Below are 288,358 nucleotides of genomic sequence, written 5' to 3'. Positions count from 1 at the left end.
ATCAAGAATCAAGAATCTTTAAGCAGGTTATAAACATTTTCAGAGTGTTTTTCATTACTGATGCAGGAAATTAATCTACACTTATTTATGTTCATTATCAGAATAAATAAACAAATAAACATAAAATAATTAGTTTTGTTTGTTACATAAATTATTGTTTTTTACCTTTCTTGAAGCTGGTTTTACTTCATTTGTTTCTCTTCAAGGAACTGGACTGAGGCCTGCAGCCCATCGGTTCTGATCAGGTCCAATCAAATAGAATCAGCTCCAGAATAATTCAATGTTGGAACTCATGCAGGATTAGAAGGAAACGACAGGAAGGACCTGCTCCAGCGGACCGTAGAACCCGATCAGAACCGGAACCAGACCCAGACCAGTGGACATGTCCCCCTGCAGCAGAGTCCACCAGAGGCCGTCCTCCTGTCCATTCAGACGGTTCTGCTCCGGTTCTGGACTCTGAACCAGAACCAGCTGCCAGCTGAAACCAGAGCTGGTATCGGGTCAGAACAGAACCGGATCTCAGGTTTTTGATGAAAGAACTGAAGGAAGGAAGTTTATTTGTCAGACAGTAAACACAACACCGTCACCACGGCAACGGCGTGTGTTACTTCCTGTTTGTCTCCATGGTAACCTGTGAAGGTGGACCTGGCCCCGCCCCTTCCTGCAGGTTGTTTCTGGATCCACAGTGAGTCTGCAGACCGACAACCTGAATGAGGGGCAACAAGTCAGAGTAACTCAGATTAACTCAGATTAACTCAGATTAACTCTGATTAACTCAGATTAACTCTGATTAACTCTGATTAACTCAGATTAACTCAGATTAACTCAGATTAACTCTGATTAACTCTGATTAACTCAGATTAACTCAGATTAACTCTGTATGTTGCTGTTCTGGGCCGATTGTCGTCCAGTCAGGCCGTTTATCTGCCACTCGAAGAGCCTCACGTAAAAACCAGAAGGGTCGAAGTTCAAACCACTGGCAAGCCGTTTCAACGCAGAGAAAACGGAGACGGTTTAAATCCAGACCAGATTTTATGATGATCAGGTTATTCTGGGTCAAAACCAGTGGGTTGAACAGAGACACATTTATTAGCTTTTGTGATGATAAATTATTGTGCCGAGGTGTTGATTAACGTGTCACAGATATGGAACAACACCGAGTCCAAAACTCTGCAGTCCAGTGACGTGACATTCATAAACGACCCGAGTCTGAACTTCTGTTTAGATACGACTGGAGTGAATATGTAATAAATAAAACACAAGAATGAAAGAGCCATGCAGAGCCATGCAGAGCCATGCAGAACCATGCAGAACCATGCAGAACCATGCAGAACCAAGCAGAACCATGCAGAGCCATGCAGAGCAGCATTGCTCATTGACTGTTTTCGTTCAAAGTGCAGCATTGAGCTGCGTCTCCATGCAGTGGGAGGAGACAGCTCGCTGAGCGTCTTGTGCCCGGTCACGTCTTGCTTGTTGCTCTTTGGTCGATGTTCATCGTTGAGTGTTTACAGTCAGATCAGAGTTTTGCCTCAGTTGCTGCATTTAATGCTGCAGACAGTGGTGGTTTCTGACATGAATGATAGGGGCAAATCATCCATTATCCTTTTAGATAAGCACAACAAAGAGTTGGCTAAATTTATTTCAGCTCTACGTATTTAATATCCAGGTGTTTTTATGGGATTGTGAATCTTTCAGATCTATTTGATTAGTAATTTAGATCATATTCCACATTTTATTGTGTTACGTCGCGCTCGGTGCTGGTCTTGGTCTGAACTCAGTTTCGGTGGTCTGGACTACAACACTGCTTTGACCCTCTCCACTGAACCGATTAATTCAGACTCTTGAGATTTTAGGAGGACAGGCTGCAGAACCAGACTTTGACTAGGCCACTCCAACACTTTGATTCAGTTAGATTATTTTAGATTACTAATAGTTTACGTTAGAAAACCAGGATAAATCTGTGAAAATGTTTCAGTTTGTCTGAACATTTCAGATTATTTTTGATGAAATTTTAATTTACTTGATCAAATAAACAAACAAACAAACAAAAAACAAGGAAAAAATGAAACTTTTAAAGTTTTTATTGGTCAGAAACATTCAGGAAGTTTTCATGTTCATTAACAATAAAAATAATTTAAACAGTTTCAGAAATGAAATGGGTTCTGCTGCACTGTTCTGGTCATGTGACACTGAGCCAATCAGAGAGCAGATTCAGGACAAAGTGGGCGTGGCTTCAGTTCAACAGCGAATCAGTTCTTCGGTTCATTCAAATATTTGATTAAAATAAATAAAAACAATAAATAAAGACAATAAAATATTAAATAAAACACTAAAATGAAAGCAGAAACATGATAAATGCTACATGGTTCATGTTCTCGTTTCTAAGGACAGAACCAGTGATCCCAGTAAACCCAGTAAACTCTGACCATCACCACCATCATTATCCAAAAATCCAGCCTGCACAGCTGACTGGTGTTACCATGTTTACAGCTCACCAACAGGAAATAAGGGACTGTCTCTAGTTCCGCCCCAGCCAGACGCTGCAGGTGCATCATGGGAAATGTAGGCTCCACAGCATCTTCTGCTCTGTGACCTTCGACCCAACAGCTTTGATCATTTTATTTCTAATATAAAGGAAATATTTCTGACTATAACAATAAACCTTTCACTTACTGTGGAACTTTTCCTGTTACTGATTAACATGCTATCTATCTATCTATCTATCTATCTATCTATCTATCTATCTATCTATCTATCTATCTATCTATCTATCTATCTATCTATCTATCTATCTATCTATCTATCTATCTATCTATCTATCTATCTATCCATCTATCTATCTATCTATCTATCTATCTATCTATCTATCTATCTATCTATCTATCTATCTATCTATCTATCTTGTGATGATGTCATCTTGTGATGATGTCATCTTGTGATGATGTCCTGTGAGGGTTCACTTCCTGTTTCAATCACGACTTCCTGTTTGGTCTGGACCCAAGTACTCGCTCTGAGTTGCGGATCAGGCCCAACCGGATCAGAACCAACACCTGACCACCTTAGGAAGTGATGTCACAGCTGTTCTGACTTCTGATTGGCTAACCTGACACATACCTGGCTAACCCTAACCTAACCCTGTCCTAGGTCTACCTGTCCCTATCTCCAGCCACACCTGGGCTCTGAGGGGGCGGGGCCACAGCAGGTAGCTGCAGCAGCATCTGAGCTGAGAGGATCTTTGTTGTTGTTCTGGTCAGACTGGAACGGCCTGATGAGGGGGCGGGGCCTTCTGCTCAGGTGAGCTGGTGTTCAAGGGGAGGAGCTTCACGAAGCCCTCGGACCTGCAGGTCTTCCAGGTGAAGACCAGAACCAGGAGGAGAACGACCACAAGCAACGACGAAGACCTGCAGCCAGAGGAGCCGTTAGCAACATGGCAACCCACAACATGGCAACCCCCACCGACCCAGCCAATCAGAAGCCAGACCGATGCAGCAGTCAGCCAATCAGAAGCCAGACCGATGCAGCAGTCAGCCAATCAGAGGTCTTCAGACAAACGTAAGCAGAACCACGCTGCAGCAAGCTGGCCAATCAGAGACCAGGAGTGAACCACCAAGTACCTGATTGGTGGAAACCAGAACCAGAACCAGGGTCAGAACCAGAACCAGGTCAGAAACAGAACCAGGGTCAGGACCAGAACCTGCACCAGAACTAGGTCAGTTTCAATTCCTCTAAGTTCTGGTTCTGGTTCTGATCCACTAATCCAGGTTGTGAGACTGAAGTTTGATAATCAGCTGCTGGGTCTGAGCTGCTAGTGGACCAGAACCGGTCGGTTTCAGAACCGCTAACATGAGTGATACTTACGCAGCACCAAGTCCGATCCAGAGGGAGAAGAACCTGAGGACATGAGAAGCAGGAGGTCAGAGGTCACAGGAGGTCAGAGGTGATGAGCCCCTTCCTGACGGTGCTGACCTTACCTCTCATCTGGGCCGGTGCTGGTACCAGTGTGGTTCTGTTCATGCAGACAGAGTCGGTGTAGGCAGAACATGGAACCACAGTCTTCTGGAGAGACTCTGGAGGACACAAGGAGACAGAACCGAGTCAGGACCAGAACCAGAACCGTAAACACAACTGGAAGCAGGAGCAGAACCGGGACCAATGGGTCAGAATTGGTCCTGGACGTCTCACCTGAACAGTCGGTGCAGGGAGAACATTTGGTTCCGTATCCGACTCCGTCCTGGACCGAGCAGTTCCTGGTCACATAGTGCCCTATTCGTCAGAACCAGAACCAGAACCTGCATCATCATCATCATCATCATCATCATCATCATCATCACCACCATCATCATCACCATCATCATCATCATCATCAGCTTTACCTTCTGGACATGTCTGACAGGTCAGTCTCCGTAACTGAGCAGAACTCGAGTCCAACATCATCAGCAGAACCACACCAACCTGGAAACAGAACCAGAACTGGTCAGAACCGATCAGAACCAAACCTGATCGGTTCTGCCTGTCAGAACCGGACCCATCCTGTAAGTCGGACTCTCTTTGTGTTGTTATCTGTAACCTTTGGAGCCTCTGCAGGTTTTTTTCCCGTTGCCTAACTCCGTATGAACCTATGAACACCAGACAAGATGAGGAGAACCGGACCAGAGCCAGAACCAACCAAAGACGTCCACCTGTCCTGGACTAGAATCTGGACCTCACAGGCAGCAGGACTTGCAGCTCTTTACACTGAGCCTGATGACTGAGCGGTTCTGGTTCTGGACCGGTTCTGAGCTGCTGATACTGCTCTGTGTCTCACCTGCAGTTTGTCCATCATGTTGGTCCAGAATCAGAACCAAAGCTTAGAGACCCGAGAGACGGAGGACCAGAGAGACTCCAGGACACAGCAGTGAAGGAGGCAGCCTGCAGGCTCCATAGATAAACATGACCATGTGACCACGCCCCCTGTTGGTGTGACCACGCCCCCTGTTGGTGTGACCACGCCCCACGTGTGGTACGCCCCCTACAGGAGCCGCCCTGTTCTCTCCCAGGAAGAGCCATATAAGGGCAGTGAGGCGTGCTGTGTCCTGTATCGGTTCTTTCTGCTGAAACTCGTCTGTCCAGATCGTGTTTGTCCTCTGGACATGTCCTCTGTGTCCTCTGACTCCCCTGTATGCAGAGGTGAGTCTCAGCTTCAGGAGCATGCAGGTGAACCTGGACGACACTGTTGCCATGGTAACATCACAACAAGAAACCACAGAGTCGTTCTGCCTGCAAGTCCAGTCCGGCGCACCTGTGAGTCCACCGTCAGTCCACATGTGACAGTGGACTCACGGTGGACACACGGTGGACGATCAGTCCACCATCACAGCTCACCTGGCCAGGTCGCATGTCCAGATGTCAGCAACATGGCTGCCTGATGCAGCTTCAGGTCTGACTGCTGCTCATAAAACACTGAGCAAGGATAACATCACCCATCATCCATCATCCAACCATCATCCAACCATCCAACCATCATCCAACCATCCAACCATCATCCAACCATCCGACCATCCAACCATCATCAAACCATCCAACCATCATCCAACCATCCAACCATCATCCAACCATCCAACCATCATCCAACCATCATCCAACCATCCAACCATCATCCAACCATCATCCAACCATCCAACCATCATCCAACCATCCAACCATCATCCAACCATCATCCAACCATCCAACCATCATCCAACCATCCAACCATCATCCAACCATCCAACCATCATCCAACCATCCGACCATCCAACCATAACCCCAGCTCCTCTGGGAAATCCCAAGGCATTCCCGGAAAAGAACCAAGGTCCGGTCCGGTTCTGTTTGGCTTTACTGATCCCTGAAATCAACACAATGCAGAGGCTCACTTCATTTATTCAGCAAAAGCAGCAGCACAAAAAGAATGAAGTCTGCTTGTTAAAGCAAACACCAGGCCCGGTTGCTGTTCGAGAAGGACAAACATGGCAGTGTCATCTTATTTAGAAATGGCACCATTGCACTCCAGAACTGAAGGGGCGCTATTTTCTGTATTATACTTGATAGCTTTATTTTCTTTTTAATCCGTGATATATTTTCACCTTTAGGAAAGAGTTTTTGTTACACAGGAGAGGAAGTGTCGAGGGAACTCCTCGCTGAGAATGATGGGAAGTTCCGCCCTCTGGTGGTGGAAGAAAGAAAGTACAACATTCATAACCCTAACCCTAATAAAAAAAACGGTACTGATTACAACTGTATTAATAATAATAAAATTGAAATTAAAAACTAAGTAACAATGAAACAATAACGGTAACAATATGTGCTATTATTGTAGAGATAATTGTAAAAACCACATTTAACCAGGATAAACAAAACAACAATTACAAAGTGTTGCCTGAATTTATTTCTAGTAAATATAATTTTCTAGAATTATATAATTCTAATATATTATATGATTCAATATAATATATTTAAAAAAATATTGAAAATTAACAGTGATTATTTAAAAAAAATCACTGTTTATATTTGATTATTTTGTTGTTCTGTAGTATTTCATTTGTTTATTTTCACTTAATTAGATCAAATAATTGTGTTGAATTAAAGAGAATAGTGTTTTAATATCGCACTGGAGGTGCGATATTGAAATTCACCACAAGGTGGCAGCAGTGGCCGTCAACCTGCTTCCAGGTCGGGTTATTCATAGGAATTTGGAGTTCAGATTATTTGACAGACTGGGATTGAAAATCTTTTTTTTTTTAAAGCATCAAATAACTCAACATTGGGTTCCCGTTTAACCCTGAATGTATGAAACGTGTTTATGTTTAAAGACAGAAATATATACTTTTTTCAGCAAATAAATCAATAAATGATCGACTTTACGGCAATTTATTTATGATATCAATCATTGATTCATCTTAAGTGAATTTTTTATGCTATTTTATTACATTTAATAATTTTCTCATTGTAAGTTTTTATATTTTGCTAATGAATTTTGTGAATTTATTTATTTTCTCTTATCGACGCTCTGATTTCCCAGCCACATTTAACAGCACCATGAGACCCCCTGTTGAGCTGTCCATGGTGCTGAAACACAAAACTCAGCTCCTCTTCTTCTTCTTCTTCTTCTTCTCTCTTTATTTTAACCTTTTATTTTCTACAAACAGCTGCTTTCATCAGTATTCTGACGTCACAGTTATAAGTCTAAGATCCCACATCAAAGGTAAACGTCTCGTGCTCTGTAGGGCGGCGCGTGGATGCTGGAGGGCGGCGTGTTCACGTGACAGAACAGTGAGGCTCCCTCCCTGCCAAAGATCGTCTATCTTCGACAGAGAACACTCCTGTGTGTTTACAAAACTTTAAGTAGATTTTTAAAAGAAATTTAAAATGTTTTTTGTGTAAAAATAAACGAATAAAGACCAGAGTTTGGTTTAAAATGAAAACCTGTGTGATGAAAAAAAAATCACTTTTATTGCTGACAATAATTTCATCCGAGATAATGTTTAGAAAAAAATACAGAAGAAAAGCAACATTAACCAAATTAGAAATATGATACAAAGTATAATTAGTTAATTACATCACAAATGCAAACATTGATACTTATTTACACATAATGAAGAGAAAAATAGACACTCGAGAAAGAAGAAAGAAAGTTTGATGTTTTCTTTTAAATCAATGACATCTGCATTAATTACACTGGAGAGTTTTTCAGATCACAGACTGAGTCAAAAAATTAAACATTGTTTCAAAATAGAATATTTATAATGTAATAATAATAACAATAATAGCAATATTTTTTATTATTTTGAAAATATATCTAATGTTATTTTTTATTTTTAAAGTCCCATTTTGAAGAATTAATTTCAAAACAATCTTAAATTAGATGAGTAATAAAAATTAACATATAAAAATTAATAGTGTGTAAATTTTATGAAATATCAGATTTAAATAATTAGTTCAAAATTATTCCACTGAGATTATTCATTTTCCAGCTCATTTCAAAAACTGCCCATACTTCCAGTTGGGGTGACTCATCTCTTCATTAGACGATCTGTGTCCGCCTGAAAATAGATCCAGCTGGGTTTGGTCTGACCATCATCATCCTCGCTGGCTCCTGTTTCCTCAGTTTCCTCGGGAAAATCGGACCGGATCCGCCGCTACCTGAAGGATTTACCGACACTTTCTCCTCTTAGCGCGAGTTAAAGCCTCCAGTCCGCCGGAAGTCGCCTGAAATCTCCATTTCCGCTGTTTCTTTCTGCCTGTGAAGCCGAAGAGAGGATGTCTGTCGCGGGGTTGAAAAAGCAGTTCCATAAAGCCACCCAGGTAAGAAGACAACATGTTCATTTATTTGTTACTTTTCAATGTTTGGGTTTTTTTCCCCGCAATAATTTCACCTTAATGCGCCTGAATGTGATGAAAGTCGCTTTATTTACTGAGACCTGAAGAGCGGCGAGGTAAACACTGAATCTCATTTGCTTCATTATCCACAAAACGCTCCAATTCTCCAGAAATATAGTTTCTAATATTTTATTTTATCCAATGAAAGCCGTGATCTGTTACTTGGTAACATTTCTGGAGATACATTTGCTCACATGTTCAGTTTATAATGTTTCTCTTTTTTAGATTTTTCAAATTAATTCTCAATGGTTGCTGTTTTATTGAGACCTTTGAGCAATTCTCGCAATATTTTGTGTGTTTTTAGCGTTAAAATGAGGGTGAACCCCCTTCTGTAACATTATGTAACAGTTTGTGCTGGAAGTCTGCAGAGCTGATTGGCTGTTGCTTCCAGCAACAGGGAATTCCCTCCATCCTCCTCCAGTCATCCCTCCATCCTCCTCCAGTCATCCCTCCATCCTCCTCCAGTCATCCCTCCATCCTCCTCCAGTCATCCCTCCATCCTCCTCCAGTCATCCCTCCATCTTCCCTCCTTCCTTTCTTCTTTACTTTCTTCTTCAGTCTTAATTAGCATACCTTGATTTTCATTTTTATTTTGTTTCAATTCATCCAAACTCCCATCTATCATCACTCCATCAATCCTTCTCACCTTTCAATATCTAGAAATCTATAAATTAGTCTATTTTTATCATTTTATACTCTTTTTCTTTTAATCTATTAATTTATGTTATTTTCTATCAGCATCTTTTCTCTGTTATTGTTCACAGTTTTAGGTGTTTCTTTAACTTAAATCCATCCGTCATTTATTTATTTTTAGCTGTATCTAGTTGAGCTGCTATTTCCTGGGAAGGAGTCGTCATGGTGGACTCATCAGCCAATCAAAAGAGAGCTTCAGAAACCATGTGACCACGTTGTGCTAGCTGCAGAAGATGCTGCTTGTGTTTAATGAAAGGTTGTTGTGGTTCGTTTTAAAAGTCTCGGATATTTAGTAGAGCATTTATGAGGGCAAAGGTCGGGCTGCTGGGTCTTGTTTAATGCATTTAGCGGCGATAACACATTTTTAGATATTAGCTGAAAACTCTGATCTTCTTTCAGTTTTTTAAATTATTTTTTCCACTGTTTTGTCAACATTTACCTTTTAGATCCTGATTATTTGATAGTTTTTTTGCTTTGCCTGAAATATTTAATTTTGTCCTCGTCCTGCTGGGCTTTTAAGGGTTTACCAGAAGAAATATTAAAAGTGACTAAAATCCAAAGAAAAGTAAAAAAACAAACATTCCACATTTATGATAAAATAATGTTTGTAAATCTTTTCTTCCCAGAAATCCAACTGGCAGCTGATTCTTGAATAATAAATCTCTTATTAAGCATCTTTTGCTGTTCAGTTATGAATCAGTTCATCAGAATAGTGATCAATATATTGGCTCTGTATTCCACTGAATGGAAACTTGGATTTATCTCAGTTTTTAATAATCAAATCTTTTGTTTAAATCCTCATTTTCTCTCTGATTCTTCCTGTTTTCCAGATGTTTCTTGTCTTTTTCTGTTGCGCTCCCTCGTTTTTTATCACCACGTTTCTTCAGTCATTCTATCAGGGTTTTTTTTTACAGCCTGTTTTTTCTCTTTATTATTCTGAACACGGAGCTTTGATATTAAATTTCTCTGTTTTCCTCTGATTTCTCGAGCCCCTCATTCATTCATCACTCCATGTTTCCATCTTCTCTTTTTGCCCCCAACATCCTTTCATCGTCTCTCCGTCTTTCAGACCGAACCTTTACCTCTGAAGCTCGTCTGTTTGTGTATTTGTGCAATCAGAACCGGTCGACGCGGCAGACCCGGTTTGAATGAGCAGAACCTCTGACCGCGGCTCTGCCTGTCGGCTGCCTGTTGGTTCTGTTTAGGAGACGGAGCGCGGACGGACATCCTGTCTCCTCCGCTCAGCGTCCTCTCCGTCTCCGTCTCGTTAGTCCTCCGGTTTCTTCTTCTGCGCTTTGCTACTGTTGGTTCTGGAAACCGTCAGAGGAAAATCCAGCTTCTCGTTTGGATGTTTACATGCCGATTAAAACTCCTAACCGTTGATTTAATCTTTGCTGGCAAGGCCCTTTTTTTAAAACAAATCTGGATTTTTTCCAGCAATGATCTCTTTGGGTTAAAAAGGTTTTTGAATTGAATATAGTGCTTACTTTGATGAAAAATTAGATCAATTAAATAATAATTTCAGACCTTGAAATTAACTGTATTAAATAACTTTAATAGCATCCTAATGGTTTTTAACTTTTTCTGAGCGCTGCAGGTTTCCCCTTCGTTTCACTTTAACGTCACAAAGACTGAAAATATCTTTATAATCCTTCCCAGTTTGATGTGCAGCAGCAATTGCTTCAGAAAAGTCTGAAACATTTCTGCAGTTTTAAATCTGGGGCATCATATAAACTTCAACAGTGATTTCAGGAAGCATTAAAACAAATAGAAATCGTATTAATTCCACCTTCATGTCGTGATCTGAGCTTCTGCAGCTTCTTTAAATGTTTCCCGTCTGAGAGAAGATAACTCCAGGAGGAATCTTCCTGTTTTCTGTCCGGCTGTCATCAGGACGGATTCCTGCACATCTCTGTGGCGTTTGTCAGGCGGCGGCGCCGATAAGGAGAGGAGATGATGTTTATTGATCCCTGAAGGTGAAACTGGGTCACTGCAGCAGAGCAGGAAGCAAAAACATAAAAATAAAAGCACGCAGAGAGGAGGACGGCACGGACCGTCCTGCTCAGCCTGCTCTGCGTGACTTTAGTTTTTATTCTGTTTGCTAAATTATTCATCCCTCTGGGGCCACAGTGTCTCTACTGGTTTTATGTGATAAACCATCACAAACTGGGTTATATTTCTACTGTGAAGTAAAATAGCTTCATTTTTATTTTACAAATAAACATCTGAAAAGACCAGCAGACATGTGAAACGTTCTCTGTGTTGGAGCAGAGATTCATCTAAAAGTTACAGGATAGTTCACAGCAAAGCATATTCATGTGTTGGAATGGTCTAGTCAAAGTCCAGACCTACAGTAGACCCCCGGTTCTCACAGGAGGAAGCAACTACAGCAAACCTACCTTCAAAAATGCAGAAGTTTGGCTAATATTTTAATAGTTAAAACATTAATACAGTGGAAACGGGCTGGGTAATCAATATCAGTATCTGCTGCGATAAACACATGATCGATTAAAAACTAAATAGTTCCACTGAACTGACATAGGCAGAGAAAAGACGTCTAGCTAAACATTGGACTTGATGAACTCACTCGCTCTTTCGTTACCTAGCAACAGCCTGAGGAGTAACTTGTTGTTGCCTAGCAACAACCTGTTGAGTTGCATGCGCAGCAGCAGTTTTAGGTTTCACCACTTTTCCTTATAAATGCTTAGAAATAAAAAACAAAGTGGATAGAAAATGTCACGCCACCATTTTGGAAGTATTTCAGACATTTAAAACTGAAAACTTATCAATACTTATCAATATTGATTAAAATACTGTGTCAAATAGCAGTGACTCAATCTACATTTTCTGTTACATAGATCTGATCTATGAGAAAAGTGATAAAAATGTTCTGATTCATTTAAATCCTGAAACGGGAATATTCAGTTCTATTCTGAACATCCGATTTCAGCAAAATAATTGACTAAACTTAATTTTCTAGATGTCAAAAGAGACTTCCTGTGTGTGAATCTCTACAAACTGTCTTCATGAGGGATGAATGCTTCTGCAAGCCAAAACTTTATCGATTTTTATGTGCTAAAAATATTGAAATCTCTCATTTTTATTCTGCTTTGCATTAGTTGTGTTGGTCTGACAGATAAAACACTGAATGGTACAAATACCAGATCAAAGCCTTTAAAAGGGCTTTTTTAGTGTGACACATCAAAGAGTATCGTCTAAATGTTCGTGTTTGAGGTGAAAATCATAATAGTTGACATCTGATTTTTTTTTTACTTATATTGTAAAGAAAAACTTGTAACTTTGAATATAAACAGTTTCACTGCTTTTAAAAGCAGAGGAAATCCCACTGATCAGTTCAAGGATCTGGCTTGATGTTGGAGATGAAAGAAAGAAAATCAAAGCTTGAATCAGATGTTTGAAGTGAGGTGAGATGTCGCCTGAAATAGATCAGGGAATCCACAGAAGGCATTATGGGACAGCGGCTGGCGGCACGAGGCGTCTCCGTCTGGTGGCTCTGCGAGCTGATTGGTCGTCTCGCTGCTGCTGCTGCTGCTGCTGATGATGATGATGATGATGATGATGATGATGATGATCCCTGCACATGTCAGCTGCCGTGATTTGATTGCTTTATTCATGTTTCACACACCGAGCGCAGAGAGGCGTTCGGCCGCCTGATGATTATCCTGATTAAAAACAAAACACCGCATTACGTCCTCCATCTTTAACAGGTCATTACAAAAAAACTATTATATACAAACTGAAGCAAGAGCTGGAGCTGCTAGTCAGCTAAACATCAGCTTTTTATGGCTGGACAACAAATCAATAACAATATAGACAGGTGATCAATATCAACAGATAATATGCGTGTTGGAGAATTCGCTGAGCTCTGATCCAGAACCGCACAGCATTCTGGGAGATGAAGGCGGAGGGAAGACTTTAGCCGGCTAGCATCAACAAACCAACTCGTTCTTTGGTTACCTAGCAACCAACTCATTCTTTGGTTACCTAGCAACCAACTCGTTCTTTGGTTACCTAGCAACCAACTCATTCTTTGGTTACCTGGCAACCGACTGCGCAGCAGCAGTTTAAAGTTCCTCCATTTTGACTCATAACTGCTTAAAAATGAAAAATAAACGGTGTGGAGAGGAAACTGGGTGAAACAGGAAACGTCACATTAACAGCTGGTCAGTATTTCAGACATTTAAAACAAAACAAAAATTAAAAATTATTGATATGAACCCATATTTCCAGATTTTTTAATACGAGTTTCTGCCTCATTTCAGCAACATCAGCAGTTTTTGGTTGGACTACTGGGATTTCTTTGTTTTTTGTATTTTTGGTCGAATTAAAATAAAGAACTTTTAGCCAGTTACATTCACTAGAATAACTTTGTTGGGAAAAAGTTTCTTTTAGGAGTATTTTTATAATGTTTTACTTTATACTTTTACTTGAATAACGGTATTAGGAAGTATTGCTACTTTTGAGTAACATTTTGGAAAAATGTTTCCTTTCGCCAGAGTAACCTGACCTCTGACCCCAGAACCTGACCCGGTTCCATCGGTTCTGTCTGGAGGAACGGGCCAGAACTCCAGTAAACTGCAGTGAGAAATTTGTGGAAGGAAATCCAGAATGAAAAGTTTTTAAAAACTGTTTTTGATTCGTTTGTGCTGGAAACACAGCGGAGGAATCTGAAAACTAAAACTAAAATGTAGGCCGCGTCGCAGCATGGCAGCGTTTCCTCACAGGTGATCAATATCAACAGATAATATGCTTGTTGGAGAATTCGCTGAACTCTGATCGGCGGCGGCGTCCGCGTCGTCGACGGAGCGGGAAATGAGACACCGCTGAGCCGAATGAAACCCGAGAGCGAGAACAGATCGATGTCCGGGTGTAGAAACAACAAGAGCCACGAAGAAATGAGGTCAAATTTAGAAATGTAGATTTTTACTTTCAGTTTTAATCATGATTAAAACTGATTACTGAATAATCATCTAATTTAGTTATCAATTAATCGCTAATCAGTGTATACAGACTAAAGTTGCCATTTGCTGAAAGAACAACATATTCAGAGTGGTAAATAAGTCAAAATTATACAAACAATTATATAAATTAACGTTTAAGATTTTATAAAAACTTTCTTTAATATGTTTAACCTGGTTCAAATTCTGCAAAAAATTCCTATTAGGTTCATTTTTCTGTCCAATTATTAATTTATTGATCCAAAAACGAGTCATTATATTATTTTAAAAAGGAAATGTGCATCTTTTAATATATTTATGATGTTGTAGAAAAAGATGGAAGTGGTTAAATGATTTTGTTTTATCCCAGAAATGATCAGGGATTTTTATTAATGAAAATCTGGATTGGTTCAAAGTCGGGTTTACCTGCAGGAGCATGAAAACGAAAACATTTATTTACACTCGGATTTCCTTCTTCAAGTTACATATTTGGCCAAATTTAATATAAATCAGTAAAATGCAGAAAATCATCTGTAATATTTTTATTGAGCTATTTAAAGAAATATATCATGATATAATTTTTGGCATTCAGACTGAAAAAGATTAACTTTATAATCAATAATTGATCTAAATCCAGTTATTTTACCCAGATTTTTAGTAAATTTATCCATTCTGTCTATTAGTTCATTGACGATTTTATGTTTTTAAGCTTTAATCTAATTTGACATTTAGATTAAAGAAGGAAATGACGTGATAATCAGAATTAAATATGAACAATATAAACGATTTAAACGTGTTTAATTCTCCTTTTACTCCTGCCGGTTGCATGGACAGTGTTGTCATGGCAGCCACACGCGTGTCACACACACACACACACACACACACACACACACACACACACACACACACACACACACACACACACAAGGTTCTGTAGGTCAATAATTAATCATCCTTGAGGGCGTCGCACGTGGCAGGGAGGCAGAGGAAGAGCCGCCTTCTGTTCCAGCTGAACCGTGACCTTTGACCTGGTTTCTGTGCCACTCTGACGACAACAGACATCCAGTTTGTCATCAGCTGACAGACGATGACGACGACTATTTGTGATGAACTCCTGCTAGGCGGAGGTTAAAGGTCACATCAGGAAGGACGCTTGCAGCAGATGTTTCTGTTTTCTGCTGTTAGCATCACAGCTAGCCGCAGCAAATGGAGGTAAAACGTTATTGAACATTATCGTATTATAACATAACGGCATTTATCATATTATTTATTCATCATGACAAAAATTTGGTCAAAATGGAATAAATTTTGATTTATCGTTCTCTCAATAAATTTAAAATAACGACAATTTTTAAAAAAAACTGGCGATATTATCGGAAATGTTAATTTTGTGCTAATTATGCTTCAAAGGCACTCTACTGCCACCTTCTGGATGGAAATATCCAATACGTCATAATCACAAAGATTTTAACACCATTAAAAATAGTTTTTTTAATTGAAAACATTTGTCAGTGTATTCATCTTATTGATTAAAATGCGTTTAATTTCAGTGAATAAGTTAAATTAACTCGATTAAAAGCGGTTTGTTGGCGCGGCGCCGTGGAATCCGGGTCCGTTTGGATCTTCGGATCAGAAAGGCAGCAGGAAACAGCAAACTGATATATTCAACTAATTGAATCTTAAGGACCAACTAACGGCGCTGATCCCATCCGACTGGCCAGAGCCCTCTGGCTCCTGCTGGACGTTATTGATCTTCTGGTCAGGTGATTGATCCGCTGTTAAAGCCTCATTGATCATCAGTTCTTCTCACGCAGCCTGGTCTGCTGGTATGAGGCGCATTCAGCCAGACATGCTCACTCGTTTATCAACTTTTAAATAGAGGTTCATGTCCTGATGAATCTCAGGCTTTCGTTCTAAAAGCTGAATTGTCAAAACAATCTCCAAACAGGCTGATCAGGTGATGTGAGGCGTTTTCATCATGTGTCGGGAAAATCTTAACAATGAATGAATTTTCATTGTTTAGCAGTTGTTTGTTTTATGATCAAAATGTAGAAATAAAGATTCTTGGTTCTGGACCATCTAGTTGCTCCATAAGCTGCAGGATTTAGTTGTTTTTGTGTCGGATGTGTTTTTTTTTTCACCGCCAGCGAGTCGTGACTCCTGCGCCTCTTTATGCCCGACTTCATGGTGTGAATACTAATGAGGGCAGAAATGGATCCGGAGGCTTTGGGATGTTTTTGTCTGCTCTGCTGCATCGTTTCTTTTCTCCTTTCGCTTTAATCGTCTCTGTTAGCGACAGATAATCAATGTTTCAAACAGGAATCTGCTGCTGTCCCATAAGCATCAACATTTCTCAAACATAGAAGTCATTCTCACATCATTCCTGTTGTTTATATTAGTTTTAATGCCAGAAAGGCTTCCCCTCCTCCACTTGTTGCTGCTAGTTTCACATTAGCATTCATTTAGAAGACATTTGAATTAGCTTTGAAAAGAAAAACATGACAGAAGGAAGTTATATTCCACACAGTAAGTACATTTTATTTCAGAAATGACATAAAAATAGCCATATTGTCCATATTTAATCTCTGGAACTCAAACATTATTGAGTCAAACGATTCTCAACACATTTTCAAATATCAGATCAACAAAAAGCACATTAATCTGTGAAAATTCATGCAAAAATCCAGCATTTCTGGCACTAATGTGGATTGTTGAGTTTGTTGCACATTTTCTGGGATTGGCTGATAAAACTTTGGGAAGTTTCAAAGGTTGAACATTTTCAGAGAATTAGTTTTGGAATAACAGAACAGTCGAAAACGTTGCTGGAGTTTGTAGCATCTGTTTGATTTTCTGCAGGTTTGAAAGTTTTCCTGCATCCTGTAGTTGTGGTAACGTCAGTAGGAGCTGCTGCAGGTTTGCTCTCTGCTCTCATGTTGAGTTAATGTTGCAGCAGCAGTTGGAGCTGCTGCAGTGCAGCGCCCCCACAGGTCAGGAGGGGAACAGGTTTTTCATAAGGTTCAGATGGTTTGACACAACAGAGAGAGAAAAAAAAACACAGCAGCTGAAAAATGTTGAAGTTTTGGTCTCAAATCGAACCAAAGATATCAGACTCAGTTTGTTCTGCTCCTTGGTTTTGTTATTTTTTCTGTCATGTCTGGATTAAAGCCAGACGGTGGGGATCCATCCGCGCCATCTGGTCGATCGGTTCTGGTTCTGATGAAGGAGATAAAATCCTCCTTCATCAGAGATCTCTGCTTCTCCAAACCTGAAACACTCCCCAGATATTTCCTGAAGCTTTTGGTGAGAATTTAGTTTTCCGTTCCTGTCGCACGCTTCCCGTCTGAACCAGTTCAAACTGAGGACGGATGACGAGTAACCAGCCTTAGGGCTCGTATGTTTACACACACTGCAGGAGATTAAACCGTCTGCAGAGGAATAATCCTCAACACTTCAGAAACATTTTGACAACGTTTCATATTTCCATATAATCACATTTGGCCCGCTCCAATAAGTGGATCATATGATCGAAGAAAATATGGAAAACTGGAGGAAACATCCCGTTTGTTTTTTATTAAGGTTGCAGTCTGAAGCTGTTTTTATTTTTTTATTTTTAATGACTTTCCATTGAAACGGCTTTTTTATTTTGCAGAGGCTAAACCTTATTTATTTTATTTTTACCGGGTTACAGAGTGAAAACTTTTCCCTCACCTTCTCATGTGATGTGGACGGCTTTGTGGAAAAACTGCCATCTTACCTCAGCTTCTGATCTGACCTATGACCCCAAAACGTGTGACATAAAACAACAAGAGTGGCGGCTTACATGTTTGTGATCAGCTGGTTTCTGATTGGCTAAGCATCACATTTAACAGGTTTAATGTGTTAATGATGAAGTGAAAACCTCTAAACGAACCAGATCTGATCTTTTCTTTCTCTCATCTAAATCTTGCGGCCCGTCAGTTTTTGCCTCGTCTTTGTCACATTTCCTTCTCGCCTTCCAGCCTCTCAACCTCCTGCTGAGGATTTACAAGAGAAAATAAATGGCAACCGTTAATCATCACAGCTTATATTCACACAGAATGTGTCACATTTCTGTAATTTACATAAAACACTCAAATCCAGGATCAAAATGTGACATGAAAAGGTTGATATTCATGTTGTTTCTCTTTCTTTGGAGGTTTTATTGATATTTTTAGTCCCACGTCATAAAACCTGAACCTTAAAGCCTCCCTGCTTTCTCGTTGTTTGAACACTGAACCAGTTCAGTGATTTGCCTGCTCTCTGGGTCGGGTCGTCACGTTTCCTCGGCTCATTACAGCCGTTTCTGTTTGGGTTTCTGCTCGAGCGTCTAACCGCGACAGACGGCACATGGATGATGCAAGCGTCTCGGCTGCCGTGGAAACAAACGGAGCAGGCGAAGGAATCAGCGTTACAGATAATAATCATTACAGGCAAGAAGGAAAAGATGAATGGAAACGACTGAAGCTGTGAAGTTTTTAATAAACTGCAACAGTTAAGTGGAGTCTTTTACTTGTATCCAGAGGCCCAGAAAAATAAAACTGAAAACCCTTGAAGGACAGAAAATAAACATTTAGCGCAGTGTCTATAAACTACAAGGAAATTTCACTCATATTGAGACATTGTGCAGATTTATTTTATTTTACCACTTAAACCGCACATTAAAATATGTAAATAATCCAGCAGCAGCATAAAACAGAGAAGTTAGCTACCTTTTTACTTCAAACGTGGAATTTAGGATGCTGAAACTGTATCCCCAGTGATTTTTATTAAAAATGTTTCCAATGAACATAAATTATCCTGAGCAAAGGGAAAAATATTAAAACAAGACCTTAAGATAAGGGCTTGGAAATCTAAAGTTTGCTGCTGACGCTGCAGTTTCAAACATTCTGGGCCACAAGTTCAAACTTAAAATGCAGAAACGCATCTCATTAGGATGACTCTGGGCTCCGATCCAAAAGAATCCTGCAGCAACGTTCAAACGCTGATCAGCCGTTGGTCAAACATCCATCAGTCCTCCGGTATCTACCGTCCAAGAGGGCGTCTGGTGACTTTGGCTGGCCGATAAGATGAACCGACTCCGGATGCCAAGCTCTCCTGATGGTCCGATTCTCCTGTGGACAGCAGGGACCCGGCTCCTCCATCTGCTGTCAGGGTGCCACGACCTCTGACATTTGTCACAGCAGCGTTGTAATTAAGCTGATTTTCCTGCAGGCCTCGGCGGGGAGTGACTCAGCAGAAAGCGAGTGTGGCGTAAGACGAGAAATAAAAGGACAAGAGAGCCACAAGGGAAGACAGAGGAGAAAAAAACAGCAGAGGCAGCGAGAGTCCTGAATAACGGGAGAGAAACTGGAGGAGGAGAGAAGCAGAACAGATTAACTTTTTATGTTCCTACAACTTTCTGCCATTTTATCACATTACAGCTGAGATTTAACCAAATCTACAAAGTTCATTTATGTCTTTAGTGACGTAAATTAACTTTGTAGATTTGGCAAAAGAGTGAAAGCAAATAAAATGCAAAAAGTGGGTCAAGCAGCTGCTTGTTATGAGGAACAGGACCCCCTGCTGACCTTTCTACGTTGGTATTAGGGGTTTTGTGCTACACATTGTTTGGCATTAATAGGTTGCTAACGAGCTGTAAGAATTATTTTAAAATAGAAAACCTTCTGCAGACTTATTAGGCCTCCGGGGAAAGGATCCTAGCAAAAACCCAACAGACACAACATTCCCATTTACTGAAGAACTGCTAAAGTAGCTTTTTCTAGAAAACTGTCATAAGACAAAGATGAATAATAGAGAAAAGAAATGTTTGCAGTTATTTGTGTTGGACGAACAAAATCTCCTTAGGATTTTTGATTTAACTTGACTGTTAGTGACTTTTCAGGTCTGACCAGCTGTTAGCTGTTAGCCATTAGCATAACTCTGGTTCACTGTAAATTTGACCCGTTTGATGAACTGCTTTTAGCCAGTTTGACGATGATTAACCACCACCTCCCATTAGCCGTTAGCTTGACTCTAGTTAGTTAGCAGTCATTTTGAGCCAATTAGCTGTTGGCTTAAACCCGAGTTACTGTTCGTCTGACTCTCATTAGCCTTTACCTGGACTCTAAATAGCTGCCATCTGTATGGTTATTAGCCATTAGCTTTGCTCTGACCGTTAGCGTACATCTCTGTTACTGTTAGCGGTTTGCTCGACTCCATGGTGACTAATTTCTGCCTGATTGATGTGATTGTTGTCTACGGTCTGCAGCTCATCTCTTCTCCTTATGATCCAGGTTCCAAACAGCTGAACCATCCGTGTTTAAGAGATGGTTCAGTAAAAACGGGTCAAACGCTCTTTAGATTTCCCTCAAACGAAGGACGGTAAAGATGAAACTGACTTATGTAAGAGTTCAACACACACACAGCTCACTGAGACCAGGCTGAGGTTTCCTCCCCAGCAGGCAAAACAAAAACACTCTTAAAGGTTTGTCTTTGTCTTTGTTTCCTGGAAACATTATAGGAAGCTTTCACATCCTCGTCTCTATGGTAACTGCATCCCCATCTGTCGGTCCCTCACACTTTCATTTCCGCCTTGGTCTCACGTTGTTTTAATTTTAAATTTGACTTCTTTTTTACTGAGAAGCTCAGTTTAGAAACGGAATTTTTTCTGCCATGTATTTCCTACGTCAGAGCAGCTTTGAGCACATCGTCACCATCACCTGCACTCAGGTGTTCAGGCTGTTCGTGTTTGGCGGCTCGTTTGTCTGATGGAAGCAGCTGCTTTAGATCCCAGACACTCACGTTCACACAGATATTTCACACTGGTTGAAATATCTGTGTACAGCTTTTGAATTTTACTACATAAAATTCACTTTACGTACCAATAATTCCCCAAAACAATTAGACTTCATTCGATTGATGCCATAACAGCTCCTGTAAAACCCGGCAGTATAATCTCCCTCCTGCAGAAATCCCAGGATGCACCGACGACTTTCTGATTCATAACTCCTAAAATCCAGCTGGCTTCATTTTTCTCTCATCCCTCCACCAATACATAAATATTTTGTCCTGCTAATTAGCCTCATTACAGTAGTTTATGGCCGGGTCTTGGTGCTGCTGGCGCCATGTGAGGCCTTTATGTGTTTGTTTACCATCGTGTTGGTGTGTGTGAACGGAGCGTGGGCGGCCGATGGCCCACTCTGCTCCTCCATGGCTGCATCCTGAGGCGATGAGAGCGAATAATGTTGTCGCTCTGCAGCTTCCTGCTCCCACAGTGACCAGCTGAGCTGAGCATGAAGAGGCATAAACCAGCTGCCTTACTGGTGCCGTTACGTAACCTTTAGATGTGAATTAAGCAGCTCTACAACTCTGAAAGTGGATTCTGTTTAATTTGTATTTGTTATTCTATTTTTGTTTGTTTGATTTGTTGGTTCATGTGACAGCCAAAATAGTCAACTTCATGATTCTGCTCTACTTTTGGCTTTATCAAACTTTTCTTTACAATATTGCTTTAGTTCATCGAGGTTTGCAGAGATTGTGTTTTCACATTTTATAGTTCGGTTTGTTTGGTTTGATTTGGGACCTGAACTGCAACATTTGTTACATTTTCAGCGGCTTTGTTTCTCTTTCTCACTCCACCGAGTCAAACAAACCTCCTCGCCTGTGGGGGGCGCTGCACCAAGAACCACTAAAGGAAATGATACAGAAACATCTGAAAAAACACTGAGCGCAACTTCCTTCTTCACAAAGTCAGATTTAATCAGTTGTTAGATTTATTTTTTATCTTTGGTAAAAAAAAAATCAAGTGCCATTTCCATTTTACATCCAACACAGAAGCTGTTAGAGTTGCTGATGTTTTTAGCAGCAAGAGGGGCCCCAAGTCAGATTCTGCTCAAGGCCTCATGCAGCCTCGGACCGGCCTGCAGGACGAGTTTAACCCGCTGAACTGCGCAGAAATGCACAATAAACAGGAGGTTTAATTCAATGCTGCTAATGTGGCTTTAGTAGCAGAAGTGATGAAAACAGAGACGCTGCTGCTGCTCAGAGGCGTTTAAAGACCGACGGATTCGACTTGAAATGGATTTTTAGAAACGAAGCAAGAAAAGTAGATAAAACTGAAACTAATGAGTCACTTGGCCTTAAACGAAGGAGGGTTAATTACTCTTTTTATGACTTTAAATGAACAAATTGAGATAAAAGAAGATGTCTTGAAGTAATTAAAGGAAAATCTTCATTTAGAGTCATTAGAGGAACTCAGGATAGCTCTATATGTCAAAAGTTACAAATCTTATAATAATCACAGCTGTATTTGATCTGATGTTTATCAGATCAAACATTTTTATGTTTCTCCTGCATAAATAATCAGACACATCAGCTCATTTTTCCATCAGCAGCTCTCCTCTGCTTTCCGACCATCAGTCCTCAGATCAGCCTGTCGTTGGCTGTAAGACGTTCGCTGGATGAGAATTTTAACTCGCTCTCTGTTTCTCTTTGTCCGTCGTCACAGAAAGTCAGCGAGAAAGTCGGAGGAGCAGAAGGAACCAAGCTGGACGATGACTTCAAGGAAATGGAAAAGGTCATTTATCATTAAACGTCCAATCAGCTGTTTTAATTTTTTTAATGGATGAATTATCATAAGTCTTCTGTATTCTACTAAGATATGACCTTATTCTGCTAACATTGCTTGTTTTATTTAGATTTTTTTGTGTAATATAAAGACTTTATTTTCAAAATGAATGAATAAAAGTTCTTCTGGCCCTATTACTTTGCCATAAGCAGAATAAATCTACTGAAAATTAATAATGTTCACTTAAATTCAGATCTTCAGTTTTATATTAAGGTCCGTCTTTTTATATATATATATATATATATATATATATATATATATATATATATATATATATATATATATATATATATATATATTATATATATATATTATTATTTATATATAATATATATATATATATATATATATATATATATATATATATATATATAGGCTGCCAGTGGTTGGCGCATACTTAAACATGGTTGGTAGTATCGCTTGTATGTAAATTTATGTCTGGGTTTTTGTACTTTTCAGCCTTAAAATGATTTTGGTCCTGTTTAATTTTTTTGTTATGCAAAACCCAATTGTGACCTTCTTCCCCATTGGAGGTTTCATCCCTGGGGTGGTGGGGTAAGGGGTCTCAAAGTGACGGTAACATGGGGTGCCAGACCAGTGGGGCCAACCTGTACACTGACTAAACAATCCCAATAAAGTGCACATGTGTTCCAAAAGATAGCTGACTGGATAGCTCAATACATAAGGCATCAGTATATCACCCGAGAGGGCAGGGTTCGAATCCAGTCTGGGTCCTTAGGCAAGACCCTTCAAGCTACTGCCTACCTCATACCATGAGAGATACTAAGTTGCATAACATGCCGGCTCAGACGTCGCCCGGCCAAACAAGGTCTGCGTCAGGTGTTGGGGAACCAGAGCACCTTGATGACAAATGGGCTACTGGAACAAGACGGAAATGGGCGAGAGATGAAAATGTGGATCTGTTGGAATGCTACTACTCAAGTAACCCTAGTGAGAGAGGTTACATGCAAAGACTGGGGAAGGAATGGTTACTTCGACATCCCCAGTCAACACTAAGCGCTAAACAACTAGTAGCTCAGTGTTCCAACATCCGGAAACGGCAACTGCTATCACAACTTGAGATTGACGAGATACAACACAAATGCTACGGCAAAAGGGAGGAACCCGGATGTCAGGACTGTGGGGACTTAACTACAAGTCCCCACCCAGTGAGGGGATACACGGCCCCAATGAGCGAAACAGAGCTGAACGAGACAGCTGCTGACCTGAGAGAGAGAATCATGACCCGAATGACAACCAGGCCTCCCCGGCGCCAATTACAACGGCTGAGTGAAGTACCATCTGAAAGTCTCATTGAGAATGTGAATGCAGCATTGAGAACGATCCCTACCAACACCATAACAGAAACCAATGAGCTGATCTACAACTCAGCATCAGTGATCCTTGAGATACTTGGCTATAAGAGCAACCATGAGACCCAATACCCACCATGGAAAAGACGGTTAGAGGCTAAAATCAAGGTAACAAGGAGGGAAGTGAGCCAACTGTCAGAGCTCCACAAGGGTGCAATGAAAAGACCAGTACCCAGAAAGTACAGGCAGATGCCCATACCTGAAGCACTCGAGACTGCCAAACAGAGGCTCCAAGCCTTGTCCAGCCGCCTAAAGAGATACACAAGGGAGAATGAATCCAGAAGGATTAACCGGCTCTTCTCCACTCAACCAGCTAAGGTGTACTCTCAATGGCAGGGTAAGAATAACAACAGAGCAGACCCACCAAGGCTGGAGACGGAACAATACTGGAAAGGCATATGGGAAAGGGAGGCGTCCCACAACAGCAATGCACAGTGGCTGATCTCTCTACGAGAGGACCACAGCAACCTCCCTGAGCAAGCCCCGGTAACCATCACTGTGACAGATGTCCAAGAAAGAGTCTCAGGTATGAAAAACTGGACAGCACCAGGGCCTGACATGATTCATGCCTACTGGCTAAAGAAACTCACTGCTCTCCATGAGCGAATGGCAGCCCAAATGAACCAGCTGCTACAAAGTGGGACTCACCCTGAATGGTTAACTGAAGGGCGGACAATCTTGATCCAGAAGGATCCATCAAAGGGTCCAGTCCCACCCAACTACCGACCAATAACCTGCCTCTCCACAACCTGGAAGCTCATGTCAGGCATCATAGCGGCCAAGATAAGCAAACACATGGATAAACACATGAGCACGGCACAGAAGGGTATCGGTGTAAATACCAGAGGAGCCAAACACCAACTCCTCGTAGACCGCACAGTTGCCCGAGACTGCAAAACCCGACACACCAACCTGTGCATGGCTGGATTGATTACAAGAAAGCCTATGACTCAATGCCGCATACTTGGATCATTGAATGCTTAGAGATGTATAACATCAACAGGACTCTGAGAGCCTTCATTGCAAACTCGATGAGGCTGTGGAAAACCACCCTTGAAGCCAACTGCAAACCACTTGCACAAGTGTCCATCAAATGTGGCATATACCAAGGAGATGCTCTGTCCCCGCTACTGTTCTGCATAGGCCTGAACCCCCTCAGCCAAGTTATCAACAAGACTGGCTACGGATACAGACTCAAAAATGGGGCCAATATCAGTCACCTACTCTACATGGATGACATCAAGCTGTACGCCAAGTGTGAGCGAGACATCGACTCACTGATCCACACCACCAGGATCTACAGCACTGACATTGGGATGTCATTCGGACTAGAGAAATGTGGTCGGCTGGTCACAAAGAGGGGGAAGGTCATCCACACAGAAGGGGTCTCACTCCCAGAAGGAACAATAGCAGACATAGAGGACAGTTACAAGTACCTAGGTATACCACAAGCAAATGGCAACCTCGATGAGGTCACAAGGAAAGGAGCCACAGCTAAATACCTCCAACGAATAAGGCAAGTCCTGAGAAGCCAGCTCAATGGCAAGAACAAAATCCGTGCGATAAACAGCTATGCCTTGCCAGTAATCAGATACCCTGCTGGAATAATTAGCTGGCCAAAGGAGGAGATAAAAGCCACAGATATCAAGACCAGAAAGCTACTAACAATGCATGGAGGGTTCCATCCCAAATCCAGCACCCTGAGACTGTACACGAGCCGCAAGGAAGGAGGCAGAGGACTAGTGAGTGTGAGAACCACTGTCCAGGACGAAACAACTAAGATCCATAAATACATCAGGGACAAAGCCTCAACAGACAATGTGCTCAGTGAATGTCTCAGACAACAGGGAACGGAGGTTGAGGTGCCAGAGATACCATCATGGGAGGACAAGCCCCTACATGGGATGTACCACCAGCAAATAACCCAAGTGGCTGATATCAGTAAATCCTACCAATGGCTGGAAAAAGCTGGACTCAAGGACAGCACAGAGGCCCTCATCCTGGCAGCCCAGGAACAGGCCCTAAACACCAGAGCAATAGAGGCCCAGATCTACCACACCAGACAAGACCCAAGGTGTAGGTTGTGCAAGGAGGCCCCTGAGACAGTCCAGCACATCACAGCAGGGTGCAAGATACTGGCAGGAAAGCGTACATGGAGCGACATAACCAAGTGGCAGGCATAGTGTACAGAAACATCTGTGCAGAATATGGACTGGAAACCCCAAGATCAAAGTGGGACACCCCAAAGGTGGTGGAGAACGCCAGAGCTAAGATCCTGTGGGACTTCCAGATCCAGACAGACAAAATGGTAATGGCGAACCAACCAGACATTGTCGTAGTGGATAAACATCAGAGGAAAGCCGTTGTGGTAGATGTAGCAATACCAAGTGATTGCAACATCAGGAAAAAGGAGCACGAGAAACTAGAGAAATACCAGGGCCTCAGGGAGGAACTGGAGAGGGCCTGGAAGGTGAAGACCACAGTGGTGCCTGTGGTCATCGGGGCCCTCGGGGCAGTAACGCCCAAACTGGAGCAGTGGCTACAACAGATCCCAGGAACAACATCAGACATCTCAGTCCAGAAATGTCCTTGGCACAGCCAAGATACTGCGCAGAACCCTCAAGCCCAGGCCTCTGGTAGAGGACCCGAGCTCAGAGGATAAGAACCACCCGCGGTGGGTGAAGGGAATTTAAAATTTTTATTTTATATATAAACTTTCTCTTAAAAAAGTACAAACTTTTTTTTTTACTGGCGTCCACACAAAGTTATTCTAAGGATCACAAAAGGCCCACAGGCCACAACTTGAACACCCTGGTTTATTATCCATGGCGACACCAAAATTAAGTTTATTTTATGTTTTTACGTCTAAAAATAATTTATTTTTGTAATAATTGGTTCTGAATGAACTCGTTTGTTTCTCTTTGTCTCCTGCAGAAGGTGGACATCACCAGCAGAGCGGTGCTGGACATCATGACCAAAACCACAGAGTACCTGCAGCCCAATCCAGGTGTGGTTCACACACACACACACACACACCACACACACACACACACACACACACACACACACACACACACACACACACACACACACACACACGGCTGACAGTCGGGGCCTGTGCTTGCCCGCAGCATCCAGAGCCAAGCTGAGTATGATCAACACCATGTCAAAGATCCGCGGCCAGGAGAAGGGGCCCGGCTACCCGCAGGCCGAGTCCATCCTGGGAGACGCCATGCTGAAGTTTGGCCGGGATCTGGGAGAAGAGTCCTCGGTAAGCAGGAAGCTGTTCCCATCTTCTGAACTGGGAACAGTGATGATTTCCTTCATTACTGGGGAGAAAAACACTGGAATCCCGGCAGGTTTAAGGCATGAAGGTGTTTTTATTTAAACTGAACTGATCCGTCTTGTTCAGAGGAGATGAAAACTTTTGGAGCAGAACTTAAGAACAAAGTTCTGCTCCAAAAACCATAAGACTTCTGGGAAATGTAGTAAATATCAACACAGATAAGTCAATAAATAAACCAGTTTAGTTGATCAGAAGTGCAGATTTTGCACATTTTATTCTTACGTTTGTGTTTCTATGTATCTAAAAGAGACGAAGATTTGAAAAAACTCCCAGCTGATTTTTGTAATGAATTTATGTTTGTTGTGTCTGAAAAATGATCAGCAGGGTGAATCTTTGCTTAAAACATGTTTTCGTTTGGTGGGAAGAAAATCCAGAAATTTTGCTAACGAGTAGAAATACTTCATAAGAAAATTACTGAAGCAAAAGTAAAACGTAGTAAAAATGCTCGTCTTGACGTGACGGTTTGGTTCTGTTCGTCCAGGCCTGGCGCTGATCGACGCCGGCGAGGCCATGAAGGAGCTCGGCGAGGTGAAGGACGCTCTGGACATGGAGGTCAAGCAGAACTTCATCGACCCGCTGCAGAACCTCCACGACAAAGACCTGAAGGAGATCCAGGTGGGCCGACCGCCGGGGAGGCGCCGCCGGCAAAACCGGCTGCGGCTAACGTCTTGTGTCTGATCGCTGCAGCACCATCTGAAGAAAATGGAGGGCCGGCGTCTGGACTTCGACTACAAGAAGAAACGTCAGGGAAAAGTCCAGGACGACGAGATCAAGCAGGCGCTGGAGAAGTTCGACGAGAGCAAAGAGATCGCCGAGCAGAGATGTTCAACCTGCTGGAGAGCGACGTAAGCAACATGGCCGACGCTGCCCTGCTGTAGCCAGGAGACGATTCAATGCAACGATAAATGCAAACGCTGTTAAATAGTTTAATCGTAGTTTAACTGTTTGTACTTATCTGCACTCATTTTAATATTTTATGACTTCTTAGTTTTTATCTTCCTTTCATTCATATTTTATGGTTTAAATTTTAAGCAATTTCTGTTTGAACTTTTATAATCCCATTAAGTCTGACATTTTTCTATGATTTGTTTAAATTTTATATGATTTATTTCATTTTATCTCCAAGTTACTTTATTTATTTCATTGGTTTTCTTTTTTAAATAGATCTTTATTTTCTTTTTTCTCTCCCTACCACAGTGTAATTTAATCTGTATTATTGAGAGAAAAAGAATTTTAAACATTATGTTCCATTAAAAATACATTTATATAATTAACAAATCAGAACAACAAACTGATTAAAAACAAACAAATCTTCTAAAAACAGAAACTTAATCAGTTATTTGAATATTTTTTATTTGTAAACAGTTTCTTCTTCTTCTATCAGTTCCACGTTTTCAGCAACGTCTTTATCAGAGCAGCAGGAAAACAAAAGATGCAGAGCAGAACCAGATTCAGGCCCAGCAGGCAGAACCACAACAACCTGTGTGTGTGTGTGTGTGTGTGTGTGTGTGTGTGTGTGTGTGTGGTGTGTGTGTGGTGTTTGTGTGTGTGCGTGCTCCAGATAGAGCAGGTGAGCCAGCTGGCAGCGCTGGTCCAGGCCCAGTTGGAGTACCACACCCGCTCCTCAGAAATCCTCCAGCAGCTCTCCAGCAAGATGGAGGACAGGTACGGACACAGACACGAGCCAGTGAACGTAGACCAGCGCTTCCACTGAAATGTTTGTGTTTTCTCCAGGATAAAAGAAGTGTCCAGTAAACCCAGGAAGGAGTACACTCCCAAGCCCAAGATGACTCTGGAGCTCCTGCCCCCCAGCGAGAGCCACAACGGGGGGATCCACTCGGCCAAATCCCCCGGGAAATCACCAGGTATTGTAATGACAAGAGTTGTGTAGTAACTAGAGACATTTACTCAATTACATTTACTTGAGTAACTTTTGGGAGTATTTTTACTATGTTTTTTATTATTATTATGAAGTTTTGCTATTTGCTTCTCTTACCCGAGTAGAACTTCAAATATTATGGATTACATGTTTATAAAGTGTTTCTCTGTGTATTTCTGGTTGGTGGAGTTGACTTGGACTGGTCCAGTGACCGGCTTGTGTTTTGTCGTCGTCTCTCAGCGCCGATGGACCAGCCCTGCTGTCGAGCGCTCTACGACTTCGAGCCGGAGAACGAGGGCGAGTTGGGCTTCAAGGAGGGCGACATCATCACTCTGACCAATCAGATCGACGAGAACTGGTACGAGGGCATGATCAACGGCCAGTCGGGCTTCTTCCCCATCAACTACGTGGATATCCTGGTGCCGCTGCCCCACTAGTGTCCGGCCGGCCGCCCGGTCCTTCCCTCTTGACCGATCCGGACACCCGTGAAACAGCCTGTATTTGCAGAAACGACAAACCACGCCCTCGTTCTTCTTCTTCTTCTTCTTCTGTGCTTCTGTGCAATTCTGCTTTCACTACAACGGACCGAACTGAGAGAGGCGCTGGACAACACAGGACTTTCAAAAAGAGGCGATGAGGAGAATATAGAGTAAGCGGCGCGGCGACGGAGGACTGAAAGAGACGAGAAGATGAAGAGATGTTGGTCTGTTAAAGCATGGTGCTTCGCCTGGCAGCAATGGACACCAGCAAGGCTTTGGAGACTTGCAAAACAAGGCACAGTGTATTATGTACGTGCATGTCTGAATGTGTGTTTCAACCTGTCCGTACTCCGTTCTGACGAAGCCAGCACAAATTCCTGCTCATCGGTTTCCAACCTGACAGCTTTTCTTCATCCCTTTGCTTTGACTTCTTCTGCTTTTCTGGAAGTTTTCATTTTTGTTCTCTCCATCTTACTAGCACTGCCTTTTAGCATGGCTCCGTAACCTATAGAGCTACAGCTGTTGTCATTTAACTAACTCTGCCTTTCTCGGAGTCGGCGTAGATTTTCAGTTCAGTGGTTGAATGCATGGACCAGCCACATTGGATCCAGTTCCAGGGTGAATACGAGGTTTAATCCCTTGTTTTGAGTTTTTCTGTCTTGCATGGAAACTTTAGCTGAGTTTTCCATGTCGGATCGGTGAAAGAGAGGAAAACTTGTCGTGATCTACAGTGGCTAAAATAAACTGGTAACCATTTGTAGAAAAAGTTGCACTGAGCTGAAGAGAGGTTTTGTTTTTCTGTCCTTTTAGAATCACATTTGTTGGTTTTAAAGTGTGGAGCTGCTTGCAGATTTGTCCAGTTCCCTGCCTTTGCATGTGAGACTGACTCACTGAAATGTTAACGTTTAATGTTCAGGTCTTTGTTCCAACATGCATTCAGTTCGGATATTGATCACTGCCTCCCCAAAACGACACATAACTGTTGAAGTAGGAAACAAAATAGTTTACAGGAAGCTCTTCGCCTGCAGCAATTACAATTTTCAGCAATTTCACCAACAACCATTTTGCCATCAGTCAGATTTTAACGTAAAATTTTAAATATTAATGTAGCTTCTTAGGAATAATAAAAAACAATTCTGATAATCTTTATCATATAAAAAATGTCACTTGAAGGAGTTTGACTTGGATTTCTGCATTAATGAGATTTATTTGAAGGAACGAACGCTAAAAGTTGGAACTATTTGCAAGATATGGATCACCACATTGTGTTTTAATGTAACAACCAAACTCATTATGCTTTTAACATCATACTTAATTTCCCTTTGGGATCAATCAATAATATTCATCTAAACAAAAATATAGAATTAGTTCTTCAATGGTTTAGAACATCTAAAGGTTATTTTTTAAGAGTCAACACAAACATTAAAACACTAAATGTGCCAATGTCGTTACCGTCTGAAACTCCCTCCAGGTTTCCAGCTGTTTGGGGAAAATCCTAAAACCTCTATGGTGCTCCGAGAATTTGGTTCTGGTTCCAGAATTTAACAGAAAATATAAAATAAATAGTTTAGGATGGTTCATAAAATCAGTTTAATTGTTGGTGGTATTGTCCATACTTGTTCTGGTTGATGTATAATTAGACTGGTACTACAGTTACTTGTTTTAGTTTCTGCATCAGTAGTGCATAAAGGTGTTTGCTACACCTTTAAAATCCAACTTCATCCCTCATGAAAGACATTAAGTTGGTAACTGTTGCATATGGCTCTTCAATGATGCCGTAGGTTATCAAGCAGTTGAGCTATAGTGGTAGTAATAAAAAAAAATACATTCATAAGAGCCTTTAGTTCACTTAAATGCTTCAGTGAAACATCTGAGATGTACGGTTTTTGACTCAGTGCTCGCTACATGTTTTTAACATCCAGAGGTTTAAGATTAGCATGTGTTCCAGAAGCCAGTTGAAATTCATATACTGATGAGGCATAAATGTTTCAAAGATGGTGAAAATTTTTTACATTTCTAGGAGTTTTGCTAGCAAAAAATATAACCAGAGTGCTGAATGTTGTACTTGTGGCTTCCTCTTGTACCATAGTGCTATTTTTAAAAGCTCCAAAATTGCATTAAGGGTTTTTTAATTCCAATGTTTAGCATTAATTTTAAATAGAAAATCTTTTATCCTGGTAATAATTGAATTTAACAGACAATATCAGCAGGAATCTGTGCTAGCAAAGCTAATGCTAACTGTGTAGAGTGGCTAATCACACACAACCGTTAGCATCGTATATTTCTGCTTTAATGACACAGTGTTGAGCAGAGAACTCATCAGTATACACTGGCTAAATACTGAATACCTCATGCGTAGTAAAACGTCTTTGGATTAGACTGTCAGAGGGGCACGATTCATTTATAAGCTCTGCTCGCTTTTGTCACGTTTTATTAGTTAAATTATTTTAAATAGGAAAATAACGTCTGTGGTAACATTTTAGAATACATGGACTTATTTCCATTAGTAAGGATTTCGATACAAGTAAAATATCATGGTTTTTCTATTGACTTTTGTATTGAGTTTCAAAACAGACAAGTGAGTATCCTTCATATACTATCCATCTAAATTCAGTTGAGAAATATCGCAAGTATTACTTCTCTCTAAATTTCCAGTTGTTTTAATGCAGACTATTAATTTTTGTCTTCAGAATGTTGCATTGTTCTTCAGCTTTGTGGTTACTTGACAGAAGCAGCTATACCTCATTAGAGCTTCATCGAATGAATCAAGCCACTGATAAAGGATTCAACATGTCATTCACTATTTTGGCTGGAGAATAGTGAACTTTGAAGCTGTAAAAACAAAAATAGAGTATTTTAGACCTGAATGCTAATATTATGAAACTGCAGTGTCAAAATAACCGCAGAGATCTACTGTCAATAAACAATAAACACCATGGCAATAAATTGTGATGCAACAATAAAATGTAACATTTCAATAAGAATACTATCTATCTATCTACTATCTATCTATCTCTATCTATCTATCTATCTATCTATCTATCTATCTATCTATCTATCTATCTATCTATCTATCTATCTATCTATCTATCTATCTATCTATCTATCTATCTATCTACTCTATCTACTCTATCTACTCTATCTACTCTATCAGCTAGCTAGCGGTCCCTAGCTAACAGTCTGTCTGTTGGCTAGCTAGATTGCATGCTAGTTAGCAATTCCAAGCTAACAGTCCAATGTGACACCAAAATAAGAGTAATGAACTTTCTCTGCCACATTCTAGCTACTCCTTTACTGTTGTAGAAGATGGAGGTTTGGAGCACAATGTATGTTCAGTGTTTTTCTTTTTTACTTTGTTTTTTGTTTTAAAAACCTATTTTTCCATTGTGTCTAAAAATCTGATTTTCAGATTCTGTCTGTGGAAAGTTTATGAGCCGCCCACATGCGACCGAAGCGCTTAATGTGTGCTGTCAAGGATGGCTGTCCAAACACAAATCAGTAGAACTACAATTAGCAATTAGCCTATTTTAAGAAACTGCTATATAATTGCTCTGTGGGCAAGCTTTTAGCCACTTAGGTCTAATCATTCCTATTTAAACTACAAAGTGCTTTATGACTTTTTATTTTCTGTTAATGTCTTAATTTAATTCGGCCCTGCTTTTGTCTGTTTCTGTTTTCCGTCCTTGCAGATTTGCCCTGTATGGCGACATGTATTCTAACCTCAGTGAGGGACTTGTTGTACAGTGTTATTCTCCATGTTCACTATTCACTTGAAGTGAGTGTCAGACCTCGGCGACTTTACTTGCCTCTGCTTAGTTTTCAGCGCAGTGTGGACTGAGGGACAAAACGTAGCACTTAAACCAAACCTGGTTTCATCTCAACATTTCATCGGTTGGAAGCTGCAAGAACACTCATCTGGGATGACCTTCAAACTATTCAGGAAAGGAAAAAAGCTGAGCATTGATATTAAAATGCAATGCTTTTTCAGTTTGAGTTTAAACTGAAACTGGTTTCCAGTAAAAGTCAGATAAGAGTCTCTAATTGTCTGACCAGATTCAGTGCTCGCAATTCCAACCAACAGCAACAAGTTATTTCTCTTGGATTTATCTATGACTGTTTTGAAAATAGATACAGTTTTATGTGTGTGTTTTAGCAATTTTCAACAGTCATAAATGTTGGACGCAGTCCCATCTGTCACCACATGTCATGCATGTGGCGGCCATATTGGATCTAAACAGATGTTGCTCAACCTGTGAACCTGCCCTGCTTTCTGAAAATGTTTGCACTATGATTTCTGAGGCATAATAATTTGACCTTGGTCTGACCTGTGGCTGTGTTACATAATGAAGTACACCTTGTGGCTGTATTAAAAATGAGAAATAAAAAAAACAGCTCTATGCCTGTGGGACCTGCCGTTCTCCGGTGAGCTACTTGTGTGTATGTAAATATATATACACAACTCATTACTATTTATTTAAGTATTGTACATATTCATTTGGTTATTTATTGATTTATTTATTTCAGAGTCCTGTTTATTCGTCAGGCACCTGTGACATTTACTTTGATGGTTGTAATCACTTGGGTTTTGGTGTAGCGGAGAGGAGGAGGTGGTTATTTTCAGGGTCTGTGGGTGGGGTGGAGAAAGAAACCATAGCTGTGATCTAACTGTTGCTCTCCTCGTATTGGACAGTGATATACTCTAAGACCACTGTATGTATAACTGCTTGTTGTGAAGATGATCTACAGTGATATGACAATAAAGAACTAAAAACACAATGAAAATCTGTCTAATGTGTCTAAGGTTTATTTTATATACAGAGTCCTCATTCAAAATCTGAATCAAAGAGAAAAAAGTGTTTGTTGTAGTGTAAAGATTGATGTGTTTTTAATGCTTGCTTTTCAGAACAACTAGCAAAAGCATCTGAACGTCAAAAATGTTACTTCAGGGTTGATTTGCTTTATAGAGTGAATAATGCAAACGATAAAACAACGAGTTAATTGTCACTAGAATGGGTGAAATATGACGGCATGTTAGGATCATTGTAGAAGACCCTGACAATGACCCTGCAGTAACAGCCACTTACTACAGGTGATATTCTAGAATATTACTGAATTATTCTAGAAAAGACAAATTTTAAATTGGAACTTTTCGAACTCAGAAACTGACATGTTTTTTGTTTGTTTTTGTTTTTTTACTGGAAATGTCTTAGATTAATCTCAAACGTTATACGTGTTTTTGTAAAGTTTGAAAGGCGTGAATATTTTCACTGAAATAAATTCCTGTTTGATTTTAATATACAAACATCCACTAGAGACGCTAGAAGTCAATGTTTCCTTCATGTTGCCATTTCCCTCCGTTTTATGCATGTGATATGTTCAGGTGCTTCAAGAAAAGCTTCGAAAAGAATGAAAAGTCATAAAAATTATATTTTAAACTTACGCCTTGAAGCAATATTTGTGCTGTAATTTTCCAAAACATCCCATCAACTAGTCCTCTAACACGAGTTACATGTGCTCATTTTGCTGTTTGTCGTCTAAAATAGCCACATTTCTGTTGGCACTTGAAAGCAATAACGCCTTGACCCACTTTCACACACGCCATGTAAACGTTGTGTTTCGTATCGCTTATGATGCAAAAACAGCGAACTTCCGGAAACTGTGCTTGCTCTTTCAAAATAAATGTAAAACTATAAACATACTTTGTAAATTATTTCATAAATACGAGGATTTTATTTAGTCTCTATATGAAACAAACTGATATATATTATAATTATGAGCTAGAATGTAAAATAAGCTAAGTTAATTGTCAGCGCGTCTCCTGGACCGTCTCTGACTTTTATTGTTGTAGTCTTTGCTGGAAGTTCTTTGTGCTAGCTTTAGCTAACTTCACTCTGTTTCCGCGTGTTGATGCTGAAGCCAGGATCGTGTAGAAACGAGTGTTTTTTGCTTCGCAGAGAGTCAGAAGTAGAGGAAAATGGACATGAAGAAGAGGGTTTCGTTAGAGTTGAGGCACCGGTCTCCAGCGGAGGTGAGAGTCCCGGGTTTTTAACTATTTGACTGCGGTGTGAACTCAACCGGCAGCGGGAGGGGGAGGAGGAGAGGTGGTGGAGCACATGGCAGCTAGATCTGCAGCTTTACCAAACTACAAGCTAATTTATTTATGTCTTGAAATCACAGTTTTTCTAAATTAACAGATACATTATGAATGTTTGGAGGTAAGTTTATTTGCTGTTCAGTCTAATGCAGTGCTTCTCAAATAGTGGGCGGGCCCCCTTTGGGGGGCGCGGTGCGATACCTGGGGGGCGTGTGATCCTGGGGAACAGGCTTTTTTTTGGCCGTACTAGTATAAAGTGTAATTGCGCACAGTAGGCAGCAGTGGCGCTCTCATTGTTACTTCTGTCACGTTTGCGACAGTGCAACATTTTACGACTTACAAGACAACAGGTTTGCCTTGGTTGGCAGTGTTAAGTCAACAAAAAGCTCCGACTGCGTTCTGTCTATGGCCTCCGTTATTCAACAACCCCCAACATGAAAAGTTTTTCACAGGGATGAAAAGAAAAGCGGAGAGAGACAAAGATAATGAGACAACAGAAAGTCAACCGAAAGCTAAGAAGAGGAAATACGACGAAGCGTATTTAGCGCTTGGCTTCACTGTGACTACAGTTGGAGAAGAGGAAAGACCGGTGTGTTTGCTGTCTAAAAATGCTCGCAGCGGACAGCATGAAGCCAAATAAATTAGCGCGTCACTTAAATACGTTACATCCCAATCACGCCGATAAGCCGCTAGAGTTTTTCAGCGAAAAAAATGTTAATAAGGAAAAAATGTTATGCAGAGATGGATAGTCACGGTGGGGAATGGGGGGCGCGAATAGTTTTCTTCTTGCTAGGGGGGGCGTAACGGAAAATAATTGAGAAGCACTGGTCTAATGTATCTAATGCGAGTATAAACTTGTGCTGGTGACGCTGAAGTTAGACTCTGTTTCGGAACTGCAGTAAAGGGTTATTCGAATAATTTTTAGAGTTTGGACTATATTGAACTATGATTCAAAATATAAAATTCTTAGACTGGTCATACTTGGACTTTATTATTCTAAACTGAATAGTATTTTTTAATAAGTTGGTGATTTATGAAACATTAGTTTTAATGTGAAACTAAAACTAGTGTTTTAATACCCATTTTTTATCTTTAAAATTGCAGTTTAAACTGCAACGATTACACTGGTCTCGCCTGACCTGAGTAGTTATACACTGAATATGCATTCTGAAAAATAGATACTAATTAGAGAAATTTATAAATGTCTGTTGTAATTTTTTTTTTATTTCACAAAATTAGACAACAAATAAAACAAAAGTTTTTAACCAATATTTGTATTGTGTAAATGACCCAGTCAAACTTTAAACCTGCAAATTATAAACGATATATGATAATTCAAAATCCTGAAATACCCGTTTACTGCAGCTCCAAATCGGATACCAACTTCAGCCTCATACATCCGTGTTTGTGTCTTGGGCCTAGCTAATATCTGGAGCTACATTACTACGCAGCTGTGTTTGACTCCGTTAATATAAAGTGATGATTACCGCAAATTATTAAAATAGCTTAAAATGTTTTATTTAAATTCATGACAGTTATTAAATATGTTTATAAACCAATAAATATGTGTCGTTTTAAATATTACAACGTATTATAATTAAAACTCGGCAGGAAATGAGTTTGGAATGTTAATCTTTTGACATTAAATAAAGTTAAAATAGAAGGTTAAGCTTTAAATATTAATTTCTGAGTTTGCTTACACTGAACTTTGTGCCCTTTTAGTGTATTTTTTACGTTTTGTTACTTTAATAGCTTCCTGTACCAACGCTGTATCAGGAAGTAGTCGGAGCCCATGGCTACAACGTGTGCCGTTAAGTGCGCTAACACTAGCTTGAAGCTAAAGTAGCCTAACGGTAATTTATTGCGCCCGATGTATTATTTACGTCAGTTAAAATTCTCAGGTTTGGTATAAAACTTAGAATAACAATATTTAATGTTTTATTATTATCGTTTTTAGCGTTTATGGAGGTTAAAAAGAGCAGAGCGACGGTTAGCAGATATGAGACCCACGTGACGCCGCTCGTGCGTCGGGAGTTTACAAACAGAAAGGAGGCTGGGTTCCAATAAAGACCTGGTCAGGACCCGTCCCATTTCTGAAACTGTCGAGAACCGTCCCAGTTCTAAAACTGACCAGGACCCGTCCCATTTCTGAAACTGGTCAAGAACCGTCCCAGTTCTAAAACTGACCAGGACCCGTCCCATTTCTGAAACTGGTCAAGAACCAATTTCTAAAACTGGTCAGGACCCGTCCCATTTCTGAAACTGGTCAGGAACCGTCCCATTTCTGAAACTGGTCAGGAATCCTTTAAAATTACAAAACTGCTAACTGATCCCTTTTATTTATAAAACTACTCTGTTCCAGTATCAGAGTGATAAAGGGTGTTTTCCATTTAGATTGAAGTGAAATATATTTTACAACCGTTACAGACTCATTTTCATCTGACAGGTTAACTTGTTCCACAAGGGAACCAATGATAGTTCTAATTAGCAAGTAGCTAGCACGTCTGGAACATGCACCATTTGGTGGGTAAGTGGTTGATCAGGCAGTCTTTGAAAAGAGATGGATGTTCCCCTTTTCAAATTAAAACCATTGAATTAAAATGCATCCTGTTGAGTTCTGTGCTAAGGACTCACAGCCTTTGTTGAGTTGCAGAGCCTTACATGTGAATAAAAACCCTCCACACCTGAAAGTCAAGTCCTGCTGAGAGATCAGATTACTGTTTCCATGCTAATAAAGGCACAAAGAAGCACACTCTAGCTGCTAATTTTTGTGGGCTGCAAGATTTCAATGGGTCTGCTGGTGTTTCTGTAGTATTTAGGAGCTTTAATTACTTTATTATTTAGCTACCAACATGGCTGGGATTCTTTTAAAAAAGCTCAGGTTGAGCTGTACTAAAGATTTTGACCAATAAATAGAGGAAATATCTAATAGCTTGCTCATTATTGCAGGCATATATTTCTTTTCATAGAGATTATATGTGTTTTGCATGCGTTGGTGTATAACCGTTTATCACAGTGGACTTGGCTTTTAAAAACATAATTTAAATAGTCACCTGATGACCACCATTAAATTTATGAGAAAATCTGATGTATAAAATTATTCTAATACTGGAATGATTCTGAATCCTACTGTTGTTGTAGATATGTTCAATTTTGTTCCTCCATTAAAATATTACAATAATTTTATACCTTAGTATAAGTTGGAAGTGTCTGATCATTGTTGTGCCCTCTGGTGGCCACTTAAGGCACATCACCTCCTTCTAAATCAGAAAATATTTTTAAATACTGATTAAATAAAAACTTTATAATAGATATTATTACTGTAAACTAGGGCAATAAATAGATTATTAATTCATGATTCAAAATAGACACATTTCAAATACACTGATTTGAAATTTTTGGCCAATTCCAATATTAATATCCTAGTCAAGGCTGATATTTATCGAAGTTAAATTTACTATTCCCAACCCACATGTAAAAGTTAAAGTCGTCACAATCCTTTGCTGCATCATCACAACTCTTCACAAACTGTTGAAGAGTTTGTGAAGTTTTTAAGAAGCTGAAAAACATTTGATTGATTTAATTTTGGATGCATAACGGTAACATGTAATGGAAGAGATGTTCTGGTTCTGATGATGCGTTCAGGTCCAGGAGCTGGTTCTGGACAACTGCCGCTCCAGTGAGGGGAAGATCGAAGGAATCACAGAGGAGTTCTCCAACCTGGAGCTGCTCAGCCTCATCAACGTCGGCCTGACCAGCGTAGCGGACATCCCCAAACTGGACAAGCTCAAAAAGGTGAAATCTATTCAGAATCCTCTGGCAACAATAAGCTGATGTTTCTGCAGAGTGTAACTTTTATAAATGCTGAAACTGACTGTACCATAACATGAGACAGATGATCTGTGAAAAATGAAGCGAGCTCCTCCACCTTCACCCAGTGCTTACTGGGAACAACCAATCAGAGCCAGGAGGCGGGTCTTAGTGCTGTCAATCACCCAGACTCTCTGTTATGCTGCAGCTAGCAGAGAATGTTGTGAATGCTAATGCTAGTTAGCAGTCATCAGTGATTGTGTAAATCTAAAAAAAAAATAATAATAATTATTTTCAAGTTTGAAAAGTAAAAAAATTGCTAGAAAAGAAGCTGGTTCCTAGATAACGTGAACATTTCTGAGTTCAAAATTTTTATTTTTGAACATTTTTTTACTTTTGAAACACAGCACTTTGTAATTTTTTTTAATTATTATATTCAAAAGAAATTCTGAGATAATCTCAAATATTTTTGGAAAACAAAAAACTCAATTATGGACTAGAAAACAAGGGTAAGGAGACCCGAACCGAAACGGTTAGCTATTTAGTGCAGAGTACACATGGATGATTGGCAGCACTAAACCCCTTCCTCTGGTTTAGATCGTTTTGTTTTCATGTGTTTCTACTGATAATAGCTGAGAGAGGTGGTGGAGGAGGTCAATTTTTTTCAGATTATCATAAACATGTTTTTTTACAAGTTACCTGCTGCGGTTTTAAATGAGCCGTTAAACTATGAAATGTGTTGTGATGTTGAGAACATTCAGACTGCAGAGTCCCTTTCAGTCCCACTAAATGCTTTACTTCTTGCCCCCCTCTGCGTCTGTAGTTGGAGTTGAGTGATAACAGGATATCAGGCGGTCTGGAGGTTCTGGCAGAGCGGCTCGTCAATCTGACGCACCTCAACTTGAGCGGCAACAAGTTCAAAGACATCAGCACGCTGGAGCCGCTGGTGGGTAGAAATGAGATTCTAACCACTCGGGTTTGGTTGGTTACCAACAGACATGATGCCTGCTGGCTGCTCACAGTCGACCTTCAAACTGGAATATTGAAGCATTTTGACGTGACGACTTAAATAATTTTTTTGGGGTTGACTCACTTTCTTTTCTAAGAAATTTCAAATGACAGGAAGTACTGTCAAATCCCTTCTGTAACTTGTCAGCAACTGACCAATCAGCTTTCCAAGTACAAGCACTCTGACGATATTGACATGTCTATCATAGAAAACAGGCTGGGATCAGAAACTTTGAGGAAAATAACAGGTAATAGTTTTTGTCATAACGACCCTTCCTGACAGCTCCATGCTAACGACTCACGGTTCTGTGCTAAGGACTCACACAACTCGGCTAAATTAAAATAACAATGCCAAACATCTATTCATTTCCAGGTCAGTGAGTGAAGGTAGTAGTGCTGGATGCGTGTCGAATCCAACGGTAGCTGAGAACCGACAGCAGTAACTGCTTTACCGGCATTTAAAACCGTTTCATGCTCCTGCTTATTTCTAAGGATTTTCCTGAAGGCAGATCTTCACAACCCGGCTTTAAGTTATTACTCACACATTTTGTATTCATAAAATGCGTCCCGCAGCGTTCACACTTACAGCTAACCAGACTTTTTTGGCCCTCATTTTTCCTCTAGGGATTTATCCCTGATTTCTCCATTATTTCCTGCTAATGACCTTACGGACCTGACATAGGACTAGTTGCAGAACTTTCTTGCCTGCCGTCTTTGCCTCAGTGTTGGTTTGTTAGGCAAAAATGACTCAATAAATGTCTGAGGTAACGCAATGAGGTCCTGGCCCTAATATTTAAAACAAGATGGCCGCCCTGGCCATACTGACAAAACGATGGTGAAAAAAATCAGATTCTCTAAAAATATAATTTTCAAAATCCAAAAATGTGATGATTGATTTATGGGCCAGCCCTATTCTGTCAGCAGAGTTGGTGAGTAGTTGTGAAGCAGAGGGAACCGGTTCTGTTCCTGGTTCTGTTCCTGGTTCTGCTCCTGGTTCTGTTCCTGGTTCTGTTCCTGGTTCTGCTCCTGGTTCTGTTCCTGGTTCTGCTCCTGGTTCTGCTCCTGGTTCTGCTCCTGGTTCTGTTCTGGTCCAGGCAGCTGAACGGTTGTTGTTGTTTGTTTGGCCGCTGCAGAAGAAACTTCCTCAGCTGAAGAGTTTGGACCTGTTCAACTGCGAGGTGACCAACCTGGGCGACTACCGGGACTCCATCTTCACGCTGCTGCCTCAGCTCACCTACCTGGACGGCTACGACGCTGACGACTGCGAGGCGTCCGACTCGGACGGGGAGGCCGACGCCGTCGATGACGAAGGTCTGTGCGGCGTTGACAAAGCTCAACGAACGGTTCGCCGTGTTTGACATTAATCTGAATCTTTTGCGTCCCAAAGGAGAGTCGGAGGAGTTCTGGGAGGAGGAAGAGGACGATGATGAAGATGTGGTGGCGGAAGAGGACGATGACGACAGCGGCGATGATGAGGTTAGCTTCCTGGTTCATTCCTCATCTTCATCATGTTGGTCATCACATTAACATGCTGCTGTTTCTGGCAGGAGGGCGGCGTGAACGGAGAGGTGGACAGTGAGGAAGATGACGATGATGAAGAGGATGACGAGGAAGATGGTGGTGAATAGCCGAGATCTTCTGCTGGTTTTACCTCCAGATAAAATACAACTTTGTTTTTAAAACGCCTTAAATAACTTTGCAACCATGGAAAGGTTGAAATATTCAACCCTCTTTAGTAAAGCAGCTAAATAAAACACATCCTGGTTCAATTAATTACAGAGGGTTTTATTTTCAAGGCCTTAAAATGTCTTAAATTCATTACAAAAATGTTAGTCTTAAATACGTTTGTCAGGTCTTACATTTTATTGCAGCAGGAATATTTTTTTGTTTGTTGAAGAACTTTTGAGGCGGTTGCTAACTAGCTGCTAATGTACCTGTGCTAGCTCTTTTTTTTTTTTTATTTATTATGAATGCAAACTACAAAGTTTCTGCTGCCAGCCCATAATCGCACCCAATCATCTCCTATAAACTCTTAATAGATATTTTCAGTCTCAAATTTGATTCAAACTGGCATTGAAAAGTTATTATGAAACCTGCAGATGCCCTGAATTAGTAAATAGTTGAGTTCAACGGGTGACTTGTTTCCTCCACAGACGAGGATTCGTCTCCGGTGAAGGGACAGAAGAGGAAGAGGGACCAGGAAGAGGAAGAGGAAGATGATGAGTGAACCCCCCACTGTTTCCCACCAGCCAACACCAGCTCTGCTTCCACTCCCACTGGGCTGCATCCCATCCGTTAAATCTCCAAAATCTAAATAACTTTCTCCTCCATGCTTCACGTTTATCTTTTATCAACAATCTGCTCAACTCCTCAGATTCTTCCTACATTTTTTTGTAGATTTCTTATAAACTCAGGAATAAAATGTAAAAACTCAAAAGTTAGAAGACATTTATTAACATTTTCTTTCCTCTTAAAATATGGGATTTCCTCCCTTTTTTATTTTTTTGTCATATTTATACCATCGTCACTTTTTCAGGAGCTCAAAGTGGAAAATGACCAGATTTAATTTTTACCATAGTTTAATTTCTTTCTCTGAAAACATGCAACTATATTTAACAAATATTAAGACCAAGATTGTAATATTTTCACAGAAAACATAAATCTAATGTTTTCCTCTTTAAAACATCTGCAGTCATAAAATAAAGCCTCAGTTGAATCAACGTTTCGTTGGTCGATTCCATCAGAAGCTGTTTGTGTGATGATGTAAAATAGGATATGAAATGATTTAAATTCAAGTCGGTGGATGCAGGTTTTTGTATTTTTGAGGTTTGATTCTCATTTTTCTCTCCCTTTGACCTTTGACCCGATCTGTCGTCCCGGTTCCCCGCAGCCAGCTGCGCTCAGGGCAAACTGTGTTGTTTTGTTTTTTTTTTTGTTTTGTTTTTTGTTTTGCAAGCAGAGCTTTTTAAAAAAATCTATTTTTTCAGAGAAAGTTTTGTTTACTTTTGCATGGCTGCCTCTGGGCGCCGTCTCTCTTTTTCTCTCTCTCTCTCCGTGTGCCTCTGCGTTCGTTTCGTCACTGTCACAGCGAAGCCATGAGGTCGTTTGCTTGTTTTATTTTTACTTTCTGTAAGTTAAAAATGAGAAATCATACAAAAGGACTCTGTAAATAAAATCTTAACATTTTCCTCCTGGTGTCTCTTCATTCTGAATTTACACAAAAAAACAAAAATTCTAATAAAAAGTATTTTTGTTAAACTTCATTGGTAAATTTTTTCACAAAAAGTTATGAATTGCAGAGCAGAAATTTACCCCCGAAATTAAACGTCTTAATTTAAAACAAATTCTAGAAAACTTAAAACTTCTTTTCAAAAGTTAAACATTTGTCATGTTGTGAAAATATTAGATTTTTGAGTTTTTAAGCTCAGAAAGACGCTAAATATGTATAAAAAGTTGCAGAATACACCTTCTGTAACTTCTAGTTATGACGTTTGTCCACAAGGGGGCAACAAATCAGTGTTTTTAGGTTCAACCTGTGGCTGAACGATATGGGTTAGAAATCTAATCAGTAAAATCATTTTTTATATTAAGTTAAAAGAAATTGTAAATTTGCTTTTCGGAAAATAAATTTTAAAAAGTGGCCTTTATTTGAATAATTTCTTCTGGTCATTGATTTGAATTCAAAGTCCAACTAAATACAAGCTGTAATTAAATATTAAAATATTTAATTATTATTAATACAAAACTAAATTTGATTAAACTGGTTCATCAAGTTTAACCTCCACAACATTTAGCAGTTTATAACAGGAGTTTCTCATTATTTTCAACAAGCTGAAAATCATTTAGGATCTACACCAATTGTTTCTTTTATGTTTTATAACATCATTTGCTTTTATATCAGCCAAAATTATCTATACTATTGAATGCTGAATAGTTTTCATGTCATTGCTTGAATCGTCACAAACAAAATAAAGTAGTTCAATATCTGGCTCAGCTTTACTCAAAGATTGTAATGTTTACTGAAAATTACTTTGCACAATCCTGTGAAAATGTTGAAAATTTTCAGAATTTGTCACCAAGATGCAACTTTGTTGCATTAGAAAACACTTCCAGAGTGAAGAGTCACCAGTTTATAACATTTAGTACAAACATGCATAACATACTGATGTTTATTAAACTTGATAATTAAATTTCATTTAATTATCAAGTTTTAATCTTATTTTCACAATTTTTATACATATAAATTAAACAGTTCTTTGTTTCCGGAGCAAAAGTGAAACAGCTTCCATGTCGTTAAGGTCAGAGTGAATAACTGACGGGGTCAGAAGGTCGCCCTCAGGTTGCTCCTGTTCTTTATATCCAGCTCCAGTTTCGCGATTCTCACCTGCAAGATGGAAACAAACAATCATTTTATACAGTTTTTTTGTTTTAAAGTGCCTAAACTTTGTGTGGATCGATGTTGGGTTGATAGAAAAGCTTCTTGTAATTACTCAGATAATTAAACATCAATTATTAATAAATTGATACTATTTAATATGCAACTAAACACTAAATTAATCAAAAGAAGTTATTCCGGTCCTTAAATAACTTCTCTAAATTTAATGTCGACCAGTAAACACTGACACAAATTCCTGTTTGCTGTAATAGAAAAAAAAGAGAAAACATTACCTTACCTTGCTAAGCTAGCATGTTTCTGGATGACATTTGAGTGCAAATATTTATTCCTGGTTAGCATGTTAGTAAATTATTACAATTATTTATGATCATTTTAATGTTTTTAGTTAATCCTGTCGCGTTCAAATGTTCATGTGGGACAAAATTTTATTTTTGGAACCAAACAAATGAAGTTCTGCTAATGCTAGTTTAAGCTAGCTAGTTGAGATTAAGTTTAGCTTGCTAGCTGCTAACAGACGAACTGTTTGCCTTTGCTGTGTTTTTTACTCAGCATGCGGCATAAATGTTGATCAAATGTAATTTTTATTTTTATTTATTTTTTCATACATTGTTGGTCTCTAAATATTTTTGACCAAGAAAAATGCACATTTTCTTAACTTGTCAAACAAAAAGCAGACAAGCGTCCACGTTTCATTATTTTTTTATAAATTGTGTGTTTTTGCAGACCTCCTTCTGATGCAGCTCGTCCTTCAAGCCTCTGATCTCGTCCTGTTGTCTGTAAAATGCCTGCAGGAGCTGAAGCAGAGACTCGGTCACTGACTGTGTTCTGGGGTTTGATCCTGTCGTTCTCTGTGGTTCTGTTGGACCTCGCTCTCGGTGGTGGGCGGCGGTTCCTCGGCCGGTTCGCGGCAGTGCGGCGTGCAGCGGTAGAACCACAGCGGCCCGTCCGTGTCATCCGGCTGCCAGTCCGACAGGTCGCTCAGCTCTCGGGGGTATTTGGCGTCCTGATAGGCCAGCTGCTCCTCCAGGAAGGCCTGGAAACAACCAAACATTTGGACGGAACCGAGTGGAGACGTTTACACAACCAGAACCATCTCTACTGTTTTTTATCAATTGATCAGACTTTGGTTATTAAAGGTGATACATATTTTGAATTTTTCCCCCCTTTGGTTTCCAGAGGTCAGATTGATGTGACCCGGCGGCCATCTTGTTTCTTCTGGTTAACTAAACTTTGAATTAAGTTCAAAAAGCCACGAAATATAGATGAAAATAAAGATTTCATAATGCTGATTTTATTTTAAAAATACTATAACTTTATTCTGCTATGACCTTTTTCTTATAATATTCTCGTGCAACTTTATTATGGTAATATTATGATTTTATTCTATTCTTATTATTCTCATAATTATTTTTTTTCTCATTATGGCCCTGATACTCTGTCCCAGTGTTTTGTGACTAATCGTATCAGTACCTTTTCTATAAAGTCCAGGTGTGTGTTGGTCTGCAGCCTGACGGCGCTCAGCTGCCTCAACTGGTTTTTATCCACAGGAGTTTCAGCGTATGGGTTTTCCACATGAGCCTCCGGCCTCAAGGACATCAGCACCGGGCCTGAAGAGCAGCAGAGAGCCCTGGTAACTACTGACATAACTCTAACCATCTGTAACCAGCTGGATGTTTGTGAGGGTTAATACCCCTGTTGATGCCCAGCAGCCACTCCTGAGCCGTCAAAGCTGCCTGGTTTCCAGCCGTCATTGGATACAAATCCTGGTGGAAAACCTCAGACTGGAACAGCAAACCTCTCCTCATCAGCTGCTTAACCAATGATAACGACACAACGGGACGATCGATACCTGTTTCCGTGGTATGATCATCGACAGAGGCTCTACCAGATCTTTGACGGCAATCAGCCGATAAAAACGGAAGATCTCACACACGCTCACATCCAGGCCGCGTTTCGGCATCACACCTGAAATCACAACAAAAATACGAAACGTTTCCCAACAGATTTAATCTGAACTCTTCGCACTGTCAGCTATCAGTCCTTTAACGTTATCTATGATTTATTTATGAGTCCTGAACAGTCACTCATTGTTCAGTGTTTCACAATCCAATATGACATTGTTTTTGGTTTCTGTTGCCCAAACTGTGTATCCTGGTTCCTTTTTGCAGATCAAACTAATTTTAGGGATGTTTGTCCCCAATTTTTACTTCAACTCTATTCAAAATCTGTGTATGCTTCTTTATTATCAGCTCTTTCTCAAACCAAACTTGTTTTCTCCATTTGAAGTATTTGAATAGTTAAATCACTCCGACCCAGTCCTTTCTGTGGCAGCAGCGATCTGTACTCCATCAGGAAGCTGATGTAGGGTTTCTCAGAGCTCAGCTCGTAGTATCTGATGTTCCCGTCCCCCTGAAACACGACAACAACATTCATGCCGAACCTCATTGCTGCTGTTTTTATTGAGAGGCAAATACTTCAATCAGAAGTACTTCTACAATTTAGACCAAAACCTTGTAAACATCACAGGAATTACACTGATTGATTGGTCAATAATACTTTACTGAACTTGGAAAGCATGTTAGTGTTCAGACCCAACATGTTACATTAATTATTCTGGATTTAATTAGCATTTTCAAACCTTTCCAGCCAAGTAGAGCATCTGTGTATCAGGATCGTAGAACGGGAAGAGAACTCCTGCAGATCCGTCCAGATCCTCCTCATACAGAGGCTCTGATAAATCATCCTGCACAAATAAAAGGTCAAAAAGATGTTTTAGGTTTAAACAAGTGGAGACACAACTGATTGGTGCGGGAGGTTTTGGTGCCTTTGTGCAGCTAATGTTCTGGGTAAGAGGTGGATCAGGATGCTACATGTTTATTGAAGTGAACTCTTTAGCGGTTTGAATGCATATGAACGCATGAAAAACAGGAAGTGGACTGCAACGCAGGGCATTCTGGGTAAGTTCAACCAAAACAAACACGCTAGGCTAGTGCTAGCAGGGGAAATGTGTTGTGGTCTTTTACAGAGAACAAGAAAAATCTTCCAACTGCTAAAATCTGACGCTTTTCCATTTTTGTTTACATTTTGCAAAGAGGGAAGTTGCTCCAGGTTCTTCTTCTTTCAAATTGTTTCCTTCAGTGGTTCTTGCAGCGCCCCCACAGGCGAGAGAGGAAAAGGTTTTTCAAAAGGTTTGACTCAATGCAGTCTGAAAGTGAACTCCAGCAACTGAAAATGTAAAAAAATGAAGCAATTTTTCCCCCAGCTGAACCCTGAACTAATTCTGGCTGCTGGGTTTAAACTAAAGTCTTACTGGGTCCCAGAGGATGATCTGTCTGTGGTTCCAGGGCGAGCTTCCAGTGGACAGGAGCATCTTCCCTCTGATGTATAAAACCTTGTTAGCCCGGTGTGTCTTGTTGCTGGAAACCTGTAAAACCAAATAGTAACATGACTACCAAATCCACCAACCGACACAAAAACTCTGAAAAAAGCCACCTGTAGGATCTTCCCGGTCCGCGGCTCCAGAACCCGAATCTGCCGGTCTTTACATGTGACCGCCAGTCTGCTGCCGTCCATGTTGAAGCTGACGGACAGCAGCAGCGCCTCGGACGGGTAGCGATGGTGGACGGGCATCAGAACCACCCGGACCGGGTGTCTGATAACAGAACCGGAATGGGACACGTCCCAGAGGAGAACCTGGAGAAGGTTCCAGTAAAACGTTTGTGCACAAATTTTTTTTTTGTTTTGTTTTTTTGCAATTGTGAAATAGTTTTTTTAATCATCAGCGGAGAATCAGAAACGTTTTGTTATTTTCGTTTTGACCTTGTAGTCGTAGCCCGAGCTGAGCAGCAGGTTCTCTGCAGTTGGATGCCACTCAATGATCGCCACCCTCCTGCTGTGGCCCGTCAGAGTCTTCCTGGCCTTGGTGAGGTTCTGTTGGACCCCACACACTGGAATATCCCAAATCTTCACCTGCGTACATAAAGGATAAATCATGATTTCATCCTCTATGTTGACATTTCTACTGACCTGACCCTGATTTTAGGTTCAACCATAAAATAAAGTCTGAACCAAAGAAAACCTTTGGAAATGAACCTTTAAATGTGAATAAACAAAGGGAAACATGGCTGCTTACAGTGGAGTCTTCAGAGCAAGAGGCAATGCAATAATCGTTGAACGGATTCCATTTGACGTCCAGAACTCGGCCGCTGTGACCACAAACCCTCGGATAGTGAGGGTCTACTCTCCCCAACTGGAAGACATTTTACTTTGCTAAATTAAACTAATTATTTAAACATTTCTAACTAAAAGTTTAGTGTGTTGAGTTTTATTTGGACAGTAGACGGACAGAAGGTCAGTTTAACAAGCAGCAGTAAAATGATTGTTGTGTCGGCTGGACGTGACCCGAGTTTGACCTCCATACACAATGAATGGGCAGGACGAGGAAGGCCCCGCCCCCGGCGCACTCCGTCACCACGGCGATGAAGCAGGGATTGGCTGAGCAGTAGTGGTTGTCATGGACGCTTCTTGTGATTGGCAGGCCGTCGTAGCTGTGCTCTTTGGTCGCTGGCTTCCCGAAGACGTAGCGAAACTTTGAGCACCGGAAAGACGAGCGCCACGACATCTGGAGGACAGGAAGTGACACAACAGGAAGTAGGGACAGTTTCACACCAACCACAGAGCCTGAAGGGGGCAGTACTGTGTGTTTCCAGGCACATTCTGCCGTTTTATAGGACAATTACTCTTTAAGTCTTTATGAAAATGGAGCTACGCCTCGAAGGCGGAGCTAAGTCCTCCCAGGTGTTTTGTACAACTAAATGGTTGCCATGCAGATTAAAAACATGCATGAAAAAAATCCAGTTTTGTTTTTGATGAGGAAATAACATCATAACATGTTGATTTTACACAGTACACTGCAAAAACACCAAATCTTACCAAGTACTTGTGGAGTTTGCAGGGCAAATATTTTAAATCAGACAAAATTAGGAGCTTAAGGTAAAAATGTCTTAATAGAGATAATAAGATTTAAAAAAATTACTTCTACTGAAAATAAAATGTTGGTTTTTAATCTCATTTTCCTCCCATGTTGATCCTCAGTAAAATCCCAGAACCTTCTCTGCCAAACCAGCAGCTTCGTTATCGGTCCTGATCAATAATGCATCCAGTCGCAGTTATTGGTTCTCATAATTTTATAAATAATAAATCAGCTTCTTTCATGCTTCATGTCTTTAATTGCACCGTCGGTTCACCTCGCAAATTGAAAACCTTCTGTACAAAACGCTTTTAAATATTTATGCTACATCCCGTCTTTTTGCTGAGACCGACGTCCGCTGACCTTTGACTTTTGCTGCTAAAGATCAGTTGACTGGGCAAAGAAAATGTAATAAGTGATAAAAATGTTTAAAGACAATAATAACACAAAGTTATTTAAAGTTACAAACTTTCTCTGACTAAAAAGATGGATAAAGTCTCACCTTGAGTTGGTAGAAGTTCCTGCTGCTCCTCTTCCTGCAAACAAACGTGAATATAAGTTGGAGAAACGTTTTAATTCTGGATCTAAATATAAATCGACCACCATCTTACTGGAGGCTCCCCTCCTCTTCTTCTTCTTCTTCCTTCTTCTTCTTCTTCTCCTTCTTCTGATCCATGACGTCTGGCCTCCTCTTCCTCATTAGCTGAGCCGTTTATGCTCGGCTGCTCAGCGACAAACACCCAGCGACAATCTGATACGACGACAGCCACACACACACACACACACACACACACACACACACACACACACACACACACACACACACACACACAAAGAAAACCCTAATGACGCCTGTCAACATGAACTTGAGGGAAACCAACAATTGACTGCGAAATAATTTACATTTGAATCTGATCTGATTTCGCTGCATTATAATAATAATTTACCGTCCCTCTTGTTATGTTGAACTTTGACTAGGACACTAAAGTGTCTTGACAAAATAAAACATTGTGTTGTGTTTTTTTTGTAATTCAATATAAATACATGGCAGCCATTTTTACAATACATGGAAACATTCAAGATGAATACCTCATCGTAACCAAACTTTTGTTATATATATTATATTTTTCTAGTCAGCTGTGAACAGATTTTTGTATTTTCGTTTGTCTATTTTTTGTGTGAATGTTTTTTTTTTTTGTTGTTGTTGTTTTTTCTTGTTTTTGTCACGTGTTGGGGTTTTACTTGTTAACAGTGTTGTATAAAACATAAACTCTGTAAAGAACACGCTGTGAAAATTGATAAAGTAAAAAAAAAAAAATCAATATAAATGAATTTATATGTTTTAATAAAAAGTCATCCTTCTCAATATTTCTGGTCCAATAACTGCTCAGTATTTTTGTTTATCAGGGTTGTTATTGTTAATCTGTTTTTGTTTTGTTTTTACATATTTTCTAACATTTTTACAACTTATTTGTCAATTTATTAGAACTGAAAGCATTAGTAGGATCAATTGTTCTAAATCAATTACTGAGATAATCCTCAAATAATTTAATAATCTGTTAATCGGTTTAGATTAACCTGGTTCATATTCTGTGATTCTTTATACAAAACCTCCTATTAATCACCTTAATTAACCTTCGTTAATTGAATGTTGATATTAAAAGTATTTTTTTGCTGTATATTCAGTCTTTGCTACAAAATAATAAAACATTCAGCAGAGTGCTATTATGACATTGGAGGTTTTGATTTAAATAAAAGCAGCTTGTCTTGTTTCTGGGCGGATTCTTCAGAACATTCTGACATTCTGAAGTCACAGCGGCGCTGACAGCGGTTCCGGATCTGGTTCTGGTTCTGGTTCTGCAGCGTCTGCAGCTCTCAGCTTCAGTTTGTTGGGAGATTTTGCTGTTTTCATGTTAAATCTACTAAAATCAGGTAGGAGAACAGAAAACAATCACAGAGTTTTCACACAGGAAAGTTTGAGTTTAATGTGGAAAATGACAGAAATCTTCATAGTTTTATTTTTAACTAAATGAAGAAGAAACATGTTCACCTGTTTGTGGTTTGAAATAGTCATCAAAGTAAATAAATGCTATTTTTTTTTCTCTGCTGCATGTAGATTTAAAGCCAATCATTTCAAGCCATCACTTTTTTTAGTTCAGGTCTGCTCTAAGAAAAGGAAAATCAAATAAAAATTTAATTTAAATGTTTATTTTTGGGGGATTGTTGCTGTAAAATTTGCATTCAAATTTTTTGGCTCGGCTCAGTTTCAGGTTCATGTTTTATCTTGTTTGTTAGTTGAGTATTTTATTATTCCACCATCCAAATTGACTAAAACAAATTTAAAAATCTATATTTCAAAATATTTGTCGGCAGAAGGAGATGAAAAACGTTTGAAATAAACTGAATTTAAATGATGGTCAGAATCATCATGAGGCCATTTTTAGTTAATTAACTTTTGTTTCTGATTTCTTGTCTTTGCGTTTTATAAATAATGAACATGTTTATGATTTTGGGATTAGTTAACTGTCCAAGCAGACATCACACATCATCGAAGTGTGATGTCATTGGCACTAATTGAGCCAAGGGCTCAATTAGTGCAGATAATTAGGCCTTTAATTGGCATCATCCTAATGGTTACATCACTAGTTATTCTAATAACAGATGTTTAAATCCTCAGTAAAAACTTATTTTGCAAAATGGTTTATAAATGCATTCAATTGTAAAAGTGGCTCAACTGTTGACAAATTAACAGGATATAGATGGAATTTTATAAAGTCGTTTTTTTCAATAAGAAATATGAAATTACAATGAAGCCATTTTATTGTTTTTGTCAAAAATAGATGAATATATAATAATAGATTGAAATGTGGTTTACTTCATTTTAATGTTGAAATGACTCCACTTCCAAAACAAATAGAATAAATATAAAAATGAATATATGTCTTATCTCAAATGTGATGCGTTGAAACCTGCTGACCGGCTGCCATATTTGGTCAATGACATCACAGGATGAAGAACATCATTTTTCAAAATTGTTCATTTTTACTATTTTAAACGTTAAATAAAATTCAACAAATTAAATTTTCTAATCAAGACAAATGAGAGCAGAAAGTGAAGCATTGTGGATCAAGAGCCATATACCGGAAGTGGACTGTAGCGCAGGGCATTCTGGGTAAATGCAACCAAAACAAACGCCAGATGGAGCCTGGAAATGACTTGAAGACTTTTACCAAAGACAAAAGTGAAATTATTTTGTTTTCTAAAGTCCAACAGCCACTAAAATCCGCTGCTATTCCACTTTTGTTTTCATTTAATAAAGAAGGAAGTTCTGCTCAGTGTCTTCATTTTCTTCTGTGTATTTTGTTGCAGCGCCCCCCTGGTGAGGAGGGGAACAGATTTTTTAAATTAGTTTGGTTGGTTTTGCACATCAGCTGAAAATGTAACAAATGTTGCGGTTTCATTCTCTAATTAAACCCAGTCAGGTGTGAAAATACACACTGCAAGAAACACACATTTTATTGGTCTAGTTTCTACAGCAAATCTGAAATAAGACAAAACTGACATAAAATTAACATTTTAACAAGATAAAGGAACTTTCAATAATTCCTCAATAGGTAGGTTAATGTTTTCCCACGTTACTTCACTTATAACATGGGAAAATGTGAGGTTATAAGTGAAATAATCTGCCTGGAGAAGTAGTAAATTTGATCAGTATTGAAGATTTACTTTTAGTTTCTTCTTATTCAAGAAACTAAAAAGTTTCTCACTTGAAACCTTTTAGTTTCTTGCAAGAAACTAAGTACAATTAGTTTCTTGCTATTAACACTGCAAGTACACTTGAAAAAGTACACTTTTGCAATAGAAAATAAAGATTTGTGTGTTTTATGCAGTGCACACCTGAAAGCCCTGCGTTATAGATACTCAAGAAACTAGAGGGATTCATGACTTACGTCTTTATGCTGATGACATAATTGTGTATTTTCGAGTGGTAAAAACTTTCTGTGCCGATTTATTTCAACATAATCGACATAATCTCTGTTTTAGTTTGTTTACCTCAATGCAGCCAAACTCTCCAACCCCTTCGCCAAAATCCTCCCAGCTGACACAAGCGTTGATGTGCATCCGTTTAATGGTGAGGAAGCTCATATCAGCTCAAAGCCATTTGTTTGAATTTTGCTGTTGGAGAGTGTTTGTTTCTTCACATGCAGGATGCAGGTCAAACCTCCAATGTCCATTTTGGAAAGAGCTGTGATTCTTTAGAAACCACTCAGCGGTAGGAAAAACACAAACCCAGCAGGTTTTTCTCCAGCAGCTGAAACTCACAGAAACAAGACGTAACATTCTCAACGTGTCGCTCAGGACGTTTCCAGAAAACTCCCTGATCGTCCGTGAAGCGCTGAGAATGGACCTGCCTCGGCACCTCGTCCTCAGGAGAGTCCAGAAAAGGCTTCAAACCATCGGGTCAAACTACACCGACCTGAAAGATTTGGTCGCAGACCTGTTCGAACAAGATGGCCTCCCGTCGTCGCTGGACCAGGAGATCCCCATGGAGACCAACCAGCTGGAGGAGGCCATGATGATGAACAGCCCCGTGGTGAAGGACGCCATGCGGCGCGGCGTGCCCCCTCACCTCATCAAACCGCTCCTACGGGCCAAAATATTAAGAAGTGGCGCCCCCTACTCTGACATCCGTGAACTGCTCGCAGATGTGCACAAACATTAGATTAAAACAACCAATTTATCAATAAAAGTGCTCACACTTTTACAGTAGTGTTGGTGTCCGGGTTATCAACGTTTTGGCACTTTTATTAGATTCTGGAGGAAATCTGAACCTGCTTTACTTTTGTTTCCATCTGGAGACTGTGTCAAACCAACCAAACCCTTTGAGCAACCAGTTCCCCTCCCCGCCTGCGATGGCGCTGCAGAAGGAGACAACATGAAAACCTGTAAATACGAAACACAACTAAAACAAACACGTTAGTTCAGCACTGACAGGAGAAATGTCTTCTGGTCTGAACCAAAAACAAAAGAGAAATCACACAACAGTCTGACGCAAATCTATTTTTGTTTACATTTCACAAAGGTAGAAGATGTACACGGCGTCTTACCGTTGTTTAATTGTTCTTGGTGCAGCGCCACCACAGGTGGGGAGGGGTAATAAGTTTTTCAAAGGGTTTAGTTTGTTTGACTGGCAGGAGCTGAAAAAATATGTTGCAGAAAATATCCTCTAGTTGAGCACAATATTTGGCTACTTTACATTAATAGGTTTCTGGGAGGAAGAGGAACATTTTCCAATAAAATGCTACAATTATGAAATAGTAATTAATCCTTGGTTTAGTTTCAACTTGAATTATTTTTGAAATTGTTAAAGATCAAATAATTTCAATTATATCCTAATATGTGAAAAATGTTCTAATCTTTTCACAAACCCTGACTGGTCAAACCTTGTCATGCAGAAAAATCTTGTCAAATTTTCACAACTCAGATTATCTTTGGGTTTAATCTGAAAACTGTCATATTATGTTTTGCTCTCATTGTCAGTAAAATCAGATAATCCGTTGTTTGTTGTCTGAACACAAGATTCAGTGGATTTGGAGACAAAAACGTTTCAGAGTGTCTTTAATATCTCCAGTCTGGACTGGGACCAAATTATTTTTACCCACCATGATATAACATATAACATGATATAACATGTGAAATTACACGACATTCAGGGAATATCTCTGCAAGTCGTGTTGTTTCAACGTTAACAGCACAGCAGCCGACCAGGAAGACAGTAATCATGTTGAAAATTGATACACACTTTGACTTTTTGAAGATATTACATGATAGCAACAGCTGCAAACTGATACTTTATCACTAAATGACACTTAGTTGGACACAGAGTCTACTTTTCTTTTATTATTTGAAATCAAAATGCTATAAAAACTCTTCTTACACATTTGTCCACAAAACTGTCATTTTTTGCAGTTGAACTTGTAGTGACAAACATATCAGTAACTTTATGATGCTGTTTATATCTTTTCTCACAGCTTTTCTGTGCTTCTCTTCTTGCATAATCGTGTTTTGTTCATTTCCACTGATCTCTGAACTACAGGGAACAAAGAGACTCGTTTAAAAACTACCAACCCTACAATGAACTACAATAATCTGCTCTCGGTTTGGGAGGAAGAGACGTTTCTGTAGAGCTCAGTAAATCAAATCAACAGTATTTGTACCTGAACATCCTGATGTGTTGTGTGAAGCTGCAAAGTCCAAGACAGAACATTATATTTAGTCGAATTTATAAACTTTCCCATTTACTTTATATTGTAACATAATATTAACGTAACAGTTTTGGGAGAAAGTTAGGAGTTAATTTGCCTCCAGAGATCAGATGGTTATCAACTATTGATAGATCAGTGAAAGTCAGAATACTCTAAGCTATATTCATGTATTGTAAACATGATCAGTAAATACTGCACATAATTCCGGTCAGTGATCCATGCACCTGATGGCGCCTGCAGAGGAACGTCTGATAAAACCAATACAGTCAACGCTTTATCAGACGTTTTCTGTAGACGTCAATGTCTGTCAACGAATAGCAGCGATCAATCAGCTATTTAACAAGTTCACTGGACCTGCTGCAGCTTCTCCAGATGTTTGACATAGTTTTATATTGTTTAGCTGCATTAAGCTGCAGGACCAGAGATGTTATCTGATGAGAAAGTGACCAGATTGTCTCCAAAGAAGCAGGAGATGCTGACACACGTTATAAGTTTAAAGATAAAAATAAAAAAAAATGTGAAGTTATGGTTGGAGAAAAGTATGAAACAAGCATCAGAATGAGCAGTTTTAGGGCCTCTGTCACTTTAAATCCAAATGAGCTGCTGCTGGCGACGCCATGTTTACAGTGCAGGTGAAAATGGCTGCAAACAGATGAACAGAGAACAGAAACACCAACAACCAATACAAAAATGTTCAAAACAGCTAAAACAAAAAACACAAATCAAGCAGTAAAAACGTAGATTTATTCAGTTCATTTGTTAAGTCACAGGTTCCAGTTGATCGATCCCAGTTATCAATAAATCAGTTTATTATTGAAGCAGTTTAACATGTTTCATTACAGCGACTGTGGAGAGGAAGAACTCCCCCTAACAGGAAGAAACCTGCAGCAGAAGCAGAACCGGGTTCAGAACCAGCAGCCATGAGAGGAGATGGAGCAAAGACCCAGGAGAACTTTCTGTTCATGGAAGTGAAAAGCTTCAGAGGGAGAACAGTTCGGTGATGCAGCATCATGCCAGGCAAGGCCCAAACCCACGACCTCAGTGACCCCAACCACCGGCCTCTGCAGGAAACCCTGGAAGTGTTCCTGGGTGGCGCTTCCTGACCCAGCCCTCCATTTGGACCTTAAGCTTTCTCAGCAGTCTTCCTTAAAATGCTGCAGGTATCGTTCTGTTAAGTGATGAGTTTTTGAAAAGTGATGATTTCACTCTGAGTTTTTAAAGGCCTGAAACTCGTCCTGTTGTCAATATTAAAACATTTGTTTACTGAAAATAAACTCCTATATGTTGCTGAAAACTTATTTCTTAGTTTTGTAGTATTTCAAGTGTACGAAAATATTTCCTCTAGAAGCTAGACAAAAATGTTGTTTTTGCAGTGCAGCTTTGCATTTTATTGTTATGTGAAATAAAGGTAAATCAGATTGAAGAGATCAAATCAACCAGGGACAGAACATTGTCTGTTGTCATGAAGATATTTCAGAACCTGTCAGGTAAATTCTGCATGTGGTTGATCCACCTGCTGGATCCTCCATCTGATTAAACCTGAACAGCAGCAGCTACAGGCCAGCAGCACATTTTTGAAGTTCACTGAACTATGACCTGCAGCAGTTTTACCACATGTTTCAAATAGTTTTCTATGTTTTTAGCTGCGATAAGCTGCAGAACCAGAGATGTTATCTAATGGAGGAAGTGATCGGAGCCTTTAAAGCTCAGGCAGCTGCAGAACCGCGTCACTCTTCACTTTCAGATCCTGCAGAACCGACAGACAAGATGTGCAGCGTGGCAACCGGTGAGCTAACACTACACATGGAAATGTTCAATTTATTATTTTTAAAGTAAAGCGTAACTCTGACACAGTACTTGGTAGCTTATTTTACTCTGTCGTGGTTCAACTCTTAAATATTTCAGATTTTAGTTTATTACTTATGTTGAATACAAATTACAGAAGCCAAATAATATCGAAATGGTCTGAAATAAAAGCAAGTGAAACATTTAAACAAGAACACCAAATATTTTAAAAATATTTTTACTTGTTTCTATTCAAACTTTAAAAATATTGTGATGTACATTTTTGACATTTTGAAAGCGACTGTTTGCTTTCAGCAAGAACAACATTCCTAATAAACCTTCTTTCTACGGGAGACAATTAGGGCAAAAATTACTTCTTACATTAGTCTCAAAATTTATATCATCAAGCATGCTTCATCTGAATTAATTATTAAATCACTGGATTTATTGTCCAGTCGCCCTTTTCTGTTTGAGTCTGTTTAGTTTTGGTGCTGATGTTTCATGTTTCTCCAGCAATCAAGAGGGTGGACCTCCACTGCCATGCCAACAATGTCGCCCATAATACCCATGAAATCTCTACCAGCCAACTGATTGTGAGACGAGGGCAGCCTTTCAGCGTCACGTTGGAGCTGGACTTCACTTTCAGCACATCGGAGCCAATCAAGCTCATCGTGGAAACAGGTGCCACACTTTCAACCTTCAGCAACATCCTGAAGGATGAAGAGCTGCATAGAAATACATTTACCAGCCACGTTATAACAGCATCAGCATCATCATTTCTGTCCATCCTTATTGGTCCTTTGCATGTGATGTCACCTGTCCGGAACTCCGCCCGCTCCGCCATGACGGACGTCAAAACATCCAATGCTAGTCTAAAAATTCGGTTTCTAAGCTAACTGTTTCCAACTTTTGTAAATCCCGGCCTCTTTGAGCCCAACCGGGTCAGTTACCTTCACAGACAAATTAGCTCGACTCCAACAAGTAAAAGCCTTTAATAAACTGACAAAAACAACATTGGAAAGAATTGTGACGTGGCTGCAAAGGGTCAAAACAAATCAGGAATCTACTGAAGTAGAAATGATTTTCACTTGTGTACTGAAACGATTCTCTCCTAAGGTCGTTATCCATCACCAAGCAGAGGGACCAAGTGTACTTTTGGTACCAGAGGACTGATGTGTGGTGTGGGCACTAAAGCTGTCTGGAGCTGCAGCATCGACACCAAGTCCTCCCTGCAGACCGGCTGTGTGACCCTTTCCGTGACCCCTCCAGCTGATGCTCCAGTGGGGAAGTACTCTCTGTCCATAGCGCTGGGGAGGCCGTCGGCCGTGAAGGAAAGCCTGGTGGTGCTTTTCAACCCCTGGTGTCAGAGTGAGTACTGACCCAAGAGAAACTTTCCAAACCCGCCAAAGACGGAGAGATGGAGGAAACTGCTCAACAACAGAAAAAACCTTGAAGGATCCCATGTTGGTTGATTCATTGACAGGATCTTTGTCTTGGTTTGCAGATGACTGGGTGTACCTGCCTGATGAAAAGGAGCGTCAGGAATATGTGATGAATGAAAAGGGACACATCTACAGAGGGACGGCCTGCTACTTCAGTCCAATGTTCTGGGACTTTGGACAGGTGAGGTTTACAAGAATCCATCCATCATATTTATTGTACATTCAGTAGCAGGCAACAAACACATTCATTGGCTGTAGCTGTAACTGGGGGTGGAGTTCCTCAAAAGTCTATCCTGGAGTCCGTCTTGATTTAGGTACAGTTACAAAATCCATGTTTACCAAATTTCTGGGTGTTTTTTTTACTACATTTTTATTTTTTATAAATCTGTCCTCCCTTAAGACAGATTTAAAGAATCATTTCAATCTTTGTTGAACTGCTTGGAAAGCACCAAAGATTGGTTGTTTTGGTTTATGTAGATCAGATTACTCGGGTGGATTCACTAAATGCCTCCATAAACCTCTAAAATGTGACTGAATACTCACAAGCAATGACCGTGGATCATGATCTTTGGCCAAAGATCATGATCCAAGTTGTTTGTTGTTGACAACAAGGACCATAATCTTTGTTGTTGGCCAAACAACAACTGGCCAAACAACAACTGGTTAAAACCAGTTACTGGTTTTAACTGGTTTTAACTGATAAGGAAGTCGGCATCGTCTTCTTAGCAGTTTGAGGAAGAAATTGTGGATACTTGTCTCAAGTTGTTGGACTTCAGCCCAAAACAAGAGTCTATCACGATGATGATGTTTCAGTTTGCTGCAACCTCATTTATATTGGCCGTCCTTTAAAACTCCTTTAAAACTCCTTAAAACCCAACAAATCATTGCAGTCTTTGTTGAGCTGCTTAGAAAACACCACAGCTTGGTTGTTTTGCTTTATGTGGACGAGTTGAGTCAAATACCTGAACTATGAACGTCTAAGATGCCAAAGCAGTGACCATCCAGTAATCTGGATTTTGATCTTTGGCCAACAACATGCTGGTGCTCATACGTCCAGCATTCTGTTTCTTACAGTTTGAGGAAGAAATGGTGGATATTTGCTTCAAATTGTTGGATGTCAACCCAAAACACAAGCGAGACCCTGAAGATGATGTTTCAGCTCGCTGCAACCCCATCTATGTTGGCCGTGTGATCAGCGCCATGGTGAGGCCAAACCTTCTCAAAAAGTCTCATTTAATTTAAACCTTTATATGGATTAACATTTCTCCATCTGACAGATCAACTGCAATGATGACATGGGCGTTTTAGAAGGATGTTGGGATGGCGGCTACCAGGACGGTGTTTGTCCAACCAGATGGACCAGCAGCATCAGCATCCTGCAGCGCTGGTTTAAGAGCGGCTGCAAGGCGGTGAAGTACGGACAGTGCTGGGTGTTTGCTGGCGTGATGTGCACAGGTGACGTACATTTATTTCGTTCTCTACTCGTGTTGCCGTTGCGTAAAACGAATTTAAATGCCGTCTGTTGTTCTGATCGCAGTGATGCGGTTCTTCGGCATACCGTGCCGCGTTGTGACAAATTTTGTGTCTGGTCATGACACAAACAACAGCCTCACGATTGACGAGTATTTTGATGAGTACGGATTAAAACAAAGGGGAAATGCAGACAGTATCTGGTAAGACCAAACGAACAATAAACTCAAATTTTTAACAACTATGACAGTCCTTTGTTTGCTCCTTTTTTCTCAAACTACTGTTTGAAATCTTGGACTTGCTTTTGTTTGAAATTGGACAAGAAAGTGAGTTCAGCTGTTAAATCAAGTTTCTTTCATTTGTGTCTTTTAGCAAAAGTAAAGGTGCTTTTATTACAATTTATTGCATTTAATCTAAATGCAATAAATCAATCTTCTTTACTGGTTTTAACTGGAGCGCAGAAACAAGAAAATCCAACACCAGTGTTGGCTTTCTTGCATCGGCTGCCGATATTTTAAGATTCTTTTCATAGTTTCCAAACTGATATCTCTGGTTTATCTTCTGCATTTACATTTTTCATCCAGAACAAATAATCAATTATTTCGGTCCATTAGTTAAGTTAACTTGTATAAAACATTTTAACAAGGCTAAGTGCTTCACATCATCATAAAATACAAAGTCATAAACGCCGCCATGCAGTAAAGAATTGATGTTGACATTTCTTCATGCCGTGCAGGAACTTCCATGTGTGGGTGGAGGGTTGGATGAGGCGGCCAGACCTCGACCAGGGTGGCCGCTACGATGGCTGGGTCTTCGATCCAACTCCTCAGGAAAGGAGTGAAGGTTAACAGTTTTTGTTCTTCCGCTCTAATGAAGTTTGCTTTTGCAAAGGTTGCTGAAGTCGGATCTGTTTGGCTCAGGCGTGTTCTGCTGCGGTCCGGCTCCGGTGACGGCCGTCCACGACGGCCACACCAACCTGAAATATGACATACCCTTTGTCTTCAGTGAGGTCAACGCTGACATCGTCAAGTGGAAGGTCAGAACGGCTTCCTGATGTTTTAATATGGAGCCCAAAATCAATCAAGGTCAGAACTTATGACCTAAATTGGGGCCATAAAGTTTAATCAAAACAAAATAAAAATTTGACAATTTTTTTTTACTGTTTCAATTTTTTTTTTTTCCATTTCAAATGTTAGGTTCTTTTGTTTAAAAATGTTTCAAATCTTTAATTTTTCAGTTGAAAAATATATTTTTTCAGTTTCAAATCTCTTGCTGTGCCATCAGTAACATTTCAGACGTGTTTGATCTCAGATTAAAGCTGATGGCTCAAAGATAAAAATGAAATACCTCACTGACACGGCGAAAGTGGGCCAGAAAATCTCCACCAAGGCCGTTGGCAGCACAGCAATCAATGATCTGACAGACGCCTACAAACACAAAGAAGGTAACGATGCTAACGCTAACTCTCAAAGGCTGCAGCGGATTTGATCAGTTTTAGTTATTTGTTAGACTAAGCTAAACATGCACTACCAAAAGCATCTTGAGATGATTTCTCTGCTAGAAAAATAAATCCCTGTCAAGTCACTTCTCGAGTCAGAATCATATCTGTCAGCTAAACATATCTGTTAGCTTCTGCCGTAGGTTGATGGTAATATTAGTCCCAAACTGACCCAAAAACTGTTTATTCAGCTGAGAACAATTCAAACGTTTATCCTCACCAGGCTGCACAATGGAGAGAGTTGTCTTTGACGCGGCTGTCAGACGGTTGAACCCACCAGGCCACCATGTTCTGCACGACCCCCAGGAAGTCCTTGTGCCAAGAGAGGTGGAACTGTCATTGAAGGTAAGTTTGACTTGAGACACTTTTGTGTGAAAGTACATCAGAGTGAAACCATCAGATATATTTTGTCTTATCGACAGGAAACCTGTTTAAGGAATTCGCAGGACATCAAACTGAACCTGAAGCTGAGCAACAGAGGCCGCGGAGTGAAATCGATGTCCATCGTTGTGAATGTCCAGGTCACAAACTACACTGCAACCAAAGTGACGAACATCCTGCATGATTCCCATTTCCAAAAACTAATGGCTGGACAAGGTCTGTCCATGAATCACCCAACTGATCGATGTGATCTGTCCTATTTCAATCAGTTTACCCAGTAACTCTGAAAACTAACAGGAAATCTCATGCAGGGTTTATAATTTTATATAAAAACATTTTCAGCCTTCTGGGACAATCATCAATGCCAATAACTGACATGTTATAGCCTAAATGAAGCATTATAGCCTAACTGTCTTCCTTTTGCCATTCATGTAGTTGTGAATATTCCCATCCTGATCCCGTACTCGGCCTACTGTAAGTACGCCGCTACCCACGACAGCATGAAGGTGTCGGTCGATGCAACAGATGAAAACGGTGACATCTATGAAACCGACACTGACATCACCCTGGAAGAACCGCCCATCTCCATTAAGGTCGGACAATTTCCTACCAGGAAACCGAGCAGAGACAAAATAACCCTGAGGACAGGGTGTCCAGAGTGGAGCCCATTTTGAATCCACAATGTTAAGTTCCATTTGTGGCCCTCGAACTGATTCTTGGCCCCCGAATGCATTTAAAAAATGATACAAATTTGGCCCGTAGATTCAAAAGGAGTCTTTTAATTTTTAATCAGGGTGAAAATTGTGACCAACAAAATTTTCTTACACAGGGATATTTAAAGTCCAACTCAAAGTTTTTATGTTTTTATAAATAAACTGTAACTAAACATAAAACCAAGTTTTCCACAGACTTTTATTGAAAAGCCGACTTTGCTGCATCCAAATCAGCTTTTATTCTTTCTTAAACAGGATGCGGGCCTTGACTGTTTAAATGAAAGTGAACTGTACTGCAGAATGAATATACTGCAGTAAATCATAATTATGACATAAAAGTAATGAAAATAGCATGTGACGTTTGCTCCAGGTTCTCGGTGAAGCTCGTCTGCACCACCCGGTGACGGTTCAGGTGGAATTTCAGAACCCGCTGAATGAGACGCTGAGGTTCTGCTCTTTAACCATCAACGGCTCCGGACTCTTCAGATCTGAGTTCTTTGACAGGTAAACCAGTTACTCTCTTTTGTTTACCAATTCAAAGTAGGTTTAGCTGTAGTAGAGTTGACTTGTTTTCCCTTTATCTAAATGGTTAAATGTGATTCAACGTTCTAACGGGATTCCTCCTGTAGCATCAGAGACCTGCCAGCCAACACCACTCTGAGGCACCAAATCCAAACGACCCCCTACAGAGCTGGACTGAGGACAGTGGTGGCCGACTTTGACTGCAGCGCCTTCAGAGACGTCAAGGACAGCTGCACCGTCTACGTCAAGCCTTGAGTCTTTGCCTGATTCTACAACCTGCCACATCAAAGCTGGGCTTTTGGGCTTTTTGGGGACAGATGACCAAAAATATTTTGTCATGGTTTATTGATTAATTATGCAAATTGTTGCATTTATTTTATTGGGTTAAACATTAGGTTGTGTTTGTACGGCGTTGCAAAAATTGTGTAATTTGGGGAATACAGAATGCTGCTAGAAACTATAAACTCTTCTTAAGCCAAAGACTTTTTGTTTTCTTGTAATTTTGTGACAACAAAGAACTTTTCAATCCCTAAAAGGTATTTTGAATCCACAATGTTAAGTTCTCTAAGCTTTTTGTCTTTCAAACATTGTAGTAGCGTAATAAACTAATTGGTGTCAGTTACAGGGATAGTTAAATATCATCTGCATAGAATTGAGTTATTTCTGTTTACAGGATCTCAGGGACCTGAGAGTTCTCCAAGTCAGTAAGGGACTTGGAGAGTCCCTTACTGACTCTCCCTTACTGACTCTCACTTACTGAACCTGGAGATCAAGAAGACATGCAGCAAAGGTCCAGTGATTGGAAACTGAACCCAAAATGGTGCCCACTATTCTGTCTAAAGAACATTTTAACATCTCATTTACAAATATAAAAAAAACATAGAATGTTTTCTCAAATGGAAAGGTAAAATACCTTTATATTTAAGTTAGCTAAACGACTGCACATTTAAACAATTAAAATTGCTGTTGGGTCAATGTTTAATCTCCCAATTTAGGATATTTCCTTTCATAGACATTTATACAATAACTGATTTATTAATGCAGTACTTAAACTCAGTCCATAGGGGGCGGTAACGCGCCACTCGTTCAACAACAAGACGACCGATGACGTAGCGGAAGTAGAATTTTGAATCGTTTCGTCCGTGGAGTTGCTGAGGCCACTGTGATGCTAAGATAAAAACAAATACCAGACATTTTCCGATCATTTAGGCAGAAAAAGACCTTGATGCGGATCCGGTACCGCTCGGTCCAGAGCCCAGTTGTTCTGTTTCATCAGGTAAAACCAACAAAGCGGAAAATAAGAAATTATTACTGTTTGTATTCTTCGCTAGTCTCGTTTGTTAGCGTTTCCGAACAAAAAGAGGCGGAAAATAATCAGCTTTATTAACTGTCATTTTTAGTTTATATTCTCTTTATATTAGAGGGAAAGTTTATGAAACGCAAGAATTGCTTTGGTGTTTTAATTTTCTCTGGTTTTGAGTGTTTTGATTGTAGCGGAAGTTAGCCTGTTTCTGAACCTTAAAGCCGTTTTTGTTTGAAATTGAATGGCCCTTCGTGATTGGCTGGATATCTGTGGTGACGTAACTCATGTGGAACGAGTTAAAATTTAAATTGTTTTGTTTCAAGCCTTGGGCACAGAAATGTTTTAGTCTCATGGGAACAATGCAAAATTTTACAGATTTTACTGCACACATTAAATATTCACAAATCTTTAGAAATTTTACTATTCTTTAGTTGTTTTGTTTTCTTTTTACTTTTATGTAAATTATAATGTTTATTTGGAGCGTGGCGGATTGTTTCTTGGCCTGACAGTGACAAAAGGTAAAGTTTAGTGATTTTGTGGTCATTTAAATCTTAATTAAGTTGTTGGCTCTATAAAACAATAAAAGAGTTGCAAAATGAGCAAACAATGTTTCTAAAACAATACCAGGCTGCAGGTCCACCTGTACAGGAACCAAGCCAGGTTACAACTTTTCTATCACTGGATTCTTTCTTAAGACCAAAAACTAAACATTGTGTGACAAACTCATAATTGCCCTGAAGTTTGGCATTAACTTGATTAAAAACCATATAATGCACTGTAAAACAAAACCTCATGAAAACCAATAAAAAAACAGACATTTTCATGGTAAGAAAACTTTCTGCTTAGCAAAAATTAAGCATTTTATACCCATGTACTTACCATTTCAATTTTTTCTAGGTAGTTTACTTCCAAAAATTGTCCATAATGAAATTAGATGTTTTTTGTCACAATTGGAGTGTTTTGATAAAACAAATAATTTGTTTTATCTACATATCTTTAGGTTACAGAAGACTTTGACAAACAAACATTTAAACCTAAAACAACGGCTTGATTTGAGCCGACTTCATCTCCAATGAAGGTTAAAAAGGCACCAAGCAAGACAAAGCTGCAGCAGGAAGCCATCTACTGCTCAATCTGTCTGAACCCACTGAAGCGACCAGTAACTATCGCCTGTGGACACAGCTACTGTATGAGATGCATAAATCTCTACTGGAATGGAGAAGATCACTCTAGAGTCTACATCTGTCCTCAGTGCAGACAGAGCTTCACTCCTAAGTCCATTCTGTAAAAAGCACAATGTTTGCTGCTTTAGTGGAGCAGCTGAAGGAGACTGGACTCAGTAAGACTCCAGCTGATCACTGTTATGCTGGACCTGAAGATGTGGCTTGTGATGTCTGCTCTTGGAGAAAGATGAAAGCTGTCAAGTCCTGCCTGGTCTGTTTGGTGTCTTACTGCAAAGAACATCTCCAACCTCATTATACATCTGCTTTTGATAAACACAAGCTGGTGAATCCCTCCAAGATGCTACAGGAGAACATCTGCTCTCGTCATGATGAGGCAATGAAGATCTTCTGTCGTACTGATCAGCAGTGTATCTGTTATCTCTGCACTATGGACGAACATAAAGGCCATGAAACAGTCCCAGCTGCAGCAGAAAGAGCTGAGAGGCAGATGAAGCTCCAAGTGAGTCGACAACAAATCCATCAGAGAATCCAGGGCCGAGAGAAAGATGTGAAGCTGCTTCAACAGGAGGTGGAGGCCATCAATGTCTCTGCTGATAAAGCAGTGGAGGACAGTGAGAAGATCTTCACTGAGCTGATCCGTCTCCTCCAGGAAAGAAGCTCTGATGTGAAGCAGCAGATCAGATCCCAGCAGGAAACTGAAGTGAGTCGAGTCAAAGATGTTCAGGAGAAGCTGCAGCAGGAGATCACTGAGCTGAAGAGGAAAGACGCTGAGCTGGAGCAGCTCTCACACACAGAGGATCACAACCAGTTTCTCCTCAACTACCCCTCACTGCCAGCACTCAGTGAGTCTACAGGATCATCCAGCATCAAGATCCGTCCTCTGAGACACTTTGAGGACGTGACAGCAGCTGTGTCAGAGCTCAGAGATAAACTACAGAAAATCCTGACAGAGCCATGGACAAACATCTCAATGGCAGTCAATGAAGTGGATGTTCTACTGGTAGAACCAGAACCAAAGACAAGAGATGAATTCTTAAGATATTCACAGGAAATCATTCTGGATCCAAACACAGCACATAGGAATTTGATGTTATCTGAGGGGAACAGCAAAGTAACATCAATTGACCAACAACAGTCTTATTCTGATCATCCAAACAGATTCACTGAGTATTATCAGGTCCTTAGTAATGAGAGTCTGAGTGGACGTTGTTATTGGGAGGTGGAGTGGCACGGAGAGTTAGTTTATGTCGCCGTTTCAAACAAGAACATCAGCAGAGCAGGATTTGGACTCAATAACAAATCTTGGACAATATGTTGTACCACAGACAAATACACATTTCATCACAAAGGCATTCCAACTCCAGTACCAGGTCCAGTTTCCTCCAGAGTGGGAGTGTACCTGGACCACAGAGCAGGTATTCTGTGTTTCTACAGCATCTCTGGAACCATGACTCTCCTGCACAGAGTCCAGACCAGATTCATTCAGCCTCTATATGCTGGGATCTGCCTGTCTGGTGACTCCTCTGCTGAGTTCATTAAACCTAAATAGTCAGCAGTGATCTGATGTCCAGACTGTTACAATGTGTGTTTAAGTTTCAGTGTCTTTAGTCTCCATTATTACTGCTGAGTTAATTGTTCTGTCATTTCTTCACTGAGATCATTGAAGATAACTCTGTAATCTTTATAAACGGGTCAAGTCTCCACTGTCAGAGGGGAAATTCATGTAAATATTCAGCAAGTCATGCATTATTATTTGTGAAATTTGAATCTGTCAAAGGTTCTTCCATTGGTTGAAGTGTTTTTGTGTTGGAGTACTGGTCTAGTGAAAACTGAGCTTGATGTCAGAAACTTTTTCATAAAACTGTTTAAAATGGTAGCTGACATGTTAAATAATAATGTTTCCTCTGCATGTAATGACAGCCAGGAGGACACTAAGCTCTGCATGGTGGTACTTTTTCTGTTTATTGATGAAAACAGATATTAAACTGCTGTATTAAATGAAGATGTTTACAAAGCAAACAGCACCCCCTACTGACAAATGCAGGGACTGACGTTGACATGATTCAGGCTGATTAGCCTATTGGCAGCTGAAGGAGCAGGAATTAAATGCAGACTAATTTCTGCATTTATTTCTCCTTTACTTTGTTGCCTTAAAAAAACAAGAACATTTAATTCCATATGATCATATCTCTCACATTAAATGTCATATTTATCAGTCTGATATGCAACAGCAACTACTTCTGTTTCAAAACACATTAGTATTGATTTGTAGAAAGAACACATTTACTGTTATTTGCATCATTTTACAAAAAATGTCCCTTTCATGAAGTTATAAACATTTGTAAAGCCATCATTAAAAATGTGAAAAATGATGTAAAACGAGCCTTATTTAAGTTATTTTATTTTTACATTTAAAAAGAGGATGCATGAAACAAATGTACAAAGACTGAATAAACACATTTTTGTAAAGTTTAGGTGGAAAGAGAAAATATATTTTCGTGCCTTTTATAAAATGTCTCTAAGATCACATGTTTAGTTAAATAAGCTAATTAAATCTATATTTTATTTCCAAACTACGGTGAAGGCGTCTATTGGGTCACGAACGGGACGTTTATGTTCTCAATTTACTATATTTTCTTTAATAGAATATATTGTGCTGTAATTATGGATTATTGTTGTAGTTCCTGAGTCCATAGGTGGCGAGTTTCTTCCACCTGAACCGATTCGACTCAGACTTTCACCAACATGCATGTTGAAACACTTGAATGAAGACAGAAAGCTTCTTGTTTATTGAGATAAAATGAAACTGATATTAAAATGTAGGATCATATGAACATGTTTAAAAGGCAAACAGTCCCCCTAGTGACAAATGTTGGAACTGACTTTAATCAACATAATGAGACAATAGGATATTTTCCCCTTTACACTGTTCGGTGCTTATCAGCTTTAAAAGACAAGAAAGTCTAATTCTATAATTAGTTTTAGTTCATAAATTTTCAACATTGAATGCCATGTTTACATAAATATGTCAGAAAACATCTTATTCGTCTGTGAATGTGTCGTCTGAGGGGTTTTAAAGCACATTATTAGAACTGATTGTAGAAAGAACACATTTAGTGTTTCCTAACCTCCAACATGTTGGAGTTAAAATGAAGAGGAAACAGTTTCTGAACAACAAGGTAAATGTTTGTTTCAGGAAGAATCCTCCGTCTGGACACTACAGAGTCAGAGGAACAACAAAAACCAAGAGTTTATGTTCCATCTCTTGTTATCTCCAACTCGGTCTGCTGGCTTTGCTCCAGTCTTTGGAATGGATTGACTTGTCGCTGCCGCTGTCGTTTCGCCTGTGGCCTTTAGGGGGCGCCAGAGAGCTGTGGAGTGGTGACGGGGCAGAGGATCTGGCGCTCTGAGACCTCTTCAGAGTGGGAGAGGAGGAGGTGTTGGGGAGATCTGTGGCTCTGGAGGAGGATGAGGAATTCTTGGGGGAAGATTTAGGGGAACCGGCGTTGGGGGGATGAGACAGAGTAGGTTTGGACCTTCTGAAAGAAGAAGATGCTGTGTTTCTGGTGAAACCCGGAAGCGCCGATGATGACGGGGTTCTGGATTTGTGTAGAGGTGTGACAGGAGCACTGATGCTACCCCCTCCGACCTGATTGAGAGCTCGAAGCTTGGAGAGACACATTTTCTCCTCTGCTTGGGTTTTGGGTTTCTTTAGGGGTTTCCGGATGGATGGTCTGCCCTCGAGGTCCTGGTTCTGCTCTCTGGACTCTGGGGTCTTAGTGGAGCCTGACCGTTGGGACCCTGGAGCAGTTCCGGGTTTCTCTCCTTGACGGGGGGAGGGGATGTTCAGGCCAGTGGTTCTGGAGGAGCTGCGGTTTTGCTGGAGGCTTTTCGGGTTTTTTATCTCTGGACGAAGAACCTGGGTTGATCCTTGTGATTGGTACAAATCGCCTCATGTTGTGGTTCTCGGAAATGGTGAGAGTGCGGATCGATCTGCCGCCTGCAGAGGTTGTGTTGGATGGTTTCACTCCAGTGTTTCCAGTTCTGGAGTTCAGGGACTTCTTGGTGGAGTTTTTGGTTGAAGTTTCAGGTTTTGTTTTCCCACCAGTTGAAGAACTTTCTCCTGTCCTTTGCCTCAAAGTCTTCTTGTTTATGCTTGTATTATCAGATGTTTCCTCTGACCCAGGTGCCACATCTGTCTTCTGATCGGGTGCCTCTGCAGTCAGACTGGGATCTGGTTTGGGTGATGCAGGAATTATTGGATGTAATCCTGGGTCATTAGAGCGGGAGACAGGCACTGGTTGGCTGCTGATTGGGACGGACTCTGTGGTTTGATCATCTGCCTGAGCTTCTGAACTCTCCTTATTGGATGTTGCAGAGGAAGTTTGCTGCTTTTCTCCCTGAGTTTTTCCTCCCTGTTGATCCTTTTCTGTGTGTAGAGGTGTGTTTTCACCGGCTGCTTCACACACACCAGTCACACACCAGACAATCACCTTGACTTCTTGTTCCTCGATGTTCTTCTCAGTCTCCTGGAAGGTATTCTGAGGTGTGTCTGCTCCCTGTTCTTCTGGACCTGCGGTGAACGAGTCGCCTCCGCCCGTCTGGGAGGAGGTGGTACTGTCGAACACCTGTAGCTCAGGCACCAGGGTGCATCTCTCTAAAAGCACAGACATGTTTCCTTTAGCAGCAGTGGTGCTACAGGCAGCACTTTGTCTTCTGGAAGTCTGATCAGCTGCTTCATTCTTCAAACAAGACTCAGTCGGACTGTTGGGGAGTTTTTTGTCACTGCTGAAACTGGGAATGGATGAGTTATTCCCACTGTTGTTGAGCTCAGACTGTTGCTTTGAATCAGAGGTAGAGTTGACTGGAACTTCATCTTTATTTACATCTTCATCCATGTTTTCAGGGTTCCTTCTGGTGGGGGACTCTAAGTGGGGTAAAACTTTCGTAGGAAAGAGTCCTGAACTCTAACCTTCGATTGGTGGGAAATGTTTCGTTCCTGTTTTCTCCTCTGAGGTCGTTGGATTTCTCCAACATTGCGCTAAGTTCTCGCTCTGCAGCGAGAGATGGCGAGCTGAATGGAGAGTTACGCTGGAACTTCCCTGAACGTCCTCGCGGGACGTGCTTGGTATTCAGAGAGGAGCGAGACTGTGACTTTGGGTTCAGGAGGTCCAGTAAAAGTCCGACCTCATCTTTTACTGCTGCTGCTGACATGTCGGTTTCACTTCTGCAGCGCCACCCGAGGGCTCCGGTCACCTACAACACAATCGCACAAGAAAAATATATTACCTGGTCAGGAAGTCTGGGTTTCGTTTTGTGTCAGACTCCTCCTCCTGAATGGATGGCACTGTTTACATCTACGTCAGCAGGAGCCAAGACCTTTGACCCCTGACTACTGGAGTTAGTGTTCATTTAAAAACATCTTCTCATAGAAGCCTACATACAACTGTACCACTGGGCACTAAGCTAAAATGTCCACCAATTTGACCAACTGGACAATCAAAGTTTTTCCTCTTTCCTGTTGTCAGATTTGTGTCCCATAAATCTAATTTACTGATTTACTGTCAGTAAATCAGTCCGGGAGTCAGTGACACACAAAGTAAGTGCTAATCAGAGAACTGGGATTGTATTTATAATCTTGAATTGCCCAGAGTGGGATTCTGTTACCTCCTCTCCTCCAGACCATGAGTGTCTCTTCAGCTCCTCCTCGTGCATCCGCTGACGGCGAGCCGCTTCCTTCACCTCTCTCTCCTTGTTCTCCTTCAAGATCCAGAAAAACACTTCTTACCAAACTGTTTCCTCTGTTCCCAAACTGACTCTTTAAGTTCTGACAAACAAACTCAGCGAACAGGTTTTAAAAGCAACTTCATTCGATCTTTTATTCATCTTTTTCCTCATAAAGGAGGAAATATTTGCGGTATAACTTAACTTCAACTTTGCTCTTCAAATGATGCAATAAGATCAAAATGTCTGACCTATTTACCAGAATGCCCTGCACTGTAGATCACTTCCTGCTTTTGAAGCGATCACTGATCTGTTTGGTGTTCACATATGCATTCAAACCAAACCAGAGTTCACCTCAACCAAACTGAGACTAAGGTTTTTAGGCGGCCCAGAGTTTGATTTTTGTTATTGACTGCGGGTTCATACCGCCCCAAACGGAACCGGACTTCCTACCCAAATGGACTGGAGTTTGACTGAAGTGGACTGAACATGGCTGGTATGAATGAACCCTCACATTTCATCCTACCTGATTTAGAGATTTTGAACCAACCTTGGCAGCGATTGTGAACTTGGTGCAGAAGGTGTGGAAGATGCTGAAGCAGTCGTCCAGCCTGAACGAGTCTCTGTCCTCGCAGAAGAAGTCGATCAGCTCCCTGCCTTCCTTCTTCAGCTGCTGCTGGCTGCCGCGCAGCGAGCACAACGCCGACGTGGCGCTCTGACACGCAACGACACAAACCGTCACAAGCTGCTCTCCTGCAGGACGTTCAACGCTTCTAGTTTTATGGATTTTATTTGTTTTTTTATCATAACAGTTTATTTTAACGGATTATGTGACACTTTTAATGGACTTTAAGTTTTAATGCAAGTTTGAAACAAAAGTGACATTATTTGCTGAATATTGCAAAGCTGGGACTTTTAATTCACGTTTTAATGCAACTTTGCAATAAAAGACATGACACCTGTGGCCATTCATGAATACTCCTTCATGTCAGTTTCACGCAAAAATAAAGTGTTATCAATTACTTTGACTAATCTATAATCCTGTCAGGCATGAAAAGTCTTAGTTAACTTTAGTTATTCAAAAATGTTTTCCTTGTTTCCGTTGCTCTATTTTTATTTCTAACCCATAAAACCAAATTTCCATCAAATATGGAAAAATGGGGTGAGATGGAAGGAAAGCTGAAAAGACAAGTTCACATTTTTATGGTGCTTAATTACTTTCAACTATTAAATTGAATGTTTATAATATATATTTTGATATATTTACAGCTGATTCTGCCAGCATTCTGAGTCGTTGCATAAAAATAAAAGCAGAAATGGATCAGCCTGAAACATGATGACTCTGTTTCACCTGAAGGAAACTGTCCAGCTGCTGCAGCAGCTCCGTGTCCTTCTGGATGCTCTCCTCCACTGAGCGCGTGCGAGACGTCAGCAGCTGCAGTTCAGCATCCAGCGTTTCCATGGAGATCCTAACAAAAGAGACACAATTGTTTTCCTATTACGATGCAATTATTTCAGTTTCATTTGAGGAACCTGATTTGGCTTTGTAGAAAAAGCTTTGCAAACCAAAGAAATTGTAACGTTTCTGATCCTTTTTTTTTACATTTATTTATTTATTCAGACATGCACTGAAAAAACAGAAAATCAAGTATTTTTGGTTTATGTTCAAATATCTTCGTTCACTTAAAATAAAACAAAACAAACTTGCAGGCAACTTTTCAACCAGATAAAGCAGCTTGTTTTAAATCAGTCCTAAAATATAAGTGACAAAGTTCCAGATTATTTGTGACCTGGACAAATTTCAGGTCACTTGACAATAGAGCTTGTTCTTGTTCATCAATATTAATGGTTTACTGACTGAAAACAAGCTCTTATATCTGCAAGTGTACTAAGATATTTGCACTAGAAACTAAACCAAGTCAGATTTAGTGTTTTTTGCATTGAGACTCGACCCTCAGCTGTATCTGTACCTTTGAGGCGCCGTCTCACCTGGATGCAGCCTGGATGTGACTCAGTTTCAGAGAAACTCCTGCAGCTTCTGGTCTTTTTTCTGAGCTTCCTGAAAAAAAAAAAAATCTCAACTTTACCTGAACTGCAGTGAGAAGGAAACAATATGCAAGATTTAGAACAAAACGGCTGCAAATGTTGCAAAAACTCTGCAGTTCAGATTTTAAGATGAAGAGAAAATCGTAATGTTTGAGTAAAAACATGATTGAAGTTGGTTTGTGGCGATCCAGCATCAAAACTCACTGACCAGAGCCACGAAGTGCAGCAGGTTCATCCCCGGTTTGTTGGACTTGGTGTCTGCAAGCGACAGCAGGGAGGACAGCTTGAAGCCCACGGCGTTTCCTGCAGAACCTCCCTGCAGAACACAGCAGTTAGAAACAACTGGAGCAGCTTCCAGCCCAAACCTCCCCACTGCGCTGGGTTCATCCAGAATAAAATCAATGGTGTTCCAGTTAACATGAGGTTTTAGACCCAATTTACAACAGTTTTCTGGAAGTTTATTCCAGATTTGTGGTGCATAGAAGCTGAATGCTGTTTCTCCAGGTCTGATTCTGGATGCAGAGCAGAACCAGAACCAGAAGAGCTGAAGGTTGATACAGCCACAGATCTTTCAGTGACTTATAAACTAAATAAAGTATTTCTCTCACTGGAAGGACTTCAGAACTCAAACTGCAAAACACAGAAGTATTTTGTTTAATTTATTATGCAAATGTTGGTACACTTGAAATAAGACAAAACTTCAGAAAATGTAGGAGTTTGTTTTAAGTAATTTCTTAATATTGATGAAAAGTTATAGGATAAAACGAAATTTTTCTTGTGTTACAAGTGAAATTATCTGCCAACGAACTAGATGTTTTCCGTCAATATTAAGAAATAATAGACTCCGACATGTTGCTGAAAAGTGACTCTTCAGTTATTTTTGTCTTATTTTTGAATTATTTCCAGTGTTTTGGATCAGTTGAAACCGTTTTATTTTGAAGTAATCAATGAGTTTCTGTAGATAATCCTGGTTCATTAATCCTGGAGATGTTCTTCAGGTGACAGAAGGCCGACTTTGTAGCTGTCTTTATGTGGCTCTGAATGTCCAGGTGTGGTGTTTTAGTCCACATTAAGGTTTATTTGGAGGCATTTTTTTGTGTTTTCAGCCAAATTAGATGCATTGTGGATTTTCGCTATTCTCTGTTTTATAGTTTTTTCCAGTTTTGTCCCTGATCTGTCGGCTGTTTCTACCGTGTCACAGTTTTCAGACTTTATTCACTAAAGATATCTATAAAAATACATTTAGCTTCACAATGATGCACTACTTTGAGTTAACACATTCGGTTTTATTGTGTCAAACTGGATGTCGTTCAAAGTGTTTGATGCTCTTTTGTTTTCTATATTTTATGAATTTTTCACACAGATTTTCCTGCTGTCAGTCCATGTCTCTTTTTTTGTCGCTGTCTATTCAGTCCGTTATTGTTTTGGCTTCCTGTCGCTGCATTGTTATGGTAATTTGACGTCCCTCATCTGTCAACTTCATATATCAACAGATTTCGTTTTAAAGACTTGTAATAACAAATAAGAAGTGCATAAAATATATTTTGGTCAGAAACATGAGCTTCAGCATGAGAGAAGGCTGAAGGTAAAGATTATAAACATATTTAAATGTTTTAAAGGCAGAACATCAAAGGTTTCTGCTGCCTCTGTGTAATTTGCGCAGCATGTGAAGGCGACGTTTCCAGTTTGACAATGTGAACAATAAGGGATAATGATACGGTTTGAGTCTAGCGCTCCCTGATGATCCTTGAAATAAATGAACATCTGTTCCTTGTAAAAAAAAAAAAAAAAAAATCACGAGCTGCAGGAAGCTTTCTGATGTCGCAGTTTTCTGCACCAGAGATGAAAACTGGACAAAAACGAGTTTAATCTGTTTTATATGACATTAGCCACAGTTAACAATCTGTAGCTGGTTTTCTAATTAATTATGAATTTTTTAGTCCCCACTCACAGCATTGAGGATGTTTCCGGCCTGCAGCACCAAGTGCAGAACAGCGTGGAGCTCCTTACAGCACATTAACTCTGGATGAGAGGAAAACGAAAGGAGGGAAGAAATGTGTCATTAGAGAAGAGAGAGAGAGAGAGAGAGCTAACAGTGGCAGCACTGAGTTAGCAGCTCAGGCAGAGATTCACACACCCTGCTAAAAATAATCAATGTGTTAGGATGACGTATCGCTCTGCACATCTGCACAGTCTGGAGAAATCAGGTGAGTTTCTTCAGCATCGCTCTGCGGTTTTATCTGTAGTAGAAACTGAGTCATTAGCTGTCAAATATCTGATTAACATATTTTGAGGTATTTATTCATAAAAACACAAAAATCACTACAGAAAGTTTAGTGAAAGGAAAACATTCAAAGGGAAGTCTGAGGAATTACTTTAAAATATATCCTGCACTGCCACTGCAAATTACAGTCATGATTCATTAATGTGTCTGAACCGTCATTTTGATCCTTTAAAATCTTAATTTTCTCTAACAGATTGTAAAAACAGTTTATGAAGATGAATGGTGCTTAGATTGAAAATTACTTCTTGCAACTGCAGCAAAAAGTGTTTCTGATGTCTGAATTCAAGCGAAATCAGATCAGTTTTAGAAAAACTTTTAAATATTCATAATTCTCTGCAATATTATACACAGATTTTATGTGTTGGTCTGCCACATAAAATTCTTCTAAAAATAAATAACTGAAGTGAAAATGAAGGAATATGATGCCATTAGTTCAGGAAAAGTCGAATAAACTATGTTTTTTTCTTCTGGTGAAAAGTTAAAGACAGAAGTAAATAAAACCAACAGAATTTAAATATTTGAGGTATTTCAGGGTAAAATGTTTGCTACCTTTGGTTGCAGAGCGAAGGATTTTAAAATCTCTCTTCATGGCGTCGCAGGAAGCAGGAAACTCCTCCTTTAACAGCATGGACTCGATGCGGACCGAGTAACTACACAGAGACATGGATACTTACAGATATGTAGAGGTAATACGTCACATGAAAATGTGAAACTGATGGATTGATGATGTCATAATAATGAGAAAAACAGAAGAATGTGATGCCAGCAGCAAAATTTTCAGCAGTAGAATATAAATCTTGTTTATCTGATTTTATTGATTATCTGTATGTGAATCTGCTTTCATTTTCACTTTACTGTTGATAAACCTCAATTTCTCCATTTCTATTCTACTGTACAGTGAATTTATATTAATTAGCTTAGTAAGTCACGCTAAACATGCAAAGTCTAAGAATTACGTTCAGGTTGTACAAAAAGATTGTTTTCACAGATCATTTGATTAGTTTATTTTAGTTATTTGTTTTTCCTTTTTCTGTAAATATGAATATATTGTATATAATTCAAATTTCTAGGGGGATTTGGTTGGTTTTCAGAAGATCAGACATATCAGCTGGTAATTGGTAAATTTTTTTTTTTTTTAAAAGAAGGAGTTGGATTCTTATGACATGTTGTTATTAGTTTTGGAGTATTTAGTTATTTACATATTTATGTTGGTTTGTTTTTTTCAAGTCAGAAAAAAATGCTTAAATGTAAAAAGGTATTTGAAAATTGATTGATTTCTACAGTTATTAAGTTTTATTTATATGATTAGTTGCTGACTGAAGAGTTTTTTTTTTGCTTTATTATTTAATTATTGTTAGCAACAACTTAAAAAACCATCTTATTCAAAAGTGCATCTAAACTTGACAGATTAATTCTGAATGTTAGCACGTTTGGCTAAAATGTTTTGCTAGATTTGAGTTTGAGAAATGTAAAGTAGTGAGCTCACCTGGGCAGGTGAGTCAGCAGATAAATGAAGGAATCGGCCAATGAGAGCTTGGAGACGTCGCCTCGGTACGCCTTCAGCTTCTTCACCTTCAGAGGAACAAAAGCAGTTTTATCAAAACAAACTTTATGGATAAATAAAACGATCATATGTCCCTCTGTCAGTGAGGATGTTTGTGTTTCAGACGGCAGACGAAATATTTCACCTCGTCTTTTTCTGGAAGCAGCTTCAGCAGCTCTCTCAGAGGCTCCGCCCCAAATGATTCGCTGTTGCCATGGCGAATCTCATCCACCACGTCTGATTGGACCTGCAGGGGAAAATGCTTTTTCTAATTAACAGCTAAATTACACTCCGAATGTGTTAAAGTGACACTTCGGCCAGTGCTAATCAGTCGTAAAAAATAAATAAACCAACTCAGATTTAAAGCAAATTCATCTGGAGTCAAACAGAAGAAATGAAGATGAATTAAAACTTTTGCACAGATTAATGTGACTATTTATATCAGGGTAAACTAATTTATAGTGGGAGCGCCTCCCTCATGTGTTTTGTTGTGTTCACTAAGCATTGATTCTGAACATCATAAACACGATCAGAACACGCTGTGACCCGTTTTTTATCATCCAGAAAGAGGAAAGAGAAGAACAAATGGAAATGATTGAGCTTGTTTTAATTTCTTTGTGATTAATTGATTTATTTCTTATTGCGACAGGCTAAGTTTGCATATGTTAGCAAATGCTGGTTAGTTTTATGTATGCTGTTGGATGTATTTGTAGTGTTTTTGTGGTTTTGTAATAATTGCTCCCAAATAAATTCAGAAAAACATTTAAAGTCTTTGTGTTTGTATTTCATCCCTCTTTGTGATAACTGGTCTCAATCTGTGATTTTTGTTCAGTTTGAACCAAATCTCTGACGTAGCCGTGAACATCCATCCTGTTTGCATTTCTGCATAGCAGAGAAGCATCATCTGTTTTTACCCACAACACCTCAGGATGAGGGCGAAGAGACGCGTCACGCAGACCCGTCCTGAGTCACAGTCACCCTGGACAGACTCAGCAGATACATAAACCAGATTCAACTTGACTCAAACTAAACGGTCATGACCTCTTAAAAATACATGTATTAAAACCAATTTAATGCTTTTACTTCCTTACCAAGATATGAAGCTTTAAATGATCTGAAAGATGTTTTTATTGGATTTTTTTTTTTACCTTAAATGCCTCAGAAGTTGATTAAAATTAAGAAATTATTTGTATCAAAGCCATTAGCACCAGTGCAGACAGTTAAATTAATTACATAAAATTGTTTTTACGCAAAAAAATTTTTTCTATATGCAAAAGTTCAGAACTGGAACCTTTGTATTTACGAGTTTCTGGTACGCCTGTAAATCTGACGCACAAGCGAAATCCACAATCAACAGCGACAGAAGCTGCTTCTCTAGGCCTGATGGGAAATTTTGCTTCAAAAAAAAGTCTGATTAAACACTGGAAAACAATATTGTTGTTTACAAGTTGTGTGAACAGTTTTCTCCTCAAATTAAAAGTAAATATTTTCATTATTTACCTTTTGAACTGTTTGAGGAAGATTGAGATGTTCAGCCCTCGCTTCGAGTCGAGGATGGAGACCTGGGGTAGACAAAGAGACGGTCAGAGTCTGAGTCCAAAGTGTTGACCAACAGGCATCAGAACCAGAACCAGAACCTCGTGTTTGGCCTCCCTGAACGACACTCGGGTCTTTCCTCCTCTGGTCGGCGTGGAAGCCGACTTTTCGTTCTGCGTGAAAAGCTCCTCGATTTTCTGAACATCAATCTGGAAATCCTGCTGGACTGGACCCTGAGTCCAGAGGTTGGCGTGACCTTTGACCTGAAGCAAAGATTCAGCTGTTTGTTCTCAAGCATAAGTTTGCACTCATCTTTAACAGGCGGTGTGAACTTATGGATAAAATGTTTGGTAAGTTATGTTCAGAAGTTTGAAAGTGGTGAGGATTTCAGATTATAAAGATAATAACGGTTAACAGCAGATAAATGGTTTCCTGTAACGGTAAGTTGTTTCTCTGACATAGTGTCAAGATGTTTATGTTTTTAGTTTTATGTACAAAAACTTATCTCATTAGTTTAGGTTTGTAATACAACATAATTGAACAACTTAATTTCTTTTACATGTTGCATAAATAAGTTTGTGTATATTTTGAAGTAAAGTCCACTGATTGTGTTTTACAGTCTACCTGCTCCGCTGGAATCGTTTTCCAGAAGAAACTCCTCACCCTCTTCTTCTTCTTCACCCCACCTGGGTTACCTGGAGGCAGCAGAGGAGGAGGAGGTGGCGGGGGAGGAAGAGGAGGAGCAGGAGGAAGGTTTCCTACGACTTGGGTTCCATTTTTACTGTTGTGTGAAAGTGTGAGCGCGGACGGCGGCGACATGGCCTCAGCGACGGCGGCGTCCTCCTGGAAGGAAAACCCCTGGATGTCGCTGGCCGGGGAGACGCTGCCCATGACGTGCATCGCCACGTCTGATTGGACGGGAGCAGACTGGAGGGTCACCGGGGTCACGGGTAACCATGGTAACAGTGTAGAAGAGTCATTCGAAACATCAGTGGGTGAAGATCAGCAGTCTGGAAAGAAAAGTTAAAAGAAGCAAAACAAACATGTTGAAAACGACGTCAATGAAAACCTGGATGTTGAAGATGCTTGAATGTTTTTAGTGCTGTCGCAATAATCAATAAATCAATTCTAGCAAGATAAATTAAAGCAAATACAATCATTTTAATTTGATTGATTTATAGTTATTATCTTTCTAGTAAAAGCTGGATGTTAAATGTTTGGTGCTTTGGTCTCCAATAGTCGAGTTTCGGACAGTTGGAAACAAACTGCTACGTTTAGAAACTGTTTGGATGAATCTACCAGAACAATGTTGTCTCAATTTTATATTATTGTTTTCTTTCTGATCCTGTTAAACTGGTAACAAACCAATGAAACCGACACAACTCAACACTAGAGCTTCTATACATTTTCTCTGCAGATTTTCAGTCATTCTGGACTCAAATCCCCAGAATATTCAGTATTTTCTCATTTTATATCAATAAATATAAAAAACTACTATAAGTTAAAAAATGTAGCAGTCAGGATATGAATACAGAATCTACAAAAGGACAGATTTATAGATGGATGATTTTTTTTTCATGTTCAATGTTTGTAATCATAAGTTAAATTTAACCAATTAAACTTGTATTTTTTGCAGCTTCGTTATTTTCTTTTTAAATCTTGTTTTTCTTCAGGTAAAAACTTCCTTTGTTCTCTGATTTGAGGTTTTTCTCATCAAGCCTCCTGCCGCTCAAAGGTTAATGAAGACCCGATCTCAGCAGTGATGTAACGTTTCCAGTAACAGCTGCCTTGTTGCTTCCACCAAACGGCTGTGGAGTCGTGGCAGGAAGCCCAAATATGGCCACCTTCCAGCAGGGTTTAATAATTTAATGCTCACTAAGGGAGGAAATCACTGTGTGAAGTTCTGGATTCACGTCAACAAATATTTCCACTTCCTGCTGATGAATTAAAGACGACAGCGACGTTACATAAGCTAATCTCACGTCTCTGATTGCCTGAATCCTTCCATCAAATTTTCTGCTCAATCGTGCTAACAACCGGAACCACCCAGTGTGTGAGAACCAGCGACCCGACCCAGCTGCTGCTACTTTCTCCTGCTGTTATTTTAACATCCACATTCCTTCCTGGACCTAACAAAGTGTTATTTTTGGACTTTGGTTAATTTTTCTGTCCTCTAATCGACCATTTCCACCACAGGTGTGAGTCAATCTTTACCTGGATAAAAGACAAAAATGTAAAATAACAGTTACTATCTGAAAACTTTTCCTAAAAAAAGGAAATGGTATCATCACATGGGATAGTTTTCACAAAAGTTTTCATCCCCATGAATCCACACAAATTTAAAGTTGTTTAAAACATGCCAGACCTCTAGGGGGCAGTGTAGCGCAAAACCAAAACCAATCAGTAAATCAAAACTTTCTGTTGGGATCATTTAAACATGATGGCAGGACGTTCATTTACAGGTTAAACTACTGTTTTTATTAGAAAATAAATAACGTCAATAAGGAATCGTTTCAATATGTGGTTATATTGAATTGGCACATTATTTATTACAGACCGAAACTCAGTTGATCCATAAACATATGCAAAAACAAATACAGAGCTTTCATAAATAATTGTTTTTAATTTTAATAAGCAGAGTTTTAGGATGGATAAAAAGCTAAAATGCATAAAAATGTATTTGTTTTCCCAGATATCAGGATGCAACAAATTTTTTACTTCATATCTTTTTTCTTTCAGAAAAGTGAAAAAAAAAAGCTTAAAAATAATTTTTTTTCCAGACTATAAAGTTGTGTTGTTTCTTTTCCATAAAATGGTTCATTTCTTTGTGTTTTTTAAAGCTCAACAGCGGATTATCAGCCTCCATATTTCACATCCTTCTTGTGTCACAACCGTCTCCATTTCCATCTTCAACACATCAACGGAGCCTCACCAAGTCCAAACGGCTCAACTGAGCTTTTCCCTCTGATGGTTCATTTCCATCCCTATAACCATCAGCTAACCATCTCTGATTTATATTCTGTATCTTAACGCTGGTGAGCCAGAGTGCAGGAGACGCCAGAGACGCCGTGTGTTGCTCTGGTTGCTGGTATTGACCCGCTGATTGCCGTGGAAACGAACCGCGTATTAAACAATGACAGTTTGTTTACGTGGCGCACAACAAAAACAGGGTCACAGTTAGCGTGTGTGTGTAGATGTGAAAGCTACGCTAACATCACTGCTGCCTCCGTCTTTTTCCTCACATCTTTCATCCGTCCGTCTTCAAAGGGAGGCAGAGAAAAGGTTTACAGCTGGGCAGCGCCGGCGCCGACCCAGGAAAACCATCAGTTTTGGCCTCAAATTTTGAAAATGAACAAGATTCCAGCCATGATGGGAGTTCAGTCACAAACAACATCAGAATCCACAAATACAAGGTTAAAAATGTGGGAATACTAAATGAAAGTTATATATTTTAAATACAATTTCTTAGTGAGCTTTTAGAAATGTTTTTAGCCAAGCATGCATGTCTGATATGGAAAATAATGACAAATATCAATAAATTTCACATCTTCTAATGCTTTGTCAAACCGCATTTAGGTGAAACTATAGTTCACATTTTCAGAAACATCATTTTGATAATATTCTGCAGCCTCACAACTACTATTATCATCCAGAGTTGAATTTATTTTCATCAACATCCAAATAAACACAAAATATTAAAAGGGTTAAAAAATGCAAAAAGCACAAAAGATATAAACAGAAAAGCCCACAAAATAAGAAAACCAATTATACATAAAAATTCACAAGCCACCATTAATTCATTTTACTGCAAATTAATCAATAAAATGTTTATTTTCTAATATAAAAGAATATTGAATCCAGCACAATACGATGCACAACAACCAACAACCACAAAATATAAAAAATAAATGAACTCAGGACCAAAGGAAGGAAGGAAAAATGTACTGAAACAAAACAAAAGCAAAACGACCTGAAGCCAATTATTACAGACCAAAGGTTGAAGAAAAACGATATCATCCAAACTCCTCAGACTCCTGATCTAAATGTCAAAGATTCACATTTCTGCAGCTCTGTTTCACAAACTGGTCACAACAGTGCTGGTGGCCTCAGCCCCAGATGCATGCTGGGAAATCCACTGGGCCAGTGAAGCACGCTCATTCAGAAAACAAAACCTCACTTCAACCGACCCAGTTATGATGCAGGCATCCGTCCGTCGCTCGCTCCACATTCCTGCAGCAGCGACCTCGATAGCGAAGGAGGCAGGAAGGGTGAATGAGCCACCGACCCTTCCTCCTCCTCTTCGTCACATGACCACTGAGCGAGCGCACTCAGAGTGTTGGTAAATAAATAACATGCAGAGAGCTCAGGACAAAATTTAACTGGAGTTTAAAAGTCCAAACTGGTTTTGTGTCAGAAACCTGACAGATCTTCATCACCAGTCAAGTTGATTTAAAGCAACAAAGCAGCTTAAAGTGATTTACTTTAAAAAAACAACAACTTAATTTTCAACTTTACAAACTCGGAAATTTAATTGTTTTGTCTTTCAAGAATGTTTGGGATTAACCTCAAATTAATTTATTCCATCCATCCACTTCCTGACACCTTGTCCCCAGTGGGGTCAAACGGGGTCACCCTGGACAGGTCGCCAGTCTGTCGCAGTTGTTTTATTATTTTCTGGCAAATTTTCAATATTTTAAACTCAAAATTTTCTTAGGTTGTTACTAACAATTTCTGATAATAATCTCAAATTTTCAGATTTTTTTCCTGTCAAATTTTGGAACTTTTAAATTCAGAAATTTACTTTTTTTTTTGTAGCAATTTTTAAAAAATGGAATCTCAAAAATTCCATGTTTTTTGTCTAGAAAATGCCTGAGATTAATCTAAACTCTTCTGAGTTTTTCTAGCCAATTTTCTTCTTTTCAAGCTCAGAAATTTCCTTGTTATTCTGGAAAATTAGCTGTGTTTTGATCTGCAGTGTCCCTAATATGCCATGTTAGAAGCTAGTAGAGGTTAAATCCTGTATTTGTTCATGCAGCTGCAATATTAGCTGAATAAAACGGTAACAATGTGAGCTCAGAGTTTGGTCACCACTCCTCAGGGATGTGAACGTGTACGGCAAAACAAACACGGATCGTAGAAACCTGTTTGAGAAACAAAACAAGGACAAATATTGACACTACAAATTCATCTGACCTCTTCTGTGTGGAACAAAGGAGGACGAAGAAAAGCACACAGGTCATTATCTGATCCACCAGACAGAGAGACAATCTGATCTGTGGGACGGTATTAAAATACAAGCAGCTCATCTGTAAATGACGTGAACACGAGGTTTCTCTGGGCTGCTCATGAATTAATAGTGAAAAGCTCAAACGGATCAGAGGGAAAGTTTTATGTAAACAGCTTTATTCTATTATCTGAAGTCAAACATGATCTCTGCTCGGGTTGTAACACTTCTCTGCAGGGTGTTGCATGAAATAAAAGAAAAGTTAATAATTGTTGTAAAATGTGAATGGAAAAGTTACAAGTTGTTCCAAAAACAGCTGGTCAAAGCCTTGGTGAGCCTCAGCTCTGGATCAAAAATAAAACAAAACCTGTTTCCAAAAATAAATTGATGCAATACGATTACAAATTTTTAGTCTGGAACACATTTTTGTGAGGAATATGTTGTTACTGGTGGTTTTATTTAATCTTTAATGTATTCCCAACCTGCAGTTGAATAGAAACAATTCAAATAAAAGACAAATCTTTTTATTCAACTAATAAATGATAAATGATCCTTTTCACAAGATTTTACAAATGGGAACGTTCAGTTCTTCTGTAACTGAATCCTGTGAATGAACATTTTCTTTCAATGCGAACAATAAATGCCAATAACTGCTGTTTGGTTTTGTTTTACTACATTTTAAACCTTTGAACCAATAATTATTTTTGATTTTACATTTTTCTCAACATTTTTAGGATGTTTGCAGGAACCCTTACCCTAACCCTAACCCTAACCCTAACCCTAACTCTAACTCAGTGTCTGAGTTCTGTGACTCAGACACTGAGTCACAGCACGCTTTAATGTCTTTTAAAATTTTCTTTAGGTTTTCATGGCGGCTGTTTGTCTGACAGATTCCCACTCCCACACTTCTGGTGACAGATTTCCAAGCGGGGAAACGGAGCGCTGCAGAAGCGGTTCTAAGATGTGAAGGAAAGGATTAAAAGCCCAGAAATTCAACATAATCTTCCTCAATTGATGGGAATATTTTAATATAAACACATAAACTAAAGGTGCAGAAGACATTTTTAAACACTGAATTCAGAGCACTGATTTTTTTTTATCATGCGCAGATGTAACTTTAAATTTCTTTTTTCCAGAAACCTGCAAAAAATTCATTTCCATATTTTCTGGTCACCAGTTTTATTTACTTCTTAAACATTTTATGATGCATATAGTTTTCTTGTTTTGTATTCATTGTTTGTATTAATTGACAACATAGTTAAGTCATTTTACTTTTGTTTGCCTTTGATTGTTTTTATCAGGATATATTGAGCATCGTCAAATGAAAAATAATCTTTTGGTTAATCCTGGTGCGTTTACATTAAGTTAATTAGCCACTATTGCAGAATCAGAGCCGTATTATACAGAAAATATGAGCATTTTGCATAAGATTAAAAAGCTTTTTGGTCTATAAACATGTTGAACCCTGAACTCAAAAAACAGTTTATATTATTGCTTCACCTGGTTCTAATTCTGTAATAATCTAAAGATAGAAAGTGACAATTTTTTTAATGTGAATAAGCAATTACTATAATAATCAATAGTTGCAACCCTAAAAGAAATACAGGCAAGTATTTATACAGCTGTTGGTTATGACTGTTTATGAAACTATTCCCAAATTATCTGAAATTAGTATAGGATCTACAATAAAACATAATTAGCCAGAAAAAAACAAACATATGATCATTTGTGTCAGATTGGCATCAAATGCATCAAATAATGTTAACAGAATCAACTAAGAAATACTTAATATATTATCCACATTCACACAAATCAAGCTTCTAAAGAAATGTCAGAAAATATCTAAAAAATAACTGGATCTGCTGGCAATGAAATAAATAATAATCTAATTAATAAATACCAACAATAATATCCATCATAAATCTATCTATTAATAAAACAATATGTGAATAAATGACATTTTACCATCCAAATACCAACTGAAGTAGCAACAAATATCGACTGAATGGACCAAGAAGGTGAGAAGACAAACAAACCTATAATTTATTCAAACAACTTATCAGCAAAGTTTAGCACCTAATTATTTTCCTCAGCAGAGTGATTATTTCCACAAACATCCACATTTTATTTATTGGTGAAAAAAGAGTCCAAACACAGAAAACCACCAAAAAACAAACCATAAATTAAGAGATGCTTTCTCACTTCCATCAACATGAAGTTCTGCTGTAAGCAGCAAACTCTGACAAACACCCAAACTTCTCCACAGCAGCAGGTAAATAAACTCCCTGAGGAGGATGAGGAGGACGAAGCATCCAGCACCAAAGTGTTTAAGAAGCTCTGGGTTGGACCCGGACCCCCCAACCGGACGGGAACCAGGCAAACATCCAAGCCGCCTGCTGAACGGCATCATGGGACTCTGATAATAGAAAACAGCTAAATGAAAGCAAATCCCCTCTAAGTCGTTTTCTCTGCTCTGATCTGCGATGGCGGGAGACATGATGAGAACCGCCAAGCAAAAGGAGCTGGCTGAGCATCCGCTGGTTACTGTGGCAACAGGGACAGACATCCCCAAACTGTATCCCGTTTCTAAAATGTCACCACCTTTAGCGGGTCACCGCGGGTCAAGCTGGAGCACTGAGCCGGGCAAGGAGCTCACTGGGAGGACTGGGAGGAGAACTGGACACAAACTGGTGACCATGGGATGGCAGCAACACTTTCTACAAGAATGATTTGGTTTATCACTACAGCAACAGTCAATCAATATAGTTAAAGACTTTTACTTTGAAAGAGCATAACCTCCTTGTCCAAACGTTAATTGATTTAAACAATTGGTGCTTTAAAGCTGAAACAATTAGATCCCTAAAATTCAAACCGCTTTTCAGACTAAATAGTTGTTTTTAAGTTTCAAAATTTGTTTTTCAGATTCATTCTTTCTTTTTTGGAACAACCTTTAATTTAGCTCCATACAATCTATTGTCAGAATCCAATTAATTTGTCATCAATGTCAAAGTTTTACAGTGTTAATGTTGTAACCAACCTGCTGATAATATAGCAAAAAGAAAACAGATTGTACTAATTTTTTTGTTGAATTAACATTAGAAATCCCAAACTAAACATTGTACAGCTGCTATTTCAGCATTCAATGAACTGAATATCATGTCCAGGCGGGGCTTGGCCCCCAGAGCTGCAGGATCCTAAAGACGCCCCTGTCATTAAGCTGTAATAATGAACAACAATACATAATATAATGATATCATCACAATAACATGCAACACGAAACTAATAGGAAGTGAAAATACAAAAAGAAGCTGATTATTAATGTTTAATTAAAGTTAGACTGAAATAAAAACTTGAAGGTGTTTAAAAACATAAAGTATATATTTAATAAATTATGGTTATTGTTGTCAAATAAGCTAGCAACTGATCAAATATGAAGCTATACACCTGCACACAGTCACCAAACATCAATTTTTAAACAACATATCAAACATAAAGCGTTTAAAACACAAAATAAACCTACCGGAATGAATTCAACCCTGGTTTTAATCCTTTAATCAGCCAGAAACAGGAGAAATCACCGGTTCCCGGGTCCACGGTCCGCGTTTTCCTGCCAAAGTCTCCAACGGTCTGACTCCGAGCTGCCAGCGCGTGCGGAGAAAAGCTGACAGCGGAGGCGACTGCGCATGCGCGCTGCCTCAGGTGGAGGGAACCCCCGCTCTCTCTCTTTCTCTCTCTCTCTCTCTGTCGCTCTGCCGGACCCGCCCACCCGTGGGTGTTCGGTCCAGATAAGCTTCGTTCCTGGAAGAAAACACATGAACAAAAAACTAAATTGTTTGTAATCAACAGAAAGAGGAGGAAATTAAGTATTAAGCTGTTAAACACAACAGTTACTGAAGAAAATGCAAAAGTTGGTATTTTAGGAACTAAATGAAGAAAGAACATATTACTAAAGTAAAAGTCAAAAGTAGAGTGCAGTAAAAGTACTTTTGACAAAAGTATCCTCATGCTGATATGCATGTAGTGACAGCAAAAAGAAAACTTTCCTTTTAACAGGAAGAAACTCCCAACAGAACCAGAGCCTGGTTTAGCGTGATCCACTGATCCAGGAGCACTTTCTACCTTTTGAGCCATGTCAGCTCAGAACATGGTATTAGCTATCTGTTTGTCTAAAAGCTTGGCACATTAATGTAAATGGTTAAAAAACAACAAAAACATTTGAAGTGTTAACATTCTTTGGCAGCTTCATAAACTCTTTCTTTGAGTCCATTTAGAGACTTTGAACAGAACTTTCTCAATAATGAGGCGCTCTTTGTAAAGCTCCATTCTCAGACTGAGCTGTTGAAGGAAATGAGGCTGCATGCAGAGCATTCAGACTCAAACTGACAAACAGTCGCGCCGCTTGTTGTTGCCAGGTGGATAATCGTGTTTCTAAAGCAGCACAGGCTCAAACAGACCAAACCCTCACATAATATCACTGCATTCATCTCCCGAATAAAGGAGGACAAACTCTACGGCACGCTGATGTCATTTTATTGTTCAAACCCTGAATTAAATTAAAACAAACTGCTGTAATCCAAAGGCGTTTTTTGTTTGGCTGTTTTTGATGGACATTTATAAAAACCCTCCAATATCAGTTTTTCATTTTTAGATTCTGCTTTGCTGATCACAGCGATGACTCACAGGAATCCCCTTTTATCCCAAGCTTTAAAACAAAGAAACAAAGAGGACACTGTGATTATTTGTGGCTTATAATTATAATTAGATGTTTTTTCATGGAAAACATGGACCAGGGCTTGAATAATAATGTAAGGTACCGCCATTTTGAAACCCAGTCTGTGTTTATAGGAACCTCGTTTCCTCGCTGTGATGCCCAAGGTGACCTGGAGAGGAAAGGTGGGTACATATTTAAACATTTATTATTAAAATGTACTTATAAAGACTTCTTTTGATTTTTAGAAGCACTTTATTACCAACACACCGTTTAAAGAACATAATGTTCACTAAATTGAAATTAAACCTGAAATAGTTGCAAAAACAAGATCTTGCAAATTATTTTTGGTCAGAAAACAAAATTATTTTCAGATCCATAAAACATTTTTAAGGTAAACCACACCCCTGGAAGTACCTTTCATTTAGTCTCATTTTATCACCCAGTGAGTGAAAACATGATTCAAACTTCACATATTATACAATATATTCACATCTAAAGCAGCAATCAAAGATGTTTGATCCAAAACATTTCAAATGTCCAAAATGTAGGGATTGTTTTATAAAGTAGATTTTCCTTTTCCTTAAAGTTTTCTTCACAGATCAGCCTCTAGACTGTGAAAGTGAAAGAAGAAGACGAAGGTGAAATCCGAATTATGAGAGTGGAAACCACCTAAAAACCAATGGGTTGAACAAATCATGTTAACATCAAATCCACAGAAACATGTCAGTAATTAGTTGGTGTATTTCACAGGCTCAACACGCAACTTTCTATCAATAATAGACAAAAAAAAAATCGTACATTTTTCCAGACTTTAACCTCAGTGAATCTTTCTAGATAAAGGTAGCCATGATCATTTGTTTGAAGTGAGAAGATGAAACGCTGACACATCCTGACTCCAGTGGAGAAATCCCAGTAAAATCCCATCAATGTCTCTGCTATTGATGCAGGAAAACTGGAAATAAATCCAGAACTTCACCCAGAGGAGAAAAATCCCAAACAGCTGAGAAATAATTAAACTTAAAAAAAGTCAAAGAAACTGAGGAAATAATGCTGCATTAACGTCTTACTATGTGTTTCAATAAGCAGATTTGAAGAAAAGATAAAAAATTTTCACCCTTTGCTCAGTGTCAATTTATTTTAATTAATTTCCTGCAGATTCTAACATATTTTTCACGTAATCTTATGAAAATGTCATTTTGCTTCATAATGAACTTTTATGAATAGTTAAAAATAAAAAAAAAAACAATAAATTCCGCTTCAATTTAAAATTAAATAATGCTGAAACAAGAATATAAACTGATTAAATCAAACATCAAAATAATAGTTTGGGAGTCACAAAATAAAGATTTTATTGCCTGAAAATATAAGAATTTAAATCTGGAAGGTTTCCTGTCATATTCTAAAATAAAACAAATTTATCTCATCAAGGAGTCGTTTATTCAAGGCAGCTGTTTGTTAGATATTGGCAGCTTAAACAGAACTAAAGTCAGGACTTTATTGCACACAAGGATCCACAGTATTTGCATAGTTTGGCTTGAAGGACAGAAAAAAAGAAATACATTCATAGGTACAAGAGCAAACAAACAGAAAAGTCATAGCAAACACATAAAGCACATTTATGTCATGTCTTTTAGAAGAGACATTTTGGTCCATATTTGCTCCCAACTTAAAGATTTGGTGTTGAAGAATATCTCAAATAACGGCTCTGAAACCGTCAAACGAAACAAATACTTCACTTTTTCCCTCCTGGGAATAAACTGGGATTTTACAGATTAAACTGAATAAAGTGCAGAAAGCTGTAAAGAATCTGGACGAAGACCAAGCTGAGATTAAAACATTAAAACATGGTCGGTCTGTGCAGAGTCCTGGAGGAGATTTTGTGGGATTATAAGAAAACACTAAGGATTCATTATGAAGGAGCTGTCTTGGTGTGAGGTAGCTGACCATTGTTTGGGAGGAACATATTGGGGACATAATGATGTTTTATGGAGCGTTAGAAATCCACAAGGCTTTTAACATGGGCAAACCTTCCTTAGGTTTGATTTTATTGAATTTGAGGCTTCATTCTGGATATGAAAGCAGTTTCCATTGAGCGGTACGGTACGGACCGGTTTGGTCGGCTGATTTATGGTCCAGAACATTTCAGTTTGACTGAATTAAACCCAAACGACTAACGTCTTACTAGTGTGACGACTATCTGTTGTCTTTGTCGCAATCAGCAACATTGTTTTTTGTCCTCCAATCAATGGAGCCTGTTGTGTGACGCCAGCAGCTTCACCCTAATGACCTCCAGGAGGAGCAGATCGGTGCGGTTTGGGTCGGTCATAGCAGCAGTCTGGGGAGTACTGAAGGCCGATCCGGCCATGTTTGTCATAAATCAGGGTCTCCGTCCAGTGAAGGCGTCTTTAAGCACCGCTAAGGAAAGACAAAGTAGAAACTTTCCCATATTTAGTTAGTTGGTGTTATATTGACTCTTACAAGAGAGAAAAATTTTACTAAAATTTAAAACGGCTCAACCTGCTGCTGATGCAAAGCTACAAAGACTTGAACATCATCAGCATACAGTGATCTTCTGTTTCCCTTTTTGGCTTGCAGACAATAAGTTGTCAGTTTATTATTAAACCTCACAAATAAGAATAAAATAAATTGCCGTTGGAATTGAAGTTGTGCTTGAAGAGTCGCTAAATAAATATAAAAATGTTTGGCCTAAAAGTGAAACGTCATTTGAAGGAAACAGCATTTTCATCCCACCGTCTTTAAGAAGGTGAACAAACACAAACATTTAGTTCAAGATTAAACCATCATTGGAAGATTTTCAGCAACATTTCAATTAGATGCTAGAAGAAGAAAGAGATTAAAGATTTGCTGAAGTGCCAACAGAAAGCTAATTAATCAATTGAAACATAAAGCTAAACTTTAACAAAGAAGAAGACGAATACATCAACACGAATACAAAACAAATTTTAGTCTTTGCGCTGAATAAGCCAGAGATATGGCTTGATCCAAATTACTGCTGGTGAAGGTTTTAAATATGCAGTTTGTTGATATTTTACTGGATCTTTATAAACTTAAAAACCTTATGCTTCTCATCTGAATTTGGGCTCAGCTCTTAAAAATGATTTTCCTGAGGTGAATAATGGAAATGTATTAAAAAAGATGTTTTCCAGCCTGTAAAGTCGGAGAGCTGCCTGAGTGTTTAGTTTTCTAATAAAGGAAATGCAAACAGAGGTCTGAGGTTTTACTGGGCTGAGGACCGAGAGCCGTAATCCACTCTGAAGTTGTTTTCCAGCCGTGGCGTTCAGGCACCTTTTGTGACTTTCTGACTGCAGTGGCAGCAGATTTTCAGAGTTCAAAGAGAAGCTTAGCGCCTCTCAAAGGATTTAACGGATTTACCGAACAACGCCTTGAGTCCAGGCCCAGGAAACAAAGAAGGTTTGTTGGTTTTCTTCCAATTAAATGTGTGATTCAAACACAGAAAATTAAATTTTTAAACAATAATAATTTCAGAACAACTTCGTATCAAACCCAAATGTCCCTTTCATCACCCAAAATAAATTACTGTCCTTCGAACTCCCAGCTTTTAGAGCATAAAGCAGAAACCTTTCAAATGCATCTTAAAGTCACTCAGACTGATCTTGACGCTCGTCAGCTCTCCTCCAGCCAGGAGGGGGCGTCAGCGCTGGCGGCGTTTAGATGTTCAACGGCCTGCTGCATGTTTTTCTCCAGGAAACTGTGACATGACAAGCAGTGAGCAGCGACGGCGCTGTGGAGCAGCCACAGCTGGTTGTGGAGGACTTTCACCTGCAGGCAGAGAGCGAAGCCACGGTTAACCAGCTGCTGTTCTGTCTCTAAAGGGATCCCGTTATGCTAAACTTGCAGGTTTTTCTGCTTCCATTTCTAAAAGATTCCATTTCTTCTACTGATTCTAAAAGCAGACGAGTATTAAAAAAAACATTCAATAATTTTTGCGAATAAGGTCATTTTTTTTTGGTGTCTGAAAAATGAGCAGTTTCAAAAACTATCGGAATGTAACGTCATCTAGCTGTTACCTAGCAACCTCTGTGGAATTGCGCTTGTTACCTAGCAACCCAAGCTGAGTTTGGACAGCTGGTTTTATCGGTGTACAATGGCTGCTGGAAAAGACAAGTGTTTTGTTGTTAACTTACCATCCAGAAACCACTGCCTGCATTCTTGTTGGTTGTGCAGCAGGCTCTACTAATGCTTTTCAAAGTTGTACGGTTTTATAATTGCATTTCTGTTTGTAGTCAGTTTCATGTGTGAGTGTAACGGTTAAGTTGGGATTTAAAGTGGCGGCGCTCTAAAACAGCTCATTCTGCTCAACACAGGCAGAACTGAGCAGAATGAAATTCCATCGAAAAATTATATTGTGCTAAAAAAGTAAACAGAAAGATTGAGAAACTGTCTGAATGGAAAACTGTACTTTTAAAAACAGATGGGAATGTATTCTTGAATATTTCAAAATAAAAGACCAATAATGTGAATCTGAATCATTTATATTTATATATAAACTGGTTACTTTTCTCATATAATTGCTGTAATTTATGTACATGCCTCCTGTTTTTTGTTATCTGTATCTGTGCTGTATAAGTTTTTCCTGTTATTGTTCTTTTAATTTTCTGTATAAATTTTTAAAATACCTAATAAACATAATATATATATAAAAAAGTAAACTGTTTTCCTACAGCCTGTTCTAGGAAGCCTATTGGGTCACCTTGAAAGTCATGAGTTGTTGGTTGTGTAACTTGTGTCATAAACAGAACCTTGCGCTCCGTCTCACCCTGTTCTCCTCCAGCAGCTTGACTTTGACGGACAGGTCGTCCCGGACCTTTTCGTACCGCTCCCTCTGGCCCTGGAAGGTTTTCTGGGCCTGCTCCAGCTTGGGCAGGGTGGTGGCGTCGCGTGGGCCCATGTTCAGCTCCTCCAGGTCCACTCGGTATGCGTCGTACTCGATCCTGGACACCAGAGGGGTGAACATGTTACCAGAGTTTTCAACCCTACGGCGCCCTCTGCAGGTCTGTGGAGTGATGCGCTGCGCCCACCTGGCGGCCTCGTACTGCTTGGCGTTGATCATGGTGTCCTCGATGGTTTTGTTCACCAGAGTGTTCATGTCGGAGGTGAAGGTGTTGATGGCCGACTGCAGGGTCTCTGTGCTCTTCGACAGAAACTTCTGAGCCTCGGCGTTCATGTCGAACTCCACCTGAGGTCACGATAGGATGATACGACGTCTGATATGATACAAGATGAAACAAACAAGTCTGACATATCGCAGTGCGTTCACTCCATGCTAAACCTGAACTCCAGTTTGTTTGGGGAGGTATGAATAATCAAACAGTTTCAGTTTATCTGTGAACGCCAAGCAGACCAGAGACCGTTCTAAAAGCAGGAAGAAACTACAGCGCAAGGCATTCTGGGTAAATACAACCAACCAAACACATGGGAGAAATGATTCAGTGTCTTTTACCAAAGTGAAAAGAGAAATCCCACAACTGCTGAAACTCTAGTCCATTTCTGTTCACATTTCCTGAAGAAGGAAGTTTTGCTGCGGTTGCATTTTTGAAGGTTGATGGAAAGAGTCAAATTCAAAAAATGATTTTTTTGTTTGCTTGCGGTAGTTTCCCCACCGATAGAGGCCAATTTTCCTTTTTCAAATATTTCAAACAGTTGAATAGAAACAAAAACTCTGAAGTTTCCTTCAGTAGTTTCTGGTGTAGCGCCGCCACAGGCGAGGAGGAGAACAAGTTTTTCAGTATGTTTGGAACCACACCAGCTGAAAATGTAACAAATGTTGCACTTTTGGTCCCAAATCAACCTGATTCTATTGGACTATCAGGTGTGAAAGCAGCCTAAGCAGAAAACCAGCAGTTTGCTGTGGATCCAGTGGATTTCCTCAGGACTCACGTGGAGGTTCTTGGATTTGAAGCTGAGCTCGGTGAAGGCGGTGGCCATCGACTTCTGGGTGACGGAGAACTGGGCGAACTGACTGGCCAGCGTCTGAGCCAGCTTGGTCATGTGGTCGTAGCGCTGCCGGTCGTCTCTAAGCAGCTCCAGGCGCGGCTCCAGGTCCAGGTCCACCGTCCGGGAGCCGCGGCCCATCCGCTCGGCCAGAGCCTGCCGGGTGTACTGCGGCGGCAGAGACGGCACCGTCAGATCCGGCAGCCGTGAGCGAGGCTGCTGGGTTAGGCTCCGCCCACCTTGTATTTGCTGATGCTCCACTTGCGGACTCGCTCCAGCTTCTCGCTGGCCAGGTTCTTGTTGAAGGCTTCAATGACCACAGGCCCACCGTTGGGTTTCTGGGGAGAGACCGTCACCTCTGGAGACACAGGAGAAATCAGTTTTCCTTTTTAATTTTCTTACACATTTAAATTTCTGTCATGACAGTGCCTGTCACAATAAACATTAAATCAGTTAATCGAATGATGAATTACTGAATCAATATCAATAAACGATAATATTGATGGTTCGAGACCATTTCCCAGTGATAACATGGCTATAGTAAAATAATGCAAAGACTTTATTAAAACTTTAAATTCTAAAGAACATTTAGAAGTGGAAGACATTTTTAATATCCAAAATAAATAAACAGAAACTACAAATAAAATAAAGTCTCTGTAAACAAAACTGTCCTTCAAGAAAAGGACGAGTTGAAACCAAAGAACCAAACAGAAAACTTTTGTCATCCAGTTTTTGGCAGAAAAAAACAAACAAAACAAAAACAGTGACCTTTACCTGTGTTTTCATCCGTTTCCACGGCGACCTCCGCTGAGGTCGAACCGTCAGTCGCATCTTCACCTGAGTGGTTGGAGTTACTGTTAGCTTCCTGCAGGGAGAGGAAACAGTTTATTCATCAAACCATCACTTAGTCCTGAACACAAAGTTCAACACATTTTATGGCAAAAACAACAAAAAGTGGAAGATTATTTTGAAGTATTCAGTTCAAGTTTATTTAATAACGTTAAACAATGTTTAAAAAAAAAAAATAAAAACAACCAGCGACTGCACTGAATTACTGAGTATTAACAAGAAAAACATGAAAACTAATTCTGTAAGGAAACATTAGATGCCAGAAAAATGAAACAACCATTTCCAGCTATGAATCCACATTTCTTCACTGTTCCAGTCGTCACCAGTCACCTCCAGGCTTCCCGCTGCCTGACCTTTACGACCCGGGGGTCTTCACAACTGTCATCCATATTAGATGAAGCTACTCCAGTTGGCTGAATATTATTGCTGTTACTCAGTTTGTAAAAACTAAAATAATAAAGCCAAAATAAAACTAAAATACTTAAGATAAACATTTTTATCTCAAATTATTCTCTAAACTTTAATTTCAAACTGTTTCTGAATGCATCACGACCCCAGCATAAAGAAGTTCAAGGGTCACAAAGCTAACTAATCGAGTTAGCCCAGATCAAAACCTATCAGGGCTGCCATATTGGATATCACTCCCTGCTCCCATCAGCTTGGGTCAGAGAGGTCAGAGGTCACAGGAACAGCCACTTGACACAGATGTTGGTGCAGGAGGGTGAGGTCGGTCCTCACAACAGCAGAGAGACTCAGCGCTGCTGCGTCGCGTTAAGGAGACGAGGAACGCGTGATGACGCAGAACGAGCCCTGATGCGCGCCTCAGCAAAGGTCACATCAAACTGTTCCCTGGAAACGGACTTAAAACGCTCCGTCTCATTGGTCCAGACTGGTCTCACCTTTAAGTCCACGTCGTCATGACGTCTGTCCTCTGGAGGCGTTTCCTCTTCCTCTGTGGTGCTGGACGCCGCAGCAACGTCTCCGTTCTCCTCTGAAGCCTCCATCATCTTCTGAAAGCCTGAAGAGAAAAACAATCAAAGTTTAAAACTTTTAACTAAAGGTCTGTTACTTTCTGCCTCCTCTGTAAAATGCCTTAAATAAATGTCATCTGCTTAAAAATAAGACTTATGAGATCAGAATTTTGGTCATTTTACTGTTTCGGGCATCAGTAGTAACTTCAACCAACTTTAATTTCTAATTTGTAACTTGTTTATTTACCAAATAAAGACTAGAATATGTGACAATAAATGTGAATTAATTGAAGCACAAGTTTTGCTTCAAGAACAATTTGTAAAAACAAAACATCTGCAGCAGTGGTTTGTTTTATATTTTAATCAATAAACTGACTCGTGACTCATTCAGGAGTAAATTATTTACCTCATTTCTGTGTCCAATCCCATCATTCATTTTTCTCAAACATCATGTTATGTCTCCCTCTGCTGGTCCAAAAGCACATCACAGCCACATCATAAAACCATCTAATGGCTTTAAGCTGGTAAACACAGAGAGGCATCAACTCCTGCAGTTATGATGCATTAAACCTGCTTTCTTGAGCAGGACGGATCTGAGGCAACGTCTGCACCCTGGGTGTCCAATATGTGGTGCCGGGGCCATTTGTGGCCTGCAGACTCACTTCCTGCTGACATTTTGTTGCAAACCTTTATAATAAGTTGATCCTCGTTTATCCAGAGACTTTTACTGAAAATCCGACTTTGCTTCACTCAAATTACCTTTCATATGATTTAAATCCTGCTTGTATAACAAAATTAAATTAGTCCAACCAAACCTGAAAGAATATGGAAATGATGCCTCTTTTTAACACAGCAAACATTGAAAATCCTTCATAAATTTTGGATCTATGCTGACTTTTTTTTCTACAAAAAGAAAAACAAAACTCAGACTACTTTATTTAAATTTTATTTGTTTGGCCCATGTCTGCAGCTACTGTCCCTGCTAATAAAACTTTATATAGGCCGAGTACAAAGTGCACAGATCTCATCTTTGACAACTCAGAAGGCCGACCTTTGACCTATCCCGATGGATCACATCTATTGTTACTGGGCAACTGTGTGTTGAAACATGAGGTTGCAGCATAAAAGCACGACAGGAACAAACTGAGGCCTGGAGGTATGTGATCTACTTCTGTTTATGATAAGGAAAATGTTTGCTACTTCCTCTCGAGGACTTGTAATTTACTAAAATATGAAACATGCAGAGCAACAGGTGACTTTATGATGAACTTTTTGCAGAAGTCCTGAATCAACCAGTCATCCTCCAGACTTCCTTGTAACAATCTGCAGAATAATCTCCAGTGTTTTAAAGTTGTTTTTTTTTACAATAATCTTGCAACTTTTAAGCTCCACAGAGACTCCAAAGACTATCTTTAGATAAAGCTGCTAAATATGCATCATAAGACTCAGAAATAAGATTTGAAGACAGTAAAATTTTCCAGCATATTTGAATGAAGCATAAAAACAGTCCGAGTCCCTGATGGGTGTGTTCGTTTCCAAGATCCCCACAAACTTTAATTCACTGAAAACTGAGCCCCAGCAGCGGCAGATTGACCGTTATGACCGTTAAAAATAAAAATCCTCTCTGTGGCATTAAAGCAAAACCACAAAACATTTACGAGCTTTTGGTGTTTTTACCTGTCAACAGAAGCGAGCGCTCCTTCTTTTCTTCCTCTTCAACTTTCTCTGTGTCTGGTTATTTCTACCTCTTTGCTGACTTTTTATTCAGTAAAATGATGACAGAGTTTGTCTAAAAAGTTATCGTTGAGACTAAAAGTGGTGAGAAAAGCGTCCAACAAGTCTCCCGGAAGTGACTTCTGAACGGATTGTTTGTTAGGAGGGAGTGTTCCGTTTTCCTCCTGGGTGCACCGGAGGGGCGGTGACGTTCCCAGGTCACTGGCGGTGCGTTTGGTTTTACGCTCTTTTTCTTCAAAAAACAATTCATGTCTCTTTTGTTACAAAGACAAATTAAAAGATAAACTGACATCAACACATAATTAAGCAAATATTACAGAAATAAACAGTAGCAAATGAAATTATTAACCAAAAAGAAACTTTAAAGATGCAGCAATGTTATTTGTTCCTACCTTTAATGGAAAACCGTCATGTTTACAAAATAAAGAGCTTCTTAAAATAAAAATATCTTCACACCAGGCAGGTAATATAGTAAATATCGGGAAAAAAACAAAATAAACATAAAAACAGTGGATTATTGCCTTCTCTTCCACCGCTTTTGACTTTGAAATGGACAGTTCTGTAATAGTGCGCCATCTTGTGGCTCGAACCCAGAATGCTCAGTCAGGAAATAGCAAGTCTCGCGATACCTCCTATTTTTACTACTGTCTCAAGTCCAAACAGAAAACTAGCGGATAAGTCGGTTATAATCTTCGAAACAACTTTTAAACCCGGTAAGTTACTAAAACCGGTCTTCATAACTGTCAGATTGTAACATTTCTAACATTTAACGTCATGCAAAGTGTTTTTTTAATCACATTTAGGCTGTTCGGGATTAAGTTTCCTGGTTTTGACAACAAATTAACTATAAGCGTCTGAATCTGTTAGTAGAGAGTCAGTTTATTACATTTGGCTGAAACGTCTGATAGTAAATATAACACATTTAAAGGTTGATGCATTATACATGTGAAACATGCATTAACATGTGTAACATGGTAATGCAGGTGTTTTACCTTGAGTTTGTTCTGTGGCAGAAAACTTAGAATTTCATTTCAAAGTTAAAGTTTATGAAAGTAGTTCAAAGCTTTAGAAAACTTTTTCCAATTTATTTAAATGGGACAAAAATATAATAACAGGTGCATATTTTAAAAAGGCCTTACCATTGGTTCTGTTCAGTTATTGTATTATTATTACAGATATTGTTATAAAAGTCTGGCACTGCTTTAATTTTCTTATGTTTTTTACAGCTTGCAGAAAATTATAATTAGAAATCAGATTCCTTTTGTTTGTTCCTTTAGGGGATCTTGTCATTTTTCATCAATATTAAGGAAATATTGACTTAAAAGAAGCTCAAATATCTTTCTGAAGAGTTACTTGTTAGTTTTGTCTTATTTTAAGATATTTGCAGTAGAAACTAGACTAAAATCAGTAAAGCTTTGTGTTTTCACAGTGTATGAAAGTGAGGAACTTCAGCTGCTGTTCGTCTCTTTCTCTCTGTTTTATGTAAATAAGTGTTTATGCAAACTTCTCTGGTTCTTTAGGAAACAATGAGGCCTGTGATGATGGTGGAGCGGCGAGGAAGATGAGGGGGAACCTTCATCAGCTGACGTTTGGATCCACAGAGGAAACATCTGGAAACGCTGCTGCAGGTCGGGAACGAAGGAAAAACACATTCTACTTTATTCTGATCTATTCTACGTTACTCTGGTCACATCAAATCTGATTTTATTCTCTCATCTCTTTTCTCATCAGACTTTATCTGATTATATTCTCATCTATCTAGTCTAATATGTCTGAATTTTATTCTTAATTATTCTAATTTATTTAATTTTCATCTATTGTATTAGTTTCAGTTCTAATCTAATGTTATTTATTGATTCAATCTGCAATTTTTTATGATTTTATTTATTCTAACTTGTGATTTTCTCTCCTTTCTTCTTATTTTTACCTTTATTGAGTCACAAGGAAGCAAATTTTACAAAACATTTCCTCACAATTCAATGCTTAAGAAGTTAATGGGAGAGCTGTGTAATAATAACACACAGGGAAAGATTACAATGTTCGAAATATAGAATAGAATAATGTGGAAGAAAGAAAATAATAAACAAACAAAAACATAATAATTACACAGTTATTTTATTACTGAGTTACTGTTGTTTTCTCATCTTCCTCTTTTCCTGCTAAAGTCTGACATGTTTCTGTCATATTGAATAAAAATAGCCAATTCTTTTTAATCTGTAAACACTAATTTAAAAATAATTAAAATATTTTATTGACCTTTATTTGCTGAATAAATCTGCTCCAGGCTCTGATTCTCAGCAGATTGTCCAGATTTACTGCATATTCTCATATAATGGTAAATAAACTTGTAATCTTTTCTGTTCTAGTCGACAAGCCAGGAAGTTTTTTTTAGTTCTGTTTGTCAGTCAGATTCATAGAATCAAAAGTTTCTGATCGGATGAAGAAATAAATGTTTTTATTGTTGCTTTCCTCTTTAATTTGCAGCCTGACTTCCTGAACAAAAGACCAGATTAATCCAAACAAAAGCAAATCTCTGAACTCTAATCCAGCTTGACGTTTTGTCTTACAGGCGCAGAGATGTAATGTCAGGAAGCTTCCAGAAGATGGCAGAGTTTTGATAGTGAGTAAATAAAACAGAACTAAACCAGAGGAAACATGTTTACCAGAACCAGAAACATGACTAAATTAATCTATTCTATTATTTTCTGCCAATTTTAAATTAAACATGGAATATTTCACTAACCAAAACAGCCTTATTTTCGTATGAATTGAATTCTCATAAGCTCAACATTTAAATAAAAAATTATTTATTCTCAGCAGCAAGAACAGGAAATAGGTTACACTTTAAAAATACTCACCTTATTTACATGAGTAAATAACTGTGTGTTGTTTACATGAGTAAATAAGGTGAGTGGCGGTTTATATCAAATTAAAGCAAAAGTGAAAAGCCTGGTTAATGACGACAAATACAGTTTACTAAATACTTTCCGTCTTAAAGGGGCAGTAACAATGTGTTTTATAGAGACATTTTATAACAAAGTCAAGCAACTGTGTTGCCTTCAGTTGTTAAAAAATGCTAAATATATCAGATGTGACTTAAAATAAGTTTAACTTCCTGATTTAAAGCCTTGAAATTGGGCCTCTGTCTCTTTAAGAAGCTCTTGCTCTTTCTGAAACGCCGCCCTCAGACAGTCGTGCCAACATGGCTCCTGTGTTAAAACCCTTTAATAATGAGCTCAGCAGTTCCACCAGCTTTTTGCTAATTCCTGCTGGCTAGTCTGAAGGAACTGAGTGGGGGAGGAGCTCCATCTTTGAAGGCGGAGCTACGTCCACCCAGGCGTTCTGAACAGCTGATCGGTTGCCATGGAGACTAAAGTATTTCAGTCATTAAAGGATCAGATCAACACCAAATGTGTTTTATAAGGAAAAACATAAAAAAAAACAACAACAAACAACCCCCCAGTTTTACAGAAAACTGCTCCTTTAAGTAGATTTCAGTTTCTCTGTGTCACTTTAATAAGTTGGTCAACCTGTTTCTTGTCGTCTCAGTCAATCTGTTTACTGTAAGATATGATAACCGTTTCAGGAACTTTACACCCAGATAATCACACAACGCACAATTTTAGCTCCAGATGTCAACATCTCACAGTCAAAGGGGAAGTGAATTTATTTGTTCAGCATTAAAACTAAAAGTTTTCATGTTTTTATCGGCAGGTTTTGAGTTTAAAAACTTCAGTCTTTTCAGTAGCAATACTTGACATAAAGATCAAAAAATCATTTAATATTTGAAAAGTTACTCCATCAGATAAACAAAGATATGAAGTTAAATGGACGTTTTTATATTTTAAGGTCAGAAATGACAATAATTCATATAAGAAACAAAAAATAAGAAAATCAATCAAAATATATATTTTTCCAAATCAATTTCTTTCAATAAAAAACTGATGAAACTTAAACAAAAACTGCAGTTTGTCTGTTTTGTTTTGTTTTTCACCCAGTGGGAAGAAAATCCAGAAATTTTACCTAAGTAAGAATAGAAATACTTTACAATAAAATTATTTAAAGTACAGCGTAGTAAAAATACTCCTAAAAGTTACTAAAGTAACTGAGTAAATGTAACTAGTTACTGCCAAATTCTGTGTTTGAGTAACTTTATCTCCATGTTTATGTTAAATCTTAATGGTGAAACCAGAATTAGAAAAAACATCTACATAATTGAAATAACTGTAACTAAATATAATCTGAGTCAGATTAAATTATGGTTTTCCTGTCTGATTCCAGGAGCGCTGATCGTCCCGCCATCATGAATTCGTTGAGGCGAGGATTCGCCAACCTGCAGACGCTGATGGACGGCCGGGCGCCGCGCGGCGAGACGAACAACAACCTGGAGAATCCTGCGGCTGGTTGTAAGTTTCTGTCTCCGTTGTTCAACATCCGATGACTGAAAGATTAATTTATAAAACTACAGAGCCCCCTGGTGGCCATGGAGGAATCTTTTTTTAATTTTCTTTGCTTTAAATTATTTATTATCTATTTAAAATCGCACACATACTTTAAAAGAGTCTCATTGAAAATATAAATATACATTTTTAACTCCGGTGCTTAAAACTTGATTGAAAATTAATCCATTACTGCGTGTTTGTTTATGTGAAGTTTAGCTGAAAACTTTCAGACTGCTTACCAAAAACCAATCAGAACTGTTAGAAGATTTTATCAAGCACCTGAAAAACACAAAGTCTGAACTGAATAAGGTTTCCCAAGTTTAAGGCTGATGTCACGTTGTTCTCTAACCACCAGGTGGCGCCCCGGCTGGTTCTGACTCGTCTCAGCAGCTCCTTCATGTTGGTACGTCGACACAGATGAATGATTTTATCTTCACTTCATGTAAATCAGATCCAGATCCCAACAAACTAACTTTTTATTTTCATGCTGTTAGCTTTTGGCCAATTTTATATTTGTCTCATTAGTTTTACTAAACTTTATTTCTATTTTGTCATTGATGTGATCTTGTTTGTTCTGAAGCGTTTTGGTCTGAAGAGTTTGTTATAAATGTGCTATATAAATAAACTTTGATCTTTCTTTTCTTAAAATATAAAAACAGAGTGTCAAGTTGCAGTTGCCAAGGCATCCAGAGTCAAAATACACGTCTCTACAGTCGACCCGTACGACGTCAGGAAGCTCTGCTGCACTCAGATAGTCAAGGTACACACACACACACACACACAACACACACACACACACACACACACACACACACACACACACACACACACACACACACACACACACACACACACGTTCCTGTATGCTTTAGGCTTTAAAATGAAATAACAGGAATGTGATTAAAATCTCGTTGGCTTGCCGTATTTCTAGAGGTCAGAGGACGTCGAGTTTCGAGCGTCGGTTTGCTGCAGCATCGACTCCAAGCTGCAGCATCACAGCAGGATGGAAGTCAGAGTTTACAGAGAGGATGATTTAAGGTCACACTCCTCAGTAAGTGTGTGTGTGTGTGTGTGTGTGTGTGTGTGTACGTGTGTGTGTGTGTGTGTGTGTGTGTGTGTGTGTGTGTACGTGTGTGTGTGTGTGTGTGGTGTGTGTGTGTGTGTGTGTGTGTGTGTGTACGTGTCAGTTTTGGAGATTAATTTTGAGAGAAATCAAGTCAGTTTGTGCTGGTTTTGCACATCCTCACCATTAATCCTCTTATAGACACACAAACAAAAAGCTGTAGTAAAACACACACACACACACACACACACACACACACACACACACACACGCGCACACGCGCACACACACACACACACACCTGATGGATTTGTAAAACGGAGAACAAGCTCAGTTTATTTCCGTTTTTCAGCTCCGTTTCTCTTGCCAGGAGCTTTTTTAATCTCCAAATATTTTCCCATGATGCACCTGGGGGGCGTGTTTTTTTTTTTAATCCCTCCAGCTACGACAAAATGGGAGGAGGAGTAAAAAGTGAGAGCGTGGGGAGGAGAAACAGTTGATTCTTCAGCTGAAGTCGTTCCTGGTTTTGTCTGGATTTGTGGAAACTTCTTTGTTTTTAATTCTAATCTGAAGGATTAATCTTTTAACTCCTCCATCGCTCCGCTGATGTTTGACTTTAGCAGTAAAACTGTCAGTAGGCTTTAAACTGATGGTGCAGGTAGGAAACTGAAATCTGAAATGAGCTTCAGCTTTACATTTCTGCTGTGAAGCCGTTTCTATTTGGCATTTAGATCCTAATCTCTTAATCTCAAACTGATATTTTTGGAAAGAAACTGAAAACAACCAACAAAATGGATCAAAATTCAGTCAAAAACAAGGAGCAGGAGCAGAATAACTGCTTTTTACTACATAATGTTCAAAATAATGACAAATTTAGATAATTTTTCCAACTTGCAGCTGGAGGATCAATTTATCTATTTTTTATTCTACATCCAGCAGCTCTGGTTGCTCTAGCTCTTTACCTTTAAACACTCCTCAAAATAAAACATTCTCAAGATGCAGCGAGCGATGATGGCCTGCGCCGACTGTTTACGTCCTCCGAGAGACGACAGCTCCCCTGCTGGACAGGTAGGGCATTGCACGGCTTAAACTAACAGCAGGGAGGCGCGTTTGAGGTGCTGAAATATCAAAAAACTGAAAAATACTCAACATGTAAAGTTATGAATAGGATTGAATTAGAGCTGAAATGATTAATCGTGAGTAATTGTGATTAATCGTGAGTATTTGTGAGTATTTGTGATTATTTGTAATTAATTGTGATTATTTGTGATTAATTGTGATTATTTGTGATTAATTGTGATTATTCCCAACTCAGGAAATATTCAGATGAATCCAAATTAACCTGAAATTTATCGTCATATTGAGTGGAAACATGATCAGAAATGTGTAAAACGTTTTTATTGAAGTCGTCGTTTTCAAATTGAACTTTAGCCACATTTAAATGTACCAACAGCCCCAGAAGAAGAAGGTGACGGTGAATGTTTGGTGTTTAGATGTAAATTTCTCTCACTGTTTGATGATAAACGCTCGCTGGACGCAGGGAGGAAGTTGCAGAGGCGTCTGTCTGTAAACCACAAGCAGAGCTCAGCTCAGCGTCTCACACATCTCCTTCATCTCTCCTTCAGCCAGAAACACTTAGAGTTAGAAAATGTTTTTCTGGTCAGGAGTTGGTCTGATATCAGGGTTTGCTTACCATGCTATCTGACTTTAACGACATAGACATAATGACTTCCAGTTTGAAAACATCCACCATGATTGTTGGTTTTTACTCCAGCAGAAGGAAGAAGATCCTCTGTTCACATGATCTGATGTGAAGCTTTGGGTTTGATCAGCGTCCAAACTGACACATCGAGGTTAAAGGTGACCCGTTTGGTTTCCTTTCACAGGTTAAAGCGACACAAAAAGAGGTTCACAGAATCATCCTCAGATAACCAGATGTCAGGCGGGTCAGCTGTTTTAGCGCTCTGTCACTTTAAATCCAAATGAGCCGATCATGTGAAAATGGCTGCAACATGACGAGTCTTTACAGATCTTGTTGCAAATGTGAGCTAAAAATCTAAATTTGACCAAATTTTCTTGCCTAGTTTCTATTGCAAATGTCTTAATAAACTAGAAATTAAATGAAACTATCTGATAAATGACTTTTTAGCAATAAATTGAAGCTTGTTTCAAGTAAAATTGATGAACAGGCTCTATATCTATTGGCAGATTATTTCATTTACAACACAGGAGAAATGTCGAATAAATCTTCCAGTGGAACCAGAACTTTTTAATCAATATTAAGGAATCATTTCCTCTAGAAAAGCTCCTCTGTTTTACTGAAGTTATTTGTAAATCAGTCTAATTTCACGTGTACTAAGATCCAGTTGAAGTTTCTTGTCGATCTAATTTGGCCCATTTATCTCGTTTGTTTTGAATGAAACGTGAAGCGGCGTTTAGCGCCCAGCTGTGGCGTCCTGTGTGTGTCGTGTTTCTAGGTTTGATGAGGATTAACGCGTAATCCTGAAAGCCTCTTGTTTGGCCGGGAGCTCATTGAGAAACATTGGCTCGGCGTGTCGTTGCACGTTGGCCTTTGGTTGCACCGTCAGCGAGGAAATGAGGCAACAGTTTGCATTTCTTTAGCATGCGGTAACAGCGCTGCAGGGAATTTTTGAAAGTTTGAAAGACTCTCTGAACGCGTCAGTCAGATCCGGGCTTGTTTTTTTACTGATCAGTTAAAAACCTGAGGAGGTGAAAGGAAATAAAACTGCAACATTTTCCAAAAATACTGTCTGACAAACTGGAACATTTGCATGTCTAGAAGAAAAATCTGGAATAAATGCATTAACTATGATGCATCAGTTTTAAACCCAACCAGAGTCTGAGGGGATTCACTGCAAACACAACATTTTACCAAAAGTGTTTCTGTTAGTTTCTAATTATCTTAGTTCACTTGAAATAAAACAAAACTTGTATTTTCCAAGCCTTGTTTTCTCAGGCCTGGTGAGAAATATTTGGCCTCTTTTCTTCCTGAACCTTGTTGTTTGGGTTCATATGTTATTAGCTAACGACATGCTAATAAACAGTAGCATGTCGTTAGCTTGTGCTAAACCCAAAATGGATGTGAAAACATTAATCTTGAAACCAAAACCAACATGTTTCATCACATTCAGAGCCAAAGTCTTTCCTCTGTAGCTCCTCCCCTTCGTGTTTGATAAAGCATCTTAATCTCAGGTTGTGTCGACTTTAATAAACCTTTTCTGAGACTTTTCTCTGTTTCCCTTCACTTCAGTGTTGTGATTTTCTGTCGACTGTGTCGCCTGATTTGAGGGCTTTAATCCCCTGAGCTGCTGATTATCCTCGCTGCAGCTCAGTGACTTTGGACTTTGCTCGACTCTTTTATTAAAGATGGCCGCCGGTTTGTGGCCTGTCTCTGTGCATAGAGGCTAAACTCCTCAAAAGGTCCACTATAGTCGTAAAAATGCTGAAATGTGCCATTAACTTTATTTAGATTTATTTTCTTAAGATTTTCTTTTCAGTGATTCTGTGCATTTTTCTCCTTTTTGCTCAAAGTGAAATAAAGTGACATTCTGCCAGAAGATTGTTTTGAATAGTGAGCGTTTTGGTGAATCTTTAACGTCTCATTTTATTCTTCCTGCTTCACATAATCATCTGGGATTATGTTTTCAGTCCTCTATCAGCGCCCCCTGCTGGCCATGCGACTAAAAGCTGAATTAAGTAGAAAGTAGTTTCACTTCCAGGAATCCAGCAGGTGAATAAATCCTGATCAGACAGAGCAGCGCGGCGTAGAGTGATGTTTCAGTTTTATTTTCCAATGCCATCATGTTTTCTTTCGACTCTAGACCGAACAGCAGAGACTCAGTGCACTGTTTGCAACGTTACACATATTTTAACCTCAGGTTTTGTTTTGTTTCAGAGGAGCTGTTTGGCTTTCACATCGTTCTCCATCAGAGATCTGCTCCGGTCCAAAGAGCCTCGCTGCTCCCTGAAGCTCAGGTAAACTTTCACTGCTGCGCTGATGTCATGTTCATTCCTTCCACTCAGCTCTGCAAAAACTCCATCTTATTTGTGGTTTTGTTCATTTATTTTGGATACTTAAAATGTCTTCCAGGTAAATGTTCATTAGAAGTTAAAGTTTATTGATCTTTGAGAACGTGTTCTTGCATTATTAACATTATATTAGTTGAAAATTGTATCAAAACAGCAATATTATTGCTTATAGAAGTAACTTCTAGGACAATTTATCCTCCAGAAAAACCACAAACTGCCATTAAACTGATAAAAAGCCTAAAATCTTGTTTTTCTGATGGGCTGTGAAACATCTCTGAACTTTGGAAGCGAGCTAAAGTGAAATCAGAGAACCGGCATTCGATCTCTGCGCTCTCATTTCTTGTGAAAAACACTTTTGTAGTCAATGAGGTTCTTCTCAAACAGCCTGTAGATAGAAGTCCAGCTACCTGCCTGCTGATTGGCTGTTGCTGGGATACCTTTAGCCAGAAGAGGAAGTGAGATGGGGCAGCGTGTGTCTCCGCCTCCAGACCCGTAGAGGAAAAAGTCTCTTCCTGTTATGCATCAAATCACCTTCAGAAGAGAAGAGAGAAGACGCAGACTGAATGCTCACACATGCCTCAGTGCAGGTTTGCAGTTTGCTTGTGGTTTTCCTTCGCTGGATGGTTTTCTCTTTCAGTTTATTTGTTCAAAAATGAGACGATGTACGACCAGAAACGTTCAGGATGATGTCACTTCCTGCAGGTGTCGGTCCAGGTCTGATCTTACCAACTACTGGAACTTTGTCAATGTAGGTTTATTGGCTTTGTGTCGCATAATTATCAACAAAATATAAAGTAGAGTTAACTCACTGCTAACACAGTTGAAATAAGAGGTTTAAATTCTTTTTTTTCACATTTTGAAGTTAAATTAGACTTTGCTTAGTCTTAAAACAAGGCTAAACTTGTCTTGTTTTAGTTCAGCTGGAGTTATTTCTGTTTGCTAAAAGCCACAATCAAGAGCTGGAATGTCAGAGATTTATTTATTGATGTTTCCACTCACACACAGAGTTACTACCATCTGGAAAATTCACATATTATCCCTTTGTTTGATTCCCTTTGTTAATCAATAAGTTGATATTTTTTGTTGCCTGGATAATTATCCGTTTCAAATTCAAATCCAGCGCTTTTGTTCTGCTGGTTTGATTTATTGTACAATGGCTGCTGGAAAATACAAGTTCGATTAGATTGGATTATAAATATCTTTGTTGCTGAGCTCATATTTCTATTTAGTCAATAATTTAGCAGCCAAACTGGTTTTTGAATTGAAACTTATCGTCCTAACGGCTCATTTGACGTGCCATACAGAAACCACTTGCTAAATACTTGTTGGTTGTGCAGGAGGCTCAACTTATGCATACTATGACGTACATCTGAATAATTGCACATCGGTTTCTAGCCATTTTTCATGTGCGAGTGTAAAGGTTGAGTTGGGGGGGCGTGCTTGCAGCAGATTATTTGGATTTAAAGGGACAAGACACCCTAAAATATCTGAAACGTGTTCAGGCTAAAAATTGTCTAGGAAAGTTTTTGTGCAGAAGATGTCAGGAACATGTTTTGTTTAGGCCATAAGCATATCCTAACCTGTTCAGGGAAGCATCATTCCTCACCTTTAAGCAATGAGGGAAAGCCCAGATGATGATGTCATAGCTTTAGGAACTTCTTATAGGTTTAGCAAATGGAAATAAATTAGATGATTCCATTTAACATAAATTTATCTTAATAAAGAGAAGTTTGCTCAGACTGTGAGGAAGGAGTATGTAAACTTCTGGTTTCAACCTAGCAAACCATTGACTGGAGATTTTAATATCAAGTGTTGCTATGAATCCATATTTAGCTCTTTGCTCGTTCTTTGTTGTCATTGTTTGTTGCTTTCAGCTGTGACCGTGACCTTTAGAGGCCGACCAATCAGATGGTTAGAAATCGGTCAGCTGATTATTCCCCTTTATCCACTTCAGCAGGTCGAAAACTGGAAGACCTGCTGCTTTTTTTAAAGTAGATTAAATGTATGAAAACTATTAACTGCAGTTTATCTAATTTATTGTGTTTCTGTGATATTTTGCAACAATTATTTATTACAGCAGAAAAAGTTTTAATACATCAAGAAGCAGTAAAGTTATTAAGAAACATTTATTTACACTTTTCTCTTTTTCACGTTGAGATCAAAACTTTTAGCCGTATCAATGTGTGTCCATTTTGTTGGACTGAATGCGACCCGGTGTCGGAACCAGAACCGTCGGGTCTCACATGTCCGTCCTCCTGATCCTGATCTGGGTTCGGTTCCCTTTGTTTTCAACCTTCTGGTCGATGTTTTCTTGCTCGGTTTTGGGTTCGATGCTCCAAACCATCCCTACAATATTTACATCCCTGCTGAGTTTTCTAGTTTATTGTCAATTATTGTAAATAGTTTCTTGCTTTTGTGCACAAATGCACATTTTAAATTTTTTCTCCTCTGCACATTCCTTTAGTATTTCTAATAGTTTTTTATGTCTTAGTTTTGCTCGAACTGTACAGTATGTTTTTCTTCTATTTTTATGAAGTGTTTGTTTACATGTTTGGATTTTATGTCACTTTGATGGTTTTACACTTGAATTTCCCTTTTGTGGGACAATAAAAGACATTTTATTCTGTTCTATTTGTTGTGTTTTATTTTTATCAATCATATTTTTCTCCTTTTCAGTTTTCTCTTGTTGCTGCCTTTTTGTTTTTAGATTTTTTCACACCAGTGGGTTTCATTTTCACCTGGCCGCCTCCTTCAGCTCTGTCTTCTGTCCGTTTGTCTTCGCTGCAGGACGATGGACGGCGTGAACGAGGTCGGGGACGTGACGGTTTCCCGCCTGCAGCCGGACGAAGAGACGGAGGATCAATCTGCAGAAAACAAGGTGGAGGAAGAGAAACATTTGTTTCTTCGTTCTCTCAGCAGAGAGTTTCACTTTGATACTCGTCTTTGCGGTTTCCTTTCTCATATGTCGAGACTTCATCTTGTTATGTGTGTCATGGGTAAGATGGAGATAAAGGTGCAGTGCGTAATTTTTATATAGAATATGATCTTTACATATTTGTTAAAACTGTCAGCAAACAGATAAACTGTGAAAACATCATCAGTGGCCAAGTTAAGAAGATTGTGATTGACAGCGCTAAGCCCCGCCTCCTGGCTCTGATTGGTTGTTTCTAATTGGCACTGGAAGAAGGCAGAGGAGCTCAGTTGTTTTTACAAATGATCTGTTTCATTCCATAATCTCATGACAAAGAGACAATTTCAATAAATATGTAAAAAATGTTTTTTATAAAACTTTCATACTGCAACTTTAAAGAAAACCCATCAGATAAAAATTTAATATTTTCATCCATTTGATTTTCTACTGCTCCTAAAAACAGCCAAAGTGTTTAGAAAAAACCTTTTTAGTGTCTGGAAAATGGCCCATTTCAAAAACCTCCTGCTTATATTACACAGGTACTGTTCTGTTACCTAGCAGAAAAAAGCTTTAGCACATTTGGTCAGCTGGTTTTACCACCATATGCATGGCACAACGGCTGCTGGAAAAGACAAGTGCTTTGTCATTGACTCACCATCCAGAATCCACTTGTGGCATTCCTGTTGGTTGTGCAGGAGACTCCACTTCTGCTTCTCAAAGATGCACGGTTGTGTAATTGTTTAACCGGTGAGTCTGAACATTGAGTTTGGTGGTGCAACCAGCAGCAGATTATTATTAGAGTGAAATCAAAAACATTAAAATCTCATTACATTTATAATAATTTTCTATTATAAATGTAATGAACAGGTTTTGTTTAGGCCATAATTCTAGAAGAACAGTGTTTTCTGTCCATTTCACCTCCACTCAGACATGATCGCTGCTTCTCTCCCTGCAGAGCGCCGTGCTGTGTGACGCGCTGCACGGCTCCGTCCAGGACAAGGAAAACAGTCCAATGATGCAAGCAGGTGAGACTCCGGCCGGCGGCCATGTTTCTGCCCGACCCTCCGTCCTCCAACAGGTGTGTGTCTGCAGCCTTGTGCTCCCAGGTGTGTAAGCTGTACAGGTTTCAGACGGAGGATCACAGGTGGCTGCTGGTCCGGGAGCAGATGTCAGAGACGCCGCTGTCCTTCTCCTTACCCAAACAGCTGCTGAGCGCGCTCATCAGGGAGCACACCGACAGGTAACAAAGGGTTAACGGCACAACAGCTCCGTTATTCATAGATAAAGTCATATTATTATTTTCTCTTCTGCTTTCCAGTGGAAATATTTTAGTTCAGATGAAATCAGAAACTTTTATCCCAGATTTTGTTGCTCAGGGTCGAGGAGGTCAATGCGCTCGGTGACCTTTCACCTCACTGGGACGGCCTCCGCCACGACGCCGTCGCCCACTCCCTCCAGCTGATCGGCTGCTACCAGCAAACGCAGGCGGAGCTGCACCGCCTCTCCAGTGAGATCAGAGTGACATCATCAGCGATGACTCAGCCGGGCCTTCCTCACCTCACGCTCCCTCCTCTTCCTCTTCCAGCGGCGTCCTGCTTCAAGGCGAGCAGCAGCAAATCGGACCGACACCTGCAGTTCATCCCCACCAACCTGCACAGCCAGAGGATGGAGGTGACCGGCCCCGGCAGCTCAGGTAAGGCACAGCGCCCCCTACAGGTGTTTGTCCCACTTCCTGTATTCCCCAGATGTTTTCCTCTCTTCCCGTTTCCTCCAGGTGTTTTCCTCTCTTCCCGTTTCCTCCAGGTGTTTTCCTCTCTTCCCGTTTCCTCCAGATGTTTTCCTCTCTTCCCGTTTCCTCCAGGTGTTTTCCTCTCTTCCCGTTTCCCCCAGATGTTTTCCTCTCTTCCTGTTTCCTCCAGGTGTTTTCCTCTCTTCCTGTTTCCTCCAGGTGTTTTCTTCTCTTCCTGTTTCCTGCAGGTGTTTTCCTCTCTTCCTGTTTCCTCCAGGTGTTTTCCTCTCTTCCTGTTTCCTCCAGGTGTTTTCTTCTCTTCCTGTTTCCTCCAGGTGTTTTCCTCTCTTCCCGTTTCCTCCAGGTGTTTTCCTCTCTTCCCGTTTCCTCCAGGTGTTTTCCTCTCTTCCCGTTTCCTCCAGGTGTTTTCCTCTCTTCCCGTTTCCTCCAGGTGTTTTCCTCTCTTCCCGTTTCCTCCAGGTGTTTTCCTCTCTTCCCGTTTCCTCCAGGTGTTTTCCTCTCTTCCCGTTTCCTCCAGGTGTTTTCCTCTCTTCCCGTTTCCTCCAGGTGTTTTCCTCTCTTCCAGGTGTTTGGTACGAGGTCGTCACGTTCGGAGCGCCGGCCGATCACCACCAGGCCTTCAAACATGGAGGACTGAAGCGGCTGCTCAGCAAGCACACAGACCACACATACAGGTGACCCTTGACCTCAGATTCACAGCTAAAAATACTTTAGTTTAAAAGAAAATGATGATGAAACACATTTTTGTCCCTTGCCAGAATATTTTTCGCAAACCTTTTAGAAATATCTTAAATATAATTATAATTTCTGAATACAGATTGAGAGATTAAAGTTTTAGCTTCACTGACTGAAGTGAAATAATTTGAACATTTTCATCAATTTTACAAATTTCAATCTTAAAACAAGTTGATCTTTCTTGCTGAAATATTGCTTTTCTGTTATTTGTCTTATTTTACGTGCACTAAGACATTTTAATAGAAATACATTGTAGCAGTTCAAGTGTTTGTTTAATTTTGATACCGACATGACAGAATTGGTTTTGTTTATACCTCAGTTTGTGTTGGAGTTGTTTCTCACCGTTCCTTCGCCTTCAGCTCGGCGTCGTTTTCCCGTGACGAGTCGTGCAGAGCGAAGCGGCTGCTGGCCGCCGCCACCCAGCTGCAGCCTCTGATCTTCGGCCTGGCGGAGCAGCTGCTCTCCGTGTCCATGGAGGTCGACTCGAACCGCCTGCAGGACGTCCTGGACGACCTCAGGGAGCAGGTGAGAGAAACACACGCACAGCTAACAGGAAGGCAGATGAACCTGACTCGCTGCTCGCTTCCCTGCAGACGTCGCTGTTCATTCAGGCGCTGAACGACGATCTGGTGAAAGTCGCCCTGCAGGACATGAACAGCCGGGCCAGCAGCCGCAGCAGCCACCTGCACAGCAACGGGTTGCTCTGTGAGGTGTCCCCCAGCGACCAGGAGGGGGCGCCGCAGGACGACACGGAGAACAGAGAGGAGGAGTGGGCAAGTTGGAAAGGGTGGGACGGGGTTGCCAGGTCTGACAGTTTCCAGCAAAAACACAACAAAAAACAAATGAATGCAATGAAACTAAGATAACATTAGATAGAGTCATGAAAGAATAAATGAACAAACGACTGAAGAAACGATAAAAGATAAAAGGAAGGAACAGCAAACAAACAAATGAAACAAATGAAGGAATAAAAGAAGATGTGAATAATGTAGCATTTACTAAAGTTTGATGCTTTTCTGCCACACAGTGACAACGGCTTTAAAACAATTTTTCTCTCGGACAAATTTTATGAAAAGCATCCCAAATTTTAGCAACCCGTCGAAATCAGTTTTTTTTTCCAGTCCAAAGTTCAAAAGCAGCAGAAACTTTCCCAACCTGTGTGTGGTTGTTTCCATCGGTTGCCTAAACGTGTTTGCTTGTGTAGGACAGAACGTGGGCGAACGTCGGTAAGAGTCTGGACTGCATCACGGCCATGGTGGAGCGGCTGCAGGAGCGACAGCGCCACCTGCAGGAGCAACAGGAGTCCACAGGGGACACAAAGTCCCAACACACAGGTGGGACAGAAAGAGACAAATGTCCCAGTTTGTCCAACAGTAAATTTAGCTCAATAAATCCTTTCCTTTCTCAAATTGCTTGACAAAATAAAAGCATAATTTAAAAACATAAAATAATCAGAAAAATAAGAGTCATTTTTGGGGCCATATATGATTATTTTAGTAAATCATAATTTCTATCAGTTTAGTTATTTTTTAAGCAGTTGGAATCTATTTAAGCTCGTTTAGAAACAAAATCTATAATATTTTCATTTATTTGGAATTATTTTGATTACTTTGGAAACTTTTCTACCTACCATGAATTTAAAGAGATGAAGAAAACAATGGGGGCCAAAGTGGAAATATTTTTATTTTGTTTTTTAAATGTCCAGTGTGACATTATTATATTATTTGATTCTTTTACAGCTTAAAATAACAATTTTGAATGAAAAATCTTCGCCTTCTCCCAATAGTTATTACACTATAAAATAAACAACTATCTTTATATAGAGATAATAATAAAGAAATATCTTAAGTTTACATGCGACTTGTAAGAAATGATCAATTTTTATTTTGTTTATATTTTTTATAAAACTGAGCTTTTTGTTTCTGGAGCCTAGAAACAATAAATTAAAAATGTTCAGAGGAAGTTTCTCTCCTCTCCTCCTGCAGGCTCTCCTTCCTCCTTCTCCTCCTCCTCCTCCTGGCAGGAGCAGCTGCTCCCCCTGGTGGTCACGCTTAGGGACTGCGTGCGGGAGGCGGTAACCACGGCCCGAGCTGCTATGACCTTCGTTGTCCTGCAGGGGGCGGTGGCTGCGACTGTTGCTCAGGGTCCAACGCAGATCGTCCAGCGGCGCCACGCCGTCTTCAGCCAGGGGGTGAGAAAGAAACTCTGTCCCTGTCCGCCATTTTATCCTGAAGACATTTTGGTGTCTTTGGAGATCAGAAACAATCAGTTTTAAACCAACTTCAAGTTTAATAACATTGGTTTTATGTTTCCATGATGACAGATTTTAAATGATGACATCACAGCTAGACGTTTCCTTAAAATACTTTTTTTGTTTTAGAAAGTATTTATGTTTAAATAATCTACAAATATATGTAAAAAAGCAGCAAAAAGTGATTTTAAAATATTTAATCTTGGATTCATCTTCATAGTTTTTTAGGTTCTTGTTCCATATAAATAAAAATGTAACTTCCTGTTTTATTGTAAAGCTTCTCTCTGTTTATCTTCCAGCTCTCGGCGATTGTTTGTGGATTTATGCTGAAACTGTTTGGAGGTTTGGAGGATCCAGAGTTTCTGCAGCAGCTTCTCTCTGTGGGGATCCTGGCCCAGTTTGAAAGCCTGCTCAGCACCTACGGTACGACCCGAACAATCAGCCCCACATTTTTATTTTACAGGATGAAAAATACCTCTGAGAGGCTTTGAGAATTTATCTCTCTTGTTTTTTGCTTCAGTGCTTGAAAACCTTGAAAATATTTGGATTTCATTCAGTTTTGGTTTAGTTTCTAGTGCAAATATCTCACTACATCTAGAATAAGATGAAACTAAATTATAAACAACTTTTCATCAAGTTATATGAGCTTGTTTTAATGAATAATCTCTTAAAACTGGAGAAAACGTTCTATTTCTACTGGCAGATTATTTCACGTAAAAATAGAAATCATCTATAATTTAGTTTTGTCTTATTTTAAGTGTATTATTTTCTTTGAAGCAAGACTAAAATTACTTGGTAAGAATGTTGTGTTTTTGCAGTGTGTTGCTGGTTACTTGGGAATTTACCTTAAATGCTGTAATGTGTGAGTCGCTTGTGGCTCCAGGTGACGAGGTGGGGATGCTGGAGGACATGGAGGTGGGCGTGGCCGACCTGAGCAGCATGGCGTTCGCCATCACCGAGGCCCGATCCGAGCGACCCGACGACCTGCAGCCGACGCTCACCGGAGCATGGTGAGCGCTCTCACACACACACACACACACACACACACACACACACACACACACACACACACACACACACACACACACACACACACACACACACACACACACACACACTCAGAAAGCCTCATCTCGGGTCATTTCTCCTCCATCCAGGGGCGGTTTTGTGGTCCAGGTGCCGCTTCCCTCTGAAAGCTTCAGGTCGCTCCCTGAGGAGCTGAAGGCCGGCCGTTTGATCCGAGTCGAGCCGGTTCTGTTCAACATCGGGATCAACCAGCACCAGAGTCTGGCTGAGAGGTACAAACACAAAAACATTAACATCTGGGAGATAAAATTACCTCATTTTTTCATCCAGTGTTTTCCTTTTAGTTGAATTTTTGGTTTAAACATGCTTGTTTTTTGTTCAGTGGGTAGAAAATCCAGACATTTTACTCAAGTTAGAGTAAAAATACTTCATAATAAAATGACTCAAGTAAAAGCAAAAAGTACAGCATAGGAAAATATTCCTAAAAGTAAAATTACTGAAGTAAATGTAACAAATTACTACCCAACTTTGATTAGTACTCTACCCACCTCTGTGTATTACTAAAATAAATATAAATATAAGTGATATCTACTGCAGTACTTACTGAATTAGCTCAGCTAATGTAGCTTTTACATGCTAGCTGAGACATGTTTGTTGCTCCATGTAATTAATTACTCTGCTTTTCATTTATTCACCTGAAGAGTTTGTCTGTTCTTTAAAAAGCCGTTTAAATAAATGGATCTCAGTGAAACTCCTCCATCTTGTACGCGTTAGTTATGAACTTTATTGTAGTGTCAGATCGGAGACATGGCGTCGCTATGCGCCGCGCTCGCCTACCAAGATGGCGCCGATCACTTCCTGTTCAGACATGTGGGAACTGCGTATGAAGATTTATTTTCTGTTTTCAGGTTTGGAGACAGTTCTCTTCAGGAAAGAGTGAATCAGCAGAGCTGTGAGCGACTCAGAGCTTATTGTAACAAGCTGAGAGAAAAACTTCCTAACATGGGTGAGACTGAGAGGTTTTTGTTTTTTTCATTTCTTTATAGAATATAAAAATTTAATCTAAATGTTTTTCCTTTGAAAAAAAGTTTGAAATGACAGAAAACGTCTTAAAAACATTATTTCAATTTATTTAAATTGACCTGAATTCAAAGAGAAGCCGTACATCTCAAACAAGATGGCCGCTCTTTTTGCAGTGGTGGAAAAAAGTCCAGATTTTCCTAATATTTTATCCTGGAGCCAATTGATAGTTTGGTTAATTGATAGAATTGATTTATTGCCCAGCTTTATGTCTGAACTGAAGCAGCTCTTTCTCTCCCTCAGCTGGTATCCAGTCACTATTAGACCTGCTGTCGTCTCTTGATCGCAGTATCGAGTCCAAGAAGAGGAAAAACGTCGAGGTTTTGTGGCTCGCAGCTTCAGTAAGTCGCTCTGCTCTACAGATTAACTTTGTTTCCATCAGAACTGAACGGTTAGGAATCTCAAGAGCTGAAATAAACTTAAATAAATGCTTATAATTCTACAACAGAAAATAATTCAATTCACAAATATTCTTATGTTCAAATGCTAAAATGAAGTTGTTCTTTTCACCATTTCTATGCAGGTAAATCTCAAAAACTATAGTTTAATGTTTTTGATTTGCACTCAAAAATAGAGATTTAATCACTTAATAAAACCAGGAAGTTTTGAAACAGACCCAAATTCAGCTGATAGATTGTGTGGATGAAATCACAGGGAGAATTTTGGGATTTAGTTTTTGTTGTTTGACTTATTTTTTCAGTGCCAGTTTAAAGTAGAAGAAATGTGCCTGAGTAACACTGGAGCTACTGAACTTGAATATCAGTAAATATCAACATCATCTGCAAAGTTTGGCCCATATTGTAAATATAAATAGTGAAAATGTTGGCACTAATACTGAGCCCTGAGGGACACTATTTGTAATATTTTAAAAAACAAAATAACATTTTATCTATTTAAAATAAAAGTTATTAAAAATTATTATTTATATTAAAAGTTAGTTTTACTTTTTACTTTCTAATTCGGCTCCATTTTTGTTTAATTTTGTGAAAAATTAAGTTGTACTTTTCAGAGGTTTTCATGTCGTTTCCTTCAGTGGTTCTCGATGCAGCGCCCCACAGGTGAGGAGGGGAACAGGTTTTTAAATTAGTTTGGTTTGTTTGACTCAGTGCAGTGAGAAATCAAAAGCAGCATCTGAAAGTGTAAAAACTTTCCACCTTTGGTCCCCAGATAACTTTCTCCATGTTTTTTGTGTGCAGGTGTGTCGTAGAGTAAACGGCGTGCGGCTGACCAGCTGTAAGAGCGCGAAGGATCGCACGGCGATGTCTGTGACGCTGGAGCAGTGTACGATCCTCAGAGAGCAACACACACTCAGCCAGCAGCAGTTCAGCTCTGCACTGGACAACATGAGGAGGTGAGTGTGGTCAGCTGTCTTCCTATCCTGTTCATCTTCTCCTGAGGGTTTTTCAACTGGTTTGACTCAGTTTGGTGTGAAGGAAAAATGTAACAAATGTTGGTATTTTCGATTCTACTGGACTATCAAGTGTGAAAACATCCTCAGTTTCTGCATCTTCATTTCCAGTTTTCTATCTTTTAATTTCCTTCCTTCTCTTTCTGTTTTCTCTCTCTTCCGCTCCCTCTTGTTGCACACGCTGCCCCCTGCAGGTCTCGTCTGTCCTGGGGGCAGATGCTGGGCTGCTATGCCCACTCCGGGTTCTCTGTCTCTGGGTTTGACCCGGCAGAGTGTCCCTCCGGCCTCCTCAGCCCCTGGATGCAGATGTGTTTTCATTCCAGAAGACATTTTTACCCTGTGGCCTTCCTCCTGGTGACCTCTCACCTCCTGGTTCTCTGGCTCATATTCAGCTTGGTGATCCTACTGGCTAAATACCAGTAAACAAGACTGGGAGCACTGGAAAGCAGGGATTATAATGTTCTCCCAGGTTTGTCTACATGGGGAGAACGTAAATAAATCCAAAGTTCTGTGTGTTTTAGGAAAGACAGAGAAACAATTAGCCTTAATTTATTACCATCCTGATGATTTACAGTCATCAGTCAGTTTGAGTTTGTTTTACAAAAAGCAAGAATGTTTGAGTTGTTTGTTCAATAGGTTACTGATTTTTCAATTTAATCTGAGATTCGTTTGTTTAGATTTAGTTACTGACTTTTCCAAATATATTCCTATGTTTCTTAATCTCTGCTTGTTAATTTATCCTTTCTTGTTTGTTGTTTTATTTCTGACAGCTTCATTTGGTTTTTGATGCTTTTTATGTTGAGTTTTGCTGCCACCAAGTGGCCAAATTGAATTTAATCACTGCAAAAAATCAATTTTTCCAAGTATTTTTCATCCAGTTTCTAGAGCAAATATTTTACTACGTATGAGCTTGTTTTATATGAGCTTGTTTTAAGTCAATAATTCCTTAATATTGCAGAAAAGTACTTGTTCCATTGGCAGATAAAACATTTTTACCATATTATAAGTGAAATAATTTGCCAGCAGATCTAGTTATTTTTCATCAATATTAATAAATTATTGGCTGCTATATATTGTTGAAAAGTTACTTATACTCTTAGTTTTGTCTTATTCTATGTGTACTAGAACAAAAATACTTGGAAACATTTTTGTGTGTTTTATTGTAGCCTACAGTTTGCACAGATAGCCTCTGTTTTTGTAGGACCATAGATCTAGTCAAAGTAAAATCTTATCTCCACCAGAAGATGATGTGTTTTCATACAGGACAGCCTGATTGCTGATCTGTGTTTCTGTTTCTGTGTGTGTGCAGAGACGGCTGCAGGACGGAGAACGTCCAGAAGAACATCGGCACCAGGAAGTTCGCCTTCAGCAGCGTTCAGCTCCTGACTTTCCCCAAACTCTACAGACCTCCAGACGGCAGCTACGGATAAACTCTTCCTGTTTATACTCTTATTTATGCCCAGAGATAGTTTATTTTTCCATGTGAGTTGTGTGTGATTGCTGGTTAATGTTTGCAGATTGTATTTCTGTGTGAATGAGGGCCAGGTTGGCTGTTCAACGTTTACAGGTGTTTGAATTACAAACATGTTTCTGCAATAAATGACTGAACTCTCGAGTCTCTGATTCCAAACGGTTCTTCTGACAGTAAATCCTGGAAAGGCCTAAAATTCACTGCTGAGTTGGAAGTATTATGTATTTATATAATCGATTTCCACAACTTTAGTCTTACAGTGAGAAATTCTCAAATAATTTCAGCCTTATGCAGGCGGGCCATCGGACTGAAAGGGAAATTTCCCAAATGGCGGATCTGTTTCAGGCCATGTGGCCAGAATGTGTTTCTCTCAATATAAAGTTTGACCTGCCACCTCTAAAGATTGTGTTTAACAGCAATATGTAATTCATGTAAGTATTATCTCTTTTGTCTCATAATTGTGTATTTATACTATACCATTCACTCCTCCTGGATATAGAAACAGTAGAAAACTTTTGTACGAGGCAATTTATCAATATTTATTTGGTAGAAATCTATAAATATAACAAAGTAAGTATAAAGCAATAAAAATAAAGCTCTTGTTCAAAATAAAACCTCATGTTTGGTCTGACAAAACAATAACTATAAATGAAATGAGTTCAGGTGAATCAAAACCAGTGCTCGTCTCCATGGCTGAACAGAAACAGGAAGGGGCAGCACTCAAGAAAACTCCAACATCAACAAAACAAACTAGATGACAAAGTAGCTGCATAGACAGCTGATCTCTGAGAAGAGAAGAAATGTCAATGATGGAGACAAAAGAAACTGAAACTGCCAACTATTTCAGTTTAATAAATTTAGCAGATGATTCATCACCTAAAAGCCAAACACCAGCATATAGAGGCTCAGTGAATCTGGTCTGGACTCTGTGGATCAGAGTCATGGTTTTAGAGACGCTGTAGAAGGACAGAATACCTGCTCTGTGATCCAGGTAAACTCCCACTCTGGAGGAAACTGGACCCGATACTGGAGTTAAAATGTTGTTATGACAAAAGATGTAACCTTGTGAGTCACAGCGCAATGACCAAGATTTGTCATTGAATCCAAATCCTGCTGTGCTGCTGATGTTCTTGTATGAAACGGCTACATAGATTTCTCCGTCCCTTTTCACCTCCCAGTAACGACGTCCAGTCAGTCTGTTTATACTGAGGGCTTGACAACGACCAGTAAATCTGTCTGGATGATCAGGATAAGACTGTTGTTGGTTTGTTCTTGTTACTTTTCTGTTTCTATCAGACAGTAACACATTTCTGTGTGCTGTGTTTGGATCCAGACTAATTTTTTGTGAATATTTTAAGAATTCATCTCTAGTCTTAAGTAGTAGAACGTCCACTTCAGTGATCTTCAGATTGATGTTTGTCCACGAGTCTCTCAGGACGTCCTGTACGATGTCTCTGAGCTCTGACACAGCTGCTGTCACGTCCTCAAAGTGTCTCAGAGGACGGATGTTGATGCTGGATGATCCTGTAGACTCACTGAGTGCTGGCAGTGAGGGGTAGTTGAGGAGAAACTGGGTGTGATCCTCTGTGTGTGAGAGCTGCTCCAGCTCAGCGTCTTTCCTCTTCAGCTCAGTGATCTCCTGCTGCAGCTTCTCCTCAACATCTTTGACTCGACTCACTTCAGTTTCCTGCTGGGATCTGATCTGCTGCTTCACATCAGAGCTTCTTTCCTGGAGGAGACGGATCAGCTCAGTGAAGATCTTCTCACTGTCCTCCACTGCTTTATCAGCAGAGACATTGATGGCCTCCACCTCCTGTTGAAGCAGCTTCACATCTTTCTCTTGGTCCTGGATTCTCTGATGGATTTGTTGTCGACTCTCCTGGAACTTCTTGCTTCTCAGCTCTTTCTGCTGCAGCTGGGACTGTTTCATGGCCTTTATGTTCATCCATAGTGCAGAGATAACAGATACTCTGCTGATCAGTACGACAGAAGATCTTCATCACCTCATCATGACGAGAGCAGATGGTCTGCTGGAGATTCTTGGATGGATTCACCAGCTTGTGTTTCTTCAATGGTGGAGCTTCATGGTGAGGTTGGAGGTGATTCTCACAGTAAGAAGCTGGACATGATAAACAGGACTTGACAGCTTTTCTCTTCCTCCCAGTACAGACATCACAGGCCACATCTTCGGGTTCAGCATAGCAGTCAATAGGTGGAATGGTTTTACATTCAGTCTTCTTTAGATCCATCACCAACTTTGCTAATGTGATGTTCTTCACCAGGGCAGGTCTTGGTATGAACTCTTTCCTGCATTCAAGGCAGCTGTATTTTCTCCTCTGATCTTCTCTATCCCAGTGGTCTTTAATACAGTTCCTACAGTAGCTGTGTCCACAGGGAATAGTCACTGGATCCTTCAGTATCTCCAAGCAGAAGGAACAAGAGATATTATCCTGCTGAAATCCTCTCTTCTCCATTTCTGCTCTCATTAACGGCTTGGAGTTTCTTTTTGTTGGAATGGAAACTAGTTTCAGTTTCATGTAAATATTTGGTTACTGTTGTGTCGATGTCCCACCCATCATGACGTCTGCAAAGCAGAGGGGGAGGGAACAAAGAAGCTGTTTGAGCTGAACACAGGCTGATCGTTTAAACTAAAGAATTAATTGTATGAAAGTCAAACAAGGAAGCATTTTATCTCCTATGTTATTTAATTTTGATATGAATGATCTCTCGAAGGAGGACAAATATCGGGTATTTCCTAACTTCAAGCTGTCTGGGACTTTATTGAATGTATCAAATGAAGTAAAATGTCTTGGTCATGTGTTGATGGGTATGTTTTTACAACTGTACTTATGATCCAGTCACAGATGAATGTGTTTGTCTTAGAGCTGCTGGAGTCTGCAGGTGATGGGGGAGCTAAAAACTAAAGACTTAAGAGGAAGTTAGCCATATTTGGAAGCCATTTACAAATATGGCTAACAAATAAGCCATATTTGCTACTTTTGTCATCTTGACTCAAAATAAGGTTTAATATATACATAAAGCTATGCTTTATTCCACACAAGAATTGTTTTATGTTTAAAATGTTTTAATTTTTCACTTTTTCCAGCACTTATAAAACAATTTGTAGAACATTTGTGATGATTTGTAGAACAATTTTAAAGTAAAAGTAAAATACTCAAAACAAACTCAAGTCAAAGTCAAATTTCAGGTTTTCTAAACAACATAAGAAAACATACAATGTACAGTCAAATTGCACTTAATTAGAGTAGTGTGTGAAAATATAACAAGTTACTTTCCACTATTACCTTTTCAACATGCCAATAAGTTCTGAAGAAGTTTATTATTCACTTATTTATTTAGGTTGTGAGCGAATTATGTGTGAACAGTGGTCAAATTTATTTCTATTCATCAAAGTACCTCCCCTTAAAAACATTTTTTGTCAGTAAATGTAACCAGTACTAACAACTTTTGAACATAAATAACAAAATTAGTAGCTTATATTGGTATTTGCAACTCAGCATTTATTTTACATTACCTACAAAACCTCTGCTTTTCGCTGGTTTGTTGCCATGATTCAAACTGTGCTGCGCTGCACAGCAGGATGTTTCATCCGCACAGGTGTAATACAGACGCAACCATCCATTTAAATGCTCATGTCAAAAAACACATCACAACGTGTTAACATTTAAACAGTTAATTAATGAAACAGGCCTGGACAAAAAAGTTAAATGGCCTGTACTTATACACAAATCTGGAGAACATCACATCATATTCAGTCTCTCAGAAACAGATGGTGACAATTTACTGGATTGTAAATCAAGTCAGCAAGGTGCGTTAAGTGTCTTGCCCAAAACGACAACAAAGCAGTGAGCAGAACAGGCACTCCACCACTATGTAATAACATGTTTTCAAGCTTGTAATCAGTTGCTTTAAGTTTCTAGGTTGGTTTTTAACCCCAGGCTGCTGTTGATTTGTCCAGGAAGGTGCAGCACCAAAAACTAACTCCACCATCAACAAAAATGACAAAGTAGCTCCATAAAGTAGCTTCACTAGTGAAGAAATGATACAACATTGAACTTTCACCTTGGAGACTAAAGAACCTGAAACATGCATTGCAACCAAAGGGACATCAGGCCACTGCTGATGATTTCAGCTCAATGAACTCAGCAGAGGATTCACAATAAACACAAACACCGGCATACAGAGGCTCAGTGAATCTGGTCTCCTTTCTGTGGATCAGAGTCATGGTTTCAGAGATGCTGTAGAAACACAGAATACCTGCTCTGTGGTCCAGATACACTCCGACTCTGGAGGAAACTGGACCTGGTACTGGAGTTACAACGTTGTTGTGATAAAATGTGCAACTGTCTGTGTCATAACATAATGACCAAGATTTGTCATCGAATCCAAATCCTTTTGCTTTTCTTACATTCTTGAATGAAACGGCCACAACTCCTTCTCCTCTCATCTCCACCTCCCAGTAGCAACGTCCAGTAAGTTTCTGTCGACTCAGAACCTGAGAACAATCAGTGAATCTGTGTGGATGATCAGGATAAAACTGATGTTGGTTATTCTTGTTACTTTTCTGTTCTCTTTGGACAATAACAGTTCACTGTGAGCTGTGTTTGGATCCATAGTGATTTTTCGTGAACACCTTAAGAATTCAGCTCTGGTCTTTGGTTGTGGTTCTGGTACTGTCAGTAGAACATCGACATCACGTAGTTCCAGTTCAATGTTTCTCCATGAGTCTCTCAGGATGTCCTGTACGATGTCTCTGAGCTCTGACACAGCTGCTGTCACATCCTCAAAGTGTCTCAGAGGACGGATGTTGATGCTGGATGATCCTGCAGACTCACTGAGTGCTGACAGTGAGGGGTAGTTGAGGAGAAACTGGGTGTGATCCTCTGTGTGTGAGAGCTGCTCCAGTTCAGCGTCTTTCCTCTTCAGCTCAGTGATCTCCTGCAGCTTCTCCTGAACATCTTTGACTCGACTCACTTCAGTTTCCTGCTGGGATCTGATCTGCTGCTTCACTTTAGAGCTTCCTTTCTGGAGGAGACGGATCAGCTCAGTGAAGATCTTCTCACTGTCCTCCACTGCTTTATCAGCAGAGACATTGATGGCCTCCACCTCCTGTTGAAGCAGCTTCACATCTTTCTCTTGGTCCTGGATTCTCTGATGGATTTGTTGTCGACTCTCCAGGAGCTTCTTCTGCTTCTCAGCTCTTTCTGCTGCAGCTGGGACTGTTTCATGGCCTTTATGTTCATCCATAGTGCAGAGATAACAGATACTCTGCTGATCAGTACGACAGAACATCTTCATCACCTCATCATGACGAGAGCAGACTTTCTCCTGGAGGTTCTTAGAAGGATACACCAACTTGTGTTTCTTCAATGGTGGAGCATCATGGTGAGGTTGGATGTGATTCTCACAGTAGGAAGCTGGACATGATAAACAGGACTTGACAGCTTTATCTTCCTCCCAGTTCAGACATCACAGGCCACATCTTCAGGTCCAGCATAGCAGTGATCAGCTGCAGCAGCTTGGAGTCCAATCTTCTTTAGATCCTCCAGCAAAGCCTCTAAAGTGATGTTTTTCTCCAGTTCAGGCCTCTGTGTGAACTCTTTTTGACATTGTAGACAGCTCTAGTTACTTATTTGATCGTCTCCATCCCAGTGGTCTTTAATACAGTTCATACAGTAACTGTGTCCACAGGGAATAATCACCAGATCTCAGTAAATCCAAACAGATGGAACAAGAGATTTTATCCATCTGAACTCCCTTCTTCTCCATTTCATCTCTCAGTAACAATAACTGTTTCGGTTTCATTCCCAACAACAGAAACCTGACTGAGATGTAAATATCCGGTTAATGAAGGGAGTGTCTTTGGTTCCACCCATCATGACGTTTGAGAACCAGAGGGACAGAGATCAAGGCAGCACTTTGAGCTAAGCTTTAACATGTTTTTACCACTGAGTGAATTTAAAAATGTTGCTAAGTTCAGGTTGAAATGCTCCAGGTTTAATCCTGGTTGAATACAAATAGAAAACAGAAATTGCAGTTTTGTCAAAAACTGAAAATATTCTGTTTTTATCTCAGTGTTATTATTAACCACAATAAAACAGAGATACAGGAAGTATGTAAACATTACATACAAATTCTGATCATGGATCAGATCTTGTCTCTCACATCAACTCTAAATTATGATTACTAAGCAACAAATCAAGTAGCCTTTGATTAACAGTAAATACTTGATGTGTAATTGTTGACTTTAAGAAAATATAATGCTTATTACTTGTTGGATTACCAACCTGTCATGCTATATTTCAATGTCTGATGCAAAGTTATGTGTATTGGCTGAAGGACTCCTTAAAGAGTAAAATAGTATCTCTGAGTCACATTTTATTAAGCTCAGTTATGTTTCATTCATTGAAGATTATGAACTCTTCACTCTTCCCATGGTCTTTACAGAAACCTTCACTATGACTATAGGAAGCTTTTATAGCTGTTAAATAGTGAACAACTGTAAACCTGGATGAGACAGAGTTTCTATTAATACATCAGAAATCTGAGTCATCTTCCCTGTTAGTAACGGCTGTTATTTTAATGTCTGAACATGTTGCTGCGGTAAACATTTGTGGTTCCACCTATTCTCAGATATGAACTTCCGAAGGGAATAAATCAGTTCCTCAGATCATCTACATAGAGACAAATACTCACTTTATCCATACCATTATTTTTTAGAAATAAAAAAAGTTTACATTTAAATTAATACAACTCAATGAACAAACTTCATACATAACAGTTGTTATTTGTCTGGATCCACATAATCAATACAAGTTCAGACAGGAATGTTGAAAGTACCCGAGGCAAAGAGACCAGAAACTTCCCTGTTAGCAACGGCTGTTATTTTGGTTGTTTCAGGTCTAATTGGTTGTAATCAGGCCTGTCACAATAAACAATAAATCAATCACATGAAGAATTAAAGTTATTCTCATTTCTTTCCTTCTACCAAAAACTGGACAATGAAAGTCTTCAGTTTGGTGTTTTGGTCTCAACTGGCCCTGAGTTTGAAGGACAAATTTGTTTACAAAGACTTTATCATTTATTTTAATATGTTTCATTGCTGCTGCTTCTGTTTTCTGAAACTGGTGAAAAGTGTTTTTATGCAAGTTGCAAAATGGACCTCATGGGAATCTATTGAAAACTTCATCCAGCCTTCCACTGAAATAATTCATTTTGTTTTAGATTTTACTAGAGGTCGAATTCAGTTATTCATTCGTTTATTGTCAACATGTTTATCCTTACAGGAGAGCTAACAGGATGATATCCTGGAGCATTGACAACCAATAACTGAACGGTTCACCTGCCAATCATGTTTTTGGATTGTTAGAAAAGGAACAATCCAAAGAACTCACAAAGACTCCATGCAGAAAGTCTTTGGTTTGAGATTCAAACTCATGAGTTTGCTGTAAACCAACTGGATCAAAAATTGCACCAAAGTCCAACTCATGTTAGTGGTGATCAGTCATAAGAATTGGTCCTAATCGGCTGATTTCCAGCAGGAATTTTGTCTTGAAACATGAACCAGAACCTGAAGGTCTGGAAGGTTGCTATGATAAAAGCACATCTTTAAACGGTGATGTTAAACTGTTCAGTGATTTATAAACTAAGAACAATATTTTAAAGTCTATTTTATGAGCTACAGGGAGTCCGTGTAGTGACTTTAAAACTATCTTATTGTTAGGATAACTTCCTGGTTTAAGTGAGAACGTCAGCAGCAGCATCGTTTTGGATCAGCAGCAGCTGGATGGTTGATTTGTTTTGGGTTTTTAAGATAAACCTGTGAAGACGCCGACTTCCTCTAGATCTCACTGAGACATTAGTGCTGTATTCCTGGAGATGTTCTTCAGGAGATAGAAGACTGACTTGCACTGTCTTTATGTGGCTCTGAAGGCTCAGAACTGAGTCCATCACTACTCGTAGATTTCAGCCTGATCTCTAGTTTCCAGCTGTAGTAACTCAAGCTGTGTGCTGATTCTTTCTTTCCTCTTTAAGTCCACAGAGAATAAAGTCTAAATAATTGGAAAACAGCAGAAAAAAAAATCAAAACTTGCAAAATAAAAGAATTAAAATCTAAGAAGGAAAACTACCATTGCAATAAATCATTAACTGATTTTAAGGAGTTCTACAGAATTATTAAATGTTTCTAACAGATAAAACATAATCCAGCCACAGATTGTTGGCCACAATAGATTTTTTTGGATTCAATCACGTGTCTGCTCAAAACTGTTATCTGATTACAACATAGAACATTAAAATTTGATAAAAGTAATCAAAATAAAAAGGCTGTTATGAAAACGATAGACGCATGCTGTTTTTATCTGCTAAAGGGTAAATGGCCTGAACTTGTTTTAGGGGATCCCAAAGCGCTTCATGCGACATTCAGCTTGTAAATCAGAGAGGAGAGAACAAGGAAGATCTTCAAACTGTTGAAAAATTATCATTCAAATTATCATTATCATTCAAAAGCTGAGCCTTTTCTTTTCTTAGTGCCAGTTTAAATGGGTTAAACTGTTATGTTAACTCTGTGGAATGACAGGAGTTCCTCTGGCTGGGAAAGCAAACTCACAATGATTCACAAGAATGGTGTGACTCTATGACAAAAATTTGTTCCTTTAAAGAGACAGTACATTTGCAAGCAGGTTCACCAGGTTGTGTTTCTTTAGTCCAGAAACATCATAGTGAGGTTAAAGGTGAATCCTTAAATGGATCCAAAGATGGAAAAGATCCAGCTGAGTTTATCTGTATCATTTTAAATATCAGAAATATCAATCACCTAAGTTTCTCTTTTCTAGAAGTTAATTTAAACTTTATTCTGGACATGTGACTTATTCAATCAGACGTTGAACTCTTGCATTATATTTCAGACCACTGACATCTAAAGGGTGGAGTGAGCAATAAATGTCAGTGAACAAAGAGGCTTACGGTGTAATTTAGTAGGAATCACCCAGTTAATGACTTTACAGGAAAAGCTAGTTTGAAACAGAAACTAATTATCTCTGTTTACAGCAGCATCTTTAGTCCCAATGTTTGTTAAAACATAGATTCAGATTTAATCATCACTTTATCTGATTTTGACATCAGTTTTTCAGTTTTAGTGAGTTAAATAATCTCCAACCAAAAAGCTCATTCTTGTCACTAAAATGAAACGAACTGCTCTTCCAGATTGAGCAGCAAACACATTTAGATGGTTCCTCTGGGGAAGAGGTGCGCCACAAAGAGTTTATTGATTTGGATGCAGAGAGGAACTGAGTTAAAATGTTTCATCATTAGAATACAATGAATATGCAGACCCAGCTTGGTGAGCAGTTGTCCTCATACAGCCTGCTCTTGGCAGGGCAGTCCAGAGTATACTGGCTCTGTAGCATTAAGAAATTTGGGGAAAAGATCTTGAGGACAAATTTTATATAAAACTCCACAGAATGGCTCCTTTTCAAGTGTAGACATCTAAGGTAATGAAAATATATATAAAATAAAGTGAAAGAAAACTTAAATGTTTCTCTTTTAGTAAACTGTAAAGCCATCACTGGCCAGCTGTACATCAAGTGTTTAATCAATTTATAAGAGGTTTTGTGCATCACCCAAATCTGAGATCCCTTTTGGGGTCATCCAGGTTAATGGTTTGGACCCTTGAAATGGTTTCAGGATCTTTAATAATGCAGATCACCATTGACTTGGTTAATGGTAGAAAACATCTGGCCTGCTGTGGATGCCAGGCCTCCTTATTTTAGGAAACTATAATCAAATTGGGCTCTTTAACACTTTTTGTGGTTAAAGAACTGGACCAACTCTCCCTGTTTATTTAAAATATGTTCTGTTCGGATTATATCTTGTCCAGTGACAAAGTCTTATCCACAGAAGTGGCAAGTATTTATTATCACAATAACCTTTTAATACTTTAAATCATCAAATCTTTATTCAAAGTTAAACTTTTGGATCAGAGGTTATCGTACAGCTGAAGCAATGAGTTTTTGAGTCGTTTCAAATTCCCCATAAAACAAAACCAATAATGTCCAATATACATGCAAAACATTCACATAATTCAAATTAAACTGACATCAAATGACTTCATCATGTGTGGAAAAACATAATTTAAACCAAAAACCAGAAACATAACTAGAGATGGATTCACTCTTAAAGTATTATAAAACTCCTCCTCATCATGTTTCTGGGGTCAAATTACTACAGTCTCTTGGAGATGCTGGGTCTCCATCACCGGTCTGAGGGTCCATTAGTTCAGAACCACTTGTTGATCGTTTCCTGTGACATCTGCATACATGAGTCTCCACCAGCCTCCATGTTTTCTGAGCATGTGGCTCAAGAACTTCTTGCATGCAGCTGCACCAAACTACCAGTAGGTGGCTCCACAGAACTAAAAATTCCTGAACATCAGTTTATCTGAATGATCTTGCTCCTCCATACAGATCAGATTTACTCCAGCATCATCTTCCATTTTGTTAGATCAGCCAAAAAAAAGCTCCATTCAGTGTCCTACAAACTAAAAATCACTTTAAAAACGATTAAACTTTTTATGTAGTGGTTCATAAACTTTTGAATATTTTGCCTCTCTAGTCAAATATCTTCACTTCCTGCTTACAAGCCACTTTTTAAAATCTTTTATAAGTGCCTCTGCCTCCATGTTGTTAAGACCAGGGTCAAGGTAAAGATGAGGAGGGTGGAACTGAATCCTCTATTATATTATGGGCAAGAATGTATACTATTTTTTTTATATACAGACACCTGCTTATGAATAAAAATGTAAGTTTGATGTTGAAGTTAGAGAAAATTTCTATTTGTTTTTGTAATTCTCGTCATAATACGATAAAATCCTCCTCACCCCCCAACACACAAATGGTTCGGCTGCAGAAAAAAACGTATAAATTTAATTTTATTATTCTGCCCCTGTGCTGCACTAAATGCCGGTTCGCTACAGACATCCTGAGTCTGTCTCACCGCTGTGGGTCAGAACAAGATATCCCAATATAAAGAAATAGTACCATGACTATCACCGTGACGCAGCTCAAATCCCCGGTGCCACCTGTTCACTGTTCCTTCTCTGTTTCACCTTAACCTAATATTACTACCAGGAGGTTCACAACTCTGTTCAGAGATCAGAAAATATCCACCCATAAAGCTGGGGCAACCAACACCTCCTCTGTGACGCTGACCCCATTTTTATTTTTATTTTATCAATTCAAGTATTTATAGGGGCTTCTGAATGTCTAAAGAAATCAACGAGCAGCTACTGAGTTTTCTTTGCCCTGATATTTCTCAGAGGTGCCAACATCACAAAAATTATGTAGTTAACCCCGCAGAGCTTTTTCAATGTTTAAAGCAATCTGCAGCCAAGTTGCTGTGGACAGTCAGATATTATTTGGGTTTATTTAGTAAAATAGTAGGAAATGATCTATGCAACATAGAATAAAATACCAAGGTTTTTTTTTTTTTAGTGGTTGAAATGAAAACTTATCATAAACTATTGTTTTTATTTCCATTAAAAATGTTGTTATGTTTCATTATTCAATTATTCTCTTCTGTGTTGCTGCTGAACTAAATTGATAAAGTTGAAACAAATGTGCACAAGTAATCAGCACACCAGATCCAAGCTGTAACCTACAGGCCTTGAAGGCTGTCGACTGTCCTTCAATAGGGCCATAGATCTAGTCAAAGTAAAATCTTATATACACCAGAATATTTTGATACAGGATGTCGCCTCTCCTGTTTCTGCGCCCAAAGAAGGGTTATTTTCTTATGTAAAGTGTGTGTGTTCACAGGTCAATGTTTGCTGATTGTATTTCTGGGTGTATGAGGACCATGTAGGCTGTTCACTGTGTTTATAGGTGTTTGAATGACAAACATGTTTTTGCAATAAATGACTGAATTTATGAGCCTCGGATACCAATCAGTTCTTCTGACAGGAAAAGTTTTAAACTGTATTCGAAAGGCTGCCTCAGGTATGACATATTATAAAAAGTTATCTTTCCCCACGAATAACAAAAAAAATGACAACAAAAATGAGGAACAAAAGTAAAATATCAAATAAAGCAACTCACAAACATGTTTTTTTTGGTTATCTTTATTGTTCTTATATATTTTCCAGGATGAAAGATTAAATAATTAAAATCTGTTAAATGTCACAAAATCAGTTTCTTCAGATTTTTATAACAAAGTCTCAAGTTGATTCATTCATCGAAGAAAAAGGATTTTAACAATTAATTTTGTCATGAAATGGTTCACTTTTCTGATTTTAACAATGCAAATCCAACAAACTACAGAAGACAACTGAATGCAGAAATCTTGTCTGTTCAGAAGGAATCTGCTGATTTCTACATTGGAAGCAGGAAATTTCCTTCTATTTGGCAATTTCTTTCAGATTTCATTTTCCAGTTGTTATGCAGAGCTTGAGTTGAAGAAAACATTTTCACTGTGTTGCTAATCTTTTTCAATCTCCAGATTCATCTTGTATCAGATTCCAAAATAAAACAAATTAAAACATCAGTTGTTTTTGAGATTACTCGAACAGTCATTCTCCTAATGTATCTTTTTTTGTTTTGTTCATACAAAAAGACTCCTGAACCAAAATACATACATAACATTCGCAGAATAACCTGATTGGCAGTTTCTTGACAACTTTCTTTCATACCACAGCAAATAATTATATCAATAGAAAATACAAATTTACACCAAAAACCGGAAACAACTAAAGAGGTACTCAGTCTTAAGAAAGTATTATAAAATTTCTGCGCATTATGTTTTTTGATCCAAATTACCACAGTCTCTTGGAGATGGTAGGTTCCCATCATTGGTCCGAGGGTTCATTAGTTCAGTGACCACCTGTTGATCATTTCTGCTGAGATCTGTATATGCGAGTCTCCACCAGCGTCCATTTTTCTAGGTCTGTGACTGCAGGACCTCCCCGAACATCAGTTTGTTGAATGATAAAAACTGGTCCTTCATACCGATCTGATTTACTCCAGTATCATTTTTAAGTCAGTCACAAAAGTCGCTTTCAGTTGTCCCAAAAATGGACAAGATGGAGGATGGAGTGTATGGAGTGGATGAGGGTTGTTAGAAGCGGAACGGCTGTGAAGTGTATGAGGGTTGGGCATAGGGGGACGACTGTGGACGGGTGAGGGTATTTCATAGGGGGACGACTGTGGACGGGGTGAGGGTATTTCATAGGGGGACGACTGTGGACGGGGTGAGGGTATTTCATAGGGGGACGACTGTGGACGGGGTGAGGGTTGGGCATAGGGGGACGACTGTGGACAAGGTGAGGGTTTTTCATAGGGGGACGACTGTGGACGGGGTGAGGGTATTTCATAGGGGGACGACTGTGGACGGGGTGAGGGTTTTTCATAGGGGGACGACTGTGGACGGGGTGAGGGTATTTCATAGGGGGACGACTGTGGACAAGGTGAGGGTTTTTCATAGGGGGACGACTGTGGACGGGGTGAGGGTATTTCATAGGGGGACGACTGTGGACGGGTGAGGGTATTTCATAGGGGGACGACTGTGGACGGGGTGAGGGTATTTCATAGGGGGACGACTGTGGACGGGGTGAGGGTATTTCATAGGGGGACGACTGTGGACGGGTGAGGGTTGGGCATAGGGGGACGACTGTGGACAAGGTGAGGGTTTTTCATAGGGGGACGACTGTGGACGGGGTGAGGGTATTTCATAGGGGGACGACTGTGGACGGGGTGAGGGTTTTCATAGGGGGACGACTGTGGACGGTGAGGGTATTTCATAGGGGGACGACTGTGGACAAGGTGAGGGTTTTTCATAGGGGGACGACTGTGGACGGGGTGAGGGTATTTCATAGGGGGACGACTGTGGACGGGGTGAGGGTTGGGCGTAGAGGTTCGACTGTGGAGGGGGTGAGTGTTGGATGGCGCCTGTGGATGGAAATATTAACAAATTTTTGAGGGGTTCTTCTGACGGTACATCCTCCTCAGTTATTGCCAGTTCAATGTTTCTCCATGAGTCTCTCAGGACGTCCTGTAGCTTGTCTCTGAGCTCTGACACAGCTGCTGTCACGTCCTCAAAGTGTCTCAGAGGATGAAAAATGATGCTGGATAAGCCTGTAAACTCACTGAGTGCTGGCAGTGAGGGGTAGTTGAGGAGAAACTGGGTGTGATCCTCTGTGTGTGAGAGCTGCTCCAGCTCAGCGTCTTTCCTCTTCAGCTCAGTGATCTCCTGCTGCAGCTTCTCCTCAACATCTTTGACTCGACTCACTTCAGTTTCCTGCTGGGATCTGATCTGCTGCTTCACATCAGAGCTTCTTTCCTGGAGGAGACGGATCAGCTCAGTGAAGATCTTCTCACTGTCCTCCACTGCTTTATCAGCAGAGACATTGATGGCCTCCACCTCCTGTTGAAGCAGCTTCACATCTTTCTCTTGGTCCTGGATTCTCTGATGGATTTGTTGTTGACTCTCCTGGAGCTTCTTCTGCTTCTTATCTCTTTCTGTTGCAACAGGGACTGTTTCATGTCCTTTATGTTGATCCATAGTGCAGAGATAACAGATACACTGCTGATCAGTACGACAGAAGATCTTCATCACCTCATCATGACGAGAGCAGATGTTCTCCTGGAGGTTCTTGGACGGATTCACCAGCTTGTGCTTTTGTAATGGTGGAGTGTAATAGTGAGGTTGTAGGTGATTCTCACAATAAGATGCAAGGCAGTTTAAACAGGATTTGACAGCTTTTATCTTCCTCCCAGTGCAGACATCACAGGACACATCTTCAGGTCCAGCATAGCAGTGATCAGCTGCAGCAGCAGTTTTCTTCCAATTTTCAACCAACGTTGCTAACATGATGTTTTTCTTCAACACAGGTCTCTGCCTAAACAACTCTCTGCACTGAGGGCAGCTATAGATTCTCCTCCAGTCTTCTCCATCCCAGGAGGTTTTAATACAGTTCATACAGTAGCTGTGTCCACAGGGAATAGTCACCGGATCCTTCAGTAAATCCAGGCAGATGGAACAAGACAAGTTATCTTGGTCTTGGGAAACTCTTCTCTGCGCCATTTCAGCTCTCAGAAATAACAACTGTGAGTTTGTCTTTCCAACAACAGCCACTGATTTGAGCTCAGGTGTAAATATCAGGTTCCTGAAAAGAGTGTCACTGGTTCCAGCTATCATGATGTTTATAAACCAGAGGGGGAGGGAACAAAGTAGGACTTTGAACTGATTATCTGTGGAAATTAAAATGTTTTTACAATTGAGGGAATTTTAAAAGGCCGTTGAGCTCAGGTTAAAAGTGACAAAATCGTATTCTATGAAAACTATCATAGCATTCTGTTTTTATCCTAGTGTAAAAATTAACCAGTCAAAAAGCTACATAAGTCTTGTGCAAATCATGTACATAAACAAAAGATTATGGGTCACAAATATTTTATTTATATTGTCCCAAATATAGAAACTTCTGCCCTTATTGGCACTGAAAGTGAGGAATATTCAATAATCGTTATTGCCATTCTGACATGGTGTTGTACTGGGAGCAGCAGAAGTACTGCTGCTGAATCAGATCTAAACATTCATATTTATACGATTTTTGCTGAATGCCTGATTGTCAGATAATTCAGGGAGATTGCTTGATTTTGTGGTTCTATCAGAATTTGAAGTCTTTTAGATTTCTCAATTAAATGTTACCGTCTGCGATTACTTCATCCAATGCCAGTGTGTTTTATTTCTTTTTGGCGGAAAGGCCTCAGCTGCTTGGTGTTATTAGTCAACTTTCTTCAGTTTGAATAGGATTTAGCCAGACTGTTGAAGTTTAATTGTAGTTTGGTGTTTAGAGTTTGATTTAGAGTTAGCTGTTGATGCTTATTTATTCATTAATTACTGCATATTTTTGCAAATTACAGAACAGACATTTGACATTAAAATAATTTAACCCTTCATGTTATTTAACTGCATGGTGAAAGTTGAGTTATTGTGAAATTGTGGTCATGTTTCTACTGTCCATTTGATAAAATTTTCTACCACTGTCCATGTAGTGGACTACACTGCAAAACACAATAAGCAAACCCATACACAGTTTCAAAGTTTATTCATTAAAAAAATTTCCCTCCAACGAAAAGCTTTTAATTTGATTTGAAGTTAAAAGCAAACAAACTGCACACCCAGTTAGATCAACTACTACATAAAGAAAGTTTAGGCAAACAGCAGCTTGTAAAGCCACACCTGTAGTTAAACATTTAATATAATCAAAAACGACCTTTGTACCTCCAGCACCACATCTGACTAAAAATGAGGTCAGGCAGCCATTACTATCTTTCATTTACAAGTTAACGGTCTTGTTCACAGGACTACAGTCGTCATGTGTGGAACAAATCATTACATGAAATTTACTCACATCTCACGAATATGTCGTTAACTTGCTGTTTCTCGTCTATCAACCAAACTTATTGTATAACACATTTCAACAATATGACAGCTCAAAGTGTTTCAATCGCAAAAAACATAAAAATCCATCTTAAACAAATATTGTAGGTAACTTTAAGGGGAATTTTATTTTACAAATTACTAACATAGCCAATTCACATGGAATTAAGAACTCAGACAATCTGTGCTATTCATTCAAATATATGATCAATAGAGTTTATGACTATAATGATGATATGCCAGTTTAAAATTGCAGTCAAATTCACATATGTCCCATTTCTTTTAGTACAGAAAACATTAATGAGGCAAATTTCTGATGCAGTCCCATCAAAGCATGCTAAAGAAAATGTAATATAAATATCTTAGAGCTGTATTTATACTGTGACATCACAGAATTGTGATATTTCTACCTGAGGTTGTTATACTGGCCCATGCCAATTTGGGGATGACAGTTAAATGGTTAATAATATCGGACAATTTATGGTTGATGTCCAGCAACCCCCACTGCTAACAAAGCCATTACAGAGAAAAAAAACCTAGAACCAGGGCACTTAGCAAAAAAGGTTTTGAATGTTTTTCGGAACAACACGCTCTAAAGCATCTTGTCCATAGCTCTTCCACAGACGGTCAGCAAGATGCATTTAGCTCCGTGGACATGTCGCCAATGAAACGAGATTATTTTTATTATTATTATTGATTTTGTTACCCCTGCAATGTACTCTGTGTGTGGTATAGTCAAGAGTGTAAATTATTTAAATAAATATATATATTGTTTTGCTTTTTCTTATAGATGCATTTTCACCAAGAAAAGGAAAAACACACACACACATATTAAAATATAGATTCAAAAATTATGTTTTTACAGTTTTAAAGTTTCTTAATGACCTCAAATTATGTTTTTGATTTTTTATGCCATGATTGTTTGGTACACGGATTGATGAACTTATTTTTCTTTTCTTTTTCTGTTGCACAACATTGGCCCTTGGGGATAGTAAAGATGATTGAGTGAAACTTGTCGTCAATGGGATGCGCTTTAATTTATGACTATAACTTTATCTCACTTTTTAAAAAAAGAATTATGAATATTATGTATTAAAATGTCATAAAAATTGGTTTTATAACATTATTGTTCTTGTAAAAATTTGTGTAAACCAAATATTTACACACAGAAATATATTTCTGGCTCCAGTTCTGAAGAAGAGACCATCATGACAGAAACAAATCAGCAGAGTTATTTCTTTCTGCTTCCTGATAATCTGCAGCAGAGGAGAACCAGAACCTTTGGTTCTGGTTCTGGTTGGTGTCATCATCATGACACCTGAAAGTTTTCTGAACCATCACATCAGTACAGTGGCTTCCAAAAGCATTAATATACTTTGACCTTTTCTCAGAGAAAAGGGGACTGCACTTTTCAATTTATTTGTAAAAATGTTTTGAATCATGTATATTTTTCATTCTACTTCCCAACTGCATACAACTTTGTGTTGGTCTTTCATATTAAAGTCCAATGAAATATATTTGTTTGTGGTTGTACTAAAACAACATATAATAAAGTTCAAGGGGTTTGATTACTTCTGCAATCCACTGTATATTTGTAGGCTAAAGGGCTCAATAACAATGTGATAGTATCTCTGAGTGACATTAACCTCAGTTGGACTTTATTCATTGATATTTTAGCCTTTATGTAGAGAATCTGACACTCCTCACCTTTACTTCCCATGGCTTTGCACATAAACCTTCACTATGACTAGAAAAAGCCTTTACCATTCCACCCAGAACAACTTTAAACCTGCCCGAGACGTTTCCTGTCAAAACTGCAGAACTGTGGGAGTAATGACATTATGAACATGTTCCTGCAGTGAATGTTTGTGGTTCAGAAATGCACTTCTGAACAAACTAAATGGGTTCTTTAAATCACCTAAATAAACATGCTCTTTTTCCATCCCAGTACTTTTTAAATAAAAAAATCTTTATATCAAAATTTGATGTAAATTAAATGTATCTAAATGTGAACTACATTCGAGTATAGCTTACAAGATGAATAAGCTATAAATTAAAGTGCAAACTTGTTCCTTGTTACAAATCAGTACAAGTTCAGACAGGAATGTTGAAAGTATCTGAGGCAACTGGAGAGCAGAAACTGTTGGCTGTAATCTAACCCACCTCTCTGCTGCTGATTCACCAGTGTTTTCTGAAACTGGCAAAAAGTGTTTTAACACAAGCTGGAAAATGTAACTCATGGGAATGTATTAAAAATGGCTTTCATTGTCTACCTGTTCATCCTCACAGTATGTCAGGGGAGCTGGTGCCTATCAGCGTTATGTAGCACCGACAACCAAGAATTAACCAGCTAACATAACAGTCATGTTAGCTGGAGCGCCCAGAAAGAACCAACACACAGCGATAACCTAGAAACTCTATATAGAAAGACGTCAGGGTGGTATTACAATTCATGATCTTGTTGTTCAGCAACAGTGCTAAAACGCCACTGTCATGCTGTTGATGTTCATCAGCGATTAGTCATCTTACTTTGTTCTGATAGGTTGATGTCAAACAAGGTGGGTAGAATGAGAAAGTGAATCATTTATGCAAAATTCTGCAGAGCAGCACAGAAACTCCACTGTAAGCAGTTAAAAACTTTCTTCTGGTTGATATGCAATAAGTACTTCCATTGTAAGGTTCAATGAGCATCATGTGTTGGACAATATTTAAACCACCTTTATTGACAGGAACTTGGAAGTAACACCACAATCAACAGTAGGTAATAGGATCATTACCCAACATCCCTTGTTCATAAGCTTGAATCTCTCTCTAGCTAATCCTTTGATGTATTTTAAATTTGTCTTGAGCCAGAAGACCAGCCAGAACCAGAAGACGTGAGAGATCTGGAAGAGTGATACAACAACAGATTTTGAATGTACTGTGGGGCTAAAATAAATCACTGATTTATAAACTAACAAATATTTTAAGGAGGCCATAATGTGCAAAATCCACTTTTTAGTCCTTTAATTTTCTGTGTACCTTTGGGTGTATAGGAGTGCAAATTTTTTTTTAATGTATTCTCTCTCGGTACCATGTATAAATCTTAATATTCTTTTACATTTTCATTTGTCAGTCTGTTCATTTTTTTCTATTGTTACATTTTCTTGCCTATGACGTCACATCATTTGCTGTGTAACTGCTAAGCAAGATCATTATTTCTTGCTCCCATGGTTTTTTCCTTGGACCAATTTTGTAGTACAAGTCCAGTTATACCAAAATTGTTGGTAAAAGACTCAAAATGTTCAGTTCTAGCACGTGTTAATGGACACAACTTGTTATTGCAGCACAATTGCGATGTGATCATTGAATGTGTGATTAATTCTCCTGCTGTGGGTCAGATTCTAGGCCACCATGTTAGTCCAGATGGAGAAGTCTTCCCTTGTTGACATCTTTAGGAAACTTTGGAATAAAATGTTTCTCTGCTAGCAGATAATCACTGCCAGAGCAGCTAAATTTTTTTCACATATCGGTCTCATACTATATTGTCACATCATGGTAAAAATAATTTTTTGATAAAAGTTACATGTTGCAGCTTTAATTCTGGAAATGTTCCTCATGTGATAGAAGGCTGAGTTTGTAATTGTCTTTATGTGGCTCTGAATGTTCAGGTCAGAGTCCAGATTTCAAGCTTTAAGCTGTAACAACTGAAATGTCATGTTGACTTCTGAATGTTCCTCTTTAGGTCCAAAGATAAATTTTAATTTTAAACCTCAATGCGTGAGTAAAAAAGAGATTAAAATGTATGAATAAAAAAATTCTAAATATGACTCAAAGAAAACTAACATCCCATTACAATAAATCTTCAAATGTTTTCATGGATTTCCAGAGTTTTTAAAAGTTTCAAACTAATGAAACATTAATGTCCGCAGATTATTGGGTATAAAAACATATTTGGGAGTTAATCACTTGTCCTCACAAAATAAATGTTGCAAATCCACAATCTTGATCCAAGATCTGATCTTTGTCCAATGAAATAATGACAATGTCTTGAATGATAATTACAATTTTCATCAGCTGATCTGTACATGGATTTTAACTGCAGCATTTAGTCTGATAAAGCAACAAATGGGAATGCAATCATTTTAATGATGATGGAAACAGGAAGTGTCAGCACCCAAACAAACTCCAACATCAACGAAACAACAGACACAATGACAAAGTAGCTCCATAAAGACAGCTGACCTCTGAACAATGTATAATAACAATCTCACCATCCAGTGATGGAGCTGAAAGAAACTGAAGCAAAACTACAAATTTTAACCAAATAGACTTCAAATCACTGCTAACTGTTTAGGATTAATGAACTCAGCAGATGATCCTTCAGAAAGTCCAATGCCAGCAAGTAGAGGCTCAGTGAATCTGGTCTGGACTCTGTGGATCAGAGTCATGGTTTTAGAGACGCTGTAGAAACACAGAATACCTGCTCTGTGGTCCAGATACACTCCCACTCTGGAGGAAACTGGACCTGGTACTGGAGTTTCAATGCGGTCGTGCCAAAATTTGTAATGGAATTTGTCAAAATATAACGACCATGATTTATCATTAAATCCCAGTATAGCATCCATTGAACTTCCTGCTCTGCTGATGTTCTTGTATGAAACTGCTACACAAACTCCCTCTCCTCTCATTTCCACCTCCCAGTAACAACGTTCAATCAGATTCTCTCTGCTCAAAACCTGACAATAACCAGTGAATCTATCTGGATGATCAGGATAAGACTGTTTTTGCTTCGTTCCTGTTGCTATTCTGTTCCCCTCAGATAATAACATATTTCTGTGTGCTGTGTTTGGATCCAGCGTGATTTGTTCTGAATATATTAAGAATTCATCTCTGGTCTTTGGTTCTGGTTCTGACTTTAAAACATAAATTTCAGCTATGTTTGTCCATGAGTCTCTCAGGACGTCCTGTAGTTTGTCTCTGAGCTCTGACACAGCTTCTGTTATGTCCTTAAAGTGTCTCAGAGGACGAACAATGATGCTGGATGATCCTGTAGACTCACTGAGTGCTGGCAGTGAGGGGTAGTTGAGGAGAAACTGGGTGTGATCCTCTGTGTGTGAGAACTGCTCCAGCTCAGCGTCTTTCCTCTTCAGCTCAGTGATCTCCTGCTGCAGCTTCTCCTGAACATCTTTGACTCGACTCACTTCAGTTTCCTGCTGGGATCTGATCTGCTGCTTCACATCAGAGCTTCTTTCCTGGAGGAGACGGATCAGCTCAGTGAAGATCTTCTCACTGTCCTCCACTGCTTTATCAGCAGAGACATTGATGGCCTCCACCTCTCGTTGAAGCAGCTTCACATCTTTCTCTTGGTCCTGGATTCTCTGATGGATTTGTTGTTGACTCTCCTGGAGCTTCTTCTGCTTCTCAGTTCTTTCTGCTGCAGCTGGGACTGTTTCATGGCCTTTATGTTCCTCCATAGTGCAGAGATAACAGATACTCTGCTGATCAGTACGACAGAAGATCTTCATCACCTCATCATGACGAGAGCAGATGTTCTCCTGGAGGTTCTTGGAAGGATTCACTAGCTTGTGATTTTTAAATGATGGAGAACCATAGTGAGGTTGGAGATGTTTCTCACAATAAGAAACCAAACAAACCAGACAGGACTTGGCAGCTTTCCTTTTCCTCCCAGTGCAGACATCACAGGCCACATCTTCAGGTCCAGCATAGCAGTGGGTGAGTTGATCTTTCTGCTCCATTTCAGCTCTCAATAACATCGACTGTGTGAGTTTCACTTCTCTGCAACAGAGACTGCTCTGAGCTGAGGTGTAAAATATTAGGTAACTGAAGGGAGTGTCTCTGGATCCTCCCATCATGACGGTTGAAACCCAGAGGGAGGGAGAACAAGGAAGCTCTTTGAACTGAACCATCTCTGGTAACCCTGAAATGTTACCACTGAGTAAATTTAAAGAGGCTGCTCATCTAAGATGGAAGAGCTCCATGCATGGACGCAACTACATATTTTTGAAATGGAATGCGGAATCCTGATTAGAGTGTCACTGGTTCCTGTTTGCTCCCAAGCTCCAGATGTGCTTGGTATTCACACTTGGAGCCTACACAACCACGCCAAGCCAATACAGGTGGAAAATTACAGCCACTACTGCATAAACACTATCTTGAAAATTAATAAAAATACATGATGAAATCATATATATTGATGATAATGCAGTTATATCTATTCATATGATTCCATCGTACATATTATTAGTTTTCAAAATTGTGTTTATATAGTGGCAGCTGTAATTTTCCACCTGTACCAGTTTTGAGAAGAAAGATATAAAGTCCTGCTTTCAAAATAAAAATTTAAGCAAAAGTATTAAAAGATATGTAAGTCCGCTTTCACACTGAAAATGTGCTCTTGAATTATGGCAGAAAAATCCCCCCATACTTCTGCACTCACAGCTTGTCCAGTTTATTTTTTTAAAGTGAAGTATTCGCGTTTGGTGGTAATGTTTGCAGATTGTTACTCAATGTGCATGAGAATCATGTAGGCTATTGATTGGATGATGGTTCATATGGTTCATATAATAACATTAACATATTCATATGTTAATGTTATTTCTACATTAACATATGAATATATTGTTATTACTAAAGTCCTTTGTGTTTGCCAAGAAAAAAAAGAAATAAAAATGACAGTAAACACCAAAATAAACTATTTAAATTATGTGGTTTTATATAAATGGTTGCTGGAGGAAAGATTAAATAATTAGAACCTGCTTCATTTCACAAATAAATTCAATTTATTCAGATTTTTACATCACAATTAAATCATTGAAGTAGAAAATAAAAACACTGTTTGACTGGTCTATAAAGTGTCACATAGAGAAAACCTCGTAAAGCATTATTTTTAACATAAAATTACAGAATGACTCCATTCAGAACCTCAGCTCTTCTGAGGTTCAGATAAACAGGAGGGAACTGAATGTACAACATTGTGTGGATGTCTTTCTGGAGACATATTCAACAGGTTACAATGGATATGTGGCAAGGTGACCTTGTTTTTCCTTTGAGTTAGATTTTGATATTGTTTTGGATTGTATATTTTGAAGTTATTTTCTTAGTTTATTTTGGATTAAATGTTTTGTTTTTGCATGTTTTGATTGGTTGTTGGTCACGTGCCGCATGCGCCCCACGGCAGCAACACAGCTGATCCGCATCTTCATCAAGTTGTTTACAGATCAGGAGGAGTAAAAAGGCCATTGGGACTGTGATGGCGTGAAGGAGCGGCAGACGGCTCGGACTGGCTTCAGGCGTTGGCTACAGGAGGGACCGGCCCTGAGGACTGCTAATCTGGTCGCGGCAGAGGAGCGGGGGGCCGGCTAAGGAAGTGGAACTGCTGGGCTGAGAACCGGAGATCAAGCTGGACGTACAGAAGCAGTAAGGACCGTGTTCCCCTGAACGGAGCCGTTGGCTAGCGCTCACTGAGGTCCGTGTGGACTGGAGGATTGTTTGGACCCGGCTGGACGTGTGAGCAGCAGCGGACCGCGCCCCTTCCTCTTCCCCCTGTTGTGGGCCAGTTAAGACTTTTTTTTAATGGACTTGTATAACGATCCTTCTTCAGCAAATGTTTCCTTTTTAACTAGTTGTTTTTAAAATAAATTATTGTATCCCTTTTATCAGTTTGTTGCGCCTCTGTCCACAATCCTGCAGGTTATTTTGTATACAGAAAAATTGAGCCTCTCGGCCTCAGATGACGCCCAAACATAAGGTAAGATGGCGTAAACCCTGTAGCGCTATGGATAACATTGTTATAAGCATGTAATAACTCTGGCAAATGCTCTGGCCACCTACTCTGTTTTTCAACCTCAAGTGTGCGAAGCATATTTAATAACGTCTGGTTCATCCTTTCTACTCTCCCATTACCTGCTGGATGATAGGGGGTAGTGCGACTTTTAGAAATGCCATACAAACTGCATAGCTCTTTCATAAGTTCCGATTCAAAATTTGGTCCCTGATCCGAATGGAAACGCACTGGGCAACCAAATTGTTGGATAACATGAGACCAAATTGCACGAACAGTAGTTTGCGCAGTTTGATCCGTGTAGGAACAGCCCATGAATAACGAGTGAACATATCAGTCATTACTAGAATACTTTGATAAGTGTCGCTCGGCCGACGCAAGGAAAGGAAATCAAGAGCTACTACCTCTAACGGGTAGGACACTTCTATGGGCTTAAGAGGTGCTCGAGGTTCTACACGGTCTTTTTGTAAACTACAGACAACACACCCATTCTGGAAACACTGTACCCCCTTTTCCATGCTTGGCCAAAAGAAATGGCGCCTTAGGTGAGCGAGGGTCTTCTCCACTCCTGCGTGGGCTGTAGCTTCATGACATTTCTCCCAGACATCCTGACGCTTAAGATCTGGGCACACAATCTGAAAACGGGGCTCACATACATATGAGTCAAAACACGTCTACAGAGAATCCTTTTGTGTATACAGAGTCTTTTCCAGTGTTTTAACAACTTTTTTGCTGGTTCACTTAGAGTTGCCTGCTCAGTCGTATTTGGGGTTCTCCCTTCTTCCACATACACTCGTACCTGATGTATGTCTGGGTCTGCCGATTGTAGAGCCTGCCAATCTTCACCCCACTTCAGTAAAGCCACGTCTTCTGTATCCGCCTCTGTTAAAGCCGCCACAGCACAGCCACTGTTGATGGAAGTTTTGGGGAATCTAGACAATGCATCTGCGTTAACATTCTCTTTTTCCGCTCGGTACTTTACCTCAAAATCAAATGAGGCCAGCTGAGCAACCCATCTTTGTTCCACTGCCCCTAGTTTGGCAGTTTGAAGGTGGGCAACTGGGTTATTGTCCGTAAATACTGTGAACTTGGCACCAGTCAAATAGTCCTTAAATTTTTCAGTAATTGCCCATTTCAGTGCCAAAAGCTCCAATTTAAATGAGCTATAGTTTGCATCATTTCTCTCGGTAGGGTGTAAACTACGACTAGCATAAGCGATTACTCGCTCTTCTCCTTCTTGATTTTGTGCCAGTACTGCACCCAATCCATAATTGCTGGCATCAGTGTACAACCTAAAGGGCTGGGTGTAGTCTGCATAGGCCAATATTGGTGCTTGAGTTAACGCCTCCTTCAGTTTGTCAAATGCAATTTGACATTCTAATGTCCAATCAATTAATTTTGCACCATGCTTCTTGTCAGTAGGGATGCCTGTTAACAGAGAATTAAGTGGGTATGCGATCTTAGAGAACCCCTGGATGAAACGTCTATAGTAGCCTGCCAGGCCCAAAAACGCCCATACTTCCTTAACAGTCTTTGGGGCATTCCACTCTGTAACTGCAGTCACCTTCTCTGGATCAGGCATAACTCCCCTCTGATTGACCACATGACCCAGGAATCTCACCTCTTTCTGAAGCAGGTTACACTTGTCAGGTCTCAACTTCAGGCCATGCTTCCACAAACACATGAAGACTTCTTCCAAGTGCTGTAGGTGGGTATCAAAATCAGGTGAATATACAATTATATCATCCAAGTATACAAGCAGAGACTCAGCGATCTGACCACTTAAGCATTGTTGCATCAATCTCTGAAATGTTGCAGGTGCATTGCAGAGGCCGAATGGCATGCGCTGAAATTCAAAAAGGCCCAAAGGTGTAGTAAAGGCAGTCTTTTCTCTATCCTTAGGATCAACCTCGACTTGCCAATATCCACTGGCCAAATCTAAGGTGGAAAACCACTCTGCCTTGGAGAGGGAGGTCAGAGTCTCTTCAATCCTAGGGAGAGGGAAGGCATCTTTATGAGTAACAGAGTTCAGTTTTCTGTAATCGACACAGAACCTCCAGCTCCCATCTTTTTTCTTGACCATGACAATAGGTGCGGCCCAGGGGCTGGAACTTTCAGTTATCACACCTTTGTCCAACATGTCCGCTAATAATGACCTCATTTCTTTATACATGAGTGGTGGCAGTGGTCTGAATCTCTCCCTTGTGGGGCATGCATCTCCCGTCGGAATGGTGTGCTTGACGGCATCCGTCCGACCGAAGTCCTCATCATGTTTAGAAAACACTTTCTCCCATTTTTGTAATAAGGTGGCCAACTTACTGGCCTCAGCAGGCGTTAAAACTGGTTGTTCCACCAGTCTCTGTAGGCTGAAGCTTCGGCTCTCCTCCAAGGAATCCACAGCTTCCACCAGTCCAACCTGCACCACACCGCCGTCATCAACAGTGAGGCCGACATCACGACCTCCATGGACATCCACGTCATCAACCTGATAGAGGCGGCCAATTTTCCGGTAGCGCCCTAAAGTAACTGGAAAGTTATTCAAATTTTTCAGCCGAACAGGGAGCCTACCATTTCTGACGACAGCGAGGGTGCGGGCCACTGAAACAGTGTCGGGCTCCTCCAAGGCTTCCCCAGGCCACAATAGTCTCTCCCAGCTGGTCCTGCTCGAGCTCTCCGTCCCCAGACCTCGCTTCTTGCCGGATCTTAACCCCTCGTCGCTGAGCTGGCCAGACATATCCTTTGAAGTCGTCCTCTGTGGCAACAGTTATCCTCCGGCAAGAGAAAAAGCCTCCCGCCATGCCCGTTGAACCTCGGGCTCTGGCAGCAAAAAGACAAAGGCTTCCCGGGTTGCAGAAGACTACATCCCAACAGGGTCTAATTACATTCATGCCAATGACAAAGGGGGGTAGTAGAACATTCATCAGTCACTACAAAAACACCCTTCTGGTTAATATCAACACCCTCAATCTTAAAGTCCATTAGGGCGTACCCTATACAGGGGATCTTAAGGCCATTTGCCGCCTTAAGCTGGATGTAGGTAGGTGCATTACTAACATCACAGTCAGGGAAATGTTCGAGGAACAGGCTCTGCTGCATAAGTGTCACTTGTGAGCCAGTATCCAAAAGTCCCTCCAACCTGACTCCTCCCACAAACACCTCCACATAGGGGCAGTTCCCCACTAAATCGGTCGTGGCCTTTGGTCTCGCTGACCTGACCCCACTGTATAGGCCGCTACAGTAGGGTGTGCTAGTTTAAAGCTGGCTGATTTACAGAGGATTCTCTGCAAAATCTGGCTATATGTCCAGATTTTTTGCACACCCTACAAATAGGCCTACCATCCTCATCCCATTGGTAACTGGTGTCACGGTCCGGGTGCCATTTCCCTCGGCGACGGGGGAACAATCCTGGGGTACGCTGATGTTGGCATGGGACCCTTTGTCCTCTGGTCCTTGATCAGTTTCACAGGCCAGGTCCTTCATCTGGCCTTTACTTCCTCCATAAGTTCCTTTTTCAGCTCCTGTTTCCACACATCACTCTGTTGAGATCGAACAGTGTTAGGGTCCCTTACCGCGGCACATGTCGCTTCAGGCCATCTTGGACTTTGTTCCTCTTCTAATAGAAGAGCCTCTTGTTGAACAGCGCTGAAGGTCGCATCAGGGTCTAGGCGCACAACTCGCTTTAGCAGCTGAAGCATGGCGCCATCCTCCAGGCCAAGCAGGAATTGGTCCCTAAGGTGAATATCAGTGGGTGCTTCAGTTGCATTGTGTTTCTGTAGTTTACGGTACAGCTCTCTCAACCGGAGTCCGTATGCCTGAACGGACTCACCTGGTTTCTGCACACAACCAAAAAATTGTGACCGTAAAGCAGACACAGGAACCTTCTTTGTATACAAGTCATCCAAAACTGAAAATATTTTTGTCACCCTATCACGTTCATCATCACAGAGCACATTAATTTGGCGTCTGGGCAACCCAGACAAGGCACCAATCAAAATTTTTACCTTATGCGATTCAGGCAAATCATTTGCATCTAAAAGACCTTGTATTTGCTCCTTCCATTCGTTATATTTAACATCATCATTTTGCCCTACAAATTTAGGAATCCATGGGGCACCAGGATAAATGGGCATCATCATCTTTTCCCTTTTTTTAAAAAAATGTCTAATAAAACACTGTTCACAATCCCACAGGTCCTGCTCACAGCGCCAAGTTGTGAAGGCCGAGAGGCTCAATTTTTCTGTATACAAAATAACCTGCAGGATTGTGGACAGAGGCGCAACAAACTGATAAAAGGGATACAATAATTTATTTTAAAAACAACTAGTTAAAAAGGAACATTTGCTGAAGATCATTATACAAGTCCATTAAAAAAAGTCTTAACTGGCCCACACAAAGGAAGAGGGGGCGGGTCCGCTGCTGCTCACACGTCCAGCCGGGTCCAAACAATCCTCCAGTCCACACGGACCTCAGTGAGCGCTAGCCAACGGCTCCGTTCAGGGGAACACGGTCCTTACTGCTTCTGTACGTCCAGCTTGATCTCCGGTTCTCAGCCCAGCAGTTCCACTTCCTTAGCCGGCCGCCCGCTCCTCTGCCGCGACCAGATTAGCAGTCCTCAGGGCCGGTCCCTCCTGTAGCCAACGCCTGAAGCCAGTCCGAGCCGTCTGCCGCTCCTTCACGCATCACAGTCCCAATGGCCTTTTACTCCTCCTGATCTGTAAACAACTTGATGATGCGGATCAGCTGTGTTGCTGCCGTGGGGCGCATGCGGCACGTGACCAACAACCAATCAAAACATGCAAAAACAAAACATTTAATCCAAAATAAACTAAGAAAATAACTTCAAAATATACAATCCAAAACAATATCAAAATCTAACTCAAAAGGAAAAACAAGGTCACCTTGCCACAGATATGTTTTCAGTGTTTTATCAACAAAATTTCTCTTTGCAACTCCTGAACAATACCATGTGTTTCAGTTTCATTCTTTTTCCTGGAGGCTCTCTCAGGTGTTATGTGCAACACGTTTAAACATTTTCACAACAAAGTAATGACTGATGTGCTGATTGGTAAGAATAGTTTTCATCAGCTCTTTTTTACATAATAAAAATAAAAAGTGATCTGACAAAATAATAAATGTACATGCAATTAGTTTAAGTCAATAAAATCCTCTGGAGCAGTGATATCCTGAATGGCTGAACAGAAACAGGAAGGGGCAGCACCCAAAAAAATCCCAACATCCACAAAACAAACAAGATGACAAAGAAGCTCTATCATGACAACTGATCTCTGAGCAGTGAAGAAAAGCTCTCAACCATGGAGGAGATTAAAGAAATTAGGACTAAAATACACATTTTAACCAACTTGACCACAGGTTACTAACTTGTGGCTATTTTTTAGGATTAATGAACTCAACAGAGGATTGTTGCAAGAAAAGTCCAACACCAACATGTAGCGGCTGAGTGAATCTGGTCTGGACTTTGTGGATCAGAGTCATGGTTTCAGAGACGCTGTAGAAACACAGAATACCTGCTCTGTGATCCAGGTACACTCCCACTCTGGAGGAACTGGACCTGATACTGTAGTTTTAACTTTGTTGTGTTTAAATGTGTAGCCATTTTTGGTACAATTTAATGACCAAGATTTGTCATTTGATCCAAATTTTTCTGCCTTGTTGATGTTCTTATATGAAACTGCTACAATTCCTCTGGCTTTCCCGCTCCACTCCACCTCCCAGTAACAACGGCCAGTCAGACTCTCTTTACTCAGGACCTGATAATGATCAGTGAATCTGTCTGGATGATCAGAATAAGACTGCTGTTGTTTTATGAATGTTACTTTTCTAATCCACTCATCTAATAACATATTCCTGTTTGCTGTGTTTGGATCCAGAGTGATTTGTTGTGAATAATTTAAGAATCTGTCTCTGGTCTTCGGTTCTGGCAGCAGAATATCCACTAGCTGCTGTAGCTTGTCTCTGAGCTCTGACACAGCTGCTGTCACGTCCTCAAAGTGTCTCAGAGGACGGATGTTGATCCTGGATGATCCTGTAGACTCACTGAGTGCTGGCAGTGAGGGTAGTTGAGGAGAAACTGGGTGTGATCCTCTGTGTGTGAGAGCTGCTCCAGCTCAGCGTCTTTCCTCTTCAGCTCAGTGATCTCCTGCTGCAGCTTCTCCTGAACATCTTTGACTCGACTCACTTCAGTTTCCTGCTGGGATCTGATCTGCTGCTTCACATCAGAGCTTCTTTTCTGGAGGAGACGATCAGCTCAGTGAAGATCTTCTCACTGTTCTCCACTACTTTATCAGCAGAGACATTGATGGCCTCCACCCCGTTGAAGCAGCTTCACATCTTTCTCTTGGTCCTGGATTCTCTGATGGATTTGTTGTCGACTCTCCAGGAGCTTCTTCTGCTTCTCAGCTCTTTCTGCTGCAGCTGGGACTGTTTCATGGCCTTTATGTTCCTCCATAGTGCAGAGATAACAGATACTCTGCTGATCAGTACGACAGAAGATCTTCATCACCTCATCATGACGAGAGCAGTAGTTCTTCTGGAGGTTCTTAGAAGGATTCACCAGCTTGTGTTTTTTAAATGGTGGATTATCATAGTGAGGTTGGAGATGTTTCTCACAATAAGAAACCAAACAAACCAGACAGGACTTGGCAGCTTTCCTTTTCCTCCCAGTGCAGTTATCACAGGCCACATCTTCAGGTCCAGCATAGCAGTGGGTGAGTTGATCTCCTTTCTGCTCCATTTCAGCTCTCAGTAACATCGACTGTGTGAGTTTCACTTCTCTGCAACAGAGACTGCTCTGAGCTGAGGTGTAACATATCAGGTAACTGAAGGGAGTGTCTCTGGATCCTCCATCATGACGGTTGAAACCCAGTGGGAGGGAGAACAAGGAAGCTCTTTGAACTGAACCATCTCTGGTAACCCTGAAATGTTACCACTGAGTAAATTTAAAGAGGCTGCTCACCTCAGATTGAGAATTTCCATGTTTTATTCCCAGATGGATGCAACTAGAGAACTGAAGTTGCAGCTAGTAAAGTATGTAAAAAAGTTTAAAAAATATTAAAGTTTAACTTTAGGAGCATTGTCTACGGTGGTTGACAATTTGGCAATAAACAAAAATGAATATTAACTACATATGATTTACATCTCCAGTTAAACCCATAAAATCATTCACTTATTATCCAAAAAATCCTTTAGTTAAAAGTTCTTAACTTATCTGCAAGAACTGTTTCTCAGTAGTTAAATTCATAGGAACTGGCAGTCTGCCTGCCTAATGATACATTTTGGACACGGCTCTTATTTTAGTTGAGAACATATCCAAGATGGTGTCGCAGCAGAAGCGTTCCAGTTAATTTCAATTCAATTCACATATACTGTATGGTGCCAATTCCCTATAGATGTTGTCTTGAGGCACTTTACACTTCATGTACTTGCAGAATTTACTTCTCCTGGACAAGATTGAAACGACAGCTGACAGGAAAAACTCCCCTTTAACAGGAAGTTACGTCCAGCAGAACCTGGCCCGGGACGAATTGACGTCTGCCAAAGTCGACTGGGGAGTTGAGAAAACAGAGCTGATTCACAAAAAGTAACAGATGGACTGATGGAGGATGACTTTCTATGTTCATGAAAGCAAACAGTTCACAGCAAAGAGGGAGAATAATTAATTGATAGAAGAATTTTCACAGCCCCCAACTTTCAGGAGAGTTTCACAAAGTTCCGTAGCTATTAGGTCTTAATATTTCAGCTGTATGACACAACGCAACACAATTTATTGACTTGATTGGTTTGCAAGCAAAGTGTATTATGTCTTACCTGTTTCATCGTCTTAATTTGACAATACTAACCACAAGCTTGTTTTGGAGAAAAAGTTGCCAATTTTTGCACAATTCCCTGCATTGTCTTTTATTTTAACCTTTCATGCACTGCCTTTGCTCTCTCTACTTTCCATCTTTTAAAAAACAACTGCCTGAGAGCAATGACAGTAGTTATAGCAGTCCATTTTAGCATCAAACCAGCTTCACCACTCTATTACATATAGTCAGACCAAACTGATTTTATATTGCTATTGGCTATCACATTGTACTGGTTGTATTCTTTCACAGATCTACCTCAGACGGTCAACCTAACTTTGTTCAAAACTGGTAGTTGCACTTTTGGCCACAAGATGGCAGTGTTAAAAGCTCACTGCATCTTTCCAAGGTTGGCCTGTATGTGTGTAGACATATGTGGTGCAAAAAAGGTTGTTGCACTGGTGATTCACTTCAAGTCACAGAGAAAAATGCTGAGTTGTGTAACTGTAGTATTTTTACATCTTCCACAAATACAAGCCGCAGCTAAACCTCTTCAGATTCTTAAGTATATAAAATTACATTTTCTGAGTCAATCAAAAACTTACATTCACATTTTTTACTCCAGCCATTAAAAACAAATCCCCATACCTGTGTATGAAATAAATAATTTGTGTTTATTTCTTTGTAATTTACAAAACGTCTGTTACGCTTTCACTAATCAGCTTCTGTTCTACCGATCTCAAAATATAAATCTCCTGCTCTACTACTTCGGTCCCACTTGTTCCAGTAAATTAGGAAAACAAAAAAAGCTTCCACACCTACATTTACAACTTCCCACAGACACATTTTTTCATAATTTCTTTCTAACCTAAGTCAGTGAATGATGTTGTACTAAACCCCTGATGTGTCATAAATGCAGCTTTACAAGCTACACCTTGCTTGGTGAGCTCTGGTTTTCTCTGTAATTATCTTAATGACGAGACCTCTTTAGGAGACAGAAAGAAGACATGTAATGCAGGACAGCATTAAAGTCATAAAGTAAAATAAATGCAAAATAAATTTAGAATCTATATTGAGATGAATTATTATTATAAAGGGTTTTAATTTCCATTATGTCAAAAATTAAACAAGTCATACTGTGACAGGAGACCAGCCTTTTTTGAACAATTTTCAAAGAGCTGAAGCACTATAACAAACAGAAGTGTAGCTTTAAATACTAGTTATTTGTGTACTTAACAAGAATAATTACTTTGTATAAATTGCAAAATATACTACTCAAAAAAATAAAGGGAACACTCAAACAACACAATATAACTCCAAGTAAATCAAACTTCTGTGAAATCAAATGGAATAGACAACAGGTGGAAATTATTTTTATATTTATTTCATTCATTCAGATCTAGGATGTGTTATTTGAGTGTTCCCTTTATTTTTTGAGCAGTGTATATTCACAATATTAAGGCTGAATTTAACACTGCTGTTTGTCAAACCTGGAATATTTACATTATTATTATCATCATCACAAAGATCCTCCAAAAAAATTAATGATTGCAAAAATATAAAATTGTTGGATTCTCTCTAGATGTGATTGATAAAAAAAGTGCTCTGGTGAGAAAGTTGTGCTTAGATATTAATTTTCAATAATTAATCCTCTTTCAAATTCAGACAGTGTTATAGTTTATTAATTTCAAAATCAAATAAATTAAATCTAATGTTTTAGAACATTTTCTGCACATCCAGGTAGATAATAAACTACATAAATCAACTTTTCAAACGACAAAAAGCGAAAAACTATTATAGTGTGTGCTTTGGGAGGGTCGCATCCCTTTTTGTATGAGGGGTTGCTAATGCTTTGTTTGGTTGGGTGGGGACAAAATGTTTCATCATTAGAATACAATGAATATGCAGACCCAGTTTGGTGAGCAGTTGTCCTCATACAGCCTGCTCTTGGCAGGGCAGTCCAGAGTATACTGGCACTGTAGCCTGAAGAAATTTGGGGAAAAGATCTTGAGGACAAATTTTAAATAAAACTCCACAGAATCGCTCCTTTTCAAGTGTAGACATCTAAGGTAATGAAAATATATATAAAATAAAGTGAAAGAAAAATTAAATGTTTCTCTTTTAGTAAACTGTAAAGCCATTACTGGCCAGCTGTACATCAAGTGTTTAATCAATTTATAAGAGGTTTTGTGCATCACTCAAATCTGAAATCCCTTTTGGGGTCATCCAGGTTAATGGTTTGGACCCTTGAAATGGTTTCAGGATCTTTAATAATGCAGATCACCATTGACTTGGTTAATGGTAGAAAACATCTGGCCTGCTGTGGATGCCAGGCCTCCTTATTTTAGGAAACTATAATCAAATTGGGCTCTTTAACACTTTTTGTGGTTAAAGAACTGGACCAACTCTCCCTGTTTATTTAAAATATGTTCTGTTCGGATTATATCTTATCCAGTGACAAAGTCTTATCACAGAAGTGTCAGTATTTATTATCACAATAACCTTTTAATACTTTAAATCATCAAATCTTTATTCAAAGTTAAACTTTTGGATCAGAGGTTATCCTACAGCTGAAGAAAGGAGTTTTTGAGTCGGTTCAAATTCCCCATAAAACAAAACCAATATTGTCCAATATACATGCAAAACATTCACATAATTCAAATTAAACTGACATCAAATGACTTTATCATGTGTGGAAAAACATAATTTAAACCAAAAACTAGAAACATAACTAGAGATGGATTCACTCTTAAAGTATTATAAAACTCCTCCTCATCATGTTTCTGGGGTCAAATTACTACAGTCTCTTGGAGATGCTGGGTCTCCATCACCGGTCTGAGGGTCCATTAGTTCAGAACCACTTGTTGATCGTTTCCTGTGACATCTGCATACATGAGTCTCCACCAGCCTCCATGTTTTCTGAGCATGTGGCTCAAGAACTTCTTGCATGCAGCTGCACCAAACTACCAGTAGGTGGCTCCACAGAACTAAAAATTCCTGAACATCAGTTTATCTGAATGATCTTGCTCCTCCATACAGATCAGATTTACTCCAGCATCATCTTCCATTTTGTTAGATCAGCCAAAAAAAAAGCTCCATTCAGTGTCCTACAAACTAAAAATCACTTTAAAAGAGATTAAACTTTTTATGTAGTGGTTCATAAACTTTTGAATATTTTGCCTCTCTAGTCAAATATCTTCACTTCCTGCTTACAAGCCACTTTTTCATGTTTTATTAATGCCTCTGCACTAATAAAAGTTAAACTTTTATTAGTCATATTGTTAAGACACCAGGCTCAAGGTAAAGATGAGGAGGGTGGAACTGCATCCCCTATTATATTATGGATAAGAATGTATACTATTTTTTTCAACATACTGTTGTTTGTGAATAAAATGTAAGTTTGATGTTGAAGTTAGAGAACGTTTCTATTTTTTGTTGTAATTCTTGTCGTAATACGATAAAACCCTCCTCATGCCAAACATGGTTCGGCCACAGAGAAAACTTATAACCTTAATTTTATCATTCTTCCCCTGTGCTGCACTAAATGCCTGGTTCTCTACAGACAGCCTGAGTCGGTCTCACCGCTGTGGGTCAGAACCAGATATCCTGATATAAAGAATCGGTACCAACTCTCTCAGAAACAACGGCTGTGTGAGTTTCTCTTTTTTAGAACAGAAACTGGCTGCAGCTCTCATGTAAATGTCAGGTAACTGACAGACGTGTCACTGATTCCTCCCATCATGACCAAACCAGAGGCAGAGGGAACAACGAAGCTCCTTGAACTGAACACCGTCTGCTAACCATGAAATATGTTTTAATGCCTGAGTAGAGATAAAAACGTTATTCAGCTATTAAAACTAGGAAAACATGCCATTTTTATCTGTTTCAGGGGGCGCTATAGAGTCACTGTGCCACGCCCATTTGTAATTTCATTAACATACAAAAACTACTGTCTCTTCCCATCCTGAGATATATTTTTGGATATGTTCAGGGCACAATAATAATTAAAAACAGCCCATTGGTAATGTTGCACCAAGTGAATATAAATAAATAATCTGCTGAGTCAATTAAAATCAATCCATACTGCCCAGAAAAAGGCTCACATTTATTTATTGCAAAAGAAAATATGTTACAAGAAAGTCTGCATTCAAAATAAAAAGGATATCTGAATTTACATATTACACATCCAGTTGTCCTTTTTTTTTCCATAAAATTTTCACCATCTCAAGAAAAATACAGTTAGTGAATCACTTCCTGTGTGTTTAATGCTTCTTCTCTTAAGTTGATTTTTATACCTTATTTGTGTTGTAAGATGAATCATTTACAAAAGTGCTACAAAGTTTAAAAATTTCATCACCTCTTCATAGAAAACAAGCAGTTATCAGAAAATTAGGGACAGGTTTTAAGATGGAAACATCTATTGTCATAGTTATAAGTCATGAGATTTTGCTTTTGTGGGTATTTTTTATGATGTAATTTGTCTTCTTTGGAGGTTGTTTGGTTTTTCCTAATACACATGTGGACACAACTGTTGATACTCCTCTGTTAATGACTGAAAAATGCACAAAGGTCACTGAAATAACTTGAATTTAAAAAAGTAATAAATAATTTTAAAAAAGGACTGTAAATTAACCAATGAAAATCAGACATTGCTTTTGAAATGTGGTTCAACAAAATCATCTTAACAAGCAAATTAATGAAACAGGCCTGGACAAAAAAGTTAAATGGCCTTTTTTGTCCATTTAACTTTGACCTTATCAAATCTGGAAAACATTACATTATATTCAGTCTCTCACAAACAGGTGGCGTCAAATGACTGGATTGTAGCCACAATTGCCCTGGGGCAGTTTCTAAAAATGAATGGATGTCAACATGACAAAGTAGCTCCGTAACAACAGCTGATGTCTGAGAAGTGAAGAAATGACAACAACGATGGAGACTGAAAGACTTAAACTAAAACACACATTTGAACTAATTGGTCATCATGTCACTGCTGACTATTTAGGTTTAACAAACTCAGCAGAGGATCCTTCAGAAAGTCTAATCCCAGCATGCAGAGGCTGAATGAATCTGGTCTGGACTCTGTGGAGGAGACTGATGGTTCCAGAGACGTTGTAGAAACGCAGAATACCTGCTCTGTGGTCCAGATACACTCCGACTCGGGAGGAAACTGGACCTGGTACTGGAGTTTGACTTTTGTTGTGCCAAAATGTACAACTATTTCTGTCACAGCGCAGTGACCAAGATTTGTCATTGAATCCAAATGAACTTCCATCTGAGCGTCCTGATCTGCTGATGTTCTTGTATGATACTGCGATATTAACGCTTCCTCCACTCCAATCCACCTCCCAGTAACAACGTCCAGGCAGATTCTCTCTACTCAGGATCTGAGGCCAAACAGTGAATCTGTGTGGATGATCAGGATAAAACTGCTGTTGGTTCATTCTTGTTACTTTTCTATTACCTCAGATAATAACAGTAATCTATTTGCTGAATTTGCATCCAGAGTGATTTTTTGTGAACACCTGAAGAACTCAACTCTGATCTTTGGTTCTGGCAATGCAACGATCATCATTGTGACTCTCAGTGAAATTCTTCTCCATGTCTTTCAAAATTTTCTGTAGCTTGTCTCTGAGCTCTGACACAGCTGCTGTCACGTCCTCAAAGTGTCTCAGAGGACGGATGTTGATGCTGGATGATCCTGTAGACTCACTGAGTGCTGGCAGTGAGGGGTAGTTGAGGAGAAACTGGGTGTGATCCTCTGTGTGTGAGAGCTGCTCCAGCTCAGCGTCTTTCCTCTTCAGCTCAGTGATCTCCTGCTGCAGCTTCTCCTGAACATCTTTGACTCGACTCACTTCAGTTCCTGCTGGGATCTGATCTGCTGCTTCACATCAGAGCGTCTTTCCTGGAGGAGACGGATCAGCTCAGTGAAGATCTTCTCACTGTCCTCCACTGCTTTATCAGCAGAGACATTGATGGCCTCCACCTTCTGTTGAAGCAGCTTCACATCTTTCTCTTGGTCCTGGATTCTCTGATGGATTTGTTGTCGACTCTCCTGGAGCTTCTTCTGCTTCTCAGCTCTTTCTGCTGCAGCTGGGACTGTTTCATGGCCTTTATGTTCATCCATAGTGCAGAGATAACAGATACTCTGCTGATCAGTACGACAGAAGATCTTCATCACCTCATCATGACGAGAGCAGACTTTCTCCTGGAGGTTCTTGGAAGGATTCACCAGCTTGTGTTTCTTCAATGGTGGAGCATCATGGTGAGGTTGGATGTGATTCTCACAGTAGGAAGCTGGACATGATAAACAGGACTTGACAGCTTTTCTCTTCCTCCCAGTACAGACATCACAGGCCACATCTTCGGGTTCAGCATAGCAGTCAATAGGTGGAATGGTTTTACGTTCAGTCTTCTTTAGATCCATCACCAACTTTGCTAATGTGATGTTCTTCACCAGGGCAGGTCTTGGTATGAACTCTTTCCTGCATTCAGGGCAGCTGTATTTTCTCCTCTGATCTTCTCTATCCCAGTGGTAGTTAATACAGTTCCTACAGTAGCTGTGTCCACAGGGAATAGTCACTGGATCCTTCAGTATCTCCAAGCAGAAGGAACAAGAGACATTATCCTGCTGAAATCCTCTCTTCTCCATTTGTGCTTCTAAGTAATAATAAAAACTAAGTGTTCATGTTCTCGCTCATAGTTCAGAAAACTACTTTCTGTGTTTTCATTTGACATTTAATTGATAATTAGGTGTGCTGTTTTAGTGCCCTCTATGGGTGTTTCAGTGGTACTGCAGGTCAATTTCCATACTGGATCCATGTGTAGCTGTAGTTTACCTGTGTAGTTATTAAATGCTCAAGAGCTGGCACCAGAGTTAATTTAAACTTTTTACAAGCAGTTATAATGTGTTCTTGATCCAACCCAGCCAGCAAACCCAGGTGGGAGCCATGTGGGATAAATGATAGTAAACAATATGTATCCCAGAAGGTTTTGTCCACGGTTTTCATGGTGACCCTACATGTGTAGAATCAGGAATTTGTGAGTGAAACTACAAAACAAACAGTTGCATCATGGGTAACACAGAGCTAAATGAGCGCATGGACTTTTAACAAAATTGTTAATTTTATATATCATTTTTGTTATTTATGAAAATGCAGGACGTTGTCAATATTTATTAACTAGTAGATAAAAAGGAAGGGTTGTCAATGTTTTCAACTAGAATATGGCAGAATCTAAGGTTAATTTCACAAACAGTATTTATTCTTGAGTAGTTTTAAATATGTTTTATATTTAGACATTGTATTATTTGGGAGAAGAAATCTGCAAATCTGGGCTGCAATATGTAACTTCTATGAAGAATGTTTTTATTTCACATCCATTCATCCATCGTCTGCCGCTTATCCGGGGTCGGGTCGCGGGAATAGGCCCAGTCTTCCTTCTCCCCAGCCACTTCCTCCAGCTCCTGGGGGAACCCCGAGGCGTTCCCAGGCCAGTTCGGAGACATAGTCCCTCCAGCGTGTCCTGGGTCTTCCCTGGGGCTCCTCCTCCGGTGGGACGTTCCCGAAACACCTCACCAGGGAGACGTCCAGGAGGCATCATGACCAGATGCCCGAGCCTCAACTGGCTCCTCTCGATGTGGAGGAACAGCAGCTCTACTCTGAGACCCTCCCGGATGGCCGAGCTTCTCACCCTTCTCTAAGGGAGATTTATTTTACATATTTTAAAAAATATATAAACATGTATATATGGAGTACAGGACTATCTTGTATCCTTGGCCTCTTCTGGAAATGAAGCAGCTGCATGAAATGGTCTGAAGTACTTTCAGATTCCGGAATGGAAAGTCTTTTCATTCAGAACAGAGAGTTGACCTCTGAACCTTTGGATTCTTTCTGCAGCATACGCAGGTAAATTTTCACAGTTGGGAGTCATAACCTGACGCCGAGGTGGTAAAACCCACAATCCCAGCACAATAATTAACCCATAAGAACCCAGACCCATTTTTACATTCAGAAAAATGATGGGAGTTGTACATCATATTTCAAGGTTTTTTTTTATATATTCATTTACAGGCACACATCTGTAACATCACACATTTATCTAACTAAGTACATTAAACATTTTAACAAATACACATTTTAATCAGATAATGCTAAATATTTCAGATTCATAAACTCAGCAGACGATCTATCAGAAAGTCAAACCTGACAAAGATCAATGAAGTAACTTGAAATTAAAAAAAAGTAATAAGTAATAAAAAAACCAATGAAAATCAGACATTGCTTTTGAAATGTGGTTCAACAAAATCATCTTAAGCAAATTAATGAAACAGGCCTGGACAAAAAAGTTAAATGGCCTTTTTTGTCCATTTAACTTTGACCTTATCAAATCTGGAAAACATTACATTCAATCTCTCACAAACAGGTGGCGTCAAATGACTGGATTGTAGCCACAATTGCCCTGGGGCAGTTTCTAAAAATGAATGGATGTCAACATGACAAAGTAGCTCCGTAACAACAGCTGATGTCTGAGAAGTGAAGAAATGACAACAACGATGGAGACTGAAAGACTTAAACTAAAACACACATTTGAACTAATTGGTCATCATGTCACTGCTGACTATTTAGGTTTAACAAACTCAGCAGAGGATCCTTCAGAAAGTCTAATCCCAGCATGCAGAGGCTGAATGAATCTGGTCTGGACTCTGTGGAGGAGACTGATGGTTCCAGAGACGTTGTAGAAACGCAGAATACCTGCTCTGTGGTCCAGATACACTCCGACTCGGGAGGAAACTGGACCTGGTACTGGAGTTTGACTTTTGTTGTGCCAAAATGTACAACTATTTCTGTTACAGCGCAGTGACCAAGATTTGTCATTGAATCCAAATGAACATCCATCTGAGCGTCCTGATCTGCTGATGTTCTTGTATGAACTGCGATATTAACGCTTCCTCCGCTCCAATCCACCTCCCAGTAACAACGTCCAGGCAGATTCTCTGTACTCAGGATCTGAGGCCAAACAGTGAATCTGTGTGGATGATCAGGATAAAACTGCTGTTGGTTCATTCTTGTTACTTTTCTATTACCCTCAGATAATAACAGTAATCTATTTGCTGAATTTGCATCCAGAGTGATTTTTTGTGAACACCTGAAGAACTCAACTCTGATCTTTGGTTCTGGCAATGCAACGATCATCATTGTGACTCTCAGTGAAATTCTTCTCCATGTGTCTTTCAAAATTTTCTGTAGCTTGTCTCTGAGCTCTGACACAGCTGCTGTCACGTCCTCAAAGTGTCTCAGAGGACGGATGTTGATCCTGGATGATCCTGTAGACTCACTGAGTGCTGGCAGTGAGGGGTAGTTGAGGAGAAACTGGGTGTGATCCTCTGTGTGTGAGAGCTGCTCCAGCTCAGCGTTTTTCCTCTTCAGCTCAGTGATCTCCTGCTGCAGCTTCTCCTGAACATCTTTGACTCGACTCACTTCAGTTTCCTGCTGGGATCTGATCTGCTGCTTCACATCAGAGCTTCTTTCCTGGAGGAGACGGATCAGCTCAGTGAAGATCTTCTCACTGTCCTCCACTGCTTTATCAGCAGAGACATTGATGGCCTCCACCTTCTGTTGAAGCAGCTTCACATCTTTCTCTTGGTCCTGGATTCTCTGATGGATTTGTTGTCGACTCTCCTGGAGCTTCTGCTTCTCATCCATTTCTGCTGCAGCTGGGACTGTTTCATGGCCTTTATGTTCATCCATAGTGCAGAGATAACAGATACTCTGCTGATCAGTACGACAGAAGATCTTCATCACCTCATCATGACGAGAGCAGATGTTCTCTGGAGATTCTTGGATGGATTCACCAGCTTGTGTTTCTTCAATGGTGGAGCATCATGGTGAGGTTGGAGGTGATTCTCACAGTAAGAAGGACATGATAAACAGGACTTGACAGCTTTTCTCTTCCTCCCAGTGCAGACATCACAGGCCACATTTTCAGGTTCAACATAGCAGTCAATAGGTGGAGCAGCTTTATGTTCAGTCTTCTTTAGATCCATCACCATCTTTGCTAATGTGATGTTCTTCACCAGGGCAGGTCTTGGTATGAACTCTTTCCTGCATTCAGGGCAGCTGTATTTTCTCCTCTGATCTTCTCTATCCCAGTGGTAGTTAATACAGTTCCTACAGTAGCTGTGTCCACAGGGAATAGTCACTGGATCCTTCAGTATCTCCAAGCAGAAGGAACAAGAGATATTATCCTGCTGAAATCCTCTCTTCTCCATTTCTGCTCTCAGTAATGACTGAGTTTTTTTTCCTTGGAATAGTTTCAGTTCGCATATAAATATCTGGTTACTGTTGTGTCGTGGTCCCACCCATCATGCCATCTGCAAAGAAGAGGGAAAGGGAATAAAGAAGCTGTTTGAGCTGAACATATAGGACCATCATTACTTATAGAAATCCAAAGCTAAAGTGTGAAAAACTTTGAAATATGTATATTCTATATCAGGGAATAATCTCACACTGAGACATTTTGAAGAATTTATCTTTTAACCTTTTAAAGTTTAGGTGACCTCTTTTATGGGTCTTTGTCTTTGGTTCACTTCCAGAAGTGACATAAAATAGTCTCATGACTTGCTAAAATGTTTAGCAAGTCCCAGCCAATAGTTTGGCTTTCCCAGCCAAAGACTCAGAGGATAAGAACCACCTGCGGTGGTTGAGAAGGGAATTTCTTTTTATTTTATAAATATATATATGCCTGTGATAGTCTAGCTCATAACAGCAGGGTGCAAGATACTGGCAGGGAAAGCGTACATGGAGCGACATAACCAAGTGGCAGGCATAGTGTACAGAAACATCTGTGTAGAATATGGACTGGAAACCCCGAGATCAAAGTGGGAAACACCCCAAAGGTGGTGGAGAACGCCAGAGCTAAGATCCTGTGGGACTTCCAGATCCAGACAGACAAAATGGTAAGGGCGAACAACCAGACATTGTCGTAGTGGATAAACATCAGAGGAAAGCCGTTGTGGTAGATGTAGCAATACCAAGTGATTGCAACATCAGGAAAAGGAGCACGAGAAACTGGAGAAATACCAGGGCCTCAGGGAAGAACTGGAGAGGGCCTGGAAGGTGAAGACCACAGTGGTGCCTGTGGTCATTGGGGCCCTCGGGCAGTAACCCCCAAACTGGATCAATGGCTACAATCAGATCCCAGGAACAACATCAGACATCTCAGTCCAGAAATGTGCAGTCCTTGGCACAGCCAAGATACTGCAGGACCCTCAAGCTCCCAGGCCTCTGGTAAAGGACCCGAGCTCAGAGGATAAGAAGCCTCTGGTAGAGGCTTCTACCAGAGGCTTATCCTCTGAACTTTAGTTCAGAGGATAAGAAGCCCCCGCGGTGGGTGAGAAGGGAATTTACGATGATTGACACCTTTCTTTTTAAACCATCTCCAACAGTGAAGCAAACCTCTCCAGCTGGGAGCCACCTCTAACAGAGATGCTGACACCAACCATCACAGCCATCTCTAACAGAGATGTCTGAGAAGCTCCTCTGATGATGATGGTTTTGATTCTCATCTGTTTGATCCGTCCCTCTGTGGCCAATGCACGGTTGACATTAATGAAAGGGGATTTGAGAACAATATCTGTATACCGGAATATATATTTAAGAATATATGTAGATGGGAGCCGCTGATGTTAATTTTGTGTTTACTTTGTATTCTTGTGACTATAATTTTTTTTTCTGATTTTTTGTGTGATGTTCCGGAGTTCTTTGTTTTCTTTGTGGGTTTCTTTGGTGCCGTTATTCACAATTTAGCCACCAGATATTTTTTTAACACAAAAACCAAATCGTTGCATAGCTGAATAAAGATTAATCTGAGCAGTGAAAGTCAATGTCAAATTTATTTATATAGCACTTTAAAAACAAGTGTAAAACTGCACCACAGTGCTGTACAAGAACGACAACACAAATGGATAAAAACAGACTTTCAAACATTGCTTCAATTAAAAGCCAAAAAATAAAAATTTGTTTGTGATAGAATTCCACTTGTCTTATCCCCAACCCAGTTGTGAAATTTCCTCACTCCTAAATATTCCACAGTCCACAGTCAGTTGTAGTTCTGATAAACAAGAGGGAATTGATTGTACAACATTGTGTAGATGTCTTTCTGGACACGTTACAACAGGTTACAATGAATATGTTTTTTCTGTTTTATCAGCAAAATTACTCTTTGCAACTCCTGAACAATACCATGTGTTTCAGTTTCATTCTTTTTCCTGGAGGCTCTCTCAGGTGTTATGTGCAACACGTTTAAACATTTTCACAACAAAATATTGACTGATGTGCTGATTGGTAAGAATAGTTTCCATCAGATTTACACAAAAAAATTAAGAAAAAGTGACATGACAAAACTCAAAAGAACTGGCTAATGTTCTAGTTGTAAATACTCAAAGAAAACATTAACATAATCACTACTTTAAAGCTGCAGTGTAACTTTTATTTTAAAAAATTGCAATTAGTTTAAGTCAATAAAAATCCTCTGGAGCAGTGATATCCTGAATGGCTGAACAGAAACAGGAAGGGGCAGCACCCAAAAAAATCCCAACATCCACAAAACAAACAAGATGACAAAGAAGCTCTATCATGACAACTGATCTCTGAGCAGTGAAGAAAAGCTCTCAACAATGGAGGAGATTAAAGAAATTAGGACTAAAATACACATTTTAACCAACTTGACCACAGTTACTAACTTGTGGCTATTTTTAGGATTAATGAACTCAACAGAGGAATGTTGCAAGAAAAGTCCAACACCAACATGTAGCGGCTGAGTGAATCTGGTCGGGACTCTGTAGAGGAGAGTCATGGTTTCAGAGACGCTATAGAAAGACAGAATACCTGCTCTGTGATCCAGATGCACTCCTATTCTGGAGGAAACTGGACCCGATACTGTAGTTTTATCATTGTTGTGATTATATGTGTAACTGTCTTTGGTACAATTTAATGACCAAGATTTGTCATTTGATCCAAATGATTCTGCCTTGTTGATGTTCTGGTATGAAACTGCTATAGTTCCTCTGGCTTGCCCGCTCCACTCCACCTCCCAGTAACAACGGCCAGTCAGACTCTCTTTACTCAGGACTTGATAATGATCAGTGAATCTGTCTGGATGATCAGAATAAGACTGCTGTTGTTTTATGAATGTTGCTTTTCTGTTCCACTCATCTAATAACATATTCCTGTTTGCTGTGTTTGGATCCAGAGTGATTTGTTGTGAATAATTTAAGAATCTGTCTCTGGTCTTCGGTTCTGGCAGCAGAACATCCACTAGCTGCTGTAGCTTGTCTCTGAGCTTGACACAGCTGCTGTCACGTCCTCAAAGTGTCTCAGAGGACGGATGTTGATGCTGGATGATCCTGTAGACTCACTGAGTGCTGGCAGTGAGGGGTAGTTGAGGAGAAACTGGGTGTGATCCTCTGTGTGTGAGACTGCTCCAGCTCAGCGTCTTTCCTCTTCAGCTCAGTGATCTCCTGCTGCAGCTTCTCCTGAACATCTTTGACTCGACTCACTTCAGTTTCCTGCTGGGATCTGATCTGCTGCTTCACATCAGAGCTTCTTTCCTGGAGGAGACGGATCAGCTCAGTGAAGATCTTCTCACTGTCCTCCACTGCTTTATCAGCAGAGACATTGATGGCCTCCACCTCCGTTGAAGCAGCTTCACATCTTTCTCTTGGTCCTGGATTCTCTGATGGATTTGTTGTCGACTCTCCTGGAGCTTCTTCTGCTTCTCAGCCATTTCTGCTGCAGCTGGGACTGTTTCATGGCCTTTATGTTGATGCATAGTGCAGAGATAACAGATACTCTGCTGATCATACGACAGAAGATCTTCATCACCTCATTACGACGAGAGCAGATGTTCTCCTGGAGCTTATTGGTGGGATTGACCAGCTTGTGATTTTTAAATGATGGAGAACCATAGTGAGGTTGGAGATGTTTCTCACAATAAGAAACCAAACACACCAGACAGGACTTGGCAGCTTTCCTTTTCCTCCCAGTGCAGACATCACAGGTCACATCTTCAGGTCCAGCATAGCAGTGGGTGAGTTGATCTCCTTTCTGCTCCATTTCAGCTCTCAATAACATCGACTGTGTGAGTTTCACTTCTCTGCAACAGAGACTGCTCTGAGCTGAGGTGTAAAATATTAGGTAACTGAAGGGAGTGTCTCTGGATCCTCCCATCATGACGGTTGAAACCCAGAGGGAGGGAGAACAAGGAAGCTCTTTGAACTGAACCATCTCTGGTAACCCTGAAATGTTACCATGAGTGAATTTAAAGAGGCTGCTCACCTCAGATTGAGAATTTGCATGTTTTATTCCCAGATGGATGCAACTAGAGAACTGAAGTTGCAGCTAGTAAAGTATGTAAAAGGTTTAAAAAAATATTAAAGTTTAACTTAAGGAGCATAGTCTACGGTGGTTGACAATTTGGCAATAAACAAAAATGAATGTTAACTATATATGATTTACATCTCCAGTTAAACTCATAAAATTATTCACTTATATCCAAAAAATCCTTTAGTTAAAAGTTCTTAACTTATCTGCAAGAACTGTTTCTCAGTAGTTAAATTCATAGGAACTCAGTCTGCCTGCCTAATGATACATTTTGGACACGGCTCTTATTTTAGTTGAGAACATATCCAAGATGGTGTCGCAGCAGAAGCGTTCCAATTAATTTCAATTCAATTCACATGTACTGTATAGTGCCAATTCCCTATAGATGGTAAGATAAATAATAATAAATAATTTCATTTAACGTAACTTTATACAAAACCAGATTGCTTTTGATGGTTTTATTTAAACTCTTAATCCTTAAAGATTTATATTAGGCTATGTGACTTTGAAATAAGAAAACAAAAGCAATCATTGAATCACTGCAATTTATTTTTAACTTGTTCACACTTTGTTCCACAAACAAGAAAAAACAACAAACAACTTAAGTTAAAAGAAATACTGCAATACAACAAACAACAACTTATGTTTTCCACCTCATTTTACCTCTCATCACTGAAAGTGTCGGGTCACATACATAGGTGGATCCAAAGAGGACCAGAATCCTCTGAGCATGCCTCCTCAGGTGTGGAAAATTCTACTCTTTGAGGGAGGAGATGTTTAGATGTTTATTAAAATTTATTTTGTAATTTATGATTGCTGCTGTTGACCTTCACTCACAATCATGCATGCGCATACCTTCACGGAAGTAATGCAAATAACGCTTTTCAAAACAAAAGTAGCACCGTTGCATTGCACACTCGACATAGACACGTTTTTAAATTTATTTTGTAATTTATGATTTGCCTCACGCGGGCCGGACAGGGACGCACAAAGTGCCGGATGTGGCCCGCGGGCGTAAAATGCCCAGGTCTGCCCTAGATTCACCTCAGTTCTACTTGAGTGAGCTGAATTCACACTAAGTCAAAGAATAACAACTTCTGGAGACAAGTCAACATCACTTTAACCACACCCTCAGTCTTTGACCTGTGCATTCCTCTGACTCACACTTTATCTGCAGATGCAGTTCAGAGATCACTGCTGCACCTGCTGGAAGGCAGTCAGAATTTCACCTGTTCGGCTATTGTAACCCCAACATCTCAGAGGTCACAACAAAAAGGGAGGCACATCATGTTCTAGTTCTGGATTATTATAAACTAAGTACAATATTAGGGTTTCTAGTATGAGAGTGAGTCAGATCAGTGGTGTCAATTCAAGTTTATTTCAATAGCACATTTCGGCAATAGGACAGTTCAAAGTGCTTTACACAATAATAATACAGCAGCTTGTAAACCCATCCCTGCAACTAAATACTTAAAATTTATCAAAGCGACCTTTCAACCTGCAGCACCACTTCTGACTACACTGAAGCTCAGGCACCCATTATTATTTTTCATTTACAAGTAAATGATCCTGTTTACAGACAGTATCCATGTGTGCAACAAGTCATTACAGAAAGCAGCATCCCTTAAGCTCGTCCCACTGCCAAGGCTAAAAAGGATGGGACTTTGTGGATTAGTTGTAACACTATGAAAGGTATTTTTCATAGTTTATAGAGTGGGTATAACCAGATGCCATGCCAGTTCCAAAGGGCAAATCAGCAAGCTTTTGGTGATCATCAGTATATGTATTCTGTTGTAGTTGGATGTTTGTTTTCTTCCAGTCAAGTAACATCTGCAGAGGATGAAGAGGGTATCTGATAGGTATATTCTCAACTTTCATAAAATGAGAACCACAGACAATGTTAATTTTAATCAATTCTTCTGCAGAAGGAGAAGACACAGAAGAGCTACTTCTTCCAGCAGCTCTCCCATGTGTTCTGCCCTTTGTCTTCAGAACTGATCTTTTACTGAAGGAAAAAAAGGGAGGCTCTTCTGATAACGAATGGGGGAAGCACAGGATGCAACCCAGTTTTACGACTGAGAAGTAGCTCAGAAATTGTCCGAAGACCAGCTGCAAAAACATGTTGGAGGTTAAAGAAAACTTACACACTTTAGCAAATTCCTTTTCTCACTGGAGAACTAAACTAACCTTTATAGGAAGAACAAACTGGTAACTACTTATGTAAGAATAAGAAAACATTATTATTCTAACAGTATTGAGTTGGCTTCAAGGGGAGGGTCTCAAAGAAAAACTGAGGATTTTACGACCATAGGGCCTATGGTCCTATGGCCCTATAAACTTAGGGCCTAAGTTTAAATTATATTACTTTGTGATAGGTGCATAAAATACAGTTACGTAGCTTTTATTTTGAAAGCAACTATTGTTTTTCTTTTGTAAGGTCATCAGTGAACTTATGTACATCAGCTTCCAAAACAAAATTGTCCTTCAGCCATCGAATATGTCAGCTAATGTTAAAAAGGAATTGATGTAGGATTAAAGTTTTTATGAAAGGGAAAAGATGGTGGATCTATTTCATGGCTTTTAGTTTTGTTTTTATGAATAACATTAAAATACTGAGAATAAAGACAAAATGCTGTTGTGTAATGGAAGTTAAAACACTGACAAAATGGAAATTAGTTGAAAAAAAGGCTGTTGGATTCTTTCTAAGCAGTGCACATACACAGGATGCTTCTTTGATAAAGAAAGACCTACCTTAGTATTAATCTAAAGTACACATTTTCAAGCTCATTTAAATATCAAAACTTTTACAGTCTGTATCACTGGTCAAATTTTATTGCTCTCTCAAAGAGAAAACTTTTCCACACCGTCATTACCCGCCTGTTAGCTATTAAGTGAAAACATTATCATTTCAGATGTAAGCTTTATCAGTGTAGCTTGACTGTATCATGCGGTAACGTGCTAGCAAATGGGGAATCACATCTGTGATCTAAAAACGGCTTCCAAAGACAATTAAAGTTGACTAAAGTTTTTTTCGCACAGGATAAGCATTACATGGTAATACATAAATTACTTCCCAACGTTTACTTTTTATGTTTCGCATTCACACAGGATAACCAAGTGCACCTAGCTGTATAATCGAAGGCTACAAACAGAAGAAAATTATTCTTACCTCACAGCGAAATGCATGATGTGAGGCACCACTTGCATCTGATTTTGCTCCTTGTCTTCAGCCTTTTTATTTGACGATGTACATTACGGATCGACAGGATTTTGCTGATCCGGACTGAAAAGGTTTTCAAAGCAGTCTCCATTCTTCAGCAAAAGTAAATAAAAATGCTCCCAGGGAAGCAAAATATGCGCAATTATGTTTCAGATCCGATCCATTTCTGTTCAAATTAAAGAGATACCTATTTACACTGGATTAGTTTAATTCGTCGGAGTTCAGCAAAGATATACTACATATTTTAACAGAAAATTTTTGTTTATAAATTACAAATTATAAATTTTTGGTTATAAATTCACACAGGATTAAAAACTGACAGTCTTTGCTATTATTACAAATAACGTGATCCTTAGGTAATATTAATCCTGTGTATTACATAAGGGTTATGACTAGAGTTTAATATTCTAGTTAAAAATTTAATAATTTGTGCTCCAGTAACCCTCTCTGCTAACATAGCACTTATAAAGCAAGGAAATCAAGTATCTTGAGAATTTAGTGGTAAAAAAACATCCAGCATTTCAACAAGAAAGTGTTTTGTGGTGTGAAAATCAGTTTAAACGCCTTTGTCAGCAAGTAATCACACTAAACGAGATGTATGTATATTTGTATGTCGCCTATGTAAGTTATGCGTAGTTATAAAACCTCTCTAGTCAAACTGTGCCAACATGGCGGCGCTAATGTGCCAACATTCGCGCCGCCATGTTGAACAGCTAGCTGTAGTCTCTGGTTAGCTGTTCTCGGCTCTCTGTGCTACGACGGGACGTTTTCCAAACAGCAACATTTTTTTACTTTAGGTTCCAAGTGTTATCACAATGTCACATTTCCCTTGATTAAACTGTTAAAATTAAACTAAAACATCACTTACCCTCAATGAATCGCTCTCTCTGGGTGTCGAGTACGTCTCCGGTCTTCTTTAAATCTTCCTTTTGTGTCTTCTTCTGTTTTTTGGCCTGTTTGCAAGTAACTTTAAGGAGCATTAGCGCCATCTCCTGGATTGGTTCAGAAATAGGAAATTAACACAGAAAAACCAGAGTGATTTTGTTTTTCAATCATACTACTTTCATCAAATATTTAAATTGTATTTACTCCAAACATATTTTTTTATTGTGTAATTAATTTAATTTATTCAGTTTTTATTTATTTATTTTTTTACTGTTTCCTTCTGGCTCATTTCGGTTGTACTCCACTCCGTCATAATAAGTTGCATACAATAACTACATAAAAAGATGTTTTTGTTTTTTTACAACAATAAAGGGATTTTTTTTAAAGACTTGACTGACCTATTCAATACCCTATTAAATGCCTTACATTTAATATTAAATGTTTATTATTAAATGTAAGGCATTTAATACATTTAATAATAATAATAATAATAATAATAATAATAATAACAATGATAATGCTAACATTATTATTATTGTTGTTGTTGTTCATGGATCACATATACTTATGAATGTATTTGAATTTCTTTGATAAAAGTGTATGCTAATCAAGATGAGCACAATAAACAGGCATGTAAATATCCCAGATATTTTCCAGTTTTATATCAATGGTAATTTTTAGTTTATGATGTAAAAATAATGATTATTTGTACAAAATATAATGATTTGTAATTTTCCTTATTACTGCTAGGTGGCAGCATTATCTTAATTTAAGCTACATAAAGTGAAAGAGTTTATAGGCTGTCAAAGTAAAATACAGATTTCCGTGTTTTCTCTTAACAATACATGAAAACATTGAAAAAAACAATGTAATTTTAAATATATTTATTTTTAATAAAGCATTATTTCAGCATAGATGTTCAAGTCTCGAAAAATTTGAGTTTGCGGTTGAAGTACAAAGAGGCTTTTGTTTTTAAAAGTAACTTAAGGAAGTTCGTCGCCCCGCTTTCTGTAGCTTCACAGTGGCCCAGTCAAAACAATGCAGTGTTGCAGCTGCGAGTAGCGTCAGCTTTAAAGAGCAACAATCTAATTTCTCCACGGTCACGGTGCTCCGTGTCCGCCCGCTGGCTGCATCACCCCGGCGGACGTCAGCCGGATCGGGCCCGGGGTTCATTTCACTCCGAGCCGCCATTGTTGGGGATTTAACCGTTTTTGTTTAGCCGAAATGGAGCCCGCTAACGGCTGGCTGACAGCAGCAGAGGGAAGTGGCTGAACGGCGAAACAAACCCGGAGTTTGCGTCCATAAACGGTGAAATAAACTCTCGGTAGGCCGGTGGGCGACATGGTGGAGTAGTAGTGGTCGTCGGCGCTTAAGTTCTCGGTGTCCTCCGAGCTCTCTCCCCGGGGAGGACCGCCATGGCGCCGGGCTCGCTGGTGGCGGCCTGCCGCAGTCTGGCCCTCTCTACGTGGCTGCTCTCCTTCTGCTTCGTCCACCTGCTGTGTCTGGACTTCACCGTGGCCGAGCGGGAGGAGTGGTACACCGCCTTCGTCAACATCACCTACATGGACCCGGCCACCTCCGAGGTGCGCACCGAGAAGACGGAGTGCGGCCGCTACGGGGAGCACTCCCCGAAACGGGACGCCAAGGGGGTGGTGGTGCTGCCCGCCGCCCCGCTGGACCGGCAGGCCTGTGACCCCCACACCCGCTTCGTGGTGCCCTCGCAGGCCGCGGCCGGTTGGATAGCGCTGATAGCCCATGGGAACTGCACGACCAAGGACAAAATCCGCCATGCTGCCGCCCACAACGCCTCGGCGGTAGTCATCTTCAACGTGGGCTCCACCAACCCCAACGACACCATCACCATGCGCCACCAAGGTACGAAACAGACAAGATGGAGAGGTTATTTCTCTCCATCCAACTCAAACTAACAGGAGTTCCACTACGGCGGCGTGTTAGGGCAACTGTAGACGGAAAAGACGAGTACATTTCTGCCAAAAAAAAACTTTCTAGAAAAACAAGGACATTTCTAAGTTTGAAAAGTCAAAACAATTGCTATTTAAAAAAAATTAAATTTTTCTGAAAATTTTTTTTGAAATTTCAGAGTTTGAAAAAGTAACAAAAAATGCCAATAATAAATTAATACATTTTCACATTAAGCTCAGAAACTTTCAAGAAAAAATCATGGACATTTTGCTGGAGAAAATGAAAAAATGTTCTAAAAAAACAAGGAAACTTTCGAGTTTATAAAGTCAAAAGTTTGCCAAAGAAAACTCAGATGTTAAAATTAGTATCAGAAGTTTTCGAGAAAAAAAACAGAAGGCAACAGTTTCAAAAGTTTAGAAGTAGGAAGATAAAATGAACCTTTTTTGGAGCCAGAGGAAATATTTTCTGCTGTTCTGCAGATTAAAAAGTTTCTGTTTTATGTCTGGGCTTTAGAGAAACATAAATTCAGCTTCAGTTTATGTTTGTTTGCCTGCAGATTGAGTCTGATCTGAGCTTTTTAAACAGTGCAGCTTCTGGTGAGGCCTGAGAACTAGAACAGATTTGAATGGATTCTAAATTATCCCAGAAGTTATTGCAATAAATAATAATACTATTAGTTATGCACTTATATAAAAATTAGGGCCGATATCAATATCTGATTTTAATACTGCTACTGTGGCCGATACTTGTTATTTACCAGTCAAGTATCTCTTTATTTTTTTGATATCCAGAAACAAATGGCAACAAGACGAAAATAAATGTTGGTTGTTAATATCGACCGGCTCTTATTCACCAATATGTTAAAAAATGGCTAATATCAGCCTATACCAATGCTAGTGCTGATGTATCATATATCAATAAATGTCATTTTGAGACCATTTTCCAGTAATAAACATTCTCAAAGATCAATAAACTTTAAATTCTCATGAGTATTTAACTCTGAAACTGGAAGACACTTTAATATCCAAAATAAATAATCAAAACAGACACAACGAATAGAGTCAATTATAGAATCGCTGTAAACAAATCAAACTACCAGACTGAGGACTTTTAGCATCCAGATTTTGGTAGAGTAAATCATGCAAATGGAAATCACTGAGTTCATTTTAATTTATCATTTGATTAATTGATTTATTGCAATAAACTTCAGACAGATTTGAACGGCGCCTGTGGAGCAGCAGGGTCTCCTCCGATGTTTTGGCCTCTTCTGATTAGATTCCATGCGGAGCAGCTTGACGTGTTGTTGTCAGTCACGATGCGGCGCCGCGTTACGTAACGGCAGCAGCGAACCGACAGCTGGGATCTCCTCCTGCAGGCCTCCTGCTCTGACTGCCAAGTCCAGTGAATGGAAAATACTCTCCATTTGTTGACTTTAAATCTAGTTTCTCATGACGTTTTTAGTTTCTTGGAATCCGTGTTTGGAAACTCGGTGAATGTTCCAGTAGAAACATCTGCAGGTCGTTTAGACGCTGTTGAGTCTTCAGGTTGCCGTGTTTATCTGCCAGTCGTTTGGTCTGGTTTTCATTAAAATCTTTATTACACAGCTTCTTTTGTCTTCTTTTTATGCTTTTTTTGGGGGGGTATTTGTTCAAATCACTATGCTGTCAAATCACAAGTTATTTACCTGCTTGTGTTGATTTTAGATAAATTTATTAGTTTTGATTTAATTAAGAAACTAAAATCTGCAAACATAAGGGATAACCTGCAAATATACGTCCAATAAATAAAGTTACTTCAGGTCTGGAATCATATTTTAATTAAGAGATGCTCAATCTTTAAGTAAAAATTTAAATATGTACATTTATTGTTTTCTACACTGACTTTGAAAAAAAATCGAATTCATTTTGTTTTGCTCTCTGCTCTTTGCAGTGTTTGGCCAGTGCCTTATAATTTCAGCTCAGGTATGAAGTTATTTTGTTTGCAGCAGAACATTCCTTTAAAGCCAGGAAATAAAAATGTTGTGAAACTGGTCAGTCAGCATTCCTGAGTCATTAGTCAATAGTTAGCTAAAACCTGTTGTCAATACCAGCGATAATGTCTACCGGGTAGTTTGCTAGGCTACAAGTGCAGAAGTTGCTAACTCACAAACCAGAGTTAACAGTAAATGAGATGAATTGGTGTTATATTTAGAACAGAAAGTAAAATAGAGCAACCAATTCATGCCAGATTAGAGACTAAAGGAGGATCTGTGTAAAGCAACAGACTGCAGGCTAGTTAATTAACGACTGCTATAGAAATCATTGAATAGCATAATTAGAATTAGTTTTACTTTATAAGATCAAAAGAAACTGGAAGTGTTCATACTCTGCACAATAAGCAGAAACTTTTCTCCATTTTCTGCTTTTCTTTTCCACTGCTGTGTTTAAAGTTCAGTGTTTTTATAACAAGATGCAGTTTTAGCATAAGAAAATAAAACAAACTCAATTTCCACTTGATTGATTTATTGTATTTTTCTTCTCATTCTACCAAAAACTGAATGATAAAAGTCTTCAGTCTGGTGTTTTGGTCTCAACTAGCTCTTATTTTGAAGGATCATTTTGTTTACAGAAATTTTATAATGCATTTTATTTGTTGTTTCTGTTGTTTTGTTTGTTTAGTTTGGGTATTTAAAATAGCTTCCAGTTCCAGAGTTAAATTTTCGTTATTATTTAAAGTTTATTGGTCTTTGAGAATGTGTTCTTGCATTATTATGCCAGTATATGTTTAGATTTGAAGAGAAAATTTACAACTAACTCAAACTTGACCACAATGAAAAAAATAAATCATTGTTTGCTCCTTTTTATTTGTGTTGTTAGATACATGTGTTACTTTGAGTCACTTCCAGTCAGTTAAATCCAGTGATTGCATTTATAGCAGCAAAATGTTGCATAATATGGTTTTATTTATTGCTCTGCCTCCCACTCAGTGATATAAATACACTTATTTTTAACTAGATTTTGAGTAGATCCTTGTTTTCAGTTTCCCAAAAGACACAAAAATGCTGCTGAATTCAGATATTTCCTTCTGGATTTGAATCTTGACGAATGTGATTCTTTCTCAGTGGTGAATCTTTGACCTCCAGGTCAGAGAGGGTTGGTTGGTGGGTGGGTGGATTTCCCGCCTGCTCAGGCCTGCTGGCTGTTAATCCACCTGAAAGCAGACAGTGTGGAATCAGCTGCTTCATCACTTTATCCCTCAGGTCAGAGCTGCTCGTCGCTTCGCGTGAAGCACAGGCTGGAACATCAGATCCAGGAACGTCTGTGATAAATTAGTTCAGGCTTGATTTCTGTTTGGGTTTTTTCTGGACTGATTGACTCTGTTTAGAAAAAACAACAACATTCTTACAAAGTCTAGAATTTGAAAGAAATAAAATTAACATTTAAAGCTTGAAGAAATTATAAAAATGGCCATACTTCCATTAGTCTTAGTTTTTAAATTTTGTTAATTCCAGAAAAGCATTGGATGTAGAAAGAATGATGAAATGAAGAAATGATGCCAGAAAAAAGCTGGATTTCCATTACAAACGCTCACAAATGTTTGTCAGTACTCCCACAAGTTTTCAGCAGATTTTACTCGACATTTGAAGAAACAAATTTAAATGTGTCTCTGTTAGAAATACTGATTTGCACTAAAACCAAAGTAAACTTCCTTATCTTTTAACAAAATATATAAAAAAACAAGTTCTGATTCAGTAACAAAAGTTTCAGAGGCTTCTATACAGACAAGTTCTGCACTTTTTATGTTTCATCTTCTCTGTTGTAAAGTAATATAAAATAAAACTAGAAAAAAAGCATTTTCTGTAAAAATGCAGTGTGAATGTTGGAAGCTAACTTCTTCATTTTTACAGAAATTTGTTGAAGTATTTGGAAAAAATAGAGAAAAGCAAAGCTGTGTTGAAAAAAAAAACAAATTTTCGTAATTGCGTTATTTCTGATCTAATGTAAATGTAAATTGTTCAGGCGATAAGACAAAATCATTCCACACTGTGTTGCTCCGACTACTTCCTGTTGTATTCTTCTTCGGGGTTTTTGCCAGTAGTAACATCCGCTTGTTGATCATGTGATGTGAAAAAAGTTTTTATACTGCAGTTTTGCAAAAAAAAAAAAAAAACTGTCTCACTTTAGTACCACAACTTTTAATACAAAAACAAGAGTTTTTACAACAGGAGTTTTTACAGATTTGGTGTTTCCATCAAGCAAATGTATTTTCAGTATTTAAAATTGTGCAATTATAAGATCAATGAAAATGTACTTATTGGGTCTAGCTGTCTCCTTTCTGGCTAAGTTTGCGACCTGTAATATTTGGTTTTTAAACTACAAATCCCACAATAACTACAAATCCCACAATAACTACAGGCATGAATTGGCCCAGTTTGCAGCCATGTTTGAAACCCGTCTGCAGCGAAGCTCAGAGTAACAGGTGTCACGTCAGTCTGCGTTTCCTCCCGACAGTCACACACACACATGCAATTAAAAACAAGGGACATAGAGCTTACATTTTTATCACAATAGTCTTAAGAAATGTTAAATTTGAGTTGAAACCTGCAGGATCCCTGAAAATGTCTGTTTTAGATCATCTTCCTGAATGTAGCTCAGTCCTGTTTGATCTGGGCATCTGTTTACTGCTGAGAGATTTTATCTGACTTCAGTAAATAAGGCCACACTTCCTGCTCAGCGTCGTACTGTCGGTTTAAAACCAAACCATTTAGGCTGCAAATGCTTTATGAAAAGCACTGAATCAATTCCAAGCAGTTGCAAAACGTCCAAGAATCCCAAACTTTAGTTCGTTTACAGCTGTTGGAAAATGTTTTTGAAAGTCTTATTTTATCAGGTGAAATTGGAAGGTAAAAGGTCAGAAAATGCGTCAACAAACCCTGTGCTTCATGCTGCACTTTGAGATCAGCAGAAATCAGATAAAGATTAGAGACTCACTTTAAGTACGCCGTTACATTAATCTTTCATAATGTGAATTAACAACTTTTCCCTCCTTTCAAATACCTCAGCAAATTTCTGTAAAAAACCAAAAAGTTATCTTCCGACATTCACTGCATTTTTTTCTAGTTTTATCTGATATTACTTTACGAGAAGATGAAACATTAAAACTGCAAAACTTGTTTGAATAATTATGAAACCTGAAACTTCTGTTCCTGAATTAAAACTTGTTTTTGAAAAAGATATTTAAAAAGTTGGCGTTAATGCAAATCAGCTCTTCTAAAATAGAGACATATTTAAAGTTGTTTCTTCTGAAAATGTTGAGTGAAAAACTCAGCTGAAAAACTTGTGACTGGATTTTTGTGGCAACAACATGAGCGCCTCATTCGGGTTTAAATTAGTTTGGGGATTATGTAACTTCTGGAAGGACCTCACAGTTACACCGGAGCGATATTGATCCCAGGGGAATATTATTAGGTCAACAGGAATCAATGTTTTTGTTATTTTGCTCTGTCGATACGAGTTCAGCGTTGGCCTCCAGGGATTTAGTCCAACTTGTGCTCTTCCAGTCTCTGCTGAGCAAACAGTCAGGAGCTGCATCTCAGCTTTCTCAGTATTTACCTTTCCTGCAGGTGAGAATCGGAGACATAAACATAAACCTCAGAAAAACCCACCAAACTGTCACATCAAGCAGGATACGACAGCTAAATACAGACTCTGTTCGATATTTAGTCAGTTTGAAGTCAAATTAAAAGAAAAATATGTTTAAACAATGGCATTTTGCTGCTTGTTTAAAGACTATTTTGGGTAAGAAAACAAATCAACCAATGAAAATTATTGTGTGCAGTCTCTAGGCAGAGTTTGTCGTATAGTTTTCAGATTTTAAATTGTAGCCATTTTGTTTTTTCAGTCATTTTTTATAGGATATTTGTGGCATTTGTCTTAATTGAATTTGGTGTTTAGTGGTTTCATTCCTTGTGGCATTTATGTTGACTTTCTGACTTCTCCTGTGAGCCTTTTCATGTGGAACAATAAAAAACTGAACTGATTATTCTTTGTTACCCTTTTCTAAATTTAGGTCCATTTAAACCTGACTAAAAATGGCAGGTGATACAAGTATTGCTGAAGTCTAAAATACTGCCTTAAAAATGGCTGCTAGAAAGAAGTGTTAAGAGGTCTGACAATTAACTTTCAGGTGAAAGAATCTGAAATTGTTCACACAATTTACTGAATACAGTTTGCATTATAGTTTCTGTCCTGCACGCGATTGCCTACCAAGATGGCCGTTCAGTGGCGTGGATCACTTCTGGTTCAGACTTGTGGGAACTATGTGTTCTTTAAATATTCAGTTAAATATTGAGATAAAGTGTCAACTCATAACAATCACAGGTGGGCAGAGTACCTGAAGATTTTACTCGAGAAAGACCAGCAATACTTCAACAAGTAAAAAGTATTCATCCACCCTTAACTTTCTGAGTCTACCTTGTTTTTAAACGTCTTCCAACTCATTTGGTTTGAATTATTTCTAAAAATGTCAAACCCCAGTGAGAGCATTCCTTCATTTCTCTGTTTCTAATTAAAGTTTTTCCTTCTAGTCTCGTCCTCGTGTTGCCTGTGTGCTTCACACTTGTTAGGACTCGGTGGCTTGTTGTGCATTTTTCTGGACCGGCTCACATAGACCTGTTCTTACGTGTCTAATGCTAAACTTCTGCGTTAGCAGCTGCAGACTGTTTGTCTGTTTGTCCCTCTGGGATATTTTCCGCCTCTCTTTGGTGTTGCGTCAGGATGCACGGAGTCAGGCCCCAGTCACAAGGTAAACCCCAGGTTTAAATCAGAATCGGCCGAGATTGAATTTTCTCCTCAGACGTTTGGGACTGAAAGGCTGCAGAGTTTTAAAGTCTGATTCAGAGCGAGAAGCTGCAGGAGAGTTGGTCTCAGAATCATTGCCACCATGACCTTTGTGCCAAATGATTTGTCTGCAACTGTATTTTAAAGCTTCCTCTTTTACTTTAACTTCCTGTCTTGTTATTTATCATCTTTTCTATTAAAGGATCACTTTGTAGAGTCCAACTCCTGGAGGGTCACCTTGTGAAATGACAGCTTGTAAAATGAATTAAATCGGCCTTAAAATGCTCCTGGAATGCATGAAGACTCAACACCGACCTCAGTGATTTGCTGTGAAATGAAAGGAGTTTGGCTGTAATTACAGCATCTAAAATGGTTAAATCAGCTCAGGTTAGTCTTAGTTACTAATAGTTCCAGTTTCTTCATAAATCAGTTAATTCCTGTGGAAAACATTGGATCCATTCAAGCCTGTTGTTTCTGGTCATTTGCAGACTTTGGTCTGGACACATCATTACTGCTCTGGAGATCAGGTCAGAGTTCAACCCATTGTTCCATCTTTCTGCAAGCCTGGAAGTTTCTAAATTAAAACTGGATCAACAGGAGACAGAATAAGGAGCAACTCAACAAGGAAGTCCCCCGTCGCTCACAAAAAGCAGAGTAGTAATAATAATAACATGTGTAGCGGATATTATTTACCTGTTATTTTTTATGTCAAACCGGTGTTCCATACATATATTTATATACTAAATTACTGTTCCATACATATATTTATATACTAAATTACTGTTCCATACATATATTTATATACTAAATTACTGTTCCATACATATATTTATATACTAAATTACTGTTCCATACATATATTATATACTAAATTACTGTTCCATACATATATTTATATACTAAACTAGTTTTCTGAACCTTTATTTCTCAGTGAAGCTGGTTTTCCGTATATATATTTTTGTGTTAAATGGTGTTCCATACATGTATTTTTGGATTAAACTAGTTTTCCATTCCTATATTTTTCAGTGAAGCTGGTTTTCTGAACCTATATTTCTCAGTGAAGCTGGTTTTCCGTATATATATTTTTGTGTTAAATGGTGTTCCATACATGTATTTTTGGATTAAACTAGTTTTCCATTCCTATATTTTTCAGTGAAGCTGGTTTTCTGAACCTATATTTCTCAGTGAAGCTGGTTTTCTGAACCTATATTTTTGTGTCAAATGGTGTTCCATACATGTATTTTTGGATTAAACTAGTTTTCCGTTCCTATATTTCTCAGTGAAGCTGGTTTTCTGAACCTATATTTCTCAGTGAAGCTGGTTTTCTGAACCTATATTTTGTGTCAAATGGTGTTCCATACATGTATTTTTGGATTAAACTAGTTTTCCGTTCCTATATTTCTCAGTGAAGCTGGTTTTCTGAACCTATATTTCTCAGTGAAGCTGGTTTTCTGAAGCTATATTTTTGTGTCAAATGGTGTTCCATACATGTATTTTTGGATTAAACTAGTTTTCAGTACCTATATTTCTCAGTGAAGCTGGTTTTCTAAACCTATATTTTTGTGTCAAATGGTGTTCCATACATGTATTTTTGGATTAAACTAGTTTCCGTTCCTATATTTCTCAGTGAAGCTGGTTTTCTGAACCTATATTTTTGTGTTAAATGGTGTTCCATACATGTATTTTTGGATTAAACTAGTTTTCCGTTCCTATATTTCTCAGTGAAGCTGGTTTTCCGTATGTGGAGCAGAGTCGCGGCGGTCTGAGGCGACTCGCTGTAATACCTGCTGCAGGATTACAGAAATCCTGTGAGTCGTCCCCAGAGAGGTTTTATATAATCTCATGTTGAGGCTGAATCCTGCAGCCGATCGGTCCTGGAGTGAAACCAGGCCACTCAGCGCGTCGCCCACCATGTTGCTCATAAAGAGTATTTTTAGAGCGGTGGTCGCCATGGCGATGTGGGGATGCGTCAGCCTCAAGCTGCTGTTGGATCAATAATCGAGGTGATGAGTGTGATCAGTCAGATTGATTCAGAGGTGAAGAGGAGAAACGTTTCCCAGTAGCGACACTATAAACCTGAGATAAAACGTTTACACTGTAAAACAAACTGAAAGTTCATGGAAATGAGTCGATTTAATATGAGCAACATAAACAACTCAGCAGGACTGCTTTTCAAATCTGTTCAACAGAAACTGGGATTAAGATTTTAAAATTAAATTAAAAACAAATATTAAAGTTTAGGCTTTTGTTGCTGATTTTTTTAGGAATATTTTCACTTTAAATGTGAATATCTTGAAGTTTTGCTGCAGTGAAGAAACACGTTTTCTGATCGGTTTCTGCAGACAGAAGTCCAGATGTGGTCGGACTGGTGCTGCTGCATGTCGGCTAGTAAAAGTTAACATTGAACAACCACAAGCTGATGATATAAGAACATTTATGTGAAGCTGTGCAACGGTCAGATTAGGTTATGCTCATAAACATACCAGTGAGATTACAGCTGCTGAAAGGCTCTGGATTTAGTTCCCTGTGAAGTTTTTAAGTTGCATTAAAGGCTTAAAAGTCTGATTCCTCCATTCGGTTTGGGGTTCATCTTTACTGAACTCTGTTCTGCTTTCATAATCAATCATTTAATCCTCCTACAAAGAACTGGTAGTTATTACCCAGAACTGGTAGTTATTACCCAGAACTGGTAGTTATTACCCAGAACTGGTAGTTATTACCCAGAACTGGTAGTTATTACCCAGAAGTTGGATAAAAACAAAAACTTTGAATATTCTCCTCTTCGCTCATTTGCTCCTTGAGAATCTGAATAAACTTGTTTTGAGTTTAATCTGTTAACTAAAAATAAAATCAGCTGCTGTTCTTGAACTTTTGGGATTACAAGGAAAAGTTTGGTCTCTTTGAAAGAATATTTTTATTTTTCATATTTGCAGCCAAACATGTTTTATCTGTAATTAATATGGAGTTATTATGTTTGCATCACAATTTATTATTATTTTGCTGCCTTGTTTGTAGTTTTCTTTTTTATTTTTATGAAACTAGACATGAAGTGTTGAAGGTTAGGAAGATATGCAAAGCCTTTACTGTTTATGTTTCAAGCTATTAAAATAAATATGGAAGTAAATAACAATTTAGTTCCTTTTGTAAGTAAGAAAACATTTTATTGCTTAAAGTAACGATTCAAACGTCACTTTAGTCTCAAGTTGAAAAAAAATAGATATATTTTTAAGATATTAGTAAAGACTTTAATATTATCCTCCACTTTTCTCAAATTTAAATTCTGAAAAAGTTTTTTTTTCCGCGACCTTTCAGAATAAAACCAACAGGAAGTGACCGAGCGTTTCCTTCTCCCAGGTACAGGCGAGGTCGTCGTCATCATGATCCCGGAGCCGAAGGGTCGGGAGGTCGCGTCGCTGCTGGAGCGCAACATCACGGTTACCATGACGATCACCATCGGCACCAGGAACCTGCAGAAGTACGTGAGCAGGACGTCGGTGGTGTTCGTCTCCATCTCCTTCATCGTGCTGATGATCATCTCCCTCGCCTGGCTCGTCTTCTACTACATCCAGAGGTTCAGATACGCCAACGCGCGCGACAGGAACCAGGTGACATAACAACACGACCAAAACGAACCTCAGAAAACGTCTCAAATACGTAAATACTGTCAATAAAACTATAACAAACGAACCATTTTATGAAGTATTCTGAAATTAGAGATATAATGACAGTAGTTTTTCTGTTTGAGTCTTTTCAAACTAATGTGAAATAAATATTTTTTATTTTTTCCCCACGCCAGCAATTTACGTCAACTATCAGCAAATTACAGCACTGCATGCTCTTCCTCACTAAATGGTGACACCATTAATGCACCAGTCAGACATTTTATTATCCAATCAATGTCAACATGATCGCAATAAAATACTTCAAAAAGAGCAAAAAAACTAAAACTAACTGATAAAAACTGAACTGAAGCTAAATATCTAATATCAAACAGAACTAACTAAAACTGAATCAAACAAACAAAAAGTCCCAATGAAATAAAACTAAACTGAAAAACCCTGGTTTGGACAGAACCAGAAAACGGGTCAACAGAACCTCAGAGTTCCCACAACATGGCCGACGAAGTGTTTAACAGTTTCATCCTGTAACGATGGGAACGGTTGATCCTTAACGTCCTTCTCTCTCCTCCTGTCTGCAGCGTCGACTCGGCGACGCGGCGAAGAAGGCCATCAGCAAACTTCAGGTTCGCACCATCAGGAAGGGCGACCAGGAGACGGAGGCCGACTTCGACAACTGCGCCGTCTGCATCGAAGGCTACAGGCCCAACGACGTGGTCCGCATCCTGCCCTGCAGGTAGAAACGCAAACCTCCTTCATGACAATACGATTACCAGGACTATAACAACTTTAGACTTTTGGAAAGTTTCTGAGTTTCCAAAGTTGAACATTTTTGACTTTTTGAAAATCAGAAAATTGAAAATAGTTCCTGAAAATGTTTTCTGTGAGATTCTCAAAAGTTCAGGGTTTTTACTCAGATTTTCCCATTTTTCAATCTCAGAAATATTATTTTTCCAGGAAATCCTTGAGATTTTTTTCTTTGGCTGGAATTTTTAAATCTGTTTTTCCTCTAATGCATCGTCTTAGTCAGAATGTGAGAGAAATTTTTCAAAACAATTTTTTTTCTTCTCTTGCTGTAGAACAGAATCATCAGAGATTAATACAGTAATTAATATCTTCAGTAATAGTGAATTTAGTTCATTTGTTTTCTGATATGTTTGAACCCGGACCTTGAAAGTTCTTGAATTTCCTGTTTTTTCAGGCATCTGTTCCATAAGAGCTGCGTGGATCCGTGGCTGCTGGACCATCGTACGTGTCCGATGTGTAAGATGAACATCCTGAAGGCCCTGGGCATCGCTGTGAGTCCGGCTCCGCTCCGCTCCGGTTCTGGATCTGCTCTCATTTCAATGCTTGACTGTTTCCGTTTTCCTCCCAGCTGAACGCCGACTGCCTGGACGACCTCCCGCTGGACTACGACCTGGCGCTGGGCATCGTCGGCGGCGTGGGGATGGGCGGAGTCGGCGCACTGGCGCTGGAGGCCGGGGCGTCCAGCGACGGGACGCTCAGCGAGGGCGGGTCCTCGGTGGTTCTGGACCCCGGAGTCAGGCGGGTCGGGCTCCCGCAGGACTACCAGGACCCCGACCCGCTCAGAGACAGCCCCGTGACGGCCACCACCGACACCCACACAGGTTGGACTCACTCTGCTGGGCGTCAGTCAGAGTTACACTGACACCCGGTGGCCGTTCTGAGGCATTACAGAATCAGAACCCATTTTGTTGTCATTGTACAAGAGAGAAAATGTGGAGAAATTTTAAATGTAGCAACTGTCAAAGTAAAGTCAAATAAATGAAATAAAAAGATTAGCATGTCTCAGTAAATATAAAACAATACAGTAGGAACACAAAGAACTGGGATATTACAAAAATAAATAAATGTTGATCAGATTTTAGATGAATTCGCTTCTAGATGGAAACAGTTTTTTACTCAGGTTACAACAGGTAGCAACAGAAGCTACTTCTGTTAATATAGCACTTTAGCATTAGCTTCAGTTGAAAAGCTAATGTTGTAATGCTTTAGCACTAGCTTCAGTTGAAAAGCTAATGTAACACTTTAGCACTAGCTTCAGTTGAAAAGCTAATGTTGATGGAGCGCTTTAGCACTAGCTTCAGTTGAAAAGCTAATGTTGATGGAGCGCTTTAGCACTAGCTTCAGTTGAAAAGCTAATTTTGTTGTAGCACTTCAGCACTAGCTTCAGTTGAAAAGCTAATGTAACACTTTAGCACTAGCTTCAGTTGAAAAGCTAATGTAACGTTTTAGCACTAGCTTCAGTTGAAAAGCTAATGTTGTAATGCTTTAGCACTAGCTTCAGTTGAAAAGCTAATGTAACACTTTAGCATTAGCTTCAGTTGAAAAGCCAATGTTGATGGAGCGCTTTAGCACTAGCTTCAGTTGAAAAGCTAATTTTGTTGTAGCACTTCAGCACTAGCTTCAGTTGAAAAGCTAATGTAACACTTTAGCACTAGCTTCAGTTGAAAAGCTAATGTAACGTTTTAGCACTAGCTTCAGTTGAAAAGCTAATGTTGTAATGCTTTAGCACTAGCTTCAGTTGAAAAGCTAATGTAACACTTTAGCACTAGCTTCAGTTGAAAAGCTAATGTAACACTTTAGCACTAGCTTCAGTTGAAAAGCTAATTTTGTTGTAGCACTTCAGCACTAGCTTCAGTTGAAAAGCTAATGTAACACTTTAGCACTAGCTTCAGTTGAAAAGCTAATGTAACGTTTTAGCACTAGCTTCAGTTGAAAAGCTAATGTTGTTGGAGCGCTTTAGCATTAGCTTCTGCTGCACAATGTTTGTTTAGCGTCAGCAGGACTTATGTTGATGGATAGCACAGCTAGCTTTTTGGCTAGCGGTGCCACTGCTGGTTCTGGCGCTGACTTCATCTTCATCTCCTCGTCTTCTTTGTCTTCCAGGTGAGCTGCAGCCAATGGCGTGCAGCGCCTCTGTGGCGTCACTAGTCATCGCCGTGGAAACCGGCCTGTCGGACGAGGAGGGGTCAATGGATCGACCTCATATGGGTGCCAAGTCCTGAGAACAGCCCAGCAGAACTGAGCCAGAACCAGGCCAAAATAAACAAGAACTCCTTGAACCAGAAGGTCCAGAGAGACTAGAACCACCAGACGTAAACGTGCTCACAGCTTGGTTCTGGATTAGATCCGTCTGGTCCAGAACCAGCACCACGATGCTCGACTGCGTTTGGATAGTTTGAGCGGACCCGCTCAAAAACCAGACATTTCAGTTTTCAACTTCGATCGTTCTTGGTTCTTCATCCCGACTCCACCTGGTTCCGTCCACAGAAGATCCAGCTGGTTCTGTCAGCAGAACCGAGTCATTCCTGACGGAACCCATCTGGTTTCTCCAGAGTCCAGGAAGTTGTTCTCCGGTTCTCTTTCCTTGCTCTGGTTCTGGTTCTCCAGGTTTGGACTGCCTCTTTCTGACGTTTTGCATCGTCTGACTGATAAATTTCGATCTCAATCGGACTCTGATTGACCCGGCAGTATTACTCCTGCAGTATTGAAGACCCGCCTGCCTCGTTCGGGTCGGTTTGTTTCTTTGACCTCTGAACTTTCCTGCGTTTCAGTTTCAGTTCTTCATCGTTTCTGGAGCGATGCAGAAATCCATGAAGTTTATTTAAAACGTGAAGCACAGATGAAAACGAAGAAGAAAATGCTGCCTGGATCTCTGAATCGGAACCAGAACAAGCGTCGAGTTCCTCAACTCTTCATCTCCTTTAAACATCACAGGAACTCTTGGTGCTTTTGGACCACAGCAGGTTTCCTTTGCAGTCAAAATCCCGCCGGGTTTAGGTCCCATCTCAGTTTTTGTTGATCTATAATCTTGTTGGAAATTCTTTGTGACGTCCTGTTGGACCGCCGTGGATTTCCTGTAGTTTCTGGAGCAAACTGGTTCTTTACTATTTGAATATTCAAATAATCAAATATTTGTTGATCTGTGATGCAGAACTCTGGTTCCTCCATCAGATCCTCTGATGCTTCATTGACGTTAATTAGCAAAACGTTAAATCTAAAACCTGCCAGTTTCCAGAAGAGTTTATCTCTTTAAACACAGTTTCAGTCGAGCAGCACCAATAGGTAACGAGCTTAAAGAGCCGAAATGCCAAATACAATTACTTGATATTTATGATGGGTTTCCGATGTTAGAGGCTTCTTGTGGATAAAATCTGTCTGAAATATAACTCCACATTTGATCAGAATGAATTGGTAAAAAGGAAAAGACGCTCAGATTGTTGGGGAATAAAATTTGTTCATAAAATATTGAGAATAATCTATAATACTGTTGGTTTTTAGGAACAAAGAAACCCGACAGCAACCAGTTAAATGTAGCTTTTTGATTTAAAGGTTCCAGTGCTCGGATGAATTAAATCAGTTTTGCAATAAATAAAAGTTTTTGAATGTTTTCATGTTTTTGTCATCGAACTGGTTGCAGCTTGGAGGATCAAACAAAACAGCAGTGAGAACTTTTCATTTAATAAGTTCAACACTTTAATCCCTTTTGGGTCTTTCAGCGGGATGCTCTCGCGCGATCTTCCTCGGTAATTTAGCGGTACCTCTCCAGAACCGTGTGGTCCGAAAGCACCTTCAGCGTTGCCTTGCTCTTCTTCCTCATCTCGCTCCGCCGTCATCCTGCAGCCTTTTTCTACCTTTATCATTATCTGCTGGTCTGGACCCCCACCGTTATCTCTCCCCCCCCGAAAACACGGACTGCGAGCGAAAGGTTCCCGGTTCTGCCTCGACCCGTTCCTCGTCCTGTAAATATGAAACGGGTTCACTCCGCTGTTTGCTCACTCCGGACGTTTTCGACGAGAAAGAAAAAGATTGTCGTCTATTTTGATACCAGAGGAGACGTTTATTTTTGTAACGAAGCGGCAGAGACTGATTTATCGGCGCCGTCCGACCCGCCAGCAGCCCGGATGGTTCTGATCGGGCTGGTTTAGATGTTCAGTAAATGTGTAATTGCACATAAAAGCTTGTCGTTTTTATTTCCAGAGCTTGTTTGGTTGAAACCTGAGAGAACTGAGCTTGTGGATGGAAACAAAGAAGCGACTTCAGCGGAAATAAATAGTTTCCTTTGGTATTTGTCTGTTTTCCAGCCTCAGTGCTTCTGTTTCCAGTGGGTTCAGTTCCTCTCAGACTTTCTTTCTTTGCTTCAGCAGGTTCCCGTTGTAAACACTAAGTAATTTATACGCTGTGAAATCAGAGCTCTCGTAAGAACTGACAAATTTGTATGGATTGTCTTCAGTGAGAAATGTTTTAATTAAAGTTACCTGCTTTGTGTTGTGAGTTTCCTCCTCTAGAGTTTTTATTCCGTTTCCTCATCTTAACCTTTTTATTTTCTTTCATTTTGAGGGAAAATTAAAGAAAATAGAGTTTTAAAATGCCAACTAGAATAGAAATAATGTTTATTGTCCACAGAGGGGAAATTGAGGTAGACAAAAGATTGAAAAGTCCTAAAATATATAACAAATAAGAATATTAATAACATTGACTGAAAATTTTGTCATCAAAAATACCTGAATCCAAAGTTTAAGAAGTTTAAAACTTGCTAAAAAATTAAGATTTTTATTTTAATGACATTAATTTTTATAAAAACAACTTTTTGACATTTCAAATGTCAAGTTTCCTACAAAAAAACTTCAAACTTTCTAGAAAGAGCTGCGAAATTTCAGAAATTTCCAAAAGTAGATTTTTTTCTGAGACAATTTAAAATGCTGCTAATGCCAACAAGCTAATGCTAGTATTTTTGTAGTATTTTTTTTTAAACATGGATAAATTTAGCAGAAAACGCAGTCGGTGTGACCGCAGCCTGATTTCTAAAACATAAAGGCTCAACCAACCAGAGCTGCTTTACACATTATGTACCAACAAGGTTCTGATTTACTTTTCCTCTACAAACCTTGAAATTATCTTACATTTTTGTCTCAGAGACCAAAGACTTCAAAGCATTTATGTGATTGAAGCTCTGATATTTTCTCTTTTTGGCTTGTTGTACTGCTCAGCCTGTCCACATGGGGGCGGTAGATACTCCACTAACTTCAGTCATTTTGTGACTAAAGTTAATAAGTTTCCTGATTTAACCAGAAGTTAAATCAGGAAACTTATTTTTCCACTTTATTCAAACAAATTAACAAATATCTGTCTGTGATTTTGTTTTCACAGTAATGAGACAATAAATTCCTGCCTCTAATAGAAATGACAAAATTTTAAGTTTTTTTTTTGTGATTCATAAAATGTCCAAAAAATAATTACATTTTTTTCAGATATTTTTTGTCACTAAGGTGGAAACAGTATTTATTTATTTTAAAACAAGTTTCCACAAATTTCAACATTTTGTTGAAGAAAATTTATCCAGTTTAACTTTGATTTTCTTTAAAACCTCAAAATAGAAATAAAATAATTTCTTTTTGAAAATGCCTTTAAAGAAAACAGAAACACGCAGCATCTTGTGGACAGCTCGGCCTGTTGGGGCCCAACGCCGGGGGCCCAAAGAGTCACTGGGCCCCCTGAGCTGCACCTGTAAAATGTCACGGAAACAAACCCATGCTGATACTCAAGGGTTTAGAGCTGAACTCCATCAACTGGATGTTGAAGGTTTCACATCATTTCTAATCAGTTTTTAAGGAGAAAAAAAAACGAAGAAAAGACGCTCAAGAGGTCAGGAATCATCAGCATCACAAAGCTTAATATTAAGAGGTTTAAGAAGATGAATAATGGAGAAAAGAAAGGCAGAATATGAGAAAAAGGAGGAGGAGCGAAAGCAGCTTTCTGCTTCACTGGTATTAGTTTATTCAGCGCTGCTTCCTCTGGAGCAGAGAGGAGGAACGAACCGGAGCGGCTGAGCGTTGGCTTCCTGATGCCTATGGAGCCTGAACAGGTACGAACACATCCAATATGATTCTGAGCAGACATTTTGCTTCTTGTAGATTTGATTGTTGAGGGACCATCATGGAGTCACATTTCTTGAGTCTTGCTTTGATTTCAAACCTGACAGAAACTCAGTTCGATTTGGGACCAAAGTTGCAACACTTGTCACATTTTCAGCTGTTGTGGTTCTTTTTCACTCTGCGTTCAGTTCAATGATTCAAACTCTTTGAAAAACCTGTTTCCCTCCTCGCCTTTGGGGGCGCTGCACAAAGAACTACTGAAGGAAATGGCATGAAAACCTCTGAAGAAGATGCTAGCTGTAGATATTATCAATTGTCATGTGAATTGAAAGTGAACCAGGCTAATTTAATCAGATGTTGACGTTACGTATAGTTGTAATAACCAGTTTTGTGGCTCTGGTAAGGCACAGGCCCACCAGTGAATAGGAACGTTTGGTACATTAGAAGATATTTGGCAAATATGTTTCCATCTCTAATTTGTTGTTTCTATTAACTGTTTCTTCAGTTTGCGCATAGAAAAATGTTTATGGAGACATGATTAGTGAGCGCAACTTTAAATTTAAACCAAAATGAAGTTTCAGTGGTTGTAGGATTTCTCTTGTCTTTAGTAAAAGACCACAAGCCATTTCTCCCACTAGCACTGGACTCACATGTTTGTTTAACTTGGGCTTTAGTCCAGTTCATGCTTTTGGAGTGATTGCCGTTCACATACGCATTGGAACCGCACCAGAATTCACTTCAATCAAACCGAGACCAAAGTTTATAGACGGATCAGAGTTGTGTTTTTGGGCCAAATGAGAGTTTGACTCCACATTCACACCTCCATGAAAGAACTGGATTTTCTAGACAAATAAACTGAAGTTTGACTAAAGTGGACTAAACAGGGCTGGTGTGAATGAAACTTAATACAATAGTTCCCAACTGCAAAAATATTACTAAATTGAATCATTAGGTGAAGATTATCTGTTTGCAGTTTGTGATTTTTCACTGTTTCTGTCTCCGTCTGATGCAGATCCTCGTTGGGATTCTGCCTGATTTTCAGCTGAACAAGCAGGAATCATCACAATGTCAACGCCTCCCAATGCCACTAAAGGAAGAACGGATGTTCTCCAGTTGGAACGTGACGTTCCAGAAGATGTGGAGCCTTCAAGCACAGCTGTGAACACGGATCCCACCGACAACTGGAGTACAGAGCCAAACTTCAACCTCAACTTCAATCTGGGCTCTACGGCTATCCCTCGTCCCACCAAAGAGCCCTCAAAGATGCAGTCTGGGGGCAAAAAGGAAGATAAAAATAAAGCAGGAGCAGCAGCTGCAGATTTTAACACCATTTCAGTACCAAGTGAAAAACTTAGGAGCAAAATCCCAACAGCAACAGCTCAGATGGCTGTGATTAACAAAGTCGGCCAAAAGCCGAAATCTCCAAACATTAAGCATTCATCTTCACCCAAGACACAAAGTCATGGAAACTTAGCACTGAGTCCCAAACCAACCGGTGTGGAGCTGAGGAGCAGCCAGAGGTCTGCAGAAAGAGTCCGAACTGAAACACCTGAAGCAGAATCTGTACAGCCAGTGTCTGCATTGGCGCCTGAGCCGACAACTAAACCTGCAAACATCATCACACCAACCCAAAAGACGCAATCATACAGCAAAGACGTAAAGGACATTCACCTTGAGACGCCACCAAGAACTCTGCAGCTGCCTAAAAACCCAAAGGTCCATAACCGAAACGGAGATAAGAGCAGCATAAGCCCAAAACTGACCAATCGAACTCCAACAATGGTGGCCAGAATAAGAAGACCAGATCCAATAAACTCGACAACAGACCGAAAACCTGAAGACGACCTCTGGAGCTCATGGTGTTTCACAACTTCAGGAACTGCACAGAAAGAGAAAACAGCATCACCACTTCTCAGGACCAAACCCTCCCGAGTGACCTCTCTGAGTCCGAAACCATCCACACAAAGAAAACCCACCAGAACCAGAACCATTAAGGAGTCACGCTCTGAGGGGAATCTTCACAGTAAAGACTTAAAGGCCGCGCCTGCAACCAAATCCAGTTCAACCCCCAAATCTACGAAACGATCCAAAGACAGTCTGGATTCACAACTCGGCTCCAGGCGGGTCCAGAGACGGGTCCAGAGACGGGTCCAGAGATGCTCTGGATTCCAGAGCAGCAGCGCCTCGAAAAGCAGTTTGGACTCTCGGGACAGTTTGGATTCTAAGAAGCTCCAGAGTTCAAAGGTTATCCGAAATCCACATGACCCAAAAACCTCAGCAGAAACCAGGATGGAGAAAAGCCTCCAACGTTCAGAGGAAGTTACTGATTCCAAAACGGTCCCAAAGAACAATCACGAGTCTAAACGTCTTCAAAACTCCAAAGCAAGTTTTGATCCCAAATTCAAAAGCAACTCTGGTTCTGATTCTAAACCAGGCATGACCCAGTCAGACTCTCCAGCTGCCCTGCAGGCCTCTGCTTTCAATATGTACCTTCTTGGATGTGGTTCCCTTTCTCCCATCTCCAGCGGAACCATCAAGACGTCAGGTTCTGCTGCCGAGCTCAGTTTTAATCATAAGAGTCAGTCAGATTCATCGAGATCCAGACAAGTTCTGCCTGGTTCTAAGTCAACACTCACTGGTTTGTCCTCTCCGAGTCCAGGATCCAGTACTGGAAAAAGTTTTACTTCTACTCTAACTGGATCAAACAAGGAGAACCAGAAGAGTCCAAGTTCCACTCCAGGTAACAACAACCAAAGTGTAAAAATACCACAGAGACGCAGGCAATGAGGCCGTGGACCGGTCCAGAGACACTCAGGACCCAAATATTCAGCAAAGGGGCAATTCAACGTGGCGACACGATTCCAATAATTAATGTGACTAAACATAAATGCATGGATGAGTTTCTCTAGATCTTCCTCAGACATAAGTCAGAAAAAGGAAATGTTCTTCAGGTGGCAGAAGGCCGACTTTATTACTGTCTTTATGTGGCTCTGAAGGTTCAGGTCAGAGTCCATCATCACACCTGATCTCTGGTTTCCAGATGGAACTACTGGACTGACTTTAGGTCTGTCCATAGTTTTATAACTATTGTTTTTGAAGTTTGGTAGTAAATGTCTCGGTTTTACCTTCAATTTAGCTGCAGAACATTAGCTTGGCAGCCATGTTGCTACGCTATCATGTGCCAAAGCAAAGCAGATCATCCACCGTGAATTTACACCAGTTTAGTCAGAGCTTTAACCTTTATCAAACATGAGTTACTGTTTTCTTGACAAGGATGAAGCAACGTCTCTGTCAACAGATGAAGTTTGTTTTGTTTTATTATTTCAGGTATCCTGGCCCCTTTGGCATCTTCCAGTCCTAAAACCAGGCCTGTGGTGACCTTGAAAATCCTGGAAGGATCCACAGATACCTCACAAGATCCTGCAGTTACGAAAAAAGATCCTAACAGTTTATCCCGGAATACTGGTCTGACTCGAGGTCTTACCTTTGACTCAATCACAAAACCAGGTGATGATAAGCATCTAAAAGCCGCTCAGAGTGAGTTTAATACTCAAGGACAGGTGGAGGTTTCCCAAGAGGCCAAGAGTGACAGGATGGATGTCCATCAGGAGATTCGGAGGGGAAATCGGTGCTCCACTGAGTAAAGCCGGCCACCCAGGAGACACAAACATCATCTCATCACCTCGGCCAACCAGAGCAAGAGAACCGAAGCAAAAAGTCCATGGAAAAAGGAATGAAGGAATCCTTCACCTCCCCTTCGTCCTACCGCTTCTTCTTCCACTCATACACCAACCAAGAAGAAAGTCAAAGAAACTGCACCTAAACCTGAGCTTCCTCAAAGACTCCATCAACGTGCAGGGGAGCAGAAAGAGGTGGGCGTCCAGGTGGAGGTGGAAGTGGTCGAGCGTTCTGCCTCTACAAGCCCCAGCCTCCACCGCGGACCCCCCACCTCCTCCATGATTGGCTCCTCCAGCTGCCAATCATCGCTGAGCGGCGTGCCACCTCTCAAGCACGTCTGCCAGATTGAGATTGAGCTGTGCAGCCAAACGCTGCTTCCCTGCGTTGTTCCTGACAAGGCCGGTTCCCTCCCTGCATGTTTGCGCTTCCAGCAGAACCCCGCTCTTCTGTCGGGGTTTGGACCGCACCACCACCCAGATGTCAGCGCTGAGAGCATCTGGGACGACGAAACTAAGGAGGAGGAGCAATGGCAGCCCAACCAAACCAGGAGGAGGAGGGGTCAAAGGGCAGACGGAAAAGCCCCCGGAGGTGTTGTGGGACAAACAAGGGATGACGTGGGAGGTTTACGGCGCCTCTGTAGACCTGGAGTCTCTGGGCTCGGCCATCCAGTCCCACCTGGAGATGAAGATTCGAGAGCAGGAGAGGCACATCCGGATCCTCCGGAGGTCCATCTGCTCCAACAGCAGCTTTGCTCGGTACAAGAGGAAGAAGAGGCGGAGGAGGTTACTGGGCTGCTGCATCAAGGCGTCGGCCGTGGCCGACTGAGGTCAAAGTTCAGACACGTCAGACATCTGACTTTGACTAATCCAAGCTGGATTAAGATCCACCAAACTGTAAAATGTCCCTCACATTAAAATGTTTGTAAAGTAATAGGCAACATAACAACTGCAGAACAAAATGACCTTCAATAAGACCCTCGGGTCAGAACCTTTAGCTTCATGTTACTAAATATTATCTTTCTGGGAAATTGGATGGAAGATAAATGTTTATCCTCGTTTGTTTAAGAAAGGATTTTAGTTATTGGGTGTCCATGCATCCGTAGAAAGTTGTAAATTTATATATCTAAAATTAAAGCCTTATAAGGTCTTAAATTAACGTAAAAACTAAGTTAGCCTTTAATGCGTCAAATCCCAGGTTGTAAATTTGTTTTGACAAGATTATTTAATCCCATATAATCCATGTATTTTTTTATGACAGGATTTTCTCCCAGTTTGAGTATTCAGAAGATGGTTGAAGCTCTAATAAACCCCGGCCAGCTCTGCAGCTTTTCTGCTGCTACCATCTATAAGTGCAAATTTATCGCCAGTTAGTTTGACGAAATGGGTTCGTTTGTGTGCAGAACCAGGTCTTAAATTTAACTCATAATGATCTTAAAAAGTCTGAATTGGCAAAACTGATTGAACAAAAATGATCAAACTGTGAAAGTTTGACAGAAAAAACTCTGTAGAAGTCGTCTGAAATGTCACGTATGAAACTGAAATCCCTTCTTGTGTCCTGCTGTCCGGGTCTTTGTCAGACCGTGTTTAGCCGTGTTGGGTTCTGTCTGACAGCAGAACGGGTCGGTACCTCAGAACAGCCGCAGTGGTTGTTGACGTGGAGCTGAGAGGACAGCAGCTCCATTCCTGGTAAATATTTCATCCCGTTTCTTTTTTCTGAAACTCGGCACAAAGCACTCAGAGAGCAGAGCAGAGAGATCCCAGCTGCAGGGATTGCTAAGGATGGAGGAAGTCTCTTCTGTTTTCTCCTCCTTTCCTCTTGTTTTTTCTTTTTCCTATTATTTTGGTTTTCTTTAAGTTTTGCTTTTTCCTTATTTCCTTGTTTTTTCTATTTTCTTTTTTCTCCTTCAGTTTTTCTTTCGATCTCTTTTGAAATCTTCTCATTTACTTCTCGTTTATTTTCTTTCCTTATCTTTTCCCTAACTTTCATGTTTTCTACTTTTTGCAAATTTTACTCCACTATCCACACAACTTTCGACTTTTCTTCCATTTGTACTTTTTCCTGTTAATTTTCACAGTTTCTTTTTGTTCCTTCTCTTGTTTTGTGTCCATGATATTTCAGACCCGAGTGATGAACTTGTCGTTCTTCCCTCCCTCTCTCTCTCTCTTCTCCTCCTCCTGAACCTCTCCACCGCTGAGGAGTTGCATCATTTATCTGAATTATTCAGAAACATTAAAGCTGCGCTCGTGTTAACAACGGAAACACCACCATATTTTATTCATCTGTACATAAGAACACAGCGACTGTAAGGATTCCAATATTTAATTAAAGCTTCTTTACAAACTCGTTCATGATTTTGCATTTCATTGCATGTCCTGTGTAAATTGTTTGTAATTTCTGAGCCTTTATGTGTGATGTTTATACCATGCATTGGTTTTAACCACTTATTATTGTAACGTTTCCTACATCCAGCAGCCATTGGGTGAAAACAGTCAGTTACAGGAAACTCTTACTAATGGTATTTTAGAAAGAAAAGTCAACAAAAATGTGGACACAGGCACAAGAAAAACATACAAACTCCTTGGAGAAAGGTCCTAATGTGGGATTTGAGTTTGTATTTTGAGTCTTGTATTTTCTTGCTGCAAAGTTGTACCCAAAACTTGCCTTTAAAATTGATTTATGAAATAATTATTCCACTGAAGGAGAAATGGGTTAAATTACATCAACAAAAGCCTAAAATAAATATAACATACATGTGAATAATGAGAAGATAAACTTCTGAATTTTATTGTACTTTTTGAGGAATAAAAAATATTTATAATTTTATATTTGCCTCCAAATAATTAACTACCTTAATCTTTATTGTAAGTTTTGCACAGAGTCTTTATTTTCTGGCTCAGATCAGAAACTTGGACCTGATTAAACAAGAGAAACCAAAACAGCGTCACGTCTGTTTTGGGTGCTGACGTCAGAACATGCTGTGCTCGATTGGTCGCCGGATCAGTTTAAAAGCGCGAGCTGAAGAGTCACAGCGCGAGCGGCAGCCCGGGGTGTTGCCAGTGAAACCGGAACCAGTGGGAAAATTACCAATTAATGACGTGAAAAGGTAAAATTATCATTATTGATATTATAACTTACCGCCATTTTGATTTGAATGTTTTCAACAAGTTTGTGAATTGCTTGTAGCAAAAAATTTATATCCTATATTTTATTTTTTTAAAACATTTTAGTTTCTTGAGTTTTTTCCTGTAAATATAACAATCTCACCTTATATCTATTATAAAAATAAGCGTCAATTTTATAAATAAAAACAGTGTTTTAGAAGAAATATATGCTACTATAGTCTTAAAACATTTATTTTCTCATCACACGCTACTTTCTGATCATGCTTAAATTAGTATTAGTTTGTTCATAAATTTAATTCTGACATATTGAGTCTCAAACATGCATGTGCTGCATGTGTTTGGTTTTGTCGTCAGCAGGTCACATGTGTTTTGTTGTGTGCACTGCTCTGAAGGTCATCAGGTCTCACCATGAAGAAAAGTCTCCTCTGGTTGTTAAAGACAATTTTAGTCCAAAACATGTCAGCAGCAGCAGCTGATCTGTATTAATTACCCTGGTAAATATTGGACACATCACCAAAAAATGGGAGAAATTTGATACTTTCATATGTAACATTAGTTTTATGTACAGATTTTAAACTCCAAAGTGAATTGTTTCATTTGGATATTAGTCATTTTTCCTTGGGTATCAGGTTGAGCTGAGTATTTATAGAACGAGCCTGTTGTGGGTGACAGATAGAGATAGGAAAGCAACCGCGGCTATTTGTGGACCACACACTTACACAGAAGGCTTAATGGTCACTGGAATGTAATCCATGTTAATGTCAATAATTTGGAAGATTTATATTACCAATCTGAGGCCAACAGCTAAAGCCTCTTTCATCTTCCTAAGTACGCAAAGGTTGGAGTCAGAGATACGGTTACAGTAATGATAGTGCCGTAGTGTGTATTTTTCAGGACTCTGCATGTTTCCCAGGTTTCATTTCTACATCTAAAATCTCTGCAGCTGTTAAGGACAGTCAGTCATGTCGTCTCCTGTGCTGCTTAACCTGCTGCGCTGCGGCCGCTTCTCCATGTGCAGACAAGCCCTCTTCGCTCTGGAAGCCTCCACACAGTCTGCACAGGTGAATCCGACTACGCAGGTCCAACGTGTAGCAATTAACTTTACTAAAAGCATGACAGGAAACACTGACCTATTTCAACAAAGAATGTGGATCTTATTCTTTCTTGCCTCTATGTGGCCCATAAAGGACAATATGAACGCTCACTTTAGAGGAAACTTTCTACCTTTTGCGGTTGCAATAGCTTTCCCCTAGAGAAGATAGGATGCAGACTTTAACTTCATCCATTACATGTCAGAAAATACTGTTTGATCCTTGGTATTTTGTTTATTGTGGTATTTCAACCAAACTACACTCTGGTGCTTTAAGGGATCTTTACCTTCAGTGAACATAGATGTGCTAAATGGCTAGCTAAGGGTTGGTAATTATAGGATATCAATGGGATTCTTCAATGGTACCTAAAGATACAATTAAGTACCTTCTGGTTACCTACATGGCACTTCTATAGCACCTATATGAGGCATTTACAGGCTGTGCACTTGGATGGGTACAAAAGTGGTACTTAAAGGTGTAAGGATTCCTGATTATTTATTGGGTATTGACAGGATACTTACTAATGCCAGTACTTCCATGTTGCTACTATTAATTGTACTCTATCTAAAGTTTATTTGTACTGGTTACTTTTGGACTAGGTTGGTGGACCGTTGTTGGGGCTGCTGGGTGTGCGCCAGGCCAGCGGGTCGATCAGGTTCGACAGTGATGGCAGCGGCCAGCCAGTGACCTGGGACTCGTTGGTATTTGGGACAACCGGATAGAAGAACCAATATTACTGCCTTCCAGTATCCGCTATGGAAAACCCATTCCACAGGTAAATAAACCACTGGATTAAGGAAGAAATGGTTGAAGTTCTAGTTAGATTTGACAAAACGATGTTTGAAAGGACAGACGCACAAAACAAAGTAAAAGTAAGAATAGCTTTGTTGGTGTATTCAAGTAGATAAAGGTCAATATTTGCCTTCCTCTCAGATCAGCCTGTCTCGGGTCGGCAGTGCGTCTGTTTTGGGTCTCCGGAAACAGAATGAGGACCGACTCCGTATCGCCCGAATCCATGACAATCTGCTGTACTTCGCCGTGTTTGACGGTCATGGCGGCCCACACGCTGCCGACTACTGCTGCACCTTCATGGAGAAATTCATCAGGTTGAATGAATTTCCTTCTGTTAACTTCAAAGGTCGACATCTTAACCAACAAGTATTATAAACTCTCGGGATTCTTGTTTTAGAGACGCTTTGGAAGAAGAAGATGATCTTGAGAAAGTTTTAAAGAAAGCTTTCCTAGAAGCCGATAATGCTTTACACACACACCTGAGGTACTTCAACAACGGTAAAGCTCTGGACTAAAGTACTTACTAAATGAGTCATATTTTTTAAATGAACCTTTATATTAATTAGGCATTTGAATCTAATTTTACACTGAACTTTGAATTGCTAGGCAGAAATGTTTCAATCTTTGCTTCTCTTCCACCCCAGACTCAGTTCTGAGGTCAGGTACAACAGCAACAGTTGCTCTGCTGCATGATGGCATTGAGCTGGTGGTTGCCAGCGTTGGTGACAGTCGGGCGATGCTGTGCAGGAAAGGTCATGCCAAAAAGGTCACCAAAGACCACACACCAGACTGCAAAGACGAGAGGAAACGGTACGAGTCCTCTAGTCCTAGTGTGATATCCACTGCAAAAACTTTCTATGCAATCTTTTTGTAGTCCTCATTTGAGGACTTACTATGTGTTTGTGGGTACTTACATCATATCAACAAGGTACTTATAGAGTACTCACAAGGTATTAATGGCATACCTCCAGGCCATGTGTGAAGTACCATATAATTTTATTAAGTTCCTTGAGACACCTACAGGGTACTTACAAAGTATAGATCGGTACGGTTTGGTGTGCGGTTTTGTAGCGTATCCAGGATTGTTGTCAACACCAGTTGGACTCTCACTAACCAGGTGGAGTTAAACGAGGCATAGCCTTGTTTGTTTGTGCAACAACAAATGTGATGGACTAGTGTGTCGTGCTTGTCGCAAGAAGTGACGTTTCTCTGTCCTCCAATCGATGGACTGTGTTGTGTGATGCCAGTAGCTCCACTATAACTGTAACATTGTCCTGTGAACTGAATGTGGATTGGTGTGGTACAGGTGGGGAGCATGGCCCACTTTTACACTGGAAACATACAAAATACCGTACCAATCTGTACTGACCTGTACTGTACCAATCAGGTAACCATGGAGTATCTCTGAATATTGATAGGATTCCCAGTGGGTAAATATTAACCAGAACATTCCTAATTCTCCATAGTTACCTCTGATCATCTGCAGGATTCTGGGTGGTTGATAATTGGTAAATATTAGAGGTGCCTTAAATCTAGAGACAAAAACTTAAACTCAATCTTAGAGCAAAGACCAGTGGAATGAGACCAGCTTTGAAGATAAAGATGTTTTATGTTGAGGTTAAGAAACAAGCTGTACAGTTTTCTACTGCAGACAGACGACTGATCCCTTCTCCATATGCAAGGACACTTGTTTAAGTCACAAGTTTCAGTTGAGCCTTTATGGTTTCAGTTCAATTAAATCCCTCTGCTTCACTTTTATTGTTCACTAGTTTTTGGGGTTTATTGTAAGGCGCTGCAGCTTTAAAGCAGCAGCGCGGTTCAGGTTCCCAAACAGTCGATGATCAGTTCGTTTGGTATGAATAGTGTGGAAGTCCACATTCAGGAGCTGAAACTGGAGCAGAGCTGCAGGTCGGCAGGTTTGGGATTCCCTTCAGCTAAAAGCAGCCGGTGTTATCTAACAGCAGGGCAAGCCTTCGTCTGGCTGTGGGCATCAATCAACCGGTTAGTGCAGGTTAAACTCAAACAATGTCAAGAGACACAAAATAAACTTTCATTTCAATGAATTCATTTGATCCAACTTGAAATGGTGTAAAACTATTTACATCTTAACTGTGGGAAGTAAAAGCTGCAGAGTGTCTGACTAGCTGAGGAACTTGCCTTCTGCAGGATTATGTAACATTTGATGAGTTGATGGAAATCAGTGTGTAAAATTTCCAGTGCAGCCGTCTTTGACCTAGTCCAAGTCCTACTGTATCCTTAACAAGACACCGGCTGGTCGGCTGGGCTTTTACTCTTTTAGGGTGGGTACAGTGAACTCCCATCTATTCACGGTTCACTATTTATAGACTCACTGATTCTCAGATATGTTGGTGGAATATAACTCCAAAATATTTGCTGAAAATTCACTTATATAATGTAAAATTAAACTCTGGAAGTTCAAAACCCTAAAATCAACGCTACTTGGAAAAGCAGCAAATCCTGGAGTTCTGTTAATTTCCCTGGTAATTACTGGTACCCTGCTGAAATGTGCTATGCACATAAACTTGATTGATTGAACCTGATTGATGTCTTATTGGTTGAAGACCCAAGAACAAACCCAGAATGTGCTTGATCCAGTTTATTGAAGACCCTGTAGAGAGAGGTATCTTGGTTTCCCCATTGGACCCCAACCTCAGATAAGAAGAACCAGAGTTAAATATTCAAGCAACTTCACACAGAAAATAACTGATCCTGTTTGGTTTTTGTTGTTCAGGATCCAGAAATCTGGTGGTTTCGTGTCGTGGAACAGCGTCGGCCAGGCAAACGTTAACGGACGGCTCGCCATGACGCGCAGCATCGGAGACTTCCACCTGAAATCCAGGCGTCATCTCAGAGCCGGAAACGCATCGTCTCTCCGTGAGTCCTGGACCAGCTTGGGCTGATGTCTTAGTTTCAAATCGGTTTGGGTCTGTTGAGTTTTGAAAGTTGGTTGAAGCGTTTTTACCGAGCTTTGTTGTAGTTCGGTACATTATTCCACTGGACAATCAGCTTATATATTCATGATCTGTTTCTGCAGGTCCAACATGCCGTTGACTCCTTCCTGGCTTTGACCACAGACGGCATTAACTTCCTGCTGAGTGACCAGGAGATCTGTGATGTCATCAATCAGTGCCAAGACCCGACTGAAGCAGCAGAGATCATCTCTCAGCAGGTGAACGACTGCTGAGAGTCTTTGATACAGAAACAGTAGAGGAAAGATGATTAAATTTAACAATAAATGTCTTGGTCAAAATTCATAAATGTCATATCTACGACCACATTAAAGGCATTTCAGTGTGCAATAAAAGTGAATACTGCCTGAATAAGTGGATGAAATGTGTTTCAGGCGCTGCAGTACGGCTCAGAGGACAACGCCACCATCGTCATCATCCCGTTTGGAGCCTGGGGGAAATATAAAAGCTCCTCCAAGACCTACAGCATGAGCAGGAACTTCGCTTCGAGCGGCCGATGGGCGTAGACAAAAACATACATGAAACACGACAGAACTCAGCCGATTACCTTAATTTAACTTTAAGTAACCCAGAGGATTTAAATGATTTATGACGTAACGCAGCCAAGCAAACCCACCAGCAGCATCGTCATGCTTGTTCCCAGCTGGGCAGTCGACACTGTAAATAGTGTAAAATAATGAAGGTTGTACATATAAAGATACTTACTGCAGGGTTTGTTGTCTGTCAACTTTGTCAGTGTTTTGCATTTAGAGAGAACATTTTAGTATGTTTCCTCTTTCGATCACTGCTTTCGTTCTGTAAATGTTGAATGAAACTCCAACATATCAGTGTTTTATCAGATAAGAAACTCAGTTTTAAATTCATCAAAAAGAGGGAAAACATTTGAACTCCAGGAGAAAACATTCGAGAAAAATGTTTCTGATTTGTTACCAACAAACCTTTTAAATATTTACCAATGCCAGAAGTTTGGCTTGATAAATCGATGTTCACCTCGACTCTGTTGGTCCTTTGGAGTGATAAAGTAATTAAACGTAAATTTTACTGTTTGTTTTCTCAAGTTGTATTAAACCAAGTCTGTGTTTAATCAGTCAGGCTCTGCTGTTTCATTTTGTTCCTTGACTTTCTTTACATTTCACTTCAATATTCTCTAATATTCTCTGTTGGAAACTTTAGTTCATTCCTCCTTCATAATGTCTTTGGCACTTTGTGAAAGTGCATTGAAAAGATGGGATATTGAAAGGATTGTATGTTTTCTAATGTCTCCAGTGAACTTTTCTGCACTAATGGTTCCAGTGGAAATGAGCTTTGAAACCCCATAAATCACTCAAAAAGCAAATTAAATTATTACAAGGCTTTCATTACCTGGTCATGACAAACAGGTGAGAGGCAAAGCATCAGAAAGAGTTAAGCTAAATCTCATCGCCACAAGCAAATGTTTGTTTTAATGGTTCTGCTTAGTGGCTTTTATTGACAGTTATCTGTCAGAGCGAAGGTTTGGAAATAACTCCTGGCGGCTGAGTCTAGGAGTGGAGGATCGTCACACGCTGCCTCAGAGGTCACTGTTTAATGCTGTCCATTTACCGTCACCTTTTGAAGCCAAGATCTGAAGGACAGCAGTCACATTCAAAACAGATTCCTTCAGAAGATGTTGGCAATGAACCGATAATGTTCTGCGTAACTTTACCCTGTCAGACCAGCTGTGACCAGCTGCCCCCTGCTGGCCGAGGGGACAGAGGAGCCTGAGATGCACTTGAAACAAGCGAGATATTGCAGGACATCTGGACATCAGCTGATCATCGCACCGCCCGGCTTTGGGACTCTTCCCGACTGCAGAGTGACTTCCCATCAGTTCTCTTTCCTTATGATCTATTTTGTGGGGAATAACAAGCGTTATTAGGCCAAACTGCTACTTTTGGAATTGGACCATTTGGGTCGTGTTCACCTGATGAATGAGTGAATCCTGAGGCAATTCGTTTTGATGTTTCAGTGCCGTCACAGCAGGAAACTGTCTGTTTGAGCCTTGATATAGATCCACAGATGTTCCTCCATTCATCTCTAATGTTGTAAATTTACCAATAACAATCAGGACTGAAGCTTACAGAGTCATGACATCATTATCTGTGTTTTCAAAGCTTTTAAAGGCCTCAACAGATTAGATTCATCAAACTTCCAGCCTATAGAAACGTTTTAGCCTTTATCAAACAGAAATATTTCTGTTTGTTCTGCCCAACCTAAAAGGATCGGTCCGCTTGAATTTGGGTGAGATTCAAACATTCCTCTCGGACATTCAGGTGGTCTTGACTGGAAATGTTTGGCTCAGATTTAATGGCTGTCATGATTTTTTGTTCCCGGTTGACTGACCGCTGACCCTCCTCCTCAGCCGTCCAATCACTTTGCAGGATTCTCCGCCCAGCGAGGGGCTCGGATGTTGGGAGGTAAATTTAGAAACCGTCCAGCTGAACTGGATTCATATGACCAGGAGGTGACGTTGGCCACAGCAACACACCCTCCTCACCGTCCGCGTGAGTCTGCTGACCTTCACGAAATGCTGCCCTGTAAGTCAGAGTCTGCTGCCGGTCATGTGGTCATGCTGGTGAAGACCAGGTTACGTTTCAGGGCTTTAAAGGGGAAACATTTGCTGACTGTTTTTCTTTAGTTAGAAATTCTTCTGTTTCTTTTAGTTTTTTCCTGTTAAGGGAGTTTTTCCTCTCCACTGTCGCTCCGTACATGCTCGGTCTTTAGTGATTGTTTGCTGTCGCTAAATGTTTGAATCATAGTTTAGATAAAAACTTTTTAGCCGGTTTAAATAATGAACTGACTTCACCGGATCTATAAATAGGATCAAACTGGAATGAATGCCACCAACTTTTAATCTTTTTATGTGATTAAATTTGTGTGTATAAACTGGATTTGCTTTTAAATGGTTGATATCATAACTTAATCAAAAAATATTTGAAACATTTGGCATTAGATGACTGAAAATGCATTTAATTAATGATCTTTAATGAGCAAATTTCATGAATATAACTTTAGTTTTTGGATTTTTTCCTTTTCTGGTGTTAAACAATATTCTGTGATGGTTTTTTACCGTAATTTCATAATTAGGTTTTTCAGGGGAACAAAAAAGGCAACAGGAAAATTAAAGAAAATCAGAACAAAGAATAAAAACTTTGATCATTAATATTATGAGCTATGGGAATATAGACGATCACAAGAGGTGGATAAACCACCCAGAAATGATCCAGCGAGAGCATCGCACCCCCAACTGATTCTTATTCAAATAAAGGTCAAAACTAGCCGTCCAAGAAATTACTCTAGTAAAAAGTTTACCTAACTACTGAATAACTGATTAAATGATCAACCATTTAATATTTAAAACTACATCATCAGAACATAAAGTTAAGTGAAATTTGGGCAAAAATGACAATAATTCAAATAATAATAATAATAAAAAAATCAGGCAAAATAAAATGTTTCCAACTCAGTTTCTTTCAGTAAAAAACTCATGAAGCTTTTACAAAAACTGCAGGTGTGTGTCTGAGTTTGGTGATTGTTTGGTTAAATTATGTTTGTTTTTTATTCAGTGGGTAGAAAATCCAGACATTTTATTCCAACCGGAGTATCAATAGTTCATCATAAAATTATTGAAGTAAAAGTTCAGTAAAAATACTCTTAAAAGTAGCCCACATTTAAAAAGTCAGTCAAGTAAATATTATTGAGTAAATGTGAACAGTTACTACCTCAGGATATGATTAGTAAAATTAGTAACTTTTACCACTTTACTGCTCAAGTATTTAATGTTTTCTATAAGCTCGGTTTGGTAGCTTATCCGATAAGAGCTATCAGATTCTGTGACCGTAATATTCATAACATTAAGTGCAACAGCGCCTCCTGCGGTCACACGGTGGTAACAACGTGATGTAACACCGGACTGTAATTCCACCTTTGGACCAGCAGGGGAGCCAAAGCAGCGCCTGACAGCAGTTACATCACATCAATTTCAACTCTTATTATTAACACTAAAACATGAGTTCATCTCAGCTGGTTATTTATTCTCATTTCTAAAGTTTTTAATTCAGCTGCATCCGGATGCAGAGAGGATCAGTGAGGGAACAAACATGTTCATGTGTGTGTGTGTGTGTGTGTGTGTGTGTGTGTGTGTGTGTGTGTGTGTGTGTGTGTGTGTGTGTGTGTGTGTGTGTGTGTGTGTGTGTGTGTGTGTTGGTTACATGTGGTAACAGGATGTGTGTTTCTCTGACTTCCTGGAGCTGCGGGTCGCTGCGGGTCGCTGCGGGTTCCTGCAGTCCCGCCTCCTCTGCTGCTTTCCGGGTAAACAGATCCCACCGGCGCGTCGCTGCGTCCATCCTGAGCTGCTTCATTTCATCCAAACATCAACGCAGGTTCAGAAAATGTTGGCTTCCGATGGTTCAGGGTTTTTTTGCGTGTTGTTTTCATTTTGTGAACCGGGCGGGATGTGCGCCAGACTGCAGGGATGATGATGATGATGGTCCCTGGAAATCATCTAATTATCCAGAGAAAGGAGCCGCAGGCACGACGTCACGCAGTGGGCGGGGCTTCACAGCAGACAAGATGGTGAGGCTTAATTCACCAAACAACTTTCAACCCTCAGAAACTTCTCTGGTTTTCATAAACCTTTAAAACAAAACAAACTGAACCACGGATTGACTGTTCAGATTCTGTTTTGGGGGAATTTTAGAACTTTAATTAAATTTTCCACATTAGCCAGAGGTTCAGACAGAATAAATTGCTTAAATTGAAGCAACATGAAGTTGCTAAAAATGCTTCAGCAACAAGGCAATTCAGAGAGCTTTAATCCATAAACACAACAGAGTAAACAATTATGAGACAAAAAACATCCTTAAATCTGCAGCAAAATATTAATAAATTTTCTACCAAAAACTTTTTGATAAAAGTTTTCTGTTTAGTGTTTTGGTCTGAACTAGTTTTGTTTACAGAGACTTCATAATTTATTTTATTTGTTGTTTTGTTTATTTATTTATTGCAGATATTTAAAATATTTTCCAGTTCCAGAGTTAAATATTCATTAGGATTTTAAGTTTATCGATCTGTGAGAATCAATAAAGTCATAATTATGAGATTAGCATTAAAATACTGGAAAATGGTCTCAAAGCATCAATATTATCATTTATCACAATAATTTCTTTGAGAATATATTGACCAGTCTGTTATTGTGACAGAAAAAACAGCCTTGGAGTTCATTGTTTCCTTTTTGTTTGTTTCCTTTTTCTTTGTTTCCTTTGTTTCAGACCTTCTGCCATGACAGCAGCAGATCTTTAAGCCTTCAGTGGTTTATAAACTGACATTCAGAAGGCTGATTTTGTAACCGTCTTTATGTGGCTCTGAAGGCTCAGACCAGATTCCAATGAGACGTTACTTATTAACACAAATAAATCCCTGTTCTTTAGAGATCTCAACCAATTTTACGTCAAATAAAGCATCACTTTGTGTCCAATCTCGATAAATAAAAAAGTAAAAACAAAGAGAATTAAAGTCTATTAGTCTGGAAATGTTATAAAGTAATTTTTTAAGCTCCATGAATTCACTTTACCATTTTACTGAAGTAAAAGCAGCGACACTTTGAAATACAGTTACTCAAGTAAACGTAAGTCATTACTACCAGCTCTGTTATTGGGTTAGAGATGGTAAAATTAACTTTAGGATCATGTTTCATGTTACGCAAAAAAAAAAAAAAAAAGGTCAAAATCCCTTTTATTTGTCTGTTTAAATCTATAAAAAGAAACAAAATTCCTGATTCATCTTTGGTTTATTTCTTTAAAATGTTCCTGTGTGTAAATTAAGAAACCTGATGTAAAATTTAAAACTAAACTTTGACATGAAGGTACAAACCTGAACCTCTTTATTGCACTTTCTCTGTATTTTATAACTGTAGGTAGGAGTCATCCTCAGTTTTTCCCTTTTCCCTACTTATCACGCCTCGGTTATAAAACTAGACTTAGCAAACTTCCTGGCATGCGCAGCCTGAACTTAAACAAGTGGCCTCTTCTGTGTCAAACACACATCGATCAGTCGGCTCCCTGCAGGTCAGCGTCTGTTTGCTCTGCGACTTCAACAGGTAAAAATATCTGTGCTCTCTTCTCTCACTCCGAAATGCTGAACATTTTTATACAAGTCAGCGTCACGTTTAATTCACTTTAGCTCATTTCTTGCGTTAAAAAGGAAGGTTTGCGCTGCTGGAAAGAGGAATGAACAAAATTAGCTGCTTCTGAGTTTTTGACAGATTTGGGATTTTTGGACAAAATCAGCAGAATCTCAGGAAATTTGTCAGAGAAACTGCAAACTGGACTCTGGTGATGCAAATAAGACAATGACTAAAGTTAAGCTAAGTTTGCCTGTCAGTGCTTAAAAGTTACATAACTGAGTTTCTGGAAAACAGTTTTTATGCAAAATAAATAAATATAAACAGAGAATAAAAAAAAAAGGTAGAAATGATCTGTCATTACAACAGAGTTGGTAACTCGTTACCTGAGGACCTTTTGCAAAGAATTATGACGTATTTTTACTCTTACTTGAGGAATATTTCTGGATTTTCTTCCCACTGAATGAAGAACAACCAGGTTTTAATCAAAATTCATTAACAGTTATTGTTAAAGTTTCATAAGTTTTAAATTGAAACAAACTGATTTGGAAACTTTTTTCTTCTTCTACCTGATTGAATGTTTTTGTAACTCTTATTTATACAATTAGTTTTTTGTTTTGGTCCTTAAAATACTAACATTTCCATTTAACTTTATATTTTGGTCCGTCTGATGACTTTTGAATATTAACTTACTGATCATTTGATCATTTATTCAGTACTTTAGGAGACTTTTTGACCAAATACCTTTTTACCCTTACTTGAGTAATTTCTTGCTTTTTGATTTTACTTTGGTAAATCAGTTGAAGTGCTACTTTGACTTGAATACAATTTTTGGGAACTTTTCTCACCTCTGCATTACAGAGGTAGTTAATCATACCAAAATGATTAACTAATGTCCACATTTTAACTATATTCTTTTATATTTTATCAATTAATAGTTTATTTTTTTACTAAATATCTGCTGTAAAAGATAAAATGAGTTTCACGTTTAGACAGAAGGGCATTGTTGTCTTTGCAGCAATTTTATTATTTATTTTTCTACAGTTGTTGAGAATAAGTCTAACCATTTCGGTTTGGTTTTTCCACCTAAAATAATGACCAAAAACATTAAAATCAAATTTAAAGACTTTTTTTTTACACCAGCATGAAAATGCTCTGCCGTAGTAAATAATTAAGATATGTTTATAGATAAATGCAAACATCTGATATATGATTTATCTTGTGCTTCTGTCAACTGTCAAGTTAAAGTACCATATTATTTTAGGTTTGGTAAATGTAGCAGTGGATCAGAATAATGACATTAACAAAATGACATTAACACGATAAACCAATGGCACTTTCCTAAACCCGTTAAAGTTTTACCAGAGCAAAGCTGTGTTCAAATTAACATTTTGGAAAAGTGTAGTGTGTTAAAACAAAGAGTGTAAAGTTCTAACATTGTATCTAATGGAACGAAACAAAACTGTTATGGTTAGCTTGTAAATAACTGTTATGTAATATATCTTACCCAACAAAGCCGTAACTGTTGATATTTATGGCTATCAGATGATAAGATAACATTGTGATAAAGCAATGACTCTGTTAGCTTCTAAAGTTCTGACATGTGACTGAATCAAACTGTTAGCATTAGCTTTCATAGTATATTAAAAAAAACAAAGTTCTTAGTTTTAATCTCTAGCTTGTAAAGTTCTGGTTTCCATTAGCTTATTCCGGCTAACATGTTAGCCAAGCCGTTTCCATTAGTTTTTAAAGTTTGGGCTAACACTGTGCCTGACAGTTTTTGTTATTTTACTGTTTTAGCCAACATTGTGTGTCAGGAAGAATATGCTGTTACATTTAGCTACAGCTGTGGCTAACGCACCTCATAAAGTAAAGTTGCTATTAGCTAGTGAAGCTGTGGCTAACAGCAGTTAGCAAGTGACATGATCTTCAACATTATAAATTCTAAAGTTTTTCAACTGATGCTTTCACCAACATTACATATTCTAAGTTAATGTTTCTCCAAATTTTGAATTTTTAGTTGGTTTCTGAAATTCACTGTGATTCTATGGAGTTGATGGGTTTTACAGAGTTTTGTTATTTTGTTGATTCATATTGATGTAAAAAATATTTACTTGTTAATCCAAATGGACTTTTCAGGATTCTGAATACAGGAGGTGCAGCACGTCTAATGACCGAGACGCCATGGAGCTTGGGCAAAACGGAGCCTCCAAGCACCAGGTAACCGCCGGCCGTCATGCTAGCAATATTTTAACTTAGAAGAGACTCGTCTTTTGGCTAAGGAATATTTTTTTCAGTCTGCAGGTGCAAACAAACACGGTTCCACCGTTAGCTTCCACAATATTCACTATAAAGTGAAGCAGGGAGGAGGATGTTTCTGCATGAAGAAGGCCACAACCAAAGACATCCTCATTGACTTGAAGTGAGTACAGGCGTGTCCAAAACACTGACATTTTATCTTAAATAGATCTAAATACTTTAGATTTTAAAGTAGCAAAGCTGAAATAAAAGGTTATGTTTCTGAGATATTTCTAATTTCAAGTTGTTTTATGAGATCTGAGCTCTATCTACGCTCACAATGCAAAATCCTGAACACTACAACATCACAGCCAGCAGGTATGCAAACTGTCCAAGAAACAAAACACCCTGAATTTGTTGGTCTACGTGCCATCGGCTGGGAGGCAAACGTGACATGATCGGACCTGTTCTTTGGTTCCAGATCAAATACCACATGTTGGGAAGCAAAGGAAGGAAGCGTTGCTTTGTGAAGCGACTCCGGTTTCTGCTTTGCCTCTGCAGCACACACATCGTCCGTTCTGCAGGCTGTTATAGCACAATACCTTTGAGCTTAAACCAACAAACAGACACAGTAGCAGGATGCTGATCTATTTAAATAGCCTGACACAATGAGAAAGTTCAGGGTGTTAAAGTCACAGAATCAAGTTGGCTTTAAGGATTTCACTGTTGTGTAACAAACGCAATTATAAAGAAAATTAGCAGTGAGGTGCAAAGCTGGTGAGGCACTGACTGAATCATAATCATATTAGCAAATATAGACTCTTTGATTGTTATTGTTTACATAAGTTTTGCGCATGCAGACAACACTGCAGGGCAAAAAGATGATTCTTCTACACATGCTGCATCGCAGCCGTAGAATAACTCTGCTAACTCAATCAAACTTGGTCAGGCGGATGTTATTTATTTCATGCTGTGCTCCACAACAAAGAAAAAAAACATTAAAGTGAAACTCAAAACCGCTTCTTTCCTGCTGCTTTAGTTACTCTGCAAATTTAGCCCAACAATCTGAGTTGAGATTTTTTAATCACTATCAAGATTTTACCAAACTCTGGATCTTCCTGGCATCATTAATATCAGATCATTGATTCCCACAGACGTTATAGTTGGGCATAAATTATGAATATATTTAATTAAGATTCCTTCAGCTCCAGTTATTCTGACTGTAAATTTAGCCCAACAGACACAAAAATGTTGTTTTTTATTTAATTTGAAGACGTACCAAGCTGTGGATCATCCCAGCATCATTAATATCATATAATTGATGACTACAGATGTCATAGTTAACCAATCACTGCTCTTCCACTATAAACCCCAAACAGGCAGTAGAGGGATGGATCCTGAGTTATTTGGTCTCTGGTGCATCTGATGCTGTTCTTAGAAACAAAACTTCATTGTGTGGATGTTGTGGAAAGTATATTTGGTCAAAGTTCAGGGTGTGTGTTTCTATGCATGCAGGATACTGTACACAATGCCTGGTATCTTCATTATATTCCTGTTGGTTTAATCATTGACAGAGTTGAAGGAGGGTTGAAACTTTATTTAAACTCAGATGACTTTGAAGCGTACATCCAGCAGATTTTACTCTGCTAACTTTCCCCTCACTGCTGTGTGAAGTAAAAAACTGTTATTATTTCTGTTAAGAATCTTATTTTAGTTCTTTAGTCATTTAACACGAGTATTGCTCAGTTTGTTAAAACGTGCTCAGTTTGTTAAAACGTGCTCAGTTTGTTAAAACGTGTTCAGTTTGTTAAAACGTGCTCAGTTTGTTAAAACGTGCAGGTCAAGGAGTCTCTGAAGAATCAGGTTTCCTTTTGACCTCTCCTTGTTCCCGTAGGCTGTCAATGACTAAAATAAGGCGCCAAAGTTTGTTAACAGATAACAACAGACAGTTTAGGTAAATACAGTAAGATGGAATAAGCCCTAAGGTCTAACAAATTTCTCCATTGAATGTCAATGGAGAGTATGTACGAGGTCTGACAATGTTTTTGCTTTGGAAAATTGTTCCATTAGCATCCTGATTTTTGGGAACTCCCATATTTTGACCAAGAAGATGTTTGTCAACTAAATAACTGACCTTTCAGTAAGGAGAGCTGCATCCTGTCCACCCTGCGGCTACTGACTGGCATTAACCTGTTCAACTGGGTCTGGGCCAGGTGTGACCACATTGTATAGACTGGAGTCCTGTGTATTGTGAGAGCTTGCAGCTCCAAGTCAGAGCTCATTGTAGCTACAGCTGCTGTGTTGTGGTTGCTGTGTGTTCTCCGTTTGCAAACGACAGAGAAATAAAGATTTTGCTCTTTGCCATTTGCCAGAGTCTCAACCTGATCTGTTACTACAGATTAGATTTTGTTTTTTCCACAGCTGTTCATATGAAGAGTTTACTGGTGGCTCTGGTGGTTTGGCTGCGGCTAAAATCTAACAGAAAAGAAAGACAAGTGATGGATTTTCTTGAAAATTATGGGGTTTTCTACCAAATGGACATTAAGATCTATTGAATCAGCAACAAAATCCATATTTTTGCTAAAATGAAAATTGTTTTAACTGGTGACTGTATGTCCAAAACCAGCAAGGCAACTTGCAGCATCATGGTATCGATTAGAAAGTCTCTGAATGAATGACTTAACATTTTTCACGTTGACATAAAATGCAGAGTCAGCATTACTGACGCAGCACTCTGTAGTTTTACTGATAGAAAATCGTAAGCAGTTTTAGTTCCTTGTTGCATGCAGTCACACTAGTTACACCCTCGGGATGCAGAACTGAAACTGGAGCTTCACTGTCATCAAAACATTGGAAAATGTCCTGAAAAAAACACATAGTAGGCAAATTTAGAGAAAAAACTTTGTCATTCATCTGTTTTATATTTTTCTCACCAATTTTTCAGTAGATTTTATCCAATCCGATCTGTTTAAATTATGTTATTTCTGCCACTATGTATTATATTAGATATTTTAATTTATTTTAGGAATATTAAATATACAATCAGCATGAAAGAAGTTTCGAAAGTTTTTTCCAACTCAAGTCAGTTTGTTGTTGTATTAATCTGAGAAAGCAGCTTGGTGCCCCCCCCCCCCATAAATGTTTATATTTTAACACCGACCATAGATCTATAATTTTAACATTTATGTATTGAGAATGAGCATTTTATTCAATTTGAATTCAACAGTTTCAGATAGATAAATTAAAATATGTTAAATTGTTTCAAATGTAAGATTTGCAAGTACACTTTGTAAAACTGCAAATAATCTTTATATTGTTGTGTCACCATAGCAATAATCTGATGCTATGTGTTTAAGGTTTGTTCACAAATAAATCTCATCAATATTAATTATCAGTGGTGTTCTGTATTGAAATGCTGTAACTGATGGTGATTTTAACTGGGGCCCCTGAATCACATTCTGCTTAAGGCCCTGTAACTCTTTTGGCCGGCCCTGCAGCAGTTTTAAATCTAGTCTGTTCTGTGGTTTAATCCTACAGAAAATCATCCTTTTTTAACTTAGTCCATTAAATTAAATCACATCCAGATACCTTGAATACACCTGACAGTTCACCTCTCACCCTCAGTCTGATGGAAAATCTGATAATCTTCCAGGATTAAATGTTTATCTTTATTGAGATCAGAACAATTCTCCAAAAGGTTAAAGATCTTTCTGTCTGATAACGCTGGTTATGAAAACCACCCAGGCCTGTTATAATGTTATGAAAACTTTGGGCAAACAGCGTCTTGTTGTCATGTTGGTTCTGACGGCTCTGAGTCGTTCAGCTGCTGTTTTATTGTTTATTTTGTCTAATTATTGACGGAGTTAAAGCCTGGGTCAGTCTGTGTTGCACGTGAAGCTGAGCTCTCCTGCAAACTCGTGTTTTTAGCAGTTTACTGCTGTCTGATGGTAAAAATTGTCTCATTTGACTGGATAAGGCAGATTATCCACCTTGAGATTTTTGGTTTTATGATTTTAATCATCCTCATTATTCTCGTTTTAAACTGTAAATTCATTGTATGTTTAATCTCAGCTGTATGGATGTTACAAAATGTTCCTGCGGTCAAAGGGCGGAGAGTTTTTATTGGATAATGATGGTAAGGTGAGCTGACCGTTTTCTGCAGAGTTGCACTGAAGCAACAATAAAACCTTCCTCTTTATGTATTTAACTTCCAACATGACATTTTTAGCATGTTGTTCAGATTTGCAAAGTTAGAAAACTCTAAAATACACAGGAGCATTTATTTGTACTTTCACATAAATTCACCATAAAAAGAATTGAATTGCTTTTAGTTGTAATACATGGCTTGTTGAGCTGACAAAACAAAAACTCAACAAATTTGCTACGTTTCCTTCTTAAATTTTGAACGACTTTTTAAAATGTCGCCAAAAAGGAAAGAACTTTAAATTTGAAGTGAATAAATTAGTAATTTATTTGTAATGTTGGCGTCACAAATGGCTGTAAAACAGGAAGTAGAGGTTGAGTCTTTCAGCCTCCATCTTTACAGGTTTTGATCCTCCTTTTAAAACGTGTTAATTGTTTGAATGGTGGTCGAATTAAAGCGACGGTGACGTGTGTCGCCAGAGGTTCTGTAATCAGCAGCTGGGTTCTGTTTCATGACCGGTTCCTTTCACGTTTGGTCCTCCTCAGTGGGCTCATGAAGCCGGGCCTGAACGCCATCATGGGAGCAACAGGAAGCGGGAAGTCATCGTAAGTCAACTGCATCTGTTTGTTATAAAGCTCTCACCTTTCCTGCATGTTTTTCACTTAAACTGAGACAAAATGAGCTCAAACGTTCTTCCCTTTTTAGACCAGGATACGAATGAGGTCAAATCCAGAATTATTTCTATAATTAATCAGTTTTTTTGTGTGTTTATTGTTGGGAATAATGTCATGTTGGTGAAAACAAAACCATTTTCTGGACCCATTTTTAATTTTAGAGCTCATTAACTGACCACTGAGAAAATGGCTCCCAAATTTTCCACGTGTTCCTTCCTGTTTCCTGAAGATGGAAATAAAAACATCTCATCCATAAACTGGTTCACATGGTTTGTATTCTTAGCCTGATTTCACACCAACCCTAATAATAATAATAATAATGAGAGTAATAGGAATAAATAATCCAACTCCAGTCCGTTTGTCTAAAAGTCTGGTGCGCTCAGGTTCTTCTTCAGAGGTTTTTGTGTTGTTTCCTTCTGCAGCGCCCCCACAGGCGAGGAGAGGCAAATGTTTGGTTCGTTTAACACAATGCAGTGTGAAAGCAGCAGCTGGAAATCAAACAAATGTTTGATTAAGAACCAAAGTTTTTTAGCTGCTGTGGTTCTTTCTGCAGTGTGTTCTGCTTCTCTCCTGTGGGGGCGCTGCAGCAAGAACCACTGAAGGCAAAAACACAAAAACCTCTGAAGAAAAGCCAAAAGTTTATTTCCTTCTTCACAAAATGTAAACAAAAATGGAGCAGCATCAGATTTCAGTGGTTGTAGAATTTCTCTTATGTCACAAACCGTTGCTCCTGCTAGCACGAGGCTAACGTGTTTGTTGTGGTTGTATTTACCCAGAATGCCCTGTGCTTGTGGGCCCTATGCCTGCTCCTGCCTTGTGGAACAGTCTCTGATTCACTAGATGTTATATGCATTCGATCTGCACCAGAGTTCACTGCAACCTCACACTGACAGGTTTATCGGTGACATCAGAGTTCAGTTGAACATTCTCACCTCCCCTAATGAACTAGAGTTTAATTGAAGTGGACTAAACAGCGCTGGTGTGAATGCACCTTTAGAATCAAGCCCAGCCTTATTTGCTGCTGCTGGTTTTTCTCCAGGTTCCTGGACGTTTTGGCAGCCAGAAAAGACCCTGCAGGTCTTTCAGGAGAAGTCCTGATCGACGGCGCTCCGCAGCCTCCCAACTTCAAATGTCTGTCTGGATATGTGGTGCAGGTAGGCGAAAGCAGTCAGGAAGCCAGACCCACAGAAACCAGCTTGAAATGTTTTTCTGCTCAGGAATGTTCCCTGGAAGGGAAGGAAGAGACGCCTGCAACAATACGACCGGCTTCTTCGGCCAAATCTCATTAAATAAACTGTTTTGAAACTCAAAGTCGCAGCAGAGGAAGTTTGATTCAAGGACAGAAATAAAGGTGCATCCAGCTGCAGCTGATGTTTGAGTTTTTCTAAGCGGCAGCTTCCTGTCTGCAGGACGACGTCGTGATGGGAACCCTGACGGTCAGACAGAACTTCCTCTTCTCTGCCGCGCTGCGTCTGCCGTCCTCCATCAGCCAGAAGGAGAAGGAGCAGAAGGTGGAGAAACTGATCCAGGAGCTGGGACTGGGACGAGTCGCTAACTCCAAGGTGAGCTGAAAAATGTTCCAACATAATATGACGCCATGAAAAATGAATAAACATCTCGATACGTTTCGCATTTTGTCACAGAACATGACGTTGAATGGGTTGCTTGTGGTAAACGTCGGCCATACGCTGCGTTTCAGGTGGGAACTCAGCTGATTCGTGGGATCTCAGGCGGGGAGGAAGAGGACGAACATCGGCATGGAGCTGATCATCGACCCGCCCGTCCTCTTCCTGGATGAACCCACCACGGGGCTCGACGCCAGCACCGCCAACTCTGTGCTGCTGCTGCTGAAGAGGTGAACACCACTAACCGGTTTCCTCCCAGTTAGGCCACATAATAACTTATTTACTTTTTATAATCCCATTTGTGAATCTGTTTTTGACCAGCTTACTATAAATTGAAATATCATTCCTATAATCACATTTGAGTATTATTCACACTTTGTAGACCTGAGCCTTTAATTTATTTCTAAAATGTTTTGGTAGGATGGCGAAACACGGTCGCACCATCATCCTGTCCATCCATCAGCCGCGGTACAGCATCTACCGCCTGTTCGACAGCCTCACGCTGCTCGTCAACGGAAAACAGGTCAACATAACCGAAACATCAACGTCTACTGACCAAACAGGAGGCCTAAATGTGAAGAAAAATAATAACAATAACTTTGTTTTATGGTGAAATTGAAACGTCCAGGTTTACCACGGCCCGGCACAGGAAGCGCTGGAGTATTTCTCTGAAATTGGTAAGAAAGTGGATCAAATATTCAACTTGTTTTGATTCAGCAGGGATGTTTTTCAGCTCAGTTTGGGTTTTTTCTTCCAGGATATCACTGCGAGGCTCACAACAACCCTGCTGATTTCTTCCTGGACGTCATCAACGGAGACTCGACCGCCGTCACCCTCAGCAGCCTGGAAGGAGACGGTAGGAGCTTTTAATCCAGTAAATAACTGTGATTGTTCACTGCTTCTATTGAAAAAATGATTATGGTTAACCCACTAATTTATGGTGCCAAATATAGCTAGAGGACATTAATGAGGGGTGATTCGTCATGGTCTTTGAAATCTAAACAAACACAGTGATTGGGACTTATCAGAATCTCTTTCTGGTCCCAGGAGATGGACATGTGCCACTTGGGGTGAGTCTTCAACAGAGAGTAAGGACTTGATGAATAGGACATAGGACAATGGGTTGGTTCGGTTCGGTTCGGTTCGGTTCGGTTTGGTAAGAGTGGAGCTGCTGGTGCTGAGGGCAGAAAAATATTACAGCTTGAGACACAAACAAGACGTATTAGTCGTCACGTCTGTTGTTGCACTAACATGGCGCCATGTTAGACATTTGGGTTTAATCTGCCCAACTGGTGGTTGAAATACTCCTCTGGACACAGAGGACCATAAAGTAGCGAGCTAACCCGCACCGTGTCTTACCACTGTGGACAAAACAAAATCTAATCTGTAGTAACAGATCAGGTTGAGACTCTGGCAAATGGCAAAGAGCAAAATCTTTATTTCAGTCGTTTGCAAACGGAGAACACAGTAACCTCAACACAACAGCTGTACCTGCAATGGGTTCTGACTTGGAGCTGCAAGCTCTCACAATACATAGGACTCTAGTCTATACAATGTGGTCACACCTGGCCCAGACCCAGTTGAACAGGTTAATGCACAGTCACTCTTAACAGGGTATAGAGAGAGTGCAATATCCATCCTTAGGGTAAGTTAATTGTTCAGATGATAAACATTTTTGTTCAAAAATAGGTGTGTTTCCAAAATTCAGGTTTACTAATGGAACAATTTTGCATAACAAGAACATTATCAGACTTTGTACGTTTAGCGCGTAGCCTTAGCTTGTGACATTTAATGGAGAAATTTGTTGAGCCTTAGGGTTTATTCCATCTCACTACAATTACCTAACCTGTTTATTGTTATCTGTTAACAAACACTGGTGCCTTATTTTAGCCACTGACAACCTACTGGAACTTTTCCAAGGAGAGGTCAAAGGAAACCTGATTCTTCAACGACTCCTTGACCTGCACGTTTTAACAAACTGAACAATACTAGTGTTAAATGAATAAAGAATTAAAATAAAATTCTTAAAAGAAATAATAACACAATTTTTACTTCACACCACTCAATGGGATGCTTCGGTCTGCATCAAGTAAAAGTGAACAGGGTTGGTGCCTAGCTGTTGATCTCAGTCTGAGTTCATTTGACTGAAAGTTGTTTTTCTTGTTGCAGACTCTCAACAGGATGCAGAATCAATGTCCAAGTCCAGAAAAGGAATTGAGGACAAATTGGTGGAGGAGTACAGAAACTGCCAGTACTACAAACAGACTAAAGACGAGCTGGGTAAGTTCAAGAGAAATGAGATTTACCCCAAAAACCCTTTGGAGAGACAAAGACCCTACGAAGGCAGACTATTGATTAACTAATGAAGCCAGATGGTCTTTATTGGCAGAAACATTGACAGAGGCCACTTTGTCTTGAGAAATGTTAGTTTTCACATAATTTTCTTACCTTTATCTTCTAGAAAGGATTTGTCAGGGAAAGCCAACAACCAAGAGTTCTCGGTTCAGGACCATCACCTACAACACCAGCTTCCAGACCCAGTTCAGATGGGTTCTGAAGAGAACGTTCCGCAACCTGGCGCTGAACCCGCAAACCTCCATCGCCCAGGTAATGAACCTCTTCCCTGAACTAAACAGTAAACTGTGAAGTTCTGCAGCAGCATCTGCTGGACAAGAAGAGGAACTGCACTTTCAAACACATGAAGTGTCTGAGTTTCAGAAGCAGCAGTCTAACTGGCTCTGAGTCACACAGTTGTTCTGAGTTTGTTCAGAGTTTGTTTTGTGTTTCAGGTGGCGGTGACGCTCTTCCTCGCTCTGGTTGTCGGAGCGCTTTTCTTCGACGTCCAGCTGGATGACAGCGGCATCCAGAACAGGTATTTCCCTCCGTTATAATCCAGAGCCGGGTTTGTGGGTGTGATGTCACTCTGCTTCCTGACTTGGTCTCGTCTCTGTGTTGTTGTGTTTCCAGGACCGGCGCGCTCTTCTTCATCGTGGTGAATCAGTGTTTCAGCTCGCTGTCGGCCGCTGAACTCTTCATCACAGAGAGGAAACTCTTCATGTGGGTCTGACTCACAAAATCACATATTGTGACCCTAAATGACATTTAGATTGAGAACTGAGCAGCAAACATAATTCATCTTTACGGAGGAGGCTTACTGATGGAAGCTATCATATTTCTCTCTCTGCAGCCATGAATACATCAGCGGTTACTACAGACTCTCTGTCTACTTCCTGTCTAAGATCCTGTCTGACATCATCACTCTGAGGACCATCCCCGCCATCGTCTTCACCTGCGTCGCCTACTTCATGGTTGGTAGGTAAAATACTGTGATTGTAGGAGAAATTATTTTACTGTAATTATGAAGTCCCAGCATGTCAAATTTAAAGGATTAAGTTAAACCTTGTGGCGTCTTTATGGGAAATGAAAAACTGGATCTGAAGTAAAAACATGAATAACTGCCTGAGCTGCTGCTTTGTAGTTGCACATATGAATCTAAATGGCAGAGAAATGGGGAGTTAATCTCATATTTTCACCACGTTATCAATTCATTTATGGATTTTACAGTTTGATTAGTGAATCTCATACTTAGTTTGCTAACAATATTCAAATTGCTAACTAAAAATTTAGTTTGTAAGCTAAATATTTTTTCTTGTAAATATATTTAGCTTTCCTACTAAATATTAATTAGCAAACAGATTTTAGTTTGGGAATTTAGTTTGCATGCTAAAAATGTTTTTCATGGTAACTAAATATTTAGTTAGCAAGCAAGATATGTACGTAACTAATTTAGTTAGCTAACTATTTAGCTTGTTAAATAAATATTTAACAAGCTACGGTTATCTTGTTAGCGAGCTTGGCAGCTAAATCTAATTAACTATATTTAACTTTAAATATGCTAACTAGATATCTAGGCTACGAACTAAATATAGCTAGCTGTGTTTAACTATATCTAAATTATACCAATGTATATATTTAGTTCTCAGGTTAAATATTTTCCATTTTTTGCCAGATATTTGAGCAGACATGCAGCTGATTGCTTTGTCCTGGCTGAGGTTCTGTTCTGGTCGGTGTGTTTCAGGCCTGAAGCCGACAGCTGGGTGTTTCTTCACCTTCATGTTCAGCGTGGCTCTGGTGTCGTACACCGCCACCTCCATGGCCTTCGCCATCTCAGCCGACCAGACGGTGGTGGCCATCGCCAACATCTACATGACCATCACCTGCGTCTTCATGATGGTGAATAAACACCAACGATCAAAATGCTCTAAATATTCTTGCAGAGGAAAGACTTAAGACTTAAAATAATGTTTTAAAATGTTTGAAGGAAACTCAACTCTTCTCACATTTATTATTTCTTTGAACAAAATAAAGAGAAGGTTCATCTGTATTTTAATTATGCAGCGTCAGTCCAAAAATCCACCTTTTAAATTAAAGTGTAAAACCATCAGTTAACTAACATTAACACAGTTTAATGTCAGTTTGGGTTTTTCAATCTGTAATTAATCATGTCATCTGCTAAAAACACATTTTAAAGATCTGATATATAATTTTCTGTATTTCCATTAATATTTGTTTTTTTTTTTTTTACTTTCTATTAGCGTTGGCCCACTGTGATTTTTATTTACTAGCTTTTGTTAATAGAGTTTTACATTTACTAAAGCCTCAGTATTTTATCTCTTTTATCATTTTACTGGCTGTATTGTGATATTTGTAAAGCATAATCGATATTACAGCTGAGAAACATTTAAAATGTGATGATTTGTGCAGATCTTTGCAGGTCTGTTGGTGAATGTGACGTCCATCGTCAACTGGCTGGCCTGGCTCAAGTACCTCAGTATACCCAGATATGGGCTCAGTGTACGAACACAAACCAGAAATCATCCTTACACGCTACACTTTCAATTGTGAATTCAACATTTTTAACATGCATGCAGTATTTTTGGCTTATTTTTATTATTTCTTTTTGGTTTTTAGGCTCTGCAAGCAAACGAGTTCCCCGACCTGCAGTTCACCTTGAAAGGAAACATTTCCATGTAAGACGCAGAGAAAAACAAAAACGAACTTTTAGGAGCGACATGAACGTCTCTGCAGCCATGATTACTTTTTTTCTTATTGATTTATTCTATTGATTATTCTGACAGTTGATTCATCAGACTAAAAAAAATTATATTCTGCATTTTTTTCCTTTTTATATCATGTTAGAAATACTAATAAAAGATACAAATAATAACTTTCAGTACCTAAAATGCATCGATCACTTGATCATCTGCAGCTAAAAGATACTTCCAACATGTTTTTTTTAAATAATCAACTAATTAATTAATAATTGACGAGTAAAAGTTTTTTTTTTAACCAAATTAGAACCATCTGAGGCTAAAACAATGTCACTTGAGGACAAAGTTTATTTTTATCTTAAATGTGATATATTTATATTGTTTCCACAAAAAGAATATAAATATATCACATTTAGTGTGACTAAATAATCTTTCCAGAATCTTTACATCTGAGTCTCTATGCTCCAGTTACTGATTAATCAATTACCAAATTAGTTGGTAATTACTTTTAAAACTGACTAATCACGACTAATTTGATTAATTAGTCAATTGTTTCTTCTTTACTCGTTTGTCAACATTTTGACACTTAGTTTGATCTTAACCAGACGATCTTTAATATGTTGCTCATATTTTATTATTAATAGTTTTTATATAACGTATCCTTGTATTTTTTGCACTTTAATGATGTTCTTGGGGCCTTTCTTAAAATGCCCACAGCACTATAGATCCACTACCATACTTACAGAAACAACAAATGTGAATATATTAACCTTTTAAAGTCGAATCAACCTGGAATGTTTCATGGCTAAAAGCTCCGTCTCATGATTGTGATCTCATGATTGTGATCTCATGATTGTGATTCCTGTGTGTGTGTTGAGCAGGACAGGTGAGATTTACCTGGAGAAGCAGGGGGTGGATTACTCCACCTGGGGTCTGTGGCAGAACCACCTGGCTCTGAGCATCTTGACCGTCTGCTTCCTCATCATCGCATACCTCAAACTGCGCTTCATCAAGAAGTTCACATAAAGCCTTCTGGAAACACTGCAACCAAAGTTTAGATGCAATCTGTTGTTTTCCATTCGTTTGGTTCATTATTGTATTTACGGTTGTTTAACCAGCCAGATAACTTGTTTGTTGTAAAATGTTTCATTTTAAGGCGAATCTTGTACTCACTCCATATTATCACTGCATTGTGCTCTATTAGTGTAGCTTTATTTTGATTTGATGCTCAAAGTCATGTAAATTTATCATTTTATATCTGTCATTTTTTTCTACAGCAATAAAGTAGTTCCTTTAAAGCAAACAAATACGGAAAGAGTTTGTTTTAAAGTAAATATGATTATATTCCAAGTTTATTAAATAACTCCAACTCAGATCAGGCTTGTTGTTCCCAGTGAACATTGTGACATTTAACACAAACCAAAAACAACATCAGTTGGTTTTTGTTTGACCCTTTTAAGCTTTTATTCAAACAAAAGTAAATTCTTTACTAAATAGTAATAGAAAAAAGAATTTTATTTGATAATTGACTTTATATTTTGGTTTAAAAGAAGCCAAAAGAAGAGGCATATTGGATGAATCCTGATGTAAACGGACATTTCTCCTGCTGTCTTTGGGGAAATCCACTTCAATAATAGGAAAGCTGCTTCTGAAAATGTGTGGGAGGAAAAACCTCAGTGTAATCTGGATGAGTAACTGTTCCTACAAATCAAAACCTGAAAATGACTCAATCCCACAAATTACCCAAATAACGAGGCTCAGCTCTGATCTGGCAGGTGGGGCTGAGAGACGGAGACGATGGTGGGTTTGTGCAACCATTTTTATTCATGGCGAAAAGATTTTTCTCAGGTTTATGAACAATGTACCCACTCAGGCCACAGCAACAAACAACGGACAATGGAAAGTCACAAAACTTATAGAAAAAATCTAACTTTTCTATCAAGCAAATTAGATTTTTTTTTTCATAAAAAAATCTAATTTTTGAATTTAATTTAAATTCAAAAAATTGCTAGAAAAACCTTGTGAACTTGCTCTGAGTAACTTTAAAGTCTCATTAACTGTGTAGGAGAGTTATGGAAATTCCTGAGTTTGAAAAGTCAGGTTTGTAAGCAAAAAAAATCTGAACTTTGGAGATAATCTTTTTTTCTCATTTTCAAAAGTAGAAAATTTATGATTTTCTGAAATTTTTTGAGTTTCAAAATTCAAATGTTTTCAATTTTCTAGAACATTTGTGAGATTAAACTCCAAATTTCAGATTTTTTTTCTAACAAATGTTCAACTTTTGGAAACTCAGAAATTTCTCAAATGTTTGAGATAAATTTCTGAGTTTTTTATTTTTTTCAGTTACATTTAGTGCTCCTTTTTGTTCTGTGGTCCTGAAACGCCGTCATATAAGTCCTCTGACTTTCAGATGTGAAGTGTTTTGGAAACCTCGTCTCTGGAGATCAAACAAAGCTTTTGGGCTTAAAGTGCAGCTAATCTGGCCTGGAATATAATTACACAACCCTGTTGCTGCTGCTGATGCTGTTGCTCCTATTGTTGATGCTGTTGTTGCTGCTGCTGTTGTTGCTGCTGCTGTTGTTGCTGCTGCTGCTGTTGCTGCTGAGGTTTGGCAAGGCGGTTCAAACTTTATTGGAGGAAACGTTTGGGGAATTTCAACTGTCTCCATCCCAGATCATAATAACAGGAGGAAACCTGTTTCCAGTTTCATTATGTTCCCTCAATAAATGTTTATATGTTTGTCCTATTTTAATTTAACAAACATCCATCTGACACAATATGCTTAAATTTGTGCCTTTTACTAAAAATCCAACCGACTCTCATAAGAACAAGTAAAAGCTCCAGCGATTGTGAAACATTGCTGGGATTAAGTTGCTCAGAGATTCCCTGGGAAAAGCAGGAAGGATTTTATTCTGTTGTAACTCTGAGCCACACTTGCTCTGAGTAACTTTAAAGTCTAGACACCGTCCTGCTTCCACTCCCTCTCTGCCTCCTTCACTCTTCATCACCTCCCTCTGCAGTCATCATGTCTCCCTGTTTCTCTGCTTCATCCATCATTTTCCTCCTGTTTTTCCTCAAAGTTCACAGCAACAACTGGATCCCAGGTGAGCAGATTCACTCATCATTGTTTTAATAACTTTTGTCTCAGAAAATGTTTTCAGCTGAAAGAAACAGGCAGGATGATTCAGCATGTTGGGAATCAGGCTGTAATTTCATCTTTTGATGTGTTTATAGCAGCTCATCAGGTGGAACAAAAGATGGAGACCAAAGAAAAACACCTCAGAGCTGTTGTTCTAAATAATGCAGCAGACTGGCAGATCAGATTGCAGCAAAGACACCTTCATACAAACAGAGCAGACAAGTTATAGATCCAGGCTTTTTTTTTTCAAATATTTGGCAGTGAACAAGTTTTAAAAATTACAGGTTACTCTCAGTGTTTGAGAAATTGCTGTGATTTTCTCTTTGTCTTTGGTAAAAAAAAAACAAAAAAAAACAAGCCATAGCTACTTGCTATGAAACCAATATTCCTCTCATTTCTCTTTACAGTGGAGTCTTATCCGTCTTTGTTGGGATTTGAGCTTCCAGAGATTGACGGTTCACCTGTTGATGAGACCTGCAGGATTTTTGACTTGGGATCTAACGTCAGTCCAACAACCAAAGCATCAACCAGGCCTGCCACCGCCAGGGTGAGGAGACGGACGATAGAAACCAAACGCTGCTGAGCCTGGTGAAACCGTCCACACAGACGTCCAACACGTCTCGCCTGTCTTGTTTGGCTGTGATTCTCATCATAGTAATCAATGATTATCCAATATGGCAGCCAAAACAAAAAGATACATTATTCTGTATCTGTCTGAATGAGCTTAACCTGCTAAATATTTGTTCAGTTTGTAAATCTGAATTCAAATAGTGAGACTTTGTTAGAGGAGTAAACGTTTTGTTTTTGTAAAACTTCACAGCAGGTCATCACAACCCAAATGCCCGTGGTCCAATCGTCAGCAAGGAAGCCGGTAACCAACGTACCAATCAGGAAACAACCAATTGCTGGAGGACCAATCAGAAACCACAACAAACAACCAAGCTCTCAGACTGCTCTACCAGCTGCTGGCCAATAGCAGAGGGCGTTGGGCTGGCTCTCAGCCAATGAGGAGCCCGACTGTGATGTCAAGCAGTGAGGAGTCGGTGCCAGCCTGGAAACTTCGGGTCATTACATCAGAAGACTCAAGTGATGAGTCGTAGGATTAAACCATGTTTATTTCTTAAATAACTTAAGACTGATGCTAAATGTGGAAACCAGTGGAAAGTCGCCAGCGTTCTCATCTGTTGTAATTAGTTTGTTTTATGGGTTGGATTTCTTAAAGTTTACAGAAGCTTCAGCTTTCATGCCTGTGACTAATAAAACACCCACACAATTTTTACAGCTTATTTATTGTTGATTTCTTTGAGAAAAAAGTTACATTAGTTGCTTTACAGTTTCTTGTGTTTTACCACGAAACTACCAAAATAAACAATTCATTAACAGTTTTCAATAATCGAATGTTAAAGGAAATGATAAATATAAATGTGTTCTCATACTCAAAGTTTAACATTTTAGGAATTTAAAGTCAGTATTTGAAGCATCACCATGATTAAATAATAATAATAATGAAAATTAAGATTAGTGTCGTTTGGTGGCGGGGAACTCGTTTTACTCCATCTGTTTTGGTGTATTTGTGTTTTGTCCATATTGTCCCTCTGCTGGTGGACTGAGTGGGACTGGAGTCTTTTCTGTCCTCTGTTCCTTGGTAGCACATTTGCTCTGTTTAGCTGAGAAGACATTAAACATTTTATTTCACTTCTGGCCAGGTTTGATTTACAGCTGGAGATGTGAGTTAGGCACTTTATAAAACAATAATAAAGTTTTATTTTATTGAACTTAAATTACGTGTGGTTTGTAATAGTTTTTCCTCTAATGCTTCGTTTCCACTGAGCGGTTCGTTAAATTATTTAGTCTGTTTCCAGTTTTATGCTTTTGATCTGCTAGTTTTCCTAGCTGTGGTATTCACAATGCCGCTCCTACGTGAACAGTGTGATTGCTGAAAATCGCCTTGTTTTTACTTCTATTTAATTGTTCGAACGGATAGACGTGTCACATCCAGGCACAAGGAAATACATCCACATAACTCAAATGTTTTGTGTATTAGCGTGTCAAAAGCTTACAGGACCTAGTAATGTAGGTGTTTGTAAACTTGTGTCCTTAAAGAAAGGAAATTCAAAAATCCGTAATAACAACTACCCTAAAATAGAAAAGAAAAATGGTCAGATTTAGCGTCAGAAAGAGTTTGTGTTCATACCTTCTTTTCCACTGAGCTCCGGCAACACTGAGGTTCTTACATCTGGGAAATGGACGATGTTTTTAGACCTTTCACTTACAAAACTCTTTTCTCGTGCCTAGACAGACAGAAACAGTTGATATAAGTTATTAGGAATATCCTACATGGCTGAAGGCAAAAAAGACACCAGTTCAAACTACAACCTGCGAGGTGAAGGACCTTGCGGCCTGGTTCAGTCCAAACTGTTGTTCCTGTCGGTCATGACCATAACATATTGGTTTAACTAAATTCCTACAACAGACAGGAGGAACAGCTAGCTGTTAGTCATGTACAACATTTGTGCAACTGTTCAACAAGACTCTTATTGGATTGTGCAAGATTTATGAATCTGAAAAAAAGTTCTCTCAACTTTGCTAATGCTAGCTTTGGGGTAAGTTTGGCTGGAAATTATGACTTTACATTAATAAAACCAAACAAAATCAAGTTACAAAAACACAATATAATCAATATATAAATACAGTCTAACAAAAACAGTTGGACTGACCTAGCCATCGAGCGAGGAGACATTTAAAAAGGACATCTAACTTTGATTTTGTCCAACCAGCCAAGTCAGATTAATGCTTTCAACTACTGGACAAACATGTCAGGAGTTCTTGAGACAGTAACTGCATTTGCAACCCTCTCACTTATACAATGGCTTGTCCGGCCACTGCGTGACAGATGTCACGATCAGACAGTGGGGAAATGGGAGGAGGATATTCCGTTAGACCGTCAGTTCCCGAAACTCTACACAAAACCCCTCAAGTCCTATACACCCTGCTAGACTGCACACCAGCTTTCCGAACAACACAAAAGGCTTTTCTTAAGACCGTTGAAGGGTAGGAGGGTCAAACAAATTTAGGTTATATCTTTTGAATTATTCTTAGCTGGGTGAAAATTTCAAAGGCAAACACATTGAGAACTACCAAAGGCTGTTGGTCCCGGTATGAAAACTTCCTCTCTGAAGGGTATCACTGGCAGCAGACCTGTTGGCACTGGAGACAAAGATGGAAGGGGTGAGAGTTTTGGAAGATGGAGGGAGGTGAAGGAGATTGGTAGCTGGTGCAGGAGGAGAAGGTGTACATGATCGGGCTACACTGTGATTAAATTCATCAGTGTCTGTAGAGTCCCTTTCATGAAGGATAAGACTTCTCGTCAAAGCTTTGTGATCCACAGACATGACTGAAGTCAAATCGGAGGATAAATTTGTGTTGTTTTCTTCCAGCTTGTTGCTTTTCTTCCTTCCATCTGGAGTAAATGCAGTTTTTTGATTCTTGGGGTTCACTGGGAACCTCATGTGATCAACAAACAATTGAGACATTGTTGGGTTCTGATTATGGTGGAAAATGTTCAAAGACTTTGCATCAAATTTGAACTCCTGGCTGCTATTGTTAGTTTTGTCAATAGATGACCTTTCAGGAAGCATTAAGGTTTTATTCCTTAAGGCATTAGCTGTTGAACTAATGGACACAGAAATGGCTGAATCCTCTTGGTCCTCTTGCACTGACAATGCAAGAGCTTTTTTCTACTGGTAAGTTTTCATTTGGCATAAGGGTTGAGGTAACTTTTTCTTCTGCTGCAATCCTGTTGCTTTGCAAACTAGAAAAATAATGCTCTGATGAGTCAGGTTCTCCATCTGAATCATGGGCCAACCAAATAGGTTTAGTTGGAGTTTCTGTCATTGGATTCAGCTTCAAGAATCTGTGATACTTCCTAACACCCTGGTCATCAGAAGGTTCCTTGTCTTTTGAAGGAGTCTTTGCTTTTGAAAGTGAGATTCCTTGAGGTAGGGTGGACAGGTTGTGGGCAGCACTGGTTTCGGTAACAGGTGTAAACGACTGTTTGGAAAGATCTGCAGCATCCCTTGAAGGACTGAATGAGGTGTTTTGAGTGTGTTGGCCACTAGTTGAGATAGTTTGGGATTTCCTGAAGCTTTTGGGTTTGGCTTTTGGACATTCAGAGGAGTCGTGCTTTGCATTAGTTTCCAATACCTCAATCTGAAACTTTGATGTCAAACTTGTCCTTCCTGACTTTGTGACATTGACCATTGTTGGGGTAGGAAAGTCATTGAAGGATGGGAGAGGATATGTAGGTGCTACACTTGTGTCCGATTCTAAAATGGTTTTTGGGGATAAATTTAAACTTCCACCATCAGTGATGGGAATTTTAGATAATTTACTGACTTTTAAGCTAAGGTTGCTTGAGTTCCTCACAAACTCTTCGTTTGTCTCAGATTGAGATGTTTCCCCAAGGAGCTTCAGGTTGCTGTAGTCTATATCTTTGGCCTTCTGAAGGTAGTCTTTGCCTGAGTCTAGAGACACATCAAGTTTATTTTTAGGTTTTGTTGCTACTGAGGTTTTTTTCTTTAAGCTTACAGCTTTCTTGGTGACATCTGTTGAGTCAGAGAGACAGATTTTAGTTGACTTTAAAATCTCAAACTCCTTTAACTCTGAACCAGGTGTTTTTTCTGGTTTCATTGAAAACTGCTCTGTGTGACAGATGTCCTTATTGCCAAATGCTTTTGGTTGTTTGGTCATAAAAGATTCATTGGTGATATGAATAGATTTAGGCAGTTTGGATGGTTGTTTTCCCTTTGTTTTCTCTGTCTTATCCTTGTTTACTTTATCTTCAGTTTCTTCTGATTGTTTCTTGTCTTTGATTTTGCAGTTTTTATCATCCCCTTTATCTTTTTCTGGCAGTGTCGTTTTGGGTATTTTGGGAAGTGTGGAGTTTTCTCTGTGGTCTTTTTGAATTTTAGTGTTCAGCTCATCTAAAAATCTGTGCAGACACAAAGAAAGATGCAGAAGTTTTTGACTATGCAGAAGATAAATTCTAGCATTTGAGACTTATTTCACAAAGCAAAGGTAAAGTATACCTGATGTTGAAAGAGTCTTGAGTAAATAGCAGATGCTTTAACAGATCTGAACAGTGAGCTCGTGTTTTTGGGTCCATCTCTAGACATTTCTGAGCAACAAATGAAGGTATAAATTATGTTAATGATTTGGTCACTTAAACAATACCTAAAAGGAACTTTCATTGATACTTCATTGACTGATAACCAAACTGTGTAATACCTGTGTCAGATCAAGGGCAGTTGGTGAAACTTTAGGGAAGCGTTGCTGCAGTGGGACAATTTTTGAACATTCAGGTAGTTTCACTCCAGAAAAGACAGGATTTCCGTAAAATAACTCCTGGTGATGAGCCGTCAAGTTACCTGAAGCCAAAGGAAATATATTAAAAAATGGATATGAATCAGTATCCTGATGAGGTTACTGTAAGAGCTTACCAAAACATCTGACAATGTGGTATATCTGGTCAAGGTCGGAGTCTCCGGGAAACAGAGGTTGTGCGGTCAGCATCTCTATCAACAGACAACCCAGCGCCAAACATCTACCGGTCTACACATACAAACACACTTACCAGTTATTGTTTGGCATTCATAACATCCAACAGGAAGCAGTGCAAAAATACCTACTTTCCATACTTGATGTCCCCTACAAGCAGTTCGGGAGCTCTGTACCAGCGAGTGGCTACGTAGTCGGTATAGACGCCACCTTCAGAGGGCGATGCAATGGTTCGGGCAAAGCCAAAATCACACAGTTTAACCACACCCTCTTGAGAGATGAGGATGTTCTCGGGTTTGATGTCACGATGGATGACCTAATGAGGGGAATTATTCCAAACACAGGGTTACACATATTTCCATGACATATTTATTGGAAAAATAATTTAATTTGTAACTTTAAAGCAGTGAGTCTTGATGAGAAAGTCTAGCCTGGACCTCTGAACCTGTGGAGTAAATTTAATGATCCTTGATACCTTTTTTGCTCATTTAAAAAGAAGCTTTGAAAGTATTCCTTACATCCTGTTGATGACAAAAGTTGACAGCTCTAAGGATTTGGAATAAGTACTGCCGACAGGTGTTAAGGTCCAACCCGCTTGAGGACTGCTGCAGTTCATCCAGAAGCGTCCTGTCCACAAACTCAAACACCAGATACCAGCGACGACGGCGTTTCCACACCTCCAGGAGGTTCACCAGATTGTCGTGACGCAGTTGCTGTAAGGTTCAAAAGAGAGCAGCGAATGTAGATGCATGTAGTTTTGTGTTTTACTGTAATTACACTAACAACGGGTTCGATTGTGAGAATTTGAGCTTGTTTGTCTTGTGGTTGGCTGATTATCTCAGTGTTTCAGCAGCACTCAGGTTTCAGGCTCAGTTATTAATCAACTGATTGACCGAATGGTTGATAGGATGATTGGCAAGTACCCTGAGCAGCTTGATTTCCCTGAGGGCGATCTTCTTCACTGTCTCATCATCATCTGAGTCCAGAAATTTCTTGATGGCGACAAAGCGACCGGAGTGTCGATGACGGCACTTGACCACAGTGCCGTAACTGCCCTCCCCGACCGGACCCAGAGACTCGTAACGCTCCATCACAGTTTTATTCTTAAAGGACAGAACAAAGCTTTCAAGTTATTTGTATCAAATTAAATAATTTAAAAAAAACTTTTATTTGGTGGCACCTTGCTTCACTCTTTAATTTAGTGTATCCTCCTTAAAATCCCCCTTTCAATGACTTTCTTTTTATGGTTTAATTTAATCTTGATCACAAACTGAAGACTAAGAATCATCCAAAGATTTTATTTTTGTACGTCAGCTGCTTTCTCTTGTATTTACTTATTAATATAATTGCTTTATTAATATAACTGCATTCCGATTAGCGTTTCTATTTGCAACTTAATAATGACCTATGAATTATTGAACCATAACGTCTTCTAAACTAAAGACTCTAGAGCTTTAGATTAGAAGTGGCAATAAAAAACCAAATGTCAATTTGAATCTTTCAGCCCTTTCTTACTCTCAGCTAATTCAAATTCAATGTTTTTTTTATTTCCATTTCAATAAAATGTAAGAAAAACTAACATAATAATGAAAATTTAAAGTAATTAAGAAAATACAGAACTTTTAATTGGAAATTACAGTGAACATTAATGCAGATTTGTCATCATGAACATCATTATTACATTTGATTTATGAACTAATTCTAGAAAAAAAATTACACTAAAATTACAACAATAAAAAAAGACAAAGTAAAGACTTTACTTTTGAACATCTTGTATCAAATGAACAAAACAAAGAAATTACTCTTATATATTTTTTCTTTTTTATTTATAACAGTTAAAAACTTATCTTTAGTCAACAGAGCTACAAAACAAGGCAAACTAAGTGACAAAGTGTCCTAAAGCCACATAATGGAGGTTCAATGGACTAAAACAGGAGAAACCAACAAAAACAAACTCACCACGTCACCGACCTCAGCAGTTGATCCCAGTTTGTCGCTTTAATCTGTTCCATCAACGTAAACACGAGTATCGGTGTCTCCGGTGCGTGTGGGAACGTGTCGGTCACCTGAGAACACGGACACGCAGGTAGCGGCGAGGGTTTCAACCGACGCGTTGCCACGGCAACACTCCCCTCCCGCCCTGCAGTGGTGACGTAGTTCAGGGGAAGGAAGAAAAAAAAAAAACGGCTCTTCCTCCTGGAGGCGCGCGCCGCCATTGGAGGCGTTGAAATGTAAAATAAACCGATTGATTAAGAAACTTTCCTTCCATTTAACATTTGTAGCAACTATATTTGAGTTATTTATCACATGTAATAGCATGAAAACGGAAGAAGCACCAATTCTGGCCCAATTTAGCGGCTTTGAAACGGTAACGGTCAGGCTACTGTAGCCTTTTAGCTAGTCCTTTCGCGGACTAAAAAATATCAGGTTTTATCCTAAAAGGACATTTTTATTTATATAAAAAAGGTTGAAATAGTAATCCAAGTTGGAAAAGAGCATTTTATAGTTCTTGGAGGATGTTTTTAGTCCCAAAAATGTAAAGTTAATACATATGTCGACCCATTCCTTCATCTGCTAGTTAAAAAGTTTTTCTCCTAAATGTCCAGCAGAGGGCGATGCTGGACGGAAACAATCCCAATTTGAGTTGTCATGAAACCCTGCTGGCTGAGAACATTAAACAGTCGACTGGTTTAAATTGAATTAAATAAAACTAAAAACCTTTACTTTGTCTTATTGACTTCTTCAAATTCGGTGTTAAGGTTTGTTTACAATCCTCAAGAATTCAAAGAGAGGCCATAAATTGGGCATTGTTGTTGCACCCCCTCTGAAATATACACTTTAATTCACTTTGCAAAAAATAAAAAATAAAAAATTGAGAAAGTATTTAAAGTGACATTTATTCACTCATACACAGTTTTGTTGTTAGTTTGTACGTTACAGTCTGTACATTAATATAAACAGAAGCTTCATATGTATGAAACCAATTTCACATATATAAGAATCAGCTTAAAATGTAAAATCTCTTGTTGGTTTCATTGCATATTTCAAAAATAAATTATTTAAAGCACCAGAATAGGTAAGTTAAATTTATACATTTATATACAGCAATAAAACATTTTTTATTTGTACATATGAGTTTGAAAACAGCTTGATATTCAGAGGTAAAAGAATAGCATCTTTGTGTTAGTCTGGATTTTCTGCCAGTTTTCTGATTTCCTCCAACAGTGTAGAGAACGCCGGCCGTCCCTGAGGTTTCTATACATCCAAGAAAAATGAGGAGAAAAGATGTTAGAAAAATGTCTGACTAGCAGAAAAATATACAGAAATTAAACAGGTCACTGGAGTAAGTACTTTTCAGTTCAGTTACTTTATTCGATTTGTTAAGGATGTGGGACTAATATGTTAAATCAATAACAGATTCTATCAACAAAAAGGCAATTTCCAAATCAAAACGTTTACATGTATTTGTCTAAATAACATCCCTGGATGTTTGGTTGTTGTGTACAGGGCCGGCCAAAACCTTTTTGGGGGCCTAAGCAGATTTGTTTGGGGGGGGGGGTCCCCATACCAACATGTCAACACCAGAAGCTGTAGCACTTCTAAGCTACATTTTGTGCGTATTAATTAATTAGTAATTAGTTTTCATCATATTAGTGTTGTGATGGCTGTTAATTTTAACCTTACAGGAGTAACTAACTACAGAAAAATTATTTGCTTTTTGAAATGCAGAGTACAATTAAAGTAGAATATTATTTTAACTATTTGAAAGAAACACCAGCTGATAAATACTAAATTTACAGATAACAAATTGACAAGTTGGCTTGTATTTTCCCAACAGTAGCAGCAGGAATCAACAGGAAGATAATAATTATTATTAACAACTACAAAACAATACAGATATTGTTATTCCATGTGTAATACCATATCACTGGTCAATCTATCGACCAAATTGCTATAATTTCCTTTTGTGTTGTATTTATATTCTTTGTTTTGTATTTAATTTGTATTTTTTTGTATTTTGTGTATGCTTACTGTGTGCCACATTTTTGCCTGTGAGCTGCTGGTAACTATAATTTCCTGAGGGAGTCTTCCCAAGGGATCAATAAAGTCAAGTCTAAGTCTCTAATAGCGTTTAGTTAAATATATGTTTATTTTTGCGAGCTTGGTGTTCTTGGGGCCCTGGTGATTTAGGGTCAGTTAACTTGCCTTGGGCCGGCCCTGGTTCTTGCCGTTTGTTTAAATATTTTTAGAAAAAGTGAAAAAAACAACAAAGGATGACGGAGCTGCTTCACTTGGTCCACTGGAGGTTAATTTTTGCTTCAAAAATCAATCTGATTGGACACTAAAAATGACTACTGTTGTTTTTACGTTGTGCTAAAAGCAGTTAGCCTGTCAGCGAAGCCATTCAAAGCTAAACACCAGAACCCAGCGTTTCCTGTGCTCTGGTGCAGACGAAGCGGGTCGATACCTCGTGCCAGCAGCGGTACATGATGGCGTACAGCGGCTGGGAGGCGCGGTGCGGTACAGCCGGATCCCTTTGGTGATGTCGTTCACTACTTCCAAGTTGGAGCGGTTCTCAAACGGCGTTCGACCCTCGGAGAAGATCTCCCACATCACCACGCCTGAACACAGACACATCAGTGACCTCTGACCCCTGGTGTTAGAGTAACACAGCGATCAGCTGCTGGTTGGTTAAGGTTTCCTACCGAAGGACCACACGTCTGACTTGCTGCTGTATTTGCTGTAGTGCAGAACCTCCGGAGGCGACCACTTCACTGGGAACTTGGCGCCACTGGAACTGGTGTACTGGTTGTCCAGAACGTACCTGCAGTCGGTTTAAAAAAAACGCTCAAAGTCCAGGTGATAAACCAGAGAGAAAATAAATAATTGTAACTGATCTAATCTAAACGTTGATATGATCCGATGACAGAGTATTAGAGCCATACCAAGAAAAAATAAAAGAACACACAAAACCCAGCGAATCATTTAAATTGTATCAATTAATAATTTTTAAATTTAATTTTTATCATTACTAATAATTTTTTTAATTCTTTATAAGGGTGGAAGTAAAGTGTCGTACCTGGTCATCCCAAAGTCGCTGACCTTCACCACGTTGTTCTCGTTAATCAGACAGTTTCTGGCTGCCTGAATAAAACAGAACAAACACATAAAGAACAGAAATTAAACATAATTTAAATGGATATTAAGGACTTTTTGAAATATTTTTGAAGCTATATTCATAATCTGCTTCCAATAAAGTGAGTATTGGCATTTTCAAGTTTATGTTGCTGGATGTAACATCCAATTTAACCTAGTTACTTCTTAAATAAAGTAATCAGTAAAGTAACTAAATTAGTAATCAGTGGTTTGACTGATTTTCATTGGAAACACTGATGACCACATAAAGCTTGAGTTATGCTGGACGCGTCCATGAGGTCAAAGTAGGTTTTTCCAGCCAGCCGCCTCCTGCACAGGGCAACCAGCAAATTTCCCTCTGTTCTTTTTAAACTTCTAAACGTTACATTTGCTCCAGGGGACTCTACACTGCCCCCTAGAGCCTAACACAATAAATCATACTGTGGGATTGGCTTGAGCGCCAATTCTAAGCTTGATCCATTCTAAGCTTAAGCTAGCAACTAGCTTTACCATTCCTTTTCTTAAGCTAGCAACTAGCTTTAGCATCCCTGTTCTTAAGCCGGCAACTAGCATTATTGTCCTTGTACTTAAGCTAGCAACTAGCTTTGCCGTTCCTTTTCTTAACCTAGCAACTAGCTTTAGCATCCCTGCTCTTAAGCCGGCAACTAGCATTATTGTCCTTGTGCTTAAGCTAGCAAGTAGCTTTACCATTCCTTTTCTTAAGCTAGCAACTAGCTTTAGCATCCCTGTTCTTAAGCCGGCAACTAGCATTATTGTCCTTGTGCTTAAGCTAGCAAGTAGCTTTACCATCCTTGTTCTTAAGCTAGCAACTAGCTTTAGCATCCCTGTTCTTAAGCCGGCAACTAGCATTATTGTCCTTGTGTTTAAGCTAGCGACTAGCTTTCATTTTTCTATGCTGGAGATAGCAACTACTATTAGCATTCTTTTTTCTTAAGCTAGAAACTAGCTTTAGCGTCCCTGTCTGTCTGCTGGAGACTCACCAGGTCTCTGTGGATGAAGCTGTGAGCCTCCAGGTACTCCATCCCCTCACAGACGTCCTGACACATGGACATAAGCCACGCCTCCTTCAGAGCTCCGCCCCTCTGCCGCAAGTAGTTCAGCAGACAGCCGTTATCCATGAACTCAGCCACGATCAGCAGGGGGCGATGCTTCAGGCAGACGCCGTACAGCTGGACTAGTTTGGGATGGCACAGCCTCCTGGAGCAGAACACACAGAACCGTTATCGAAACTCGTTCTCTGCGTCTCGTTGATGGTTTTTGTCCCGATTCTCCTCCCGTACATCATGACTTTGGCCTCTTCGACGAAGTCCTCCTCGTACATGGCTCCCTCCCTGATGGTCTTGATGGCCACTTTCTGCTGGTCTCTCCACTTGCCGAGCTTCACCACTCCAAACTGGCCGCTGCCCAGTTCCTTCATGAAGGTCAGCTCACTGGGGTTGATCTCCCACTTCTCTGAAAGAGAGAAAATCAGGGGCAATTTAAATAAAATATCAGGTTAAAACTGCTTGAATCTTATTAGCTGTGTCCCTTGATAATATTAGAAGATCAGAGAATTAAGAAATTAATCATAATAATACACAATCTTTTGTGTGATTCATGTATTCTCTTGTTTGTTTTTGGTTAAAAATGCTGTATAAGTTTTATCTGCTTTCTCCCAGTGCTAACTAGAAACAACCAATCAGAGTCAAGAAGTGAGTCTTAGCATTGTCAATCCTCTCTGCTACGCTGCAGCCAGCACAGGCCTGTTCTGAATGTGAACGCTAGTTAGCATAGCCAAAGAACAAATATAAACAATAAACAATGTTTCTGTAACTATATGTTGTTTCCTGCCACTAGCACATTTAGCAGCGAGTGCATGTGATTGATTGAAAGCGGTAAGGACCGCCTCTTTGCTCTGATTGGTATTTTGGTGGAAAACAGTGCATTTCATCAGACAGCTACAGAAGTGGGTCTTTTCACAGATTGTCTCAACGATGTATGATACACAATGTGTTTACCTGAGCTGAATCCTGCTGTGGCTGGAACACACCTTCCCATCGGTCCCACAGGGTACCGTAACCGGGTCACGAGACCTACAAATACGAGCACGACAAAACCATAAGGTATGACGGCAGTGAAACATTACAGCTGACCAGGATGTGAAAATGTGAGCACAGACTCAAGCTGGGCGTTTCTAAAGCGCAAACACTGATTGGCCAGTAGAAATTAATCTATGTATTTCTCTCATGGCTCAGGATAGTTTAGTCAGATATTTAAAAAAATTATATTTTGTGTATTTTATTAAAATTTAGTGCTTTATTCAGAGGATCCATCACTTTTAGCTAGCTTTAGCTTTTTAGTTAAATCTAGCTTTTACACTGGGTTTTGTATAATGAATGGAGTATGCTACATGCTAATGTTAGCCGAGATTTTTAGCTAGTTTTAGCTTCTTATCTAGTTAATTTTCTTTCTATCTAGTTTCTCTAACATACTAAAGTAATATGCTATATCAGGTGTTGCTGTTGAGAAATGCCCTCTTCTTCTGCAGAGACAGCGATTTGTCTCCTACCTGCTGCATTGTGTTCATGGTAGTGTATAACATCTGGTATGGAGCTGAAGACGTGTTTTTCAGCCAGGTAGAACTGTCCAGTGTTGGTTATTTTTATCTGGTAATGCCTAATGTCCCCATTCAAACTGAGCAGAAGAAATATTGGTTAAATATTTTCTGTAGATGTAAGTTTTATTCAAAGGTCTGGGATTTAAAACTTGTGACTCACCTTAATGTCTTTGTATAAACAGAAACGGTGTAAGTTCCTTGTTTACTGGATTCCCGCACAACAAAACCACCTTCTTTATCCTGGAAAATAGCAATTAGTTATTAGGACTGTGGTAAAAATTCACATTTGAGATAAATCAGGAGTTCATTAATTGCAACTTTCATGTGTAAATATGCTTATATTTAGACAGGGGGATGAATAATTCACCTCAAAATTCAATTCAAGTTCAAAAATACTTTATTGAACCTAAAGTGAAATTAAATGATCAGAAATAAATAATACCTGCTGTTTCAGCAGCTGTTCTGCTTCTGTTCTGGTGATGTTTTTGCAGTACCACCTTCATGAAGGACATTTTAAATAAACATTAAATGTTTTGTAACTGTGCTCTGCGGCCGAGTGAAATGAGAAAGTTCAAACTTACGAGTTTGCTTCGATTCTGTTTTTCTCTGTTACGTAGTTACTGGGGATGAAGCCTTTATTCCTGAGCAAAAACACATCAGAACCGAGTTGTTGGCTTTTAGAGGATTTATAACCGACTGAATCTGTAAACTTTGACAAACTGGTGATTGAGATAAATTTGTGAGATTAAATCAGAGTTTAATGGAATAAATGATTCTGGACTCGGTCTGCCGTACCCATGCCTGTCCTCCGCTCGCCACCACAGCTGGTCCTGCTTATGGAGGATGACATATTCCTCCCCCTGGAGACACAAAGCGTTAGCATTACACACATTTATTTATTTGCTTTTTGTTGACAGCAGCGTGTCGTAATTAAATCTGATTCAATGACTAGTAAATATCTGGTCTTTCCTTGTTTAATCTCTAAAATCATTGTTATTTTGGTTTGACCAGAGGTCATAATGTAATAATGTTTATGAATTTAAATGGAGCAAAGGGCCAAAATGAATGGGAATACAGTGTAACAGAAAGTTACCTGTTTAATGGTGAGGTCTGAGTCTTCTTTGGCCGTGAAGTCGTACATGGCAACAACCCTCACCAAACCTTCACCTTCTCCGTTCTCCGGAGGCGGCAGAGGGAGCTTTTCCTGGACCGGTCCACCTGACCAAAATGGAGCAAACATCAAAACCTACAACACAATAACACACGGATGCAGAGAAATGTTTTTTACCCGCCGGGCATTTCCAGGGTATCGTCTGCTTGGGAAGCAAAGAGACGTTCTGCCCTCCAGCTCCATGCGTGTGCTGATCTCCCTGAAATCAGTCAAATCAACTTTACATTTCATTTTTTTCTATTCAATGTGAAAACGTCAAAATTAATCTTTCCACCTCTGAGATAAATTATTTCCACTTCTTTTGGTATTGACAAATCAACAAATTAGATTTATTTGGGTGCATATACTTATTTTTAAGGTAAAATTAGGACAAATAAAAAATTATGAACAAATAAGTGTAACCGATTTAAGTATTACATTTTGGGCCAGCCTTAAGAAATGGGCGCAGCCAATCGTTAAACTCAGACCATATTTGCTGCTGCCCATATTAGGAGCAGCACTTTTGTGAATATTTGGGGCAACTCCAAAAATGGGCGGAGTCAGTTCTTTGACTCCACCCATTTTGGGGGCTGTCTCGAAGCTTTCACCTGCTGACAGAAATTGTGTTTATGCATTATGTATTGAATAACACATATTAATCATCTTTTGCATGAAAGTGGCACAACCAAGGCTCGTAAGGAGCGGGATCAAATATTGAACTCTGCTCATATTCATTTTAAGAAAACAAACCCAAAGATTTGCTTTTTTATGAAATTAAGTCAAACTTCTGGATTAAACATTTTGTTTCTTTTGCAATTTTTAATCTTAAGAGGAAACTTACAAATAAGATTAACTGAAAAATTATATGCAACAAAAGAACATTTTCCTGTTAAGTTTATAGACTAAAGAGTTTTATGATTCAACCGCTTTTCTTTAATGTTATTTTGGTGCATGCATCTTTGCAAGCTGTTCATGCGTTGGACACGGTTCGCTCACCGCATGGCTCCGAGGGTAACCACAAGCTAAAAACTCTAAAACATGGCCTCGATCTGTGAGCTTCTGCAGGACGGACGTTTCCTCTCCATCTTTAGAAATATGCAAAACAACACAAACTGGGAAGTCAGAAATATCCTCATTTCACTGCCAATTCCTCCCAGTAGTTTTTATCTTTATACAACCAAACGTTTCAGCTCAACTCTTTGGTCCAACCACAGCATTTCAATCAAGTTGAGGACTGGACTTTGACTAGGCCAAAGTAGTGACTTATTCTGGTCTTTTTCAGACCTTTTGTTGTGGATCCTCTGCTGTATTAATATTTTTAAGAGACAGAGTGCAGGGTTGACTCAGTGACAAGCTTTAAAAATCACAACTGAAAATGTCACTGAAGACTTTTCTACCTCAACATTACGAAACACAATTCTTATCTTTACCTGCTTTGAACAGCACAGCAGCAGCAGAATATAGAGTGGGTGGATTGATCTGAAAGAGACAGACAGAGGAAAAGTTATGGCAAATCTTTTAACATAGAAGCTAAAATCTAGAATTTTTACGTTAGATTGGGTTACGTCTAAATTATCTATAAATGCAGCTGCAAATAAACAGTTCCTCCAGTTCTTTTTAATTCCACCATCATGGAAATTCACTCAAAATCAACAGATTTTTTCTCAAATTTATTGTAAATTTTCCACAAAATGGTCAAAAGCGTTGAGTTTTAGCTAGATGTTAACTCCCATTCACAGCACAAAAACAATCTAAAGATCCTGGAGAGACTGATTCATATAATAAATGACAATATCATCAGCATACAGATGTATTTTAGCTGAAATTGATTCCTTTCCTTCTTCTATATCTCACTATAAGTCATGTATGAAAATGACTTATAGTCATTTATAGTCATTTTCATACAATTTTCATACAATGTATGAAAATGACTTATAGTCATTTTCATACAGGAACTTAAACATATTCCTGAGGAACAACTGTGGATACAAAAGGAGAAGCGAAGTTTCATAAACAGCACTTGTTAAAGTTCAGGCACTATGCAAAATCAACTTTCCTAGCTTTATGTGTGATTCTCTCATCAAAAACTAACCCAGAGTGTTGATTGGATTGCATATTTAAGAAATGTTAAAAATCTCCCTACATCATTCAGGGCCTGTTCAAACAAAGTGCTGTCGTTTTACCCAAAGCTCCAGCCAAGATTCTCATCAAAACTCTTCCTTGCAGACTAGCGGCAGCAGCAATTAGCTGCTGTTCTCTCTTCTTCCCGCTGAAATGTTGGTGAAACTTTTGTTCAAGTATTAATAGAGGAGACATGTTGTTATGACTTACTGGAGGCAGAGTTTCAGAAAGAGCAGGAGCTTCTTAAAGAGACAGGAGCCCAATTTCAAGACATTCAATTACAGTGAAATTTCTCCTAAATTAGTTTTGATACTTTTCATAACAGCCGAAGGTAACTTAGTTAAAATAGCACAATGTGCCTGAAAAATACACAATTTCCCCCTTTAATTAACTACATACTTAGATCTAAACAAATAATTAATACTGTCTAACATTTATAAAGTGTCATTTTTCAAACCAGAGAAGCCCCAGCGTTGACATCTCTGAGTTGCATAACATTTACACATTGAATGTATTACTATATAACATTAATCCTTATTTGACCATTTTAGAGAGAAAACTGTTTCTGACGCAGCTTTTAGCATACATTACATTTACTTTCTGTTTGACTTTGGCCAAGTTTAAACCACTAAAGTTAACATTTTCCATTTAAGAGTGAAATTTTAACCAGTCAAAAGATAAAATCTAACAAGGAAACACATATTTGCAAATTGTCCCACCAGCTGTTTCAGTAATTTTTTTCTGTCTTTGTGCCTCTGTGGTTTCAAGTGGGAGGTCTTTGTCAGGAAGCATTGTTTCCTTTCTGCAGAATTAACTCTCTTTGCTTTGAGCGAGTCCGTTTGTGTGTTTCTGTGGGCGAGTGAAAAAGGTGGTGCGTGTGGCCGGGTCATTGTTTGTCTGAGACTGCAGGGAGAGGTGGCTACATTACTTCCTGTGTGAATTTAAAAAAAAAAACACTCGTGCAGAGCAACGAGTCTCATGCGATTCTGAAGGCACAAAATGAAAGCAGGTGAAAAAAAGGTGATAAAATAAACATCATGCCAGCGAGCGACAGACTCTTTTTCTCATTAAGATGTCTAATCTACTATTTGTGTTACTAAACATGACAGAACACAATGAATAGTTCCTCTAATATATTGCAAAACAATCAATTCAAATGCTTTAACTATCATCTTTTGCAAAGAAATTTGCTTTATTTATCCAAAAGTAAGATTTCTTATTCAATTATTTAAGATTTGCAACCCAGAAGGGATGAGTCATGTAAACTTTTTCACATTTTGTCTCATGTGAAACAGGTGTATTTTCTGGGAATGATCTGTTGACAAACCAGGACAAAGTCGGAAAAGGAAACAAGGCTCCAACAGTTTGAGATCCTGGGAAGTTTAATGTGAAACAATGTGCAACGAACCGCCTGCAGAAATCACAAAGGGGGCAGTATTGTGTATTTTACAGCAAAATCAAGTAGCTATTATGTTACCTCCAGTTGTTATTAAAATGCAGTATATATCTTGACTTCATAATTTAACATCTTGAAATTGGGCCTATGTCTCTTTAAGAAGCTCCTACTCTTTCTGAAACTCCACCTTCAGGAAGTCATCATAACATGGCTCCTCTGTTAACCATTTAGCAACATTTTCACCAGAGAAGTAGCTCCTATAATGAGCTCAGCACTTCTACCAGGTGTTTGCTAATTGCTGCTGGCTAGTCTTAAGGAGCTGAGTGGGGGAGGAGCTGTGACTCGAAGGCGGGTGCCAAAACGTGCTAAACTGGCCGTTTAGCATATTTGAATGGTGGCCATGGAGGTCAAAGGATTTCTCAAACATGCATGAAAGAATCGAGGCATCACTCCATGTTTGTTTATGATGGATGGATGGATGGATGGATGGATGGATGGATGGATGGATGGATGGATGGATGGATGGATGATGATGGATGGATGGATGGATGGATGGATGGATGGATGGATGGATGGATGGATGGATGGATGGATGGATGGATGGATGGATGGATGGATGGATGGATGGATGGATGATGGATGGACATTAATTAAAATTTTGATTAATTTTATTCAGATGGATGTTTGAAAGCCTTTATGTCTGTTAATTATGACTCTTAACATTAATAGACGTTCATAATGTCGGGGAACGGGAATCATTTCTCTGCCTCTATGAATGAAACGTTGGCGCTCAGCTCAGCATGGGAACAGCTCGTCTCACTAAGGTTTGTTTTAGAAATGGTTTTAACAATCTGAGGTTTACCAGATGCATGAGAACCACAGCGTTTGGTTTGTGAGCATAACGTGACAAAAGGGACACTTTATACAGAAATGATCAGTTTTCTAACTAATTACATCCAAACTGTGACATTCTCTCAAAGAGCGTCAGTTTCTACTGGTTTACCAAGCGGTCACTGTAAAGTTAATAACTCTGAATGACCATGTTGTCACAGTTTCTATTGATCTTGGTGACAAATCATGTTTCACTGACTGCGGTTCTGTTGGATCCCCAGGAATCATCGCCCAGTGAGGCTGCATCTGAACAGTTTGATTCAGTTCCCTCAACCCGTTTGTTTTAAACTTCTGTCTCCCTGCTCACTTATTTAAAGATTTCATTTTGCATTGGGTCGTACATCTTTGGACTGGATTTGACCCGGCGCCCTTCAAACCAGCCGTGGTGATGAACCCACTTACTGAAAAAACGATACTTAATGGTAACCTGGATGAATTTCTGTTTGGATCTTGGGATCTTTTGGTGTCTTGGATCATTTAGTTCTGTTTGTTTATTTTTTGATGGATGGATGGATGGATGGATGGATGGATGGATGATGGATGATGGATGGATGGATGGATGGATGGATGGATGGATGGATGGATGGATGGATGGATGGATGATGGATGGATGGATGGATGGATGGATGGATGGATGGATGGATGGATGGATGGATGGATGGATGATGGATGATGGATGGATGGATGGATGGATGATGGATGGATGGATGGATGGATGGATGGATGGATGGATGGATGATGGATGGATGGATGGATGGATGGATGGATGGATGGATGGATGGATGGATGATGGATGGATGGATGGATGGATGATGGATGATGGATGGATGGATGGATGGATGGATGGATGGATGGTTGGATGGATGGATGGATCTGTTCTTGTTCAGTAATCAACCATCAACTCATTTTTATTCCTCCTTCCTAATCCTGTTGTTACTGGATTCCTGTTTTTGTTTTCCTCTGGTTCCCCACCGTCTTGCTAGTTTGGTTCTGATCATGTTAGTATGACAGAAGTTTTTCTCTTCCTCTCCATCACTGCTCTTTTGTGGCAGCACTCCTAAATTATGGAGTCCCTCAAGGTTCAATATTAGGCCCTGTTTTGTTTATATTTTACTTCCTGCCTCTTGGACACATTTTTCAGAAATTTAGAATCTTCTTTCTTTGTTCTTGTGTTTTTTTATCTGTGGTTTTAAGAAAACTGTACAGCACTTTGAAGCAGTTATTAGTTATTAATTATTACCACCTAGTTTTAGAGTGCTTTATAAATAACATTCATTTATAAATGTATAAATTTATACATTTATTTATAAGTGGGTGTTGTTTTGGTTAGAGACTCTTTTAAAATGTAAATTAGTAGAAAATCTCTTACAAAGCCCCTAATTTTCCTTCTTATGGACCGAAGGTTAAAATAAAACCACTGCTGGATAATTTATCTTTCCTCAAACATGAAGCTGCATCTGTGGTGCACAAAGGAGCATCAACAGAGATCCCTCCTCCCAGCAGATTACAGAGAATAACATACATTTACTTTAGTAACTATTTGGAGAAAAAATGTCCTTTTATGAGTATTTTATGTTTTGCTTTTACTTGAGTAATTTTATTTTGAAGTATCTCTACTCTTACTTGAGTAAAATTTCTGGATTTTCCACGTAACTTTATGTTTCGGTCTGTCTGATGATGTAATTTTCAAACATTAAATGATTGATAATTTGATCAGTTAGTCTGGACTTCAGTTTATTTTTTTACTCTCACTCTTCTGTAACCATCCTGTCTTTAAATAAACATGACAAATGTTTACATCCCTGCTGGTTTTTGCACATCTGTTCATTGTTCACTTGTAGACACAAACATCAATATTTTGGATTTTTCTTTAGTTATCCTGATCCGTTGTGCGTTTCTTGGCTATTTTTGATGACAGTAAAGTATTTACGCTGTAATTTTACACTTACTGTACAGAATGTAATTGTTAATTTTGTTTATTTTTGTTCTTTTTCTTTGTCTGATCCTGAATGTCTTGATTTCCTGTCTCTTTGCCGCTGCTACACCTGGATTTCTCCATTTTGGGACAGTAAAGCTGATTTCTTTTCTTCTTTTCTAATCAGAGGTTCTTCTGGGTTTCTGAGTTTCCCTCTGAAGTTTTGTTGCCATTTCACTCATGTTGTCCTCGTCTTTTAACCAAACGTGTGCAGAATGTCTTTAAAAGACCAACTGGGGCAGCGAGAGGCTCAGATGCGAATGCAGCAGGTGCAAAAGCCACCATCCATTCAAAACTCTGAATTTATCAAGTTTAACTGATTTTTAAAAATAATATGAGTGAAAAAGCAGCTAATGCCAAAAGAAAATCCTTGGAACATCCTGAGAGCAACAGTCTGGATGCTGTGGAGGAAAATATTGACTTTCTCTGGTTTCTGTTGGTGGAGGGACTCAATAACACATCTTATAGTCAGTAATTAATCATTTTAATGAAAAACTATGCAGCCAGTTGGAAAACCTCCAAGCAGAAAAAGGCAGAATGATGAAAACGTAAATAGTTTTGTCAGGACATTTAAAGGTGCAGCAGCTCAACACATAGAAAACTTTGTGAGCAAAATGTACATGTTGTGCTTTTGGCTGATCATCTCTGCTTGTTGTTATTGGATGTTTTGAAGAGCATCAGATTTTTGTTTGTATCAGAAACAAGGAAATAGAGAGTTCCACTTTGAAACACTGGCATGAAAATGTAAACATGAGTAATTTCAGATTTCCTGCCAGTTCTGACGATTAATCAGCTGGATAACATGTTATTTCTAGACAAGTGCAGTCGCCTTTGCCTTGTGTTCACTTTGGTTTTCTTCTTAATTTCTAATTAAATCCCTGATCAGATGTGAAACTGCTTCTCTACAAGCCGCCAGGCAGTGAGAACTGAAACCTGTCTGCAGGCCGGAGCTGCTAACCGAGGAGCTTCTCTGCGTTTCCATCTGCACAGGTGAAGCTCGGCGCTGTAAAGCTTTGTTTTGATTAGTCATGGAGAAACAAAGGCCAACCGTCACTCTGCAGGTTTGGCTGATTGTGCAGATTTAGAAGCAAAATATTGTAAACATTTGAGAGTTTCATGAATCCATGACGGCATCTCCTGTACATAAACACCAATCATCTGCTTCTTCCAACTCCCTTCATTTGCTCTCTTGTTCTGTTTAAGTTTAAAGCGTAAATGTTTAGATTTTGGAGAGTCTACTTACTCGAGTGGATCATGCTGGTGTTTGGTCTTCGCTCTCTTCTGTCCTCCTCCTCCTCCGCCTGGTTTTGCTCCAGTTCTGGTTCTGGAGCTCGAAGTCGGCTTCGGTTTCTCAACACGGACGCAGCTGCTGTGATGCTGCAGGTCGGAAACGGCCGAGGCGTGGAGTCAGAGACAAGAAGAGAGGCAGGTGGGTGGAGGAAGTGATGTAGGTGAAAAAGAGCAGCAGAAAGACCCAAAACAGGTTCAGAAAGAGGCTTTTTAATCGCTGGCGTTGATGTTTGGATTGCTGCTGAAACAGTAAACAGTTTTCTTTAAATTGTGCTTAATTCACCAAAGTTTATAGAGAATTAGAAAGATAAAGAGAGCAGTGCAGAGGAAGTGAAACAATGACGTGAACGAAACCACAAGCATCCGTCTGAGAATAAATCCAGGAAGAAGAAGAGCACACATACAGTAATCGTCATGCAGCTCTTCAGTCTGACTCTTTCTGTTAATGACGCTCTAAAATGTTTTCTGCTCCAAAGCCCTGAAAAAGAACGAAGCCACGACCGATGGTTTGGTCTAGTCAAAGTTACTAGAACAGAAATTAAAGTGAGTGAATTAATCAAAAAGATATGATTAATGAAACTGATGCTAAATCAAATTAGAAATAAGTAACTGACTGTTAGCATCTTGACTTTCACCACTTTGTACTTTTGTTGTTTTGTTACTTTGTTTTATGTCAGACTGCTAGCGCTAGGCTTCAATCTATGTCGCTAACTCTATTAGCGCTTAGCTTGTTACAGAGTAGGAGTTTATTTGACAATGTTAGCTATTAGCGTTACTCTAAAAAACTGCTAGCTTGACCAGATTAGCTGTTAGCTTAAACACATCACCTTCCTAAAATAATCTGTTATATGTTAGCTTGAACATATTAGCTGTTAGCTTGCTTGTATTTAGATGTTTATTAGCAATTGTTTTAATTTTATGTAATATATTAGCTTGACTTCAACTTGCTGTTAGCTTGACTAATTAGCTGTTAATTTGACTTGGAGAATTGAAAGCTTGAATAGTTGATCTCTTGACTGTCAGCAGCTGTTAATTGGGCTCTGTTTGCTGTTAGCTTAATTCTCCCGGTTGTCAAACACGTAATCATGCTAATCATGCTAATCATGCTAGGTTCGTCTTTCCTCAGATAGGAGACTGAATGCCGTACTTAAAAACAAACAAAATAAACAAAAACTGGTCTGTCTTTTTAAAAAACTGCTAATGTTAGTGGTAGCTTTTGGTTTGGTTGGTAAATCTTGAATCTAATGACTCTGTAAGGTCAGACAGGAAGTTGCTGTTCGCTGAACCTCCAGGAATGGAAGTGAAACCGCCTGCAGAAAAGGTTTCCTGTTGGTCTGCAAGGACAGATGTTGGGGTTGAGCAACATTTAGGCTTCTTATTACCACTAATCTGTTGATGTTTAAACATAGTCGGTTTTATATCAACTCAACAAGGTGGTTCCTTAAATATTTTTTATCCAAACAAAAAGAATCCAATACTAACATTACAAAAATAGAATCATAATTTTATGAGAATAATGCCAGAATGTTACAAGAACAGTCTAATTTTTTGAAAAAATTTTTGAAAAAACACAAGAAAAAAGTCATAATATTTTAAGAATAAATATAAAACATTACAAGAATAAAATGGTGAAAATCAGGTGGAAATTATACGAACATAAAGACTTTAGAATTTTGTTTGTCAAAACTACTTAATTATTCAGCAGAAATTAATAATAAAATAATTCATTAACTAATTAAAATCCTCCATTAAACTTTGACTTCCTGGTAAATTTATAACCAACATTTTTCTCACAGTGAATCTTCATCTGTGCTCCAGTTTCACATCGTGACCCTTTTTTCTTCCGCTCTTTATGTGACTTTGCGGCGGCGCAGCAAGAAGTTTATCTGTGTGTTTTATTCAGTGCGTGGCGTTGCGTTGCGTGGCGTTGCGTGGCGTGGCGTTGCGTTGCGTTGCGTGGCGTTGCGTGGCGTGGCGCTGCGTGTCCGCTCCTCCCCTCCCTCTTCATTTCCTCCATCCTGCTGCTTCACGTCGCGTCGCGAGTCCAGAGGTTCGGCTGCGACCCGGAGCATGACGCGTCGAGGTAAGACGGAACATTTTACCGCTTCACAGTCCGACAGAACCGGGCCGGTTCGGTTCTGAACGTTCTCTTGCGGCGTGGGAAACCCAAACAAGTCAGAACTTTGAAAATCCGTCAGTCTGATCAGTGAGCCAGAGCTGATCAATCAGAGGCATCGATCCAGGCTCCACTCTGTTGTTTTTCTGTTTCTGCTTGTGATAGGATGTAAACTCTTAACACCTGCGGACAGGTGCGAACACGCTGCTGCTGCTGCGTTCAAATGCCGTCGGAAACAATTTCAGTCAATCATATTGAGACCTGCGCGCTGTGACTCCCACAGACACTTGATTTCAATGTTTTCAATCTGAAATGACTCAGATTGAAGCAATTATGACTTTAATCTCTACAACCATAAACGCAGCTGGGTGGAGAAGTCTTGGTTTCCTCCACAGTAAATAACAGAAATATGATTTTTTTAAAAGTATGTAAACAAAAACTAACAACAACGAAAGGTGGGTTTGCTGATGACGTCACAGGAGGACGTGGTGTTTGAGCGGATCCGCTGGGTTTTGGTGAAGCTTCAGTTACTCTGAAGCTTCTGATTTGATATTTTTGACCTGATCTTTGCTCCCATGTTCGTGTTTAAATATTTAATCTAATTAGGGATGTCAAACACAATTTCTACCAGAATATTTTGATAAAGCCCATTAAAAATCTGTTAAAACTGTAATAAATCGCTGCATTAAGTACTTTTAATATTTAATAAATCTTTACATTTTTAAAATTTGGCATTATAAAGATAAAAACTGCTTTGGTTTGATTGATTGAGAGTCAAGAGGGCCGCAGAAGAAGCTTCGCTATCCTGGATTTTTTCTGGTTTATTTGCAATATCATGTCTACTGCGTGACATTAGACTGTCTTCAGTCAGAGGCTTCTTCGACATCGCTGTGATACTGACTGCTGCTGGAGATCCTTCCAACCAACCACAACAATTGTCTGAAGAAACTCAGATTATATGAGTCCCAAAAACATTTAATGACCTTTCAGGATCAATAAAGTATTTTTTAAATTGAATTTGGAAACAATTTAAACAACTTTGAACTCTTCAGTTCCTGAAATAAGTTGAGGGCAACCGTTGCTGCCGATTGTTGCACAACTTGTTTTCCAGTTCAGAGGGCAATGAAGTTTTCATGTAGAGCGACGTTCGGTTGGACAGTTTTCATTTCCTTCATTAATGAATGAAATCCTGATTTAAAAACTGTAACTTTGTTATTTACTATGAATAATAATTATATGCAAATACTAAGATTTCAGCTCTTTTCTGCAGAAGTTTTGCACATTTCAGCCAAATTGCATCAAAAAGGTAAAACTTCCTTCAGAAATGGGAGTAAAAATGTGTTTGAGGCATTTCAGTCAAACGTTTCAGTCAAAAGTTCTGGAGACATTGTTGAAACCAACTCCAGTTAGTCATGACTAAAGTTTGTTATGCAAGAGTAATTTCCGTTTCATAACTTGGCATCGACCCAAAAAGATTCAGTTTGGTCCAAAACAATTTAAAAACTTTCCTGTTTTTTTTTTTTTAAAGAGACGAGTCTCCTGGTGAATTAAAGGTGAAACACTTTAAATGTTTCTGGAGTTGAACGTTGTTATCAGTATAAAACTGGCTCTTCCTGTTGGAGGCTGTTTTTAAGCAGGATTTAAAAAATGCATTTCCTTTTCCTCCAGCCTTTCTGAGCTGCGACCGGGTCTCTGCCGACCCGACCGGCGGTTCTGAGCGGCTCGTTTATCCTGATTTATTGTTGTTGTGGTCATGCAGCCATTTCTTTACCCCTGTTCTCATCAATCCTGTAAAATAAGCAACTTCTGCTCAGTCAAATTTAAGTCTTAAATATGATTGGCGGCTGCAGCGGTTGCTGCTTCTCTGTCCTCATTGTTGAGGAAGTGAGTTTCTTTTTTTATCCAGCTGAATAAAAAACTGATAGTCGTGATTACAAACCTAGAAATGACATTTTTCTCTGAGGAAGGAAGTAATAATGGCGTTTCTGTCTTATCAGCGGCGCTGATGGACGTTGGAATCGCTTTGGGTTGGAGGCCAACAGGTCGATTCATCACATTCCTTCCTCTGTTGGGATCAAATATGCAGCTTCACCATGTTAAGATAATTTGGATTTAGATCATAGACGTGTGGTTATGGTGGGAGTTTCTTCTCTCAACACTCTAATATATCGTAATATCATCTGCAAACAATGTAATCCACAATGTGCAAATGCAAAGTTTTACATGAATTATTATTATAATTATTTAGAGTTTTACAGATATTTTGTCAGATTTCATGTGTTTCTCATGTTCCATTCTTTCCCATATTCATCTGGTTTCTAGTTTCGTCCTTTTTTTTGTGAAGTGCACTAACTTTCTAGTAACTTCTCACCAAGATGTAAGAGATTGTTTTAAGTTAATAATTCCTTAGCATGAAGAACAGGGATTTATTTGTTTCAGTAGGTAAAGTCTCATAACATACGGAGTCCCTCAGGGCTCAATGCCAGGACCCTTTATTCGGTACACTGCAAAAACACAGCATCTTATGTTTTGGTTTAATATTTGATTACACTTAAAACAAGACTAAACCAACTTACAAACAAATTTCAGCAAGATATAAAGTTTATTTTAAGTCAAAATTTCCCTCAAATTGGGACAGAAGTTTTGTTTCTGTTGGCAGATTATTTCCGTTGTAACAAAACATTTTTCATCTTTCTAGGTGAATTTATCTTCCAATGGAACAAACAGTTTTTCATCAATATTAAGGATTTTTTTTAAAACTTAAAATAAGCTTCTATGTCTTGGTAAAAGTTACTTAAAGGTTAGTTTAGTTTTATTTCAAGTGTAATCAGATATTTAAACTAGAGCCAAATTTCTAGGGAAGGTTTTATATTTTGGCAGTGTATCTTTTTGCTCAGACTCACTCAGGTTATTACAGGAAATAAGATTATTTGTCAAAACTATGCAGATGATACACAGATTACAGTGTCGCTAGGCCTGACGCAATAAATTAATTTCTCACAAGACAAATTGAAACAAAATCAATAATTTCCATTTGTATAATTTATTGTTTTTCACTTTCTCCCAAGAGAAAAGTCTTCAGTCTGGTGTTTTAACTAAAAACTTCTTTTTTTTGAAGGACAGTTTTATTTTCAGATACTTTATAATTCAATTTAGTTTTGGTTGTTTGTTTATTCTGAATATTTCAGATTTCTTCCATTTCCAGTGTTTAATATTCATCAGAATTTAAAGTTTATTGATCTTTAAGAACGCGTTTTGAAATTATTATTATGCCATTATTACTGTTGAATCAGTTGAAAAAACAATATTATCGTTTATCGCATAATTTCTGGGACAATTTATCGTCTAGTACAATTTGCTACCATGACAGGCCAACAAATCAGTAATGTTGACTAATTTCAATTTACATATATTTATAGCCAGTGGAAATTCTGCGAGTGAAACTGGTTCTGTTGGAGTTTAACTGGTTCTGTTGGAGTTTAACTGGTTCAGTTGGATCTGAGGTAAATGTGTGAAAAGTGAGTTTAAACTGGGAACCTTTCCTCTTGTTGGGTCTGTGAACGCCTCCTCCTCAGCTGGCACTCATGACCTTTGACCCCTGAGGATGAAGTTGAACATTTTCGCGTCTCTCAGGAGGAAATATGTCACCAGCTGACAGAGACTCATGGGAATCAGTGACCACATTAGTGAGATTATTTTCTCAGGGACATTTTGTAGCTGTGAAACCAAAATGGAGGAAGTTGAAGACGAAAAACTGACCAGATTTTAAGGGAACAATAAAATGGCTAATTGTCCAATTCTGGTGCATTTAGAGCAATTTTACTTCATGTGCTTTGGCCTCATTTTGCCCTTTTTTTTAAGGATAAATTAGTTTATAGAGTTCTGTCTCCATTATTTGTTGTTTCTGATGTTATTTAAAATGTCTTCTAGTTGCAGTGTTAAATGTTTGTTAGAATATAAAGTTTATTGATTGTTTTAATAATAAAATCATAAAAGTGATACGTTGTATTTCCTCTCAGCCCAGCTCCGTCCCTTCGCGGCGTAGCGCCACGGACAGATGCTGCAGGGACAGATGCTGCAGGTGGAGCCAGAATGAGTGCCGATCCGCTACTGCAGGAGACGCTGATCAAGCGTTCGCAGCAGAAGAAAAGGACGTCGCCGCTGAACTACAAGGAACGAGTGTTTGTCCTCACCAAGACCAGGCTGACGTACTACGAAGGGAAACCAGAGGGTCGCTGTTTTTATTTCTTACTGTCACAGTAAAACATAAATTAATCGCGAGAGAAATTAAAACTGAATCAATAATTTCCATTGTTTGATTTACTGTTTCTCTCTTAATACAAAAAACTGGATGATAAAAAAAGTCTTCAGTTTTGGTCTCAAACTAATTTCTTTTTTTATTTGTTGTTTGTGTTATTTTTGTTTACTTTTAGATTTTTTAGCATTTTTATTATCCCGTCACCGTTGTATTACGATGGTGTCAAAACAACAATATATTATTATTCGCAGTAACTTCTGGGACAATTTATTGTCCTGTAAAATGTATCATGATGACAGGCCTACACTGCAAAAACACAAAGTCTTACCAAGAATTTCTGGTCTACATTTAGTGCAAATATCTTCCTCCACTTAAAAGAAGACAAAACCAACTTAAAAGTATTTTTTCATGAAGAAATGGGACTTTTTGAAGTAAAATAATTCCTTAATATTGACGGAAAAGTACAATTTCTTGTTGAAAAGTTACTTTTAAGTTTGTTTGTCTTCTTTTAAGTGTAAGAAAATATTGAAGTAGAAATCAGACACATTTATTCGATAAGTTTTTTTGATGTTTTCAGTGCATCCACAATGTTTCTCATGAAGCAAATACACTTAAAAATGTGGCCAATGTTTAATTTATTGCTGGGTTTTTAGTCTTGACTTAAAGACACTCAGGGTTTCAGCTCTTTTTTTGCAGTTTTCTGGAAGTTTGTTCCACATTTGTGGTTTGTTAACGCAGATTTGTGAAGCTGAAAGCTGATTCCCATATTTGGTTCTGGTTCTGGGGATGCAGAGCAGTACCAGAACCAGAACCTGAGAGGTCTGGAAGGCGATAGAAGACTGATTTTGTAATCGTCTTTATGTGATTCTGAATGTTCAGCTTCAAGTTTGTTATCATTTTAAGCTTAAATCTATGCAGAATCATCCATGTAGATCTAAAGGATTCAGTTTCTATCTAACATTTTTATTTTACTGTACACCAGTGACAGTTTGGTTTGAGAGAAATCCAGTTTTACGCCCACGTGTCTCTACAGTGAGGCAGATAACCAAATCAAAAACTGTTCTAGAGGAAATGACAGTTTTAGGTTTTTTTATGTATCATCATCATCAAGTTAAAAAAAATGAGAGAAATGAAACGAGCGTTGGCTTATTACTCATCTGATAAACTCCAGCTCAGAAACCAACGTGTCTGTCGGCTGACAGCAACATGTTAGTGTGAAGAAGCAGAAAAAGCATTTCTGACACATTTTTCCGTCAACAAGAAGTTCAAGAGGGGCTCGGTGGAGCTGAGCCGCATCAGATGTGTGGAAATCGTGAAGAATGGAGGTGGGATCATCCCCTGCCAGAACAAAATACCCGTTCCAGGTAAAACACGCAGCACGGCTGCATTCTGCTAAAACACCATGAAAACTGACGATCTCGTCACGTCTGGAGATGAAACGGCGTCATGCGTCTGCGCCAAGATAACAATCAGAGAAAACCTGCTGCTGGCAGAGCCCAGCTGCAGCTGCTTTAACCTGCAGATCAGCGTTTCGGCTCAACGAAGCTGCAGTCACTCCCACAAGTCTCTCACCTACAAACGTCCTTTTTCCACCTTCACAGCTTCCTGGTCAGACCAGCTGACCGTAAACAGGCCAAACTCTGTTAACTGGATTATCATTTCACTTTTAACTTTTATTTTCCCAGGATTTTTATCTCATTACTGAATCACATTAATGTGCTTTCTTTCCTCAGTTCCTCCATTCCACAAAAGAAAGAGACTTTTAAAGTCTAAACTGGTTTTAGAAGAATTTATTTTAAATTGGCTACAATATAATAATTCACACATCAAGTCTGACCACTTTATTTAAAGTACTGCATGTTTAGTTTATTGCTGAGGAGGAACAAGAATATTTTCAGGCCTTTTTGTTCAAACCTCGACGATTTGGACCAAACGTTTGGACAATCTTTTTATATTTGCCACATCTTATCAAATCTTCCTGAATGTTTCTGTGTTTGTGTCCAGGTTGTGTACGATACCAACACGCTGTATGTTTTCGCTCCCACTCAGAAGAGCAGAAGTCAGTGGGTCCTGATGCTCAAAAATGGTGGGTCAAATAAAAACAAGAACCAGTCAAACTGAAAGTTTAGCAGATGAGAAAAACCAAGATGGTTTAAAACCACTGAAGGATGCCAGGGGTTAAAGGTTACCTGGATTTCTCTCAAAAGTCTGGAAGTTGATTCAAGTGTTTTCCAGTTTGGACAAAGAAAGAAAATTCTCTCCATCAGTTTATTTCCCATCTGCCCTCATCAGCACTTTTGTATTATTGGATTTTTCTGCAGAATTTAACTCCAAATCGTTGATTAAAAATTTAAGTTTTCATGGATTTTTTTTCTTGTAGATTTTATATCAGATATTTGATCAATGAAGTCATCTGCCAGGCTGCTGTTGGAAATCAGAAATGGGTTTAAAGGGGGATTTTTATGCGAAATTCACATTTTGTTCCCTTTTTGGTCTGTTCTGCTTCTAAAAACACAGGAAAATCAACCAGCTGATGTTTGTTGTTTTTCAGCAGTAAGTTAATTATTTTATTTCACTTATTTATATTTAGTCATATTTAAAATGCATCACATTTATTTTTTAAAAAGTACAAAATCTTGCCAAGTACTTTTGGGTCTTAGGAAGCGTAATGTGTCGCCTTTAACCTCCCTGCTGTAGGGCAGTAATGGACGCCGATGTTCTGCAGCTTCTGGACCGGATGAGGTTCTGTTCACCTCCATAATGTTTTTGTTTGATGTCGTTCTGATGATCGTGGCGTTGAGGGCGGATCTCTGATGTCACGCTGAAACGTTTTCACACTTGGAACCGCACTGTGAGGCTGGTTTCTCTGCAGCCCCCTCTGTTTCCACTGCGCTGTCGCTTTTCTTTTCTTTTTTTTAGCTCAAACCTCTAGTTTGGCAGGAAGTGGACTCTGACTGCAGACTGATCCGGTTTGATTTTTAAACACAAATCTGCTGCAGTCGGTCACTTTATACGTTTTGATATCGAACACGAAGCATGAAACTAAATTTATACCGACTTAATTTGTTCACATAAAGACAAAAAATGATTAATACAGCAGAAAAATCCCATTATTCTTAATTTCTCCTTCACATGGTCTTTTTGTTCTGTTTGCTGCTTCCAGAGATCCAACACAACCCAGTCGTGCTGCTGAAGTTTCACCCCAGTTCTGGCTGGAGGGCCAGTGGCTCTGCTGCCGCCAGGCAGACAAACAGGCGCTGGGCTGCGAGGAGTACAACCTGCAAGGAGACAGTAAGACCCGCCGCACGGCTTCCTGTTCAGTGTGACGCTGCGTCATCCATCAGTCAATCCATTTAGTCAACTATGGTGCAACTATATGCACGTTTATAGAAAGATGAGTGGAAGGAAAATGCTATTTATATATAAGTGTAACGTGTGACATTTAAAGCTTCTTGAGAAACATTCAGCTTGAGGCCAAAGGTCACAGTGATCCAGCCAGTAAAGACGAAACAGAAACGTTGAAACTTTCTGCTTCACTGTCGGTTTCTGTTCCTCTTCTTCTAGTTTCCAGAAAAACCTTTGCCTCCGATTCCTGGACAGGGAAACACGGTGAGTAAACAAAACGAGCAGCGGCAGCAGCCGATGAATCAGGAGCAGAGACGCTGACGCAAACACTCCGCCCTGCTGTCCAGCGCCGGCCGCGGCCGCCTCCCGTCCCGCAGGACGAAGACGAGGATGACGAGGAGGAGGAGGAGGTGGTGGTGGCTCTCTACGACTTCCCAGGCATGGAGCCGCACGACCTGAAGCTGGTCCGCGGCAGAGAGTACGTCATCCTGGAGAAATGTGACGTCAACTGGTTCAGGGCGCGCAACGAGTACGGGTGAGAGGTCACACAGAGGTCACGCAAAACCTTCTAACTGTCCGCCATTTTGGCTAAACTTTGTCATTCTTTTGGCCTTTTTGGCATTCAGAGCGAAAATCATCTGCAAAATCATCTGCAAAAAAACCAAAAAACCACTTTTCAGCAAGATATAGAAAGCTTGTTCTAAATCAATAATTCATTAATATTGATCAAAAGCAATATTTCACTGGCAGATTATTTCACTCATGATAAAACATTTTTCATCAATATTAAGGAATTATTTATCTAAAACAAACTCCTTTATCTTGCTGAAAAGTCACTTATAAGTTAGTTTTGTCTCATTTCATATTTGCACTAGAAATTAGAGCAAAAATATTTGGCAAGGTTTTCTGTTTTTACAGTGTATTGTCTCAGTTTAAAGAGGGACACTTCAGTAGGCAAAGTGGTTAAATTAACCAGATTTCCAGTTAAAAAATGACACTTTGTGCAGAATAAAGTAGATTTTTTCCCACTTTTTAAACCAGATTTTTGTGGGTTTGTTCCTCAGGGAGGAAGGATACATCCCCAGTAACTACGTGTCGGAGAAAACGTCTGGGAACCTGGTGCAGTTCTCGTAAGTGGCTCAAATGTTTCCTGGTTCAAAGTTGAAACCTGCTGCAGCTCTCATTAGTCATTAACTTTCTTAACTCGCATGATCATAAATTTTGTGACAAAAGGTTTTCTTTATTTAATGAATGTAAAAGTTCACTTTAATGACTGTTGCTACTTAAACTGAAGCTTATTTTTATTTCCAGCTGGTGTAGAAGGAACAGCAGGACTGGCAGCACTTTTGCACATGTGGTTTTTGTTAAAATTCATTATTTATTAACATTAAACATTTTTCTTAAGTTTTTGATGTGAATTTATTTCATTAACTGATCAGGATAAAACAAAGAGATGCTATAAAAACAATAGTTTGTTTCTACAAGCAACTTTTCCCCCAATATATAAAGTTTTGGATTTGAAGAGAAAAAAAACAGACAAGAACAAGGTTTTCAATAACTTTGTTTGCAAATAGCATTATTAATATTGCTAGTATTGCTAAGTATTATTGTGCTTTTTTATGTGCTACTTTTACTGTAAATATAAATATAAATATTTGACTACAAATATGAACCTAAACATTCCTCACCTGCATAAAGAAAGTTGTTTTTGTTTCACAAGACTTATCACTTATTTTGAATTTGTCATGCATTTTTCTAAAAATAAAAGTCACATTTAGGTTGACATTTATTACAAAATATAAGTAATCTCTCAGATTAAGTGTGGAAGTGATAAAAGTCTCATAATGTTTGTTTCAGGTGGTACAGTAAAGGAGTAAACAGGAACATGGCTGAGGAGCTGCTGAGGAAGGAGGTCAGTCTTTATTATTGTTTATTTTCTGCTTCTTTACTTTTAATATTTTATCAAACGTAAACCTTCGTGATTCAAACGCAGAAGCTTTGATTTAAATCTCCTCAGTTAAATATCAATCAATTTATCTGTTAACAAAAATGACCAATATTTTGGTTTGTTTGTGTTTGTCGCCCCCTGCAGGACAAAGAAGGAGCCTTCATTGTGAGAGACTCCAGCCTCCCGTCGACATACACAGTCTCTCTTTACACCAAAGCAGGATCTGGGTAAATCCCTGTCAGCCTGAATTTGACTTGGTTTCTGTTGGTTTTGTCAGTTTTAGACTCTTGACAAAACTTCTGCTGGTTACTATGATTAATATTAGCTGTTTAGATGTTTTTAAACCTCTGGTTTGACTGGATTTAGGCCATTTTTAAAATTAAAATTAAACTTGGTACTTAAACCAAACCTCAGTCGTATTAATTTTGAAGTTTTGTCTCGACCAGTTTAAGATTTCAACCATTTTTCTTTACAATGTAGCCAAAGTTTAATTATGTTGGACAAGAAACATCTGTGTACAACAATGTCTACCTCAGACTTAGGTTTGGACTAGGCCGTTGTAACACATAGTAAAGATATGCAGTGAGTTTTGCTTACAGACCAAACGGTCCGGCTTCAGTTCAACGTGGATTTGTTTCTGTTTCTCCCTCTGATCTGCTGTTTTGTTGTGTTTTATAGGAAAGGAGGTCCAATGATTAAACATTATCACATTAAAGAGACGCAGTGCTCCCCCAAAATGTTTTACCTGGCTGAGAAACACATGTTCAGCTCCATCCCTGAACTCATCGAGTACCACAGCCACAACGGAGCCGGTAACAAAAAGCCCAGCAGAACGGAGCCTAGCCGAGGCCCAATTTAATTTATTAAGTTGTATTTGATACATGTAGCATTTTTGTAGGAACTAAAGATAATATAGTAGAGTGAACTATAAAATATTCATTATTGCCTCTTTAAATATTTGAATAGCAGATCATTTATGTGTGAATTTGTTCTTCTTCAGGTCTTGCAGCCAGGCTCAGATATCCTGTAGGAAAGCAGGACAAGTCAGGTCCATCGACGGCAGGCTTCAGCTACGGTGAGTGGCACAGCCAGATTATCTTCAATCTTTATTTCAGACTTTAGTTTACAGTATTTTTACCTTCACCTGCTCTTGGTTTAACCCTGCATGTGTTGTATCTGCAGAGATGTGGGAGATCAACCCGAGCGAGTTGACCTTCATGAAGGAGCTGGGCTGCGGTCAGTACGGCCAGGTGAGGCTCGGCATGTGGAGGTCTCAGCACAAGGTGGCCATTAAGGCCATCAAGGAGGGCGCCATGTACGAGGAGGACTTCATCGAAGAGGCCAAACTCATGATGTAAGGACCAGAAAACAACCAAAACGAGAATTACTAGAGTGGTTTACTTGGCAAACAAACAGAGCAGAATACAGAGGGTTAATGTGAATGAACCCAAAAGCCTGGATTTCCTCATGATGGGCGGCTCATTCTCTTGCCGTCTCTCCAGGAAGTTGTCCCATCCCAAGCTGGTGCAGCTGTACGGCGTCTGCAGCCAGCAGAGGCCCATCTACATCGTCACAGAGTTCATGCAGCAGGGCTGCCTGGTGAACTACCTGAGGCAGCGGCGCGGCAGCTTCAGCCCCGGGTCGCTGCTCGACATGTGCCTGGACGTCTGCGAGGGCATGGAGTACCTGGAGGAAAACAGCTTCATCCACAGAGACCTGGTACGTCTCTTCTGCTTCTGACTGGGGCTTTGCAACCTCTGCTGCTGTCATTTATGAGCTGCTTGTCTTGTGAAGGCGGCCAGGAACTGCCTGATGAACGACGCTATGGTGGTGAAGGTTTCTGACTTCGGCATGGCCAGGTAAGACTCTGATTATTTTCATATCACTCACACAAATCTGCGGCCATTAAACGCTCCTCTTGCAGGTACGTCTTGGACAACCAGTACACCAGCACCAAAGGTGCCAAGTTTCCTGTGAAGTGGTCTCCGCCTGAGGTCTTTAACTACTGCAAGTTCAGCAGCAAGTCGGACGTCTGGTCGTACGGTGAGAACGCTAAAACCACAGAGCAACACATTTACACATCAACACCAGAACAGAGCTGAGAATCTCACTCTTAAGTAAGTCAGCGTTAATTGTGATAAAACAACAAATAAACATTAGAGGAAGCTAATGCTAAAGCTAGCAGAAACTAACGCTTAGGCTAGCAGAGACTAAAGTGCTAACTTAAGTTTAAATTATATATGCACCGTCTATGCCCAGTTTAAATTTGAAATTATAATTTACATTTTCTATTTTACCCGGAGATATTTTGTTTGTATTTATATCTTTTTCTCTGCTGTCTGTTTTATTTTGTTCTTGTATGTTTGTAGTTTTAAATAGGGGGAAAAAGAGAAGCATCCCATATTTCAAAATAAGAGCATGAAGGATTTTCAACAGTTGATAACAAAAATGTCAACACAGATGTTGAACTTCATCCATCTGAAAGTTTACTAAATAATTACGCATTTTAAAGAAATTATAATGCGTTAATTGTTTTCAAAGGTAGCAAAAGTGCTAAATGAAAATTTAGCTCTGCTGTTAGCATATTAGCAATGGTGTTAAGATAAAATAATCTTATCAGATTATTTTATCATCAGACAAACAAAACCTGGAAAAACACAACGAGAGTCTTGGGTTTGATCGGTTCTGATCGTTATTTGAAAAGCGATGCTGTTTCTTTTGTCTCTTCGTTTTCTGATGTCTAAACGTCTTTGAGTTAAAATCAACATCTCTTTGACGACGTTGACATGCTTGTGTCTGTGTCCAGGTGTGCTGATGTGGGAGGTCTTCACAGAGGGCCAGATGCCGTTCGACCAAAGACTCAATCACGAAGTGGTTGCCATGGTCACCAACGGGCATCGGCTGTTCCGGCCCAAGATGGCGCCGCCCGCCCTGTACGACATCATGCAGCTCTGTTGGAACAACGTAAGTGGAAGGAAAAGAGAAAACGTCTGTCTGCTCCCTCAGCCTTTTTCTGCTTCACTGACTCACAGAGCAAACAGCTCAGATTAGATGCTGTTTTAACACGGAGTTGACAAAAACAAACGTATTCAAGTAAATAATCAGATATATTTTTAGTTTAAAAAAATAATCTAAAAAGAAATTCTGACTGTTGACAGAAGTTGAATGAGTTTTTTATGTTTTATCTGCTTTTTTATTGAATATGCTTTTCACAATGTGTCTGACATTGCTGTCTGTAAATGATATTAATTGCATAATTTTTATGTTTTTAATGGACGACAGATGAAAATTATCTCTAATATTTTTGTGTGTTTAATAATAAAAGGCTTTATTTACAGAGCTGGTTATTCATTATTGAATGTGTAGCGCCATCTGTTGGACTGTTCTGTTATTTCAATTCTTAACTTTGAATTCAAAAGGAAACTAGAGATTCATTTTATGTTTGTAGATAAAAGGATTTTTTTTTTTTAGCCTGAACAGAAATGTGTTTATTTCCTTTAAAACATTCCTGTTTTCTGTTTTGTAAAACTGGCGATGTAAGAAATTATTGTTCAAACTTCCATCAATGTTAACTGGACTGTAAATATTTCATACTAAAATAATCTCCTGCATGAAAAGTTACCTGTAAGTTAACAGGTAACTTTAATTTCAAGTGTACTGAGATATTTGCACTATAATCTAGATAAAAAACACTTGGGAAAGTTTTGGGCTTTGCTCCATTTGGCGTTTGTTCCACAGAGCAACACAGTTACTTTATTGTTGTATAAAATGGCTCTGAGGTTGGAAAATGCATACCGGCCCTTTAAGAGTTCCAGATTCTGCTCTGTTTTTCTAGAGGACGTTTCTGAAGTTTTACTTTTCTCTCTGCAGAGGCCGGATGAGCGTCCGTCTTTCTCTCAGCTTTGCCTGATGCTCTCAGACGTTTTGGAGGACGACGGTACTTTTTCACCCTGAGCATCCAGGATGATGCTCAGGATCCTGGCTGAAGACGCACCTGCTGTCCCAACCTTTCCAAAGGCTTTGTGGTGTTTATATTTTAAAACCACAAACGGAAGGATAGCAACCTGCACATTAATGCTGCTTAACGCGATGAAACGTCGAGGCGCGCAGAGGAACCGACCACATCTGCTCATCAGCTGCTGCGTCTCTGCTGAACCCGATTCAGGTCGGCGAACTGGACCTGAGTGACGCTCACTGACTGCAGAGGCTTAGCCAGGTGTTTCAACATGTTGGGTGGAAATAAATGGCTTCCTTTCTTCTGCTTGTTGGAGTTCTTACTGCAAGTAAAGAAACTCACAAGTCGAGGTTTAACCGCAGCACAGACTGATTTTTATTTAATACCAGCCCTTGAGTGAAACCTAACACAAAAATCAGAAACTCATTTTTATATTCTTAACTAAATAAATTTTGTGGCCTGCCAGCAGTTTAAACTCTCCAGTTTTTGACAGTTTTTTGGTTAAACCTTTTAAACTTTTTTAAAAGCAACATTGTTGCTAATCACACATTGTTTCAACATATTGTGGTTTGTAACATGTTTATAACACTTTTCACAACAGTGTTATAAACAATATATTATATAGTTACAAAGCAGCAATATGTTGCTTACTCTGTAAAGCAACATATTGCTGCTTTGTAACATATTTTTAACATGGTTACAACATTCTTTATAACAGATTATACTGCAACAATATTGCTGTTAACATTGTTTTATAATAACTGTATGTTGCTGTGTTACAATGTTGTTTTGTAATATATTGTTTATAACATTGTTATGAAGCCACATTGTTTATAACAATGCTTTGTAACAACATACTGTTTATAACAATAGATTGTTGCTATACAGCAGAATATTAAAAAAATGATATGTAAAAAAGCAAAGTTTTTCGACTTTTGTTAAAGTGACATGTTGCTAATCAGAAGTTGTTTCAACATATTGTTTATAACATGGTTATAACTGTATAACAACAACTTGATATAAAGCAAATATGTTGCTGATTACACGTTATTGTTGTCAACAATATGTAGTTACAAAGCAACGTAACGTTGTTATAAAGAGCCGATTCCACAGTCTGTGACGCTTTGGGTCTCCATGTCATCAGCTGTTCATGTAAAACAGCCCAAACCAGTACAGTTACTGGTCTACTTACACTGAATGTACAATAATGGTTTATATATATATATTATGCTACAAGTTTCAACTTTATGAATGTACTTAACTGAAATAAATAAATAATTAACAGACTCCCAAAGCTTTTCAGTGGGTTTGTGTAACAGCGCCAGGTCGACCTCAGACATGGGTTAAATCCACAGACCGATGAACACGTCAGTCCCCAGAAACTGCTTATGAATGCAAACTTCATATTTTCTCCTCTGCAGACTCATTTGTGACATTTCTTTGACATTTGAACCAGCATCGTTTCGCCAGACGGTCGGAGGGAATTAAACACGAGACATGCAGCAGCTTTCAGAGAAAACTAGCTAAAGTTAGTTTCCTGGCAGCAGTTTTCTCAAACATCCGACCGCACATTCTGTCATGAGAGAGAGCCACAAGTTCCTGTCAAGTTTGAGGAAGTCATATTGATCTCTTCATTAGAGGAAACAAACACGTCGGGACACTTTCTCATTGGAAACGGTGAGCTCTGTTTTATCAACTAAATGCTAAACATGGTGAATTTGATCAGATAATACGGATTTACTTATTAACATAGTTACTAAGTATTTAAAACTTTTTATATGGGTCAAGTTCAATATTTCATTTCCAGAGTTTCAGTTTGTAGTTTTAATTAATTTATCATTCCAACATACTTTAGGAAACTAAGCTAAATAGTCCAGTTTCGTTTGTGATTTCTATGTTCTTTGAGGATAAAGTATACTGCAAAAACATAAAATTCAGTATGTTTGTCTAGTCGATTGTGTAATATCATAGTTATTTGAAATGTAACTTGCAAGTAACTGATAATCTCTCTGCTGCAAAGTTACTTGTAAGATAATTCATTTTGAAATAAGACAAAACTGAGATATTATCACCAGAAACTAGACCAAAATACTTGGTAAGTTTTGTTTGGTCGGTGTATTCGGGGTTGACTCTTGAACTGCCTCCGTTCTTCAGTTCAAGTTTTGTGATGTAGGGTTAGGATGCAACAGTCAGGACGGCAGGTTTGTCTGTGTCACACATTTCAGCAACGAGCCAATTCATTCCAGTTCATCCTGGTTATCAACAGTGAATTGAGCTCAATTTATTATTCAAATTATTTTAAAAACTTTTCTCTACTAAAACCCAGCAGATTGTAAATCGTCAGAAAAAATTATCAGCATTGCTAACTGGTCTTATGCAACTCTAATGCAACTAACCAACAATGTTAGCAGTTTTGATGTTCAACTGTTCAGAACAGATCTAGATCAACCCACTTTTGTCTCCTCTGATCGAAGGACATGACGACTCAGCAGGTTTGGTGTTTCCTGCCAACCACAGCTCTTCTCTTCCTCCTGTCTGTACAAGCGTTTGCTGAAGTGATGAAGTCAGTATCAGACTGTGACCTCTTCCTCCTTGGCCAAACACCACCGCACATTCCAGGCATCCTGGAGGGCGGGATGATCCTCGATCAGAACCGGTACAAGGTCATTTGCCAGACCTACGGGAATCAAAGAAAATTCTTGACGCTTTACGATGTGCGCAACCGGATTCCGGTGTTTTCTGCTTTCAAGTTCACTGGAGAAGTTTCCAGAAAGAGACCCAAAACCGATTGGAAGATAGAACCGCAGGTAGGCTTGTTTTCACACCTGAGAGTCCTGTAGACTCGACTGAATTTGGGACCAAATTACATTTGTTATATTTTCAGTTGGTGTGGTTAGCTTTCACAATGCACTGAGTCAAACCAACCAAACCCTTTGAAAAACCTGTTCCCTTCCCCACCTGTGGGGGCAAAATACCAAACACAAAAATATAACAACACAAAAACCTCTAAAGAAGACACTGAGCAAAAAATGGAAACAAAAATGGAGTGGTGTCAAATTTTAGCAGTTGTAGTTTTTCACTTTTGTCATTGGCAAAAGACCACAATCCATTTCTTACACTAGACTAGCGTGTTTGTTTTGGTTGCATTTATCCCGAATGTGCAGCGCTAAAGTCCACTTCCTGCTTCTGGAGTGGTCTCCGGTCCACTTAGCACTCACATATGCAAACCGCACCAGAGTTTGCTTTTTTGGTCAAACATTCACACAACCCCAGACAAATCAGACTCTCTAGACCGGGGCAGCTCAAGTCCAGTCCTTTAGAGCTTCCATCCTGCAACTTTCAGATGCTTCCCTGCTCCAACACACCTGAATCAAATGAATCGTCAGCAGGTAGGTTCAGAGTCGATCCTGGTCTGTTGGATAAAGACGCATCTAAAGGTTGCATGACGGAAGCTCTGGAGGACTGGACTTGAGCACCCTTGCCTTCTCGTCTCAACTACTCTTTTCGCAGCTGGAGAATCCAAATGGAGAGAAGAGGATGATCCCCGGAGATACGAACAGAACCTACAACCACCAGGCCGGCACTGTGGATTACAGATCCAACAGAACATTTGACCGGGGTCACATATTTCCTAGCTCCTACGCCTCAACCAAAGCGGACAAACGGTCGACTTTCACCCTGACCAACGTTGTTCCCCAAGCGGAGTCCTTCAACAAGGGCAGCTGGAACAAAATGGAGAGGTGTGTAAACATCGTTGTTTGTCTCAGATCCAACATGGCCGACTTCACAACAAACTCACTCAGGTTCACTGAATACAGTAAAATAAAGTACAATAAATAACTTGAAGCAAACTACAGATGCGCCACCACAGCAAGCCCATAACAATAAATACATTTTGATAAACTTCACATCAAATAAAACCCTTTTACGTGTACAACATTCAGAGACTATTAAACAGTGGATAACGGAACATCTCTAACAAGAGAAAATCAAGTACAAAACCCATGAATATTATTAAATTAATTTAAAATATATGCTAAAATGCAACATAACACAGAACTGATCCCAATACAGTTAGACTGAAACAGAAAAAGGGGAGGAGCTGCCCGTAACTGACTGCTATAGTTACCACCAACTGTCAAGAGCCACATGACTTATACCAATGAATCAAAGTCAAAATTTAGCTAAAGTTAACCCTAATGAAACCCTGTTCCAGGTGCACAAATGCATCATGGAGAAGTACTGCGTCAGCAGCGGCGGCGGTACCGGGGGCTTTGTGGTGACCGGGGCCCTGCCCAGCTCCAACAGCACCCTCAACAACAGGGTCAACGTTCCCGCTGCGCTCTGGTCGGCGTTCTGCTGCTACAGCGCCGTGGCCGAGGCGTGGATAGCGAGCGGCACTGGGGCCACAACGTTCAGGACGAGTCCAAACACAAGTATCTGAAGACGGAGACTCTGGAAGACCTCCAACACCGGCTGCACAGGTCCAACTCTGAGTTTGTAATATTCCCTGGATCAGAATGTCCTCTGACAACAACCGTAACAGAGTTTTACCCAGAAACGAAAAACTGCTTCTGCCCACCGACCGTCCCGGACCCTTGATCTTCTGTCTCTGGTTCCGCTGCATTTCCACCTTCTCACCATGCGCTCTTCTTCTCCTTCTTTTTATTCTCATATCATCACTGCATATCCTGATATTCAAGACAAACAGACTGAACTGGGACAGTGAAAACCAGTAAATAATCATTGGGAACCTTTCTTTAATCTTTCTACATTTTCCAGTCTGTGTTGCAATTGCTTTCCTTTTCCAGTAGATGGCGCAACCTTCAAATAAAATTGGTTGCAATCTCCTTAGGAATGTATAAATGCATCTTTATTTGCGTTATTTGCGTATTGTTCAACAATACCATATGGAATGTGATTTGTAAAGTTAGACAGTTAAAAATTAGCAACAATAATCTGGATTATTTGGTCCATCTTAAAAATGGAGATTCACGAGGATGTGAGATACAAGAAGAAGGTGGATTTGCAACAAGAAGGAAACATTTGCAGCACAAATCCTGGTGGAAAATGAGGAAAGAAATGCCCTAGAAGAACTGGACAAACTCCAGGCTTCCTATGCTCAAAGTCTGAAGACGCAGTTTAGTGATGCAAGGGTTAATGAGGAACAGCAGCTCCTTGATATGTTTCATAAAATATCACAGCAGATCATATTTCTGCCAGACAGTGAGAGACGTTTGCAGGAAGAATTGGACCACGTCAAAGTTTCATAGAAGAACTCCAGTGCAAATATGAAAAAGATGTTTCCAGAATGAAACAAGAAGTGGAAATGTTTCAACAGCAGGTCAGAGAACGTCGCTAATTTACAAATAACAACTGAGAATCTGAGGCTGCAGATAAGGATTCTGATATAAAAACCTTTATTATACAAAGGCATAATATTCTGTAAGAAGGATGAAATCATAGAACATGTTAGAATGTCACAGATATGAAGTAGAGAGAAGATTATCAAGAGAGAGTTCGGAAACTAAAAAAAGGAAAGTGAATACACTGAAAAAATGCTTAATAGAAATGGATGATATTTAATATTTAGTTTAGTCTATGTTTGATTTTTGTGTTAAATGTATATATATTCCAAAATATTCTAATATTCTAATCTTGAACATTTTACTGACATTTATATACATTTATACAGATTGTATTTTTTTTGACAACAGATATTTTAAGACTTTAATTTCTCTTAATTGTGACAATTTTCTGCTAACAGTTCATGAAAAAACTAAATTTAAGACTTAAATATTACATCAAATCGATAAACTATTTTGAAGGCAGAAATGTGGGATTATTCGCGTAATCATGAATGACACTCTGTACCGGTAGGTGGCGGTATTGGGCCTGTAGTTGTTTGCCAACCGCGAACCGCCATGAAAACACAAGAAGAAGAACCAAAGACAACAAAGATGGCGGCTGCACGTTCGAGTTTTGTTTGGACTGATGAAGAGGTGGAACTTTTACTTCGTGTTACTTTAGAGTATAAATATTTAATGTACCAGGAGGACATTGATTGGGAGTCCTGCCCGACAAAGTATGCAGATATCCACGAAGCCTTCGTGCGGCGGTATCCAGCCGGCAGAACGGTGGAGTTCCCCCACAGCACCGAGGCGACCTCCAGGCACCAGCTGACCTGCAAGCTCAAAGCGATCCGCTGGAAATACCGGCAGGCTGTGGGCTCCGGACGGCCGAACAGACACGGCCGTGTGGTGATGCTGTACTTTGAGCTTTGCAAGCAGATCTGGGATGAATCACCGGACACGGAGGCAGTAGAATCTGGGTTAGAGACCCGAGAGGTGGAGGGCAGCTTCAGGAGTTCTTCGGCCGCAGAGACTCCACGTGCTGCTCGGTTCGACCCCGTGGGGATGAAGTCTCTCTGAGCGATGAAAACCTCGGTTCCGAGGTGAATACAAGACGGAACATCCTCCAGGTGGGTGAGCACATCCTCTGCAGGCCAGTGGCGGATCTATTTTAAAGTGGTTAAAACTGATGGTCAGTGGTGTCCAAAGTGCGGCCCGCGAGCCATTTGTGGCACTTAGACTGATTTTTTTTGTCTCCCTTAACAACAAGAGTTTAAACTTCAGGTGGAAATTCTCACTGACATAATGGAAAATATGCCTTTGCAAAGTGCTGCACAGTGTTGCAATTAACATGAATATAAAATGTTAATTACAGCACAAAATGTTTGTATTTTTATCCCCAAACGTCACTGAAAAGCTGACTTTGCTGCCCCCACATCAGCTTTTAGTCAGTTTATCAAATAATAAATTAATATTTATTGAATAATTTGTTCAACTTAGCGTGAAATAATTTGAAACAAATGTGCAAAATCATTTTTCAGTTTTTGGATCGACATTGAATAATATTGCTACAAATAATCAACAAATAAATCAGGATAATCTATAAAAACGTTCAAAAGTTCATGTTTATTTGGATATTTTGTTGCACAATCATCTGTCATCTTCAGCAGCCGTTTTACTCATTCCAAACGTAATTGAACTTTAATTTGGTAAACTATCAATTAGTTTGGTCAAACAAGAAACAAGTTTAAGTATTATTTCAAGGACATAAACCTTTAGAGAGCCCTGTCCCCTTTTTGCCCCCCATGTGGATCCGCCCATACATAGATTTGTCATGTGATGTTTTGTTTCTCATTTAAAGGCGACGCGCGCAGGCCACCAGAGAGACCAGCTGAAAAGGAAGGTGCTCTCCGATCCGGCCGTGCACCCTCCAGATTAAAAGACGCATGTTGCAGTTGCTTGAGGAATCCGAGAAGAACAACAAAACTAAACTGAACAACCTTTCAGTGCAGATGGAAAAGATGTTAGACTCCATTGATAAAGGGATGACTTTACTAAGAACACTCATGTATCAGTCACAGAACAACAGCCCACGTCCTGATGGAAGCAGCAGCAAAGATACAGATGTTCACATTCCTTCATCTGGACTCCAGACTGAAATCCAAGCTGCTGAAGCAGATCACCACTATCACCACTATGAAGAGATGGACTGTGATGTCTGCACTGGGAGGAAACTGAAAGCTGTCAAGTCCTGTGTAGTTTGTTTGATGAGTTACTGTGAGGAACATCTCCAACCTCACTACGACGCTCCACATTTAAAGAAACACAACCTGGTGAATCCCTCCAGGAAGCGACAACAAATCCATCAGAGAATCCAGGACCAAGAGAAAGATGTGAAGCTGCTTCAACAGGAGGTGGAGGCCATCAATGTCTCTGCTGATAAAGCAGTGGAGGACAGTGAGAAGATCTTCACTGAGCTGATCCGTCTCCTCCAGAAAAGAAGCTCTGATGTGAAGCAGCAGATCAGATCCCAGCAGGAAACTGAAGTGAGTCGAGTCAAAGATGTTCAGGAGAAGCTGCAGCAGGAGATCACTGAGCTGAAGAGGAAAGACGCTGAGCTGGAGCAGTTCTCACACACAGAGGATCACACCCAGTTTCTCCTCAACTACCCCTCACTGCCAGCACTCAGTGAGTCCACAGGATCATCCAGCATCAACATCCGTCCTCTGAGACACTTTGAGGACGTGACAGCAGCTGTGTCAGAGCTCAGAGACAAGCTACAGGACGTCCTGAGAGACTCATGGACAAATATCGAATTGAGAGTCAATGAAGAACCAAAGACAAGAGCTGAATTCTTAAAATCTTCACAGGAAATCACTCTGGACCCAAACATAGAAAACAGAGATCTGTTATTATCTGATGGGAACAGAAAAACAATAAAAGAAGAGGAGTCTGAATTCCCTGATTATAATGGAATCTGACTGGATGTTGTTTCTGGTTGGTGATGTCATCATGGTTTCCTACCAGAACATCAGCAGAGCAGGACGATCAATGAATGTTTATTTGGATTTGGTTACAGGTCATTATGATGCTACACAGATAAAAGTTTCATCACAACAAAGTTAAACTCCAGTACCAGGTCCAGTTTCCTCCAGAGTGGGAGTGTATCTGGATCACACAGCAGGTATTCTGTGTTTCTGCAGCGTCTCTGAATCCATGACTCTCCTCCACAGAGTCGGTACCGTTGGTTTTGTTTGTCTGTAGAATTCATTAATCTAAACATTCAGCAGTGATCAAAGGTCCAGTTGGTTCAAGTGTGTATTTTAGTTTTTAGTTTAGTCTTTATCATTGCTGCCGAGTTATTTTATGGATCAGTATTGTGAAAACTTTTTTTTTTGAAGAGCTATTGATTAAAATCGATGGTAATTTCCAAAAGGTTGTAGTCATTTATGAGCTGATAGAGAAATGTCCTCTTTGTTTAATTGAATTTGCTGAAGCATTTGTGGACACAGCTACTGTATTAAAACACTCTGGAAAATAGGAAAATAAAGAAATGAAGAATAAACCGTCTAAGAGATTTTTAAGAAAAAGAAACATTTTGTTCAGCAGAGGGAGGGAAACTAAATAGGTTTTGGGTTTGTGATTTGGAAAATGACAGCAGGAAAAACAAAATCACAGTCACAAAATGTGAAAACATCACAGTAATAAAGAGCTAAAATAGTTAAAATGCATATTTCTATAATTAATTTCCTAGTGACATTAGAAAAACTACCTGACAACATCCAAATGTAAGAAAAAAAAACTACTGAATGGAAACTACATCTAACTTTTACATTGTTTGAAATAAGGAGCTTTTAATGTCAATTGTCCCAAAGAAAAGACCATTATTTTTACAATTAATTTTGACAATGTTGAATTTGGGGACAAAGGTAAAATAATATCTTGGAACAATTGTCATAATTAAAATATTAAATCATGTAAAAATTAATTAGACTCCAAAAATATGGAGTGAATTATTTCTGAAAGGTTATATTATCCATATTTTACTCACCTTTTATCACCAAATCAAAGTGGACTTATGTTGACAAAGATTAGATTTCAAAATACCAGTAAATTAATAAAATCTACAGTGTGAAATATTGTTGGAGTTCAAATAATTTAAAGAAAAGCAGGAAAGTCACGTGAGCGTTTATTTGGATTCAATGACAAATGTTGGTGTTTAGAACGTGACTCAGAAAGTTACGCATTTTATCTCAACGATGCTGAAACTCCAGAACCAGGTCCAGTTTCCTCCAGAGTCGTACCTGGACCACAGCAGGTATTCTGTGTTTCTGCAGCGAATCTGAATCCATGACTCCTGCAGAGTCCAGACCAGATTCACTCAGCCGCTGCAGGCTGGAGTTTATATTTATCGACTCCATTTCAAACCGAAATAGACAGCAAAGATCTGAAATCTAGTTGAAGATGTATATTTCAGCTTCAGCTCGTCTCTCATTGACGATGAAACATCATGGCTGCCGTTTCTTCACTGCTCAGAGATTCATCTTTCTTTATGAAGCTACTCTGTCATCCTGTTTGAGGTTTTATTGATGTTGGGGTTAATTCAGCCATGGAGGCTTTTGCTGCTCATTTTGTGTCACCTTAAATCATAAGACTTACATAAAGTCTTACTTTTTCAGACCAAATGTTGTTCTAATCCACATGATCATCAATCAGGAGATCAGTCACTGTTTTACTGGAAATATATCAAATTCTGGCTCAACCTGATAGTAGAAATTCATTTAAAAGTAGAAATGAACAGAACAAGAGTCACTGTCTGTTTCATTCAGACACAAATATTGTGTCTGTTGTCCATAAGCAAACAAGTTGTCACATTCTTTAAATCTTTATATACATCAGGGCTGTAAATGTATTTAGATAAATAAAATAAAAACATTTCCCATTTTTTATTTAAAAAAAAATAAAAATGTTTTATTTTTTAAAAAATAAAACATTTCCTAATAAAATCCCTAAAATCATCTTCGGTTGTTATTGAAAAGTGAAACTCATTTTCCTCTGTGTTAAAATTTTCTATTTGTACATTTTTCTAGTCTTAAAAGTCCTAATAAAGTTAAAATCTAATCCTTTTAGATGTTTGTGAAGCAAATGTCAGTTTTACATGATTCACCATCCTGGATCTAATGTTCCATCAATCTTTATTTCAGTTATTCAGTCAACAAACATTTAATTCAATAAATTATCCAACATGGCTGACACTACATACCTCATGTTATTTCAATTTATGTATTCATCAATCTTATTGAATACATAAATTCATTTGAACCAAACCTTGGAAAAGGCTTTTGAACGCTGCCATCTTGTGGACAAAAATGTGCAACTAGCAGTTTTGGGCTTGAACAAGCTGACGATCTGAACGTCCTCCAGATGTTTGGATGTTTAACTCGCAGCTGATGACAGAAACCAGTGGAGAGCTGCGTCTCTTCCCGTCTCATCAGATGTGAATTATATTGTTGGAGCAGCTTTGCCTGGTTCTGTACCTCGGTGTTGTTGCACACAGACTGTAGCTCTGCAAACAAGATCATCAACCTGTAAATGGATGATAGCGATGGCTGCCTGACCTAATTTTCAGTCAGACCTGGCGTTACAGGTTCAAAGGTCACTTCAGTTGAGGTTAAGTGCTTAGTTACAGGTGTGGCTTTACTGACTGTTGTTTGAACAGATCCTTTATGGAGTTGTGGATTTGAAGAGCAGTTTGTTTTTCATGTTAGCTGGGGATGACTTAGTATTTTACTACTGACAAACTGCTTCCAGAATAAGAGAAACTGATTATGAAATCTGGATCTACATTTTAAACAAACCTCGGACGAATCCCAGCTGAACTGGACCCTGAGCTGAATGCCTCCCAGTAGCTGCCAGCATGTTGGGTTGTGGAGGCTGTGGAGCCTGGCGGACGCAGCAGGAGAGCATCCTCCCTCACTCAGACTGTCTTACTGACGTCTTATCACTTCAATTTGAAAAATGTTCCCTGATTTCAAAACTTTAGCTCCTGATTGTAATTCAGAGTCCAGTGGGGCTGCAGGGTGTAGATTCAACCTCCAGATCAATATCAAAACGTTTTGATTACACATAAGTGGGAACTGTTAATGTTCATAACTGAACTGTGTTGCATGTATCTGATTGTGTAATGACACAATGTGGATTCTCTGTTCAACTTGTTGAATATTAATTTAACTGAGTGGCACAACGTTGCGGTGGGACATTCTCACCCACTGGTGGGTTTGTGCCTGATTAGAGGAACAAAACCAGGAAAGGTTTCATGTGACAAAATTACAGTTTGCCTGATTAATTTGCTTCATAGCAGGAAGATCCGCTTTTGTTCAGCCTGATGTTTATTCAGCCCTTTAGATATTATAGGCACAACAATGATAGAGGAGCTCAAAGTCTGACTGAATGACTCACATGTTTGGATTAAAGTTCAAACTAATTAAACCTCTAAGACATAAAAACTCAAACAGTCGTTGTTACTGAGAAGCAAAATGGCTCAGAGAGAAGCGCAGCTGCAGAAGATCACCTGTTCGATCTGTTTGGATCTACTGAAGGATCGGTGACTATTCCCTGTGGTCACAGCTACTGCATGAACTGTATCAGACGATACTGGGATGGAGATCAGAGGAGAATCTACAGTTGCCCTCAGTGCAGAGAGACCTTCAGAAGAAGACCTGCATTGAGAAAAAGTACAATTTTAACAGAGTTGGTGGAAGATCTGAAGAAGATTGGACTCCAGTTTGCTGCAGCTGATCACCGCTATGCTGGACTTGATGATGTGGCCTGTGATGTCTGCACTGGGAGGAAGAGGAAAGCTGTCAAGACATGTCTGGTTTGCTTTGTTAATTACTGTGAGAAACATCTTCAGCTTCATTATGAATCTCCAGCTTTGGCAATGCACAAGTTGGTGAATCCCTCCAAGAAGCTCCAGAACAACATCTGCTCTCGTCATAATGAGGTGATGAAGATCTTCTGTCGTACTGATCAGCAAAGTATCTGTTATCTCTGCTCTATGGATGAACATAAAGGCCATGAAACAGTCCCAGCTGCAGCAGAAAGAGATAAGAAGCAGAAGAAGCTCCAGGAGAGTCGACAACAAATCCATCAGAGAATCCAGGACCAAGAGAAAGATGTGAAGCTGCTTCAACAGGGGGTGGAGGCCATCAATGTCTCTGCTGATAAAGCAGTGGAGGACAGTGAGAAGATCTTCACTGAGCTGATCCGTCTCCTCCAGAAAAGAAGCTCTGATGTGAAGCAGCAGATCAGATCCCAGCAGGAAACTGAAGTGAGTCGAGTCAAAGATGTTCAGGAGAAGCTGCAGCAGGAGATCACTGAGCTGAAGAGGAAAGACGCTGAGCTGGAGCAGCTCTCACACACAGAGGATCACACCCAGTTTCTCCTCAACTACCCCTCACTGCCAGCACTCAGTGAGTCTACAGGATCATCCAGCATCAATAAAGATCTTCTGATACACTTTAAGGACATAACAGAAGCTGTGTCAGAACTCATAGACAAATTACAGGACGTCCTGAGAGACTCATGGAGAAACATCGAACTGAAGATTGCTAATGTTTTATTGACAGAACCAGAACCAAAGACCAGAGGTGAATCCTTAAAATATTCACAAGAAATCACCCTAGATCCGAACACGGCAAACATGAATCTGCTGTTATCAGATGGGAACAGAAAAGTATCCTCAACTGACCAACAACAGTCGTATCTTGATCATCCAGACAGATTCACAGTTTTTCTTCAGGTCCTCAGTAGAGAGACTCTGACTGGACGTTGTTACTGGGAGGTGGAGTGGAGAAATGGAGGCGTTTATGTTGCAGTTTCATACAAGAACATCAGCAGATCAAAATTGTCAGGTAAATGCAGGTTTGGATCCAATAAAAAATCTTGGTGTTTAGAATGTGACTCAAGAAGGTACATATTTCATCATAACGGCATTGAAACTCCAGTACCAGGTCCAGTTTCCTCCAGGGTGGGAGTGTATCTGGACCACAGAGCAGGTATTCTGTGTTTCTACAGCGTCTCTGAATCTATGACTCTCCTGCACAGAGTCCAGACCAGATTCACTGAGCCTCTGCATGCTGGAGTCCGACTTTACTATGGATCTTCAGCTGAGTTTATTAAGCTGAAATAGTCGTCTGAGGAAGATGGACCTACATTTCTAGAGTTAGATGAGAAGCAATATTTCTCCTGCTTATGTTGAGAAAACCTGGTAATGAATTGAGTTATTCACTAAACTGCATTGATTTGTTTTCTCTACTTCATGCAACTGTTATTTTATTTTACTTTCATGAATATACAGTTTGTTGTTCAATATTTGCGTAAACTGAATTTATCTGACATTGAGCATATTTTAATAAATCTTTCACACCAGTAAACAGCAGTACAATAAAAACCTTTCTAAATGGTTTTATATTGCTATTATTTCTGATCTTATTTGTGGAGAAATGGAGGACTTTTGTAATACACGTTAATTTAAAGCAGTCGGCCTGTAGAGCTACATTTAATCCTTGACCAACATGCATCAAATCAACCAAACTCAATGTGGCCACTTGGTGGCAGCAAAGCTCAACATAAAAGGGTAAAACGAGCCAATCAACAAACCTGTCAGAAAGAAAACAATAACTGGGTGATAAATGAACAGTTATACTTAACCTGAAACAAAGGGACCCACTGGAAGGACTTTATTTCTCAGCCAGAGGGCTGACCTTTCTTGTCACCCTCTGTCAGTACAAGGTCACAGGTCATACAGACTTAACAACAAGCTTATTCTTGTCCTGATCTGACAGCCGACTAAGTTTACATGCAGATCTTCTCCTGGGTGGATGTGCCCAGGACCAGACGATCACAATAACCCTTTGGAGTCACCATACCCCAGTCCACTAGGGTATGATGACTGATATCCCATCATACCCCAGTATGATGACTGATACCCCATCATACCCCATCAGTGATTTTTCCCCAGAGTTGTGTGGAAAATTGGCCTCAAATGGTAGCAGAAGGTCATTGAAAACCAAAGATCTGGAGTACCTTTTACCCTCTGCTTTGTATAAAAATATTTTAGCTTTTACATTTATCAATACACAATTTCTTAAACAGAAACTCTTGCAGGTGTCTTGTACAAATACCATTTGCAAATTTATGGCCAAGTTATTCCTCAAAGGAAAAGGTTCATTGGATCCTTTATTGTTTTACATCCTTAGAATTTGATAAATTAATTTATTGCTGTAAGTGAATGCCTCACCAGATAACAGGACATTGATCCCCACCGTGGAGCAAAACCTTTTAATAGAAACTTTTAACAGAGACGGTCTGGATCTCTGCTCTCCTGAGAAAACCTTCTGTGTCTGAGACACATTTCCATCAAACATACAAAACATAATAGCATGACACGAAAATCAGATTAATAGTCATAATGAACTAATTATTCCACCACCGACATTTATGACATTCTGCAGTCATTATCATGTACCGAGTCCAAATCAAGTACAGCAGCTTTAACACTGATAAAAGAGCTGATTAGCTACTTATATAAATAGATTAGATAAAATGTTACACAGAACATCACAAAGCAGGAAACAAGAGTAAAAAAGCAACTTCTAGTCTCTGTATCTAAAGGTCAAACATTAAACTTCCTTATTGATGGTAATGAGGAAGTTTTCCTGGAAACTGCGGCTGATTGTTGCTCACATGGAGACCACAGCTCTGTAAACTGGATCATCAACTTGTAAATCAAAGATGTTAAAGTTCTGCTGCAGGTTCAAAGGTTCCTTTATTTAAGACTTTAGAATAGAAAATAAATCTGATTTATTGTCCCACAAAGGTAAAAATCCTGTGCAACAGCAGCAAATTTTAAATGTTTTCTGTAGATGCTGATTTTATAGGATCTGCAGTTTGTTTCTTTCTAGTTAAAAAATTACTTCTTTTAGTTGGTGGTTCAGTTTCTTAAAACTGACTAAATTAAACGTGGATCTGCATCTTAAACAAAACATGAGACAAAAGCTGCTTCTGTTAAAGAAATAAGCATTCAGTGTCTGGTATGAAATATCTCTCTTCCTATAAATAAAGTCATGTGAGTCGATCTTCTTCCTGCTTTAAAACACTTTGTTCACTTTGATTTATATTGCCAATAAACAGTAGTGGCAGAGATCAAAGTCTGACTGAAAGAATCACAAGTTCAGATTAAAGTTCAAAGTCATTAAAGACTTTAAGAGAGAGAAACTCAGACAGTTGCTGCTACTGAGAGGAGAAATGGCTCACAGAGGAGATCTGAGGCTGGAGAAAATCTCCTGCTCCATTGTCTGGATTTCCTGAAGGATCCTGTGACTATTGCATGTGGACACAGCTACTGTATGACCTGTATCAAACAATCCTGGGATACAGATGAGAAGAAAGTCTGTAAATGCCCTCAGTGCAGGAAAACATTCACACCGAGGCCCGTCCTGGTGAAAAACGTTGTATTAGCAGATTTAGTGGAGGAGCTGAAGAAGACCGGACTCCAAGCTGCTGCAGCTGATCACCGCTATTCTGGACCTGAAGATGTGGTCTGTGATGTCTGCACTGGGAAGAAGATGAAAGCTGTTAGGACCTGCCTGGTCTGTATGAATTCATTTTGTGGGAATCACCTTGAAACCCACAATAACGACCCGGAATTGAAGAATCACAAGCTGGTGAATCCCTCCAAAGAGTCGCTCCACAGCATCTGCTGTCATCATGATGAGGTGATGAAGATCTTCTGTCGTACTGATCAGCAGTGCATCTGTTACCTCTGCTTGATGGAGGAACATAAAGGCCATGACACAGTCCAAGCTGCAGTAGAAATGGCTGACAAGAAGAAGAAGCTCCAGTTGACTCGAAGCCAAATCCAGCGGAATATGCAGGACCAAGAGAAAGAAGTGGAGCTGCTTCAACAGGAGGTGGAGGCCATCAATGTCTCTGCTGATAAAGCAGTGGAGGACAGTGAGAAGATCTTCACTGAGATGATCCGTCTAATCCAGGAAAGATGCTCTGATGTGAAGCAGCAGATCAGATCCCAGCAGGAAACTGAAGTGAGTCAAATTAAAGACCTTCAGGAGAAGGTGAAGGAGGAAATCGCCGATCTAAAGTGGAAAGAAGCTGAACTGGAGCAGCTCTCAAACACAGAGGATCACATCCAGTTTCTCCTCAACTACACTTCACTGCCAGACCAAAATGAGTTTGTAGAATCACAGAGCATCTACATGCATCCGTGGAAAAACTTCAAGCATGTGACAGCAGCTGTGTCAAAGCTCAGAGATCAACTGCAGGATATTCTGGCAGGCACTCTTAAAAAGACGACAGTTAAAGTCAGCAAAGCTGAGGCTTTAAAGTCAGAACCAGAACCAAAAACCAGAAATGAGTTCTTAAAATATTCACAAGAAATCACTCTGGATCCAAACACGGTGAACAAAAAGCTGCTATTATCTGAGGGGAACAGAAAAGTAACCAGAAAGAATAAAAAACAGTCGTATCCTGATCATCCAGACAGATTTGATCGTTTATTTTACCAGGTCCTGAGCACAGAGAGTCTGACTGGTCGTTGTTACTGGGAGGTGGAGTGGAAAGGAGACAGAGTTGGAGTCGCAGTTTCATACAAGAACATCAGCAGAAGAGGATTGTCAGAGAAATGTGAGTTTGGAATGAATGACATATCCTGGTCATTTGACTGCCGAACAAAAAGTTACACGATTTATCACAACAGAGTTGAAATTCCAGTACCAGGTCCAGTTTCCTCCAGAATAGGAGTGTATCTGGACCACAGCGCAGGCACTCTGTGTTTCTACAGCGTCTCTAAAACCATGACTCTCCTGCACAGAGTCCAGACCAGATTCACTGAGCCGCTGCATGCTGGAGTTTGGCTGGTTTATGTTGACTCCTCTGCTGAGTTCATTAAACCTAAATAGTGAAGCGTGATCTCAGGTTAAAGTCTGTGCTTTAGTCTCTTTAGTCTCTCTCAGATCAGCCGTCTTTATGGAGCTTCTTTGTCATTAGTTGAAGTTGAGGTTCTCGTCTCTCACAGCGAGTTATTTTTGACAGTCCAAACTGTTGAGTGGTTCTGTTAGCATGAAGCCAACTTCTGCTCCATGAGACTTAGACAAAAACTATCCTGAAGATTAATCACTTTTTTCTTTCTTTTTTTGTCATCAATGGTTCATTGTGTTTTGTTCTGATTGTTATATTGTGTGAAAATTGTGCCTGATTATCCTGTCAATGATTAAAATCTGACGTGTCGGGTAACAGAGTCGACAGCCTGCAGAGTCACATGGGAGCCATAGATCTGTCTCTGAATCAAATCCTCTGACTTGAACAATCGATGAACTGATCGATCGTGGTCACGAACACGTGAGCAGTCCCTGCAGTTACAGTTATGATAAATATACTTTTTCTAAAAACATTTTGCGGTTTCAGTGCTTTGAGTGAATATCTAGTGAATATTATTTGTTTTTTCCTGCCAGCTTCAATATTTTAAAATGAAGAACTTGTGGACATTAAATTGTCAGTAATGCAGACATGTTTCTAAATGCTGGTCAGTTTTAGATTTATTCTTTCATATAACCTTTAATAAACTTTCCCTCACTGGAAAAGGAGTAAATGATGTAAATGAGGATTTAGATTTGATTCAATTTACTGATAAGTGATCAAATTAATTGTTATTTTGGTAAACTGTAAACTTGATTGATATATGAAAATGTCCTGATTTAAACAAACTGCAAATTAAGCAAATTTTGATCAAATTTATTTGTACCTTCAATGAAATGGAGCAGAAACTTAAAATCAATTTGCAAATTTAACATTTTCAATCACATTTATCATCTTTACTGGTTGCAGACCCATGGTAAAAAAAATCTGTTTTTGTTTTTAAAAATCAGAAAATATTATTTTGTTTATGTATGCAAATCAAAAACCTGAAATGGAATAAGAAGTGATTGCAAGATTGATTTATTTAAATATTAAGATGTAATTAAGGATTGTTTTTAGACACAAAGTGTAAATTTGATTGAAATCTTAATTCTTGTTTTGGTTTCTTTAAATAAAAAAAACTTAATTAAATAAACTAACCAAAAAAACGTCTACTTGTTTATTGAACCATTTTCTTTTCCTTATTTATATTTCAATGAGTCCTGGCAGGATTAATAAATTAATCAATACATGAGCTGGTTGCCTACATGCGAAAATGAAGATTTCTGTGCAGAAACAATCCCTGCAACCAGAATCCAGGATGTGGAAACGAGTGAGTTTTATTGGATGGATGTGTGAGCGACTCTGGGAGAACATCGGTCCAGACAGCAAACAGGAAGGAAAGAATAATGCATGAACATGAAGGAGTCTTCATGAACATCTGACTCCTGTCATGAATGTCATTCAGTAAATAATGACACTTCAATGCAAAGTCGTCACTTTTAATGTAATTTCTTGTCAAACGTGTCATTAGTTACTGAATGACATTCTTAAAGACTCGTTCATGTTCATGACAGTGTCGTTTTATGGAGGGTCATGTCAGGCTTTCACACACCCTGTCAAATAAAGTGTTACATAAAAACCATAAGGAAACTCTGGTTAACAGTAAAGAGACTTTTCATTGACTCCTTCAAAGGAAAGTTGAAGGAAAGAATCAAAGTCCCACCGAAACAAAAGACTTCCCATCGACACAGAAAGCAGACTGAAGCTGTCGTAGACCAACCAGGTGACCTCATTCGCTCACAAACACAGACAGGAGGTTTAGATCTTACCCAAAGTGATTCTTAGGACAGGTGAGCTTTATATGAGGAACACAAAGGTCGGGAGAAGCTGTGAAAATGGCCGAACTGTGGGAGTCACTGACCTGTTTCCAGCCACCATCCTGCTGAAAAGCAGAAGACTCAGACTGTGAAGAGGTTTTATTCGTATTAAATGATGTTCCTTTATGTGTCATATAAATGTAATGTTTTTTGAATCACAGTCAAGGTGTTTTTCTGTGCAGCTGGAAACGGTGTACAAACTAATGAACCAAGATGTGTCTACTGAAGTAAGTTTCCAGGGTTGCTGAACTTCCCCAGACAGTTATTTGGGAACTCGCTGTTTTTCCCTGCATGGAGATGGAGTGTTTAGTTTTCACCTCCCATAGACATTACAGTGAATGAACATACAAGGTTTCGTATGTTTTCCTTTGTTTTTTGTTTGGTCTTCGAAGACTGAGTCTCCGCCTCGGTAGTAAAGAGAGATGAATAAAGTACTATGCAACTCTGGGTTCCTCAGAGCGGATCCTAATTTGTGCCTAATGCAGTGTATTTCTTGCTCTCCGTCTGCAGATGTATTAAAGATTGTTTTTGCTCCCTGACTTTTGTCTGGACCTCAGCCTCTGAATTGTGCACTTCACAAGACATATTTAAAGACTCAGGAAGACAAAGTTCGAACGCTGAGGTGTGTTTGATTCTGCTGGATCGGTCCTGCTGGACTTGTTTGACCAGAAAGCCAGTTGGTGCTGAAATGTAACTTTTACAAGTGTGACGGTTTATTAAAATGCGTTTAAATTAAATGTGGAGACTTAGTTTTTTTGCTTGCTTCAGCAGATTTCTTTTACTTTGAGTTGGTCAGTTGGAGGTTCAGAGGTCACATTTTATTCAGAAGTTGATTTTAAATTGTATTTCCAGAGTGTTTTTTTGTCAGAAACTTCCTAGAAGCTGTAATGTCCCCAGACTTTTTATTAAAATGTCCTGTTAAGGAAAGCCAGGCTGTTTATTTGATGGTGTTGTTTGATGCTGAGCGGGCCGACCTGGGCTCGGACCGCGCAGCGCTTTGGGGATGTGGATCTTTGGTCGCCATTATAGCAAATTAGGAAAGCTTTTAAAAGACTGCAATCACATGAATACAGCATGTAATGTGAGTTTCATTTGTTGCTTTTATGGTTGAAAGGAAACAATCACAACTATCTGTGTTAAACTGTGGGTCGTCACAGTGAATATTAAATGGTTTATCCTTTTCCAAAAGAAAGCTTTGATAAGTTTCTATGACTGTTTCAAATCAAAAACAAACTGTTTTGTTGAATGAAATATTTTTATTCCAAATTTCCTAGATGTATGAATATGTTCAAGCTAAAGTCTTTCATAAAATATACTCAAGAGTCAAACACACCTTATGGAAATGAGTCAGTCTTAAAACATGTCTTCTTCCTGCTATGAGACAGAGATTCCAGATTTTCAACATATCTTTACTCATCTCTTAAATCTGGGAGTAACTAAGACCTGCTGAGAGTCAGAAGTCTTCTGATTTAAACTTTGTCGTTGCTGCTGAGAGGTAAAATGGCTCAGAGAGGAGTTCGTCTGGAGGAAATCTCCTGCTCCATTTGCTTGGATCTACTAAAGGATCCGGTGACTATTCCCTGTGGACACAGCTACTGTAAGAACTGTATTAAAGACAAGTGGGATGGAGAAGATCAGAGGAGAATCCACAGCTGCCCTCAGTGCAGGAAAGAGTTCAGATTTAGGCCTGTCCTTGTAAAAAACATCATGCTAGCAGCACTAGTGAACGATCGGAAGAAGACTGGCTCCAAGCTGCTCCAGCTGATCACCGCTATGCTGGACCTGAAGATGTGGCCAGTGATGTCTGCACTGGGAGGAAGATGAAAGCTTCTTACTGTGAGAATCATCTTCAACCTCACTACGACGCTCCACATTTAAAGAAACACAACCTGGTGAATCCCTCCAGGAAGCAACAAATCCATCAGAGAATCCAGGACCAAGAGAAAGATGTGAAGCTGCTTCAACAGGAGGTGGAGGCCATCAATGTCTCTGCTGATAAAGCAGTGGAGGACAGTGAGAAGATCTTCACTGAGCTGATCCGTCTCCTCCAGGAAAGAAGCTCTGATGTGAAGCAGCAGATCAGATCCCAGCAGGAAACTGAAGTGAGTCGAGTCAAAGATGTTCAGGAGAAGCTGCAGCAGGAGATCACTGAGCTGAAGAGGAAAGACGCTGAGCTGGAGCAGTTCTCACACACAGAGGATCACACCCAGTTTCTCCTCAACTACCCCTCACTGCCAGCACTCAGTGAGTCTACAGGATCATCCAGCATCAACATCCGTCCTCTGAGACACTTTGAGGACGTGACAGCAGCTGTGTCAGAGCTCAGAGACAAACTACAGGACGTCCTGAGAGACACAGGGACAAACATCTCACCAAGACTCACTAAGGTTGATGTTCTACTGTCAGAACCAGAACCAGAACCAAAGACCAGAGCTGAATTCCTGAAATACTCACAAGAACTCACCCTAGATCCAAACACAGCGAACAGATTCCTGTTATTATCTGAGGGGAACAGAAAAGTAACGAGGGTAGAAGAACAGCAGTTTTATCCTGACCATCCAGATAGATTCTCTGGTTGTTGTCAGATCCTGAGCAGAGAGAGTCTGACTGGACGTTGTTACTGGGAGGTGCAGTGGAGAGGAGGAGGAATTGAAGTCGTAGTTTCAAATAAAAGCATCGGCAGAGCAGGGAGATCAAATAAATGTGAGTTTGGATTCAATGACAAATCTTGGTCATTAAATTGCACCACAGACAGATACACATTTTATCACAGCAACATTAAAACTCCAGTATCAGGTCCAGTTTCCTCCAGACTAGGAGTGTATCTGGACCACACAGCAGGTATTCTGTCTTTCTACAGCGTTTCTGGTACCATGACTCTGATCCACAGAGTCCAGACCAGATTCACTCAGCCGCTACATGCTGGGTTTGGTCTCTTCTCCCTATTTTCACATGATGGTGGCGCGACTGCTGAGTTTGTTAACTTGAAATAGTTTCTTTTGTCTCCATCATTGTTGTCGTCTCTTCGTCATCTGATGTGTTTATACTGGAGTCTGAGTGACTCTCGTCTCTCGTGGTTATTTTTGATGGTGCAAACTGCTGTTAGTTTAGTTCATATAAAGTCATGTTCAGCTGCATTACTCTATTTTTGTTCTTTATTTAATAAATCATGGTCCATTGTAATGGTGATTACAATGATACTTTGTTCTCTTTGTTGTTTCATTGATGTTTGTTTGGGTGCTGCACCTTCCTGTTTCTGTTCAACTGTAGATGCTGTCACTGCTCCGAAGGATTTCATCCATCAGATATTTTTTACGTTTATTACTTTGTCAAACCAGATATTGCTGTTCTATTTGGGTTCTATGTAAATATTGTGATTTTGTTAAATTTGTGGTTTAGTGGAAACAGAATATTTATGTTTGGTTTGTCAGGTTAAAAAAAATAAATTACTGGTTTATTAATTTCTTCTTTTACTATTTTATGATTTATTCAAGTGGTTTGTTGGACATCAGATTTCGCTGTTCAAATATTTCTAGTGAATGGCTTGATGTGTAGTAGATTAATTTGTTTTGTTTCACATAAACTGGCTGCAGGAAGATAATTATGTTAATATAAATGAGTCAACTCTTTGTAATTATAGTTCTTAGCTTTTACATTCCTTGAATTACTGGGCCAGGAAGAGGAGCAGCAACCGCTCCTCATTCAGGTTCATTAACTAAACAATGGCTACAAATTACAAAGCACTGAAATCCCTTGTTTGTTGTTTTTTAAATAATCCGTCTCAGTTTTGAAATTGGTTTTGAGATTTTCATCTTATTTATTGTTAAATAAATTCATGTTGACACTAAAATGATTCCTTAAATGAACCTTTTTATGGTACCTTTGATTCATTTTGCTTTTTTCAAAGAATCTACGCTCCTGTCATCACACGTTGGACTTTCTTTTGACTTACTGAATGTAAAGAAATAAACATTCTTCTCATAACTCTGACCTGTTTGACCTTTTTAAACCACCTGTAAGTTTATTTCAACTAAGCACTGAAAACCAGAGAGAAATATATTTTTATCTACATAAAAACTGTTTTGGATCGACCACAAAAGCTAATTGTCTCCACTACAGACAGTGAATGGCAACATTCATATCCACATAGAGCTGCATTAATTTTTCATGAAGCTCTTGTAAAGTCGGACCATTAAGGAAAGTCTTGTCTGGTCTTGTCTCAGTGGGTTCAGGGTCTGGACTCCAGTAACCGACCCGAGTGGGAAAATTACGTCTCCTACTCCCTGAACCAATCAAGTTAAATATTAAACCTGCCTGATGGAAAAACTCTGTCACTCAGTGTATTTAGTAACCAGCCAACTTTCCTTTGGGTGCAAAATGTTGCAGTAACTCCAGATTATGGCAACGCTGCCTCAGCATGACGTCTATTTTATAGTGTTGACTTGATCCATAGTTAGTGTGTGTGTATGTGTATCTGTCCACATTTCTTCCATTCACCACTAGATGGAGCCTCTGTACCACGCCTGATCCGGATGGGAAGCATAGACTTCTTTCTACAAAGGAGTTTTGCCAAACCATGTGAATAGAAATTAGTAAATAAATTACATACAGAATCTTCAGTTTGCATTAGTGAACTTTATGGGTCGTATTATTGACCTCTGACATTAGACAGGACAGTTTTTGCTTCCTTGCTGAGAAAGAAACAAATGTTTCAACACGTCTGAGATACAGTTTAGTCTCTCTCTCCTCTGAGTGTGTGTGTGTGTGTGTGTGTGTGTGTGTGTGTGTGTGTGTGTGTGTGTGTGTGTGTGTGTGTGTGTGTGTGTGTGTGTGTCGCATCCAGGTGCCACAGTGTCTCCTGTGTTGTTGTCTTTATAAACAAACTGAACGCCACTCCTGCTCCCATCGTCTTGTTTCTGGGGCAGGACGATGGGAGCAGGTAATGATGGGAGTCTTGGTAATGATTAACATGGAGCTTGTGGTGAATCTCAGTTTTATTTTGCATTTCTTTAGTATTTATAGAAACATTTGGAAAACAACAGTTTAACCATGCGTTTATTTATAGTAATCACATGTCTAAACAATAAGCTGGTGCTAGTCTTTCCACAACTAGATAAATATATAATTTAAGTGTAAAAAGTGACATATTTGAGATTTGTGTAACCTTATGTCACAACATATTAATGCTCCTGATGTCTCTGTTAGGGGAGGCAGTCAGCAAACACCAATAATCAGAAGTAATATAACATTTAATTATACAAACCCTTAGATCTAACAGCTGTTAATACGCTTCAGTGGTGAAGTTACTGTGAACTCAATATATTGTATTTATACTGTCTCCATGTAAATCTGTTGAAAGTGGACATTTAAATGTCTTCCAGCTGCAGCCAGGATTTGACTTTGTCTGGTGAAGTAGATGCAAGCTGTCATTATGAAGGCACAATCAGTGCTTCAGGCTCAGCAGCCTGTATTTATCTTATTTTGAAGTGAAAAAGGAAGTTGTTCTCGAGTTGTCCTGTTGCGTCAGCAGGTCTAAATACTTTAAAATGTTTTTTGATGCGTTTATGCATGC

The 288,358-nt window shown here is 39.3% G+C and overlaps 13 protein-coding genes and 11 pseudogenes across 21 annotated transcripts; 12 read left to right on the top strand and 12 right to left on the bottom strand.

The window, feature by feature from the left end:
- Window positions 1-8,061: 8,061 nt before the first annotated feature.
- On the top strand, window positions 8,062-30,850 carry LOC129376590 (endophilin-A1-like). The gene is given in 10 exon segments (XM_055056188.1): window positions 8,062-8,316; window positions 22,546-22,614; window positions 26,973-27,045; window positions 27,170-27,313; window positions 27,866-27,999; window positions 28,072-28,198; window positions 28,201-28,229; window positions 28,946-29,049; window positions 29,119-29,249; window positions 29,504-30,850. Coding segments are annotated over 10 exon segments (1,053 nt in total). The 5' UTR covers window positions 8,062-8,271; the 3' UTR covers window positions 29,701-30,850.
- Window positions 30,851-35,658: 4,808 nt separating this feature from the next.
- On the top strand, window positions 35,659-43,842 carry LOC129376581 (acidic leucine-rich nuclear phosphoprotein 32 family member B-like). Of its 4 annotated transcripts, none has more exons than XM_055056176.1 (7): window positions 35,659-35,770; window positions 39,482-39,631; window positions 40,470-40,592; window positions 41,788-41,965; window positions 42,042-42,130; window positions 42,202-42,271; window positions 42,808-43,842. In XM_055056176.1, the coding sequence occupies exons 1-7, from the start codon at window positions 35,717-35,719 to the stop codon at window positions 42,879-42,881; spliced, it is 738 nt and encodes a 245-aa protein (XP_054912151.1). In that variant the 5' UTR covers window positions 35,659-35,716; the 3' UTR covers window positions 42,882-43,842. The 4 variants fall into 4 exon arrangements, with proteins under 4 accessions (XP_054912151.1, XP_054912150.1, XP_054912148.1 ...); XM_055056175.1 differs by having other exon boundaries at window positions 42,202-42,274; XM_055056173.1 differs by lacking the exon at window positions 35,659-35,770 and adding an exon at window positions 36,150-36,425.
- A 951-nt stretch (window positions 43,843-44,793) lies between these two features.
- Window positions 44,794-50,549, bottom strand: LOC129376577 (coronin-2B-like). Its single transcript, XM_055056171.1, has 14 exons — window positions 50,522-50,549; window positions 49,471-49,671; window positions 49,183-49,299; window positions 48,870-49,019; window positions 48,543-48,743; window positions 48,361-48,474; window positions 47,689-47,793; window positions 47,363-47,459; window positions 46,900-47,015; window positions 46,741-46,831; window positions 46,521-46,657; window positions 45,916-46,083; window positions 45,776-45,844; window positions 44,794-45,038 (listed from the first exon to the last, which is right to left on the bottom strand). Exons 2-14 carry the CDS (start codon window positions 49,669-49,671, stop codon window positions 44,976-44,978), a joined length of 1,629 nt encoding a protein of 542 aa, XP_054912146.1. The 5' UTR covers window positions 50,522-50,549; the 3' UTR covers window positions 44,794-44,975.
- Window positions 50,550-57,372: 6,823 nt separating this feature from the next.
- LOC129376575 (protein-glutamine gamma-glutamyltransferase E-like) lies at window positions 57,373-64,579 on the top strand. The gene is made up of 16 exons (XM_055056170.1): window positions 57,373-57,445; window positions 57,929-58,071; window positions 58,584-58,751; window positions 59,187-59,438; window positions 59,575-59,693; window positions 60,587-60,715; window positions 60,790-60,967; window positions 61,050-61,185; window positions 61,719-61,825; window positions 61,903-62,018; window positions 62,294-62,426; window positions 62,704-62,825; window positions 62,903-63,077; window positions 63,297-63,454; window positions 63,945-64,078; window positions 64,204-64,579. Exons 2-16 carry the CDS (start codon window positions 57,963-57,965, stop codon window positions 64,349-64,351), a joined length of 2,184 nt encoding a protein of 727 aa, XP_054912145.1. The 5' UTR covers window positions 57,373-57,445; window positions 57,929-57,962; the 3' UTR covers window positions 64,352-64,579.
- Window positions 64,580-65,073: 494 nt separating this feature from the next.
- On the top strand, window positions 65,074-68,631 carry LOC129376576 (tripartite motif-containing protein 16-like; annotated as a pseudogene).
- A 728-nt stretch (window positions 68,632-69,359) lies between these two features.
- LOC129376574 (FH2 domain-containing protein 1-like) lies at window positions 69,360-88,598 on the bottom strand (annotated as a pseudogene).
- Window positions 88,599-91,065: 2,467 nt separating this feature from the next.
- LOC129376744 (arfaptin-1-like) lies at window positions 91,066-99,309 on the bottom strand. The gene is made up of 8 exons (XM_055056327.1): window positions 99,122-99,309; window positions 97,373-97,491; window positions 96,399-96,489; window positions 95,864-95,982; window positions 95,571-95,792; window positions 94,712-94,869; window positions 94,450-94,624; window positions 91,066-93,452 (listed from the first exon to the last, which is right to left on the bottom strand). The coding sequence occupies exons 2-8, from the start codon at window positions 97,478-97,480 to the stop codon at window positions 93,297-93,299; spliced, it is 1,029 nt and encodes a 342-aa protein (XP_054912302.1). The 5' UTR covers window positions 97,481-97,491; window positions 99,122-99,309; the 3' UTR covers window positions 91,066-93,296.
- A 495-nt stretch (window positions 99,310-99,804) lies between these two features.
- On the top strand, window positions 99,805-121,510 carry LOC129376653 (type II inositol 3,4-bisphosphate 4-phosphatase-like). 6 transcript variants are annotated; one of them, XM_055056240.1, is made up of 26 exons: window positions 99,805-99,891; window positions 100,699-100,806; window positions 101,748-101,798; window positions 103,460-103,584; window positions 103,976-104,023; window positions 104,280-104,380; window positions 104,552-104,671; window positions 108,600-108,679; window positions 111,521-111,611; window positions 112,600-112,669; window positions 112,737-112,884; window positions 113,021-113,151; window positions 113,230-113,337; window positions 113,960-114,068; window positions 114,489-114,654; window positions 114,723-114,902; window positions 115,334-115,463; window positions 116,115-116,320; window positions 116,680-116,803; window positions 117,264-117,390; window positions 117,538-117,678; window positions 118,315-118,412; window positions 118,730-118,827; window positions 119,683-119,837; window positions 120,089-120,363; window positions 121,204-121,314. In XM_055056240.1, the coding sequence occupies exons 4-25, from the start codon at window positions 103,482-103,484 to the stop codon at window positions 120,315-120,317; spliced, it is 2,763 nt and encodes a 920-aa protein (XP_054912215.1). In that variant the 5' UTR covers window positions 99,805-99,891; window positions 100,699-100,806; window positions 101,748-101,798; window positions 103,460-103,481; the 3' UTR covers window positions 120,318-120,363; window positions 121,204-121,314. The 6 variants fall into 6 exon arrangements, with proteins under 6 accessions (XP_054912215.1, XP_054912216.1, XP_054912217.1 ...); XM_055056241.1 differs by lacking the exon at window positions 120,089-120,363 and having other exon boundaries at window positions 121,204-121,510; XM_055056242.1 differs by lacking the exons at window positions 104,552-104,671; window positions 121,204-121,314.
- Window positions 121,511-122,203: 693 nt separating this feature from the next.
- Window positions 122,204-123,848, bottom strand: LOC129376674 (tripartite motif-containing protein 16-like; annotated as a pseudogene).
- A 1,646-nt stretch (window positions 123,849-125,494) lies between these two features.
- LOC129376477 (E3 ubiquitin/ISG15 ligase TRIM25-like) lies at window positions 125,495-136,486 on the bottom strand (annotated as a pseudogene).
- A 5,146-nt stretch (window positions 136,487-141,632) lies between these two features.
- Window positions 141,633-143,591, bottom strand: LOC129376679 (tripartite motif-containing protein 16-like). Its single transcript, XM_055056264.1, has one exon. It carries the CDS (start codon window positions 143,571-143,573, stop codon window positions 142,131-142,133), a length of 1,443 nt encoding a protein of 480 aa, XP_054912239.1. The 5' UTR covers window positions 143,574-143,591; the 3' UTR covers window positions 141,633-142,130.
- Window positions 143,592-150,337: 6,746 nt separating this feature from the next.
- On the bottom strand, window positions 150,338-158,846 carry LOC129376476 (tripartite motif-containing protein 16-like; annotated as a pseudogene).
- Window positions 158,847-158,936: 90 nt separating this feature from the next.
- Window positions 158,937-160,054, bottom strand: LOC129376475 (E3 ubiquitin/ISG15 ligase TRIM25-like; annotated as a pseudogene).
- Window positions 160,055-161,483: 1,429 nt separating this feature from the next.
- LOC129376609 (tripartite motif-containing protein 16-like) lies at window positions 161,484-171,930 on the bottom strand (annotated as a pseudogene).
- LOC129376473 (tripartite motif-containing protein 16-like) lies at window positions 163,717-167,516 on the bottom strand (annotated as a pseudogene).
- An 892-nt stretch (window positions 171,931-172,822) lies between the features above and the next one.
- On the top strand, window positions 172,823-189,544 carry LOC129376652 (RING finger protein 150-like). The gene is made up of 6 exons (XM_055056239.1): window positions 172,823-173,763; window positions 183,984-184,234; window positions 184,828-184,982; window positions 185,448-185,544; window positions 185,622-185,874; window positions 187,157-189,544. Exons 1-6 carry the CDS (start codon window positions 173,304-173,306, stop codon window positions 187,273-187,275), a joined length of 1,335 nt encoding a protein of 444 aa, XP_054912214.1. The 5' UTR covers window positions 172,823-173,303; the 3' UTR covers window positions 187,276-189,544.
- An 8,325-nt stretch (window positions 189,545-197,869) lies between these two features.
- On the top strand, window positions 197,870-203,905 carry LOC129376767 (protein phosphatase 1K, mitochondrial-like; annotated as a pseudogene).
- Window positions 203,906-207,285: 3,380 nt separating this feature from the next.
- On the top strand, window positions 207,286-223,906 carry LOC129376741 (broad substrate specificity ATP-binding cassette transporter ABCG2-like). Its single transcript, XM_055056323.1, is given in 20 exon segments — window positions 207,286-207,411; window positions 211,097-211,177; window positions 211,255-211,379; window positions 215,885-215,944; window positions 217,053-217,167; window positions 217,423-217,575; window positions 217,713-217,747; window positions 217,749-217,868; window positions 218,059-218,161; window positions 218,267-218,315; window positions 218,396-218,494; window positions 219,808-219,918; window positions 220,100-220,245; window positions 220,428-220,510; window positions 220,606-220,695; window positions 220,826-220,950; window positions 221,717-221,871; window positions 222,403-222,492; window positions 222,610-222,668; window positions 223,571-223,906. Coding segments are annotated over 20 exon segments (1,947 nt in total). The 5' UTR covers window positions 207,286-207,408; the 3' UTR covers window positions 223,716-223,906.
- A 3,331-nt stretch (window positions 223,907-227,237) lies between these two features.
- On the bottom strand, window positions 227,238-233,475 carry LOC129376433 (cyclin-dependent kinase-like 2). The gene is given in 12 exon segments (XM_055056071.1): window positions 227,238-227,495; window positions 228,023-228,119; window positions 228,205-228,292; window positions 228,967-230,818; window positions 230,916-231,004; window positions 231,115-231,254; window positions 231,327-231,422; window positions 231,425-231,438; window positions 231,516-231,700; window positions 231,903-232,097; window positions 232,308-232,487; window positions 233,344-233,475. Coding segments are annotated over 8 exon segments (2,205 nt in total). The 5' UTR covers window positions 232,476-232,487; window positions 233,344-233,475; the 3' UTR covers window positions 227,238-227,495; window positions 228,023-228,119; window positions 228,205-228,292; window positions 228,967-229,500.
- A 1,046-nt stretch (window positions 233,476-234,521) lies between these two features.
- Window positions 234,522-249,778, bottom strand: LOC129376711 (tyrosine-protein kinase TXK-like). The gene is given in 19 exon segments (XM_055056299.1): window positions 234,522-234,639; window positions 235,853-235,908; window positions 235,911-236,006; window positions 236,091-236,209; window positions 236,465-236,529; window positions 237,522-237,738; window positions 237,822-237,993; window positions 238,539-238,613; window positions 239,090-239,214; window positions 239,298-239,377; window positions 239,580-239,634; window positions 239,719-239,778; window positions 239,933-239,997; window positions 240,231-240,340; window positions 240,343-240,355; window positions 240,426-240,507; window positions 241,718-241,766; window positions 247,914-248,047; window positions 249,755-249,778. Coding segments are annotated over 18 exon segments (1,524 nt in total). The 5' UTR covers window positions 247,927-248,047; window positions 249,755-249,778; the 3' UTR covers window positions 234,522-234,567.
- Window positions 249,779-257,710: 7,932 nt separating this feature from the next.
- On the top strand, window positions 257,711-264,194 carry LOC129376472 (tyrosine-protein kinase Tec-like). Its single transcript, XM_055056093.1, has 14 exons — window positions 257,711-257,716; window positions 257,899-257,943; window positions 258,027-258,214; window positions 258,744-258,809; window positions 259,537-259,591; window positions 259,772-259,854; window positions 260,306-260,439; window positions 260,628-260,702; window positions 260,810-260,981; window positions 261,130-261,346; window positions 261,422-261,486; window positions 261,552-261,670; window positions 262,434-262,591; window positions 263,498-264,194. Exons 1-14 carry the CDS (start codon window positions 257,711-257,713, stop codon window positions 263,579-263,581), a joined length of 1,467 nt encoding a protein of 488 aa, XP_054912068.1. The 3' UTR covers window positions 263,582-264,194.
- Window positions 264,195-275,469: 11,275 nt separating this feature from the next.
- LOC129376644 (tripartite motif-containing protein 16-like protein) lies at window positions 275,470-277,349 on the top strand (annotated as a pseudogene).
- Window positions 277,350-279,241: 1,892 nt separating this feature from the next.
- On the top strand, window positions 279,242-281,975 carry LOC129376642 (tripartite motif-containing protein 16-like; annotated as a pseudogene).
- A 2,311-nt stretch (window positions 281,976-284,286) lies between these two features.
- Window positions 284,287-285,779, top strand: LOC129376471 (tripartite motif-containing protein 16-like protein). Its single transcript, XM_055056092.1, has 2 exons — window positions 284,287-284,588; window positions 284,693-285,779. The coding sequence occupies exons 1-2, from the start codon at window positions 284,287-284,289 to the stop codon at window positions 285,777-285,779; spliced, it is 1,389 nt and encodes a 462-aa protein (XP_054912067.1).
- Window positions 285,780-288,358: the final 2,579 nt, after the last annotated feature.

Source organism: Poeciliopsis prolifica, unplaced genomic scaffold, assembly GCF_027474105.1.
Source record: "Poeciliopsis prolifica strain line A6 unplaced genomic scaffold, Auburn_PproV2 SCAFFOLD044, whole genome shotgun sequence".
Lineage (NCBI taxonomy): Eukaryota > Metazoa > Chordata > Actinopteri > Cyprinodontiformes > Poeciliidae > Poeciliopsis > Poeciliopsis prolifica.
The sequence above is the reverse complement of the archived record's forward strand: the minus strand, read 5'-3'. Positions and strand labels throughout refer to the sequence as shown.

Coding starts and splice junctions, on each gene's coding strand:
- LOC129376581 (XM_055056172.1), top strand. CDS start 36,291: ATGAAAAGAAAAGCGGAGAGAGACAAAGATAATGAGACAACAGAAAGT. Junction 41,966..42,041: donor CGACGCCGTCGATGACGAAG/GTCTGTGCGGCG, acceptor TGCGTCCCAAAG/GAGAGTCGGAGGAGTTCTGG. Junction 42,131..42,201: donor ACGACAGCGGCGATGATGAG/GTTAGCTTCCTG, acceptor TGTTTCTGGCAG/GAGGGCGGCGTGAACGGAGA.
- LOC129376577 (XM_055056171.1), bottom strand. CDS start 49,671: ATGTCGTGGCGCTCGTCTTTCCGGTGCTCAAAGTTTCGCTACGTCTTC. Junction 49,300..49,470: donor TCGTCCTGCCCATTCATTGT/GTATGGAGGTCA, acceptor AATGTCTTCCAG/TTGGGGAGAGTAGACCCTCA. Junction 45,039..45,775: donor ACGAGCTGCATCAGAAGGAG/GTCTGCAAAAAC, acceptor TCCATCTTGCAG/GTGAGAATCGCGAAACTGGA.
- LOC129376575 (XM_055056170.1), top strand. CDS start 57,963: ATGGAGGAAGTGATCGGAGCCTTTAAAGCTCAGGCAGCTGCAGAACCG. Junction 59,439..59,574: donor TTTCAACCCCTGGTGTCAGA/GTGAGTACTGAC, acceptor CTTGGTTTGCAG/ATGACTGGGTGTACCTGCCT. Junction 61,826..61,902: donor TCCTCAGGAAAGGAGTGAAG/GTTAACAGTTTT, acceptor TGTTTGGCTCAG/GCGTGTTCTGCTGCGGTCCG.
- LOC129376744 (XM_055056327.1), bottom strand. CDS start 97,480: ATGATGGAGGCTTCAGAGGAGAACGGAGACGTTGCTGCGGCGTCCAGC. Junction 95,793..95,863: donor GGAGCATCAGCAAATACAAG/GTGGGCGGAGCC, acceptor CTGCCGCCGCAG/TACACCCGGCAGGCTCTGGC. Junction 94,625..94,711: donor AAGCAGTACGAGGCCGCCAG/GTGGGCGCAGCG, acceptor TCTGGTGTCCAG/GATCGAGTACGACGCATACC.
- LOC129376653 (XM_055056240.1), top strand. CDS start 103,482: ATGAATTCGTTGAGGCGAGGATTCGCCAACCTGCAGACGCTGATGGAC. Junction 116,321..116,679: donor ACGCCGTCTTCAGCCAGGGG/GTGAGAAAGAAA, acceptor TTTATCTTCCAG/CTCTCGGCGATTGTTTGTGG. Junction 117,679..118,314: donor CACCAGAGTCTGGCTGAGAG/GTACAAACACAA, acceptor TTCTGTTTTCAG/GTTTGGAGACAGTTCTCTTC.
- LOC129376679 (XM_055056264.1), bottom strand. CDS start 143,573: ATGTTATTGAGAGCTGAAATGGAGCAGAAAGATCAACTCACCCACTGC.
- LOC129376652 (XM_055056239.1), top strand. CDS start 173,304: ATGGCGCCGGGCTCGCTGGTGGCGGCCTGCCGCAGTCTGGCCCTCTCT. Junction 185,545..185,621: donor TGAAGGCCCTGGGCATCGCT/GTGAGTCCGGCT, acceptor TTTTCCTCCCAG/CTGAACGCCGACTGCCTGGA. Junction 185,875..187,156: donor CACCACCGACACCCACACAG/GTTGGACTCACT, acceptor TTTGTCTTCCAG/GTGAGCTGCAGCCAATGGCG.
- LOC129376472 (XM_055056093.1), top strand. Junction 261,487..261,551: donor TCTGACTTCGGCATGGCCAG/GTAAGACTCTGA, acceptor CTCCTCTTGCAG/GTACGTCTTGGACAACCAGT. Junction 262,592..263,497: donor TGCAGCTCTGTTGGAACAAC/GTAAGTGGAAGG, acceptor TTCTCTCTGCAG/AGGCCGGATGAGCGTCCGTC.
- LOC129376471 (XM_055056092.1), top strand. CDS start 284,287: ATGGCTCAGAGAGGAGTTCGTCTGGAGGAAATCTCCTGCTCCATTTGC. Junction 284,589..284,692: donor CTGAAGATGTGGCCAGTGAT/GTCTGCACTGGG, acceptor GAATCCCTCCAG/GAAGCAACAAATCCATCAGA.